At 41.8% G+C, this 242146-nt stretch overlaps 5 protein-coding genes and 2 long non-coding RNA genes across 12 annotated transcripts; 3 read left to right on the forward strand and 4 right to left on the reverse strand.

The window, feature by feature from the left end:
• The first annotated feature begins 20643 nt into the window (after window positions 1–20643).
• Window positions 20644–37349, forward strand: SERPINE3 (serpin family E member 3). The gene is given in 9 exon segments (XM_090149381.1): window positions 20644–20877; window positions 21641–21935; window positions 26503–26736; window positions 28670–28867; window positions 33155–33353; window positions 33882–33982; window positions 34903–34989; window positions 37218–37303; window positions 37305–37349. Coding segments are annotated over 9 exon segments (1371 nt in total). The 5' UTR covers window positions 20644–20751.
• A 2668-nt stretch (window positions 37350–40017) lies between these two features.
• Window positions 40018–82033, reverse strand: INTS6 (integrator complex subunit 6). Of its 4 annotated transcripts, XR_016462218.1 has the most exons (19): window positions 81504–82033; window positions 81236–81313; window positions 80479–80628; window positions 62793–62882; window positions 56336–56519; window positions 55267–55392; window positions 54575–54729; window positions 51697–51849; window positions 51424–51556; window positions 50839–50933; window positions 50324–50434; window positions 48534–48749; window positions 48299–48425; window positions 46942–47084; window positions 46312–46546; window positions 45169–45537; window positions 44646–44739; window positions 41528–41599; window positions 40503–40592 (listed from the first exon to the last, which is right to left on the reverse strand). XR_016462218.1 is itself a non-coding variant. In XM_031615910.2 (18 exons), the coding sequence occupies exons 1-18, from the start codon at window positions 81612–81614 to the stop codon at window positions 40499–40501; spliced, it is 2664 nt and encodes an 887-aa protein (XP_031471770.1). In that variant the 5' UTR covers window positions 81615–82032; the 3' UTR covers window positions 40018–40498. The 4 variants fall into 4 exon arrangements, 3 of the variants coding, with proteins under 3 accessions (XP_031471770.1, XP_031471771.1, XP_089988398.1); XM_031615910.2 differs by lacking the exon at window positions 41528–41599 and having other exon boundaries at window positions 40018–40592; window positions 81504–82032; XM_090132272.1 differs by lacking the exon at window positions 40503–40592 and having other exon boundaries at window positions 40600–41599.
• Window positions 82034–95135: 13102 nt separating this feature from the next.
• Window positions 95136–99316, reverse strand: LOC149920239 (uncharacterized). The gene is made up of 4 exons (XR_016470672.1): window positions 99244–99316; window positions 97902–98033; window positions 96318–96395; window positions 95136–95410 (listed from the first exon to the last, which is right to left on the reverse strand). It is a non-coding gene; the product is annotated as an uncharacterized LOC149920239 (long non-coding RNA).
• Window positions 99317–99430: 114 nt separating this feature from the next.
• On the forward strand, window positions 99431–165558 carry WDFY2 (WD repeat and FYVE domain containing 2). Its single transcript, XM_031615912.2, has 12 exons — window positions 99431–99685; window positions 134829–134896; window positions 139975–140048; window positions 147009–147063; window positions 152637–152787; window positions 154651–154763; window positions 155731–155857; window positions 157638–157743; window positions 161468–161569; window positions 162668–162798; window positions 163035–163143; window positions 164305–165558. Exons 1-12 carry the CDS (start codon window positions 99495–99497, stop codon window positions 164332–164334), a joined length of 1257 nt encoding a protein of 418 aa, XP_031471772.2. The 5' UTR covers window positions 99431–99494; the 3' UTR covers window positions 164335–165558.
• Window positions 165559–171988: 6430 nt separating this feature from the next.
• Window positions 171989–204300, reverse strand: DHRS12 (dehydrogenase/reductase 12). The gene is made up of 10 exons (XM_031615717.2): window positions 202645–204300; window positions 202039–202172; window positions 197489–197571; window positions 193522–193614; window positions 192434–192515; window positions 180395–180456; window positions 179545–179649; window positions 178898–178988; window positions 177456–177593; window positions 171989–174998 (listed from the first exon to the last, which is right to left on the reverse strand). The coding sequence occupies exons 1-10, from the start codon at window positions 202698–202700 to the stop codon at window positions 174859–174861; spliced, it is 984 nt and encodes a 327-aa protein (XP_031471577.2). The 5' UTR covers window positions 202701–204300; the 3' UTR covers window positions 171989–174858.
• LOC149920240 (uncharacterized) lies at window positions 202673–213910 on the forward strand. 3 transcript variants are annotated; one of them, XR_016462230.1, is made up of 3 exons: window positions 202673–202751; window positions 213654–213718; window positions 213826–213910. It is a non-coding gene; the product is annotated as an uncharacterized LOC149920240 (long non-coding RNA). The 3 variants fall into 3 exon arrangements; XR_016462231.1 differs by lacking the exon at window positions 202673–202751 and adding an exon at window positions 202837–202878; XR_016462227.1 differs by lacking the exon at window positions 202673–202751 and adding an exon at window positions 206367–206432.
• Window positions 213816–235585, reverse strand: TMEM272 (transmembrane protein 272). Its single transcript, XM_031615759.2, has 5 exons — window positions 234551–235585; window positions 231339–231418; window positions 225225–225284; window positions 219703–219785; window positions 213816–217195 (listed from the first exon to the last, which is right to left on the reverse strand). Exons 2-5 carry the CDS (start codon window positions 231394–231396, stop codon window positions 216833–216835), a joined length of 564 nt encoding a protein of 187 aa, XP_031471619.1. The 5' UTR covers window positions 231397–231418; window positions 234551–235585; the 3' UTR covers window positions 213816–216832.
• Between the last annotated feature and the right edge of the window lie 6561 nt (window positions 235586–242146).

Below are 242146 nucleotides of genomic sequence, written 5' to 3' on the forward strand. Positions count from 1 at the left end.
AAAGGCATCAGGCTTAAGTGCAAGTCTCCTCTTGATGAGATGCAGTTGTAATATGTATCAGAGGTAGGCTGGTCTTCTGTGCTAAATATGATGTATAAAGAGGAAATTCTGTTGAGGCTGTAGGAGCATAGGAGGTTATCAGCCTTCTCCTGTCCTCACAGCTGTTTAGGTTTGCTGCAATTTTTGGTAAACCATTCTCTTAAGAAATATCTGGGACCAGAAGTGGCACCAATGAAGGATTTGTTCTGATATGCATGTGTTTCCCTGCTCTACAGACAGAATATGTGTTAAACACTATGAGGTTTTCCAGTAGCTTGGAAATCACTCTGCAAGCAGCAATGCCCAGGACAGATAGGCTCCAAAGATTTGAAATTATGATTTTCTATCATATCTGTGATAGTACAAAACAAAATGATGGACTAGAGATCTGTATTTGTTGGACTGACACTTTATGAACACTAGCCACTTCCAGATACAGCATAAAATTGGTTCAAATCTGTTAAAATTTTAGTATTTCTTATTTGGAAGGGGAGGAAAAAAGATAATTTCAAAATGTTTTAGTAACACAAATACCATTTGATCTGGACATGAAATCAAAGTATTCGGAGAATTGATTTCAGCTGATGTATTTGTTAGATCCTGGAATCAGGCCAACATCTAAGCTCTTGACAAAAGCTGATTAGGTTATCTGATGAAGAGTAGGCTTTGAAATGTCTTTCAGCTCTGCAAGAAGATGTTCAGCATATCTGGGGTCATTTCCTGACGCCACAGGAAACGCTGGTACTGGAAGTCTACAAGCAAGAATAGGAGAGCTCAAGTGGCAACTGCGATGCTTATGTGTGCTCTTAACCTGGAGCTCTTCCATCATCTGACCTTCAGATTTCATCCCATTAATCTTAACAGTAAGAAAGCCAAATGAACTTCCACAGACTGAATTTATGGTGTGTCCGCTGATTCTGTCTCCAAGTATTTCTGTTCTGTTTACTGATACTTAACAAGAGATGAAAGTTTTCATTGTTTACATTCATGGTGCTTGAAATAACTGAGTGTTTTACTGCCAGGAAAAAACCAGCAAAAATAGTGTACATAAAACATTTTGTTTGTAACGGTGAAAGCAGGAAGTTGAAGAGTGTTTCACTGAAGCTAATATTCATTCTTTTTCCATTATTTAAGAAGGCGCTGATCTCATCAGAAAGCTAAATATGCACAGGTTTCATGGTATTTACCTATGTATCATTTTGTTTAAGTTAAATTATGAATAATGTCATGGAGAACTGCAGGTTTTCCCTGGACTTTCTCTCCTTCTCACCCTAAAATGTGTTGTTTCTGTTAAATAAAATACAGACAAGTAGTCATCTGTGCTTATCCTTCTGTACGCTCATTTATGAAGTATTGCAGACTCACTGACTGTATTAACTAGGCTTCAAAATGAATGCAGTGACACAGGCTCCCCAGTGCCTGTCAGTGGGATAATTGCAACAAAAGCATAGCAAAAATATTTTTATGTTAGGCTCATCTTTGCCTTTGCAGACCGGATCTTTTGTTTCTCATTTTATTATTATAAATCATTTGCTCCAGCTAAGATGAAAAATGAAATAGGAACTGTGACAAGCATTGCTATCTTGTGTGCTTAAACCCCATCTTTGTTTATTTCATCTACATTGATCTTCATAAGTGTTTCCTTTTTATTTCCATCTACGTGGTGATATCTAGTATATATTCTTTTATTCCTCTTGTGAGATTTGTCTGCATGTCAACATTACCTAGTACATGCAAAGCTATGTTGGTTTGGCTTTGTTTAGTTTTTCTGGTTTCATGGTGGTATCGGCCTAACATCTATGACAGTTAAAGAAACATCAGGAGTGGACAGGAGCCTCTGGGCCTTGTCTAGTCCAAAGCATCTGCTCAAAGCTGTCGTCATAGAGTCATAGAATATACTGATATAGAAGAAGGCTCAAATCTTTAGGTTCCAAGTCAGACCAGGTTGGTCAGGACCTCATCCAGTCATGTTTGAAAACCTCCAAAGATGGCAATTTTGCAGCATCTCTAGGCAACTGTGCCAGTGTTTAATCACACTCATTGTGAAGAATAGTTTCCTAATCTGCACTCAGAATATCCCATGTTCTTTGTGGCTGTTCTCAATCACCTTCTTGTTCATCTTGTGTCTGGAAATGGCTCTGAGGAAGATTTCATGATTATCTTCCAGGAGATTGATGTTAGATTGATCAGCCTGTAGTTCTCAAATTCTTGTTGCCCTTCTTAAAAGTTAGGACATTTCCTTTCTTCTAGCCATCTGAGACTTCACCAATCACTACAGCCTTTCAAAACTGACAAAGAGGAATGTCACAATGATCCTTCAGCACTATCAGAAGTAGCCCATCCAGCCTTAAGGGCTTGTATATGTCCAGCTCATTGAATATGTGATGCAGTCATTCCGTAGTGTGATTAGTACTTTTCTCCTTCAAACTTTGCCACTAGTCACAGATGCCTGGAAGACCTGACAGCAGATCTTGTGACTGAAGAGCTTGTGTGTGAGGACTGAGGATTATCCAGTTGACAGTTTTCATTTACAGAAAACTGTAACTGCTCTAGTCCATTCAGAACTGGTTTCCACTTGTTCAAAGGCTTTGTCAATCTTTTTTTCGTGGTTGAGTGAGTTGTAGGACATGCCCACAACAATACCTCTTTTGTTAGCTTCTCCTGACTTATGAGCTCTCAGCTGTCTCATCCTCTTTTCCCTGGAAAATATGCACACATTTGTGTTGCTCAGCTGCCTATAGCACAAACTCCACCACTATCTGGAGTCTATTTAGTCTTTCCTAAAAAATCTGTATCCAGCCAAGGCAGCTCCAGTTGTGCAACTATCCAATCACATATGTAATCATGTTTTTACTTCTGAAAATGCTGAAATTTTTTTTTTGAAGTTATTTCCAGGTTTATCAATCTGAGAATTTGATACTGGCCATCCCATTTGCCCAGCAGCATGGAGCTATCCTGGTCTTTGTCTGTATCTGCTGGTCCAATTCTGTCTCAGCAAAGAGTTTTGGAGGCTGAGAAAAATTGCGGATGTCTAAACAATGGAAAAAGAAATCAGAATACTGAAAACACCACATTGGTATCAGCAAGGAGATAAGATCTTGTGATTCTTTTCAGAAGCTTTTTAATGCCTGCAGTTTCATGCCTAGGTAATAAGTACTGCAGAGGGCAAACCTGTACACCTGAGCTACCTTCATAAGAACATACCAAAAGGCTATAGGAGTGTTTAGGGTGGTTACGTACTGGAACAGGTTGCCTGAGAAACTGTGGATATTTCATCCCTCGAGGTGTTCTAGTCCAGGTTGGATGGGGCTTTGTGCTTCTAGAGGAAGGTGTGCTTGCCCAAAGCATGGGGATTGGAACTAGATGGTCTTCAAGGTCCCTTGCACCCCAAACAGTTCTATGTTACGTGACTCTGATTCCTCTTGTCTGTCTCAGGAAACCCTGTGGTGCCATCCATGGCACTTCTGTAGATGTTTTTCCTCCTTTGCATTCAGTTGCTTTCTAATTTATTATTGGCAGCATCCTGTGAAAGGACGTTCTACTACCTAACTGCATCCTTACAGACAAGGTCATCTCCTAAGCCTGCCTGCTCTTAACACCCTTTGATAAACCCAAGATTTGCTGCAGGAGAGATACTCAATAACCTTCTCTTGTTCACCATTTCCAGAATACTCATGTTTTTATAGGTTTCTATAATACTGTCCCCCTAGGAAACCATTCCATGCCTTGTTTATCCTTCTTAGCCCTCTGTATTTTTTTCTATTCTGCTGTGTGCTTCTAGATATACTCACATAGATATGAAGATCTATCCATTCTCGATTTACAGAAGGGTTTGAAGTTGTTTTTCATTTTGTTTTCCATTACTTTCGTAGTAATTTGTAAAATGTGATTTGTTTCATTGACAGCAGCTGAGCACTGAGCTACTTTTCATAAAACTTTATATAGTCCCATGGTCCATTTCCAAGTAGTAAAAGTCAGCTCAGAGCCAGGTATCGTGTACGTAAAAAGAGTTATTTTTCAACTCAATTTACTTTAGAATTGGCTATACTTTCATTTACAATTTCATCTACCATTTTATTGCCCAGTTGCTGTGTACTGTAAGACTCCTGTGCAGCTTCCCCAGTTGTCCATCATCCTTACTATCTTGAATACTTAATATCCTCAAGACACTCCTTTTTCATGAACCACCCTTTTTCCAGCTTTAAGTCATACAGATCAGTACAAGCTCAAGTATAGATCCCTGTGTGACTCTGCTGCCCACCCCGTTCCACTATCAGAACTGTTTATTTCTGCTTTCTGTTTTCCGTTTCTAATCAGTTCTTTATTCACATAACCTTACCTCTTAAACTATTGCAGCATGCTTTCTTCAAGCGATGATGAGAAAAGGCATTGGAAAGCTGTTCTTAGCTGTACGCATCGTTGCTGATGCCTTCTGAAGTATCTAATAGATTTATGAGGTGTGATTTCCCTATATAAAACCATGTTGACTCTTCCCCAGACTGACTCAACATGGTTTCTGTTCTGATAAAGAATTATCCCAACAGTGTCTGTGTCCTTTGAGTATAGAGCATCCCTTTCCAGCTTCCAGGACTCAGCACAGTGTAAACTGGGGAATTTACACAGGTTCTATATACTTCCTGAGCCAACCCTATGTTCAGATCACTGGTAGACCAACTGCTCTACTGTGCTACCAATGGATTTATCCTCCATGAATTTGTCAAATTCCCTACTGAATCTCTTGTCATTCCTCCGATTTCCACAACACCTTATGGCAACAAAGAGCACTGAATTTTTGTACTACATGAAAAGATATTTACGCTTATTTGCAGCTTTCACTGAGGTCATTTATTGAATGCTTCCTGTGCCAGGTGAGCTCAGTGCAGTGTTGGGTAATATTATTTCAATAGCTGGGAAGGATCTTGCCGCCTTGAGCCCAGGAATGAACAGGATGAGAGATCCTAGAATCATAGAATCCTTAGAGTTGGAAGGGACCTTTAAATGTCATCTAGTCCAACTCCCCTGCAATGAATAGGGACATACACAGCTAAATCAGGTTGCTCAGATAGCTGGAAGGAGGCACTTGCACATGTACACAAGGGAGCCATCCAGGTGTGGAATGCCCTTGTCAAGGCATTGTGAAGCCAGTGGTGGGAAATGTCTGCAATGGTAAATGGAAGTGGGTCAGGATGAAAGTTCAGACACTGGATTCATGATCACTTTTTGAATTTTGGCTCTCTTTTGAGCCTCTTCAAGTAGCTCTCCCTAAGATACTACCTGATGCCTTTCATACCATGGATTGTTCCCACTAAGAGGCTACATCAAGGCTGGACACCTCTGTTTCCAGCATTGTCCCATCAGTGGGTGATAGAGTACCAGTACAGGCCACCAAAAAAAGCTGTAGGGTCTCCTTGGAGAGCTTCAAAAGCTGCTTGGACACGGTCCTGGATACCCTGCTCTGTGTGTCCCTTCTGGAGCAGGAATTTGAGCAGATGTCTCTTCCTTCTTGAGCCATTCTGCGATTCTGTGATCAGACTTTGCACCCTCCTGTCTTCCCATTTGCTCTTGGGCATCCCACAGGGCATGAAACACAGAACATCAGGATCATGCTGTAAAAACACTTCTTGCATCATCACAGACAGCAGCCTCACCTGCAAAACAGAATAATAGTGTCCTAAAGCCGTAAATATCCTGCCTAGGAGGGAACCCAGAGCAGGTGCTGACTAGTATGTCTGTGACCAGTGGGTCACAGCAGTGCTGGGCTGACCTTGGAGCTGGAGGTCAATATTCAGCCTACTAACACTTACAGATAGAATGTGTTGTTTCTGGCCACGGAAAGAGCATCTGAATGAAGTCTTAGAGAGAGATGCATAACTGAGCATATGCACTCAGCCTCTGCTTTGACTCAGCCTTTTGAATTAAACATGGCTCACTTTGGAATCACTTGTCCTTTTTAATTACTTTTCTCCTGAATATATGAGACATAAAATGCAAACAAGCTTGGTAGATGGAGGCTGCTAATTTAACTTTCCCAGCATAAGTAATAACTGCTGACCATTGATACACAGTAGAACAGTGACTGAGATGGTTTTAGCCAAAGCTGACTGGTCAGAAACCAGCTGTAAGACTGAGGAGAGGTGACTACGGATTGCCTGCACATTTTCTAAGGGGATCGCAGCAATGCAGCATGCTATTTTCTAAGCTTTTTTTTTAACTTTTTTTTTTTTTTTTTTTTTTTTTTAAGCCACCAGCCTGCAAGAGTTACTAGTGCCATCTCGTGGCTCTCCTGAACACAAGTGATGGAGCAGGGAGCCGCCATCCCCAGCAGGTGGTAACCCCAAGGCCCGCATCAGGGGACTGGGTGACCCAGCATGGTGCCCCCAGCAGAAAGAAGCAATGCCGTGTCCACTCCCACGAGATGCATTGGCTGCTTTGTACCAAAAGACCCTGAGGAGCACGTTGTGTGAGTGCTGACACTTGTTTCAGAGGGCAGTAGACCTCAAGCCTTGCTCCAGCCAACTGCTACCCAACTGTGCAGTGCATTTTGGTTTTGTGCTAGGCTCCCGCGCAATCGACTTGCTTCATTGCCCTCCCTTCACTCCCAGAACTGGCGAGCCTACTCACCAATTTGCTTGGTGACCTGAATGGCTCTGCCATGGCCTTTGGCTTTGCTGAGGTTGCAGCTGTGTTGGGGACCAAGCTGAGTATCTGTTGTGAGCCAGCCCTAGAGCACAGGGCAGTAAGCCGGCTGCCTGTCACAAATTCCTCTATTACTTGGATGGAAATTTCAACCCTCCTGGTACGGGGATAATCTGCTAAGTATGACCCAAGTCCTGCCAATACAATACTGCCTGTCAGGCCCAGCACCCAGTGGTGCCACCAGTGCCGGCCGGCTCCTCCGGGCAATGCGCTCCGTGACAGGGCCTCCAAGGAACCCGTGTGTGTTAAGAATGCAGTGCATAGCACCAGTTCCATAATTCCTCCTACTTTGGTGAATTAACAGCTGTGCTTCTGTAGCTCCTATGTGCTATTGCATAGATATTTTTTGAACAGAATTGTAATTATGATTTTTTTTATGGTTTCCCATTTTTTATGATTTTCCCATTTTTTTCCCCCTAGTCTGTTGTTATTATTTTGGCTACAAGAAAGCAAAGCTTTAATTTATTACTCTGCTTATGGATTTTGACTGGTTGCCAGTGTTGCCTCGCTGTGCCACGTAAATCCACAGCAAAGCAGCCTCTGCCCTCTGCATCTCTCCCAGGCACTGGGCTGCTTCCTTCCAGCAGCAGTTGCTCTCATCTGTTCAGACAGAACCCAGTTTCGGGCTGAACCTGTGGTGCAACACTCATGAGGAGCAAATCCCACTCCCCTGCACGTGGTTGCTTATTGCCTGATAGACATAGTGGCCATAGACACATATTTTCTGGATGCTGATATATGGTCCAAAGAAAACCTGTCTACACTCAGAAGTGGCAGCTAGCTTGCAGCCTGACATGAATGAATAGCAAGATTGAACAGATTTTTTGCCCCAGGCTTCCTCTGCTGATGTGTTAAGTTTGGCAGCATCATTTGGAGAAGTGGCAGAATCTTGTTGGAGCTGTGTACAAAAAAGACTGGGGAGAAAGAGAAAAAAAAAAAAAAGAAGAGATGTGTGAATTCATGTTGATTATTTTGAAGCCATAAACAAGTGGCATCAGAAAAGAATCTGACAACCATATGGACTTTCAAAAGTGTGAAATCTTCTGAAAATGATATGCGATGATGTAAAGACTTGAATGAATAAAAAGAAGACTTGAGACATGCATGGATGGAAAGTACAGACAGGGGACTGGAATCCACAATACAGGAGCTAAGATTCTGGGTAAGATTCTGAAAAGAATGCAATAGAAAAATCAGCATGTAAAGCAAAGTAAATTAGAATTTGTCACATAAAAGAATTCTCCAAAAGTGATAGGAATAACAGTCAGCCTTACTTCTTATTTCTGGTTTCCTGAATTCTTCAGGGAATTGCAGCCTCAGGGATTGAACACCAGCTTTTCCATGAGACAGCCATCATTTTCCTCAAAGGCTTCAGTGAAGATGCCACATGCAATGTGAATTTCATGCAGGGCAAACACACAAGTAGAAGAGAGAGACTCCCAGTTGAAGGGAGTCACACTATTTCTGCTGAGTTTAGTACCTCATGTGGCAGTGACAGGTTTGGCCCCCAGTGTTCACCAAGGGGATACTGCCTATCCCAGAGCTTGGGAGATGCTGCATTGCCCCTGAGAGGCAAGGATGACAAGAAAACTGAAGTGCACGTGTTGTGACTTTGGTATAGGGCATCTCCATACACTCAGTGTGTGTATGTAGCAGAGACATCTCCATGAGCACAGGGCCTGACTGCTGAAGGTGCATGATACAAAGTCACCTGTGTGCCAAATGATGAAATGAAATGTATGACATATGTGAAATGAATCTACTGGCATTGTTTGAATACTGAGTCTGACACATCGGCAGAACTATGGCTGTGAAGACAGCGTGGTTTGGGAAGAGAAAGATGATGCTTTTTCTCCTATCCTAGAATGCGTATGACTGCGGCTCACCAAAACGCAGTGGGCTAGGTCCAAAGAAATGCAAAGATGATCAATGCAGGAGATTCCAGAATGAATTAAAAGATCCTAGCTTCTCTCTTGAGATAGCATTTGTGGTGCCCCTTCTTGTTGGCATCCTCCTGGGAAAGGAGCACCAGGCAGAAGTAGCTGTTCCTATCTCTGTCGATAACAGACATTCCTTGAGCTGCAGAGAAAGCTAATGATCCATCTGCAACATGGTGCATAGGCAGGCACTCATGTGAGGAGTTCCCAGATCCAGCTCCCTAAGCAGCAGTTACAAATTTCTGAAGTGGTTGTTTCAGTACTACAGCCACAGCAGCCTGGAAAGAGCTTGTGCACCCAGCAGCTCCTCTCAGCTTCAGTCATTGATGGATATCCTGCTTCCCTACAGGCTTTATGGGTCTTACACAAAGTGAAAGTTTTCAGCAGGAGGACTCCCTTGAGCAGCTCAAGGGAGGACACAAGGGAGGGAAATGAGCTCCTACAGGACACATACAGCTAGATCACATTACTGAGAGGCTGGTCCCACCTTCCCTTCCACCATCCTTCCACCATCACTACACCCAGCAGCCTTTTGTTGCTTGTTGGCATCAGCACAGTCACCAGTGAACATAATCTGCCATGCTGCACCGGTCTCCTTCCATCCCTGCTGTTGAAGCTGGAATTTGAAGTTAGTCCCAGGAGGGATCAGCAAGAAACCCAGGCCATTTTCAACTCAGGTCATTCTATAATTCTATGATTCTATGAAACCGACACCAATGGGATTGTGATGGAATTCTTAGGGGGACAAAAAGCTCCTTTGCTATTTAAAAAGGAAACTCTTGAGAATAGTTTTAGATGCCATAATCTGTATTTTCAGACTGTGGAGTGACAAGCCCAAAGAAAAGCATATCAATACCTCCCTTATTCCTTTATTTAATGAGGAATGGGGTTTAGCTGAGGAATTTAAATGATTGACTGATAGGTATTTAGAATTCTTGAGGGTCATAAAGATCAAGGTAAATGGATCAATCCAAAATAATTAATTTTGACACCGTGACAACTGCTTGCTCTTTTTTTCCCCTATACTTTGATTTTCTTTTCCCCTTCTTGAAACACCAAAGTAAAGAAGAATCTTATTTTACAGGGAAGTGCAATTTTAAATGTCCCTGTATTTGACAAGTGCACTTCCAGACAGATGTAGCCATTGTATCTCTAAAAAAACACTGAAAAACAGCCATTTCTTAATTTCATGATTCATTCATCAGCTGGTCCTTTGACACTTTCTCTTAATTAATAGAGTTGTTAACAGGAAAAGCAGCAAGAGATACAAATTAAGCAAGAAGAAAAAAATCCGTTGAGAAATAAATGTTTGATATTTAATTACAACAGCCGTGCGGTGAGCATATGTGCTATGCCACATCTCAAGCAAAATCAGCACATCATCGTATCCTTGAAGAAGTGACCTTTAGAAAGAGCAATTAGCCTTCTAGCACTTTTCCTTCTCTATTACTGATGAAGTTTCTGGTGAAGCAAGATAGTTTAGTGGTTGAATGTCATCTTCTTCCAGAACAAACGTCTGGCAGGGGCTGGGAATATAACAGTGCTAAGGCTCCTATTGTGGAAGGCATCTCAGGACAAAAGCGCATAGAGAACAAAGGGATTAACCTATAACACCAGCAGACAGTCTGTAGTTAATGGCACGTACCATTTGCATGGCTTCACACAGGTCTTTCTACCCCACAGAAAAACCAGAAGCCCAGGCCAAATGTCAAGCTGCATACAACAGAGAATCCTAAACAAAACACTAGTGTCTTTGTAGGTGCAAACCCCAGCAGACTTTGATTTAAAGGAGAAGAAGACATGTATTTTTCTCTAAGAAATAGGCCTTCATTACAAACCTTGGCATCTCAGCTTGAAAACAACTCTCTACTCTGCAAGACTCCAGCTGCATCACAGTGAGCCCATGGCTGGATAAGAAGCAGGCTGCACCTCGACACAGGAGAGGGCAGCTTTCCAAAATTATTGCCAAACTTGGTATCATTTTGAGTCTCCTGCCCTCCAAGAACTGCTGTGTCTCAGGGAGGAATGCTTCAGGGTTAAAGGGAAATATCTGAAAAAGAAAGAAAAGAAGACAAGAAACTTCATGCTGGAACCTGGCACTTGTTCATATGGGTACATGCTCACCTACTTCTCCAGCTGGAGCTGGTTTTCAGATCTCCTATTTGGAGCCATCTGTACAAAGATGAACACCAGGCAATGAATCGGAGGCACTACAGTCACTACTGAAGAAAGCCCACCAAACTCTTTGGGTGAGTTTGCTTAATTGTTAGTTGCTTCAGGATCAGCAAAGTTCCTTTCAAAAACCCTTTTCTGGGAGGTTTTTCTCCCCTGACTTTTACTCTGCTGCCTCTTCCCTTTTTCCTTCTGCGGGAACATCTGCAGCAATACAGAAAACAATTCAGTTTCAAAGTCATTTCCCAGAGCCCAGAGGTGATCCTATCATCCTGCCTCTGTGTGACCCAGAAGTCCCGTCACAAATGAGGCACAATTACAGAGGCAACAGTCCAGGGGGACTGAGAGTTTGTGAATAGCCTGCAGACAAGCCGCTTTGATTCTTGCAAGCATTAACATTCATCATTAAAATCGTGCAAGGCATATCTTGGCTCTGTAACAAGCTTTTTCTGCCGCTTGTGTGCTCAGCTTTCTCTGTTGTCTCAGCAGATAGTGGGCAAACCTTGGCAGAGATTGCAGCATTGCTTTCCAACGCTGGTGGGTAGGATGATGCTGTGCAAATCATTGCTTGTTCCCATGGGACTGAGATCCATCCACGTAACATCTTCAGCCTTAACTCTGTGGTGAGAAATGTTGCTCCTATGGGTAAGATCCTGGTGCCAGAGACCAAATACTGCCCAAAGCCTCAGCTTGTGATAGGTTAGAAGGTGGAAAGGCTGGACAACCCCCAACAAAGCTGGGTCATCGCAGAAAGGCAGGGGGGGAGAAACTGATGGCCTAGGGCCAGCCTCTGGCAGCAGACTCAGGTGGATAATTTCTTTGGCTTTTTCCTGAGGACTAAAGAAATTTGCTGTGCCTACTAGTGAGAAAAACCCAGGGCTTATTCTTAACAGCTAACTCTCTCCCAAATGCGGCTGAGGGGTATGGGAGCTGCCCTTCCAACAGACAAATGGTACCTTCAGATGCTCCATTGAGAAAGAAAGGACAGAGTGGTCTCAACAGCTGTACTGACTTGTCAAGGAACTGAATGTCAGGCCCAGGTTTCTATTGGTACAAACCTGCTCAGGCCTATGGAAGATATGTGCTAGGGCAGTTTCCTTGCTGGAAAAAAAAAAATACATATATAAATGCATGCTATAAATGCATACATTCTTTGTAAAAAACTGTCAGCAAGGAAACAATGTTGTACAACCAGGAAGAATTTGCTTTTGCAGAAAGCAATGGTCCATTTCTCAGCCAAATCAGCCACACTGCATTAAACTGGACACCAAGAGGAAGAGCAACCCACCCACGTTGCTGTAAATCAACACTTCATTGCCCTTTTTTGCACTGACTTTGATTGTCTTCAGTTACCAAACAGATATTTTCATTTGAAGGAGGATGCCAATGCCATCGTGAGTGTACTTACTGATCCACTTCTGGCTCTCCTGCTTTACCCTTGTCCTTGTTCCCTAAGCTGACCTTGCTTCTTCTCCAGCACGACTGCTCATCCCTGTTCAGGGCTGTCCTTTCAGCTGTTCAGCTGTCTCAAGGACAGTCTCAGAAAGCTGAATATTGCAAGTCTATAGGGGCAGCAAGCCAAAGGCTTTGCCTGCCGTCAGCTCATAGTGCTGCAGGACACCTTGGGCTGATCGCAAGGGGAGAGCAGGATCTGGCACCAGGGAGGCTGTTACAGGCTTTCAGATTGCACAAGGACACCAGGGAAGTATCAGCCCGAGTGTTTTGCTGTGGTCCTGGTGCTTCTCAGAATGTTCTTTTGCATCTCCTCACATACCTCGAGCAGAAACTTCCTCATCCTCCTCAGGGCACTCTTGCTACACTGACTCAAGGATTTTGCGGATGCCAGTGCAAGTGTCTTCCCTTGCCCACCTTGCTCACTGTGCAGCATGCTGCTTTTGCTTTACAGCCTGCCTTAGGGCTGCCTGGGGAAGGACATCAGTTCTGTGCTGTGCTCTGCATGAGGAAAGTGACATTCAGCTGCTCACTCCAGGGATTGCAAGGAAATACTGAAGTCACGGTAGACAGCATGTAATGACAGACATCCTAGCTCCTGCCTTCCCTGGCCTCCATCAGAAATGGTGCTTGCACCTGGGAAAGAAAAAGGGAGACATCTTAAATCCATAATCACATTCCTTTACTGATGAAAAAGAAGCAGCTATTGTTCTTTTTGGATTTCTATGCTTTTTGGTTTCTGCCACGTAGCAATGCCAGAGTGACAAGGGCTAGGTATAAAATAGAAACCTAGGTAGAAAGCCATTCTGAAGAGACCTTCCAGTTCATGCTTTCCCCTCTCGCTGCCCCTCCAGCTTCATGCAGCAGCCTCCAGGCTCTGTGCTTAAAGCCGTATCTGCCTGTAACTCACTCCCAGGGCCAGTGCTAGACCTCCCTCTGAGAAGCACATGCACCAGCAGATAATCCAGATCAATTTACCTCTGTGTACCTGGCAGCACGCTACTGTGCAGCAACCAAATATCAGAAGAGTTAGTGGTTAATTAGGATCAGGTTAATCCCTGCTGACTGCCTGTCTCTGTGCAAAAAGGGCACTAGAGGTTAGAAAGAATTAAGTGCCTTAAATGTCTACTTGCATAATGTGAAAACCAAGTGAAGATCCAGGCTTTGTGCTTGGAAGTGTTGATGCAAAATTATTTACCCCAAGAAGCATTTAACACATGCATTCTATCAAAGCTAGAAAATCCAGTTTAAAATTTCTCAAAGAAAATGTAGCAGATGTTTGGTCACAGAATAATCAACCAGGAACACAAAGGAGGCATCTACAGAAAAAAAAAAAAAAAAAAAAAAAAAAGCCTTAAAGACTCTGAACATTCCTTTCATCTTCAGCTTATGAAGTATAAGTTGTGTAACTGCAATAAGACTTTTCTGGGATACAACTGTATCGTGTTTACCATTTTTATCATAAAAATACAACAGCTAAGAATTAGATAGCTTTGCATTTACACCCAGTCTATGATACTCCTATGGAGCCTGGCTTTACAGAACAGACACATTTTCTTGCTAATGTAAAATTATTTAATAGATTCCTGGCTCATCTGGTTCCTGGTTCCTGGCTGTCAGGTGAGGTCCCGGATGACTTGAGGAAGGGTCACGTCACTCCCATTTACAAGAAAGGGAGCAAGGAGGACCCTGGGAACTACAGGCCGGTGAGTCTCACCTCTGTGCCTGGGAAGATCATGGAACAGATCATCCTGGATGACATGCTTGATCACATGAGGAAAGGGCGTGTGATCCGTGACAGCCAGCACGGCTTCACCAGAGGAAGGTCATGCTTGACCAATCTGGTGGCCTTTTATGATGGAGTGACGGCATCGGTGGACAAGGGAAAGGCGACCGATGTCATTTACCTGGACTTGAGCAAGGCCTTTGACATGGTCCCCCACCACATCCTTCTCTCCAAACTGGAGGGATGTGGATTTGATGGATGGACCACTCGATGGATAAGAAACTGGTTGAAAGGCCGCAGACAGAGGGTGGTCATCAATGGCTCTATGTCCAGGTGGAGGCTGGTAACGAGCGGCGTCCCCCAGGGGTCTGTCTTGGGACCGGTGCTCTTTAACATCTTTATCAATGACATCGATGACGGAATTGAGTGCACCCTCAGCAAGTTTGCTGACGACACCAAGCTGAGTGGTGTGGTTGACACAGTTGAAGGACGGGATGCCATTCAGAGGGACCTCAAGAGGCTAGAAAGGTGGGCTCGGGTGAACCTGATGAGGTTCAACACGGCAAAGTGCAGAGTTTTGCACTTGGGCCGGAGGAATCCCAAGCATCCCTACAGACTGGAAGGAGAGGTCCTTGAGAGCAGCCCTGTGGAGAAGGACCTGGGGGTCTTGGTAGACGAAAAACTTAATATGAGCCAGCAGTGTGCCCTTGTGGCTCGGATGGCAAATGGTATCCTGGGCTCCATCAGAAGAGGGGTGGCCAGCAGGGACAGAGAGGTGATTGTTCCCCTCTACTCTGCTCTTGTGAGGCCCCATCTGGAATACTGCGTCCAGGTCTGGAGCCCCCAGTACAAGAAAGACAGGGAGCTGTTGGAGAGGGTCCAGACGAGGGCCACAAAGATGATCAGGGGACTGGAGCACCTCCCCTATGAGGACAGGCTGAGGGAGCTGGGCTTGTTCAGCCTGGAGAAAAGAAGGCTGCGGGGTGACCTCATTGCAGCCTTTCAATACCTAAAGGGAGCCTACAAAGAGGAGGGGAATCAACTCTTTGAAAGGGTGAGTGACAGCAGGACAAGGGGAAATGGTTTTAAGCTGAGGGAAGGGAGATTTAGGTTGGACGTCAGGGGGAAATTCTTTACGGAGAGAGTGGTGAGGTGCTGGAACAGGCTGCCCAGGGAGGTTGTGGATGCCCCGTCCCTGGAGGTGTTCAAAGCCAGATTGGATGGGGCCCTGGGCAGTCTGGTCTAGCATTAGGTGGAATGGTTGGTGGCCCTGCATGTGGCAGGGGTGTTGGAGATTCATGATCCTTGAGGTCCCTTCCAACCTTGGCAATTCTGTGATTCTGTGATTCTGGCAACAAAATATAGATTCCAATTTGTTTCAATGCTTAGCTATTTCTAAGCATGTAATTCTTTAATGGCATATCGAAATATGGAGATCCTTTGTGATTTTTTCTTTATTAGTGTAGCAGATACTTAACTGAGAAAGGATCTTAGAGCTGGTTAAGAGAACTGAGAAGCTACTTCAATGGAAATAGTAGTAGAATGCTTTCTAGAAATAGGACATACTAATAAAGGATCTACAGGCCTATGAGAAAATGGCAAATTTATTTCTCCATATACACTGATAGATTGTTAGCCACTTCTTCCTTTTCTTTTTTTTTCCTTGCTACTGATACATTTATGTAAGGGACATTTATGTAATAACAGGACATTAGCTCCTTTTGAGGTCATCTGTTCTTGTGACTTACTCCCCATTTACAGTCATAAACTTCTCTCTATGACATCACCTTGGCCACTGGGACAATGTCTACGATGTCATCCAAAGGGATTATGAGCTAGGTCAGGTGTAAGCTCCCAAAGAATAAAGGTTTTGTTTTGCCCTGCAAAAGGGAAGCACCCATTGCCCACCCTTCCTCCTCCACCTGTCATGGCTGAGCAGGACCATTACAGTTTTCCCAGGTTGAGCTGGCTGATATTGAAAAGGACCCTTTGCTGCTGCCACAAAAACCCAGTGAGGTTCTGCCAGTGGAGCAGAGCTGGGTTGAGCCCTTGATGTTTGGGGCATGCACCCACACTGCTGCTCTTCAGTGCTGCCGTGGCCACATCAGAACGGCAGGAATACAGATGTCTACTTAGGAAAGAGAGGGGGCCAAGAAGGTCTGGAGAAATACTGGTTGTACAAAGTCATCATCTGAGAACTGGATCAGAAGTGTGGGTGAAGAAACACTGAACACCAGGAACAGGATATGTCTGCTCTGACTGAGTTTGGCAAAGCATCATTCAGCCTGGATACACCTGGATGGTTCAGGCCACATGAGAGGCAAAACCACAGATGATGAGTTGGTTGGTGCAGAACTGCCCTGAAAATAGTATTTTTCCACTGTGAAGATTTCCATTTGATATCATCTGTCTCTTGCCCACTCAGTCAAATCCCTCTTTCAGGGCTTCTTGTGAGAAGTCAGCTCTGCAATTTGATAAACATCTTTGTGCTATCATCTTCTGTTTTGTTCCCTGTAATCCCAGCAAGATCAGTAGCAGAAATTGCACTGGCAACATGCTCACATGAAGACCACTTCCAGTGTCATTTCCTTGGCATCATTTATTTGGAATTGTAGGAGACTGTAATAGTCAGATAAGCATTTGGGGGGGAGGGGAGGTATCTGAATTCAAATCAGCTTTTACCACACTTTCTATTCCCTGTCAACAGCAAATATATTTAAGTTGCCAGCTCAGATAGCCAGCTGGGAGAAAAATGTGCCACCATGTTGCTCCCCAGCTCTGCTTATGGCTCACTGGCTTGTCTTATCTGAGTGTGAATTTCTACCAGCCCCTGGTGCTGGGACTATCTCCCTCCCTCATGCGCTCTAAGTATACAGATACCAAAAGGGCAACAGTTCAGGGCAGAGGTGACATTTCACAGACTTACAAGTAAACTCTGCACATGCTGATGCAGCACCTCTGAACTCCTGCAGACAGCAAAGGAGTTGATTTCTGACCACAACCATCACAGTCAGCTGGCCACAGAGGAAGAGTCATAAGACTCTTATATTGTCACAGCCAGAGGGTTGTCTCTATGTCCAGGTATGAGTGGTGTCCTCCAGGGGTCTATCTTGGGACTGGTTTTCTTCAGTGCCTTTATCAATGTCATAGACAGTGGGATCAAGAATACCCTCAGCAAGTTTGTGGATGACACCAAGCTGAGCGGTGCAGTTGACACAGTAGAAGGAAGGGATGCCATCCAAAGGGAACTGGACACTCTCAAAACGTGGGTGCACATTAACTTAATGAGATTCAGCAAGGCCAAGTGCCAGGTGTTGCACTCAAGTCAGGGCAATCCCAGATATGTGTATGGACTGTGAGAGGAACTCACTGAGAGTAGCCCTGCTGAGAAGCACTTGTAGGTCCTGGTGGATGAAAAGCTGGACATAAGCCAGCAGTGTGCACTTGCAGCCTGGAAGGCCAACAGCATCCTGGGCTGCATCAGAAGAGGGGTAGCAGCAGGGAGAGGGAGGGGATTGTCCCCCTCTTCTCTGCTCTCTTGAGGCCCCATCTGCAGTACTGCAACCAGTCTTGGGGCCCCAGTGCAAGAACAAGATGTTAGATCAGGTCAAGAGGAGGGCCATCAGATCAGAGGGTTGGAGCACCTCTTCTTTGGAGAAAGGCTGAGAAAGTTGGGCTTGTCAGCCTAAAGAAGTGAAAACCAGAGAGATCTCATTGTGACCTTCCAGTACTTACTAGGAGCTTATAAACAAGAGAGAAAATGTTTATTTAGATGGGTAGGTAGTGACAGGACAATGGTGAATTATTTTAGACTAAAACAGGAGAGATATAGGTTAGATGTTAAGAGGAAATTCTTTACTCAGAGGGAGGTGAGGCCCTGGCACAGCTGCCCAGGGAAGCTGAGTGCCCCATCCCTGGAGGCACTCAAGGCTGGGTTGGATGGGGCCCTGGGCAGCCTGAGCTGCTGGGTGGCACTGCCCAGGGCAGGGGGTTGGAAGTGGGTGGTCTCGAGTCTTCCAACTCAAGTTATTATTTGATTGTGTGATTCCATTGTACTGTATTTAGAGTCTACATGGAACAGGCTCTACTGCTAAGGTCTTCATATAGCACTGCAGAAAATGTATATGAAGCAGGATGCTGAACTGCTGAGATCATCTCTTTGAAGCTCATGCATTGCTTTTCCCAAACAGAGCTTCTAGCACCAGTCTTCCAATGCTAGCCCATCAGCCCTCACACCCCACAGGGCACCCATGAGCTCTTGGGCTTCTCGCAGGGAAGAAAGCTTCAAACCTCAACATTGTGCTATAAAATCACTGCTCTGCTGCTCTACTCACAGCAGTAGAGATACAGGAAAATGAAAACACACTTTGTTCTGCTGAGCTTCTCTGAAAGAGAACATCTGCAATGGTCACCCTTTGAGAAGCCAGGTTTTGTCTTCAAGCCCCAACAGGGGAGCAGTGCAGGAGGCAAAGGCAGTGGTTGTTTTTATGTGGCATGTGGATAGCAGTAAACAAATTCACCTGAACTTGCTCAGCTAGGTGTTTTGAGGCTCTGTAGCTAACCACCTCCCGACAGAATAAACTCTGTATTCTGAAAAGATGATGCAGATTATTCTTATCCTGAAATTCAGCACAACCTCCTTCCTAATTGAGCAAGTGTGTGTGTATCTTGCAGTGAGAGCTCTCTAGTGCATCAGAGATGTAAGCAGGAGGCAAGCTGGTTTGGATTCAGTTTAATTTCCCAAGGGTTATATATTTTAAAGAGTGCAAGCACAAAAAAATGGCACTGATTAAAGGCTAAATCTTATTCTCATTTACAAAGGGGGTGAAGTACAGTAATTCTGCTGATACCAGGGTTGTGCTGGAGTGAAAGGAAGATTGCTGGAGACTCCCCCGGTACAAGAAAGCAAATGAGGGGTTCTGAAGAGGAACATCTGCTTCATGCAGCCTGTCTGTGGGCTATATTCTGCCCTGAATTGCTATGTAAAGTCAGTGCAGCAGGAGCCCAAGTTGACCGGAGCCTAAAAGCAGAACTGCTGCCCCTCTCTTCTAAGTAGTCTAGCAACAGCTAGAATCAGTTTTCCTAGAGCACAAATATTACACCATAGAAAACTCCAATTTTGTAGGAGAGGCAACTGGGGAAAAAGAGTCCAAAGGGATCTCCCTCACCCACAGTATACATGTTCCAGATTGCCATCCGAGCACCACTGTGCCTTGTCTTCTCCACACAACTCCAGTCTGTGCCTTTCCTCACTGCCCTCAGAGGCAGCTTAAGTCATCTCAGTGTCAAGAAGCAACCCTCAAAAGACAGCTTTCTTTTCCTCTTTCTGTCCCTGAAGTGCGGGGACAAATCAATTACTTTCTTAAACATAAGCTGTTCCATTTTTTCAAAGACAGAATTTATCAATAGTTTCCTCAGGACCTCGTGATTCTTAGCCAGATGAAGACTCAGAGAAGGAAATGATGCCTAAGCTAGGACACAAGTAAATTCTCAGCTTAATTCCCTTTGAGTACATCTCCAGCCCAATGGCACCATTAGCAACTTCAACAGGGTGATCTTCTCTCAGCAAAACTCTTAGGTCCAAGTGCACTTTTCAGTATGAGAATACTGCCATTGATTTCGATGGCAAAACCTACAACCATGCCTGTGGTCCTAACTTGGGACTTGCCAAACTCATGCTCTCCACCTATCCTAACAGGAATGTGGTGCAAATCGCTGGATCCTGAGGCAGCTCTCTGTACCAGGACCTATTCTGTCACTTTCTAAAAGCAGCAGGAGAGGATCAACACAAGAGCAGAAAAGGAGGATCATTGTTGTTGTTCTCATTTGGGCCCTAATTCAATTGAGTCACTGCCCCTCCGCTGCTAAAGGTGGAACAGCAGGGCTTAAAAGCTATTTTTTGGTTGTAGTGACCTTTATCCTTGTGATTTCTTTCCCAGATGCAACAGAGTTGTACAGTTTAAGATAACCAGGTATCTGTATAATGTCAAACACCATGAAGTTCATCGAGCTGCAGCTTTACGAATGCTTCTAGACTGCAACCTTGTGTGGCTGTGAGGAGGCTGTGAGGCTGAACCCGTGGATGATGAGCAGGGTTTGATTCTGTCACATGAAGAAAGCCATGAACCACTGAAACTCTGTTTAAAGTGATCTTTGGAGTGGTCTCCACCATAGCTGTTCTGCTCCTGGTTCATTTCAAAGCAACCCCATCCTCATTTCCTCCCCTTTAAGGCACCACTTTGTTGTTTCTTTCCCTCCGGAAACTAAAGAGTGAATGAAAATTTTCCTCTTTGGGATGGCATTAAAAAAGAAAAAAGAAAAAAAAAAAAGGGCAAATAAAGACATTTTAATTGCATGGGATTTCTGAATAAGATTTCAAAATAGAGGGAAAAAGTAGCTACGTGCCTGGTACACAGTGAGCCCTTTCTCTTCCCCTTTGTGGCAGAGGAATCAATGGAATTCATATAAAAGCAGGAGGGGGTGGGAAGAGAGATAGGAGATGCCTTGCTCGGTACCAGCAGGTCACAAGCCTCATGAGGCTGGGGCAGTGCTTGGAAGGCAGTTGTTGGCTCTATCTCCATGTGTACCTTTTTGTTCCTTGCCTTGGATTTGCTGGTCAGTGGCATGCTGCTTTGCCTGGCTCTCTATAGAGCTTGTAGCCTACAGGAATTTGGACAGAGTGGTACAGACATCGCCGACAGAGACTCTGATCACTGACTATCCCTTTAAATGCAGTCTCATGACTTAGTCTTTACTCCACTACCTATTAAAGAAGGAGACAAGGCGTACGTAGACAGCTTCAATTCAGACACCCAGAAGGACTCAGAAAGGCAAGACAATTTAACAGAGCTAACTGTGAGTAAATGCAAAGAATTAGAGGTGATCTCTAGAGCAAAGGGCACGGAGAAAGATTTGTAGGAAATCCTCAAGTGAAAGAAGGTGCAGTGTTTCCTTAAGTGTATTTGCATACGTTGTTCAAAAGGTGAAATTCTGCAAAAAGAAAGAACCTGTTTTGTTGTTTTACCATTTTTCCTTTAAATACAAATCTAAGTGTCTCTTAATATAATGTGAACAAATTCTTGATTTCCCATAAAATTCCAAAGCAGTGATTTTGTGCTGCAGGCACTACAGCCTTTTGCAAATGCAACCATTTATTCCTTAGTATGAACTGCATAGGAGGAATATCTGGGTGGGAAATTTGAAGGCATCCTTTTGCAATCATGAATGAAACCTCCAGGCTGGAGCCTGCAGCTGAACACCTGCACCTGTTGAGGGGTGGGCTTCCTTTGGGGAGTGCTGGAAGTGACTCCTTTCTGCTGGGGATGGAAAGGAGCTGGGGGTGCTGGGCAGCATGGAAAGCACAGAGCTTTCACAGAGGGATCCCTTCAGAGTGCAGGTCACTGTTTTATTAATTGAGGAGCATTGTGTCTCCATGTGCTGCACTGACCAACCATCCTATGTGGGTACAGCATACTAGAAAAGCTTGATTCTTGTTAGCCAACAACAGTCAGTGTGTCCCTACACCTTATCTTTTAATGGCAACCGCTACTGACTAGATATGGGGAGGTGCTTTAGCAGGTATCATGAATTGTCTAAGTATCTCTATTATTAATTGCAGGTATGACTATCTGGTGGAGTGCATTCTCAGCTCACCTTCATGTTGCCCATTGTCTTCTTTGCATTCATCCTTACTTGGTGCTTAACCAAAGGGAACTGCATCTCCTATGATGAGCTAAAAGATCTGAAGATTGAATTTGCAATCAATCTCTACCGCCATGCCTCTGAAGCAGAGAACAGAACCAACTTGGTCATTTCCCCGGCAGGTGTGGCCATTTCTTTGGAGCTGCTGCAGTTTGGAGCTCAAGGGAATACCTTCATGGAGCTGCAGGATGCTCTAGGATACAACGTTCATGGTAATGTACCGCATTAAAATAATATAATTTCCCTATGTTTTGCAGGAAAGCCTTACTAAGGAGATGACAATTGTACATGTCTCATGAACTATTTTTTTCTACCTCACTGCAAAAACATAACTTGGAAGTGTTTTCTCTGGATTTGATGGGCAGGTATCTGAGGACACTCAGTAGAAGGTACACACATTATTATTCCTTCTTTTCAAGTACTGCTTACTCTTTCACTGAAGTACAACTGCTCCTAGAGAAGGTACTTCCATGAACAGCAAAACTGACCTTGGTTCCCCAGGGCTTCATGGTGCCCGTTGGGAGCTGGCCTCCACTGCGTCCTCTGCAAGGAGATGCAAGGAGACAGCAGTCATTTTATCTCCTACCCTAATCTCAAATTGAGAAACTGAATTATCTTTAGGACTTATGCCTTTATCCTTGTGTGTTATTATAACTGGCTGAAAAGATGAAAATTTTCATCTTCTAGGAAAAAAATTAGAAGAAAATTTAGCAGAAGGTGACTGGCAAGAAATGAGTTGTATGGACAGGTGGATGGCACAATTACATCTTTCCATGAAAGCAGGCTAAAATAAAAGGCTCTCTGGGAAGAGATATGGAAAAGGCAGATATCTTACAAGCCGGCATGGATCAGCTGAATTTAAGGATGTTGTTTTCATTTTAATTGTGGATTATCTTACCATCTCACATCACATGTCCAAAACTGTTTGACATTATAGGCACAGTGTTTATAAGAAGTAGATGGCTGTCTCATCTTCAAAATTTGCAGCTTATATACAAGACTTATGTAAAGAGATAACACTATTATTTCTCAGCATAAAATTTACTTTCAGCATATGAAAACTAAAGATAAAACCGACAGTAATTTCACTGTCCTGTACTGCCATTCTCCATATCATTGCTATTCAAAACCAATATAGCAGTACAAACTAATTCTGGCTGATACACTTTCTGTAAATTTGGTAGGGTGATTTTAAACAGCATTAGTTCAGACAGGGATTTTACCTCAGAAATTGCCATGCTTTTTGTTGCATCAAGATTCAATTATTAAGGAGAGAATATTAAGTTAGAGAGAATATTGCACATTGAAATTCAGGCACAAATCTCCACACAAGATAATAACTAAGAGCAGTATAGATGTTATTAATGACCTGGTGGCTCTTTTGCACTGTCCTCCTTTTCGTATGTCGCAGAATATCAACCAGACATTCTATCTCTACTTTAATTTCTCTCTAGTTTATGGCATTAGCCATGTGCATTGAGGCTTTTAGCAATATTAATGTATGAATGTGAGAAGAAATTAGAATGGGATCCATTGTTATTATTCATGATAACACGTTTATAGTGGGGGAGAAAGAAATCATGTCCTCCAATGGTTTACATCTAATAAATAAGTACTTAGCCCAGATTTCATATGAGTAAAAGCATATATATATATACATATATATATACAGAGGGTGGCGACACACTGGAACAGGTTGCCCAAGGAGGTTGTGGATGCCCCATCCCTGGAGGCATTCAAGGCCAGGCTGGATGTGGCTCTGGGCAGCCTGGTCTGCTGGTTGGTGACCCTGCACACAGCAAACTAGATTATCTTTGTGGTCCTTTACAACCCAGGCCATTGTATGATTCTATGATTCTATGATATTCTGTTTTTCCACTAGATATTTGCATTCATGTTTTAGTTGGTCCTTCTTTCGCAATAATGAAGGATGTGGTTAAAATCTTGGCAGACTAAAAACAGTGAAAGCATTGATGGTTCATTCACAGAGAATCGGCTCTTACATGCACCCGTAATCTTCTTTTAACACTTGGAAGATTGATTCACCTTTATTCTAAAACTAAGAAAAGCGGTGTTTAAAGGGATGTCTTGAAAAAAAAAAAAATATGTGAAATAATACACTTAAAAATGTTTTCTCCTTGCTGTTTTATTTGATCCATGGTAGAGTATTTAAAAGTAATTTTGAACTGCTTTCTGAGTAAGAATTCAGGACTTTGGTTAGCTAAGTGCTTTGATATGACTGAAATTCCAAGCTCAGGACACCACACCTCACATTAACATCTGCTTCCAATTTACCATCTTTGATTTCTTTCGTCCTCCAGAGAGCCTGCCAAATGCTCCCGCACTAATGCAAAACACACAAGAAAAGCACTTTACACCTCAAACTGTGTGAGTTTTCTTGACATCTGTTCAAGGAGTTCAATATTTTATCCATTCAAGAGTAATAGATCTAAGCTTTAATACCAGTCTTCATAGAGGTGATCAGTCTCCCTGTAGGTTATTAGAGGAGCACTGCTAGGTTAGAAAACCCACACACTGGATTCTTGGGTGGTAGAAATAGGAAGACATGAAGACATTAAAATTTCTCTTTAGCTCAGCAAAAATCTGTATGATGCTGTAGTAGTCTCCTGATGAGGTGAGGGACCTGGCTGGGAGCTGGAGTGTCACAGTGACCTTACCTTTGGCTTGATGCTCAGCCTGGGGCAGGTCAGTAAAAGCAGGATGGATCCAGCCCACCAAAATTCTTGCTGATTACCTGCCCCAAATCACTCATGTCCAAATCTGCCTTCCCTCAGTGCTGCCTATGGGAAACTGAGGACTTCCTTCAACAGTCTCCCTGGGGTCAAAAATATTTCTAACCAGGACCATAACAGTGAGCCACACTGTGCCCAGAGTTCCCCAGGTGTTTGGCCAAGGCAGAATAGCACCGGAGCTGATTGCAGCACTCCAAAGAAGCATGGAGTGCAGTACTTATCTCCCTGAAGATGGTGGCCAATAATTTGTACATAACAGTGAATTGCTGAGCTTTCAGACAGAGATTAAGACATGTGATGACTTTCCACCTAGGGAAATCAGAAAGACCCTGTTGAACCCACAGAGCTAAGAGGCAGTGGTGTCTTGCTGAAGGACAGCAGAGCTCTACTCCTTGAGGCAGGCTTACTTATAGGAAGAACAACCTGAAGGAAGCTTCCTACAGGGAAGTGAAAAAGTCTAAAGGCTGTTATTGGGTGGATGTAGGTAAGTCTTCTCCAAGGGCTATAGGAAAGGGGCTGATCCACACACCTGGGAAGTCTGAGGTAACATGGAAACCATCAACATTGCTCAGACTAGGTGCAAGTGCTGAGCCTCGGGCAGTCACTTTGTCTCATCACAAACTATTAGAGTAAGCAAATTAATGCCAAGAAAAACAATTGTTAAATCACTCCTTGGGGAAGCCTGTTATAAATTTTGTGATTTTAGAAACACATGATCCTCCTAAGTTTGGAAGACTTACATCTTTGCTGGGCTTACAACATAACCTTGTATCCATCACAGCAACCACTAATGCTGGCCCACCACGAGTTCCCCAGTAACTGGAGACTGGGGCACTGTTCTGCTGTTTTCATTAGTATTTTAGTCAATCCACTACATTATTGAATCTTTGAATATTCGTAGTTTCTACAAGCATTTTTGAAGGGCAGATTAAAATTTAAAAGGATCTTAGCAAATCAGAGAATTGTGTGAAATGAATAGGACATCATTCAGTAAGGATAACTCAAAATTCTGCATTTAGAAGGAGCAATCAGCTGTTCAAGTCAAGAAACTGTGAGCTAATGAGCTGTTTTTTATAAAAGGATTGGATGGCTCATAAAAATTAAAATTTAAAGAAAAATACTGAATGAAAAATATATTTGTAATTCAAAAAGAACAGAAGTTATTGTCATTTGTATAAGAAGAGTTACTTGTAACAGATATCAAGAAACACATCAACTCTGTTTAGCATTGTCAGGCCTTATATACAATACAGCATCAGTTTTGGGCAGTGTCCTTCGAAACTGAAGGGTTAAGAGTAGCAGACAGAGCTGGAGCAGACAGGGAGATACTATTCCTAGGTTGGATATTCCTGTTCCTTAGGTTGGATATTAGGAAACACTTCTTTACAGAAAGGGCTGTTAAGCACTGGAATAGGCTCCCCAGGGAGGTGATCAAGTTACCATCCCTGAATGTGTTTAAAAACCATTTGGATGTGGTGCTCGGGGACATGATTTAGTGGAGTGTTGTTAGAGTTAGGGTAGTATGGTCAGGTTGTGGTTGGACTCAATGATCTTCAAGGTCTTTTCCAACTTGAATGATTCTATGATTCTATGATTCCTGGGATGGGTGGAACCACTGATGGCATGAGAAAGAGATGTATGTCAGTACTGTACCAAAAGCAGCTCAGCCAGTCACTGCTGGAAGTGCTCAGTCTCACAAATGAGAACTCAGAGGATGCCCCAAATGAATAACATTCCTTATGAACCATAAGAGCTATATTCACATACATAAAAGTGTGATCATGAGATTGTATCAGCCACTTGACGTATCTGCATTAGAGTGACTCCTACAGCAGCACAAAGAAGACTTTTCTATGCCCATTGTGTCATTATGCTCTACAGGAATACCCCATCACGTCAAGCTACTTCAGCTGTGAAAGTGCTTTGACTTTCAAAGGACAGTGGTGCCAGCAATATTGCTCAGAGCCCCTGAGATCTGATGCTTCAACATAATAATTGCAGTTGTTCCTTCTCTCTCCCCTGGCAGATCAAAGCGTGCAGGATATGTTGCACAAGGTGTACGAAGGAGCAGCTGACTCTGGCCAGGGTGCTGTGGTGCAGCTGGCATGCTCCCTCTTCATGCACTCTGGTGTGCAGCTCTCACCCCACTTTGCTGCACGTGTCGTGCACTGGGCCAACAGCAGCCTTCAGCAAGCCAACTTCACCGACCCCAACCAAACTGCAGCCCAGATACAGGGGTGGATCACCGGTAACCTCGCAGGTAGTGTAGCAACCCATGAGAATGATTGCACATGAATAAAATGTAAAATAAGATTAATGAGAGAACATGCATTTAATCAAGAATAAAGCTTTTTGCCACACTCCACCTTGCTCAAACCAAGACTCTTAGCTTGGAGAAGAGAAGGCTCCGGGGAGACTTCATTGTGGCCTTCCAGTACTTGAAGGGAGCATATAAACAGGAGGGGGAATGGCTGTTTACAAGGGTGGATTGTGACAGGACAAGGGGGAATGGTTTGAAACTGAGACAGGGGAGATTTAGGTTAGATACTATGAGGAAGTTTTTTACACAGAGGGTGGTGACACACTGGAACAGGTTGCCCAAGGAGGTTGTGGATGCCCCATCCCTGGAGGTATTCAAGGCCAGGCTGGATGTGGCTCTGGGCAGCCTGGTCTGGTGGTTGGTGACCCTGCACATAGCAGGGTGGTTGAAACTAGATGATCATTGTGGTTCCTTTCAACCCAAACCATTCTATGATTCTATGATTCTGTGATTCTAAGATTAACAGCCAGGAAATCTCACTCTTGCGCTGTTGCTCATTTCTAATGGGAGGAAGGAGCCAGAATAAGTCTGAATCTCTGACTGTAAGTTTGCAATATCAAGCCATAAACTCCTTGGCTTTATTCCTCTAATTTTTAAAATGGGAATCCTTTTCAGTGCTCTCAATTTTAACGAGGAGCAGCCAAACTCCCCTGAGACCAAGCTTGCTGCACAGAGCGCTTTCATGCTGTGGTGGGGACCATGGAGGGCTGTAAGCCAGACTCTGAAGTTAAAAAGTCAAAATAGAAAATGAAAAGAGCTCCACATAAGTAAGAAAGGTAGTGAAATTAAATGTAAATGAAAATGAAAAAAAAATAAAAATAAAAATAAAAAAGCAAGTCCTTAGAAGCAGTAGACAAAATAAATCCCCGATCTGCCCCATCAACTTAAATTACTTGAGTGTTAATTTGGGCATTAATACATAATGTGATGTTGAACATACACATTAAAGTTGCTACTCCAAAAAAAATCTATGCTTCTTAAATGAGCTGTAATAATTGATCCAACTTCACAATAAGAAACTGTTGCTCTAGAAGGAGACACTAAAATGGGAGTCCGTGTTGTGGTATTCACATGAGCATCATAGAATTATAGAACTACTAAAGTTGGAAAAGACCACAAAAATCATCTCGTCCAACCACCATCCCTTCCTCATCACGCCTGCTAATCATGTCCCTCATTGCTATATTCACTCTTTCCTTGAACACCTCCAGAGATGGTGAGTCCACCTCCTCCCTGGGCAGCCTGTGTCACTGCCTCACCACTCTTCCTGAGAAGGAATTTTTCATAATATCTAATCTGAACCTCCCTTGGTGCAACTTAAGGCTATTCTCTCTTGCCCTATCAGTTTTACCTGGGAGAGGAGGTTGACCTCACCTCACTACAACTTCCTTCCAGAGAGTTGTATGTAATAAATTAAAAGTGAATCACACCTTCAGGACTCTGAGATGCCCAAAGCAGATCGAAGTGAACTACTAATTAAATTAGGGAGGGGAAGAATTAGGCCATGAAATACAGATGACTTAGTTACTTCATCAGGAGATCTGTAATCATGGGTTGATTACATTAGGAATTTCTGGATCTTAAGATGAAAGACAGCAAAATACATCCTGGCATGTTTATGTGAGAAAATCAGTTAGGACCAGGACATTTGTCTGCCTTCATTCAATTCACACTGTGCAGGGAGTAGCACAATTTTGGCATGGCATTGACCTTCAGCATTGATAAATTTGACCATCAGGCAATCTTGAGGAGTTCCACCTACCAAACTGTACTATGTTTCTTGCTGTCTGGGCTGGTGGGCAGGCCTGGTTTGCTTTATTTCCTGCAGGAGCAGGACAGCCCATGTCTCCCTGTCCATCTCTCTCCCTTGCAGACAGGGATGTGCATGCTGTGCCTTCTGAGGAAGCCATGTCACCGCTCAGCCGGGTCGCTGTGGTGAGCACCATGTACTTCAAGAGCACGTGGCTGAAGAAATTTTCCTTTATGGATACCCAGATCTTGCCTTTTACCACGGCAGAGAGCTCAACCCTGAAAGTGCCCACGATGCATCACACAGCTGAAGTTAACTACGGTAACTGCTCTCCTTCCAGATTCATAGAGGTAGTATTCTCCTTTCAAAGGTTTGAAGTATATGGGCTGTGACACAACAACTCATGCAGTAGGCTTAATTTTCAACCACCAGGAAATCTACAACCTGTTTTAATATAAAAAGCTTCTTTCCCTTCTGCCCTAAATTTGCAAGCTTCACTTGGATAAAATCTTTCTAATTCCAAGTCTAAATTTCTTCAAGACAAATTTATATCTTAGTACTGTGCAAGACATGTCTTTCAACTTAAATAGTTTATTTCAGCTTTGATATTTAGTCCTAAACATATTTATGAGTAAATAATGAGATTGGTTAAAATGAAGATGCCAGGCTCATCTAGTCTTTTCATTAAATAGATACTCTAGGAGTCCTGTTATGTACTTTCCCAATTCAAGTTTATTTTCCTTGAAAGTAAGGGATAAGAAATTTATATCATAATTGTAATGGGTCATATACACACTTGGTATTTTGCTCTTAGAATTTCTGTCTTTGCTAAAATGCACTGTTTAGCGCACTGAGTGGTTACTCAAGCTGTACCCTACCTGTTCTGTTCTCCCAACGTTCCATTTTTTATTTCAGCTGATGAGTCACAGGTAAATTAGGGGCAAGGAAATCTTAATAAATGCATGCCTTTTTGTGCTGGCTTCTTGGACATTATAGGATTTCCATCATCCTGGTCATCAAGGTAACCTCACTGTCTATTTTTTATGAAATTCTTCAGTATTTGCAATGCTTTGAACTCTTTTCAACACGGGAACACCACTTTCATCTTGACTCATTTTAATCTGCTCTTCAAGCAGGTGCATTCTATCTTTCATTTGTGGTTCTAGCTACCATCACTTCTAGCTGTTAATAGTGCCATAATGAATCTGTGTCTAATGTTTTATCTTAAAATCAGATGGCTGGATCTGTGCCTTTTTACCAAATCAATTATCCAACCAAAAAGATACTAGGACCTACCTGATGTTCCAGTTTATCTCACTTTCTGTGTCCTTCTTTGACTTGTCCATTTGTTTCTCCAGGGAATATTCTGAAGTTTTTCAAATGAAGACCTAAAATTTCCCGGACCACTTTATTTTTCTTTATAAATACACTTCTGCTTTCTAAACTCTCATCTAGAGATGCAGACTCTGACTCTACAGGTTTCTGGAAAATCTTTGCTAACACACTTTCAATTTTCACATTCATTCTCTTTGAAATCTAAAGTGGTAACTACTCAAGACCCAGATTTGTCTCCCTGAAGTAGGTCAAATTTCATTTGCATCTCTGGCATTGCAAGTCTTCTTGTTCTTTCCTCATTCCCATTAGGTACCTCTCTGTTATTCAGTAATTTATCATCAAGCTAATCCTTTCCCATTATTTCCAGCAAATAATTGGAGATAAATTAAAAAAAAAGAAGAAGAAGAAGAATTCAGTATTCAGCTGCACCATTCTTTCTTCCTTTTTTTCTTGTTTCCACAGCTAAAACAGTTTCCTTTTCTTGTCACATCAAGCAGGCAGTTGGCCATTCATTATTTCTACAGCTCTTTATCTCGGAACCCACCTGTCTGAGGAATCATTCTTTTCCACTTTGCAAGTTTGCCTGTATTGCTGTGGCTTTGCCTGTGGTATTTCCTCTTCAAGAAAACCCGTGGTGTGTCCAACACACTTCTTTCTCCTAAGAGGATCGCCCGTTCCTGAACACACTCACACTTCTGCTTGGAGAGCTCTCATTCCTCTGGTGCATTCAACTCTTTTAGAAGGGAATTAACTTCAATTTCGAATGCAGAATTTCCTTTTCCAAAACCAAGTGCCTCCTCATCCTCATCACTGAGCAGTGTAAACTACTACATCAGCCCTGGGTGATGCTGTATCCCCAGCTAACTGCATGGCTGCTCATGTAGTCTAAAACTACATCACTCTTTGCTCCTTTGTTAGCTATCCAGTTAGACACAATGGGTTTCTGGGGACTAACACATACCTGTCAGCTCAGGAGCAAGCTTTTTCTCTGAACTTTTAGTGGGATGAGACATAAATGAGAAGTCTAAAATGTCTGAGCCAAATTCTTTGTTATTAGAAATGCTACAGATATTTCTGACTAATTTGTTTAGAAGTCATTAATTCATAGAATCATCTCATCCAAGCACCAGCCCATCCCCACCACACCCACTAACCATGTCCATCAGTGTTATATACACTCTTTTCTTGAACACCTCCAGGGACAGTGACTCCACCACCTCCCCAAGCAGACTGTTCCAATACCTCACTACTCTTTCTGAGAATAAATTTCTCCTAATATCCAACCTAAGTTTCTCCTGGTGCCTCCACCTCACCACAACCTCCTTTCAAGCAGTTATAGTGATAGGGACTCCCCTGAGCTTCCTTTTCTCCACACTGAACCATGCCAGTTCCCTCAGCTGCTCCCCATAAGACTTATGTTCCAGACCCTTCACAGCTTTGTTGTCCTTCCCTGGTCATGCTCCAGGGCCCGGCCAGGGACTGGTCTACTACAAAAAACAGAGACCTGAGATAACTTTCCTTCATTATCAAATTATTGCAGCTGTCCACCACCAGGATCCAAAACAAAGATCAAGAAAGTTTAGCTATGGACAATACTGATCTAGCATTTACTTTTTTTATCCTTTTAATGTGGCCATGCAGAACAAATCAGCCTGGTAACTATCAATGCTGCTAAGAAAGTGTCAAGATTCCTATTTGTGCAACACCGTTAGATACTGCAGCTATATTATATGTTCTTTTTTTCCAAGCAATTTGTTAACTATATTTGAATACTAATTTAGCTGTGTACCATTCCTATGGGATGCTCAAAATCAGTCCAAGCGAGGAAGACGAAACATCCCAACTCAATCATACCAAGTCTTTAGTTTTCTTTTTAATTAACAAATAAGGTCTGTATAACCTCTGTAGACATAACAGACTTCAAAATATCATCATGTCCATGAATTAAACCACTCCCATTCTGTGCAGAACAAACACAGATCCTCTCTGCAAACCAGAAGAGAGTTTTTTTCCAGCAAAACAACTCATGTTCTGGGAGATGGTTTTACCAGTGCAGTTCCCTCTCAGGACTGCATGGTGGGAGGGCTGATCTAAGAATCTAACATTCCTAGGTTCAAGCAGAACTACCAGCATGCACTGAATGCTATCTAACCCAGATTTGCAAAACTAGCAAACATTTTACACAAAACATTTAAGACATTCTATATCTCTGTGTTTATGAGAAAATATTTAGGTATGATGAACAATAACTAAATATATTCCACTCTTTATAAACACTGACTCAAAAAGCATGAGTATCTGCCCTATAAAACACAGCTACTACAGCTGAGTGAGAAGGGAGTAGGTTATTTTGAATGGTCTGCAGCAATGGTAATAATAATTCATTTGCTTGTAACTTGTATTTAACTCTTTCTCTGACAATTAATTCTGTGTGTTCCTGAAATGCTATCCATTGGATTTACAGGTGATCTTTTCTTCTGTGTAACAGTCCATTAGAATGCTTTGATTATCTGTTAATTGAAATATGGAATTAAAGTCATTGTTACAGCACGTCTAAATAATTACAAGGTTGGAAGCCAAACAGCTTTTACCTTTGAGACTGTTTTTTAAAACCTTCATCTGATTTTGATAGGTTTTTCATTTTTCAAAATGAATACACTGGGTGCCTCAATAAGTGTATGCCCAACTATTTTAGCATTTAATGTAGCTGTTGGCCTCCTGAAATAAGATTAAAACTCATTCTTAATGGTAGTAAAGAAGGAAACACAAGGAAAAGAAGGTTTCAGTTAATCAAGTAGCATACTCATTTTTTTTTTTTAATTGTTTCTTTCAGCAATTAATTTTTAGTGAAAAATATTAGAGGGAAATCATAGGGAAAAAAAGAAAGCTTATTCAAAGAACAGGCATTGCAGGAACTGTCACCATTATGTTATTGTCATTGCATTACTAATAAACATAGGATATTCCAAAAGTAATGCCTCCTAATTATTTCCATGGAAACTACAAAGGATAAAAAATAGCACAGTAACACTATTTGATAGAGCAGATTCTCAGCTACAAAACACTATTTTTCAGCCAATCAGCTCTGCTCACATGAGCTGGTGTGGTGAGCTATAGGCAATCTGAGCTGAGCCCATGCATCACAGACAACTCCTTGCAGTCCACTGGTGTTCTGAACCACTGGCTTCCCCACATTTGTTTTTTTTGAGGTGTGACTGTTGTTTTCTTTTTTACTTTAATGATGACATAAGATCTATATTCACATAAATACAGGTCAGTTCCAGACAGCAACTCAGGATGCTTTCAGTGTTGTTGAGTTACCCTACCTAGGGGAGAAACTCAGCATGTTCATAGTGCTTCCCAGCCACAAAAGAACACCTTTGTCCCAGATTGAGTCTCATCTTTCTGCCAAAACCATAACACTCTGGTCCAGCAGCTTAAAGAGGACGAAGATGGATATTTTTCTACCTAGGTAAGCAATCCTGTTCCTCTGAGATGACTTCACTACTCCTGTTGCCAGAATTACGTGTGATAGCAATGACACACACAACCTGCAGGACGGAACCAAATTAGGTACTTTGATTCACAATACTCTCCATGTGAAAGTATCTCTCACAATACATTCTCCACGTGAAAAACAATTTGTACATTAATACTCATCTCCTCCAAGGTAATTTTCGGATACAATTCAAAGAGCCCTTTTGCTACGGCCAAATAGAATGTTAAAGAGAGCACGTTCAGGAATACGCAAAGTTCACATGTCAAGAAGATTGAGAGGCAGTATGATTGCAATAGAGAGAGGTGAGGGATTCTTGCTGTTAACATCTTCAAGTGAAGAGCAGTTGCTTCTCTGGAAAGTGTGCTTAATCAAGAAGAAAGCATTGGGCTCACGCTGAAATAGATGAAGTGCGAAGGCTTGAAATAAATTGCATATTTCACCTTTTAGCTTTATGAAACTATCAATCCTACATTTAAATTACATTTCTTATCTTAATTTCAGGTTTAGTATTCAAAGCCTTTTTGATCTAAAGACAGTTTTTTCTGCCTTGGGAATTAGAGACGCATTTGATCCCACCGCTGCTAATTTTAAAGGCATTTCAGGTAAGAGGCTTGAATGAATACAAAGTGATCATTGACCCATCACGTATTATCTCAGGTAATATTAAAGAGATTCGGTAGAGTCAGGTGTTCTGTATTGACTGTACTTCTTTCTCTGTGAACTCCAAAACAAAATTCCCATTCAATCGATCTATTGATATTGCTATTGGCGTGGATGGCCTGGGAAGAATATAGGGGCACTGTCCAGATGTGCAGGGATAGGACTAGGAAAGCTAAGGCACAGATGGTATTGAACATCTGGAGGGGCCTGAAAAAAACACAAGGGATTCTTTAGATACATTGGGTAGAAGAGGCTGAGGTACTGAATGAATTATTTGCCTCATGGCCAGTCAGGCTTCTCACACCTGAACTTCTACATGTGTGTGTGTGGAGGGGCAGGGTGGGAGGCAAAATCCCTCCCATTGTAAGAGCAGAGAGAGACTGAGTCTGCCTCATGATGCTGATTGTGTACAAGCCCATGGGGCTGGATGACATGCAACCCAGGGTCCTAAGGGAGCTGACTGACATGGTTGCCAAGATGCTCTCCACCATGTTTGAAAAGTCCTGGCTGTCAGGCAATGTCTGGAAAAAGGGAAACATCACTCCCATTTTTAAGAAAGGAAGGAACCCCACAGGCCTATTATTTCAGCTATGGACTGAGCAAAGAAGTCCTTGACACAGACCTGGCTCGGATGTTTGGGCTGTCTGTATTTATCCCTACCAGACACATGCATGAAAAATCCTCTGGCCCAGCTCACCTTCAGCACAGTTTAGGTTCAGCCTAAGAGCCCTAGATTCTGTGGAAAAAAAAAAAAATTAAAAAAGGTAAAAGCATTATAAATTAATAAAATAAAAATGGTGTTCACAACAAAATGCATGAGAGCATTACTAATATTCACCTGTTGGGTTGGTTTGTTTTGCAGAGCAAGCTGGCCTTTATATTTCAGAAGCCATTCACAATGCAAAGATTGAAGTAACAGAGGATGGCACAAAGGCTTCAGGAGCTACAGGTAAATCATACATATAAGTGTTACTTCTCACCCCTGGAGCTTGTCACTACAGCAACAACTGCTCATCACAAAAATGCTTCACAAAAGTATGTCAGCATTTAGAAGCACACCCACTCCAAATGCAAACATTCGTATTTAACATTTCTATTTCACCTTTGTAATTGCACATAGGAACTCTTCCCTTTCCACGTTTGATGTTAGACTAACATGCAAATACGCAAGTGAAATCCAACTTTACCAGCCCAGGAAAAATCCAGTTTAAAAAAATAAAGCACTTTTTCTGTTGGTTAAATAGAATCATATAAAATCCTGAGCTGTATAGGACACACAAGGTTCACTGAGTCCAACTCAGCTCCACACAGCACCACCCAAAACCAATCTCTTTGTTCGGATCTCAAAAATCAAAGCATTAAAGAGGTTATTATCTGTTCATCTATAGCTCCTAAACTGTGACAGGGTTTGTTTCTGAAGACAGTCCCATTGGTACCTTGGAAGTTCATGATGTGAAAGTTTTGTCCTCTTCAAGGTATCCTAGGCTTGTTTCTAACATCAGAACAGTGATATCTGTGCACGGACAGTTGTTTCTCAGACACTTCCCATGTGAGCAGTGAGGACCAGTTCAGCAGGGACATTCCAAGTAAAATGTCAGCTCTGGACTACAGAGTCAATAACTCACCTCTGTAAGCTGAATGACATTTTCTTAGAAATCCTCCATCACAACATAAACATACAACAGGGAAACTGAGCTGTGCAATCCCTATTTCCTTTAAAGAAAAACAACATTAAGAAGTCACACAAGCTATACTGAAGTCCCTTAAATCCCCATTTTGTAAGGGCATCAGTATTTTCAGTGTTAATATTTTCATAGAATCATAGAATGGCCTGGGTTGAAAAGAACCATAATGATCATCTCGTTTCAATCCCCCTGCTATGTGCAGGGTCACCAACCACCAGACCAGGCTGCCCAGAGCCACATCCAGCCTGGCCTTGAATGCCTCCAGGGATGGGGCATCCACAACCTCCTTGGGCAACCTGTTCCAGTGCGTCACCAGCCTCTGTGTGAAAAGCTTCCTCCTAATATCTAACCTAAACCTCCCCTGTCTCAGTTTAAAACCATTCCCCCTTGTCCTATCACAATCCGTCCTTGTAAACAGCCGTTCCCCCTCCTGTTTATACACTCCCTTCAAGTACTGGAAGGCCACAATGAGGTCTCCCTGGAGCCTTCTCTTTTCCAAACTATACAATCCCAGTTCCCTCAACCTTTCCTCATAGGAGAGGTGCTCCAGCCCTCTGATCATCTTAATGCCTCCTCTGGACCTTTTCTAAGAGCTCCATGTCCTTTTTGTACTGGGGGCCCCAGGCCTGGATGCAGTACTCCAGCTGGGGCCTCACAAGAGCCAAATACAGGGGGACAATCACCTCCCTCTCCCTGCTGGCCACCCCTTTTTTAATGCAGCCCAGAACACAGTTGGCCTTCTGGGCTGCAAGCACACACTGCTGGCTCATGTCCAGCTTCTTGTCTACCAGGACCCCCAGGTCCTTCTCTGCAGGGCTGCTCTCCAGGAGATCTTCCCCCACTCAAATTCATGGTATAGAGTCTTATTCAAATTTTCAATTGAATTCTGTTGCTTTAAATGCTCATTACAATTATCCAAGTTTTCAGTTTTGTCGATATAGTCAATACTACATAGGTGCAAGGCAGAGTTGATTTGAACAAGGCTTATAATTGCTTCTAAGCCATTATAATTTTAGAGAATATTTAACCACCCCCATGCAGCACTTTGAAGATACTCAGTCTTTGCTGTGAGCTCTGACTGATTTCAGGAAGATGTAAGTATTTATTTGCTGTTTCCCATTTAGAAGAGGGGATTACATTTGTGCCTTGCTCATCTTTTGACTGGAACAGCAGGTAGGAATTGGCTTAAGGGTAACAGCACAGCATGACTTGGGCAGAGTTAGCACTGTATCAACAGCAACAATTGTTACCTTCACAATCCAAACCAGACTGACTCACCTCAGCAATAAGCACGTGTCCCATCTGCTCACAATCACACGACACGCCTTGTTCATTCATCCTCACCAAATTCTCTACAGGACAAAATCACTGGTTTACTCTTAGAACAGCAGCTCAGGCTCTGGGGTTTGGTACCGTGAGTTTTGAGGGCACAGCACAGAAGATGGAATGAAAATTGATGCATTTTACTAATATTTTCTTAATTGCATTACAGCAATGCTACTACTGAAAAGATCTCGAACACCTATTTTTAAAGCAGACAGACCTTTCACTTTTTTCCTGAGACAAGCCAATACAGGTATGAACACACACTTTCTGATTCAGCAGCAGAATCATTCACAAGTAGCACCAAAATTGGTATGAAGCTTGTTGTGTGTCTTCAGTCCAGGACATTTCAACAGCCAGGAACAGTGGGTTTAGATTTTAAAGCATACATAAGGAATAGTTTAATTTCTTTTAAAATATATAATAATAATAAAAGAAGGATAGTCAAGTCAGGAAAGGCAAATTGACTTCTATCTCTGTAAGTGTAAGATTAGTGATAGGACAAGGGGGGATGGTTTTAAACTAAGGAAGGGAGGCTTAGAAGTCAGGAGGAAGTTCTTTACTGAGAGAGTGGTGACGTGCTGGAACAGGCTGCCCAGAGAGGCTGTGGATGCTCTGTCCCCAGAGATGTTCAATGCCAGATTGGTTGGGGCTGTGGGCAGCCTGATCTAATACTGATCTAGCAGCTGGCAATCCTGCATGTAGCAGGGGGTTGAAGCTTGATGATCCTTGGGGTCCCTTCCAACCCACGCTACTCTATGGTTCCATGATTCTATAATTTCTACTATGGTAAGCACTAGAAGTACCTACTAAAGACTTTAAATGCCCCAGCACGGGAAACAGACCTCCGCAGGGCAATCAAAATCTCAAATGGGCAGCAGATGTAGCTGAAGTTAAAATACAATTTTTTCTCTGCAAAAAGGAACTTACGCCTGCACAGGTGGTATGCAGCAAATAGACTTCTGAGCACAGGCAGCAGGACTCCAGGGCCTGAAATTCCCCATTTTAGCACTACCTCAGCAGTTTGAAGGGGCATAGCTCAGCAGTTCAGAAAACCAACAGTCTTGTACCCAGCTACAATTCTAAATAGACATAAAAGTTTCTCTCTTCTTGTATCAAATATCAACACCTTCGAGGAGACTCTTCCCTACTTCATATTCTCATGAAACATTCAGGTTCACAAAAGCCATGGACGTGCGCTGGATGTCTCTAACAGACTGAGACCATGCTCTGCAGAAAGCCTAGAACTTGTGCATTCACTTCCACAACCATCTTCAGGATTCAGTAAAACACTGTTTGGGGCCTGCCTAAAAAGACATGAGGAAGTTATTTTCCTTAATTGCTCACAGCAGATAATTATGTTCATTGCCTGTAAATACCCACATAATTAACACTCAGCTTTACAAATTCTGATGAATCAAAGCATATGTATTAAGCAAGGGCAAAAATTAGGAAAAAAGGACACTGAAAGTAAATCTGGCCCACAGCTTTAAGGACTCTTCAGGATTAAGAGCGAACAGTAATTTCAGGGAATAAATTTGCTCGCTTTATATGATAAATTGCATGAAAAGAAAATGCAATTGTACAATAGGATCCTTATGTGATTGAAGTGTATGTATTATTGTGCTGCAACTCAAAACTCAAAAGTACACTTAATTTAATATTTCCAACGAAAAAAAAAAAGAAACCCAAAAACATTGTCATTGTATTTGTGCAGAAACAGTAAATGAAGTTTTTCACTGGGGGAAATAGCACAGTTGTATTACTCTGTTCAGAAGTGATTCTTTAGGATGTGTCCTGAGCAACAACCTCGTTGGGTTACTATTTGGAAACACTTTTCTCAATACGGTAATGGTCAAATTGTTCTAAGGAAAGCATGTAATTGCAAAATCAATTTTTCCATACAATGAAGAATTTCAATTCTGCTACTTCTGTGCTGTACTACACTTTGAAAACTTGGTCCCAATTTTAACACTGTTTTCTTTCACAGGCTCAGTACTCTTCATAGGAAGAGTTACAAATCCTTCATAATAAATGCTAGTCAAATACCATCTTCTGTTCTTCCTATGGTGAACTTCCCTCGGATGAAATTAAAGGCTACATTATAAATGTATTTATTAAAACATTCTTGCTTCTTGCAAAAACATTAAGTCCTCTGCTACGTTATTACTTTATGCATACTATAGTAATCATGGAATGGCCTGGGTTGAAAAGGACCACAATGATCACCTCGTTTCAACCCCCCTGCTATGTGCAGGGTCACCAACCACCAGACCAGGCTGCCCAGAGCCACATCCAGCCTGGCCTTGAATGCATCCAGGGATGGGGCATCCACAACCTCCTTGGGCAACCTGTTCCAGTGTGTCACCAGCCTCTGTGTGAAAAACTTCCTCCTGATATCTAACCTAAACCTCCCTTTAGTTTGAAACCAATCCTCCCTTTTATCAAATCATTATCAATCCATGTAAACAGTCATTCCCTCTACTGTTTATACACTCCCTTCAACTACCTTCAACTACTGGAAGAAAACTTAGACCTGTCTGGAAAAAACTAGCACCACAACTACAGCAAAGACTAAACATACACCTTAGAGGAAAAACAACAGATTTTGCCACTGAACCATTTAAGAACCTGGGCCATAGCTTCTGTTTGACATAATCTTGTTGGCAGGTGCTGGGCTAATCAGCTGGACCCATTCAGAATGCGAATGATCTAAAAGGGAATGTTCCACAAGAAAAAAGTTAGGAGCATCTAGCAAAGATGAAAGATAGGGCCAATAAAGTGATGCTGGACTGTTCATCCTCCTATAGTCACAATTCTGCTTTCATTCAATAGCTCTTAATGAAGAACGGAATATTCAGTGACACAAACTGCTCATCATTCAGTAGAGCTAATACTGAAAAATAGAATTTCCATAAAAGCAAGGCAAAATGAACCATTCCAGTATAAACTGAACTCAATCCCACACAAACATTAAAATAGAGCTTTTATTGATGGAATAACAAAAGTGCTTTTCTTAAATATTTCTCAAAATACATTTATACAACTTACAATAATATATCCAAAATAACTGTATATACAAAACATTACCTTGTTTTATGTATGTGCTTTTTTTTCTGAAAATTACAAATCAACTTTTTGGCAAAGTTCAACCTTAAGAGGTGATAGTTTTGAAGGTTAGAATAAGAAAATAGAACCTGAGGGAAAGTGACACTTAAGTCCATGGACAGACAAGGAGTTCTCCATTTAGTTAAATAAAAATGTTTTAGTGATATTTTTCACATTACAAAATAACAGAAAGGAAGAAAAAAAGATGATGGATGCTTTTCTCATATTTTTATAGAGCAGCTTCTCATTCTTTCATATACAGAACTTGAGATAAGAGTGCATGTCAAAAATGAATGCAAGTAAGGACAGCAGTGCCCTGCTGTGGCTCTGGTGTGCAGTTCCTTAGCTGCTGTTGATATGGTTGACCTGATTGGATCTGCGATGGATTTCCTCCAGAAAACTCTCCAGCTGTTCTATCAGCATTCGTTTTTTAAACCTGTATTTAAAACAAGGCATTAATGTATGTACATAATACATCAAGTATCATTAGCAGAGCTTTTACTGAACTATCGTTTTAGGTACACTGGCATTGCACGTACTGCTGCTTACCAGAACTTCAGGAAGCTACTAACTTGCTTCTCCATTTAGTGAGAGAACACAAACCAGAGTTATTACAAATCTGTCCTATTGTGTGGTTAAACATCACTCAGCCTTCATAATGCCAGAAAATTATTGTTCTCTATTTCCAGAAGTTCTAAAGTAAAGAAAACATATGAAAGAACTACAATCCTAAAAGTAGCAGCAGCTTTTAGGGATTATTTGCATGCCTTCATGGCACAATCACAGAAGAGAATTTGGTTCTGATGGTAAAATAGCCATCACACAGCACAGAGCATGTTTCAAGATGATGAGAAAATACAAATAAAAAGTTTGAGAGAAACTGAAGGAAATATAGATGTAAACCATACTTGGAGTCTCTGTACTTTCATTCCCTACAGCCTACAGAAATTTGAGCATGAGAACATTGTCTCCTTTACTCAAACCACTGTTTTGCAGCGTGCTGTTCCTTGTTGTTTCCAGCTAACCCTGCCCCTTCGACATTTCTGCTTTCAAGAAGCAACTTCTGACCAATGCTTTGGCAGCTCAAAGCAGCAATGAAAGGATCACACACTTTCTCAACTCAGCACTGTTCTGAACTGATCTTATTAAACTCTAGCAAAAGTATGTGTTCCCAAGCAGGCCCCCCAGTCCATGCCCATTCCTCACAAATGTGCATCTGCCCTAATTCCCAAAGTGCACACTTCCCCACAATCCCACTTGGACTATGGAGAAACAGAACTCCCATTCCCAATCATCTCTCTTGACCATCCATGCCATAGGTACTTTCCCATCCTTTACATCATGGTTTACAGTAACTCGTAACAGACTCACCCTCTTAGTACTGCTTCACTTCCATTCATCATTGCTTTCCTAACTGATTCTTATTTGTTGCAAAGTATCAACCTGGGAAAAATGGGACAACTCATTTGCCCAAATAAAAGCCAAATAACTTAAGCTAATAGCAAAGTACTTTGTTATATAGCATATCCTAATAAAAATTTAACATGTTTATATTAAGTGTCAGTTACTGAGAAGTAACAATGTTCAAGTCCATTTGAAGCAGCTGTACAAGCTAACAGGAGATACTTCCTAGAAATTAAGCCTGGTGAAAGGTGGGAAATACAGATTACTAATTTACCACATCAACATGAATCCTTGTGCCAACAGAGCAGCACACTATGTCCAGCCCTACAATACATGTCCCTGGCTCCTCTTCCTAATGTTAAACACTATAGCATGCAGTTTCCTCAGGACAACAGAAACATTTCACCATGGCAACTGATACTATAATTAACATAAGTTAGTAAGAGTTGATGCTTAATTATGTCAACTTATCTGCTAAAAAATGCAGAGCTTCCTGACTTTTTTTGGGTAAAAACTTCTCAGGTGACTCCAGCTACTGAGCACTAACGTTCATTATTATTTTGAAGTTGCATTAATTCTTTCCAGCACTTATACTACAAATGGATATTGTTTAGCGTTTTCCTTAGGTAGACACATTATTTTTGGTTATGTATATTAATAGCTTAATGTTCTCTGTTTATAAAACAAAAGAATACAGAGAAGTTGTCAATTTGGAGAATTTTGATCCACATTTTGTCAGTTTTTGCTCTAGACTAACGGATAGGGTGCTAGATAATCTCATCTAGACTCCCTTTTCCCACAAAATCTGGGAACAAATTATCTTTTGAGGTCACTTCCATCTTAGGCTATTAAATGATTCCACAGTTCTATTTAGCAGAGAGCAAAGAACACTTAGTGCTGAGACCATAAATGGATTGCTATGCCAGCTCCAGGAAATATCGAAGACCTCTCACCTTCACTAATTCCTCCTATTTCTTCCCTATATCCCTTTTTCTGTGCAAGGTTGTAAAGCCATCTGTTGGGAATTTATATTCCGCGTGTTCAACAAGGAGTCCTTACAATTGCTACTCATACCCAGCCCAGGCTGAGCCTGAAGTTTACCACCAGCTATAACAGAGTCATTATCAGAATTGAAATTTGAAATTGAGATGTGGAATCTCCTCAATATTTCACAATCAACTGGGAAAAAAAAATCCACTATGTCCCTCACTTTGGTTTTGTCTTTTAAAAATGATAGCTTTATTTGTTCCTGCTTTCTGCAGCATCTTTTGCAAGATGCATCCCTGACTTCCACTAAGTAGTAAAAAAAAAAAAAACACATAGCAAACCATTCCCAAAGGAAGAAAACCCTAGATTATTTTAGACATCTCCTTTCATAACATTCTTTTCCAGAACTGAATGGGAACCGTTTTTAAACACATGCTTTCTTGGTGCACTGCTCAAGAACTTTCCTAAGTCTCTGTTAACAGAGCTTCTTGGAGCAGAGAAAGAGACTGAGCACTCCAAACTTGAACTGCATTCTGTGTCATCACAGGAATCAGCTATCAGTTAGCAAAACTTAACCATCTTAACTGCAAAGAACTTGGAGATGTTTCCTACAGGGAGCAGGGAACTTTGGTTAAGAATGATAGCTTGCCTGGATAAGGGCAGAAGCACCCAGAGACAGAACTGCACAGAGATTGTAAGTAGTGTTATCCAGGTGGATAACATGACTGCACTATAATCACCTAACCCAGGAGAAAAAAAGGAGGGAAGGATTAAGCTGCTCTTACATACAAACTAATAATATTTACAACAGTCAAAAGAAATCGAATTGCCAAGTTTTTCTACCAGTAGATAGAAAAAACTGTTGGCTATGGTGAGAGACAGGTTTTAAATCTGATGCATCTGACAGCAAGACTCAACTGCTGCCAAGTTACGTACGGAAAGAATCAATGCAAGATACTGGAATAGACAAGCTGTGCAACAAGAATTACAGTGGCTCCAAAGAGTCAAATTTCAGAGGCACAAATATTCCAACCTCACTAAGGGCTGCCAAAGACTACAGGAGAAACAGTATTGTATTGGTGCACTGAGATGGTGAGGAAGCATATATAATCTACGGGCTATGGAACAGCTTTGACAGGTGATAAAACATGAAAGAGATCAAGCAAAAGCATGATAAAGAATTACTGCTAAAGGAAAAACATTATCAAAATTGATGTGACCCACTGTGCTGGCAGTAGAAGGCTAGAGAACTCTATAAATGTCCAATATTCAGTGTACGTTGAACTCCCAAACACAGTTTTACACAAGAATCACTGATTTTTATTTAATCAAGATTTGAGCAGCAATGCCACAGAAAAAAAAAAGAATTCTATGAAAACACAGGAGGAGGAAAAACTATTCACTCAAGCAAGCCCCTAAGTTACGCAGCCTAAATAACGTTGAAATCGTTAATTTCTTTTAAATCCAACACTCTTGATTCCAATCATAATTTCATGTTTTTCCTTCCTCTGAATGGTCATATAGCAGGGTAGGCAAGTACAGTCTAAGGACACCTTAAGGACAACCGTCTATCAACATGGGTTTTAGAACTCCAAACTCTTTCCCTACTACCTGAGGTTGTAGAAATAAAACTACTCTATTTCTAAAGAAAATCTGAAGAGCAGAGACATCTTCATAGAGCACATCTGGATTTCAGAACTGGACAGGATTTTGAGTCGATGCAGAATAATGAATTTGAACTGTTTATGAAAGCTTTATTCATAGTAAAGCACAGTGCCTTTAAGTTTTCAAATCGGCAATAGACTCTCATTTGAACCCCAGAAGTTAAATGATTTTCTAATTACCTTTTCTTCCTAGACCACTGTTCATCTAATTTTGTGATGATTTAGCAGTTACAGCTACTAACATTTAGACTCAGTATGAAGCAAAAAGCATCAGGAAGTTTATGTATTTCTAGTGTTTTTTTCCTATGAAATTATTTACTCATAGTACAAAGCACTGTGTGGGAAGTTTAAGACAAAGGACTGCATGGATGTCAAACTTATGAGTAGCAGCAGATGGTGCAGTTTTATAAGATTAAGACAATTCAGAGACCTACCTTGAAGCTTCTTTAATAACATTTTGCAAAAATATCAGTCTGGTTTGTAAGCTTCCCTGTACATGCTTCAGTAAAAAGAAGATTCTTTCATATTCTTAAAGAAATAAGAGCAAAAATAGTTAAACAGATGTCTGTTATAACATTTTGCTTCATGTGAACAAAGGCAAGAGAATTAATTCAGCTTCTGTGAGATTTTAAGTTAAATCATCTAAAAACCAGGCTCGTAACAATAACATACAGTTTTATCAACATTAAAAACCATAATAAGATGGTGGTGTTTAGGATATTACTGGGATACCTATAATTCTAGTATCAATAATGAAGACCATTACTTTCATGAATATTGACAGATTCAGTGATATCTTAATCATTCATCCATTAAGTTTTTACAAGATGCTTTAAAACAAATCTACCTAGCTTTCAATTTTGTTTCACTCTCACAGTTTAGTATTTTTCTGAAAAGGCAAAATAATATTAATTCCTTGCCTAGCTCTCATTTAATGAAGAAATTTGGAATACTTACTCCTTCCTGGTTTTCGGATCTCTTTCATGATTTGTGCTCTCAGCTCCATATTAATCTCTCTGGAACTTCTGCAGGGCACTGTCTTTTTCCCTTTGCTGGTTGAAGATATTGGCAAACTATCTTCAGTATTTTGTTCTTTACTACTTGATTCATCGTGATTCTCCAAAAATCCATCAACATTCAAGTTATTCCCTAGATGCTCATGGCCTGCACCCTCTATATGAGCTGCTGATCGATCCAAGGAATTGAATGGAGAAGACATTGAAAATTCAGAATCCACAGCGTCTGGGAAATCATCTGATGAAAGCGGGTCTGTAACATGATTCTCTACCACATCATCCATTGCAATCTCATTATTAGCTTCTGATGCTAAAAACAAGTGAAAAAAATACAATAAAAACCAGATTACATTTACAAGTTCTACCTTCTTTATGATCTGATAGAAGTCACTGAAACTACAACAAACATCAATACTTCTAAAACTATGCTCCTCCTTGTCTATCTACTATACATGCCAGGCACAAGAAAACATTTGTTGGTTGTTCTTTCAGGGTTGTAATAATGAGCACATTAGTTTATTTCTTGTCAATTAATGGCTTAATAAAATCACAAATGTATTCTTCACATGAAAGGGAAAATTGATAGATGTATTATCAACAAAGCAAAGAATAAACCTGTAAAATGTACTTTTACGACATACTTCTTTTTCCTTATTAAAGTGAACTGACGAACGTATTGAACAACTGTTGCTCACTGAACAGTGAGAGCAAGACTTTTACAGAGTACCTCAGTTCAGTACTAAGAAAAATAAATTCACTGCACTACAGGGAAATTCAAAATAACCTCACGTTGTGGTAACTTCTGGAACTCGTAAATTTCCAGGAAAAAGAAGAACGCCCTTTTGTTTACACTGCCTGCTCATTTAATTCAGGAAATACATTGTTTATACAGGAAAGTTCACATGAGAGACTCCTGTCTGAAGGGCTATGTTAACTCTGTGATAAGCCCCCACTGCACACTTAAATACTTCATTTCCAAAAATTGCCCTATTTGGGAAATCAGCCAATGATATTTCTATATAAACAAGCTTCTTACATAAAATTAAATAAAAACCAAATTCTCTACATACAAAAATTCACTTACTTTTGTGAATAGGAATAGGCTTAACAAGGTCAAGCTGTGCTTGTGTGATTGGTGATGGTGGTCCTTTTCCTCCAATGTGATTATTCACAACTGGAGGAGTTTGTGGTCGACCTCTGAGCAGGGGAGACATACACCGACGCCTTTTTGGAATCCCTTGCATACTTGGTTCTCCAGGTCTTTTATGTTTATTTTGAGGTCCTGATACAAACTCATCTGCTTCATCTATCATCATTCCCTGTATTTAATAGGTAAAATGCTTAAAACTTCAATCCAGAAATACATAATATAAAATATTGTGAATACTCTGATGCGGTGATGCTTATAAGGCAATAATGTCTAATATGCTACTATTTATCAGCTTCTCAAATGGCAAAGGAAATATGATTAGGTATTATCTATACTACAGTGATGAATATTTCAGTTATAAAGCACTTTCAAGGCATAACACTGGTTTCTAATAAAGACTGCTCTTCATATGATAACACTGACGAAAAACACACGAGGAGCTTCCTTGTGCAAGATGCCTTCCCAAATACTTGGAAATACTTCTCCTATACATTACTCTTTGAATAGTCTAACCAGCAGCAGACACAACAGTAAGTTTTTAAGAAAGCTGTACAGAAAAGTCACCTTTTTGTCCAACTTGAATGGATTGCCAAAAGTATGGAGCCTTCGAGGTTGATCAGGATCAAGCTCTCGGAGTGGAGAAGGTATTTGTTTTAGATATTCCTGGTAGTTTCCCATTTGTGCTATAGGTACACTGTGAACTTGATCTGTTGTAAAAGTATGGTTTATTAATATATTATACTACTCGTGTCATGGGAATTCAAGTCTATATCCACATAACATCAAATTTTCAGTCTTTTATCAAATGCATTAACAGAGTAGATGTGCAAAACTCACCATTATTCTCACCTAATTGGTATTTACAACATCATGTTTTGAGTGCAGAAAGCTTGCTTAAATGAATCTGTCGTGTATTCCATCATGACATGGAAAAAGCAATAGCTGTCATGCATGGATTTTAGTTTTCCAGAGTGTCCCATAGCTTTTCAACAGGTAGATGGGTGGAAAAAAGAACAAGACTTGCAATAAATTTTATCTAAAACATTACTACAAACAAAACCTACAGTACTGCAAAGTAGTAATGCCATGCTGCATATAGCTTTGATAGACATCTATCCAATTTTGGGTACATCACATGTAATTGATGAGACTGGCATGTTCTTGAAGCAACAGTGATTTTTTGCCACTGGAATCAAAGTCTTGAAATTTACAGGACCTGAAAACTTACAAATTTGAAGTTTCTAAGCCTTTCATCAAGCAGAATATAAGCTACCAAAAACAGCAGAGAAAATAATTGTAAGTTTTGATGTGTTTGAACCCCTACATCAAAAGAGCAACTTCTTTGATTTCAAATGATGTTCTGTCACTATTTAAGACAGATAAACATCTGTGACCAAGTGATAATGCAACATACGCTTTCGCTTGCATTACCCATTTTCTCCACTTTTTTTTTTAATCATCTTCTATTTGTTAGATGCTCTAACATAGTGCCAGGAGACATAAATGAAAGTGAAAATGAAACAATTATACATCTACTGTTGACCTAAAGGGCGAAAGAATCACACTGACAGCACCTAGTGAGTAAGCTCATCTTTCTTCACAAAACACTTCTTACATAGAAAAAGATCTTAAATGTTCAAAAATCCACTCAAGTTTTCTTAGACACATCATGAAACTTGGTGAAAAAAATAAGTAAATAAAGAATCCATAAGTAAAAGGCCAAGTCTCCTCAGACTAAAGGACAGAGCAGTGAATCTGCATCCTCTGTCCCCAGCTGTTTTTCTTCCAATTAGCCAAGGAAAAAAGTCAAGTGTAATGGCGGATGGCTGCTAAGCTTTTATGAATAAATATTTGTTGAGTTTTCAAAACTTAATAAAAGCGATATCATGTAAAGGCAAAAAAAAAAAACCACACAACTAACCTTCATCTTGTCCTTTGAGGAACTTCCGAGTACTCTTCAATAAGTTAGATCTCATTCGTGTTAATTGATCCAAAAGATTTCTTCTAGGTATATCATAAGCATTTCTAAAAGTTTGAGGTTTCAAATCCTATGGTTTCAGCAATTAGAGTTTCAATTAACACAATGTATGGAACAATATCTAGCATTTCAATGGTAGTATATTGAAAATAACAACATTACACACAGTGGTGCTTACCTTATTCAGCAAAGCTATTTGGAACCCAGCATACTCCTTCATATTGAAGTCTAGAGGTCTATGAGGAATTTCCCCAGTAATCCCCTGTAGCAGATGTTGAAAATCGTTCCTATGTGCCATAGACAGGTTGTGTGATCTGCTTCTGACCTTAATTCCAGTCTCTTGCGCTACCTTTTTGCCTACAGAGCCAATGACTCTATCGGACTCTATTTTGGCCTTAATTTAAAATAAATAAATAAATAAAATTGACAATATGCTCTTCAAAGAATTAGTCACTTATTCATTTTAAATTCCTACCTAGAAGATTCAACAATGTGCTAATACACTATGACGACCATAACCAGGATGAGTGCTTAAGGAGTGCTTAGTACATAACCACGTAATGTTTACTACAATTTCAAATATAGTGAACAGTTTGTGCCTAGGTCTTCTGCATATTTCTCCCTCTGCTGCCCATTACTAAGCACCAATATGCATGCAATGCTTTTATTTTCATAAGTCATAATTTGGCAATTCTCTGCAAGTCTATCTGTACTCAAACTGTTTTCTGCTTAAGAGCTAAATGCTAGCTTTCAAGACTGATTCTCCCACAACTATAGTTGTGATCAGTCATACAATGGTATCAGCTTTCTAAAAGCTCAGTACAGACAGTCATAACATTAAATAAAAAATAGGAAATATGAAAATACCCAATCCTATTTGACCAGACAGACCTCACCCCCAGCATTGTTAGATTTGTACCAAAATTAAACATGTTCATAAATGCCAACTTTGGGGCAGAATACAGTTGAACAAAGAGTTAGAAGTAATTTGCCAAAACAGTTTGCCAATGTTTGTTTTGCAGCTTTATATAATTTACGGACTACTCAAAATCTGAATTTGTACTTAAGAATACTGTGCCTCTACTGGTAGAATCTTTCATAAGTGAGAAAAGCTTTATGTATAATTTGCAGTGTATGTCATCGCATCTTAGGAGTCTACAAAGGCTAGATTGAGAGATTAGTTAATTTAGTAGAACGCTGAGCAATGTGACCATGATTTGCTAGAATATGCTCTAGAATTCAAGTTTTCTCCCCTGTCACATAATAGCTTATATCCATATTTTATTTTTTTTTAATAAAAGCTGTTCTATAGAACTTGTTAGCTACGTGAGAAGTACTTGCACTACTATTAAAGTGTCAAGCCTATTGCATTCTTTCATTATCTTGAACAAGAAAGCTTAACATGCACAGCTCAACAAAAAAGCAAAGGTAGCAGGGCAGAAATGCCTTAGCTGGTGCAGGGGACTAGTCAGAGATACATGCACTATTTTGAACAGCATCAACAACTTCATAATTTTACAAAAGGTCAATTGTAACTTTTGTATATATACTTATTTGAGATTCTGAATTATGTCAGTTCAGTTTTCATTTACTGAACACTTTCCATTTCAAAAGCCACATTCTGATTCAGATGCATCTAAGTACAAATCCCTATTTTCTGAAAAAAATGGAGTAAGATAACATGTTTTCTTTTGGACAAAAATATGCTACTGACTGTACATGTAAAAATGTTCCTTAAAACAACAGACCTTAATATGTACCTCCATATCTATACAGTCCACTCTAAAGCTTATGCTTAAATGCTTTCTTTCAATTCACAGAACCAAAATACTTCTTTATTAATTGTTTATGGGAAGGCATTAACTTGATCTTCCTGCTCTTTTTCCTTGAAAACCCTTGAATTTGAGTATTTTAAGATATTATCCTGATATTACAAGTTTTTACTGCTCTCTTGTGCTTCAACATTACCTGCTGACTCAACTTTTTGAGATATGAAATGACACTGTAACTAAGTCCATATTCCACATTGTCAGCTATAAGGTTTGGTGCTCCCATCATTCTCACAGCTTTCTTCAAAGGCTGAAACATGGAATATATTGCATAGTCATGTTTAACTTTACAAGTGTTATATACATACTCTGAGTAACTGTCCCCATTTCAGATAGGACCTAAAGTCCTTAAAGATAAAAGGCAGACTTTTCAGGGCAGTTCTTTTGTTGTTTATAAGTATCACTCCATTCATACTGAATCAGTCATGAACAGAAAGCATTTATTAGTTACAGTTGTTGAATTTTGTTGTTATATTCAAATTTCAAGCCTTCTCACAGGACTACAGTGAAAAGAGTATCACTGTGCATAGAAGTTCAGTTATTCTCTTAAAAATATATATTTTACTTGAAATAGGTAAAAAAAAAAGCACCCATACTGGAAAGGTAACTATAGCTTTTTAATAAAATAGAAACTTGAAAACCAAGTCATCTTACCCCAAGATAGTAAGGAGGCATTGTCTTCAAATAGCTTTCAAATGACTGCAGCCATTTTAATGTTGGCTTTGCCTTATGTACTTTAAACAAGTCATCTGATGGTTATGAAAAACAGAGACACAATGAAAGACATGTCTATGGTTTTCTTCCCCTAATAGGAAAGATGCTAAGAAAATACTAATTCCTTAATGCCTAAATATATTATTTAAACATATATACAACTAAACTATACACAAAAGATCAGCACATAAAAGATTAAAGTTGCCAAAAGATGGAACCTGATCAATTATCAATTTAATATATGAGATGATAGATTGAGAATAATGGCTACCAAAATAAAAGAAGGGAGACTACATCATATCCAAAAGAATAATGATTACATAAGTTACTCTTGCACTTTGGGCACAAGTCAGGAACATCACACAATTGTTTACAAGTGAAATAAATACTGTCATGGATAAAATTGCTTAACATTCTAGCTTTCTGTAGGTGTGACTAATACTGTTACCAGCTGGATAAAACTCTTTAGATCAGATCAATTTTTCAATTGCTTACTACTTAAAGACTTTATGGTCTGGTACTTACCTAGCAGTGGTAGAAGAACTGGATAATTATAAGGCATCACAAATAAATTCACACAATTCAGGGCTGTACTAGCTTTCAAGTAACCAAAAGGATGACCGAGTTCACTGTATTTTGCACTATTGCTCACATACACCTGCCATAAAACACATTACAAGTTAAGCACATTTTTGTGTATTTTGTGAATTTAAAGTTTTACATCCTAATTTGATTCTAGAATAAATTACATGACAAACAGCTTTATAGAGACTTCAATTAAGTGTGTATTCTACTTGCCTGCCAGCAGGTCTGAGGAGATTTTCTTTCCAGGATAAACTGGGTCAGTGGTGAAGGCTCTAACTCATATTTGTCAAAAGGCAGTTTGTCAATGACCATCGGTTCACAGTCAGTGCAGGAGAACTTCACCACAGGATGAGAAGTGCGGGGTGGCTAAACATAAGCATTCTGCTGTTAGTGAGTCTGCATACAATGACTAAAACTTCTCTGTACTATGACAACTAACATAGATTCTTTGAAAACAAACATTTAAGGAGCCTACTGAATACAGGATTCATACTTATAAGTCCTAAGCACATCATTTGACATTGGCACTGTTGTGAAATCTGTTGGAAATTAATTTTCTAAATATTAATCATTTTACCTACTAAGTTTACAACATTAACATTTCTTACATATACACAAATACTTTACAAATGGAAGTAAATCCCTGTGTGGACTTCAATGCTACTTTGGGGCATGCCCACTTTGACCCTGCAGAACTAAGCTTTGTACTTTCATATTTGTTGATTTTCTCTATTTAACAGCACATCTCCTTCTGGGCAAATTTTATATTTAACAATTTCAAACTGAATTGCAGTCATTCATATGAGAAGAGTTTACAGCAACTCACATTTTAACTGGAATTGTGAAAACTTACAGCTCAGGCAATTTAATTGTAATCTTTTTATTAATTACAGGGAAAAAGCCTTTCAATCTCAAGTTTCAGATATAAGTTGATAACACTTGTAATTTCTTTTGCTGAACAAAGAGGCGGCAAATTTTTATGTGATGAAAATTGGAACCATGTGCCTTACTTTGAAGGACTTTCAGGAGAGGAGCTAAAGCTTTTATACTTACCCTTAACCTCCTCCAAGGCTACTAGTATCTGAGGAAGATCCCACCTGGGAAGTCTCCTTCCATTTAGTCTCTTTACAAGAAGTCAACTAATAAATACATAAGATGAGCTACGGAAATACAGAGTTTCTTGGACCTTCCTAACACCTCACCTTGAAAGTAATTTTTCCTACAAGTTTATAAACTTTAGTCTCTTCCTTTTAGGATGAGCCAGCCAAATGTTATCTGTCCACAGAGCTGGTCTTGCCTTGAGTATCTCCACTCTGAGGAAGGTGTACTGTCCAAGTGCACACAAAACAGGAGGCCCACTCAATTGAAGGAACTGCAATTCTCTTGAAAGAAGATGCCTCCAATAAATAGTTGTGGCGGAGTTTCTGACCAAGCCATGAAGCAGTTATACTAAGAATAAAAAGGCTGCAAAAGAAGTTGAATGCTAAGACTTGAGTAGTCCAATAAGTTTTGACTGGACAGCAAAACTATTTTTTACCTCAAAGCAGTGAGAGCAGCCATTTACATGTTGATGTACCAACAGAATCACTAGCAGACTTTCACATACATTTAAGAATGCTTTGATTGTACCACCTACATTATATGAAACAGTTTTGAGGTAGGCCTATTTCAGATACTCCACAGAGTATCAGGGGGCAAAAAAAATGTAACTATAAATTCTTAAGTAAACAGGATGTTAAGTTCTAGCACTATAGAGTCACAAAAGTCAGGAAATACAAGTCTTGAAACACTATAAGCAAATGTAGCTCCCTCACATTGCACAGGGAAGGTTCAGTTGGGAAATTCCAATTGATGTCTACAGGAATTTAGCTGCATGTGCAGTAATCCAATGTTCTGTGCAGTTACAAGAGAGGTATACACACTACAAGTGAGCGATATTTTTTTCACATCTTCTTGCAATTTAGCTTCAAGTTTTCAGTGATTTGGAACAACAGTTCTTCACTTGGCAAGATGTATTTTAGCAATGTCAATCAAGATCCAGAGTAGCAGACAAATCGTAAAAATTTTTCACAGTGAAAGGAAGCAGATATACTACTGATAGTGATTACAAGAAGTACACAGGGCAGCTTTCTGACAGCAGTTTTTTCAATATCCAGTGCAGTGGCTTTTTGCTTTTTAAATGACTACAAATCTATTATATTAGTTTGCTTTTTTGTTCATGGAATGGGACAGATCCCAGCAATACCACATCTACAAACTTGTCTAAAATTTCATACTTGCATCATTCTACAACAACCTGTATTTCAGAGTAAATTTTGCAAACAATGTAATTTTCATGAGAAGCTCAGTGAGCCAGTCAAACTACTTTTGGATCAAAAATCAACAAAAATCATCATGAAAGACAGGGAAGAATTATACAATTGCACACGAGTTCCACTTTAATGATTTTCAAAGATAAGTAGAACTAAATATTTTATACTAAAGATTAGTTTTCATACCATAGAAAAGGCACTAGCATGTATTATTTATGAAAACAAGAACAAGGAAAACTAATTCTGTAGATAGCACTTAAAAAAAAGCAAGTTTCTCTACTTGGGATAAGCTAAAATATAGTTACACCAAACAGTAGATGAAATTGCATTCATCAGCTACAATGCAAACAGAACTATCTCAAGGATACAAAACTGGTAAAGATGATACAATCTTCTTTCTATTAACATTATTTGTTAATAAGGTAACAAAATACCTTTAATCTCATCTGTAAATAAGGTAATAAAATTTAGTAGTCCATTATCAGACCAAGTGCCATCTTACTTCTGGCTTGGTATTTTAAGAGTTTTGACAAACACTGTGCATAGACTAGGTTGACTTATCTGCTACAGTCACTTTCTTAATGCTTCAAAGTGAATACCATGTTAGGTAACTTCCTCATGAACAAGTAACATAACAGCAATATGGATTTTCATGTGACATTCCTTAGTTCATAGAGCTTCTACAATGGCTCCAATAAAGCACATCTTTCAAGACTTAGAAATTAGACAGGAAATTCAGGAATACTCCCCCTTTTGTTTTATCTAACTTCAGTACTTACCAGCGTTGGTGAATTCTGATCTGGCCAAAAAGATTCAGGAACAGGCCAGTGACCTATTGGAACCCCAGTTTTAGGGTTTGGTCTGACATAAATGAGTTTGTGACAGCTGTGCCAAGGCTGGGGTCCAAAGGGCCTAGTTATATCCACCTGTCCATCTACAAAGGAAAAATGCTTTATAAATCAAAATAGTATTAAAACTCTAAGAGTATTTAGCAGCTTCAAGAACTACGTTCCCAGGGATGATACTCCTTCAGTTAATATTATTTTCAACAAACACTTATGCAAAAAAGTAGAAATGATGAAAAAACAAGCAAGCATTGAATATTTACAGAACCACAGTTGAGAAAATTATCTGAAGGCCTTCGTAACCATTAGATTGCCTTTCTCATCCTATTATTATTCCCAGTTAACCTTCATATCTCCATGCTTAAAGACAATATTTGATACACATAATTAAGACTATTGGGCTAATGTACTGCAGCAAAGAAGGATTAGAAAATCACACAAAAGCCTCCCAGGAACATCCCAAAATGGACCTCGGCATTTAGAATGAGAATTTAAGGACAGCAGAGTCTTATCTGCTATTCTAAATTGCAAGTTTTCCATTGGCAATTCTTATATTAACTTCACTAAACTATACTGACATCATCATTGTCATCAAAGTATATCAAAGTATAAAAGACATCAAGTACCATCAATTGGTGACGGATCTGGTCCAGCTTTTTCAAAATTTATTACCACTCCACTTTGCACTTTTTGCACCAGTGATTCAAGACACTGATTCAGCATTCTTGGAGAGCATACACAGTATGATCGACCTAGAACAGAATAGCCAGTGTTGAAGTTGCTCAGTGTTCTGCTCTTATTTTAACGTAAATTGTTCAAAGCCATTGTTTTGTTACATTCAACAAAATAGGTATAGATTACTGATTTAAAGCATATGCCAAATACTCTAAGCACCAAGGCAGCCAGGTAAAGCAGTGATAGTGTTACATGCATCTTATCTGAAATATTTGGGTTCTAGTCTCTTAATGACATTAACTCAAATTTTTGGTTGAATCCATGGAAAATGGGCTCCCCCTTGTGACAGACATCAACACAACTGTCGAAAAATTTCAGTCAAAGCACTACTTCGCACAAGCCCACATTAGCCAGGAAGTAGTTGAATCAGATTCTTTTGGAATGTTTAAAATCCTTCTGCTTGCTTTCTACCAAATCTCCTCCAATGGATCATAAGTATCATCACACTTTAGCATGCAATGTAATCAAAGCGTTTTACAAAGGAATTAAAAAGCTAATGCCCAAATTTGAATATAATTTCTAACAGGTAAGAGTTATAAAGGCAAGAAAAGCAACAATTTTGCAGAATTGCTCTACATTTTACACTGCAGAAATCCTGCACTGCATTGTGCATTCTCTTAAAAAAAATCTTAAACATTTTCCACACTTATGGCTTGCTTTGATTAAAGTATGACATAAATTTATCATAACTATACTACAGACTCAACTGCTATAATTTCTAATTATGATACTGAGAAGAATTTTTAAAAAAAGTTTTTCCAATAAACTGCTAAAGGAAGTAGATTCAAATTCTTCCAAGATAAGTTACATCTGAAGCACTAATGCAGGGTCATTAGATTTACTGTAATCAAGTTCTGAGTTTTCAGCAAGTAAGAGTTCACCCTACATACCTGATCAACAAAGTCACGTTCAGTTCATGTTCAAAGTCACTGATTTGTTAAAGGAAGCCAGTGCACCTACCTCCTGTGACCTCACACATCGGTGTGATTGCAGAGTCATCCACTGGTACCCCTGCTATCTGCTCTGATTCTGGTGATGAAACACCAGGCAAACGAAGTACTAAAGCAAACAACCTCTGATCCCATCGAAAGGGCTCCTTAGTCAACTCGCTTCCAGGCAGAGGAGAATTGAGAGGTAAGTGGAGCTGAAAAGGAATTTAAATCTGTGAGTAGCTACTTCACAAAAATAAATCATGTTACATAGTGATAGCAAATCTATAACCACTTAGAAACACACCTATAACCTTTCCACAGCTATTTATGATTCTCTTTTTCTACCGTACAAGCAAAACTTAATTTAATCAACACTTTGATGAAATTTAAGGACAAGATGAGGCTTGACAATCACAAACTGAGTGGGAACCACCATCTTCTGAATATAAACTTAAGAATCAACAGAACATCTTTAGAATTGTATCTGTGAGAACTAGTTTTCTGCAGATTAAGCCTATTGTCAGCTCAGTCTTCTGGTGGACTCTTCAAGTTAAAAGGCACAGCCAAATGAAAAGGTATTTTTAAATTAAACTTAGTAGAGAAGAAACATAACCTGGGTTATAGCTACTCAAAACAATCCAGCTACCATGACCATCTGATCCAAATAACTCAACTTCAAGCAAATCAACGTGGTGGTTATGTTATATAGCATCAGAAAAGAGGGATTTTAGCTAAGTTGTGCACATCTCTCAATCATACTCATACCTTCTCCGCGCTCTAATTAAACAACAGGTTGAAATCAATACTGAAATCTAAAGTGTTCTTACTTATACATAATCAATAACAATAGCTACAGCTATCTATACAAGGAAGAACTGTCTGTTGTGCCATTGTATTGCCTCTATGTGGGAAAAACTAAATGATTTTTAGTTTCTAATATTAAAAGATACCACCCAGAGACACTGAATAGATGGGGATATTTCATTTTGCTTTAGGTACCAGTGGAAACAGTAGCAGTTCAAAAGTTCCCAACTTCAAACACAGTGCAGTAACAATACAGCAAAATTATTAATTAACAAGCAAAGATTGTCAGAACATCTCAAATTTCTGTACATTTATAACAAGTTAACTGAAACAAAAAAACAAATTGATCCTTTAAAACACATGTAGAAGACATCTCTTTTTGCATAGTTACCTTATGCACAAATTAGTGGAGCAAAACGTTTTAAAGTTTTAAAAATAATCAACTCTAGAAAACTTATGCAGATAAACTAGGCTTATAACAAGTAATTACAGGTTTCAAAAAGTGAAACAAATCCCTGGCAGATGTTACCACCACCAGTACAAGGAAAATCTTTGTTTTATTAAAGCAATGCAGCCACTATGGTAAGAAAAAATCCCCAGAACAATGGCCAAGTAGTACTAACAGTTCTATTATCTCACCACGTGAAAGGGTTAAACCCAAAAGCAGAAACCCAAGAACAGCTGCTAGGATAAAACTCAAACGTTTTCCTTCTAACACAGCATTCAAAAAATTCCAAACCTACATCTTATCTTTATTTTAGCATCAAGTTTCAAAATTTGATGCAAGTCCATCAAAGATATATTTTAGTTCACAGTGATCGGTTATGGAGTTTGCAAAAAAGTCGTTGGAAAATGTTTTGGTTTGTTTTTTTTGTTGTTGTTGTTTTGAACAACAACCTGGAATCATAGACCTTAATTACCAAATCAGAAACAAACTATTTCTGCTTATCTATTTGCAAGCATCTCATATAAGGAAAATAGATGCCTATATCTTCAAAAAATAATTAGCTTATGCAACCTCAAAGCCAGGTAGAAATGAGACAAAGCCACTCAACATCTCAGCAGGAATCAGAATATTGCCTTCTCAGAGCACCTGATGATTCCACCTGAATCTGTTTTTGCTGTTACAAACAGACAGCATATCAGAAGAGCACTATTTTCCCCAAATGTTTTATGGGAAGTTGCTCAAGGGGTACCCAGCTGTGTATGTGGTTTATTACTGATTCATACATGCCTTCTCCCTTTTTATGCAAACAGAACCCAACACCTGCTCACGAAAGGAAAATTAAGGCTAAAAAATAGCCAAGTTCTTCATGAATAGCCTCCAATCCCAACTGTAAGAAGATTCAATTGTAAGCACCACAATGTCATCTATTGGGGCTATTATTTAGGAGTCGACAAACTTCCCAACACAGATTTCAGCCAACAGATGAGTAGGATTTAGTGGTTCTGGAAAGCACATTTCCTTGGCAAAACATACCTTCATAGCAGCACTGTATCCCCCCAGGCAGCACATATTACAAGGTTCCCATCTGACCCTGCCCCATTGCTATTCTGAGTTCAGTGCATCTCAAACTACAAGATCTCCATTCAGCTCAGCTGGTTATAAGTGAGCAAACCCAAAAAACAAAGCAGGTCTCAGCAGAAGACCACTGCAACATGCACAAATTGCTACCAGAAATGTTTTTAAAACCTAACACCACATGCAAAGCCATCAGTACTACATAATATGTCCTCACTCTCTTCTCTACAGTCTGATTTCAGTTAAATTTAACATACATGTTATTGGAGAAGCTGTAGTTTCAAACCAGGCTTCATACTTCACAAACGTTAACAACTGTCTTTTCACACTCAACACTGTTCATAGGTTTTGTTGCTGTTGTTTTGAAACAAAAAAACCCTCAAAACTAACAAGTATTTACTGTAGCACAACTGCATACCTAACAGAAAATAAGGTGGGCCCAGAAACCTGCAATTTGCATTTTCTTTCCCTGCACATTTCACATCTTGTCCTGTTTTATCTTTCATATTGGTCATTGAGAGAAAGATAGAATGAACAAGTGAAAAAAATTATTTACCAACGATGGTCTTCAACGTTGTCTATGTTGAATGACACACAAGTGCCCTCATAACCTCGTAACTTAGTACTGGGAAACAGATTTGTTTTTGTCTCAAGACTTATTTGTAAGAGCATACACAAACTCTACTTTTTTCCTGAAGGTTTTTCTCGTACCCATGTCAAGTAGATCTATAACATTCCAAGCATACTCAGTATTTCACCACTAGAAAACAGTAGGATGAACAACAAGATTCAAGCCCAGCTGATAAAAGTCCTTCAGAATCTCTACTTCAGATCCTTAGGAAATGACAGCATTGTTTTCCTATTATTTTCTGTGCAGTCATTTGCAGTTAAAACAGAAAACCACAGAACATTCTTCTATAGGAAATAAATCCAGATCACAGAGACACCATCTCAGTGACATGACTGATTTTGCCATTCTAATGCTAACTATGTTAACTACAAGCAAGTGCATGCTCAGCTAATAGTTGCACAGTATTCTCATCTCAAGTGTTTTGGGCCTTGGCACCAAATACTTAAAACCCACCCATCTGCTAAGAGAAATAACTTTGATGAGGAAGCATGGGAACATGCAGTGAAAGGGATACATCACCTACTTGTTGCTCAGTTTGATTAGAAATCCAGACTTGAGTTAGAAAAGCTACTTTTAAAAGTATTGAATATTTACAGTTCTTGATTACTGCTGAAAGTAAGAAGGATCTTGCCACTCGTCAGAGTTATTACAGCCAGGATTTGAGACAAATCCTGGAAAGACTTGATGTAGCAATGCCAATGGCTTTGGGATGAAGAGTCCAAAATTACCAATTCCTCCCATAAGAGCCTCCTATAGCAGGAAGAAATGAGAATGGCAACATACAGAGGACAAAGAACATGACTGATGCTGTCTGTTTGCATTATCATGCATCAGTATATCAATGTGTCAATAATCCAGTTTCATGCTTGCAAATGGGAGTTTAATGCTTCATACAAAAATGGAGTACATGTAGAAGGAAGACGTGGAGAGATATCCCAGAAGCTGCAAAACTTGAGAAGTATGACATCAGATTGACTAGCCATTAAATTACAGCATTTTGTAATGTAAAGGGGAATAAGAAATCCTTTCAAGCAATTGAACATTTTCTAAAGGAAATATCAGGAAAAGGCAAAGACCAAGTCTCAGGGACCATGACAGAAATGAATGTCACTTCCAAGATTTTATAGCATCAGATTTATAATTAATGATGGTATTCAAACAGTAGGAGTCCCTCAGTTCCCTAAGTTATAACTGAGTAAAAGTGAATCAAAGGAAGAATTTGCTCAACATGCCTTGCTGAACATAGAATTGATGCAGGCACTTTGCAGTACCTCAGCACTGAAGTGTTTGAAGAACTGAGATTCTTAAGTCCTTCTAATTGGTGCTGGTACTGATGAGAGTTGCATAGACTGCACCATTTGTCTCTAGTCTGAGACAAAGTGTTAAATTCCAGAGGGAAAGGACAACTGAAGAATTCAGTCAAGAATTCAGACTCTATAGAGTTTGACAGCTTATAGTAGGGCAAGTGACAACATTCCAACAGTAATAAAGCCAATTTCATTGGTACGAATGCAATTGTCTGCAAAAATCTGAAAGAAAAAGTTACCTTCATCTTTCCTACTGGCTTCACACAGGCAGCAGTAAGACATTCCCCCACACTTAGACTTCTCTTGTAAAGGCTGAACACGTGCAATTTTCAACATAGTGGGCATTTGCTTTAGAATCATAGAATCACAAGGTTGAAAAGGACTAAGGACTTACAAGATCATCTAGTCCAACCATCCTCCCATCACCATTGCTACCACAAGCACTAAACCACATCTTGCAGCTCCTCATCCAGACGCCTCTTGAACACTGCCAGGGACAGTGACTCCACCACCTCCCTGGGCAGCCATTCCAGTGCCTGACCACTCTGAGAGAAAAAGTTCTTCCTTATGTCTAATCTAAACCCCCTCTGGCACAACTTATGGCCAATTCCTCGGGTCCTGTTTGCTGCCTAGGAGAAGAGGCCAAACCTCTCCTCATTACAACCCTCCTTCAGGAAGTTGTAGAGTGCAGTGATGTCTCCCCTGAGCCTCCTCTTCTCTAAACAATCCCAGCTCCCTCAGCCACTCCTCATAAGATTTGTGCTTCAGACCCCTCATCAGTTTTGTTGCCCTTCTCTGAACACGTTCCAGGGCCTCAACGTCTTTCTTGTAGTGAGGGGGCCAAAACTGAACACAATACTCAAGGTGAGCCTCACCAGTGCTGAGTACCCACTGATCACCTTCAAGTACCCTCACTGCAGGATATCAGTACCAGATTTTCCTGCTTTGTCATTCAATGTTGAAGGAAGGATTTACATGACTATTTGACCAGTTTTATCTTTCAAAAATAAAACACAGTATTCTGTCGTTAAGAATGCTACTACATACTGTAGAAAGCTTGTCTTTTCTTTAGTTTACACTTGCTCACCAAATTACAGTTAACATGAAGTTGCTATTCTACTTTATAACTTAGAAGGTTAAAAAACACACTAAAAGTTTTATAAAGATAACCTACTTGATGTCTTGGATCCAGGCATGCCTTTTCAGTTACTGGCTATGTCTGTTTGTTAGTAGTCCATATAGAATTATCAAGTCATTTAAGTGTCTTCCTTCTACGTCAAACACATTACAAAAATGCTCAAATATCACTTTCCACACAAGCCACTTCTGTGTTATCAGAATGCAATATAGTAGAGTATTAACAGAGTAGAAGTTCAAGAAACTGATGAACAATGATGTCTGATAAATTACTCTGTACACCCAACTGTGGTGTACCATATGAAAAAGTCTGAATACTCCTCTTAAGTTTCAAGAGAGACATCTGGAAATTAGCCTTGTCCTTGAAAGGGAAATGAGTTTAGAGTTTTGTTTTTCTACTGCATGAACTAAGACAGTCACACAAAGCCATCTTTCTTGACTTTTTTTTTTTTAAACATCTTTTTAAGGAAATAATTGTGCAGTCATTAAGCTAAAATAGTCTGGTGTCTCAGCGTTAACTGATTCTGAGTTGGCTACATATCCAAACAGATAATTCAATATATTAAAGCCTTTTAGTGCTTTAAAAACTATACTACAGATTTAACTTGAAATATATTTCTTCCACTCTTATTTTTGATTATAAGGATATTACTGAAGAGGTTATAATCACTTTAAGAGCCTAGTGTGAACAATGTATTTCATATATTGCCCAGCAACAATTTTCTTTGGGAAATGACCACATTAGGTTGGATCTATAGGTACTTACATTTAGATCAGTTAAACATTTAGACGTTTCAAAGAAATCAGTTTCTTCCACTAACATATTTCAAATGAACTCACTTGAAAGAAATAGTGAACTGAGTCTACTAAACACACCAAAATTGCACTACATGCTCCTGTTACGTGATAAGAAAAAAGAGCAATTTAGATTCTGACAGTACTATTGTATAAAATTACCTCAAGATAAAGGAAAAAACGTGCAGATTTAAGCTATTAATTAATGCATCTTACAGTAGGATCATAAGTTTCTCCTCAAAGCAGTATTCAACTGTGTTTAGTACACTGCAAAGAGGTCAGATCTTACCTCTTCCTGTATTCCACTTGTTGTAGTTAATTTACTCCCATCAGTAACTGTTATAATTATTGCTGGCTCCAGAAAAAATGGGTTTCTTCCCTAAGAAAAGAAAAAAGTAGCTTCATTTAAAATGATACAACAACAAATTCGTAAGCTTTGGTTCATTAAGCAGTCATTGACAAAACAGCAAATGTTATTCTCATGTATGGTTCCATGGGTTTCTCAGACTTTTTACAGTTTGGCCATAGAAAGGTAGGCAACACATCTTTACTCAGATAATACATACAAAATATGACAAAAAATGATTAATAGAGGACTTGAAGAATAACACGCACAGCAGCATTCAGACAGCCTTGCAGCTATTTAGAGGAGCAACTTACTCTCCAAATCAGATACGCCCTGTTCTACCTGTTGCAGAGTTGATTTTATGCTTGATTTAATTACTGTGTGACCAACTAAAGCATTTTCACAGCACCTTGTGATAGTGATTCTAGTGTGGACAAGTGTTCTATATATTAAGGAAAAATTTTAAATGAACAGTACTAGCAACTGCTTTTTTTTTTTTTCACTCAAGGAGTTCAATCATACATGCAAGAAAACTTCACAAGAAAGTTATTGAAGAAAATAAACCTTCTATAATGAATTATTTAAGATCCAAATATACAATCTAAGACATTCTGTGATCCAACCAAGTCATTCAACTGATTTGTAACAAAAATAAGTCTGGTTTGCTATTGGTGCTTCCTTTTTTTCTATTGCCAGTATGCTAGGAGTCTTCAGGCCCTTCTGAATAAGAAAGAGGATCCTAAACTAATCCATAGATGTGTCAACTCCAAGAAAAGTTAGTACACTATACCCTAGCCAGGGTTAAAGACAGAATGGCCTAAGGGCCAGCACAAGCTTTTGTTTAGAGGCTTCTATTCTCTATGTCCAAGCTTGACACCTCATTTTTTCTTCAGAAAACAATAAAGATAATGCCAGGTCCAGCCTAGTATCATTTATAAACAAACTCTCTCATGAAGGATTATAATTAATTCTGAAATAGTGGACACAGAATTAACAGCTTTCAGAAAAAAGACCTTTTAAATGATCATATATATATATATAATGGTTTTAAGTACTGATTGTTTAGATCAGAAATATCACTTCACTGAATTTGAAATCCATTTGGTAAGGGGCATTCATTTTTAAGCAGCAACACCTTTACCATGGACAATTTACTTTAGGCCAACAGAAAAAATGAAAAAGCTATTTGCTCTGTTTTCTGAAGCTTAGTGAAGATTATAAGATTTTCTCTTAGAATAGCATTACATACAAAAACTAAGCAAAACCAGAAATTAAATAGTGAAGATCAATTCCTTCTATGATAGACAAGCTACTTCATAATCTAATTTAAATAGCTGTATGAACTTAAGGATTCCTAAAATACAATCAATTTTAATTGAAAGCAATTGTAGAATTTTTTAGCCTCATTTAACTACGAAGAACAGTTATGTTTCTCTGCCAACTAGAATCATGGAACGACCTGTGTTGAAAAGGACCACAATGATCATTGAGTTTCAACCCCCCTGCTATGTGCAGGGTCGCCAACCACCAGACCAGGCTGCCCAGAGCCACATCCAGCCTGGCCTTAAATGCCTCCAGGGATGGGGCATCCACAACCTCCTTGGGCAACCTGTTCCAGTGTGTCACCACCCTCTGTGTGAAAAACTTCCTCCTAGAACTTCACCACAACTACAAAATACCAGCAGGAAGCTAATGATGTTGCAACTGGAATAGTATTTGAAAAAGGGTTTCTATCTAGAGGAAAAGAATATTTCTCATGAATATGGAGTTTTTAAAAAATACTTTCATCCCAGCTCAATAACAGATTATAAAAAGTAAATAAAAACACAAGATTTTAGATTTAGAACATTATGGGTTATACTGTTCTAGGTCAATATTCTGGCACTACATGATGTTATGACGTGGAATACCAGTAACAAAAATCATAAAACCACAACAAATTCAAAATATAATTATGGAAAATTTAGTCTCTGACATCATCTATTAACTACAGTTCCTCATTATCTTAAGTGCTTTTATGTAGCCTAATTGTAATCTCCTAATCTTACCCATCCAAAATTTAAGCCTTAAATTTAGGATCTTAGAATTATGAAATCGTAAAGAAGGAACAAAAATTGCATCTCCTCCAGAAAAAGCCTGAAGATTATATGTATAATGACTTCAGCCTTAATCTCTCATAATTTCACATGATAATGACCGAGATACTGCCTAGAACACAAACATAGCAACTTATTTACAAAAGCTTTTTTTTTTTTTAAACCAGAAAAGAGCAACATACATTTATAGCCAGAGTAACAACTGATTTGAGAATTTCAAAGACTAAGTAACTCTTTTCACAGGAGGGCTAGATGTGGAAACAGTAGCAATTCACTGTTGCAGAACACTTCATATCTATATAAGCACTAAGAGCAAGTTTCCCCTTGAAATCTCTTCACATGTGAAATTACCCATATAACCTTGAGTTCATCAAAAGAGCTACGTATCCTTACAAGAAAGGATTTATGAAATCAAGCCAGACTATACAGTTCACCAGCGAATTCAAGACATGAGTTTGCCTAGCTGCACTTAAACTCACAGTCCTGTATAACTTAGAAACATGAAATGAAGATCTACATTCCATTTAGAGGAATGTAAATTTGAGTATACCAAGGGGAAAAAGAAATATATCAATAAAATGCCTACTGTTTTAGACCAAAAAAGTCTATGTCCTTAACTTTTTAAAACCCCCTGATTCCTCCAGCCATACTCCTCACTTAGCCACACGAAGGCATACAAAGCCACTACTGTCAGGCATTCTTAAGAACAGCCTCTAATAAATATGCTTTCAGAACTCAGATGTTTTAAGTTTAGCAAAATGAAATTCCTAAAGACACTTACAACCTTTTTTTTTTTTTTTTAAAGAGAACTGTAGCAGTTTGTTAATTAACATTTTAGAACTTTATTTCAAACTGATAATTTTTGATTACCTTTCCATTTGAAATATGCTATTACAACAAAACACTGAATTTCCACACCTTAGAAATAGCATGCTCTTGAAAATATCTAGCGTTCCTATAACATAAACTCAAAGACAAGAACTCAGGGTTTCCCATTTCTTAAATAATATAAAGACAACTCTGCTTCAGTATAAGCAAACTTTGAAAACAAGAGCTTTGCTCACTACTTAAGCTAGCATTATATAGGCCAATTCCAGCAAAGTAGAAGCAAAGATATTCCTATTCCTGTGCACTGCATTCGAGTAAATTATAACCACTGACAGGGTATAAACATTTTAGAGTCTATAAACTCTATAGTTACATTTATACTGTGGTAATTTGAGTCTCAAATTGCTCAGGTTACATTAAATCAGTGTTTTAAACTCTTATTTTAGTAAGATAAAAAAGTGGATTTGTTTATAGATAAGTATCTTGGAAAAACTAAGTATTTTCCTAGCTGAAAATTCAGCAGCAACTAGCTCCCATAAGGTCTCCAGCTAGTTGTATCATATTTGATACATACTAATTTGCTCATGCTGTACACCTTTTTAATTCAATTAGCTCAGTTACCCAATTCAAACTTCTCTGAACACAATCTTCCTTATGAAGGCTTCTAGCAGTGGTGGAAAAGCATACTGAAGAACCAGCACCTGAGGTTTTAGCAGCTGACCTATTTAACCACCAAGTACTGTAAAGTGTTACAAGCCCTGCATTTTCAAGAGATAGACACTGATGATTTTCAAGAGATACACTCTGATGAGACCAAAAAACACAGTTTTAGAAGAAAACTTAAGAATGAGTATAAACATTAGGGCAATTCTGGAGGTTTGCTAGGCTAAAATTGGATAAGCAAGAAATCCAAAGCCCAAAAAAACAAATTTCTCTTATGCAACATGCATACTTCTTAACAGCTGATCGCTTGAAGACTGCTTGTTCCAAACCACAAAACAACTCCAGTTACATTAGATGCTATTTCTCCAAACAAAGTACTTCTGTGCTCAAATAATGCAAAACAAAGAAAGAGCTGTGAACACCACGAAGCTTCTCACCTCTCACTTCTCATAAGTCACAGCAAGAGACATGGCTAGCTCACCCTGGCTCGTGTGTCATTTTTAAAAGGAGCCTTAGATTGAGCCAGAAATGGATGAAATTATCAAGCCCAACTTCTGGTTAAGACTGCCAGGACCAAAGATTCAATTTCATAGACAAATTTAGCAACCACTTTCAGAATGATTAATACGCAGATGGGTTTTTTTCTTCTCCAAGTTGTACACCTAAATCAATTCTAGAACAACCATGACCTGCAGTTCAGCAAATATACGGTATTTTACATTATTCTACTTGCACCAAGAGAACATTTACTTAAGACTACCATCATGCATACATTTAAATATTAATTTCAATGTCAGAAGTGTTGAAAATTGTAAGTAATAGCTGAACTGGAAACATGACAAAAAATACCAAGTCAGAGACTAAAAATGACATACCAACAAAAAATGACTACTAAAAATTCAAGATTACTGACTTAGAAAGACTCATGTAAATTCCAGAGACTAGAAGCTGAAAAAATGCAATTTTAAAAGAACATATTAGTAGAAATCAGAAAGGGAGATCTCATAGAAAATTCTTCTCATGCTAATTTTCAGATCATGATCAAGTTCCTGAAAGCAAATATGCATTCATTTCAGTAATTCATAGAGTTTAACAGGAGAATGGAGGTTCTATTGCTCTTCCATTACACATTTTTGCAGTAAACCCTTTTTATTTTCAATCATAACAGCCCTAACCATCAGTAAAGAGAACTGAGTAATCTGTTCAGGAAATACAAGTGTGCACTTTTCAGTTCAATCCTTTTTTTCTTCCCCTTCCAGATCTTAAAAGTTCAAAATGCTCATAAATGACGATGAGCATCTGTGAACAATCTTGGTGCAAAAACAATTGTTTCAAATAAGACCTAAAAAAGACAGAATTATGGTAAAATTATTAGCAGTAACACTGGAAGATCTGTACCTCCTACACCAGTAAAGGACTTAAATACCGAAATGCTGAACTTGGATTCCAGCAAAATAAATGATCCTATCTATTATGTTTTTTCCCCTCTCTTTTTTATCTTAGCAATATCAGTTATGCTTTAGCATAATTATAAAATGTTTAAAACATGAACATTGCCTTTACTGGAGACCTTTCCTTGCTCAAGGCAGAAGATTATTAGGGAAACAGACAGGTATTTAACAGCTGCTCTGCACCAATAGCTACACAAGAACAGCAGCATCTTATTCAACTTTTATCAGCATTCATTATCTTCTATTATCTCTGCAGAACTAGTTAGTATAGTCATTCAGGACCATAAATTCAATTCTATTTTATACATTACACAATTGTTTCCCAAGTCCCAAACACAGTTGAATACTCTGGCATCATACTAAAGTTTAAATGAATTCAAAATTGGCAATAGAACTGTTCACTGAAACCACTTTGCCTTTAAGATTTTTTCAAATGAATGTAGTCACACTACAACTACACACATAAACACACTACAGTGCTCAAGAATAAGCTTTCTAGTTCAGTAGACAAGTAAATTTTCCTACTATTTGATAAGAAGCAACACTGCTTTAAACTGAAGCTTTTTCTGGTATTATACACAGGATTAAGATCTCTGACAAGCCAGATTTCATGCAAAAAGAGTTGCTAAGTCATCTGTTTTGCTACCTGTAAGACACTGGTGATCACTGAGAAGACAGTGTAGCTTTGCAATAGGACCAACAACTTTGTTACTACTAGAATAAGGTATCTGTACCACACATGAATTTTAAGATCACTTTCAGAAGCCTTAGAAGTTTCATGAAAGCTAAATTAACAATTCCGAATTGTAAATAGGACATAATTGGTTGAAGACTTATGAAGTTGATATCCAATTAATGGCAAAGAGACAAACAGTAACTGAGTGGAATCTTATGAAATTAGGAAATCCAGGAATTCCACTACCACCAAAAAGAAGTGCCCAGTATTCTTCTGAAAGAGATACAAAGAAGAGGGTGAATTCTTACCTTTAACTCTCATTCTACAGTCTACATAAGCACCTGCAGTACAGACATCCATTTTCTATTAAAACATCAAAATCTTTCTCATCCCTACAGCATCCAAAATGGGAGGATTTATGTTCTACCTTCCTCTGAAGCTAGGCAGCTGGGAATACTACTTCACCCTTAATTACAGGTTTCAAGAAGAATACAGGTAAAATAATCCTTGAAGGTCATTTGAGAGACTCTTTAATACACCACCCCCCCCCCTCCTCAAAAAAGAAGAGTTCCACATCCTGAAATAAAAGTGAATCAGAAACATAATTAATAGTAGCAGACACACAGTAACTAAAAACACCAATGTGTCTGACAGAGGGATGTGGGAAAGAAAGAGGTTTGCCAAAGGAGTTTTGATTGACCCCATGACAAACACACACTAAGAAGAAAACACCAACTTCCAAAACCACTCCCGATTCCCACACATTAGGACTAGATTGGGTTTTTATTGTACTTCTACTCCCATACAGTAAAGTATCTATAAATTGATGTTTGGCCAAAATAAGTGAGATACTTAAATAGACTATGTTATGTAGTATTTTTACTCTGCAATTAGAAAGCCAGCCAGCAGAGGGAGCACAAGTTACTAAAACCTCTCCTTATAAGAGGTGATCGAGGAACAAGGAGATAAATGTTCTGTATGAATACTGTCTCAAAATACACAGCAACAAAGTAAACACTCTTTTCCTCTGTGACTGCATTTACCTAAGAAAAGGCTGAACAATTGTATAAGCAGAGACAAGAAGCAGCTGCTTACCAGATCCTAGCCTATTAATCAAACTATCTTAATCTGTTAGCTCATGGTTTCTAACACCAAAGACATACCATAAAACCAATTCTTGGTTTTTATTGCTGTCTAATGCCCTTATTCTACTGCCCATCCTTTGGAAGCCTCAGTCACAACATTCAATTACATTCAGCCCACCGACTTTTATTCTGAAGATAAGAAGAACTATTTTATCTTTTGGACAAAACCTTAAGAACAACTTTAAGAAACAGCTTTCTAGAACTTATCAAGATCTGAACTCATGCTTCCACTAACTCATCCTCTTTTCCCTCAAAGAAAAGGAAAATGATGTTCAAGCAGTCACATTTTCTCCTGCACTCATTCACACTCTGGAAGTCAGTATATTGATGTCAATGATTTTGCAGTAAGAATGGACATCACAGTAGAGCTTTCCTTCATGATGTGATTTCAAAACCTGAATTCAGCAACCTACAGCTATCCCTCTCTATAAGCTACAGAGAAGATATTACAGGCAAAATGAATTTTCATTTCTTAGAGAACTCTTCTTTAGCTAACTATGTTACAAATAGCTAAGAGTTACTCTTCCAACGTCGAAGGCATACAATAAACAGTTTCTTATCCAGAATGCTCGCAAAGGATTACAAGGTAGTTGAATAGCTTTTCCTTCATCTCTCACTACTGGCTCTAAAGATTAACAGTAAATTGGATGATCTTCACACATGCAGGTTATTGATTCTATGGTACAACTGAAGTTTTCTGTATTTCAGGTGACCGGAAAAAAAAGGAGTTGCAGGTTAAAGAAAACAATTAGCAAAGGAGAACACAAGAGTAACTTCCTCCTCAGCCAGGCAAGAAATTACACTTATTAGCACAGCAGTTGCAGAATATAGGAATGAAGGGAGCATTCTTAAACAGGTTTCGCAGTTCCACATCAGAAAAGGAGATTTAAGGTACACAGTAAAATATACATAGGATGAAAAAGTAATTTGCACCAGAGTATTCTTGAATATATCTTAAAATAATATTGAAGCTGCAAATATATTCTTATATCTTTTCTGTCCAGCTTGGAAGCCCCACAGCAAAATTCAGAGATCCAATCAGAAATTACTTAATATATTACAGGGACAAAACTACTGAATTACATGAGAAATGAGATATCAAACTCTTTGTTAAAAAAAAAAATCACAAATTTTTAATATATGATACATAAGTACAAGTTCTCTGCTTGTTTTACCTGCCCTTGCAAGTCTGAGTTCTGTAAGCAATAACTGCATTGTATACCTGTCCTGAAACGTGCAATAAAGTTATTCTGCAATTCTAGTATCATTTTTACAATGCTCGTAACTTTGCAGATTCTGGGTTCTCAAGTCTAGGACTGAATCTAGTGAAGAGTAATGCATAGAAAACTACCTAATTATGCACACACAGTCATCTTGGAATGCTTCTCAAAAAGTTGGTTCTAAGAACAAAACCAAGATTAACAGCAAGAAACACCAAAAAGGCAACTGAAAACAGCCTGAGAAGGAGATTCAATGCAAAAGATGATTATTCCAGAATATAAAGCCTCCACAGCAAGTAGTGCACATATGAAAACAGAAGGGAGATTTGCCAAGGAAGCATTTTTATAGACTTGGTACTGAATAACACAAAAATAATGAATACACAGTAGGATTTACTAGGACAGCAGACTATGAATCCCAAGATTCACAGATATTCTAAGTTCATACATCACATAATTCCAAACATTTGTAAATCAGCCTCAAAAACACCACTTCATTATAAAAGTTTGTCCTGTTTCTTTTATCTAAGAGTAAATTTAATTGAGTTCTAAATAATATATTATGTAAGTGATAACTTCTTGATTAACTTGTAAGCGCTCCAATTTAGGTTAGGTCCTTGATAAGTTTCAAAAACAATTAAGTCCTTGAATCTTTCACAATTTATGACAGGTAATTTAACATGATATTCTCAAAAAAACAAGAGCTACGTAATGTTCTTCATACACAGTCAATTCCAGCAAGTAATAATGAGGAACAGCAACAAAACTGAAAACAACAAAAAGAAAAGCTACTAATATTTTAAAAACGTTAGCGCCAAACTCAGTGATTCATGAAAATCCCCCAAATGAAAGAACTAATTCTGCATGAAATTGAAATACACAAGGAGGAAAATAACTGAGTATATCTTGCACCTTATTTTTAAGGTAATGGAAACTGTTACTTAAAGATAAAGATGCACCTTATTAGGTATAGATTTGTAAATGAATTGCTACTGGAATCACACTGAAGTTGGATAAATCAGCCTGCAAATCCCGGTGGTTTCCAAAGTTGTTTGGCTAAATACAGTAAATGCAAGCTGCTAAAGAACAGCTTATATTTGAGCTTTTATACGCTTTTTAAAAACAGCTGATATAACTGTCCATGCCAAACATGACTTGATCTTTAAAGCCAACCCCCAAAAAGCTGGGTTTGAAGATCATTTTGCTCATATTTTCTAAAAATATTTCTGAATCTTTTATTCTAAAAATAACTGACCTTGTCAGGCTTTGGATCAAGTCCCTAATTACTGCATTCTGCTTCACAGCAGTGACTTCACATAGCTAGGCCTGGCTCAGTTAGTGGAATTCACAGGGTTAGGACAGGCCTCTGTCCTCCATGTACTGGAATAGCAAATTTCACAACTACCAGCCTACTGAGCATGGAAACATCAAATAACCAAAGTGGAAAAGCCAAAGAAATGTATACAAAATTCACCCTACCTTTTTGTAAGTTATCAACTCAGGTTAAAGACAATCTGACTGAAGGTAGAGTATTGGACTCATGAATGTAAGATAAATGATTGCTGCCCCAACACTTCCCAATGATTCCCTCTTGGAGTTTATCACCACTACAGCAGGAACAACCTGGCTGTTAAAAAATTGATTCTGAACCACTTTAGTTCACAGTTCAGCTTATTAAAGTATCTGAATCAATCACTAGTTTAGTTTAATTTACTACATGAAGTCACAATCACAACGTGCTCCTAGTTTGGCATAACTACAAGAGTCCAGACGTTCAGGAGTGGAGCAGAGCAGTTAGGATGGGTGTCATTTCAGCAGTCTTACAACAACGCACAAAATGAAGTGAGTACTTTGGGATTTAAAGTCCCAGGGTGGAGCATTTGGTGAAGGAAAGATGAACACAGAATATGAGAAATGACTATCTTCAACTAAAGCAACAATGTCAGCACCTTAAATTGATTCCTGTGACAAATATTCTGGATTTGTCCAATGCAGCCTTTTGTCTCAAGGAGACATTGACAAAAATGCACAGTATATTCAGATCATTTATCGTCAAGCACTGTTACTGGATGAAATCAGGTTAACACCCTGCTCCCCACAAGCAGGCACAGTTGCATGCAGACTGAAAAAAAACATGAATTAAAAGGAATGGACACTGGACAGACACCAAATATGACTATTCAGGCAAATTTCTACTGCATGAGTCAACAACTGGACACTAAGCATGATTTTCAATATTTACGTCCTTGAATAACTGTCAGAACTGCATACTAGAGAACTACTCTGCTCCTGCTAGATCAGTTTTGTACAATATCCCCAAGCTTAAAGCCCTGGAACAACATCAGACATAACCAATACTTATCAGCTATTCTATTTATCAAGTTATCAATGCTGCCAGGCCTACATTTGAGAGTAGGATTGGCTTTTACAAAACCTCTCATCCTCTCATTCAAATAGAAGCCTTATCGATTCAGTTGCTTAGTCATACTCATTCATGTTTCCAGACTAAAGTTAAGTTGCCATCTTAAAATTAAATACTTACTATTTTTTATTTATGTGTATATATATACTATAATTTAAATATTACATATGTTAATTCAGCTGTAGGCACCAACCCAATTTCCCTAACTGGAAAAATGTAGGCTTAAATCTACAGCAGACTGCAGATTTATGGGAGCCAGGGCAAATCAATTAACTGAGGCACAGGCACTACCTCTAGAATAAAAACAACAGGTGCTTAGATAACATTCTTGAGTTCTAATTATTTTAAGATAAAAATTGCTATACATTTTTGAAAAATCTAGTCCATTAAGGGTCAGCTTTACAGTACCGGGATTACAGGCATCCCTTCTTAATTTTTAAGGCGAAGCATACAAGCAATAAGAAGCACCTGAAATCCTATTTGCTTTCAATATTTAGCATTTGACTAACATCAACACATTGATACATAGAAAATACTTCATAAATACACACAAACCATTTCCTATCTGATGTAGTAGCTTTTCTTGAAATAAGATTGGGCTATGCTTAGGACAACGAAAATTAGCACCATAATCACACAATGCAAACTGCATACTCGATGGAGTTCTGTATTAGCCAGATGCTAATGCTCACAAATTTTATGAAATTCCAATCTGTTGCACAAACAACAGCTGAAAACAACTTGATTAAAGGGCCACACAGTACGATGCTAAAAATCGCAACATGGAGTGCAAACATTAATATGTTCTCCAACTGGTAGATGCAGATATGGAAATACTCTGTGAACCAAAAGACACACTGTGCCGTTACAGGCACAAATACACTACAAAAAGCAAAAAAAAAAAAAAAAAAAAAAAAAAAAGTTAGGCACATAACAAACAAAAGCACTTCCCTTCAGACTTTGGAGGCATGGGCTGTCCAATTACTCAGTAAAAAAAAAAAAAAGTTAGAGAATACAGTGATAGACATTGGGGAAAAAATGCTTTGTCTTTTATAAAATGACCAATCTCTGTCTTCGAACGTAGGAGTATTTGCTTCCCATCCCTGGCAGTTGGCTCCAATGAAGCACAAACATAAAGAATATTTCACCTAGAGGACACATATCTTTAAGCACCTAAATAAGAAAGATAGTATATCCAGGGAGTCTATGATGAACTGTGACAGATACGAGGTTCAAGATAAAAAGGCAAGAGATACAATATTGGAACTCCAAACTGTCCTCTTCTGACTTGCCAGTGAGGCCAAGGAGCAGCCTGACACAGACACCTACTGCAGCTGCTGAAGTGCTGGCAGCCTGCCCCCACCTGATCCCTAAAAATCAAAGTCACTGCTGACACATTATGGCACTGACCCTTCCAAATCCAATTTATTGAAATATCAAGCACTTAAAGAATCAAAGCGGCCAAAGCATATTTGATATTCAGAACATGAGGAAGTATCTCAACTCTTCCTGCTAATGAAAGAGATGGATGAGATCATTTTAACCAGGAAAAGCACAGCATTTCGTGTAAGCTTGCTTTAACTTTTAATTCTTCCTTAAAAAGGTACTGGATTAGAAGTAGATGAGTGATTTTAACAACACCTAAGTCTGATATGATTATTACTCCTGAGACTTAGTGAACTTTGTTAGTCTGGGAAGGCTGAAAAGAATGCAGCCCCTCTGGCAAGCGGAAAAAGATGTCATAGTGCTCACTAGAAGATACGATAAAACAAAACTACCTACAGATTAGAATCATTTTAAGTATGGACTAGATAACAGACTTGTAAATTACAGCCTAAAAACTATAAATTAGGAAACCGTGCTTAACTTCATCACATAGGAGGTGAAAAAGACTGATTTTCATCAGCACTTCACATACGTCTTCGACATAATAGGCATTAAAATCTATGCTAAGGCTATTTCTACTTAATAGGGTAATTCAAAGTCCTCTATTTTCTTTAAGTATTTCTGCCATTATACCTAAGTTTGCTGAGTTGCTTTCTGTTGTCTGAAATTCTCCCCTTTATGTTTATTGGGAAAGGTGAAAGAGAATGGGAGATCTCCACCAGGAGTGTAAAGATCAGCCTCTACCAACATGAAAAGTAAAGCGCTGTGTAACCATGCAAGCATGACAAAGCAGGAAATGCTTATCTAAACTTTGGTTCCAAATTTGGATGCACATTAACACAAACCACTCCAGTGCAGTGTTTATGACCCCCAAACGCCAAGACAAAAGGCATGCCTGATGGATTTTGACTTTTGGAAGCAAGGAATTCCAGTAACAATCCTCAAAAAATGATCAGAAAACAAAACTATTCAACAGAACATGTCACTGCAAATGTATAACATATGTAAATACCAGGGACAAGATTTCATATGAGTGTTTCATGCTCTTTTTTTTTTTTAAGCTCAGCATATTTTAGGGCACAGATGTGCAACAAATAAGGAGATGGTCTACAGCGTGTCTTAAAAATTGAAGAGCACCTACAAATACAATTAGAATTGATCTCCTAGGCACCACTATCTACATGTACTTGGAACATAATTGTATTTAAGCTATTTTGGCCAAACGTGTCTCTAAAAACCAACTCTTAAGCTTCACTGTGTGAACACATCAGCACTAGTGCTACCCTAACTACAAATGGGCCTAACAGTATGTTCAGAGAAATGCAGAGTAGCAACTAACCTAAGCTTAGATTGTTTGATGTTCATGCATTGTATGAATAAAACCTCTGGGGAAAAAAAAATAATTAAAAAAGCCATTGAATGCAGGGCACCTTTCAACTTCCAAATCAGAAATGGCTGTTTCTAATCATTACTGTATTTCTAAAACACCCATAAACAATTCACTTCTACTTAAATTTATGTTAGTTTCAAAATGTCTTAATACACTTTTCCGGGTGAAATACAATGTAGAAAAAAAAAAACTCTCACTAAAACTGGGTACAAACTTTTTAAGACACCAAAAATGTATTTCCATTTTTTTAAATAGGGAGTGCACTTTTCTCATCAGTGGGAATGAAAAACATCTCTCAAATCCACTTGGAAGTATTATTGTTGGACTTTTTGTCTCAAAACAACTATGTTAGCATGTACTTTTGTACCACCATGTTTAACATGTGAAATTCATCTCTAAGACAGTTTGTCCATATCAATAATTATGCTGCTGAAGATACGTGCAATTTAAATTAACGAGATAAAAAGCTCATTTTCTGTTATTGAAAAGTTTTCTACTAGCAATATTGAAACGAAATTTCATCTTGAAAAAGGAAAAAGTAGAAAAATAGAAAAAAATACCAACACAATGACTTTGAAAATCCTTAAATGCATTTTATCCTCTCAAGCCTCATTTGATGTAATAATGAAAAAAATAGTAAGAGACCTTCATTAAGCAAATAATAGAGAAAGTGAAACACAGGGTTTCAGATAATCAGAGCTTTAGCGATTTCAAACATCCGTCAGATTCATTTTTAGTAGTGCTGTGTTGGTCCTTTGCATGCAAGTTTCAAAATACCAGTGATGCATTTCACCTACCTTAGCTTCATTGCTCATTCTTAGATACTTGACTAGAAACTGCAAACAACTGAAGTAAATAGCTGGTTCAATTCAGCCACTTGTTTATATTTTGCTGTGTTATATAATAGATACAGTTGTGTTTTATGTTTTCACAGAAAGAATAATTCCAGAAACACGTCGCTAGTATTTAACCCTTCCATTATCTCTAACAAGCTGCATTTGTTTGTAACACTCAAAAATGTTCAGTTAAATTGTAACTACACAGCTGAACTTGTAACTCATACCTCCGAACAAGTCATAGCAGTAAGAGTTAGAAATATATTTCAAAAGGATGGAAAATCTGCTAGAAATAGATTCAGTATTTGACTACCCAAAACAATGGGGAAATTGAACTGGGGAAAAGATGGCAAAGGGAAGTCAATTAGCTAAAACTGGGCCAACGAAGTACTACGTCCTGTGTGATATGTGAGCCTACTGAACTGTGTATGTTTAAATAGCTTTCTTCCTAAATTTATCAAAATCTTGTGAATTTTTCCTAATTTTTCTTTTCCTTTTCTATAATAATGCAGGAGGTGAAAAGGATCATTATTCTTAGCAAAAAGCTGACAGCTGATTTGAAGGTTCATTCTTTTGCTATTATAATCTGGACAAAACATAGTATGTGCAAGAAATTATTACTGGACTCAAGAAATATAAAACAGTTCATCAGTCCGCAGTGCTGTAAAAATTAAAGGAATACTCACCTGAAAATATTTACTTTCAAAATCCCTAATAAGCTGACTGTTAAGAATATAAAATTATTTTCCTTTTGTCTGTTTTACTGCCTCTTTGTGTGCATGTGTGTGTGTGCTATTGACAGAAGACTTCAAAAACTGATATTAAAAAACCCTGGGTAAGACAAAGGAATTATAAAAACATACTATAGCATTAATATCAGAAACAGCTTTTAAAGATATCTTCCAGATTCTTGATAATCTAATGATACTGACTGTGTCTCTTTAAGATCTGAACATGAGATACTATTATCAGCTAATATAGCTGTATGCTCAATCATCATGAGCAACTGAGTACTTATTTACTGAAAAAGTAATAATGGTAAATACTCATTAAACTATAAACATTAATTTTCCAAGAAAACATGAAAGAGATTTTTCTCAATTTCAGAATGACCAGTCATCACTCTTGTTCAGGAAGTCAGCTGATGGAGAACTCTGGTCTGCTTAGAAAGAAATCAAGCATAGTGAGTCACACTACCATTTAAACAAACAGTTCAAAGTTAGTAGGGAGACAAGACATCACGCTGCTGGATGACTTAAGCAAACAACCCCATTGTGTTCATAATGTGTCTTGTCATTTTTATGTATAAGTATTTGTTCTACAACTCATACACATGAAACAAATGGAAGAAGGTTGTCCATACAACCAAAAACCAAGCATGTTAGTAAAAAGATGAGATTTTTTTCCAGAGAAAAGCTCAGTTAATGTTTGGACTTATTACTTCACATAGCAACACACCTAAAATAATCTAAATGTTGTGTTTCTCTAAAATTATCTGTTCCTCCACTCTAAGATAATCACTCTCCAAACTTTTCACTATATTTAAGTAAAATATTCAAATATTCTATAATCTTAGTATTTTTAATTGACAAAGAAATAAGTGAATTTGAGTTAAAAAAAATATATTTTGAATGTCACTGAGAATTCTGGTGATTTTTATCATCCTGACTTCACAAGCCTCTCTTAGCACATACGTTTAGACACAGATTTCTCTTAAGACATTTAGGTAGTAGACTTCAACAATAAGAAGTCTAATGGATAACATGAGCAATTACTCAAAGGCCAATATGAACTCGAGGCAAGTGAACTGGCCTGCATCTCATCCTGTGAGTGCCGACAGATCAGCTAAGAGCTACAGAATTTAATTTGATTTATGAAAATCTGCTACTTTGATTAGTAGAGCCAGAATGGGAACCAGACACTTCAGCAGCAGATGATCTGGCACTTGTAATATATCCATCTATTTTTGCAGATGCTAGAAGTCGTCAAAGTTCTACTCAGTCACTTGACTGGGCATTTGGACACCTCTTCAACAGTCTGTTCCATGCATGGAACAGAGCAAATAGCATGCCTAACCACAGCAGGTTCAAGCACAGAGAAACACCTCCAACCAAAACAGACTAGACAAAGCTACTGCTTCACAGACAAAAGAGCATCAACTTGCAATAATGAGAACTACTAACTGGCCAAAATAGTCACGACCATTCAATTACCCACTTGACTAAGTTCTCAAGCCTAGCTGGTTCACTCAGTGCAAATTATATGACATGGGTTTCACATATTTTTTCACATGTAAAGAGCATGTATTTCATGTATGTGTCTACTATGGTAAATGTTCCAAAAAGCTTCATATTGCTAATGTAACTAAGAAAAATGGCAGAAAATGGGAAAGATTAGCACACAAAAGAGAACAGCAGATGGTAATAGATAAAAAAGCTATGTGTGGAACTAGCAGGTTTTTTTCCTTGAAGTTTCATCACCAAACTGGCATTTTACAAACGTTTAGACTTACTTAGTCACCTAGTGGCAAAGCCATACAGTGCAACATGAGAGAGATCTCCTTCCCAAACAAACATGGCGTGTTATCATAAACTGCACTCGGACTGGAAAAGGGAGGGAGAAAACGGGGACTTATTTTCACAGCCACATTCCCATGTTAAATACCAAGAGCAGTAACTAATCCTCAGAGAGCAGATGAAGCATTACATGAGAACAACAAACAAAAAGGGGAGATTCACTTTAGTACATCCTATGTGAAAAATACAGGATATACCTTTCCCAGTATTGGTAACATCTTTTATGCAAAACAAATCCAGGGTTTGATCTACTGCCAGAAAGAACTGGGTATGCTTCTTAAAGTGCATATTTAACCTAGAGTTACTGGCTTGTAGCAAGTCATACTACCGAGCAAGGGAACACTGGCCCTTCCCAGAAGTAGTCCTGCTTTAAAGGGACGGCTGCAATACAAGAGTTTAAAAAGCAGAGCTTTTGAAGGTTCTGATATAAACCAAAAGAAATGTGAAAATGAGGATATTCAGAGAAATGTTGAAGTAAACGTTGAAGTTATTTTCAGTGGAAAATAAAGGTTTGAAAAAGAAGTGCCCAGCTTAGTACCTCAGGTGTTTTAGTGCTGTCAGAAAAAAAGCTCCTCTCCCAGACTGTACTTAACTGATACAGCACCGTATACAAAAATCAAAGTTTTGAAAACCTCACTGGGCTCATCAGTTAAGATTCTGGAATTTGTTACAAAAAAAATTTACAATTTAACTGAGAAGGTCAACTTGTAGCTTACACTGTAGTTTTTAAAAAAGTGTAAGGAGTAAAATAGGAAATAACAGTTGGGCGCAGAACTGTAGTCAGTACCTAAACTTCTTCAGACTGTCTAAGCTCTGCTTGCTTTTGATGAAGCTCCTGTATTTAATACTTCATGAAGACACTACTTTGGGCAATGGGTTAATTGGTGCCTGTGGGAGTCTCGTGTTTTATGATTTTTCCACCTATTACCAGTCAACCTACCTGCCCATAGTTGTCTATGCCAGTTACTAATCTATTTAAGTTTAATAAATCAAAAGCTGTTCTTAGGGACTGGCCAAGAGTTGTAAGTCCTTCAGCCTGAAGGTTTTTCAGTTCATTCATGAACGTCGCATGGTTTTCCTTCCAGCCAGCCTGAAAAGAGAAACGTGAGAAGGCTTATTGGTGGGACGAGCTCGGGACAGGAGCCTCCTACGGGATCGGGCTTTTCTGTTGGCTAGAGCGTCTCCCTTAAACGCTAAGAGAACACCTCAAAAGTTACCAATATTCAGTATCACGAGGAAAAGACGGACTTTTAAGATCTTAACGCTCCGCGTTCATCGAGTATTTGTTACAAGGGTTTCTGCGAAGCCACACACACACACAGACACGAAGGTACCTCCACACAGGGCTCGCGACCCCCGCAAAGCGATGCCCAGCGGCTTCACCCCCCGCGTCCCGCAGCCCCCGCCCCCGCCGTGTTCTCCTCTCCCGCCCCTTCCCCGCCGAACTCTCCTCGGACTTGCTGTCACTTCTCCCAACTTGAGCACACCTCCCCCACAGTTCAGTGCCGCTCACACACACCACACGGGGGATATAAAAAAAAAAAAATGTCGGCCATGTTGATGTCAGCGCCGCCGCCGCCGCTGCCCGAACCCGTGCGTGCGCGGCGCCGCGCGGCCCGGCCCGACCGAGGGGGCGGCGCGGCGGGGCAGGAAAGAGGGCCGGGGGGCGGCGGGGAGGGAGGGGGGAGCGGGGTTACCTTGATGGCGTATGGAGGCTCCTCGAAAGTGACCAGCATGTACCTGTCTCCCCTGCTGGCCGGGTCCCGGGCTCGGAGCTGCGGCGCGGGGACAAAGCGGAGGGTGAGGCGAGAGGAGGCGCCGGAACCCCCCCGGCGCGACGCTGCCCACCCCCTCGCCCCCTCCCCCCGTCTCTCCCGCAGCCCCCCGCGCCCCCGGCCCGCAGCCCCCCGCCGCCCCCTCCCCTCTCGCTCGCTCTCGCCTCCTCTCGCCAGGCAGCGCCGGTACCTTCATGAAAGTCTCTACAGCGCCTTTGGCTATGTCCAGATAGGTGGTGCCCAGATGGGTGCGCTGGTTCATGGAGGCGGACGTGTCTATCAGGAAGAGTAAGATGGGCATAGTGCGGAGGGGCCGGCGGCCGGGCGGCTACATGGACAGCGGGCGGGAGGGAGAGGGGAGAGCAAGGGGAGGGGGGGGAGGAGGAGGAGGAGGAGGAGAGGCAGCCGGGGTCGGGAGAGGAGCGAGTGGCTGTGAGTGCTGTGCACGGGAAGGGCCTCCCGCTGCCCCTCTGCCGAGGCGGGGGAAGGGGGCAGCGCTGCCTGCCCTGCCCTCCTTTGTGTGAGGGGCCTGCCCAGCCCGGCACGGGCCGGGTGCTGCGGGAGCGGCGGGGAGGGCTGCGCTGCTGCTAATCTTCCCCCCCGCCACCACCGTCCTCCTCCACCGCCGCCCGCCCTCCCCTCCCCCTGTTGATGTTACTCAGAAGTTTCAGGCGGACCAGCCGCAGCCCGACCGCCCCGGCACTTTCTCTCTCTGACTGAGGCGCTTCCTCGCTCGCCGCCCGCTTTTAAGGGCGCCTGGGCAGGTCGGGGCCCGCCCCTGAAGGACACGTCCCCGCCCCACGTGACCGCCTCCCGGCCCCGCCATAGGGCTTCTGGCGGCCGCTTCATTAGCATATTCAAATCGCCGGGGGAGGGCGGGGCGGAGCGGGGGGGGGCGGCTGGAGCCGCTGTGGGAGAGGGCGGTGGGGGAGCGCGCGCCCGAGCGCCGCTGCCGTGCATGCGCAGTGGCGGTGGGGTGAAGGGGGGGGTGACAGAGGCGGCGATCGGGGGGCGCCGCTCCTCCGAAAATGGCGGGAGGGGGCGCCCCTCTGCCGGGCCCCGGGCGGACGGCGGGGTCTGCGGCCGTGGGCGGGAGCCGGGCTGGAGCCGGGGCCGGGGCGGGGGACGGTAGCCAGGGTGGCGGGGTCGGCCTGGGGGACCGCAGCCCAGCGGGGAGGGGACGGCGGCGGTTTGTCCCCGCGGGTGAATCACGGTGAGGGGGGAGAAGGGGCGGGCGTCGCCGCCGCCGCTCCCCTCGGCGCCGCGGGAAGGTCCCCGCGCGGAGCGGAGTCCCCACCTGCCCCGGGCTGGGGGCTGAGGGTCGGCGGGGTGACCCCATTCCAGCCCAGCCCCTCCAGGCCGTCGTTCGGCCGTGCTCCGTGGCGCTGCTTGCGCTCGTCGCCCTCCGAGGCGTGAAGGCCGTTTTATTTTTGAGGGGCTTGGCGGGGTCCTACACAGCGCTCAGAGCCCCGGACCGCCCCGCCGGCTGTGAGGGGACGCCGGGAGCCCGGGCTCGGACCCGCGGGGCTCAGCGCCGGGCTCGTGTGGGGTGAATTCGCAGAGCCCCGCTCTGGTCCTTCACTTGGTGTGGAAAAAGAAAAAAAAGAAAAAAGAAAAAAAAATTGGATGCCCTTAGCAGTGACCTTTTCCCTACGCGCAGGCAGAGATTAACACTGGTGTCCCTTTGATCCGTGCTCGGGCACTCCGAATTTACTTCCTATAAATCACATCGTTGTGGAGTGTTTCCAGCCAATTAATGCCTTACATCGAGCTCTCCGTCCTTTGGAGGTTTCTGTTTGTTTTTCCCCCAGTTGTGTCTGCGCTGTTCCTGCTCCCCCAGCCTTTGAGCGCTGACTCCAGAGCCATTTCTTAACATAATCTGTTCAGGAGATTGCTCTGCTTCCTTTCTGGCTGATGTTTTCCCCTGATCCGGCTGATGTGCTCCCACAGCCGTTGCTCTAGAAGGTACGAAGCCACTGTACTCCTTCTCTCAAGATAAAATTGGCAGTGTCCTGGTTTGAATCATTTCATTCTTCCAGGCAACATTTCTGTCTTGTTAGGCAAGAGCTGTTTTTGGCTTTTTTTTTTTTCTTTCTTTCTTTTTTTTTTTTTTAAGACTAATGAAAGATTAGCATTTAGTTTCTAGGAAGGCTGGAAAGACAGAGGTGGAATCACATTTCCATTACAGGTTTGTATGTGTCCTTTTGCCTGCGAATAGATATTTTGGCTTTCCTACTGGCACCTGTGACCTGTGCCATCCATCCCAAGGCACAGGGGATATTGTCTTTTATCCTGGATCGCTGCTAGGAGCCACTAAGGAATCTCCAGCCTGTGAGATCTGTGAAAGAACTCATGCTTAGAGTGGGGGGCTAATGAAGTTTGGCAACTATGTTTCTTCTATGGTAACAGCCTGTGTCATGAATATTTGTCAGCCTCTTAAGAATGGCCAAGCTTGTCTGTACTCGCTGATTCCCCAGCTACTTGTTTCTTTCCAGCCATTCATTTTAAAGCTCTAGTAGCAGTCTTGTGTCTTGTGACCAACAGCAAGGCTGTTCTGGTCTGGGTTCTACTGATAAACCCAAACCGCTGCTGTTAGGGGAAGTAAACCAGAAGATGCTGCCAAGGCACGTTGCTGGGTTGCTCTGGAATCAGTTGCATGCCAGGGCCCCATTATGCAGTTAAAACCTCTGGACTACTGGAAAGATGTTCACAATCTCTTTGTGTCCACAGCTGTATTTTGAGATGTCCTTCTTCCCTTCAGCTTTCCACAGACAGTTGTGTGCATTGCCTGGCTCTCTGTCAGGTGTGCAGCTCCTGAGGTCAGCAGGATTGCCTGCTGTGAGGCTGGTGATCGTCTCCCTGAGGTGGTGGAATTCAAGTTAAGTAAAGGCTGTAATGCTGCTTTAACAAATCATGCCTTGGGATTAGTAGCTTCACTTGGGAGTCAAGTTGAGTGAGTGTATGATGTTGGCCTCTTAATTGGCTTCCTTTTAAATCTCTTACACAGGCACGTTCTTCAGACATGCCATCTTCTCTCCTATTTGTGTATCAGCGATGTTTCATTGACTGTCCTAATAAAAGACCATCTATTTTATGTGTCAAGCATCCATTTTCTTGGAGAGCATTCTAAAAATGGAAAACTTCTGGGAGGTAGCCTTCTCCGAACTGCAAGGGGAAAAAAAAATTAAAAAAAAAAAAAAAAAAAAAAAAGGCATTTTAGAATACTTACCATACCAGGAAAACATGAAAGGCAGTCTGAGACATGGAGACTCTGTGCAAGGCCTGGAAGGTCATTTGGAATTTTTACTTTTGTTGCCAGTAAGTGAAAGAGTGTGCTTGGGGGTAGGGAGTGAAAGACATATTAACGGTTAGCAGTAGAGTCGGTCATAAAACAGCAAGAATTCTGAATTGACTTTGAAAGTGGAAGCAGTAGGTACACTGTGTTTTCCTTACCAGCGTGAGAAGAAAGTGGGACTGGAGCATCTGGGCTTACTCTACCCCAGTCTTCTCAGCCCCACTGATCATCACTGATAAAAGAATCCCACAGACAAAACTCACGCAGCTCCAATGGGATTTACACAAGCAGAAATACTTTATGAATTCTGTACATGCTTTCTTTTTGCTATTATCTTTGAAGCCATTTGGAACATTGAGTTCTTTCTGTGCATGTTATATTAGATCCATATTAGATCCCCTATAGGGCAGAATGAAGGGTAGTTTTGTGTTGTCTGTAGTAGGCATTACTTTTCTGCTGGGAGCTGGCCAATTTGATTAATATTGAGAAAGATTCTTTCAAAGATAATCAACCCAAGCCTAAGTGTGTATCAGCCTCTTGATGTGAGAGCCATAATGGCTAGTGCTGCCATCAGAGCCACATTTATAAATCTGTACAAGGGACTTGCTATGAAGGAACAAAACCTAGTGATATTAGTGCTTATGCTCATTACTGATACAGCTGATGCAGCTGAGCAGCAAGAGAGTGTGAAACTCTATCACTGAAAACAGATGCATCTTTCTTTGATTTCAGCCCTTCTACATGATGGGCAAAATCATACCCCATGTACAGGCTAAATGAGCTTGTTCTAACTTTTCTCCTAAATCTAGATGAATTAATTCAGCATGGTTCTGTCTGAAGGAATAATCTTGCTGTACTGATAATGCAAACAATTCCAGCTTTTTTCATTCGCAATTTTTGTTTATTATTTTTCATGCATCCATAGGGGATTTATGAGCATTCATCCATATCTAAGAATACTCATGTACTGATCTTCAGAGTGGGCATTGTCCATCTGAGGACAAACAAAGTGCAACTTTCACTTAAATTTGAGATGCTAACACTGTAAAGCAAAATATAAATACGAGTATGAATATATACCCGAAAATAAAATTATTTAAAAATAAAAAAGGCTTTGATATACTGTTGCTGTTTTGTTGTTTTTTGTTTTTTGTTTTTTTTTCTCTTTTCCTTGAAGATAAACAACTTCTCCCAGTGGATATTCATGGAATTTTTGTTTTATTATTAGAGTGTTAGGCTTATCTTGTCCCAAACCACAGGCTTGAAGTACAACTGGCAGTTAAACTTTAATATTTTATGTATTTATTTATTTTAAATTGCCTTTCTCCTCCTGTATACAGAGTCATTTCACAAAGATACGAAGATCTTGGTCTGCTCAGGTTTTAATGACACAGGTAGATTTTTCAGAGCTTTCATTAAAATCCCATTCTATAGCCTTGTAAATTGTCATCATCACACTTTTTTTTCACAGTTGAAAGTTTTAAATTTTCCATTGCTTAGTTTTATGCTAATGCTCATCACTAAAACATATATCCCTGTATAGCATTCTGAGTTTCAGTTTATTACTTTTCAGTGCTTGCATCATATTCCTTTTAGTCTTCCTTTAGTCAAGCTCTGTGCATTTGGTTTATTTGCTTTATTTATAAATAAAATGATGTTTTCACATGTCTTGAACTTGACTACATGCGAACTTATATTGTTAGATGTAGGGATTGTTTTTCTCTATTTTATATTCAGTTATTTTTTTTACCTTACTCTTTTTTTCCCCCTCTTCCTGAAATTGTTCCCAAAGAGAAACTGTAATTCAGGTAACTATAAAGCTCTGAGAAGGCTCAGATAAGATGTTATCCCTAACATTTTCTCAGAAAAGTGACATTAAGATAATTTGATCTCAGTTTTTTATCTATATTCTAGGACTTTGACCAAGAATGCCTATTTTTCTAAATTTTGCAGAGGCAGCTGTCTGTCTTTGAGACTGTCTAGCACCTCTTAGAAGCCTGTACTTTAGCTTTCCCAGCACAGTGAAACTACACCACTCTGCAGAATGATGACCCCTAGAAGAAGTTGCATTCTGGTTTCTCTTGGCCCATTTTCAAACACAGCTTCATTTTCAGTGCCTGTGGATTGGGAAGCCCAGAGGATAACTCTTGAAGCTTCCTAGGGATTTTTGTATTCCCCACCACTACTTCATTCATCCAAATCCCTTGCTGTTTCCTGGCTCAATAGCTGGGAGCACAGAGAACACAAGTGTGCCATCCAGGGGTAGAATAGTTAATGTGGAATTGCAAGGAAATTGAGGTTAGGATAGTTTGAAATAGTTTGTTTTCTAACTGTCCAGACTGAATGTGGGCACCAAGAAATGAAGTTCATGAATATTTGTGAAGTACTTAAGCTTTTCAAAAGTGTGTTATGATGGAATTGCATAGTAAGATTATTTTCTGAGGAAAAACTAATCTCTTTGAGGACCATCTGTGCTGTGACAGTGAAAGTCAGTCAATTAATGATGGAAAGGTTTTAAGGCACCTGAATAGAAGAAAAAGATAAAATCTAATTAGACTGTTTAGTTGATACCTGCTTTTCCCTTGGTATTACTGGCCTTAGATTGAAAGGTCTTCTGGGCTACGTGTTATCTTCATATGTTTTTAACAGTGTTTAATAGAGCAGAGCCTTTTCTATGTGGCATTTTAGGGAAATATTAAATTAAACATGGAGAAAACTGCTTAGAACAAACATTTCAAGATTACAGTTCTAATAAGGCAGTAGAATTCTAGTAGATTTACAGTCCTTACATATCCTTCCTGATGTGCTACATTGCTCCTTTCACTTCAGGTAGGATCCTGGTCAAGAACAAAAACCTGTCACAATTCCAAGCTTTTAAATTCAATCTCTTGGGTATTTCAGCTAGCAGTGTCAAGACCCAAAGAGAACAGAAAACACTCTCTGGCATGTGAAAGCTAAGGTATTTTTACCTTTTTTTTATTTCTTTTTCCCCACCCCCTTTTTCTTGAATCTATTCATCTTTGAGATGCTGGTAGCAGCAGTCCACTTGATTCCTGATGGTACCACAGTGCCTAGGGAAAAATACAGGTGCAGACTTCTCATCTTCCCTCCTCTCCCCAGGCCATGAAAAGAGGAAGAGGTTTTTGCATTCACTAAAACAACAGGTTGAGGATACTTTTGCTTATTATACCAGGGGAAAAAAAAAAATCCTGTCATCAGTAAGGCCAGAAATAATAGTTACACCTGTCAGATAGTTTGTGAGAGATTGCTTGCAGCAATCTCTGTTTTTTAGCTTTTAGTTAGAATCCTGGCTTTTAGTTTTTTCACTTTTCCAGTCCTGACTAAAAGCTCCTGTACGTATCATGATGGGTTAATCCAGCCCTTCACATAAATGCCTGTTATACACGCTGCTGCCATGTCCTCTCTCCTCAGAATGTCCAGCACAGGATTAGGATAATCTTTGCCCACAACATAATTTTTTAACAATTTTCAGATAGCAGTTTCCCTGAGAGATTGGTGCTCTGCCTATACCCATCGACCTGAGTGATCCTTGTCACCATTCCAGAGATTTCTTTTGTTAGTTGCCCTAAGCATTCTTTCTTGCCTACACTGCAAAGTTTCAGTAGCTCCAGAAATCATATCGCTTCTGAAGGGTTGCACCCTCCTGCACATTTCACAGCATAGCAACGTAACTCTATTGCCATGGATCCCAGACATGGGCGTGCAGAATTTATCCAACTAATCAAGTGGTGTAAGAACACCAATTCCAGCTACAGTCAGCTTGGAGCATGGAGTGGTTACAGCTAAAAATATTCTACAAGCGCTTTGTAGGGAGGCAAAACAATGAAGTCTACTTTATTTATTTTGAATGGCCAGTGTAATCAGCATGGTCATAGTAAACTAGAAGGCAGAATTACACATTCATCCCTAAACTGTATGCCACTGATGTGCCACATGAGCATGCAGTATTTGAGAGGCAGGAGTTCTTTCTTTACAGTATTGGCATGTGGTAAAAGTTTATTATCCAGCCTTTACTCAAAATGTGATTATTATGCATTGCCATCTTTTGCCCCAAAGCAAAATGCACTGTAAAAGAAAGGTGCACTTGGTTGCTCTCTACGAAACAGCTGGTGTGACTGGTGTCAAATGGAATAAATGCCTCTTGGCCTGCCTTTTGCCACATAGCATTTAATGAAAACTTATCAAATCTCAACAAGTAACTGGAACTCTCTACAAAGGCCATCTATAAAGCAAAGACATAGGTATTCTAGAATAAAACAAACCTGATAAAAAGTAAAGCATCTTTTCATCTGAGGAAGAAATGTGTTTGTCTGTATTCCCTGACTTAAAGCACCTTTGGCTAGATGTTTGCAACTGCATGTTAAGCATGTTATTCAAAAGATACAATTAAAATATAAGGAGATTGGGTTTGTCTCTGCTTTTAGATGCATGCTGAAGCCCTGATATAAAACTTACTTATTAAAAAGGTCCAAAATCTTGAACAGCAAAGTCAAATGGATTCCACAGCAGGCAAATCTGCTTGGCAGTAACTTGCAGAAAGTGACTTCTTGCAAAAATCCCAAATGGGAAGGAAAGACACTTAAAACATTGCTTTGAAAAGTATAAAAGGATAATTCTCACCAAGATGAAATCACAAAAAGCATTTCTCACAAGGAAAATTTTAGAAGAGAGTCGAGACCAGCTTGTAATGAACCTTGAATTGTAAGTGTGACTCTTCTTCATAATAACAGTCTTCATCCAACAGTGCTGCTTGGTCAGTAATGGGTTCTTTTGTTGTTGCAGATGGCTTTGAATTTCACGATGTCGCAATCAGAAAGCCTTGAGCGCTTCAGGATCAGTTCTAATATTTTCCTGTTGGTAAGCCATTTTTAAGTCAATATACAGTTTATGGCCATTTTCCAAACACTGATCCAAAATGAAAAGTCCAAGAAATCCCTTCCCATAATTCATGCTGATGCTAAGCATACACTTCTCCAGTTTTGGCAAAGTAGATTGTGTACGCTGGTTGTGTCGAGTGTAATGCTTTCCCTGAGATCCTCCTGCTCCTTCCGTCTCCTGAGGTATTTCTATTTGCTGTTATTTCTGTTTTGTGAGAGCCTTGACACTGTTGTACGTGTTCATGTTTGACTGGTTTACGTGAGCTGTGAACACTCAGCTACCACTGATCTACATAACTGTGGTCTTGAAGGAAGACGGAGGTTAATAATTCAAAGGAGACAAATCTAGGCTTTTAAGTGTGACATACATTGCATCCCTTTTCACAGTATCGTGGCTTTTTTTCCCAATTTATTTTATTTTCCTTGAACAATTCTTCATTCACCTCTTCTATTTCAGGTCCTCTCTATCTCATCTTTTAGTTACTCTATCTCTATCTCTCTATCTCATCAGTTACAATATCTTTTTCCTGATGTTTTATCTTAGACACTCAGTGTGGCTCTCCACAGCTGGCTGAAAGAAAAAAGCCCAAACTGCTCATTTGCCCTGACAAGTCTTCACTCCCTGTGTTTTTGATGATTGGCTGTGCTCTGTGCTTGACTTCAGCAGCAGCTAATAAGTAACTCCTGATCCAGTAAAACTTCCAAAGGTTGACAGATATCACTTGAGCTCCCATTTCAGAGGTAAGTGACAGCCCTTTAACCTGATTACAGTAAAGGGCAGCAGTACTGGGCTCGCTTGTGGTCCTCTACTGAACAGTTAAGTTACGGGGAAAGGGACAATATTCTTTTTTCAAGAGGAGCTAAGATCTGTTGTGCTTTAATTATGTATTATTTGGAATGCTCCAGCCTATTTCCATCATAGTGCTTTTTTTTTTTCTTTTTTTTTTTTCCCCATTGCTACATCTGCTCATCATTTCCTAAGTCCCCTTTTTTAAATATTGGAATCTATTACCCATGTAGCAATGTATTTTACAGTAGTTTTCACTAAGACATTTGCAGGCTTTACTTCTGTCCAGTTAGCTTTTTTAACAGCATTCCTCTAATTGCTATGGCCCAATCTGCCATAATGTCAGTTACTTTGTGGAGTATGTAACTGTAATTGTGACCACTGTGTAAAGCTGTTCCTTATCACACAGAGTGATCCAGCAGACCACTGTCACTAGCACTGAACTTTCCTGTAATTCTGATGTTATTGCAAATTCCTCCCCAGCTGGCAGTAAGATGTTTTGTATGGCTATTTCTATGCTTGAATTCTCTGCTTTCTGGATTGTGAAATAATCCTCTGCATAATTCAAGAACCATATCATGATCAGTGTTTATCATAATCTGTTACCCAACAGTCTGGACAATTAACGGCCTCTGTAAATACAACTCTGATTTCTTGCTGCTGGTGGTCCAAGAACTTTTAGTTCTTCTGCTACAAGTCAGCACTAGGGCAGCATGTTACCGCTTCCTAAAAAACAAAGCATAAAAAGTGTATAAATCTCCCCTTGAGAATTGTCTTGGCTAGAAGAAATGGCATTTCTCCCTCATTCTCTTTTGAATCTTTACGTATATGTATGTTTTCATACATAAATGTCCATACTTGCATTTTTTCTGGTTAAAAAAAAAAAGACACAAGTGAAATACAATGAAATGAATCAAAATATAATTTCAAAGAAAAAACACTGCTACAAAAACAAGCTAGTGGAGAGAATCTGGACTGTTTGTACAGGTTTTTACAAACCTTTAAGCTTTTAGTGCAAAATCACATTGATTTCCCTGGGGAAGGATCTGGATTTTGGCCTCTCACTGGGGACTGTATTCACTGTATTGCTGGTAGCTGCATACCACCAGACACTGATACATTTCTCTCTTTTCTATCTGTTAGTAGATGAAGTATTGATGATAAAATTTGGAGACTTTGGCATCATGAGAACGACACTCAGACTCCTGAGCAGCTGCCTGGGACTCCCTCCACACATGCAGAAAAGCTTAGTAGATGTCTTGCTGACACCTGCTCTTAATGGCGTAAGGGTCATTGTAGCCAAACTGTTGTTAGGTACCAAAACTCCAGAAAAAAATTCACCAGCTACATTTACAGTGATGCAGCAGAATTGTCAGGTCACAGCCTTAACCAATGATTGAGAACCAGGTGAGAAGGTGTGGCTAACCCAGGGAGCTCAGCTGCAAGCAATGCACCTGAGTGACAGAAAAGGGTGACTCTGAGTCTGCCTCTCCTCTCCCTCATTTAAGGGTTAGCAGCCAAAGGAATAGCATATCTCCAGTTAGAGATTGTGCTCTTCCTGAGCTATCACTAGTTGCTGGAGGGGTGAGCCAACTTTCTTTGTTACCTGCTACTACCTCCGTAGTGCTTGTATCCCATTAGAAGGCACTGCCATTGCCTTCTTTTGCTGTACAACATGTAAACTGAAAAGCCAATGCTCTGGCACTGCTGTGCAGAGCTCTAACAACTGAATTGTGAGCATGTTGCCTGGCAGTTTTGGCACTATGACTTTTAGGACTCTCTTAAAAGCTATCTGGATACGGCTTGGAGGAAAACATGGAATATGACTGTTCCCCATAGACAGTTTAGTACGATCAGGTTTTATTGGAGAAAAAAGAAAATCTAGTTCTGTGATGTTAGTGTGCTATGCTGTTTGGCCTCGAAACTGAAATGGCAAGGTCTGAAAAATAGAGAGGATCCATGCTGTCCACCTCTATTGGTTCACCTATCCTGGAGCAAAACTTGTTGCTGCATATATGGCCTCAGGCACTCTGGCTTTGAGGAAAGCTTTTTTTTTTAAATTTATGTTTTCAACATGTTTAAGGATATACATAAATATATGCATAGCCCTGTGGCTTTTCAAATTGGGAAACACCTTTCCAATGCTCACTCATTCCAGCTGAGGGTATTTACATGCTCGTGATTACTGTCTGCCCTTTATCCAAGGTCTTTTCATTCAAGCACTTCGTGAGCACTTACATGGCCATTTCTTACGGTGTTTCTTGCTACGGTTCAGTAAAAAATAGCTATCACCTTGTTCCCTCCTATTACTGGGAACTTATCTAACACAGCAGATGAGTTCTTTTGACCTCAGAGCATCACTTAGCCTCATATGGATCTTTTTGAGCACCTTTCTCATTGACGCTGATACCTGATTTAGAGCCTGTGTGTGAAAATTCCCTTGTGCTGATATTAAGCATACAATTCAGAGGCTATTCTGGTGCCATTTAGCCTGAATATCAGGCTTCTAATCTAAACTTGTGAGAATGCAAAACATTTTTTTCAGTCAGTCCCAGGACTTTTTTTCCCCATTTGGACTTTCCTCATTTGCTTTCAGAGGTACAAAATAGGCATTTGCCAGTTCTTCAGTCTTTACAGAGGTAATTGTCAGATGGTATTTTTACACAAGCAGGTCATCAAGTTACAGATGAGAACATAACTGAATAATTGGTTTTCCCTTTCAAACATGTGTGGCCTCTTGTCTCTAGGGCATTTGCTGTTTTAAAAACAAGAAGTATTTTTCCTCTTTTCATAGATTTTTCTTGTCTGTGTACTCACGCTTCTTCCAAATCATATCCTCAAAGCAGCTAAACCTGAGCTTGGTATGGATATAAGATCAAAATGAAAGTGTACTCTGTAGATTCTGACTATAGACTTATGAACTTACTCCAAGATATTCAAGGCAATCAGATATTTGGACTGAAATCTATCTAGAATAAAAATCACGCTGATCAGGAAGGGTCATGAGGCAATCAAGGAACTAAATGCTTCACAACAATGTCTACAATAGTGCCCATCTACATCTAGCATCACTGGAATGTATGTATATGCTTACAGACTGAAAAACTCCTTGCTTCAGTGAGGGCCAGAAATGCTGACTTACTTGCTAAAGTGAAGGTGACTCATAACATTTACACAGAATAAGACCTGAAAGAGTTCAATTGAACAATCTGGGATTCTTTTTTAACTCCTCAGACAACCCTATGGTACTGAGTCACAAGCTCCTGCAAACACTTCAACTTCCATGATTTTTCGGAATCCTTCTCTACTGAAAGGGAAAGTTCACCTACCCTGGTTCAGAAACCACAAGCTTTTAAATTAACTTTTTGTTACAGGTTTGAGTTGAAAAAAATTAATGGCTTCAGTGAGGGTCTACCTATTTTTTTTTTTCTAAAGACTCTCATGCTGGTTTTGTACACTTTGAAGGTTTCCGTGTACTTGCAGTAAGGAGTAATCTTCAAAAGGGTTCAACTTCAAGAAAACTGCACACCTTCATAAACTTCCCCTCATGACCAAGGTAGTACTCTTTTGATCTTTTTGACTTCTATATGCTCAGTTGGTCGAAAGCATTTTGCTGTCCTAGGAAAATCCAGGGCTACATGATTGGTAGTAAAGAAAAATAAGTAAAATAATTAAAAGACACAAGTTGTTGTAAAAAAATGTTCTTTGATATTCCGTAGAAATGTTCTTAACTTATATTTTAGAAAAAAAAGAAAAAGGAAATGCTTCAAAGTTTTTGTATTGTTTGTGCCTTACGTAAGAGAAATTTATTTACCTTTCAACCAAGTTACATAGGTGACTTTAATCCATTTTCCAAATAGAATATGAATTTATTGATGCTATTTCTTGATTCTTCAATATCACAGAGGAGGAAGATTTAGAAGAACAAATTCTAAAGTCCTGAGGCCTAGAAAAATATAATAATAATGAGCTTACAAGAATTAGTGATCAGAGAGTTCCACCAAAAAGACAGTGATTTAAATTACAGAGATTTTTGACACCAAGCTGGAAGCCCAAAATCTGAGTGATACTATAGCTGGATCAGTGAGGACAAAGGAAACAGCAATAAGACTGCATACAATGCCAGAACTGCTTATGGGGCAAAATGCATGAGCCAGGAGTTCTCATTTGCAGCCCACACACTGACACAGCATCACTTTTTTGTTCTCACACGTTCACAGTCAGTTACAAAGCTAACAGCAATTACATGGCAGCTAAAAATTAGTGTACTTCTTCTCAGCAAGGTGCTATGCACAGTGCCTCGCGTATATTTTAAAGCTAATATTTCTTTTTTTCAGAACTTCTGCATACAGCAGAATTGATTTCTGATAGGTCCCCATTCTCTGAATGCCCACATAAAACTAATAACTGTCATAATAAACAAGTAGGATTTGTTATCAGAAATGTGATAGGCAGTATTGTTCACCGAATGAATGATAAATACCTGGAACAAAATAAGAGTGTAGTTTTACAACAGTTTGTATTTTTGAGGAAGATGGACAAATGTATTTCCCACTGAATCCTTTGGTGCCTTGTGAAGTTTGCCTTTCTACATGAAGAATGGATCTGTATCTATTTCCCACATGCTTCTAAGAATGATGTAACATCTGAAATCAATTTTTTAGTAACTATCTCATGAAGGCTATCACTGCTGACAAAACAAGGCAACTGCAAAGGAAGAATTTTAAGGACAAATTTTTTGCAGTTGCATAGAGCTACAGGCTTTGAAGAAACAGTAAAATCCCATGTAGTATAAAGTAATAAAACATTTAGCTTACCAACAGAGTAGAAAATCATGGGTAAGAGTAAGCCACTGCTGCATTCGATGGCTATTGAGAGGTGCCTCTACTTGTTGCCAAGTGTTTTTACCTTTTGTGTGTACAAGCCCTTTGGTTCTGCATGGCTGATCGAGGAAGAGGCTTCAGAAGCTGAAATCTGGCTCACTGTCAATGGAGCACTTTTGAATCTAAGCACTGAATCAGGAAGAGTGCAGCTTCTCTCCCACATTAGTCCCTCTTGCAGAGTGAGAGCAACCGCAATCAGTTTACTTCATGGCTCAAAGGGGCATGTGTTCTGGCCTAAAATTTAATCAACATAAAATCATTTTTTTTCTTTATGAAAAGCTTGTTCCAGGTATTATAAATATTACTCATGTATAATGGCTCGGCACTCTAGTAAAGAACTGGTTTTGTTAGTATCCACAAAATTCAAGCTGCTTATTAAAGTCATCCCACTCCTACTTGGCAGCCCCAAGGCTTTCCAGTTCTAGCTGAAAGATTTGCAAGGTGTCACTGTGTTGTCAGATCATGTCACGATCACCATTTTGCAAAGCAGTTACCATTACGCCAAAAGGGTAGACACTGCTTTTGGAGCTGTGCTCTTTCTTCTGGTTTGAGCAGAAGTAACAATCTTGAAGAAACAAGTATCTAAAACCAGGGCTAATGGTAGAGCTGGGAAAGGGCCAGGTCCCCATGGGTCACCCGCTCACGATGGTCACAACTGTCACACAAGAAGCAATTACCTACTTTTTAAAACAAGTACAGTTTGTAAAACTCAGAAAAATCTCACCCTGCTATACCAAAACTAAAAAAGAAAAACAAAACTCAGCAAACGAAACAGAAGATGGAGCCAGAGAGCAACTTTTAAAGCAGAGTGCCAGAGAAGCTCTGGAATTGGTTTCAGCTCACCAGCTTCAAACCAGACTGCAGAGGAGAAACTGCAGAAAATAGCCAAGGCTCTGGTGTGACATGAGAGCATGGAAGGCAGCTCCATGGTATGTGAGCACACCATTTCAAAACAGTACAGTGCCCTTTCCCAGAGCTCCTCTGTCCTCTTCCAGCACAGGAATATGGAGGCCAGTCTTGCAAGCAGGCAGGTAGGCTGCAAAAGGTAGCAAAAGAGCGAAAGTCAACCTGCACCACCACCACCAACAAAAAAATCACAAAGATGCAGTATTAACTTGATAGCAATTAAGTGTTTTTTCACCTTGTTTTTCAGCCTATGTTACTGGCAGATAGATTCTTACAGGAAAGTCCAAATACTCCAAGCATACCGTGGCAGTACCTGCAAAAAATTACATACCTGACAAGCATCATTTTCAATTCTGTGCTTTTCAAGAATGTTGAAAAAGAAGTATATAAGCTTGCTTTTCATGGTTTCTTATTTAGTTGCAAGATATAATCTTAGAAATACTTTTAATCCATGCATTTTAGCTACAAAGCTATGATAGAAAATGGAAGGAAAAAAAAAACCTGCTAAGAAGTATTTGTGAGATTTCTTTTCTTGAGTATAGCTATTCTAACTTGAAGTCTTTTTGTTCCTTAGTTTGTGTAGCAGTAAGAAGACTGTTTCTAAAATGCAAATCATTTTTGGATGGATTATGTGTGACAACTGTAGATCTGGAAAAACACTCAGATCTTGGTGATTTCATCAATATATTTTCCATCATTATGACCATAGCCTATCAGGTGCAACACAGGAGTATGCTACAGGCTCCTGGCTTACTCTGAGATCTTCTTATTTTTTCACTGCTTTCCTTCCTTCCCTCCACAGCTTTCAAGCATCACTTTTTGTTCTCTGAGCCATTCAAACTTTGCATGGAAGAATATCTCAAGCATATTTCCCTACCTGATCAAGGAGATTAGAGCACTGACCTCAGATTTGGACACCACATAAAGTGATATACTAGACCTCAGGACACCATTAATTTTCTGTTATTCAAGTGCCTTCCTAGTCTTGCTGAGGAAGTCACCATTAAAGCTAATCCTTAAAATAAGTCCTGAAAATTTTTATCTTGACTGTCTGTAAGCCCACCGGAGCATCTCTTGCATTGTGGATTTGGCTTCTTTTTTGTTGTTTTTTCAATGGGTCAATTATTGCCAAAAAACAAATTTTTATATAAAGCATAGATTTTGTTTGTAATAATATGATGAAAGCCAAGTGCATTTGGCTTTCATCATATTACTGGCTTTCATCCAAATGCATGTACTTAGTAGCTGCCCCTGAAACCGGCATTCAGCAGGTGCACCCCAACAACTGTGTCACAGCCACACCTTTTTGGGAAAAGGAGATTCAAACAAAATGTGCATCTCTGCTTTCAGTGTTTTCCTCCAGAAAAATATCTTAAATCTTGAAGGAGAAGTGTTGTCTGAAAATGTTTAAAGATACAGGAGAGGCAAGGTAAATAGGACAATGTAACACCTTAATAGGCAAATGACTAAAAAAAAAAAAAATCAACAGCTAATTTGAAAGATGCATAGGAGTTACTTTTGGTCCTGTGAACCATGTCTCTGCTTATTATGACAGTCCTTTCCCCTTTACTCACTTCCTTAGGAGTCTGTTGGACAAAAAGGATTGTATGACTCCCTGCAGCCTTCAGTATGCTGCCTTCCGCATACAGTCAGCCCCTGTTTATCTGTTAACAGTGCATACTGCCAAGTCTTGAATACAAACAAACTGCAAAGGGAGCAGCCCTTGCCAGATTTCTTCAGACTTCAATTTTAAAAGACATTTTTAAGATATATATCTATTCTGAAAATTGTCCATTTTATCAACATCTTCAAAAAATACCTCTCACATCTCATCAAGTAGCAAGGCAAACATTTCTGGCTGTAGGTCCAGCCTAGAACTTGAGGTCATCCATAGTAGTAGGAGGGCTGGTCTGCATCTCTGCTTCTCTGGTAGTAGTTCCCCTCCTATGAACTGTGAGAAAGGGATGTTATCTGATGTGATCATACATCCTCTGGGAAATAGCTTGAGAGTGCAGATTCATTTCCTGCAAGCCATTATCTGTTGCCTACCAGACCTTTCCCCCCACAGTACACTTGTGAACTCCACGTAGTGTAGTCAAGCAGAGCTTCAGTGCCTCTCCTCCTGCAGGTACTGCTTCCTTGTTTAGCATAACACATTCAGTTTACTAAACATTAACTGGAGCCTAGTTTTCAGTTCTATAAATCTTGACACAACAAATACATCCCTATCCACTGAATTCATAAGCCTCCTCAGTTTTTCTACTGAGAATCAGGAGCACTGTTTTGTTGGCTTGGATTATTATGATTTTTTTTTCATTAGAGAACTGCCACTATTCACCTTACTGTGGGTAAATTGAATATTATACTTGAAATCATAGAGTGGCTCAAGCTGGAAGGGACCTAAAGATCATCCAGTTCCAGCCTCCTGCCATGGGCAGTGCCAGCCAGCAGCTCAGGCTGCCCAGGGCCCCATCCAACATGGCCTTGAGTGATGGGGTACCCATGACTTCTCTGGGCAGCCAGGGCCTCTTTTAGTTTAAAGCCCTTCCTTATTCTTCTATCATTATCATAGCGTGTAAAAATTTGCTCCCCCTCCTCACGTGCTCACTGGATTGCTGGAAGGAAATAATGCTTTCCAGCCTGTAGATCGCTTCTGATGCAAGACTACAGCTCAGACACCTCACACTGTCTTCCAGAGTCCTCCAGATTGATCACAGAATCACAGAATTGCCAGGGTTGGAAGGGACCTCAAGGATCATGAATCTCCAACCCCCCTGCCACACACAGGGCCACCAACCATTCCACCTAATGCTAGACCAGGCTGCCCAGGGCCCCATCCAACCTGGCCTTGAACACCTCCAGGGACGGGGCATCCACAACCTCCCTGGGCAGCCTGTTCCAGTACCTCACCACTCTCTCCGTAAAGAATTTCCCCCTGACGTCCATTGATGACCAAAGTTTCCCCGTGGTATACACCCTAAGTGCTTTTTTAAGCACAGAGCTTTGGATCCTCTTGGACCTCATCAAATCCAACGGGAAACACGAGTGAGCAGCAGCTTGCTGAAATCAGCTGCTGTAGTCCTGTCGCGTTTCCCTTAGGGACGAACTCTGAAGGTGAATTTCTGCTTCCATCATACAAGAAGCCCCGCTTTACTGCAGACCTCATCACTGCGAATTCTCTCGTGCAGCCGAGCCTTGTACCCACGGCCACCTCTGTCTGCATTTCGGCGCGCCCGTCTCCCACCCCGCGCAGGCGGACCCGCCCCCTGGGGGCGCTGCGAGATGGCGACGCCTCCGGCCGCCATCGCCCCCCGCCCCGCCTCCCGCTGCCGGCCCGGCACGCCCCTCGGGGGCCCGGCTCGGGGGCGGTGCCGCCGCCGCGTTGGTTCCTGCTTCCCGGGCAGCCCGGGGGATGCGCGGTGCTGCCGGGCACCCGCACGTCTGTCCTCCCGCAGCGGCGGTGCCCATGGCGGCGGAGCCGCAGCCCAAAGCTCTGACCCGCAAGCCCCTCCTGCTCAATAAAGTCGAGGGCTCGCAGGAGGTGGTGAACATGGCAGCGATCGTGCCCAAGGAGGACGGGGTCATCAGCGTCTCCGAGGACAGGTAGCGGGCGGGCGGGCTGCGGCGGGGGCTCCTGGCCGCAGCGAGGCGGCTGCGGGCACGGCGCGGGGATCGCTGCTTGACCTTGCTTGGGACTGGGCTGAAACAGCGCTTCCAGTTCCCCTTTCCCTGCTCCGTGTTTCTCGGTAGTTGCTTAAAATACCGCATCTCGTTGATAAGATCTTGAGTTCAGTTCCAAGGAGCGCTGCTCGGGGCCCCCGAGCCGTGCGCTGCGGGGTGAGCGTGTCCCAGGCTGCTCGGCAGCGCTTCGTCCTCTCCTGAGCCGGGGCTGAATTCAGCCCTCAGCGGTGTCAGCGCTGAACTCACGAGGTGCCGGCCTTCAAAGCACGAGCTCATTTTTTCTTACAGAGCCCACGAATAAGTATTTTAACCGGAGTTTCTTTACAGCTCGGGTACTCGTAACTCTGTCCCCAGCTGTCTGCTTGAAAGGCCGATGCTGGCCGATGTGTTGTGATTCCCAAGGGTCAGCTTGGACTGTTTGTCTCTGCCTGTTGTCCTGCAGAGTGACTGCTGTTATTTCTCTTCTAGCTTTCCCAAAATCTGTCACTATCTCTTATCTTGTCACTGTCCTCTCTGTGCATTGATTTCCAGCCAGTTGTCAGATACGTGAACCATGCCAATGTGAGATGGCTTAAGTTCATCCAAGCTGTGGTTTCCAAGTGAGCTGCCATGCCTCATAGCAAGGGGAGAAGAGCTGCTTCAAACAAGTGCTCTGCAAAGGGGACTCGATGCAGAGTTTTATAGCGCTACATGGCCGCAATTCTGTTTTCTTTATATGTTTTACCTACTTGTTGTGAAGCTGAACGGTGCTTACTCAGCCAAATCGTTTTATTTGTAAGAAAGCGTTCCTAAAATGAATTTACTCTTGTTTGGGACTCTCACTCAATCTTTCCCCCTGTCTTAGTATCTAGTTTCTGTTATTTTAGCAGCTATGGTTTGTGGAAAACAGCTTGGTGTTCCAAGTCTGTGTTTCTTTGCACAGGAAGGGTTTAGTGAGAGGTCTGTACTTCATGAATACCAAAGATACCAGGTTCAAGAAAGCAGCGGTGAAGCAGAACCTGGGGCTTTCTCTCTCCAAACTGGCTGGTTCAGTGGGAGAACCCCCCTCTCCCTCCCACCTCCAACCCCTAACAAAGGCCAGCTGAAACCTGCAAAGAACTCTGCTGCTGAATGTGCTGCCAGATGCTTGGCTGAAGCTTTGCTGATCCAGGGTAACTCCATCAAAGCAAGAGGTACCGTGTTGACTCTGGAGGCTCACAGGGTGTTTAGTTTAAAGGCTCTACCAAGGTAAAGTGCTTGCTTGTGGGCCTGGGTTGTGGTATCTTTGAGGTGCTACAAGCTGTGATCATACCTTTTCTTTCTTTAGGCATGCAGATGTTCATTGATGGCTCTTTCTTTCATTTCCCATTTATGTTAGCATTTTTATTGTAATTAGAAGATTCAGAGATTAAACCTTGGAAGGAAGAGCAGTTTGGGAATCCAACCTGGAGGCTTCAGGGTACCTAGGGCTGGAGCACAGTTTACCAGGCTCTTAACATCAGTGCTTTTGCAGATCCTTCCTGTTTGGACCTGTCTGCTGGTGTTAATGTTAAGGCTGTTGTTTCATGGCCTTGGAATGTGGAGGGCTTTGAGAGATTCCTGGAAACTGCAAGGGCCGGTTGTGGAGATGTTATCTATCTCTGAGGGAAATAAGTGAGTTTTGGCTGAGCTCACCAGCTTGTGATATGCATTGGTTGTATGAGGGGGATGCTCTGAAACTTTTGCCGAGGACTAGCTGGAGGGATGGACTGTTACTGGTGCTGGTTTGGGCTGGGCAGCACAGTGGAGACACTTCTCCTCTGTTTAGTAGCTAGCAGCTGGACACATCGATGCTGAAGTTAGGCTTCAACATACACAACAGCTAGACACTGCTTTAAGGAGTTCCTTAGTGTATCGTACAGTTCTATAACTGTAAACCCTTCAAAGCAGGAACTTGGTCTCCAGTTTGTATTTTGTGTGGTATCAGTGGTTTTATCTGTTTTTTAAAGACTGTGGAAGTGGTTTCAGCTATAGCTTGCAGACATAGCTGTTCATGATATAGCCCTGAATTGCTTGTGTCTGTAGCACGTTTTCAGGAATAAAATGAAAACTAAGTAATAATGCAGAGTATGGGGGTTCTTCAAAAAGAAAGGCATGGATGGGAAAACAGGTAATCTCAAGGGGGGTTGATTAAGACTATCTGAACTTGACATAATCTGCGAAGTTAATTTCTTTTCAGTGTGCATCATCTGTGTATGTATTTTTTCTTCTGACTCCTAGTTGGAGTCACATGAGTTACACAGCGTGCAATGTCTTCTGATCTTAATTGCTACTGCTCATTCCTTACTAGGGCAAAGTAGGTTGGGCCTGTATCTCTTTGCTAGACAATTACATTGGAATAATACGCAATTTTATTTTGCAAGAGAATGCACCTGTCTAGGAAGGTGAAAGTTAAATGAGCAGCAGCATTCATTGTCCAAGAATATATATATCTGATGCAGGTGAGCTATAAGGAGGAGATGAGCTTTCATCTGTGCTCTTTTCCTTGTCAGCAAATGGGTGGAATTAACAGACACATATATCCAAACAGACACATACATCTTGAGGGATCGGTAGTACTGAGTGCCCTCAGTTCTCCACGTGGAGCTAAATGGGATTCTCCTAATGTGCACAGCTGGCCCGAGGCTGTCACCAGCTTCCTCAGTTAAAAGCATGCACTGCCATTTCAAAACTGGTGTGAGTCCTTGTCTTTTGTTGACTTCATAGGGAGCTGTGGGTGTTGGGCACTTCTGCAAAGTAGGTCACTGGCATGTCAAGCTGGGACACATCTCCTTCGTGCTCTGGAGATTTAGTATCACTAATCTCACCTGAGCATGGGGATGGGGCGGGAGGAGCATCCCGACTCACCCAGTTCTCACTGCCAACAAGGGCTTGGCACTGCCGTGCTTCTGTGACTCCTTGAGCCTGTCAGGGATGTGACTGTTAATTCAGCTGGGTGTTGGTGTGCTGATGCCGTGGCAGGAGGGGCTGGAGGCCACCAGCTTTCTTTTTGTAGTACTACCAGCTATACTGTAGGGGAGAAAAGCTTAGAAGTGTGCTGAAGCCGACAGCTTTCCTGATAAATATGAACTCTGGTCTGTGCCCTCTTAGGTGTGCCAACTTCCATGCTACAGACCTTGAACACATCAGTGTTGCAGGCAAGAGTTGTTTTCCTTAAAGTATTCATGGGAAGTAAAAGTTTCCATAGTTCACAATAGAAAATTGTTGAAACCCCTTCTAGTTTATTCTCAAAAACAAGCGCTCTAGTCTTCTAGAAGGAGACAAAATCCAAGAGTAAACTGCATGCCTTAGGAAATAGTTCTGTATTTTTTAAAAAAGGGAACAGAAACTTCTGCCTTTTCCACTCTCTTCTGTCATCTGAAGTCCTTTTGTTCTGAGATGTCTCGGCTTTGTGTGGTTCAATGTTTGGACATAAGTGGCAGTGAGCCCCAGCTGTTGTTCATGTACATTCATATTCATGTCTTTGTCTCACATGGAGAAAACTGTACAGAATTCTATTCCTTGGTTTGTTTTGCAGGTTGGGGTTTTTAAATGCAGACTTTGTTTTTTGGGGTTTGTCTTCTGGGCATGTTAATCGACAGGGTTTTTAAGGGGTACAAAAGTGAGTGAGTCTCCTGTAGCTGAAGTCTGGGACTTTGATAAACTAATAGTGCGCTGGGGATGGGAATGTGCATACATGACAGAAATCATGGAAGTTGGCTTTTGCATCTGCTGACAGTCATTCTAACAGGGTGAAGTGTGCTCTTTCCACTCTGAAATACCTCAAAAGCAGTCTTTTGTTCCTTGTGATTCTTTTCTTGTCCAGATCCAGGATAAGCATTGTAGTTCATTCCCAAGTGAGATGGGATCATCACTCTGCAGCAAGGCAAGATGTGACGAACCGCATGCTCCCCAAAACTTTCTGGATTTCTCTTCCGTGCTGGAGTGATGCAGAGCAATTTCTTCATAGAGCAGTGATTGCGACATGAATTTGTAATTCTCATCTAAACACAGAGTTATTCCACAAAAAGCCATTCTGCTTTGTGGCTGTTGGCTTGCAGCAGAAGTGCAGGTGGTATGAGAACAGATTTCGGTGGTGGCTGTTTGTGCATTGATCAGTACAAGCCTGTAATTTCACACCCAGGCTATTGCAGTATGAGTAGCAGTACAGAAGTTGTGGATGCTCTTTAGAAGTGTAAGAAGACTCGTCTGTGCTGGAGGTTCTTTAAATTTTGATTAAGAACATCAGTTGCTGATGGAATTACTGAGAGGAAATGGAGGAACCCTTCATAAACAACATAAGGGTATGAGGCCTGTTGTTGCAGATGCAACTTGTTTGCTCAGGGTTTATGTTTCTCTTTTTCAACTATTTGGATGTGTTGCAAGTGGATGACTGTGTTTGGAACCAAGCTGGGGGTGGAGGATAGTGCTGGCTGCTCAAGTGAAAGAAGTGGATTGTTGGCAAGAGGCTTGAGAGAAGGCCCAAAAGCCTCACGGAATCAGAACTTGTTCCAGATGTTGAAAAGCGACTGTTCCTGATTTCACTAACATGTATCCTGTTGAGATGCCAAAATGCTGGGGCTGGTACATAAATGTTTCGCTGGGTACTTGCTGGAATGATATACCTTCCTCAGCAGTTTGTGGGGTACTGAGTGATTTTGCTTTCTGCCATCAAGAGATGATTTACTGAAGGCTGACAAAGCCTGTGTTTACCTTGCCTTCTGGTACTCTCCACTGAGCACTTAGTGTCACTTAAAGATTTAAAGCACAAGGACTCAGCCTTGTCTCTCTGATTTTTCACTCTCTTGCTACTGCTGGCTCATGTAGGTCAGTGCACAAATGGATGCAGCTCCTGCAGCTGTATTAAGTTCATGTCTTAACTGCAAGGTGGCAGCTGCAAAAATATGATATGACAGCATGGCTTGGACCATGGCTTGTAAAAACCCAGCTTCAGTGCTGTGGTTAGGTGTCAAAGTACAGCGGGAGATAAGGCGCTTGAGCCTTTAGTCTGAGATGCAGTGGTTTTTAATCCCCTCTCTGATTTAGAGGTTATCCATTATACAAAAGGTGTAGATGCATGTATCATATCTCACAGCCTCTGTATGAAACAAGGAGAGCTGCCAAATGCAGCTTGCATTTGCCTTGCAGCAGCCTCATTTTCTACCTGCAGCTGCACAATGCTCTCGAGTTGCTGCAAGTTTTGGGACTGCACATCCACTTCCTGTCTTATGGATCTTATCTTTCTCCTTGTCTTCTCTAACCTCAATTTCACCGGTGTCTGTTGACACCCCTCTCTCATCAGCACATCGTATATCTGTCCTGGTGACCGTTCTCTGCAATTATTCCAGCTCTGCATCTGAACAATGCTCCTTGCGGAGAGGGGACCACACAATGCCACCTCTTTGTGCCCCTGGCAGGACAACAAACAGGGGTTATGGGCTGGCTGTGCAGTGCAGAGCTGGCATACAACTCAAAATGGACTATTGCACAAAACCTGTTGGTCTTTCTCCTAAAACTAATTATGTCTAGAGGAGGTAGTGATGCTTTAGTTTTAAATAGCTGCCATACCCTAAAATAAGTGAATTGCAACGTTTGTAAAGCTGATAGCTCAGTAAGGCTGGCCTCTCACTGAAGATCAGTTGGCAGACTGAAGCTCTCAAATAGCGTATGAAGTTGTGGCACCTTGAAAATATGTCAGTAGCTTGCCTGACCTGCCCTGAAGGATTGGGCTATTGAGGCAAACTCCTATTTATTTTTTTTTTCTTCTCTCCAGCTGCACAGGATTTTGCATGCTACCACGCACATAGTAATGTGTGCAGGAAAACCACTCAGATGTGATGCCGGAGTTCTTCCAAAAACCTGCTGCTCCTTGTTTTGCAAAATGCATCTTGTAACAGTCTCGTCAGAATATGCTTGGCATCTCTGAGAACAAGCGAGGAGGAGAATATGAGAGGGCATAATGCTCTGCTCTTGTGCTAGGGAGCTTTGAAAGCTTCATACACAGTGGGCAGTGCCCTGAGGAAAGAAGCTGGCTTTTTCACAAATAGCTGCTGCACATCTCTGCATTCTGAGCCTCTCAATTTGAAAGGATGTGCACAAAACTCTCCAGAGGCTGTATTTAATTGCCTTGCTTCCATCACACGCCTGTCAGATACAGGTGCCTTCCTATAAAACTCTGTAGCTACTTGATGAAAATTGCGGTAGTCACTACTGTAAGCTTTTGCAAAATAGGAGTGCAAAAAGCCCTGTCTGTTTCCTGTCTGTATGTGGTTTGGGGAAATGATGGATGCTGGGATGACAGTGGGTGCAGCTGTGTATGGGGGCAGGCAGCTTGCGTAGCTGAGCCAGTCCCCATTGGTCATTCCAGGAAAGAGAAAACACAATAGCTTTCTTTGTACTTTCATGGGATGAAGTATAAAATGCAGTAAATGCTGTCAAGGGTTGGGTGAATGTCTGGAGCAAGCCTAGAGAATGGGAAGAACAATTATGCAAAAGGAGAAGCAGGAGGGGGAGTGTGCCAGGCTGCCCCTCAGGGAGGGAGCTTTGCATAATCACAAAACCATATGCATCTCCTAGGATTCTGTATTTGTCAGTCTCCGTGTGCCTGCTGGCTTGAAATTGCAGCTAAATAATGGTCAACAGGAATTTTTGGATATCAGAGAGTTGATAAACTTTGAGAATGAGACTGTGCTAAAATTGTGGGTGGTCAAAATACAGCCTCCATCCTCATTAAAGGAAGAACATTTGTGGAGACTGGGTTAAAAAAAAAAAAAAGGTGTTTTAATTTTTCTCTTAGTCAGGCTGCAGGAAATAGTGTTGTGTAACTAACCTTGGCCAGGCTTTGAACATATGGGCTTTGCTTGTCATACCATGTGGATTCTCCATTTAAATGAAGTTTTTTCAGGGAACTTGTGAGGATTTGAGCTCTGAATGTAAGGCAATGCCAAAGCACAGCCCTGGGTAGAAGAGCATGACAGTTCTACTGCCAGGCTTACTGACAAGTGTGGTCTGAAGTTGTCTTTTATTCTTCAAATTGTGCATCATTCCTCCTTACTGTGAGAGGAAAGATCAGTGCTCCTAGCAGGTTTTTGAAGTAACAGTGGTGGTCGATCCTATCCCACAAGGCAATGCTTTTGACCTTTACCAGTATGTAATAGCAGTTTCCTGTAGAGAGACATCTGAGAAAGGGCTGTCCTAATGTGAATTGGCCTATTTTGCCACCAGGCTGCATTCTCTGGATGCAGATGATAGAGCAAATGCATTGCACCCCCTTCAAGAGGCACCAAAGAAAGAGCCATCACTGTGTTTAGAATGTGATAGATAATGTGATTTTTTCAGCTCCAGCAGTGAGCACAAATTTGATGAATTTATCCTCAGCTTCAAATTCATTTATAATAGCAAATAAGGATTTAATTGTATTTTTAAACGGGCAGTGCATCTGCTCTGTGAAATACATAAGTAAACAGCTTGCGTTTTTAAGAAGGGTCTCATTTTGAGTTGATGCTGAAGCTTTTTCTTTTTTTTTTTAGCTTTAAAGCTAATAAGATTTATCAAAAACATAATTGCATTTGTGCAAACTAACGTATACTGAATGGTGGGGGATAAGAGGCAAGAAATTGATTCAGAATTCCAACCATTGGTACATATCCTCTGCATGCAGTGCTTTCATGATTTAGATGTACCAACAGTCTCCTACTTCCACATTATTTAGCTTATCCGTGGTTTGAAATTATATATATAAGTGATTAAGGGAGGAAAATCAGTATGTTTATTGATAAGATGAAGCAGGAGAGTGCTGAAAATTAGTCTGCTGTCATGCATTCATTCTGGTTGCTGCTGAGCCTTTGTGAAGCAGTGCAGCAAAGTTTATCTTGCGTATGTGTCCTCTGATTTGAATGCTTATCTGAGAACGCATACATTGAGGTTTCTTTCTTTACAGATTCTGGCTGAAGATACTGTCAGACTCAATATTCTGCCAGGTATTTTCCTGTATGTGTTGTTTCTAGGCCCATTTATTACTCAGGGATCTAAAAGAGATTGCCTGGCTATATCACCCAGTTGCCTCTTATCTCCAAAAGCCACATAAAGTAATGAAAAGTAATCTCTTTTAATAGAGGGGGTCTTTATTAGGTACTTGTTGCCCTTTATGTGAGTTGGAAACTTTAGGAATTTTAGTACCTTGGAATTGGAAATAATGGCTTATGTTTTGTTTAATCTGCATCCATTTTTGTTATGTTTTGAATTATCTTTAAATGCTTCTTTGTGGGGTTTTATGTTACTAAGCTGTGTCTTCTCATTTCTGCATTCCCTGCTTTTATTTTTGACACAGGGACAACTGTGTCTCCCCTCCCACCATGCTGCTGGAGCAAATGTAGGCTACAGAGGCATCCAAAACGTGGTTTGAGCTGATGTTGCAAAAGCCTTGTGTTTTATAGCACGCAGATATCTTTGCATGCAGAATACAATAAAAATGACCTGCAGGAAAGATCCTCCACGTGGTGCCTTGTTGGGCTCATGAACTGAGGTTTTTATTTCAGCAGCTCCAGCACCAGTAAGCTCCTGTGAGAAGCTGATTGCACTTTTGTTGGAAGACCAGAAGGAGCCTCTGTGCTCGTCCCATCAGTGTGCCATACAGCCCTTGGTGCCACTCTTGTCCCACAGGTCTCATCACTTCAGACTCCAGCAGCCTCTGTGTGCTTGGCTTTCTGCAGGCCAGTATCCAAAGGGGAGGTGGAAGGGCCTTTGAAAAGCCCTGCATTTGGCTTCCGAGGGCTGAAGGATTGATTTCAATCCACCACTACAACAGGGTTTCTATCAGTTCTTGCTTCTGTTTGTGCTAAAAACATGCAGAGGAAAAGAATAAACTGATTCTGTATTAATGGTGCTAAAGGAGAGGGATGAGAAGATAATGTATCTGTGAAGTCAGAATGGACACCTTTGGCTTGTTGTACCCTAAGCTTGGACCAAGACTTTTTAAGTAAAGTTGATATTTTATATTTCTATATTTACATAAAAGGTTGATATTTTCTGCATCAGGAAAATGATGCATTTTATTTGGTTCTACAGGACCCTATTTCATGTCCTATTCATTCAGGGAGTCTACAGTTAAGCTCCAGAACCTGAGCCTTGCCCCATCTGTACTTAGCAGTTAAGGCTTTTAGCAGTTTCTGAAGAGTGGAAGTATAGTAGCACCTCATTTTTCTAGGTTGCGTTGTGTCCAAAGTCAGGAGTAAAAGGAGTTTTTAAATTGTTTCAGTTGCAATTATTCAGCTGGGAATAGATGTATGCTGGATTTCTCCAAGCAGGAGACAGCAGTTAGCTTCAGCATGTCAGCTCTGGTGTGTGGTAGACCACTGTCATCAGCACTGTATGTAATATATAAGGGGCTGATTACACAACATATAGACACTCTTCCATTTCCCTAGAAGAGTGCAGTCTCTTCCCCTCAGGAAATGAATCAGACTTCATAAACAAATCTCTTCTCACTGACTTCTGCAACTGCCAGTAAACGAATGGGAATAGATGAATCTGTGATAATGCTTCCAGAATACCAGCTAGTAAATGTATCTGCTAGACTAGAGCGGATCATAAGCTCAGTCCCATATAAACACTTACTGAACTAACTCCTTTGGGTTACATTCATGTTGATGTTAGATTTATCTGTAGCCAAAAAAAGCAAAAGCACCGAGGAATATGGAGAATTTGACTTGCTGCAGTGCTTGGAGTCTTGCAGCGGATGAAGGTTTAAAGCATGGACAAAGAACTACTTTGGAGGAATCATGCTTGCCCATTGTGCTCAGACTAAACGTCTGGGAACATTGCTCTGGGGGACATCGGTAGGGCTGTGATGCTGTTGTTTGGCACCTTATCTTCCCTTCTCTGTGCTCTTTCCTTACTATAGTTGCTTGTATGGTAGGGGAGCATAAGGCCAGCAGGAATGTATGAAATCCCACAGTAGCTTGGATCACTACTTATTTAAAATCGTGGATTTGGAGTAGTTTGAAAGCAGTGGTGGGGTTTTCGGTTTAACCAGCAATTCTATGAATACTGGTTGATGTGATCCTTAGGTTTCCAGTCTTTTTTTTTTCTTTTTTTTCCTCATACTGTGGCTAGCCCATGTTAGATACCAGGGAAGGGGTTATGAATGTACTTATTGTTTAAAAACAAATTGCATGCTGTAATCCCTGGAAATGTATCAAGTTTAACTGAATTCTGAAAGCTTTTCTGTGATTTAGGATGCTTGGACTCTTCCTTTCCCTTCTCCCCAGTGGGTTCTTTGGTAGATAAGAGGAGAGCTTGGTGAAGATTTCCCCAATAAGTTTTTATTAACAGGAAACCAAGCCAAGAAGTCTTCATCCACGACTAGTTTCATCCACTGCATCACTTTTGGTCGCTGCTTATATTTGTCCTTCTAAAGCTCTGATGACTTAAAACCCATTTCTGAGGAAGCAGGAATGAACATATCCATCTGCTTTTTACGGGATGTGAACATGTCTGAAGGAATGGCTCAAGGTCTGCAAACTTTGAGATGAGAAGCAGGAAGTTTGGATAAGCCTAACAAAGAGCTTAGTGTACCTCAATTACTGTCTGCCGTGGTCTCTCCTTTGACTTGCTCTAAAATTGAGCTTTTGTTCACATGCACTTTTGGACACAAACAGACATTTTTACATGGTTTAAAGAGCCCTATTTTTTTTTAGAAATAAACAGAATTGTTATTTATCTCTGAATTACAAGAATGTACGTATTAACTATGTATCCAAAGTGTTTTTCTGTACTGGGTGTTGTGGGAGAAGTAAACAAATGACCATAAATAAATCTGGATGTGGAAAAACATGGCATGGGTAGTTTGTGTTCAGGTGTTTTGCATACAAGATAAAAAGTGCAAAGGATGGTTTCAAAGAGTGGTGTGTGTGCATGTACTGATGCCTCAGATAAATGCTATTCTTCTGGAGATATATTGTGTCTGCTAGCAGGCTCCTGGTTTGCATACCAGCTGTTGTGATGCTCTGGAGCATTATCCTCCATTGGCATTGGTCTACATTTCTTGTGGGTTGGGTTTTTTTTTTTTCTGCTTGGTTTTTCTATTTATGGCTGCAAGTCATGACTGTATTTAAGCCAGAAACTGTTTGTTCAGTTGCTGGCTTATTGGCTTACACGTTTACAGTGTCTTCAGGCTAATAAAAATGAAGGAGGAAAAAGAGGAAAATATGGACTACCTTGGCATATTGTTGTGGTACAAAGTAGCTAGGAGGTAGGGCTGTCTTGAGTAGAGTCAGCAAAAACCATGTTGTTCCAACTTTCTATTTCTTCTAGATCAGCACCAAATTGCACATGACTGTAGATGTAGGGCGGACTTCAACAACATCAATATTGTTCCCTCTTTTCAATAATGGCATGAGCCAGCTAGTAGAAACAGCTGAACCTAGGGGCCAGTTGCTGTAATGACTAACTCTCTAATAAGTTTAACAGTGCCAGGGTATGTTTTGAGGCAGGGGAATCTGTCTGTCTGCACTGCATGACCGTTGGTACCAGGCACTGTTTGTGCTGTGAGCGAGTTTGCTTGGTGTCAAACCCAAAGCTTGCCTGAGGACAGAATCAGCTTGGATCAGGGACCGGTCCCAGTACACAGCCTGGATGCAGTCACTATTTTCAGTGCCAGGTGGCCTCTCTGCCAGAATCTTCTCCCAGGCCTGTATCATTAATTCATCGGGATGCATTTCACAAGTGAAGTCACCCAGATCATGTGGCTGGCCCTGTTCTTGAGGTGTCACATTGCTTATGAGAAATTGGTTCTGTGATTTAAAATAAAAATAAAATTGCTGGTTTAAGTAAGATAGAGGCCTTTAAGCAGGTCAATCTGCAGGCATTTCTGCTAACTTGAGGTCTGTAAAAGTAAGTTTGAAAAGCTGGAATTTGAGATCCAAAATAATTTGACATTCTGAAGATGAACCAAACGTCTGGAGGAGGGCAGATCTTTGAGGCCTCAGTGCCAAGTAGAAGAGCAGCCCCAGCAGCAGTCCTGTGTGGGACACCAGCCAGTGACCTGAAGAGCTGAGCCCCAGCTGGAATAAAGGGATGGCACCCACAGCCTCTGCAGTCCAGTTCTTTGCTCAGATCTCAGTGGCTGCTGCTGCCCCTGCAGTTGTTGGACCTGCTTACGTCTGCTCCTGGTGCTCATCAATGGAGTCTACCACCAGTCAGGAAAACCTCTCTTTGCTTCTGATTCCCAGAGAAATACTCTTGGCTGGTTTGAGTAGAGTATTGTTTTGTCATGTACTATAGGTTTGGGAGTTGGGGCATGAGTTTACAAGCCAGCTTGTGCCCTTCTGTCATCCTGGGGTGATACCTTCATGTCTACAGCAGTGGGGCTGCTTAGCAGCCTGCCAGAAGAGCCTAAGCCTAGCTCATAGTTAGGGTAACACACCTCCGGTGTTTCATAGCAGGTGGAAGGTTTCATTCTGTGTTCCAGATGGTAGTAAAGACAAATTTTGAAAAGCCATCCACTCCTTTGAAACAAGCATACAGTTAGGGGTTATGTGCTGAAGAAAGAATTCATCATGAAGGTGATGTAGGTAGGGAACAAAGCTTAGAGATTGAGGAAGTCAGTAGATCCTACAAAGGAAGGCTTTACCTCTTGGAAAAAAAAATCTGGTCATAAAAGTGATACTTTTGCTCCTGTCAGTTCCTAAAATTCTTGAAATAAGATCATGGAGTAGCCACGGACCTTACTCCAAGCATTGTTTTCACCTCATATGCCTTTTCCTATAACTCAGGGCTTCAGTAAGATCTTTGGTTTTGCTGATAAATGACTACGGAGAACTTTCACAATATAGAGGATGAACTAAGATGTTCAGGTGGATAGATGATAATAAACTTTCATTTCCTATTAAAAAATGGTAATACCACACAGAACCATGAAAAGGAAGTGTGCTACTTCAGTGGCTTGTGCATTTCTCTACCTGAGAAGAGCACAGGAAATTTCAAGTACAAAAATGAAATGAAATATTTGGAATGTGTTTGCAATAGAAGACATTGTACAGATGGAGATTCTTGTTCTGTAACCATTCTGTAGGTCTTGACTGGTTTACTTGCCACTGTTCACATTCAAGTGATAAATTATCTTTTCTGGAGTCTTCCATAGCTTATTTTTGTACAAATTGTTTACATTTGGGTACCTGGTTGAGGATTCACTTTGTATTTAGTTCAGTCTTTTCCCACCTCCAACCCACTCTGTTTTGCTTACTTCAGTTTTGTAATTTTAGGAAAGACTCTGGTGGTGAGGGAATGTACTATCCTGAATTGAAGTGTGCTTTTTCCACCTCCCATCCAAATAACACTGATATATGTCCTGTTAGGAAAAATTTCTAATTTGCTTTACTTCAGTATAAAAACAGTAAAATCATCACTATTGTTTTTAAACCACTTGAATGTTCTGCTGCTGATCCCATGAGTAGGATCAAGTAAGTGCTTCTGATATTGATGTTAATAGAGTAGTGTCTATACAGGTGCTATATGAGGCAGAATGGTGGTAGTGATGCCTTACCCTTCACTTCCACAGCAGTGGAAGCAAAAGTAGGAAATACTTACAGGTATTTCCTTACTACCAAATGACCAAGACCAGAGGATAATTTCACGTTAAATCATCCTGTTTTTAATATCATTTCAGTTGTTCTCAGGATGATTTAACGTGAAATTATCCTCTGGTCTTGGTCATTTGGTAGTAAGGAAATTGTATTGGATTATTCTGCTTAGCCCTAAGTTGTCACAATACAACTTTGGGGATCTTACCAGTGCTTATACATATCTAAAGGGTGGGAGTCAAGTGGATAGGGCCAGGTTCTTTTCAGTGGTGCCCAGCAACAGAACAAGAAGCAATGGGCACAAACTGGGACATAAGAAGTTCCATACAAACATGGGGAAAATTTTCTTTACTGTGAAGGTGATGGAGCACTGGAACAGGCTGCTCAGAGTCTGTGGAGTGTCCTTCTTTGGAGGTATTCAGGACTTGCCTGGACACCTACCTGTGAGACCAACTGTAGGGAACTTGCTTTAGCAGGGGTTTGGTTGGACTGGGTGATCTTCAGAACCCTTCCAACCTTTTTGATTCTGTGATTATTTGTAGGCTGACTTGCCTTTTTAAGATCCAAGATCGGAGAATTAAAAAAGCAAAAAGATTTCCTTATTATCATGTGTACTCTGAATACCTTGGAAACAGTGGTTTTACTGTGGCTTTCATAACATTTTTCTACAAAAGTTCCTTCTTTTGTTGTACCACAAAATTGCACTTTCTCATTCCAGATACAGACATAAGTTCTGCTCAGCTTCCATTGCATCAAATCTTATGGAAACAATTTTAGCCAGAAAGGGTGAAGGAGGAGTGGATTTGCAGTCAAATATACTGAAGATATGAGTAGCTATCAGTTATGCATAAGTAACATGAAAATAAACAGAACAAGATGTCTGACTTGGCTCCCTTTCATCCTGTGTAGCTAAACTGATAAGATTCCAGAAATCACAGATCAGAGCAACATGGTGTTGCCACTTGGCCAGGTTATCTATTACCTGAAAAAAGTAAGCAGGTGGGGGCAATTGATTGCTGAAGCTGAAAATAGAAATGAAAATTTTCTTTGTGGATGGAGGAAACATTTGAAAATGTGTGATTGATTAACTCTCCTGCCCAGCAGATAAATGTAATTTTTGTTTAATAGGAGCATATCCGGTTTTGATGTTATGCTTTTAACTGCTGTTGATGGTAACTGCTGCATCCTTGATGCATTTTTTATAGTAGTTAATTACTGTCATAAGATCTTAGCAGGCACAGGTGTTTCATGGAATGGAGCACCTCTCCTATGAGGACAGGCTGAGAGAGCTGGGACTGTTCAGCCTGAAGAAGAGAAGGCTGTGAGGTAATCTGAGAGCAGCTATTCAGTATCTAAAGAGGGAAGAAGGGTACAGATTCTATAGCAGAGGCTGTGGTGATAGAACAAGAGGAAATGGCTTCAAGCTCAGGGAGGGTAATTTTAGGTTAGATATAAGGAAAAAAGTCTTTTACAGTGAGGATGGTGAGGCACTGGAACAGGTTACCTAGTGATGTGGTTGATGCCCCGTCCCTGGAGACTTTCAAGGCCAGGCTGGGTCAGGCCCTGGGCAACCTGGTATAGCTGTGGTGTCCCTGTTCATTGCAGGGGAGTTGGACTAGGTGACCCTCAGGGGTCCCTTCCAACTCTTAGGATTCTATGATTCTGTTCTATGATAGGTAGCTTCTGGATCTCTTGGGAAGAGGATGGCTGGACTAATGGCCTCCCACCATGTAATCTAGCATCAACTATTAATTTAATGTTTTTTTTCCTCCCTCAGATTTGTTTGAGACTTGATTCTAGGGAGTGTAATGCCAATGCCTGCATGCTCACAAGATCTCATAGCCTGCCTTGTCTGCCTAGTTGAGCGTTCTTACAACTGAACTATTGTGGAGTAAAAAATGAGTATCATGAGGAGAGAGTTTGGAATCCATGTAGTCATGCAGTCCAAGTTAAGATGGGAGGTACAGCAGGGTCTGGGGAGATTGCAGGATTTCACACAGCCTTTTGGCATTCTGCATTGGTTGGCTTGAGCTGCCTTGTTTATTGAGCCTCATTTATGAGTATTTACCTCCTTTATAGGACAGTGTTACCAGACCTGTGTACTTACGTTAGACCTCCACGTGTCTGGTGTCACTGTGCTTAAATTCTCTTACGAAGCTGGATCCTGGTGTTTCTTTTTCTACCTGTCCAGGATTAATTTAGAAGCATATCAAATGTCTGCACTTTCTTGAAAACAGGCAAGCAACAAATGTGAGTATTTTGTAAATGCTTACTAAACAGGACCAAGTTTCATTCCATGTTACGTATTTACTTATTGTTAACTAAGCATTTTTGAATTGAAAATGATAAATGTTTTATACTTGAGTCTCAGTAGCAACTTGACTCAGTCTGGAGAGACAACAAGAGGAAGAACTTGCTAACAGCCAGTGCTGAAACATGAAACTTTCCATGAGCCCTGCAGAAGAAGTCATCTGAACTGATGCTTTTTCTCTCTCTGAAAATGTTTTCTTTCAAGTACAAATTTTCAACTGAAAAACAAACAAATAAACAACCTTGAATGTGAATTCAGATAAATAGCCTTAGTTAACCTCCATTTTCAAAATGTTACTTAATTTGCTATATGCTTATTTCACAATGTTTCACTTTCTGTGCCTTAGATCCCTTTAAAGCCTGATGTATTTAGTGTCCCAAGTAGCAGTGCAAGAACCTCGCATTTGTCAAGTGCAAGTGCACTATATAGAGAAGCCTTAATGTAAGAAATACTTTCCATGTTACATATTTAGAGGTTACACGTAGGGAAGTACTCGGTTGTCGAGTGCAGCTGGAAGGGTTTTTGTTACCATGTCTGTCACCACTAGACTGCTTCATAAATTCAAAGTGTGGAGCTGGAGTTCTCCCTTCCTTCTGGTGTTGGGTTGACCTCGTGCAAAAAGCCTTCTTGATGCTCCAGAAATCCCAGTAATCGGGGTGTGGGGGAAGCCTTGGGGTTTGAAGAGTCTGTCTTCAGCCTGCTCTTTGGTTTGAATAAATCTGTTATTTCAGAATGCTGTGCTGTTTTGGTTTTCTTGCCTTGAGGTTACCGAAACAGATGCTCGCTGCCATCCTTACTGCAGGCTTTGTGTCATTTGTACTTTATAACCTGTTTATAACATACTGCTTATTCTTCCCACTCATGTTACATCTGTAATGCAGCTCCTCTCACCTCTCTCTCTCCTGTTCCTCGCCTTCCTGTTTATTCATTCTTTTGGTGGCTCTGTCTTATCAATTTGAAATTCAAAAAAGGCAGGCTGTCTCCTTCCTGCATGAAGTCTTGGAGCAGTCAGTCGCACATCCTTGGTATTTAACAGCATTAGCAATAGCAATATTCAGCAGTCATCTGTTATGAAAGTGAAATGGGACAGCTTGGACTGGAAAAACACTGGCACCTGATATCTGATTTAAAAACAACCAACAACAGCAAAAAAAAGGGGGCAAAAGAAAAAAAGTACCCCGTGAATTGGTGTTGAGAGAGTATTTGATGTGTTCAGTGTTTCTATCAGCCAGATCTAGACTTCTGAAGACTTGAAGTATCCCCTGTATCTCCTGAAGTGTCCAGTATCTTCTTTCCTGCCAGCAATCTACAGTAATTGACAAGTTAGTAATGGATTTTATTAAACTTATTTGTTGTTGAAATACATTCAACTGCTTTGAATAACTGAGAGACGCTAAATATGTGATGCCTCTCAGGCAACAGGGAGTGGGCTGGGATGCTACATGCAGTAGAAAACGAGTTTAAATGTAGAGAGGTGGAGTGAATGGTAATATCTGCCTTTGCCTCATTGTTTCAAAGCCATATTTGACTTGAAGAGGACAACAGCTGCTGGAGTGGGTATGTGAGCTACCACTGCAATTGTGTGTGGGTGCATGCACACTGAAAGCTTCTATTGCCAGGGAGAGGGGTGATCTTGGTAGTCTGGTTGCTTCTGGTTAAATTGCATTTCAGGGAACAGGAGGGCAGGAATGCAGAGGGAGTATCTGCACTTTTCCTACATACACACTTCTGAAGCCTATATTCTTGGCAACAGCATGAGTGTTGTTAAAAGACCAAGCCTAGCAGGACTCATGAATCACCATCAGCCCTTGTCTAACCAGAGCGCTGCAGCAAAGTTCTTGGGGAGAGAAACAGTGTGGCTGAAATGTACGTGAAATTGAAGGGTGCCAGACGAGCAGATGACTAGGAGAACTGATGGAAGTAAAGAAAAATGTCTCTAAGATTTTCAGTGATTGATGTAGGAAGGAAGAGAATAATGGACTGTCTTTTGTGCCCATGTGTCTTAAATATAAGTTACTAGTCAGCACTGGGAAAGCTGGGGTGTAGATACTTAGTGCTCAATGACTTCTAATTAGCACGTAGCTGCTATACAGCGAGCTTTTGTTTCCTTCTGCAGAAATATTTTCCATTAAACACTTAGAATCGTAGAATCATAGAACTGCTTAGATTAGAGAGACCTTGAAGATCATCGAGTCCAACCACAACCTGACCATACTACCCAAACTCTAACAACCCACCACTAAATCATGTCCCTGAGCACCACATCCAAATGGTTTTTAAACACATCCAGGGATGGTGACTCAACCACCTCCCTGGGGAGCCTATTCCAGTGCTTAACAGCCCTTTCTGTAAAGAAGTGTTTCCTGATATCCAACCTAAACTTACCCTGCTGCAACTTGAGGCCATTTCCCCTCATCCTGTCACCAGTGAGAAGAGACCAGCCCCGCTCTCGCTGTAAGCACCTTCCAGATACTGGAAGAGAGCAATAAGGTCTCCCCTCAGCCTCCTCTTTCCCAGACTAAACAGCCCCAGTTCCTTCAGTCTCTCCTCATAGGGCATATTCTCCAAGTCCTTCACAAGTGTTGCTGCCCTTCTGTGGACCTGCTCCAGCACCTCAATGTCCTTTCTGTATTGAGGTGCCCAAAACTGAACACGTAATTACTTGAACGAAATTACTACATTCTCCAGAAAATAAATAAATAAATGGGAAAAGCAGAGACAAACCTTGATCGTTTATGTGAGAAAAGTATTTTAGAGATTGCAGTGCTAGAGAGGAAAAGATGCATTTTTGAAACAATCTGGCTGTTGTACTTCTAAGAGCCTTTGTTAGCTCGCATTTATGTATTTATACTGTGCAGTGCAGATGATGAAAGTGCGTGAACAATCCATTTGTTCACATCAGTGTTCGAGGTCACAATTGTTTTGGGTCTTCCTTCTAAACTTACAGTTGCTGTTTATTGGTATTGTTTAGAGTAAGCTGTCCAGCTGTTCTGTTTTAGGGGCCAGATCCTACACAAAGGATAGCCCTTTCTAACATCTGAATGATATTCTCCTTCTGACCCCTCAACTGTAATAAAAAATGGTTACAAAAATGTTTAGCTTCCACTGGCTTCTGAGTAAATTAATAAAATACTTCTCCCAAGCTCTCTTGGATTCCTTCCCTCCAGATGCTCAGTAGCTGGGACATCCCCGAATTAAGTAAACTGTTTAATCTGCTGAAGACTGTTAATGATTTACATTTCTTGATAACTACTCATGGATTGTGTATGTTCCCTTTAAAGCTCTTTGTGTATACTTGATAAATAGAAGAACTCATGTTATGAAATGTGGCAGAGACTGCCTGGACTGTCAGGTTGTTCCACCTGGGTGTCTTCATCATGTCTCAAATGCCAGAAGAAAAGAGTGGGAGCAGAAATTGCTTGACACAGCAGAACATGCATAGATTCTGAAACCAAAAGAGTATTTTAGCTTGTGTGGAGCATTTCTCATGGCTTGAGATAACTGGGCATATCCTATCAATCTTTTTGCATGGTACTTAGCTGTCTGCAGGGGAAGCTGTTCCTCTCCCCCATGACCTCCCTTAAGAAGCAATCCTGTCTGACCTGTGAATAGCTGAGCTAGAATTGCAAATCTGATCTAATTTTTCAGGCAGTGCTGAGCCTGCAAGGCAGCAGAATCATGAAAGACTTTTCCCTTATTTACTGCTGTTACCTCTCTCTCAGCTCATTTTTCTCCCAGCAAATGCTTTGAGCTGATTTTATGCTTTAGGATTTACTTGCCCAATGGGTGGTCTCTAGCTGTTTCTACTTTGTATTACCATTTAAAATCTGATGTCCTCCATCAAGGTCAGTGATGGTTCACATCTGCCTCAGTGTGCTGCCATCCTCTGGTTTTGATGGCCCTCAAATAGCCCAAAGTCATTACTTTGCACACCTTCCTTTTCACAGGCCGTGCTTGTGCTAACTCGTTGTCTCCTACTGGAAGGCAATATCTCTGAATAAAACATTTTGGAAAGAGCTGTGTTCATTTGCATGTAAACCCTCTACATGTAACTTCAGCCACTGTGAAAATATTTCTTGACCCAAAGATTTTTGTTGTGTATTTGTCCTGTTTTACACCGTTACCTTTCCTAAAAAGAAGTCACACAAGTCATCCTCTTGTTGCTAGAAGAATAGCTTAGTGTCTCCAGTCTCTACTGTTCTTTATAGTGGATTGTCCAGTTTGTTAATAGTAGTAACATATAATCATATAGTCATTAATGTTGGAAAAGATCTCTAAGGTCATCTAGTCCAACCACATATCCACTAACCATGTCCCTCATTGCCATATCTACATGTTTCCTGAACACCTCCAGGGACAGTGACTCCATCACCTCCCTGGGCAGCCTTTTCCAATGCCCAGCCACTCTTTCTGAGAAGAAATTTTTCCTAATGTCCAACATGAACCCCCACTAGTACAACTTAAGGCTTTTATCTCTTGTCCATGGCATTTCACTGACCGTGATATGGATGAGGTGTGCTGCCTGTAATGGTGCTACACAGTTAACGATGCACTGTGTTACTGTAGGCCAGCTTTGTGGTACGTGTTATGAAGTAGTCTGGATTTGTTATAATCTATATATGTCAGCTCTCAGTGTTTTTATGTGGGTTGAAGAATACATATCTGTCTGATTTTTGACATGTTGGAAAGATAGCTTACTGAAAGTAAAGGAAAATAAAGGAAACCTGCCTTTTTTCGGGCTGGGAAAAAGTGCATCAGCTATCCCATGAAAACATACAGTTGCTTAGGAGTTAAATCAGCAATGAAGATAAAAGTCCTTGCTTTGAAGTGCTCTGCCTCGAATCCCTGATTCTGGCGAGTACATAAATATTAATACTTCTATTGTTATCACCATGGCTAGTAGCATGACTTTGTAAGAAAATATTGCTTTTGAACTTCAAGATATTGCCTTTTATATCAGCTTGAAATAAGATTTAAATGTGGGGGGGCTGCAAAACAAAGAAGCTGATCCTCAGAGCTGATTTTGTCTTGAGACCTCAAATCTGCTTCTCCTGAGATAAGGCCACTACTTCTCCAATGAATGGCAGCAACAAATGTCGAGAATGCAAGCAGAGACAGCATCTGGACCTGAACTGCAGAGGATTCCTCTTGCAACCCTCCATTAAAAAAAAGTCAGGAAGGTAAAATAGCAACAAAGTGCAGAATACAAGGTGCAGTAAGTAGTAAAGTAGTAACAAGATGCAGAGAGGCTTTAATATTTCGTGGTACTGCAACAAACAGGATACTGTCCCTCACTGCAAAACATTAGTTATTTATAAGGTAGTGATCAGATAACTGAACTGGAGCTTCTGTAGGCTTTATGGATTTGGTGGATGGGTGACAGTCACCTAAGCAGTGGCCTCTTGTCAGTACACCATTCTTCCACATGTCTTTGCAAAGGTGCACTATGCTGCACCATTTCACAGGTTTAAATGATATTATTTTCCACACCCAAGGATGACGTTGGTCTTGTGTCCTTCCCATGCTTATGTCACAGACTTGCCTTTCTGGTCTCACCTTTACAAAGGAGAAAGTGTGACGTGTACCATCAACCTTTTCCCTGCCGTATGATTGCCTCTGCCTGTTGCTCTCCTTTTTTATTTTCTTCCCACCCTTCTTGCGAGGAACATGTGACTCTAGGATTGCCCCTTGGAGTTGTAGCTGGTGAATCCTCTGCTTCCTGCCAGCCTAATGCAGCCTGGGCCAGTCCACTGCCCAAAATTAACAGATGAATTAACTGGGCCTGGGGAGATGGGAAGAACTGCAGGAAAATGTAGTAGGTGGATTGCAGTGTATTGTAGAGAAAATGTGATGTTGATAAATATGCATTATGCTTTCATCCATGTTTTGTAAATTTTTAAATAGAGCCAGTTTGAATTTAAAAAAAGAAAAACAAAAAAACATGCACATCTGCTGTCAAGTATGCAAACACTGCTAGGGTATTTAAGAGGGGAAGATGGATAAAGAAAAGAATGATAATGCTCTTACAATTCATCAGGTTTGTCTGAGTCTGGATTGCTGTATTTGATGAAGAAGATGCCGGTTCAGACGGGATATTGCCTCATTAGAGGGATTGGAAGACAAGTAGGGAAAACACAAGAGCAGCTTTCCCAAGAGACTGAAAAGATTGATTACATTACAAAGGAAGCATGTAAGAAATTACAGAACTATACACAACAACTAACCTATGTAGAAAGTAGAGAAACTTCCAATCTTGTAACACAAGAGCTGGAGTATGTGCCATGAAATCAGCAGTTAACTAGCCTTAAATGTGACAAAATTTGCACACAAGGATATTGAATGCTGAAGGGTGGGGAAGTTGTAATGTGGTTGTATGGAAGAAGTGGCTGGGCATTGCAAGTTTGAAGTAGATTTTTTTTTTTTAATAGGAAAATCTCAAGTTCGGAGTGTGATGTTCAGTCTTGCATTACACATTCAAAAAGAGTTTCAATTCACTTGTGTTGATTTCCATCCCTGTGCACGACCCCCACGGGAATGCCAAGGTGACAAACTGTGACTGTCTGCTAAAGCCTTGAAATGTCAGATCTCCTCTAAGTTACACATACAGAGTTTTTGACATTCTTCACACTTCACAAGGCACTCTTCAGTCTGCATGCAAAGAAAAAATCTGAGAACACCTTGCATGGCACTTTAGGGCTGCAGTCCCTGTGCAGCTGAAAAACAAATGCTTAAGGACTAGACTAGATTGGATTTTTGGATATTGCTTTGCCTAGCTCTCAGTCACTTGTCGGTGGCACTAAAGCTGCTGGGCTTGCTTCTCAAATGAGTACTCAGCACCCCAGCCAAAGCTGTTCTGCTATTCAGACCAACAGGTCCTGCTGTCCTCATGATCAGAGCTTCCAGTCTCCGAAGCAAGTAGGAGCTGGTTTTGTGTGAGGACATCTGTGAGTCAGGCTGCCCTCAGAATGAAGCAGTAATGAGCAGAAAAGCTGAGGGAACACTATCACCCATGAATCAGGGTTCAGATTCAGTGGGAAACTGGATGAACAAGAAATGGGACTCTGCAGAACTTCCTTGATATCCCAAGGACAGCATTTCCAGAAGCATCTTGGTGTGGCACAGAGCAGCCAAACACATTCCAAGTAGATGTTTTGCTTTGTTTGGAAAAACAGTGACATGATTGTTCATTGCTATTTGAAAAACAAAGCCCAGCTGTTTTTACATAGGCTGTTTCAGTAAGTCTTCAGCATCTACAGCCTTGTGTGACCTGCTGATTGTCTTGCTTGTTGGCTAAGGAACTTACCTGCACAGTACAGATGAGAGGCTTTTCTTTTTTGCACAGAAAACAAAACCAAAAGAATAGTTCATAGGAAGGGGGTCTTTTGGGTCAGGATACAATCAATACTTCACACAAAATTAAGATAAAAACCTCATAGGAGCGGATTTTTCCCTACAATTTTATGTTGCATTAACTATACTTCAGATACTTATCTTACTGAATTTAAGAAGTATATCGTCAGTGCTTTTGCATGTTCTGTGCTCTTTGTCTTTTAGTGACCAGAACCTTATTTCTGGCACACATATACTAGGATTCTCAAATATCTGCAATAGATGGTTATGCTCTGTTTAATACATAAAATATCCTTCAAGAAAAGGTCAAGCAGTTCAGGATTTCATTTACTCTCACACATGACTTATGCCCAGAAATTATAATGCTGAGAGAGGGCATGATCCTATGAAAGTGGAAATGTGGGATCCTTCCCTGCACTGAGTACATTATTTACAATATGCTGCACTGTATAGTTAACCAAGGGAAATATTTATCTGAAAAATAAATTGCAACCAAAGGCTATGACTGTGAGCCAGGATCTCTTGACTTCTTCCATATCCCTTTATTACTTGCAAGCTTTGTTCTTCCATGCTCCCCTCTCTTCTCAGGTCCTGTGCCATTTTCATGGATGCCATGATATATTTCTGAGTAGAAGGTGAACAAAGAATAAAACTGAGGGAATGCTTTCTGCCCCATCACATTGTCATTCACTTTTGTTGTAAGTTCCAGCTAGAGACTTCATTTATTTCTTGGGATCAATTATCAGTCTTCTTCTGAAAACCATATATGGATATGATTTTGTAGTAATGTAATGCTGGTGGTGTGTATATTGAAATGGGTGTATCTAACTTTCACTATAGAGACTTAAAAGCATCTTACTTTGTGTATTACTGTTCTGTAATAATTTTTTTAGTGTAGAGTGAACTATGCATAAATGACAAAATTGATCATTAACTTAGTTGACAGCCTATACCAGCCCAGGAAAAAAAGAAAGTGTTCCCTTCCTTGAGCAGATTTCCTACAGGGCAGCATGGAAGCAGGCTGATGACCTGCAGGTTGATGGAGTCTTGTTCTTTTGCTTCGCTGGAAATGCAGAGGGGACTTGGTGGGTTGCTTTCTCACAACACTAGGTGTTTTTAGCATGGTTCCACTGGGTCATGCATTGCATAGCAGGCCTCTGTTCCAATCTAATGAGGATCTTTCTAATAACTTCCATTACTTAGAAGTTTGAATGTGGGAAAGAGGTGAAAGTAATTGGATTGAAATAATTAAATTATGCAGTGCGACTACCTTCAAAAGGTTGTGTGTTATGCTTCTTGAACACAAACTACAATTGATCAGTGCAAGAAGCACTGACACTTCATCTGTTCTGGAAGGAAATTCAGTGTGGTGAGTGAGTGGGAAATCCAGGGGTGAATGGGAATGATGGAAATCATTTTGATTTCACCCAAAGGCCTGGAAAGGGAGACTGAGGCGCAGATCTTCATGAAGGAATTAATTTTGAAACTTTGCTGGGAAAGGGTTTGAGCGTGATATTTAATAGCTCCCAAAGCTGTATGTTGATGCTCACAGACAACTTCAACCCTGCATTTACCTGAATTTGTGGGTAAAATATGCTTCCATACAGCATTCATGCAGGAGTGTGGTGTAATCACTGCACTGCTTCGCATGATATCTGATTTACAGTGCTTCTGTGGGGCTGCTGAAGGCCTGAGGCAGCTCAGCACCTTGACCCTTGTGCCGGTAATCTCCAGATAACACGGTGTTTTTCTGTAGTTGTGACTTTTGGTCCATTTTTGATCACTCTTTACTCACCCACAGTCTCTGCAGTGGAACTGGTCCAAATCTGATTTTGGTCCAGCAGAGTGTAGACTGCTTCCAGGCTGTGTGCTTGGGTAACTGGAAAAGTCACAGAACTGCGCTGCTCATTGACCAGAAAACTGAAGAAAAAACGGTGGAAACTGTTTCACAACTGAATAGAAGAACTGAGTAGAAGAGAGAGTTGCTATCAATTTTTCTGAGTAATAAAAATCCTCTTTTCTTAAGGTAGTCTCCTGTGAAACAGTGTTTTCTAGTCACTTCTCAGATATTAAAAAAGCCCTCTTTGTAGCCAAGCTGTGTTAAATAAAGAGGTATCTCTTCCTCTTAAGACCAAGTACCACTGATGGTCATAACAGGTTTTTTTTTTTTTCTGACTTGTAGTTGCAGAGTTGCATACAACCTACCAAAACTTCAAAATTTTCCCTATTATGCAATATGCATTTGCATTTAGTTTATGGCAGCATAAATTAAATAGGGAAATAGCAAAGCAAGCTTTAAGTTAGAATATTGTGCAAGCAGGGTGTGATGTTGCAGTTGTTCTTAAAAGTGGTTTGAATCTCTTCAAACAAAGAAAAATCTGAAAACCCACCTTTTGAGGCATCTGTCTGCTCTCTTGGCATGCTTGTTTGTGCAGTCTTTTTTCTTTTTTCTTTCTTTAGATTGCTGGTAGATATGCAGCACTTTGTTTGCTATTTTTTTTTTTCCTAGTGCACCTCAGCTCTGAGCTTCATTCCCAGACTCTTCCACTGTGCCTTTCCTAAGGAGAGAGGAACTAGCAAAGTGCTTTGTAAGATCATTAACTCTTGAACTTAATTTACACAACTCTTGTGCAGTTCATTCCCTGTCTCCTCAGAATAGCCTCAAAATGAGACTATTTATAATCAAAAATTTTATCGAGCATATGTACTTCAATTCTTATAGGATCCAGGGTCTTGCTGTGATGCATGGCAACAAACTATATGAGTGACTCTGAGAATGGATGAGGCAAGAGGAAGATTACGATGGAAAGTAAAGACTTATTATGACTATTTAGATTTAGTAAGGAGAAAAATCAATGGTAGCAAAAGTCATATCCGTTGCTGATGATCAAAAAAGTCCATGGCTAACCCCCCATGGGTGTTTCTCCCCTGCCCTACTCTTTGCACCAGGATGAAGAGCTGCTTCTGACGTCCTAGGTGCCTGAATTGTAAGTACTGCCTCTGGCATCATTTTTATATGGCAAGAGGAGAAATGAGAAGTCTGGACTTTTATTGACCTCTATATGACAAATGCTGCGTAGGTCACCACCACAGAGATTGCTGTAGTGATGAACATCACCTAAAATATTCTGTGTTAGCCTGAACATTGTACACTTTTAGCAGTGGAGTTTTATATCACTGGGTCTTTTCAATCAGTGCTTGAAGGCTGGAGGCATCAGCCTCCTTCCCCTGGCAGAGTTTGGTGCCTGTGCTACTTCCATGGGATGCAGCTGCCTCCCTGTGCCATTCACATTCAGGGCTGCTTGCAGCAGTAGTTTGGTTCAGCTTCCTGGCTGTGATTGAGTTTGTCTGGCACTTCTGAGCTTTGTGCACAAGGATTGCTAAGCTGGTGGCAAAAGGTTGTGGGATTTCAGATACAACAAGAGGATACTCAACTTCTTGGGAGCTGTCCCAGCTTCCTCTCAAAGGAGTCTTACCACTCCTACAGCTTTGCTGTGGGGCACGATGCATACAGAGCAATGAGAGCAATGTTTACTTAAAAGGTGTTTGTCCTATGAGAAGCCTGATGTCAGAGTTATTAAATTTACAACAAAGGCACTTGAAATTCGGGAAATGCACTTATGTAATCACTTGTGAGATAACCTCTCACTAAAACACACCTGAAACAAAACCAGTTTTTTGAAATTCGGACTATTCCCCACTCATTGCCCTGTTTTCCTGAACCAGAAGTTCTTGCATTACATATTGGAAACCCAACCTGCTCTTTTATTATGAGAGGACCCAGAGGACAGTGAAGAATGATTTTACACCATATCATACTCTTAGTGAGTATACAGTTAGTAAACTCATGATGATTTCAGCTTAAATCTTATGTTTGTTCAACAAAACCACTGAAAGTGAGGTAGAACCTGAAACATGCCCTGGTACTGTATGGCTTCTGCAGATCAGGGTTGTATGATGGCCTTCATGGGGACCACAGTGGTTGAGCCTGAGAAGAATAACTTCCCTGGGATGGTGATAGAAGTGTTTTGGGTTTTGGCTGCTTGGCTTGGTTTTTCTTGATTGTTTGGTTTGTTTTGCAGAAGGACGTAGGATGACGGTCTATAATATAAACTTCTTCTGGTGCTTGAGATTTTGGCTCTCAACCATTAAAATTATTTTGTTTTCCCTGAAACAGAGACTGGTTTGGAAATCAGTTCCAGTTTTAGCTTTTATTTTTGTACACTTGCTTGCAAAATTTATCAGAAATGAAACTGCCTGTTACTGATCTCAGCACACTGGTTCATGAACTGCCCCTAAAATGAAAGGTCTTTTATTCTTTCAGAAAATCCCAGGAATGTCTTGTATCATAACAGACAGGAGCCAGCATCTCTTCATGTCCCTTGCCCATTAAAGTGCCTGGAGAACTTCTGGGTGATGGGCTGTAATGATGTAGTATCTTTAATGTGGCTGTTAAATATCTTTCTTTATCCTACTTCTCATGATAGTGTCTCTCTGTTAGAGGCAGTAAAACTGTCAGTGCTGTGCTTGGATTTTAAATACTACTATTGTCATGTTTATTTAATGACAGTGGATAAAGAGTTTGCTGTTTCCAGTCCAGTTATTTACTTTCCAGAGAGGCATGGCTTTTCAATAATTCTGAACTATCCATTATTTTATACTGAGGAACAGGTGGCATTTTTAATTTTTTTTGTTTCACGATAAAATTTAAAATATTGATGGTTGGAAAATGTGCATGCAGAAAACTTCACAAAAAGCAGTAACCATGGATAAAACTAAACTTTTTTCTCATTGTCTGACAATTAAATAGCTGGCTTTGAGTTTTAAAGAGTTTTCCAGAATAGTTCCTTTTCCTGTTTGCAAACTGCTCTGTAACTGTAATAAATCAGCTCTGCGGTTAGGACTGCTGACAGAAGGGGGTGCTTTCATTTTTAACCATGTCATGTTGTTAGCACTGGTAACCTCCACCCCTTTCCAAAGAGCAGGAACTGTAATGGGGCAGGCTTTGGTCTTTGGATAAACCCAGTGCTTTAGAGCGGAATGGAATAGAATAGAATAAAATAGCATAGCATAGCATAGCTTTTGAGTTGGAAGGGACCCATAAAGGTCATATTGTCCAACTCCCCTGCAGTGAAAGGGACACCTACAGCTCCATCAGGTGCACAGAGCCCCGTCCAGCCTGACCTTGAGTGTCTCCAAGGATGGAGCATCCACCACCTCTCTGGGCAACCCGTGCCACTGCCTCATCACCCTTATTGTAAAAAACCTCTTCCTTGTGACAAATCTGTATCACCCTTCTTTTTGTTTGAAACCATTTCCCCTTGTCACATCACAGCAGACCCTGCTAAAAAGAGTCTCTTCCCTTCCTTCTTACAGCCCGCCTTTAGATACTGAAAGGTAGCTCTCAAGTCAGCTGGGAGTCTTGTGTCTTCTCCAGGCTGAACAGCCCCAGCTCTCTCAGCCTGTCCTTGTAGGAATCACAGAATCACAGAATCACTAAGGTTGGAAAAGACCTATAGGATCATCCAGTCCAACCATCCACCTGTCACCAATGGTTCTCATTAAACCATATCCCTCAACACAACATCCAAACGTTCTTTGAACACCTCCAGGGTCGGTGACTCCACCACCTCCCTGGGCAGCCCATTCCAGTGCCTGACCACCCTTTCAGAGAAGTAGTATTTCCTAATATCCAGCCTGAATCTTCCCTGGCGAAGCTTGAAACCATTCCCTCTAGTCCTATCACCAGTTACACGAGAGAAGAGGCCGACCCCCAGCTCGCTACAACCTCCCTTCAGGTAGTTATAGAGAGCAATAAGGTCTCCCCTGAGCCTCCTCTTCTCCAGACTGAACAATCCCAGCTCCCTCAGCCGCTCCTCATAAGGCCCGTGCTCCAGACCCCTCACCAGCTTTGTTGCCCTTCTTTGAACACGCTCCAGGGCCTCAATGTCTTTCTTGCAGTGAGGGGCCCAGAACTGGACACAATACTCAAGGTGCGGCCTCACCAGAGCTGAGTACAGGGGAACAATTACTTCCCTACTCCTGCTGGTCACACTGCTTCTGATACAAGCCAGAATGCCATTGGCCTTCTTGGCCACCCGGGCACACTGCTGGCTCATGTTTAGCCGAGCGTCAACCAACACCCCCAGGTCCATTTCCTCTACACAGTCTTCAAGCCATTCCACCCCAAGCCTGTAGCGTTGCTTGGGGTTGCTGTGGCCAAAGTGTAGGACCCGGCATTTGGTCTTATTAAACCTCATCCCATTGGCTTCAGCCCAGCTCTCCAGCCTGTCCAGATCTCTCTGTAGGGCCTCGCTACCCCCAGGCAGATCGACACTTCCAGCCAACTTGGTGTCATCTGCAAACTTACTGAGGGTGCACTCAATGCCCTCATCCAGGTCATCAATAAAAATATTGAAAAGGACAGGCCCCAGCACCGACCCCTGGGGAACACCACTCGTGACCGGTCGCCAGCTGGATTTAGCTCCATTGACCACCACTCTCTGGGCTCGACCCTCCAGCCAGTTCCTTACCCAGCCAAGAGTGTACCTGTCCAAGCCACGGGCTGCCAGCTTCTGCAGGAGAATACTGTGGGAGACAGTGTCAAAGGCCTTGCTGAAGTCTAGGTAGACTACATCAACAGCCTTTCCCTCATCCACCAGGCGGGTCACTAGATCATAGAAGGAGATCAGGTTGGTCAAGCAGGACCTACCCTTCGTGAACCCATGCTGGCTAGACCTGATGCTCCAGTTGTCCCGCACTTGCCGCGTGATCTCCCTCAAGACAATCTGCTCCATAACCTTCCCTGGCACCGAGGTCAGGCTAACAGGCCTGTAGTTCCCCGGGTCCTCCTTACAGCCCTTCTTGTAGATGGGAGTCACATTGGCAAGCCTCCAGTCTTCTGGTACCTCACCAGTCAACAAGGAGCGCTGATAGATGATGGAAAGCGGCTCGGCTATCACCTCCGCCAGTTCCCTCAGCACTCTCGGGTGAATCTCATCCGGCCCCATGGACTTGTGACAGTCCAGTTGGAGTAGAAGGTCTCTGACCGTTTCCTTCTGAATCATGGGTGGTTTAGTCTGGTCTCCAGCCGAGACCACCTGGTTGAAAAGTGGAATATCCTGAGGATAACTGGTCTGACCTTTAAAGACAGACGTAAAGAAGGCATTCAGGACCTCTGCCTTTTCTTTATCCTCAGTAGTCACATTCCCGGCTTCATCCAGTAAAGAATGGAGATTCTCCTTAGTCCTCCTCTTACTGTTGATATATTTGTAAAAGGATTTCTTGTTTCTTTTTATTCCAGTGGCCAGGTCGAGCTCGAGCTGGGCTTTCGCCTTTCTGATTTTCTCCCTGCATATCTTAACAGCTTCTCTGTATTCTTTCTGAGTTGCCCGTCCCTTCTTCCACAGGAGGTAGATTCTCTTTTTCTCCCGGAGCTTCAAGAATAGTTGCTTATTCATCCACGCCGGTCTCCTTCCCCGCCGGCTCATTTTGCAGCTCAGGGGGACAGCCCGCTCTTGCGCCTGTAAGACTACCTTCTTGAAGAGCAACCAGTTGTCTTGGACCCCTTTACCCTCTAAGACTGAATCCCAGGGGACTCCCCCTACTAGTCTTCTAAACAGTTCAAAGTCCGCCCTCCGGAAGTCCAGGAGAGGTGTTCCATCCCTTGGATCATTTTTGTGACCCTCCTTTGGACGCACTCTAACAGGTCCATGTCTCTCCTGCACTGAAGACCCCACATCTGGATGCAGTGCTCCAGGTGAGGCCTCAAAGAAGGCAGGATCACCTCCTTCACCCTGCTGGCCACACTGCTTTGGATGCAGCCCAACATATGGTTTGTTTTCTAGGCTGCCAGGGCCCATTGCTGGCTCATGTTCAGCTTCCCATCCACAGGGTCCTTTTTGGCAGGGTTGTATTATATCCTTACCTCCCCAGTTTGTTTTGTGCATGGTAGTATTATAGTTGTGTAGCTTGTCTTATTTAAAAATAAATAATCTCTGTTTTGAAAGCACTAGAAGAGTATTTATTGTTTTGATAGGTTCTAAAAATCTTTCCAAGCCAATTCACTGGCCACAGAATGAAGGGGCAGTTCATTTCCATGGCAATGCCAACTGAATCGCTCCAGAGCAGCTGAAGAATGGATCCTTACCTGGGTGGGTGTTGGTTGCCATCCAGTTACCGTGCAGCCAACAAGAGCTCTTTGTGCTACATAACTATAAAACTAGAAGTTTTCATTCACACTTGTTTTTTTCTCTGCATTCTTTAGAAGCTTCAGAAGTTCAGGGTTTCACATCTGGTGGATAATACTGTTTCAAGTACACAAAGATGTGCGGAACTGCAGCTGAAAAAAGATGCTCTCTTCTGAGGGCTTCTCTCATGCTCAGCTGTTGGTTCTTCAGCCTGAGCCCACTTGGAGAAAAATGCTGATTACCCAGAAGTTAATGAACTACATCTGCTTTTTTTCTTTCAGCAGTCCAGTGATCTAAGAGAAGAAAGTTAGAAGCCATAAGGATTTTTGTACTTTTGTGTCTGCTTATACATAGATTTTGGAAGTCTTTTAAAGCTTAACATAGCTTTTAGATGGTTGTTTTAAAGATATGGATAATAATCATCCTTAATGTAAAAATAAATAGTTAACAAGACTTTTTTTTTTCCTTTATTTAAAATGAATTACTGGGGAGAGTAAAATGAATTTCTGTAATGAGTTACATGAATGGACTTGCTGATTATGTTCACTTTCAGATGCTTCAGATAACATCTTTTCATACTGTTTGTTCTTATGACATTTTTTTCTCATTTTGTATGAGCAGTAATGGAATAGAAGTATATTTGACTATGTAATGAAATGAACTTACTATGTACCTCCAGAAGAAACATGCACTGGTAGAAGTAGTTCCACTCTTTGCAAGGAAACTCCGCCAGTTATTTCACTTTTATTTTTTTTAAAGTAAGCATAAAACAGCTTTTTTTTTTTTTTTTCCAGCAGAACTTGGTGAGCAGTCTTAGCTGAGACAGTTGTCAAATTAAGTAGGAGGTCTGCAGTGAGTAGTTTCAAAACAAACAACAAAAACACAAACAAAGCATCCAAAGTATTGTCATTTTTGCAAACAACATTTATTTTTGCTTCTCCTAGCTTTTAGAAAATCTTTTCTTACACATAGTCTTTGATGTTGTTTGGTTTTGTTTTGTTTTAACAAGTTGAATAATCTGTAACACATGGCACCTCTCTAGAATTAGAATCATAGAGTGGTTTGATTATTTTAAAGGAAGGGACCTTTAAGATCATCTAGTTCCACCCCCCTGCTATAGGCAGGGACACCTCCTCTAGACCAGGTTGCTCACAGCCCCATCCAGCCTGGCCTTGAGTGCTTCCAGGGAGGGGGCATCCACAGCCTCTCTGAGCAACCTCTTCCAGTGTCTCATCACCCTCACAGTAAAGAACTTCTTCCTAATACCTAGCCTAAATTTACCCTCTTCCAGTTTAAAGTCATTTCTCCTCATTTTCTCACTACATGTCCTTAAAAAGGGTCCTTCCCCAGCTTTCCTGCAGGCCTCCTTCGGGTACAGGAAGGCCGCTATGAGTTTCCCCTGTAACCTTCTCTTCTCCAGGCTGAATTTATTATTTGCCAGAACCTTGAAGTGGGAAGGAGAAGCAACCTTATCTCAGCTCAGGAGTTTGGAAACTAGTAGCAAAGAATATATGGTTTAAAATGGCCAAAAAAGACAGATCTCTCACTGAGGCATCCTCAAGGCAGTTTCAAACTGTTTAATTTCAATTCCCTATGATGCATCCCAGTATTTTCTTGTTCATGCAGTGTTCACTCCTCCTTCAGTTGCTGAAAACACATTGACATGAGCTCATCTGATCAGGAAACAGTGCTTGATCCACTTCCAGGATTGCAGTGACCTTCTTACCACCTCTTTGATATTGGGACTAGATAGTCTTTAAGGTCATTTCCACTTCAAGCCATTCTTTGATTTTCTGATGAGCAGGCAGTGCTGGATGTGTCCCAAACTCAGGGCACAGCCACGGAAGGATGGGGAGTTCCCAGCACTTTGTGCTGGGGTCAGGATGCAGAGTCTGCTCTGACAACAGCCACAGCCTTCTAAAGCAAGAAGGGACAGAAGGTTTGGCCCTCTTACTGCACAGGTATTGGTGCTTTTACTTCACGTCTGCTGAAGAGCTGCTGGTGTGTTCATTTCAAAAAAGCCACTACAGTTAGGAAGCAATTATACTGAATTTTTAAGTGATTTGTGAGAGATTTATGACAATGGGAATTGGAGATCCAGTGAGATACTGGGGTTTTTTTTTGAGCTGTATACAATGTTGAAGTGTAAATGTGAGAAATGTGTAACATGATGCAGCTTGTGCAGTGGCCATATATTCAGGCCTCTGAAATATGTGCTGAAAAATCAGTTTGGATTCAGAGCAGGATGAGCAGAAAACTGATTTGGAGTATCTGTAATCCAGGAACATAGAATAGTGCAGCTCTTAATCTGAAGTTTGCACACTAATTTATTGACAGGGCAAATAAGTAGTTTGAGCTGCTTTATTAGATCATGTGACATCTTTGTTCTTATGTTTTGCATGTGTAGTGTTTTAGATCAACTTGTATTAAATTGTATTAAAGTATTGCTGTAAACTTTTACTGACTAAAAAGGACTGAAATCTACTTGCTCTGTGGTAAAGATGTAACATGAATTATTACCATGTACTCCTCTCCTTAAGCCTCATTTCCGTGTTTCATTAATTGGACAGAGCTGTTGTGGTTCATTTGGCGTGCATTTTCTCAATGCTATCACATGCAAATTTTAGGTTTGCTGCTAGAGAATATTCAACAATGTTTTTTTTTAGATCTCTCTTGTATCTACTGCCACGTGCTATCTTTGGTGGAGAAAAATAGACATGTTGGCATGGATGAAAATGTACTGTGCTGCATTAACAAGATGCTGTCCTGGATAACTAAGTATTTTGGATAAGGTTAATACATTTAGTGTAAATCAGTAAAGGATGGAATACAGAATTATATGGAAATTTCACTAATTAAAACTGAAGATAAGGACTCAAAGAACAGTGAGGCAGGTAAGAGTTGGCTGAAATTTGGATGACAGTGAGATGTGCAGGAACAATCAGGAGCTGACTGCTGAGATTAACAGAGGACTGGCTGCCAGCTGCTTTAGCTAGTGGCAGTATTACTATGCATTTTTTGATGCAATTAGCTGATGAATCAAAGTCCCCTTGGAAAGAGTCCCAGTAAGGAGTTTTAGAGATTGGACCAGAAGAAGAAAATGATATCAAAAGCTGAAATAATAAATATTTAATAATCCAGATTCTACATTAGTTTCACATCATTTGCTCAGGAAACAGGTGAAAAACATCTCGTGTGCGATGGGCATGGATGAGCTGCATGCTAATTGAGTGACAGGGGCTGCAAATATGATACCAATATGAGCAAGCAAAAGACTAGGAAGGTTTTCCAGCAGAGGGAAACCACTGATGTGTTTGTGGAAGTGCTGGAGCACTGCAAAAGGTCTAGTTGCTTCTGTTTGAAGACAGCAGCTCTGAACTGTCAGAGCAGAGGAAGACTGCCAGCCTGCCTTGTATGATGTGTTCAGCTTGGTACTGTGTGGTACCAAGGAATGAGTTACCCTCATCATCATCATCTGTGCTTGATGTGTAGGCCTGCTGTAGGAGTTTGTGTGTTTACTTCTCTGTGAAATAACTTCATTTTGAACATAGTCTTGTGCATTCAGCATCGCTGGTTTGTTTTCATTTATAGCTCCTTTTTCATCCTTCCTCATACGTGGTTTGGTTTTTCTTTTATAGAACAGTTCGTGTCTGGCTGAAGAGAGACAGTGGACAGTACTGGCCCAGCATATACCATGCAATGCCATGTAAGTATAAGGAAATGTTCATTATCTACTGTGTATTTGCACAATGTCTTTTTTTATTTGATGAAACAATGTTTATGACCATTTGTGGGCTTACCACTCCGTATTAAATTCAGTGCTTGAGTAGTTCTCATGGTTTCAAGCTTTACCAAGTTGCATGCTAATGTTCCCTAGAGGCATCAGGGATTACAGCAGCAAAAGCATACAAGCATGCTAGGAAGGGACGAGCATTTATGTGAATATGGATCAACAAATGTGGAAGCTTGAAATGTAGTCCTGTGTTCCGCCACTAATGGAGTCCATAAAGCTTTGTAAGTCTCCAGGATAAATCAGTCTGCCCTTCCTACTGCATGTGCTTAGTCCATTAGAGTACAATGGTAAATGGTTTTATTTGATAATAACTTAATATCCTACAGTAGCTAATACAATAGAGGGCATACTAAACAGAGAGGGCTGGTTTTCCAGTGGAGGAGCAGAATCATATTACCCCACAATTAGATGCAGAAAACCAAGCCTTCATCATGAATTTCTCCAGTATGATCTACTGTAGGTCTTCTATCCCAAGGAAAGTGTTCATGCTTTAAAAGAAACTGCAGATTAATGTCCAGGTGGTTGAAGAGGCCCTGTGTTGAGTGCAGGAGAAAACTTTACAGGCAATCAGCAGCAGAAATATACTGATGCTCCTCAGTTAACTCATATGTGCTGGGCTAGCCTGTCTCTGGAAAGCAGATCAGGGAGCATTTATCAAGTCCCATTGAGGCATTCTTACTGTCTGGAGAAAGAAGTATTTTAAGCTAACATCGTTAGATTTGCAAGAGGATTTCTATCTCCATGATGCATAAAATGTTTAGTAGGTATAAATGTTAAACAGTTCTAGTGCCATGACCTCATCAGTTTGGGGGCATAGTGTGGCCTCAATGTTTGCTTGCCTGCTCCAGGAAAGCATTCATTTGCTAAATAGAGAGGAAGATTTTTTTTTTTCATTTGCTGATGGATGGACTCATAAGAATATGTCAAGCGTCAAAGGTATTTTCTGTTCAAAATTTTGCTCAAAAAGGTATTGGAAAGCAGCTAATGATGTGGCAGTCTGTGAACCTTTGTAACAATAAGCAGCCGTGGCTTTGTGGCTTTGGTTCCCCTGACCTGTCCAAAGAGGTTTGCTTCCCTTAGACAAACTGTTATGAAGTGGCACTTCTCACTTTAAAATCATCTTAGGTCGTAGAAAGGCTGCATTATTGCCAGTAATAATAGCTACACTAGAAAAGACTGAGTAGATCCAGACCCACTCAGAGGGGGCTATTTTAAAGTTCCTTCATGAATCTGAGCACCTGATGCTGTTCCTTCACTTAAGGCTGGCAAATTTTTGAGTCATGAGACATTTACGTTGTACTGAGTTATTCACCAGTTTCAAGAGTGATCAAGTATAATTAAACACTGGAGCAGTGCCAATTAAATTATCAGCCATGGCTTTAAGCTTTAAAATCATAGGGAGAACTCTGAATCAGCCTCTGCACAGGCATGCATTTGTGTTTTGTCTGTTTCTGCATGGATCACCTTTTTTCATTGTCCTCTGCTTTAGGTTCACATTGTTTTTTGTTGTCTAGAGAACAACAGAGGTTCTTTGCAGAAGAAAAGTAGTAGGCATGATGATGCTTTTGTGCTGTTTAGCAAGCTGTGAGAATGGCAGTCCCACCTACAGATAACCCATTAGCATGACTCATGGCTGGTTACAGTGCTGCGTGACCCACACCCTTTCATAACTTGTTGTCAGGTAGCCTTAATAACTGAGATTGCAGCCTGGGCACTCTGGGAGGTAAGGAGGATGAGGCATTGAGGCTGAGCCAGCCATGTGCTTTGGTCAGGCTCTGCCAACCAATGGAGCCATCAGTGTTCTGAATGTGAAGGCCATTAAATAGCTGCTCAGGATTGTAGATTCTTCAGACTAGGGACATTTTTGCTGTTTAGGAGTGGGCTTTCCTCAGTTACAGAGTTTTCTGCCCAACCCGTGGATGTTTCAGAAATAGTGGACAGCACAGTGGCCCCATTTTTGAGAAAGAGTGAGCTGTGAGTATTCAAACCAGGTCGCTGCACAGCCAAGCCTTTGCAAAGAGAAGGGTAATGGAAACACCGTGTGGCAGATGTCATTTCTGTGGTCTTTTGCTGGCTTTCTCAGCCAGTGTCACAGCAGCATTAAGCACCAAAAGGCCTTTGAGAAACATTTGACAGAGCATGGTCATGGATGCTGGTGGCTGGGGTGGGTTGTGTTCAACCACTGGTAGAACTCAGTCTGCTTTCAAGAACCACCACAGACAGAGCCAATATCAAAAACACACACTGCTATGTTGTCAGTAAGGCAAACTAGGTAAGCTGAATATCTGACTACTTCATGTCAGAGTTGTCTGAACAACCTGTGTTAACAAGGGACCTCTGAGCAGGTTAATCCTCATGGTTAGGTGTGTGATCTTTAAAATTTTTTGTTAGTATCTGCACAGGAGGAAAAAAACCCACCTTTTTACAAAATTATGAGAAGGTATCGTAGTCAATACAAGAAAGCTTTGCATTCAAATGAAAGACCACAGTAGATCCAAACCCAACCAGAAAAAACCTCTCTCAGATGGAGAAAAGTTTTATTGTAGTGGAATACCCGGGGTTTGAGGCAGATAGTACATGGCCTTATGATGGTTTTTTTTTTAGCTTACACTTTGCATTGAAGCAGATGGTCAAGACTGTGCAAAGCAAAACACAACCCTTAGGTCTTCCACTGTGCCACTTCTGGCCCTCTGAAAATGCAGATATAAAGTTTGTATTTCTCTTCTGTCAGCTCCTAATTGAGGAGACTCATTGTTGAGAGCATGAAGTAATTCAGGATTTCTGTTTTCAAAGGCAAAAAATCATCGCATCAGTGTGTATTTGCCCTATATTGAAGAATACAGCCAGACTTACATGTCAGGAATATCCAGCCCATCAGATCAGATCAAACCTCTTGTAGTGTGAAATCCAAATCATAGCTAGATGTTAAAGTAGAGAGGCTTCACAGTGCCGTTATTTTTCCTCAGTATTATTTTAAAAGGCTCTTTATCATCTCAGAAAATTAGGCCTTTTTTTTTTCTTCTTTTTTTCTTTTTTGTTCCCCTCCTTATAATGAGCCCAAGTGCTTAAGTATCTGAATGTCACTGTCTAACTTTCGTGTAAAGTATAAGCTGCTGCTGTCTGGTTGAAACTGGTACCATTTCAATTACATTAGTGTAGCTAGGGCTGACGTTCATTTTTCCAAGAGTACATGTTATTTAAGAATTCCTTTAGGAAAATGATTATAGCAAAGTATCTTTACACCGCTGTGATAAAGTACATGTGGGTTTGGAACTCAAATGTGACCTTTATTTAGCAGCGTGTCTCATATTTGCTTGTACCTTTTGTATCTGAAGTGCTTTGAGCTTTCTGGAAGAAACCAGATAAACAGCTAATTTAACTGAGTTTTTCTCTGTAAACTGTTTGTCATCTTCAGAGTTACTGATAGTTTTTTCAATGTATGCACACCGTCTGACATTTTAAAGCTGGAATGTTGAAATGCCTGGTGTGGTGTTAAGTGCCTTTTAAAAAGGTATGTTTAGATGTTTAGAGTTGCTTTGTCTCTGCCAGCTTTTCCTACAGCATCCTAATTCCACTATGACCTGGAAGTCTCAATATCATACAGTGTCCCACCATATGAAGGGAAGCTTTGAGTTTGCCTTTCCTGAAGAAGAGGTACAGAAAGGAATGATTTTGTTACTGATAGTAGCCATAATGCAGCATTTCTATTCTGGCAGTTCCCTTGAACTGAAGCCTTTTCTTTGATTTAATTCTTGGATGTGAATGTGATTGGCTTCCTGCTTGCAATTAGTTGTCCCTTAGGAAATGTACTGGGGGTGTGCAGTACTAAAGGTAGAATAGTTTTGTTAAACAGGCTGTGATATAGCTCAGCTGCTAACTAACAAAGATCTGCTGAGCTATGAACTGTACGACTGTAGGTAAGACATTGTTCAAATGGGAAATATAGCAAGTACATGGCACTGTAAAAGAAAGAACTCTGAGTCTGTTACTAACAAAACCACTCCATGTAATCGCAGTGCAGAGAAGAAACTAAGAAGGAGGAGAAAAGAATTAAAAGCATGTCTGACTGCGCTCAACATCTATTACGCAAATATGGTTTAATCAATGCTCTTACCACTACAGAAAGGGGATGGATGCCTGTCTCTAGTCACAGTGCTGAGAAGTGATCACGGAAGGGTTCTGTGGGGACAGCATGCTGCTGTGCTGGGTGATAAAAGCAATCCTTGCCTTCTGAATGCAGCCTCACGGTATCTTGATGAAACCAAGCATACCACTTGAGTTATTACAAGAAAAGTCTGATTTTACCCTGTATGTGGACCTCTCCATATCCTAGAGGGACTGATTTATGAGCAATTTAAGAGTATATCCTGATATTTATTAGTGTTGATGTAAGAATCGATGGCTAGTTTTCCATAGAGTCTTGTATTTTGGCCATAGTATGTGATACTGTAATAATGTTGTCTGGGGAAATGACCATAGAGCAGTTGGACTGACTGCTCTTCATACTGGCTGATAGGTCAGCTCCTGTTAACAATGATTCAAGTTCACTTTCGTACTGCAGGTGTAGGATGTGAGTCTTTGACAGCATTTTCTTTTATTGCTGATAAAGGGCAGGCAAATGGCTTTGTTTTGTTTTGTTTTTTAAAAACTGCCCAAATTATTCAGCTAAATAAATATAAAATGTGTACTGCTCATATGGATACACCAGCACGGTTCTTGTATAACATGCCTCATACCCACTTTCAGAAGGCATTAGTAAGGAAAAATGAAGAAACTGAAGCAATAAATAACTGTTAATCCATGTCCTAATAGGATAGGATAGAATGAATTGCACAAGCACTGTTGTTTTGGTTTTTTTTTTTAAATGTTTGTCTATTGGAAGGGGGCAAAATGATGAAGCACCGTGAAGCATACTAGCCAGTTTTAGGCTTTCCAGAACTTCAAGAAAATATCAGTTTTGTTAACTTCATCATCATGTTCATTTTTTTCAGCTCCATGTTCATGCATGTCTTTTAACCCGGAAACCAGAAGGCTGTCCATAGGTCTAGACAATGGTACAATCTCAGTAAGTACATACAAAGATTTCTAGTTGAAACGCTTCCCTTTTGAGAAGTATATGTGTGATGGGGTGAGGATATTTTTGTTAGTGTTTGGGAGAGAGAATTTTTACTGCAGTGGATCTAAAGCTGTAGTGTGGAAAGTGGTCGATTACTCCAAATTTTTCTCCAGCCTGTGGAGTTTGCAATATTTATTAGGCAACTAAACAAACAGTCCTAATTTGCATCTATCTTTAAAAAATAGTAAAAAGAAATAAAGAAAGAACAGCTGAACAGCTGTGGTTTTATTAAATGAGTGTCTTGTTAATCATGCCATACCAAAGTTTTCTGAAAGCAGCAGTTGAGAGGGAAAAAATAATGTTTGAGAGGCAGAAAATGAATTTATGTTCTATATTTAGCTGCTTTTCCAAGTTTCAGAGTTCAGATTTTGTTTTCATCTCAGTTCCTCCATAGGAGTTGCTTATACAGGCAATGCTCTTGCTGAAAGATTTGGTTTATTAACATCTCAGAGATCTCCGTGTATGTGGAAAGGAAGCAGGATATTAAAACAAGAGCCTGTCTTTTAAATTTGAAATAGAGAGTAGCAATTGACTCTCTAAAAGTTGGATTTTTCTTGTGGGATAGTTGATGAAATGCTCTGTTGCCATACAGAAAGGGTCAGGGAGGGACTTCTCACCTATGCCCCATCAGTAGACTTCTACAGCTTAATATCATTTTTATCATCATTTCCAATTTTACTGCTGTTGTCTCTGCTTTATGGACTTTATAACTGAATGTATGTCTATAGGTTGACAGAAAGGCAGCTGTCTGCACTAAACCAAGATGGTATTTGGGATGGGACGTGTAACCCTTTTAGCTATTGCCCATGAGCTGTTTCAAAGATGTGAAGGTTCTGACCCATAAAGCTATTAATGGCTCAGCACCAGATTTTCAGTGCTCGTAGGAGATTTCTCCTTTTGTATCTAGGAGAAGGGACAGCTGCCAGAGAATTCCCTGCACCTCTGAAATTCCCTCCTTCCCACTCTCCAAAATAGCTTTAATTTTCCAATCCTACTGAACGCATTTGTTTTCAACAGGCCTTTGAGGAATGTGAAGGCATCTGTAAATAAGGCATTCAAGTATTCTAGCTTGATGAAAGAGATGTCCTTTATCTTCGTGGCATTTTGCCTTGAAGAGTCAGAGAGTCTGAGCAGGGTCAAATATTTTCCATTCTAGAACTAAGGAAGGTTAATGAGGTATGCAGGTGGTAAACCAACATGTTACTTTGGGTACTTCTTAGTATGCATTGCCACCTCTAAGGCAGATTGTATTTGTTGCCACACTTTGCTTTCCTTTTCCCTTCTTTTGAATGCAAGTAAATAGGAGAGGCAAGGGCTAGTCTGCATTGCTTCATTTTATCCCTACTAGCTTTAAGCAACTGTGTAGTAGAGGATTTTGCAGAAAATATGCTCCACAAACTTTCATAAGTGATGGAAAGTTTCCCTCTGCAGCAAACGCAGGGCTTGCAAGAAAAGCCACAATTTATGTTGCAAGATGTGTTGAAGGTGGAGATGGAGGAAGAGGAAGGGTAGCCCCACATTCAAGTCCTTGCTATACATGTAGGTGTTAGGGAAAATCTAACACCAGGTACTCAAGGGCTGGTTACAAGCACCTTTTGGAGGGACATTCTAAGCACACATACAGGAGTATACACACAGAATTAGTCTAGCACAAAAGTGTACAAGGAGGGCATGCTGTCCACAGAGTAAGAGACCTTCCTGCAACAAGGTGGTCTTAGTGCACTTTTACTGTGTAACCCTCAGAAGAAATGTACAGACAATTCACTTCAATAGCTTGAAATACTTGCAATTGGTCAGCTGTTCCAGCACCTTGTGTGCAGGACAGAAAAGGTCTGAAAGGCTTTGTGCATCTCCACTTTGTATGGAAGGGAAGAACTCATGGCAAGGGCTGCGTAAGCTAATATAGCTCCCATGATGTCAAAGTAATCTTTTTGTGCTACTGCTTTTACTTTCACACATAAATATAAATAAGAAAGTGAAACTGCCTTTTACATGAAACTTTGGAAAGTTATGTGGCTTTTGGTTAAGTCTGACATCCCAGAAATGCCTCTGGTGCCTTTTGAGAAGGATGGGCAGCAATGCTATTGTTAGATAAAGATGTTCCACCAAAGCCACAGTGAAGTGACGTTTTAGGCCCCGTTTCTCCTTAGGAAACAGAGTGACAGTTTTTACTTCTACAAAGATGAAGAGATTGTTTTCAACCTTTTGTAACTTCTCAGCATGGAGGACTGCATCAATGTTTGTGCAGCACAATACACTTTTCTCTTGAGAGAAAGTTCGTCAAGCATCTTGCTTGCAAAGCAAGAGTACCTGAAGCACAAAAAAAAGTTTCTTATGATCATTTTTATGCCTTGCAATCCCTTTTTCAGGATAAATGGCACTTGTATTTCTTTTTGTCTTAGGGGCTGCTTCAGGTTGGTTTTGGAAGCCAGAAGACACTATTGCAGTCATAAATTCCTTCCTCTGAAGTGAAGGAAATATTGTTTTAATGGGTGCAAGTTTCTTGATACCACTATAGCAAGCAACAGAGCAAAGGTCTATCACTTGAAATAAATAGGAGAGTTGACTGGCAGGATGCAACTCCCCACTTAATTTCATCTAAAAGTTAGCTTCCTAGACAAAGTTAATCATGAAGCTCTGCTGCCAGTAGAGAAGTGAATTGCCATTGGGAATACCCATGTTGCTTACGCTATTTCTGAAGATATTACTGAAGCATTTAGTTTTTAGGTAGCTGAAACTGAATGAAATTGAACTTTTTATCTGACCTTGCTTGTGTTCAGATGAAGTTGTTACATACTTGGAGGAGGTCCGCAAGGAAAACAAGTCACAGGAACAGCCCTCTCTGAATTCTTTCTTGGGGATGGCACTTAATATAGATTCATCATCCACATCATCTGATCTTGCAGATGCCCACAAGCTTGGCTGTAAACAGTACTTGGAACACCTAGGCTCTACCTGCTGGTGTACAGCTCTGCCACAGTGGGAAGTTTAATGTTTTTTTTCTCCAAGAACTAGTGTAATAGTTTCTATCCTATTCTGATTTTTGCACTTACTGAAGTGAGAATGCTGTAATCATTTTAAAGACCTTTCTTTGCAGCAGATGTAGACATAGTCACTGACATTAGATTTAAGAGTATTCATTCCTCTCAATTTCTGAAGCTAGTTTGCTGTTCTCTGGAAGATACAGTGAGAGCACTGTCAGTAACTTGTATTAATAGAATCAAGTCAAGCCTTTAAGATCCACACTGTGCTGTCAAAATGGCATAATCTAATGGAGTATTGACTGTAAATTCCTTGGGGTGGGAGATAGGCTGTCAATGGGTAACAAATAAAGAATATTAACTCTGAGATGGGATTCAGTTGCCTGTGTATAGGTCTCTAGTTCTGTTTTGTCATCCATCACTTGATGTCCACCTGCAGCTCTGGAAGGGTATGGCTCTTCTTTAGACTCTGTGTCATATCAGCCAGCATGCACGGCCAAGGATTCTGAAATAACCTGCTCTAGGGTATGGGTTTTGTTTACCTTAACACAAATAATTAGAAACAGAACACCACTGACATTTGCAGTCTTATTGAAAACTTATAGAAGTCTTAAAATCAAGAGGGGAATTCTGTGGTGTGTATATGTTACAATGTGAGGGATGTGCTCTACGAAGGTGCAACTGAGAGCCTTTGTACAGCAGTGTCATGGGCATTAGGTTTGCCTTTTCAAATGTTCAGGACTTCACCTTGAAGGCTTTCATAGCACTGATTACTCCACTGATATAATAGTAATAAGCTTTCCTTAAACAGGCAAGATTGATCAGTAACGTTTCAGTGTGGCAGAAAACATATAAAGAAACTCAAAGGAGAAAAACGAAAATTAAAAAAAAAACACGAAACCCACACACAAGAAAACCCTCTGAAGAGCAAAGGATGATCTTGCCAAAAAAATGTTTAATCCCTATGAGGAAGATTTTTGTTTTTTCCATTCCAAGTGCTGTGATGTGTCACAGGCCCTCCTGTGCAAAAGCACTGTCACAAGACTCAAATCTTTCCATGTTCTCTTAACAAGCTGTGTGTGAGCTGTGTGGCTGACCTCAGCCTTTCTAGCTCATTAAGAATTGCCCAAAAACTGCCTAATGAGAACTGAAGCATCAGCAGCTCTGAGAAGAGTGAAACGTTGATATACGGAAGGATAAGAACCAGTTTCTGTTGGTACAATGTTTAAAAAGATGTAATCAATGTTTTTGTAGGGCAGCAGCCACAGTGTATGTGCAGTAGGGCATGAATTCATGGAGCAGGGTGCCCTGTGTTAAATTACCTGTCTATTGATGTAATTAAAACATTTGGCCTTGAGAGGGATAGGGGAATGTGGGCAGTGGAAAAACATGTGACTGTGTACAGGGGAGCAAGAAATAAAATAACTTAAAAATTAGGAAATGTGAAGAGGAAATGACTGATGACTCTCAAAGTAACAAATGCTTTCAGGGGAGAAAATAAGATGCAAGAAGTCGTAGGGGGGGTGCAGAGAAGAGCATGTAATATCATGACATCCAATATTCAGGTTAATGGAACTGTGTTCATATTGTACTGTGTGTTCATCTCTTTAGATAGAGTGCTCTATCGATAACATGTAGCCGTGGCTTGTATTAAAGCACACCTAATCAATACTTGGCTTAACCTTACTAATTGCCGTTGTGTTTTGATTCACTGCATTGTAATGGGGAGATTCAGGAGACTTTTTCAGTCTTCCATTAAGTTGTACACAGATAACTGAGCAGAACGGCCATGTCAAGTTTGTCAAAGGCAAAAAGCCAAAGCGGAATTTGAATGCACATCATTCCTCATCTCTGCACTTCTGATCACCCGCATCTGCGCGTCACCCCGGTGCAATCTGGGTTCAGCACCAGGATGGGAAAGACAAACATATTCTCCCACCACGTGTTCCAGCAATTAAAGCTGTTTCTTTTCAGGCAACATCAGCAGACAGTTAATGTTCGTAGAAAAGGGTCTTTAATTCAAATGGGCTTTGCAGAGAAGCATTCTGTGTGGTGGTTCAGGCCATGGTTAATTAAAACCACTTCCCCTGTAAGTAGGTAGGGAGGTATAGCAGATTTTTAATGCTCTGTGGTTTGTAGAGTTAAGGTGACCCCGGTGTAGAAATCCAGCTGACTTAATTGATTTGTCACCGCTGTTTAAATAACACCCCTCATTGTAATCCTCAGCTGCCAGAGGAAAGCTATGAGGAGGTGGATAAGAATAAAGGAGTGGAAAGTGAAGTAGTACAATTCAAGAGAACATATTTATTACTGATTTACAAGCAGAAAACTAGAAATGGCACAATACACAGCTGCCACAACCCACTCACTGTTGTTTCCTGGAAGCTGGGACATGTAGGTTTCCAACAGATGTGTGTGGCAGCCTCTCCACCTTGGTGCCAAGCAGGAATTATGGTGTATTAGGGACAATCCAGGTGCTGGAGAGCCATGCTGATTACCTGGAGACCCCACAGGATATGCAGAATGATTCTCTTTGTTCCAGCTCAGAAAAGTTGGGTAAATATCAGTGTTTCAGTGGTTAGAATATTTCCTTATACTGTTCAGCACTAAACATTTGATTTGCCTTAAAAATAGTCCATGGGCTCATGAAGCCCAGTCCTTTCTGTCACTGCTTTTGGCAGTGCTTATGCATGAATATTGCACAACTTTAAAACGTAGCTCATCTTGTGTTTTACAGTGTTCCTTTTATTTTCACACTATTTCCAGATTAAATAAATTAGGTTTTACTGCTGGCCCCAAGCTAGATTAGCTCAGGGAGCTTCTGTATAGTTTGTTTTAAATAATTTAATACGATGTGTTTTCGAGCTCCTTGTTCTTTCTCACATTTCTCTCAGTAGGACGTGTGCACACAATGACCTGAGGGCAATTTGAAAGCCAGTTCATGTAGTGGTGCTGCAGGGCCCACCCTTTGCCAGGTGTTTCCTCCCAAGTGAAGCTGCAGGAGCTGTGTTGTGACCACTGTTTCCCCTGCTCTGAGCAGCTCTCCCCTTCAAAATAAGCAGCAGGAACACCCAGGTGCTCATTCTGTTTAACCACATGGGACTGTTCCGGGAGCTGAGACCTCCACGCAGAGACTTTATTGCTGATTTTCATCATTCACATCTTCTAAAAGCCAATTTAAAGATGGTTAAACAGCAGCACCAGGGTAGCAGGACTGCAGAACATCTTCCCATAGGGGTGTTCTTCCCTGGCTACAGAGAGAGCCAAGCTGGATCACTCCCTGTGCCTGTCCCTGGACAGGCACCCTCTGTGCTCATGCACAACTGCTTGGTAGCCACAGCAGAGCAGCAGCAAAGCAAGAAAGTCTGCTTCTAAGATACCAGAATAAATAATAATTAATAGTGAGATAAAATCAAGGCGGGGGGGAACGTCTGTGTTTGTTTGCCTGAAGTATTGAGAGACTTCTGAACAGAAATCTGAGCTTTTCCCCATTGTGGATTATTAGTACATAGTTTGGAGAGAGCATCTCCAGGGGGCTCTCACAAATGTAATTGGAGCTTCCTGAGGTTCAGGTTGGGGTGTGCATGCAGATGTGCACACAGCTGGGTGCATGCACAGATATCTGCCCCTGCAATCCTGAGCTGTGTGCTGGCACTCAGGTCTCCTGCTTTGTGGTACACCGGCTCATTTGTAGCCAGCCATCCTGCCAGTTTCTTAAGCTCTTTTTAATGGTTCCTCTTTTATCTCCACTTTTCTGCTCAGAAGCACTCATGAGGCTTTGTTAGGCCTTTTTAAAAAATGAAATAATTTGTGGGCTTCTAGAAAGAGGTACTCAAAATTAGCAAAAACATAGATTCAAATGACAGTAGTCTTGGACACTTCTCTAAACCCTGTTTCTGTGTTGCTCTTCTTCTTTCCCTTCCCCCAGGAATTCATTTTGTCAGAAGATTATAACAAGATGACACTAGTGAAGAGTTACCAGGGTAAGAACCATGATCTGTGCTAATTGGTCTGTACTGTCATTAATTTTTATTTATGTGCTCTTAAGGAGCGTGAATCGAAATATTCTTCTTTACTGTAATTTTTTAAGCTAATATAAATGCTGCTTTTATCGATAGATCAATACTGTGCTTTGAGATTGCAAGGTTGTTACTGAGCTATTTCATGCTCTATTTTTCATTTGAAGTGTACCTTAGGAATGTCATTGTAGACAGCAAGCCATCAAAAATCCAAATGTGTGGAGGGAGGAGGAACATCAATTTTTAATATTTAATAGTGTCATGCATTTAATGAATCTAAAGCTGACTGTTTTATAGGGTTGTAGCTTTTGGGATGAGTACAGTTGTATTTCAGTAAATGTTTTAGTAATCTCAATATTATCAGTGGATACCTGCCATACTAAAAGGTCCATATCTTTTCTAATTCCACTTGGCCATTTCTTAATGGGATGTTGTAAGAAACATAGCTATTTATCCTTACTAAACTTCTAGAGGATACCACACTTAGGTCAGGTATCCCTATAAAAGTAACATAATAGCTACAACTTATTTCTACACCTCTTCTGCTGTTTGACTGAGAGGTGATGTATTATATGCTAAGAATTGTTTCTGTAGAAAAGTCTCTGACCCGTTGGCTTAAGATCTCTCTCATACCTTTCTCGTATATATTTACTCATGTATTTGAGTTTCTGTATCTTGAAAAGTGGAGATAGTCATTTAAATTTCTAAACGGAGGCTTTGGGGATCACTTTGTAACCTTTAGATTTAAAGGTATGAAGAGAATCACAGAATCATAGCATGGCTTGGGTTAGAAGGGACCACAAGGATCATCGAGCTCCAATCCCCTGTCACACGCAGGGCTACCAGCCACTAGATAAGAACTAGATCAGATTGCCCAAGGCCCCATCCAGCCTGGCCTTAGACACCTCCAGGGACGGGGCATGTACAGATGGGCATTCTCCTGGTGAGACCGACCTGGAGGCAGGGGTTGCCACTGTGGAAGACTGTCGTGCCAGGTGCAGAACTCTCAGACAGTGTGTTAGAAGATTTTATTTGAAAGCTATGTACTTATTTTAGGGCAAGATAAGTGACACCTGTGCCCAGAATAGGTATCATTTCAGGTCTAGGGCAAACCATAACCTGCAGAAGCCATTTTTCTTATGGCTTCTGGCTTCTGGCTGTGGTCAGAGGCCACAGACAGTGCCTGCTTTCTTCATAGGAGAGATGCTCCAGCCCTCTGATTATCTTAGTGACCCTCCTCTGGACCTGATCCACATCCTTCTTGTGCTTCTTTTTGGGTGGGGAGGACAGAGTGTGGTGAGCCAGGCTACTGGCATCTCCTAAATTTGTATGTGGGAGGGGTATCTGGATAGTAATCCCTGCTATACAGGGGTTAAAGAAGCAGTAGGTCTAATGTTCTGTGTTCTGCGCATTGCCAACCCTGTCAGCAAATGGTTGTTTTGGAAAAAAGTGCCCCCAGGTACTGTTGGAGATGCATTTTTCTTCTCTCCTATCCCCACTTAAGAAAGGCAGGCTGTTGCAAGCACTGCAGATGGGAATGGTGGCCAGAAAGGGGGAAGGCAGATCTTAGTTCTTTGCTACAGGAAAGGTGTTTGGGATAAAAATAAGACTCAGTGAAGGGCTGCTCACAGCCTGCTACAGTTTTATCATACATGCACCAGGAGACACTTTGATAGGCACAGCTGCCTCCATCCTGACACAGCATCTTTGCTTATGGGGGATATCACTGGGGATGGAGTGCAGCAGTGCTGCTGAGACACTGCTGCAAAGAGAGGGTGCCTACTTGCACCGTACTGTCTGGGAGAGTGTTCAGGGAAGTATGTAGTCTTTCTGGTAGGCATGCCATGATCCAGCAGAGATGAGCTTTCCTCACCTGTCTGTGGTGACTCCCCTCCACAAACCTCTCCATGAAGTACACCTTCCTAATATGGCCATGTAAAAGTACAGGGGATGGGAATGGGTAGGAAACAATGAGGCATTGTTCTAAGTAGCTGAAGCTGCTCTAGTGGCTAAAGCACTAATTGTGTCTTAAAAAGCCAGTTGTATGTCTGCCAAATAGTCTGTTGGTGCATGTGCATAGGCTGTCCTTTACTCTTGGCAGGAGTCTGTGGCCAGACCTGGTGTCATGCAGCCAGGACGTGGCTGGCATGGCGCCTTGAAAGTTTTGTTGCAAGGCTGTGCCTGGAGTTGTGAAACCTCTTTCTTGAAAGGTATTGATACGAAGAGGTTAAGTTTGTGGCGCTGTAATTCAGTACTCCATGGCAAGTTATGGAACTTTGGCCTCTCACAGGAAATAACTTCTTTCTTTGCATGAAAAAAAAAAAAGAGCTCCTGGTTTACCTCCTACTCATTTTTGTTTATTATTTGCAAGATTACTCCACTCAGTAGGATTTCTGGACTTATTTCTGCCTCTTGCCATTTTCAACCTTCCCATTTCAGGAATGTCCCCTATCTCCTTTCAGGCATGGCCCCTCCATCTGTCCAGTCTGCTCTTTGCCCAATGCTTGCTGCTGCCTTCTCTTAGGAATGTAGTTGTCCTGTTTGCTCCGACCTTCCCTCTGCAAATGGACCTGCATCTTCCTCCTCTCTGCTGCTTCTCTGTGTTCCCTATCCCATAATCTTCCCCCACACGTGGGTTCCATTCTCCTGCTGGCCTGCTGCTTGCTGTGACTTTTCCCGTACCATGGCAACAGCTGCCCTCCATTCCACTTCTCCCTTGTGCTGTTGCTGCACTGAGCAGTGCTGGAAGTGTTTTCTCCACCTTTGTCTGCATTGTCTGCACACAGTGGTCAAGCCTTCTGTGAATAAAGGACTACCATATTTTTACTACTTCATGTCTCTGAGCCTGTACTAATCCTGGGGCCAAGAATTCTGCCTTGCCCTACTGTCAACTTCTGGAATTTTTCTTTACACCTCACATGGATCACATTCTCTCTAAATGCCAAATGACTTCCTACCTGCATTTGTTCTCTCTTTCTTCCCCAGCTTAGGTGACCTCTGCCAGGCTTTCACTTGGTTCAGATATTTCTGACACAGTGTGTGTGGTGGCACCAGCTAATCTGTGGGCAGCAGTGCTGCATTTGGGAGTTCTTTTGGGGGAAGGCGGATAAGCAAAGTTATCTCATGTTCTACTTCCACCACAAGATGTGTGCATTTCTTTAACATCTTCTACAAAAGCAGAGTAAGAATTGCCTCACCATCCACGGGCTGTACTTCTAGCAAAAGGTGCTGCTTTGCAGAAGAAGCATTAGCAGCAGATATCTGAACATGAGTTCAGTTGCAAGCCAGCCTAGCTAAACATTTACCAACATCAGTGCTGAGTCAGTAATGATCATAACAGACACTAGATATTTGTAAAGTATCTAGTGTGGTGGGTCCCACAACTTTCTTGAACACCTTGTTAAACTTCATGACGTTTCTGTGTCTAGTTTTGGGCTCTTGGGATGAGGAAGTCCCAGAGCAGGGCCAGTGGGGAACTGCCAGGTTGACAAGGGAGGTGGGACACGTGGTGTGTGAGGAGAGACCAAAAGGGTTGGTTTTGCTTGGTGTTAAGAGAAGGCTGAGATGGGTCTGACAGTGGTCTACAGCCACACAATGGGAGGGTGGTAAAGCAGTGCCACATTGCTCTTGGAGGTGTACGGTGAAAGGACAAGAGGCAGCAGGCAATGATTGCAACACGGGAAAAAAAAAAAAGTTTTGATTAGATAGCAGGGATTTTTGTTTTTCAAAATGAGGGAGGTGAAACGCTGGAGCAGGTTGTCCAGAGAGCCTGACACATCTCCATCATCGATAAAGAAAACATCCCTTGAACAGCCTGATCACAGCAAGCTTTGCAGTCCTGTGGCAGTGCCTCGGCCTGTCTGCAGCACTGTTGGGGCACACAAGCCCACAAGACATGTCTGTGATCCTATCAGGTCCTTGCATCAACATGGATACTGGCATGGCCCCTTCTGCAGTGCCCCACTGCACTGACTGGCTCGTGCAGGTGCTTGTACGAAGACCAACGGATACATGAAGCCCTGCATTAGTGCAGTGGGGATCATTGAGTTTCTTACCCAGAGAAGAAATCTGAAGGTAGAGAGATCTGTTTGCAAGCCTTGTATTTTTTTTAACATAACTTGTTCCGCATTGTAGAGTTTGATCACGACTCTCATCTGTGCTTTATATTTGTGCAGGGTAGACAGCGATCTTTCCATATTGTTCTTATTGAACTTCCCTGCATTTCAAACAGAGGGTTTGGAGTGGTTGTTATGCTTCCAGAGACGTTTAATGTTTCCAGTGTGTCAGCTTCTACACTAAGAAACGCAGGCAGCCCTCTTTGTGCGACACGTGTTGCCGAGTCTCAAAACAGCAATAAAGCAGCAGGCCTGTGGATTGAGGAGCACGGCAGGCGCTGTTCACTTACAGCTGGGGATAATTCTGTGTGTCTTTCAAGCCACTTGTTTTAATAAACAGTCATCTCAGTCAGCACTTCACAACCAAACCCAGTGGTCATTCATACTGAAATCTCTCTATGCAAGCCTGGGTTCCATTGGTTTAATGAAAAGCTTTTGATGACTTTGTTTAGGTGGCAGCAGAAATTTATTCGTTCATCTGTTTTATTCATTTTGCCCAGCTGTGATCTTTTCAGTTTTTTGATTATTGTTTTCCGTATTCTTTTTTAGCTGGTTCCCATGCAGATCTAAAGCTTCCTTTTGGTGTAGGGTTGTGCCTGTGCATTACTCCTCCTTCCACTGAGGTACCATGATCCATGGCCAGATCCACTGGAGCTGGCAGTGTGCTGCTTCATGAGAATCTGCTCTGCCATCTAAAAACCAGCTCAGAGCAGATTTAAATACAGCCTGGAGTGTTTTCCACAATGGCAGCTTTGTGGATGATGGTACAGTGATGGAAAGAAGACTTGTGCTACCTCAGAAGATGGATGGCTCCTGTAGGCATGCAAGGAATTACGAGGGCTACTCCAAAAAGTAATGCCTCCTGCCCACAGTGTCAAAGGTGGATGTTGGTTGGATGGAAGTATAGGTTCAACCTTCCACCAATATTCCATTCCGTGTTGTTGCGGTGTAACAGATGGCAGCTGAGGGACAGTCTGACAAAATGACGTATCAAAAGTGTGTATGTAGCAAAGGTGTGTCACTGAATTCTTCCATGCAGAAAAAATGGCACCCACTGACACTCATTGGTGCTTCCTGAAAGTTTATGGATACCAAACAGAGGGTGTGAGCACAGTGAGGTGGTGCAGTGAAGGCAGCAATGCAAAAGACCAGCAGTATTCTGGACAGGCATGCATAGTTGTCATACTGCATAATGAAGGGGGTCTCAATCAGTTCATCCGCACAAATCAGCAAACAGTGGTGACTGTGTTGAAAAATAATGTTTTGTAGCTGAGAATTTGGTCTACAAAATAGTGTTATTGTGCAGATGACTATGAAATGGCAGGGCTGGGTGCAAGAGGACGGCATTGCCAATGGTCTGCTGCCCGTGTGTTCTTTGCCACGTGACTACTTGTCCTACTTGTCTGTCTGCTTAATTTTCAGCTCATCAAAGCAGGGTCATCATGATTCTGTTTGTCCTGGAGATGGAGTGGGTGCTGAGCACCGGCCAAGACAAGCACTTCACCTGGCACTGTTCAGAGAGCGGCCAGCGGCTGGGAGGCTACCGCACCAGCGCGGGGGCCTGCGGCCTACAGTATCCTTTGCTGAACCCTCTGTGTTGGCGCTGCCCTTTGGCCCTTAAGCAACTTTTTTGTTTGCTTTTGGTTTGTTTGGTTTTGTTTCTAACTGTCCTCCAACATTTGTGCCTTGTGTAGGTTCAGTGTTTTGTGAGAAACTGTTCTCTAAAGCCAATGCAAAAAAAAACCAAAACCACACACACAAAACGACTGTCTGCTCTCCTTGCTTCGTCTCTTTAATGCGGAGTGGCATATTTAGGTCTAAACGAAACAATGGGCAATCTGCAACCTGTTGTGGTCTGCCATTGTAATAAATAAGGACAGGGCCTTCGTTTTAAACATGCAGCACATTCTTTTTTTTTTCTGAGAAATGATGGTAACAAAGTAGGTCAGTGATCAGGTCAGTGTGCATTTGTGCATGATGGTAAGAATTAAATGGCTTTAATATCAAATAATCAGCACTCGTCCTTCACTCTGGAACAGCCCACTGTGCTCTGGGAATTTGAGCTAACTAAAGAATAAATGGCTCCAGAAATGGCACTCAAGTGCCTTATTCACCTAGAGCTGCCCCAGCTGCCTAGCAATAAAAGAAATATTAATTCAGCTTTATTGCAAATGAAAAGGGATGTGGAAAAGTATGAGCTCTTAGGCTGGAAACAGGGGTTATAGTAAATAGACTTTTTAGTGGCCTGTAGCATATGTAGTGTAGATGATATGTTTTGTGCTACTTCGCAGGAAATGAGACTGGCTCAGAATTAAATAAGTGAAGTATATGGGCTTGCATTGTAACCTCAGGCTGAATGAAGGGCAAACTGATCTAAATGGCCTAGAGGGTGAACTCCATTTTTAGTTAATTTTCTGAAGAGCTTAGAAAGTGCAATGCAGGAGTTTGTTCTGCCTTTCCTAAAGCTCCCTAGAGAGGCAGGACTGCTGCAAGAGGTTCCAAATTATGGAGGACTTTTTAATTTAGGTCATCAGATCCTGCTGGTGGAGGGCAGGGGAAAGGACAACCTTTGACAAATACTGCAGAAAAACTTAGCAGAACCTGGGATGTGTTTTTTTTTCCAACAGTGTCATATGTGCACTTGATCAGTTGAAGCAACTTTTCCTTAAATAAGCAATAAGAAATCTAAATGTGCAATTAAATCAAATGAGGTCAGAATCTGTTGAGATAGATGGTTCCTGTAGGTGGATGTTACTCCATTTAGAATATGGTGTGTGGTACATCCGATGTAGCCAACACTTGCCAAATATGACATGAAAAGGAGATTAGTTCTTTCATCATGACCATGTTGCCACCAAATTGGTATTAAAAACATTTAAGGAGATATTCACAGAATCATAGAATGGCCTGGGTTGAAAAGGGCTGTAATGATCATCTAGCTTCAATTCCTCTGCTGTGTGCAGGCTTGCCAACCACTAGACCAGACATATTCTTCTGGAGGACTTCTGTGACATTGGGTAGTGTTCTGAGAAAAGATAGGAGTTGTATTCGTATACTTAAATATAAAGAAGAAGTTGAAAACAGTTGTTTTCCCCATATTGGAAATACGGGAAAAGAGGGAGATTGAACACCATCCAACTTAAGCTGGAGATACTGGGAAGATGAGACTTCTCATTGATGGCAAAAGGCTTATTGCAAGGTTTTGTAACTTTGTTTTTATATTTTTTCTTTGCCGTTTGGTTTAACTCGGGGAGACTGCATTATTGACATGAACAACTATGAGTTTAATGCCTAAAAATACGCTCTGTTTACCTCCTTGGGACTAGAGTGCTATTCACAAGGTTGTAGAACGCTCATGTTAAAAGAATTAACAGGCCATTAAAAGCAATGCATAGCTTGTGTAAACAACGTATGTTCCTCAGCATTTATACATCAGATTTGATGTGGAAACCCGGCACGTGTTTGTTGGTGATCATTCTGGGCAAGTAACCATACTCAAATTAGAGCAAGAGTCCTGCAGCCTGGTGACAACATTTAAGGGGCACACAGGTAAGGCTTGAGGAGGAGACCCTACTTGGTTCTTCACCTGTGCTCAGCATCAAGGTGCTGTAACTATCCTGTGAAACAGAAGCGTGAAAGGGAGATAAACTGTCACTACCACTCAGGAAAGCTTGTTCTTTATTGGGGAAAACAAGAGAGGGATCACTTCTGAAAAGTGTAGTAAATGCCATGATCAGTAGCTCATTAATGCAGAGTGAGGATAAAAGTTGCAGTAACTCTGGGGGAAAGATGCTTCCTGGGGAAAGACCCATATGGGTGGATACTATTGCCCAGGTGGATAAGGTGTATCTTGAATGTGCTTACTGGGGATGTTGGCTGATAGCTTTACTACTTGGACTTGTGCTCCATCACACTTCAAAAACAGCAGCCCTGGGATATGAGCTTGCCATGTAATGGAAGAAATGGTGGGCATTGCTCAGCATCCTCTCTTCATATCCCTTCTCTTTGATTGCGTATTTGTAGCTCAATCACAAGGTAGTTCAATCCATGTGCTAAGGCACTATGAAGATGCCCATAATCATAAAATCATAGAATGATTTGGGTTGGAAGGGACCTTTAAGATCATTTGGTTTCAACTCCCCTGCTATAGGCAGGGACACCTCCCTCTAGATAAGGTTGCTGATAATATTCCTCACTTGCTTCTCTTCTATAATAAAATCTCTCTCCTGGGAATGACGGAGATGAAAAGCTGTGCAATCACACTCTGACCATCATGTGGTGGCTTTCTGCTGCCCACTCTGCCCACATGAGGCTACAGAAGGGCAGGGCAGGACTTCAGTAGGATTTCTAGCCTGCTGCTTACCAAATGGCCAGTACGGTGGCTGCATGGCCCTTGCTAGAGAGACCCACATTTTTCATCACTCTTTTTTTTTTTTTTAATAATGTTTAAATATGTATCTATATGTTAAGCTACATTCTGTAATTAATTGACTGTTCTATGAATCTCCTATTTCAGGCGGTGTCACTGCTCTCTGTTGGGACCCAATACAGCGAGTTTTGTTCTCAGGCAGTTCTGACCATTCCATTATAATGTGGGATATTGGAGGAAGAAAAGGAACAGCCATCGAGCTGCAAGGACATAAGTACGTTCAACGCCCTTCCTCCTGCCCCATGTGGAAGCAAAACCAGCCCAGAGGTTACAATCTTCACATGGCTTTAGCTTGCATGTGTGACTCCCCTTGGTCCTTATACAAAGAGAATAAATGGCTTATAGTAAGTTTTTCAGCATCCAGATCACGGGCTGATGTGAAAGTCTGCAAAAGGTAGTGAAAAAAAGCAGTTACCTACAGTCCAGAGTGTGTAATATGGGAGTCTGCACCTCAGTTGGAAAGGGGGCGTCCACAAATGAGAACAGCTGGAGGGAAAATCCCTTCTTTTTTAGGCGTCAGGTTATTTCTTTCCTTCCTTCCCCTAGAGGGAGCATCAGGCTTGGACAATTAGTCCCATTTTGCTGCATGTTAACCATGTGTTTTCCATCTCACTTTACCTGCAGCCTGAAATGTAAGTAATGTTCTTTATCCATATGTGCCTGCAGCATCTCCTTAATGCAGAGAGCACATACAGACCTCACATTTGCATAGTACAATAGATGTATTTGAAGAAGAGTAATCTTTTTCTGGACACTGAGTAAGTTAGAATGTCACTAGCTGTGATGACTTCCAAGCCTTTTAAATACTTACAGCAGGTTTTTGGTGCATTGACAGAGCATATATGTGGGAATAGCTTGCCAGGCTCAGATTCGAAGAGGCAAAATCCCATGGCCGTTTTGGTCTGACAGTATTTACAGCTTCTTATGTATTCATACATTTCTCTTGAGTGATGCTGCACTCTGCTGGACATTTTTGTTGGGCCACTGGGATTTCAGAGCGCTGCAGAGCTTTTGTGAAATCCCCAGATCATCCTCATACCCTAACACTGATGCTTGCTAATGCACCCCTGCTACATTTATTAATATAGAAATTAGATGTTTTAGTATGAAGTTAGCATCTGGACCTTAATCCATAGCATGGCTGTTGGCTGGCTCTGTATAGTATAGAGACCTGATGGCAGTGGGGACCAAGAAATGTTCCAATTAATGGTGACAATAGAATCAGCAGGTTGGGTTTAAGCTGTATTGTTTTTTACATGCAACTTTTTATTTAAAGGAAGGAAAATAAACTAAATCATCTACCTTATCTTGGGAAGGCTTAGAAACAATTTAACAATTCCTGTATTATTTTTATAATGCTAATTAGTGCTAAAAGAAAAGATTCAGTAGTTCTTTAGCGCTTCATCTCTAGATGTTGCAGAGGTTTACCAAAATCAAGTGTTATTGACCTACTGAAGAGAATGGAACTCCCTAAGGCTACATTTATGCACTCAGATGGCTTTGGGAAAGCCCCTGAAGCTACAGCTCTGTTTTGACTTCCCAGCTCAACTCTCAATTTCAGGAGCAGTGCAACCAGTTGTCAGAACAGGTCCTTGATTTTGTGGATGTTGCCTAAGTGAGCAGCACTCTGGTTTTGGTTCCAACTGGACAGCAAAGGCTTCAGTTTGCTTCCGATGAATACCGGAACTGCATTGAAAATGGGGGGGAAAAAAAAAAAAACATGCAGGCAAATGAATGATTTACATTGCCCAGAGAAGCTGTGGGTGCCCCATCCCTGGAGGCACTCAAAGTCAGGTTGGATGGGGCCCTGGGCAGCCTGAGCTGCTGGTTGGCACTGCCCTTGGCAGGGGGTTGGGACTGGATGGGTTTTAAGGTCCCTTCCAACCCAAGCCGTTCTATGATTCCATGGTTCCTGATTCTTTATTGTATGTTTTGTCCTTACTTTTGTGCTAGCTTTAAATGGTTGATTTGTAACTGCATTGTTTCTTTTCCAGCGATAAAGTTCAGTCTCTCTCCTACGCTCACCACACTCGGCAGCTCATCTCTTGTGGTGCCGACGGGGGAATAGTTGTCTGGAACATGGATGTTGAGAGACAGGAGGTAGGGGCATGATTCTTGCTGATTCTGTCTGAAGCAGTCTTGGGAAGAAAGTGGCCTTTTTAACGTGTGCAGCTTTCAATTAGAATAAGAACTTTTCAGACATTAAAAATGTTGTTGGATATGCTCCAGTTCTTATACAGCAATTATGCCATGCCTTTGATAATATGGTACAGGGGAAATTATCTGGCAGAAAATGTGTATTAAGTAAGCTGCTAAATGGTTTCTGTCCTTTATGTTACTGCTCTGAAGGTGTCCTCTTTATTTTTAAGGACATCATGAGAAATGCTGTCATTTCAGAGGTAAATGGACAGATTGATAATTATTGGGATTTTTGTTAAGAAAACAGAACTAGAAAGTTCTTCGTTATCTCTGGAAATGTGCAACCCAGTGTTGGTTTCCCCTCTATTCTTGCTGAAAAGACGTTTATTTATGGCTTCACTCTCACCTGCTACTACTGGGCCTTGCTACCCTTTGGTATAGCCATATGGAAGTGGGTAGATGACAGCATTGCTGATACAGACAGTAAGATTTCACTTACACGTTCCCAACCACCTTGGTGCTGTGCAGCCAACGGATGCAAACAAGTGCAAAATGTACCCCAGGTCTTTGTGCTGCAGGAACAGTCTCTGCTCAGCAGTTTTGAAGACCTGACTCAGCAGGACGAGCGAGAGAGTCAGGCTCCAGCCCTAGCCCTGAATATGGCAAATCCTGGTAAAATGAGTCACAGCGAATCTCTGCATGGGGGCAACAGCTATTCCTAATGCTCTGCCCTATTTCTCTGGGTGGACACTGAGACCCTGAATACCCCTGGTGGGTCAGTTGAGTCAGTTGGGGTGAGGTTTTATTCCCAGCCAGTGTGGGGCTGTGGCTGGGAAAGATGCATCTGGAAATACACATCTGAGTACATCCCTTTACCTGTTCCTTCTAGTGCCTGGTGGGGAAGACCACTGTAATTAAGATTAGAGAAAAGCAAGGAAGGATAAGGGCAGCAAGTTTTTCCCAGCTGCTTTTGGCAGCACAATCTGTAATCAGCTTTGCTGCTTCTCCACCAAGGTTTTGGTCTCCCTGGGTTGTGCATGTCTCCCTTGAGCAAGGAAAAAAGATAAGTGGAAAATTGGATTTAAAAACCTACTCAAACAGACCTAAGCAGGAACTGAGCTACTCTTGCTCCCTTTTTTTTTCTGTGAATTAGCATTCCAGTTGGCTCTCTTTAATTGCTAATCTAATGGCCAATTATATCATCAGCTCCAAAAGTGAAACAAAAGCAGAGTGGGTTTTTCCCTCCCAACAGATGTTTCCTTTTTGCTGCAGCCTGAACATCCAGAAATGGAAAACTTACTTATTGGCAGCCTGCAGTAAGGGTTAAGACTGGTTGGTTGCAAAACAGACAACAGTAATGTGAGAAGACTGGTTAAAAAGTGGAGGGGAAGTATAATGAGCTACAGGAGGGCTTAGCAGCAGGTGCTGATGTGTGTGGTGCTCTCTGACTATGGCAACATGGGCTTGTTCGTGTTATCCATAGCGTAGCAGGGCAACCATTGTGTTAAACCACCCCCAAAACATGAACCCTTGAGATGTGATTATCAAATACTTGGATGTTGGCTTTGCTATTTTCCCCTTTAAATAAGTTTTTTTTCCTTTTTTTTTCCACTGGATGTGTGCTGTTTTCAGTTTGATATAAGATTTTCCCACGTCTCTGTGATTGCACTGGAGTGAATTATGCCATTTTGTTGCTTGATTCCTTATTTTTATCTATTTTTAAAAAGCTGTGAGAAGAAAACATCTGAAAAACGCTGGAAGCTGTGTTTCTATTTGACTACAAAGCAGTTCCTTGTCACAAGCAAAACATCTTCATGTGTAGTGTTCAGATGCAGATCTGTAGGCATTAGTCTAAAAGACTGTTGTGGATAGAAAAGAGAGAGATTTGCCCCTACAGAATGAACAGCATTCAAAGTAACTGACAGAACAAGCTGAAGCTCAGAGTTGCCTGAGTTTATTGCTGGGGGTCAAAACTGCCATGGGATCTGAGGGTCTCCATCCGCCTTCCCTTATCTTTGTCTGGCCTTCATAGTGTTTTTAATTCTCAATCTCAGCTGCATTTCTTGCCTTTTTAAATTCCAATATGGAAGAAGCCAAGTGGAGTTTATTTGGAGGGGCAGCCTCACTTTGAACTTTACTTGGTATTTTGTTCAATCTTGCCCAGTTGGGGCTGGGTAGGAGCATGCTGAGGCAGTGTTGGGAGGGTTGTCCCTCTCTGGGGATGGGACAAACCTGCTCACCAACACCACTTTGGGCTGAACCCTTGTCCTTGGGATCTAGTCCTGCTGGTGAGGTGAGAAGAGCAGAAGTCATCCCCTGTTCAAGAACTCCTGCTAAGCCCAAATAGGACAGATGGATGGACAGACAGATGGAGAAGGGTCAAATCATAGAATCATAGAATTTTTGAGTTGGAATGGACCCTTAAAGGCCATCTAGTCCAACTCCCCACTGCACTGAACAGGGACACCTACAGCTCCATCAGGTGCTCAGAGCCTCTCCAGCCTGACCTTGGGTGTCTCCAGGGATGGGGCATCCACCATCTCTCTGGGCAACCCATGCCACTGCCTCACCACCATTATTGTAAAAAACAACTTTCTTATATCCAGTCTGAATTTCCCAATTTTCCCTTGTTGTATCACAAAAGACCCTACTAAAGAGTCTGTCCCCTTCCTTCTTACTGTTCCCCTTTAACTCTGAAAGGCTGCTCTCAGCTCTCCCTGGAGCCTTCTCTTCTCCAGGCTGAACAGCCCCAGCTCTCTCATCCTCTCCTTGTAGGGGAGGTGTTCCATCCCTTGGATCATTTTGGTGGCCCTCTGCAAATGCAGAAACCACGACTCTTTTGGAGTCTCGTGTCCAAAGCTGTGTTTCCTGAAGTCTGTGGGGAGAAGCACTGAACGTCCACCAGCAAGGCACGTGTCAGGGGACCCAAGAGTAGGGGAGGAGGTCATTCGCTTCCTCCACAAGCCCTCCTGCCATTTCAGGCATTTCCTGAGCTCCTTCAGTGTCTGGTGAGAGTGCTTCCCTGCGGGGAATCCATCCTTGCTACTCTTTACAGCAAAACCTGGCTGCAGGAGGGAGAAAGGCCTTTAATATTTTCTTTATATTCTTTAAATCTTTTTACCCACTTCACCCACAGCATGAGTGCAAATCTACACATGGAATTAGGAAACAGAAAGCTTTCCTTTCATCATCTGTATGTGAAAGCAGAGAAAAGAGGTGTTTTGGGTTTCGGGCTTCTTCAGAATCCCATCTTGCCTGCCTTGTCAGATTCGCAGCACAGGTATCTCTAACAGCAGGAATGAATGCCTCTTGGAGTAGCTTGGATACTGGAAATATAATTACCTCCAGTGCAGATGGTTAATGCTGTCCAGACAAGACATTAATTTTTAGATACTTAATTCCAAACTTGAAGAGGCTGGGGAGGCTTATTTGTTCCTGGGTTATTTTTATGGACTTATAATCAGACTCTGCTTCATGTGGTGAATGAGAACTGTTCCTCGTGCATACTTCAAGGCTCAGAGCTGAGCCAAAAAAAAAAACCCCTTCATCAGGTAGAATGATCACTGGGGAGTTTTAATCAAGTTCAGCTGACCACATCATTGCACTCCATCACATCTTCCTTATCCTCGGATTGTGGTGGAAGTTGGTTTCTCATGTCCTCCACCTGTGTATGTGTGTGTTACAGACCCCTGAGTGGCTGGACAGCGACTCCTGTCAAAAATGTGACCAGCCTTTCTTCTGGAACTTCAAGCAAATGTGGGACAGTAAGAAAATAGGCCTCAGGCAGGTTTGTATGGGTCCTTTGCTGTGTTAATATGATGCAATTAGGCTCCTTCTCTCTCATAGTATGTTATGGTAGTCTTTTTTTCCTATAAAGGCTTGAGAACTTTCTCTTTGTTCTTCTAGCAATAGTGAGCTCCCCTCAATGATTCATACTCATGAGAAGCAGAAGGTTTTTCTCTTTTTTTTTTTCTTTTTAATTTTGGCAGCCTGTCCCAATAGCAAATGTGTATGATTGAGTCTGAGCTGAGTAAATTGTTTTGGGGCTGTCTGTAGCTTTAGCCATGTGGGATTTTGCTTATTGTCATCTGAATCTGTTGTAGAAAAAAATTTGCAGCTAATTCTTGGAGATCGTGCTGGAACTAAAGCTGTTTTTAATGGGCTTGGGTAAACATCTGTAACTGTTTAAGCTGTGTTGGAAGAGACTTACTGGTCTGCTTGGAATACTGCTGCACATCCCTGCCCAACAGGAGAAGGCTGTGGATTGTGGTCTTCTGGGAGAGGGGCATGAAAAGGCAGGAAAGGGTGACCTCTTGGGCCTTGAAACAGGTGTCTGGGCCACAGCTAAGCTGCCCTTTCCTCTTTATTTAACGCTTGTCACTACAGGGCCTAGCTCTCCTGTGACAGGCACAGCAGCCCTTGGTCCTATGCAGTCAGTGTGTGAGAAAACAGAATACAGGTAGTATCAAAATGCAGAAACTGTGGTACTGAACAGTGGCTGAAAATGGCCAGCAGAGTTGACTGAGATGATCAGGCGATGTGCATTTGTACTTAGACAGATAGGCTGAGTCTCTGGAGTTATACTGTACCAGTGTACCCTGTGCTACTTTGAGCTGGACATATTTTAATACGGTACCTATTGCTCACTGAGGGTGTAGACCCCTACTCCCCCAAAGAGAGACTCAGAAGATGGACATGGCTAGGAGAAGGTGGGTGTATATGAAGATGACCATTTTCCTTCACCTCCCATTGGAAGAATAGCTTTCCTTTTTGCTGCAACCTCAGCTGAGCCCTGTGAAAGTGAGATGGGAGAGCTGGGAGCAGAACAGCAACCCATCCCCAGGCTCATGACTGAAGATGTCCTTTCCCGTGTTGTCTCCCACAGCATCACTGCCGCAAATGCGGGAAAGCCGTCTGCGGCAAGTGCAGCTCCAAGCGCTCCTCCATCCCGCTGATGGGGTTCGAGTTTGAAGTGAGGGTCTGCGATAGCTGCCACGAGTCCATAACGGATGAGGAGTAAGTGTGGGTGCCGAGCAGCCTAGAGCTGGAGTGGGACAAAATGCCTGTAACTGGGAGGGTATGGGTGGCCCAAGTGGCTGCAGGGCTGGGGAGGGAGCAGCCAGTGGGGTGGTCCTGGGTCCCATTAGCAGAAGTCCAATCAGTGCATAACAGATCAGTGCTTGCTTCAAATGCTTGTTTCCTTGATACCTGGCAGCTGTGTTTTTTGCTGATTTGGGATCTCTTTCTTCAAGGCGGGCGCCCACAGCTACTTTCCACGACAGTAAGCACAACATAGTTCATGTACACTTTGATGCCACTAGAGGATGGCTGCTGACCTCGGGGACAGACAAGGTTATTAAGGTAGGAGGGAGGAGATTACTCTAGCTTCTGTACTTCATTTCTTCTTCTTCTCCCATGGGAATCCATGTATGTCCTAGCTACCATCTTCCACACTGATCTCTCTCACACCAACTGACACGCTTCTGCCCAAAAAAGACCACAGGGAACCTAAAGGGATGGGGACAAGACTAGTCACGGCCAAGTCAGTGCTAACAGTGCGCTTTCCAGTAAAGAGGACAAAACAGCTTTTTGAAGTGGCTGATGTAATTTGTGAGGCCATGTTAACAAAGGGCCCACAGATGTCAAACTCCATGCAGAGAAGTAGCTAAAATAATGAATAAGTGTATAACAAGACTTTAGGAATTAAAAACAACAACAGTAGAATCATAGAATCATAGAATCATAGAATGGCCTGGGTTGAAATGATCATCTGGTTTCAACCCCCCTACTATGTGCAGGGTCGCCAACCACCAGACCAGGCTGCCCAGAGCCACATCCAGCCTGGCCTTGAATGCCTCCAGGGATGGGGCATCCACAACCTCCTTGGGCAACCTGTTCCAGTGTGTCGCCACCCTCTGAGTCAAAAGCTTCCTTCTAATATCTAACCTAAGCCTCCCCTGTCTCAGTTTAAGACCATTCCCCCTTATCCTATCACTATCCACCCTCTCAAACAGTCATACCCCCTCCTGTTTATACACTCCCATCAAATATGGGAAGGCACCAATGAGGTCTCCCCAGAGCCTTCTCTTCTCCAAGCTAAACAATCACAGTTCCCTCAACCTTTCCTCATAGGAGAGGTGCTCCAGCCCTCTGATCATCTTAGTGGCCCTCCTCTGGACTCCCTCCAAGAGTTCCACGTCTTTCTTGTGCTGGGGGCCCCAGGCTTAGATGCAAGAAAAGATCTATCTTGTAATTGTGTTACAACTACTAATCACACAAGTTAGCAATGTGGTATGGGTTTTTATAGCTTAAAACCAGATATTAACCTGGCTTATAAAGGGCAAATGTCAAGTGATTGATATGAGTGTTGGAAAATGAAATTAAACTTTGGACCTGGTGCATCCCCCTCTGGGCACGTAGCCTCCCTTAAACAGAAATTAAAAAGTGCAAATTAGTTTTATATACTATGTTGTTATATTTCACCACTACTCACCGTGTTATGATATGTTGTTGTATTAACAGCTGTGGGATATGACGCCGGTAGTGTCTTGATACGTCAGTGGAACTTGAAGGGTGACATTTGCAGAAGAAGCAGATTTCCTAACCCTAATCATTCTGCAGAAGATAGGTAATGCTGGGTGCTTATGGCGGATGAGAAAGGAACTCATGTGTTTACAACGATTTATGTCCTCTGCTTGATCAAGGTTGAACATTTGCACGAAGACTCTTTCCATTTATTCTCAAAATACACAAGAAGGTATTTTTTTAACTAACGGTTTGTACGATCTGACTTCGGTTGTCTTGAGTTTGTTTGGAGAATCCGTGTGTGGTGCAATTTTTAGTTTTTATACATCATGATGTCAGGATACTTGCTGCTTTGTACCGAGGGTTCTTGGTTTGTGTCTTACCGTGTCAGTTTCCAGTGTAAGGCAATCAGCTCTCCCCACCTGTGTGTTTGGGATGTTCCTGCTGACAGTGCTCACTTCAGCAGAAGAGCTCCAGGCACGGCACTGCTCCTTCTGTGGTCGCATCACCAAGCATCTGGTGGACTTGCAATTCCTACCAAGGGCTCTACCATCCTCTTGTCCTAGAGACATCATCTGGAGAGCGTTTTGTTGTTTTGTTGTAGCTAAAGCACGGCTTCCTGCCACTTTCCTTGCTGCACCAGTTGCAAAACCCGGGGGCCAGGTTGCTTAGCAACTTATTTCTACAAAAGCTGAAATAGTTTTCCAGCTCGGAGCATTAGAAAGAGCACACGGACCTGCTTGGAGTCTGATGAGGCTGAGGAGGATTCAAATGAAATTATTGACAACAACTTTCAGGAGTGTGTGCAGGGGAATGGGGGAGCAGATCTAAAACAGGTCTGGGGTTGAGAAGTCTGTTTTACCTCTACCTCTACCTTGTGCAGCAGCATTTCAGCATTTGTACCTGTCTGTGTTGTTGAACATGAATTTGATTTTCTGTTTTCCATACGTTTAGTCATATTTATTTTTTAAAATGCCGATGATGTTTTTATTAATTTCCTCTCTAGATCAGAAACTGATACTGCTGAACAACACTTATTGTCCTGTTATCATATTTGGCAGTTTCTTTTAAGAATAAAGAAGTATTTAAAAAACCTGGATTGACCAAACTTACCCTTTTAAAAGGAAAGTGTCAAGATGGATAAACAAAAGCAAAACTTTTTTTTTCTAGATCTGTCTTAAATGAAGAGTCATCTCTGGGTTCCTCTAAATCCATTTTGCTTTTTAACACACTACTGGCAATGCTCTTGATCTGCAGGCTGTGTTCCTGTATCTCCTATTGATGCAGGGCTCTGTTGGTCTTTGTGATGAAATACAGCGGTCAGCAGCAGTCAGCCTTGCCCCCATTTTGTACTTTGCTTCTCCCCTCTCGGTGGGAGATTGTGGTGTTTCTCTCTATAAAGCACACCGCTACACAGAGAAGAGCTGTACACCTTCACTTGAGAGAGAATGCAAAAAAAAAAGAAAACAGAACAAAAAAGGTAAGCACCATTCATAATATTAATCTGAATCTGAGGAGCTGCCTCCATGAAGGTAAATTCTTCAGGGAAAATTATTTTTTTTTTTATACATCCTATAAATGGTGTTCAAGCATTCTGCAGCTGTGTTGTCTGAAATGATGCCACCCCAGCTTTCCTGGCTGCTCAGCCTGTTGTTGGTTCCCCTCTATGCAGCAAATTTTTTAAAGCACATTTTCAAACATATGTCACATCTCACTAAAAAGACTCACTTTCCTGCTTCAACTTTACTAATCTTTAAGCCCTCCTACTTTCTTTCCTGGAAGTTAGATGCTCGTTTCCTCTTGAAAGGCATGCAAGATGAGTGAGTCTACTGCCAGATTTCGTTCCAGCTGGAGAAGATGTGTGAAACTTTGCTGGCCTGTGCTGTTCCACATTACCCTGGGCTCTAGGCTTTTTGGCCAGAACTTGCTCTGATGCCACAGAGAGTAATTCACATGGTGGCAGAAACTTGGGAGCACTCAGGTAATTTAACTCTCTTCCTGATGAGCCATAATGGCTGCAACAGGCTGGGGCCCACAGCATGAATTGTGCTTAACATCAGTGGAGCTCACAAGTCTGCAAGCTGAGGATCTGCTCGGTGAATGCCCAGCTCTTCGGGGCACATCTTATTCAAACAAAAGTGAGGAACTGACTCCAAAGATGACCAAATTTTGGAGCAAGGTATGTTTTGAACTCTTACAGTAAACTCTTGTCCCCATCTTCTCTTCCCGAGGAGCTGTGGTTTCAGTGTTGCTGATGGGTAGATATTGGGTATATGAACCCATTTTGCAAACTTTCCCTTGCTGTTTTTTCTAAATAAACTACCTGGAGGGTTATTTGGGTTTAACTTGATGCCCTGTTACCTTGCAGCCCCAGGTCAGACTGGTTGTGACTTAGAAAATGATACAAGCTGAAAGGGAAGCTGGGGAAGAAAGAGAAGCATCTCTCTTTGCTTTTACCTTTAGAACTGTAATGCAGTGATGTGAAGGGAAAATGGGTGTGTTAACTCCAACAATGATTCTTTTACCTACCTGTCAACAGTTTACGGGCTGGTTCAGCCCGGTTCCATGAAACAAGCAGCATTTTGTACTGTCTACCTATGCTTACCTTCCTGTCTTGCATGGCTAGTGTAACCATATCTATTTATTTTGTCTTCTAGATCAGCAAAAAAAAAGGATCCCTATTGCCTGGTCCTTTTCTTTCAATTATAACTGTCAAATAACAAACATGAGCTGTTTTTATTTATTGTTACTGGGGGAGGGCAGTGCTGTGTCTTTTGGTACAGATGTAAGCCACACACTTCACCCACACGGACTCAAACAAAAAGCCTCTCTTCCCCAGGGCTGCTGAACTTCAGCAGCAAGCTTTTAGCGCTGCATCCTGCTGTGCCAAAGGGTATACAGACAGTGCTGGCCTTCCCCTGCTCTTGATTTTAGAAAACTTGGTTTTCATTTCTCTCTTAGCTGGTGTTTCTGCAGGGGAAAAAGCCGTGCCCTTCAGAGAACCCACCCACCTGGTTTTAAATGGAGTGGAATCTGTAGTGTTCATGCAGGTGGTGAGGAAGGCGTAGGTCGCACAAACAGCCATGCAGGCTTCAGGTGGCTGAAGGAAGGTAAACATGAACATTTACCCTTATCTGGTGGGTGGCAGCAGGGTTGGTACTGGATGATCTCTGAAAGTCCCAAACCAAACCATTCTGTGGTTCTATGATTCTATGAAAAGAACGTGGGCAGGATGGTACTGATGGTCCTTCTGGAGCGGGAGGCTTAACACCAGGATTAGAGATTTTGAAACAGGAGAAGGCATAATAGGAGTAAAAGTCTGTCAGTCAGAATTGCCCCAGATGGTGGCATTGGTGTCCTCATCTGCTCTCTTTCCTGTCGCTACTACAATGAAGCCCATTTGACCTTCTGCCTTGTGGATGTCAGCACGTTGACTCCTGGCACATTGAAAGTGATAACAGCTCTTCACCTGAGAGTGTGGCATGAATACATCCTGTACTGTGGGAAAGAGAGGTGCATTCCCTCTGCATGGCTTGGCTGCTGATAAGAAGATGGATGGCCAGACACACAAAAACGATTGTACATGTTCCAAAAAAAATGCTATAGGAATAAGAAAAGTTAACTTTATGTGTGCTGAGGGTGTCACAGTTGGAGAGGAATAACCAACCTCTCCCCCAGCTGTGTCTAGAGCTCGGCCAGTACAAGAGAGACATGGATATACTGGAGAGAGTTCAACAAAGGGCCATAAGGATCATGAAGGGCCTGAAGCACCTCTCCTGTGAGGAAAGGCTGAGAGAGCTGGGGCTGCTCAGCTGGAGAAGAGGAGGAGACTCAGGGGGATCTCATCAATGTTCATAAATCTCTGAAGGGTGGATGCCAGAGCCAGGCTCTGTCAGTGGTGTCCAGCGTGAGGACCAGAGGCCATGGGCACAAACTGGAGCACAGGAGGCTCCCTCTGAACGCCAGGAGCCCTTCTGTGCTGTGCAGTGACAGAGCACTGGCACAGGCTGCACAGAGGCTGTGGGGTCTCCTCCTTGGGGATCTCAGAACTGCCTGGATGTGGCCCTGGCACCCTGCTCTGGGTGTCCCTGCTGGGGCAGGGAATGGAGCAGAGGCACCCAGATGGCCCTGCCAGCCTCAGCTGTGCTATGCTTCTGTAATTAAAAGTCCACTTAACATCTTCACTTACTACATGGTTTAGAAAAATACTGGGGCTACTAAGAAGTTAAAAAATGTAGTATGTGTCTGGTTTTGCTATTGACAAAAGAATTTGTGTCAAAACAACCAAAATTCTGTTGTGTAGTCCGTAGGAGGTAGTTCTGCAGTGAGTGGCTTTGCAGGTGCCTCTCCTTTCCAGGGGGCCCCACTGAGCAAATACGATGTTTTCAATCAGTGTCTAAAATTGTTTCCATATGTGATGATGGTACAGAGCAGTAAGAACAGACGTGAACTTCCTTCAAGATGCATTAACATGCTGAGTCCCTTTAGCATCGATCCTTTGTGAGGAAGAACAGGAACTCCTCTTCAAAATCTCACATGAAATTTGGCAGGAAATCTTTGCCCCTGAACATAAACAAACAAAAACAGACTGAGATTTCAGTTTCAGCAATTAACTCTGTGTGGTTACATGTAGGCCCAGTCTGTCACCAAAATGTTTGCAAATATATATATATAATTAAATGGAAACATCAGAACTGTGCAAAGCTGAACCACCCTCTGTCCTAGCACTACCAGTTTACCACAGCTCACATCAGGATCCAGAAGCCACAAGTTGTGCCATTGATGAGGTGTGAGATTGAGCCTATGAAGATCTCCCTTTCTTGTCCTTTGTTTTAGTGTTCATCTAGCCTCAACTTTCTGGAGCTTTGCACAATTTTTCCATCCCTGCTTACTCAGTGAGGCATTGTTGCAGATGCCAACCAAGTACAAACGGGTTATAACTGGGCAGAGCTTCCCTGGGATGTGAAGGACCCATTAGCACCTCTAATTTGTCCTGTCACAAGCAGTGTGGCTGCCCAACCAACCAATCATTGAAGTTTCGGCAACAATGAGTACATGAACTTGATTTAACTTTAGTAATTACAACCACTTTCAAAATAGTTTCTTGAAGCTTTCACCACTGTTTTTGATGTTGAGTAAAAGCTATTTTCCCCTTCGCCCACCCTGCCTGGAGCTTGTACCGCAGATGTGGCACTGGAGGACATGGTTAGCAGGCATGCTGGGATGGGATGATGGTTGGACTCAGTGATCTTAGAGGTCTTTTCCAGCTTTAACAATTCCGTGATCAGATCAGAACCGTGTGAAGTTCACTGTCTTTCAGAATCTGAGGACTTTGCAGGGAAAATCTTGCTGACTTTTGCTGGGGTCAGTGTTTCCAGGAGCATTGCTCAACAACATGACCATCTTTTCCTGCTAATTGTCTTGTAACAATTCCCACTTCTGTTCCTTTACATATCTAACCATCTTCAGTGTAACTGAATAAATAGTGCCAGTTCACTGGGGTATTTCCATCAGTTCCTGGCTGTTTTCCTTCTCAATGCCTGTGTTGATTTGTAACAAGAAATTCAGGTTGCTGAGTTTCACCAGTCTCATTCATCTGCCTGGTGAGGTGGTTGGCACAGAACTGACAACTGTCTCATGAGCAAACAGTGTCACTTCTCCTCAGTATACCAACCCAGCAGTGTGTCAGCAGGCTGGCTGGGTAGTGAGCTAACTGTCCAATCTTCTGCCTCATCTCATAGCTTCCTTTTTGCCTTTCCAGTTCTATGGGTTTCTGAACTGTGGATTCTCAACTCCTGCAGTATCTAAAAGCAATGGAAAATGACCAAGAAGATTTTTGCGAGGAAAACCTCACCTCTTGGCAACTTGCTGCAGTCTCTACTGGCTCTCATTTTACCTCTCCCACTCCTCCAGCACTTTATCTGTGGGTACGGCTGCCATTGCTGGCACAACAAGCACTCAGGCTGAAAACCCTTTGACCAGGCTGTGCCTCTTGGTAGGCTGCACATTAGATTCTGCCTTGACAGAGAACAAGAGCCATTGGGTGGACATTGATCAGCCCTGATTTAGTATAAGTAGTATGTGGTGTCATCAGAAGGCATTCCTTTTGTAGGGAGTGTGACAGAGCAGCACACACAGTGAATGGAAGAACATGGGTAGAAGGGAAGTGTGGATTAAACTATTTCATAGCTGTCCTCCTCCACTGAAGTCAATGGCCATCAGGTTGTCATCTGAAAGTGACCTATTTGGCAATAGCACTGTGCACTCACTAGTTGATCATTAGTGAAAAACAGGACTGCTCCTAATATTAGGCCTTCAAAAAATGCTCTAGCATTCCAAAGATATAGTAGTTGACTGAATTGAAAATAGAAATGTCTGGCCCAGGACTGTGTTCCACCAAATAAGTTCTTTACATAGTTTTTTTTAAGAGTTTACACTAAACTCTATAGGAAAACTCTTGCCTTTGAGCCCAAGCGTGGCATATTCAACATCACACCCAAATCCTATAGAGCGGGTGTGCATCACAGTCCTTACCATGCACTGCTTAGCAGGAATTTGGACAGCCTTCTATTTCTGATAGTCTGTCACTGGATGCCATTTTTCTCTTGCCCCTAAGATTTGTATAGGTGATACTAGATGTATTTGCTTAGATGCAGGTAGAATTTATGCTGATTGCATTAACACAAAGCATCTTGCTGGCTTTACAGCTTTGTACCTCATTTGCTCTTGTGGTAAAGAGTGAAATAAAGCTTAAGTGGGGACATATCAGCAGTACTGTGGGAGGTTCCAGATTTGGTTTCTAATTGCTGACCTGTATTTAATGTTATTTAAAATTGTAAGGTCTCTTAAACCACAGTATCTGTCTCTTTTTTCACATTACAACCAAACTTTGATTAAAGTAGTTTTATGGCTTTATTTCCACTGTAAGCAGTGACTATAACAAAAAATACAGGATATATTAATAAACTAGTAAAGAATGTGCATTTAATACATGTTAAAGAGCACTTTGGGTTATTTTATGAACTATTTAAGTATCATTAAGTCATTAAACTTTTCTTCTGCACAGCTCTGAAGCAACTGGACTTAAACGCTCAAGTATATATTGTTTTTATTAGCTTTGCAGCTACCAGACTGAGAAATGCAGTTACTACTCAAGCCTTTCAGTCAGGCTTTTGTTTTCAATAGCTGTAGTTCATAGAATCACAGAATGGCTTGGGTTGGAAGGGACCTTAAATCCCATCCAGTCCCATCCCCCTGCTGTGGGCAGAGCTGCAGCCAGCAGCTCAGGCTGCCCAGGGCCCCCATCCAACCTGGCCTGCTCAGAGAAGCTGTGGATGCCTCATCTCTAGAGGCTCTCAAGGCCAGGTTGGATGGAGCCATGGGCAGCCTGAGCTGCTGGCTGGCACTGCCCTTGGCAGGGGGTTGGGACCAGATGGGCTTTAAGTCCCTTCCAACCCAAGCCATTCTGTGATTCTATGATTATGTCTTCAAAAAAATGCTGTCATTCCAAAGATACAGTAATTGACTGAATTGAAAATGGAAATGTCTGATCCAGGACTGTGTTCCACCACATCTTTTGGGAAACACAATTATGTGAAGTGAACATAATGTGTTCCTTGCCCATCAGCATGGTCTTTAGCTACAGACATCGTAGAGAGCTCCAAAGAATACCTGTGATACCCTAGTTCTTTTGATGTATCACACTGATGCACAGTGATGTGTAGAAACAGTAGTATAGTTTTTTGAGGTTTTGGATGCAGTTTGCCAGCAAGCACAGTTGGCTCATGTCACTGCGATTGCTGATAACAATCTTGGCTTTGCAGTACATTTGTAGTATAAAAGATAAAGATAATCCCACTAGAATGTCTTTTTTATGAACTGGTTGTCTTCACAGTCATTAGAAAGATGCAGAAATGTAAGGGTTTCTTAAACTAGATCCATTAAATCACTGTGAAGGAGCCTGTTTTCTCTCTACTGATTTAGAGTGAGTAATTCTGCAGATCAGGTAAGACAAATTCTACCCTTTGTGTCTGCAAATAAAACAGTTCCAGGCAAAATTCTCTTATCAGGAGATGGAGTTCTCCTCTAAAACCTGTGCCTCCCCATTTTCCCTTTCCCTTCGTATTCCATTTGTAATGATAAAGCAATTCCCCAATCTTTCACAGAAATGGCAAGCATGTACAGCTTAGTATGCTATTTATTTTCCTGCCTAGAGTCACAGAGTCATTTCTCTGCTTCCTGAAGGGGAGAGATCCAACTATGTCTGGGTGTGGAATGTGTTAAAGCCTCCTACTTCATAGTGTCTTGACATAAACAGGATAATATTCAGTCCTGGCTCCATAAAGTAATGTGGAAAGTATTTGGCAGCGTTCCTAAATTCTTGCTGTTTAAACATGAAGAAGCAGATCATTTCTGCATACCAAAACTGATTTATAGAAACTGAAGGCTGTGAAGAATCCTTCCATTTAAACTAAGCAAGCAATGCAAGAGTTTCTGCATTCCCAGAAACACATTTGAGCCTAGTCATCTTCATATGCTGAAGGAAGCAACCACCCTGTCAAATACAGTGTTTAAATATCATTTGAAACTTTAACCATTTATTTCCTGAGGACTTCTGAAGGTACACTCCTCTGCATTTCTCTGTGTGCTACGTCCTCCAGAAGATTTTGGTTAACTTCACAAACCTCAGAGCTATCACTTGGGTTTTATTTTAATGCCTCCCAAATTTTCTGTCCAATTCAAAGACTACATCCTTACTGTGTCTTGAGACAGTACATGCATACTCACAGTGGGTGAAAGTCTCAGGAACAGAACAAATTTGCAGGGACCACCATTCCCCACAATGAGCACATCTGAATACAATTTATTTTTAACAGGCCTATGGTATCCTCCCTCTCCTCCACTGAAGGTACACTACAGCACTGTTAGTGTGTAATTAAAAGCTTTGTGGTTATGCTGCATCAGCAGTGATGCTAAAATCATAGAATCACAGGATTTTTTGAGTTGGAAGGGACCCCTAAAGGCCATCTGGTCCAACTCCCCTGCAACAAACAGGGACACCTACAGCTCCATCAGGTGCTCAGAGCCCCGTCCAGCCTGACCTTGGGTGCCTCCAGGGATGGGGCATCCACCACCTCTCTGGACATCCCATTCCAGTGCCTCACCACTGTAAAAAGGTTGTAAAAAAACTCTTCCTTGTGTCTCCTCTCTTTTAGTTTGAAACCATTTTCCCTTGTCCTGTCATAGCAGACCCTGCTAAAGAGTCTGTTCCCTTCCTTCTTACAGCCCCCCTTTAGGTACTGAAAGGCTGCTTTCAGGTCTCCCTGGCGCCTTCTCTTCTCCAGGCTGAACAGCCCCAGCTCTCTCAACCTGTTCTCACAGGAGAGGTGATCATTTTTGCTGCCCTCTTCTGGGTGCACTCCAGCAGGTCTGTGTCTCTCCTGTGCTCAGAACTCCACATCTGGACGCAGTACTCCAGGTGAGGCCTCACAGTGCAGAGCAGAGAGGTAGGATCATCTCCCTCGCCCTGCCAGCCACACTACTTTGGAAGGATATGGTTGATTTTCTGGGCTGCGAGGGTCCATTGCTGGTTCATGTCCAGCTTCCCATCCATCAGTTCCCTCAGGTCCCTTGCGGTGGTGCTCCATCCTTACATCCCCCACTTTGCACTGATAGCAGAGGTTACCACAACCCAGGTGCAAGACCTTGCATATGGATTTATTGAACCTCAGGAGGTTCTCCTGGGCCCACTGCTCAAGACAGTCTAGGTCTCTCTCAATGGCATCCTGTTCCCCACGTGTATCAACTGCACCAAATAGCTTGGCATCATCTGCAAACTTGCTGAGGGTGCACTTGATCCCACTGTTGATTAATTAAGATGTTAAAGAGTACCAGTCCCAGTACTGACCTCTGAGGAACACCACTTGTCACTGATCTCTATCTGCCCATCAGCACATAGATCACCACTCTCTAGGTATGATCCCAGTTCCCTGTTCACTGAACTGTCCACCCATCAAATCCATACCTTTCCACTTTGAATTATTATAGAATTATAGAATGGCCTGGGTTGAAAAGGACCACAATGATCATCTAGTTTCAACCTCCCTACTATGTGCGGGTCACCAACCAGCAGGCTTCCCTGAGCCACATCCAGCCTGGCCTTGAATGCCTCCAGGGATGGGACATCCACAGTTTGCAGTATTAGAGATGAAAGGAGGCATTCAGTTTGAGTAAAAGTGATACTGGCCTTCAGTCATGCAAGCAAACACTCAAAGACAAATTATGTACTTTGGAGAGAAGAATGTTATAGAGGACTCTGTCTCTTTCCAATCTGGAGATAAAGCTGTTATGGGGGAGTGTGGCCTTACTGAAGTCCACACGGATGACATCAGTAGGTCTTTCCTTGTCTACTGACACAGTTAACGCCATCATAAAAAGCAACGAAGTTGGTCAGGCAGGACGTGCCCTTGGTGAAGCCATGCTGGTTATCCCATATCACCTCCTCTTCCATGTGCCTTAGCATATTTTCCAGGAAGATCTGCTCTATGATCTTCAGTGGCACTGAGGGGATCCTGGAGAAGTGGATTTAAACTTCTGGGAGAATTCTTCCAGCACCTCCATTAGCTTCTCCTCATCCCCTGGTGGGCTGTGGGTTCTTGCTAAGGGTAGGTGTGTAGGGACTGGTTGCCTGTCTGGAAGAAAGAAAGAAAAAATCTTAATAGGTATATTTATCTACCTCTTTAAGCACAAAAGAGATTTTTCAGCTCTATGTTAGTTATGTACATCTTCCAAACCAGAAATTAATTTCATTTGTTTCCTGGAACCAGAATAATTGCCCTTTCACACAATATGACTCAGAGTGGTGAGTGAGATCTCATTTGCAGATGGATAAAGGAAGCCTTACTGTGGGGTTTATGCCTGCTCTCAGTCACTATTTTAACTCCTGTTAGACCAGGAGCTTGTGACTATTCTTAAAGGTAGAAGTTGCATTTTCTGCATCAGAAAGGGTTTTTCATTGTCTCCTGGATAATGCTTCTAGTCCTACACAAATTTCTCATTTGGAACTTTGTAGTTTGGATTACTTTCTACCTTTAAAAGCTTACTTTCATCCTTAAAAATAAATGGATAAATTCTACATGCTAAAGAACTTCTGCTAATTACTCAACTGCCACAAGTAATGTACCCACAATAAAGATGTCTGACCAAACTTGTTCAGTGTGATACTTTGTCTGGCTTTCCATGTCTTGTTCTCTTCACTCACTCTGTAAATGCAGCTGTATCACTGTGAATTTGAAGGGATTTTTTTTCTCTCAAAAAGCATGATATTTGGAGCTGAAGAACCTTATGGAAGTGCTCATAGATGTCTATGAAACAACTGTGAGAGCACTAGTGCAGCACCATTACTTGTGAAGTCCAAGTTCTGCATTAACCAGCTGAGACTAATCTGTTCCAACAGTGGGTAGCAGATTTCTCTGAAAGCCTATCAGGATTCTCAGGGCAGCAGAGCAGGGGTTTGATCTCCTTAGAGCAAATGTTGTAACTGGCTGCACACACCACATAACCTCTGCTCAGGGAAACACAAGGAGAGAGAAACAGGCAGAGGAACATTCCTTTCTCTGTCACTGAACATGGACTGCTTCCTAAGTGATGGGGGTGCTTGAAGTAGTTTGTGCTAAAGTTTGGGAACTATGTGTGAAAGCTGAGCTCAGTATCGCAGAAAGGATGCTTCCAGACTTCGAAAGCAGGACCCTGTCAGACATTTTTTATTTATTTTGGCAGATGCAGAGAATTCCGGTTGTAGGAGTCATGTTCTTACCTTTTTTTTTTTTTTTCCTCGGGAAAAAGAAATGCTGGCTCTAGTTTGCACTCAAAGGGAACAGAATAAAAGGGAACAGAGGAAATGGGGGGAAGGTGTTACTGACTCAGGAAATGGCTGTCTAGGACCAGAAGAGAAGGGTCTGTACTGACTCCAGCACATTAAATCCTTTACTGAAGGATCCAAAGACCTTACACTTTAACCTGTGGCTCCCATAGGGCATTGGAGGAGAGAAAAAATTGTCTGACTTCATCTCTATGCAGTAAGCACGCAAAGCAAAAATTCCCTTGCAATCTTAAAAGCAGTCATGCCAAAGTTCTCAGAAGTCACTACCTACAGCTGAAGAGCCAAGGCATGTTTCCTGTTTACTAAGGCCAGAGTTAGACCAAGGCCAAAAGCAAGAGACTGTTGGAATTAAGATCCAGAGCAAAAAGAGCAGAAGTCAGGACCAGCAGGAGGTGACAGGAGTACAGAAAAAGGCAACTCTGGTGCTATAGAGAGAAATGACATGCTGGGAGGTGTCGTTTCTGCATGCACCACATGAAGACATGGAAAAGGTCAGGTAAAGTTTACCAACCCAGTGCGATGCCTGGGAGGGAACAGAAAGGATGAAGTGAACCCAGCTCAAAAAGTCCAAACTTTCTGCATGCTGCAACTAGAAGCTCCAGTGAACTGGAATTAGACATCCAGCATGCAATGTGGGGTGCCTGTAAGCAATTATCCCAAGCTTTGCCTTCCTCCCAGTGGACTGACCTGCATCACCTGCCACCTGTCTGAGAGAAGAGGCTCTGGCCTATTTCTTCCATTTAAATTCACTATGCTAGTAATGCCAAAAAAGCCACTGTGTTCCATCTCTGCCTGGCTTCAGAGAAAGGGGGAGTTGGCAGTTTCACATGAGCATGGAGAGGTAGGAAGGAAGAGCCTGTCAAAGCACAGCCAACCCTCAGCGCTCTGTGAGAGGGCTGCTACTTTCCCAGCATCGTAAAAGATGCAGTTTTGGCTGCTGTGATTTACCTTCCCTTGGCACAGTTCTGCAAACAGCCATCTTCACTTAAAACCAAGAAAACTTCCCTAAGAAAATGCTCTGAAGTTTCTGAGCTGATTTAGAGGACAAAAGCAGGAACACAGCAGCTTAACAGTCTTTCACAGGACATTCTCTTTACTTTCTTAAGAGCTCACTTAAACTTTTAGTCTTGGAATAACTTTGAGAAACACTCTACCCGTTGAAAATCAGCTGCCTGGTCCAGTCTCCATCCCCTTCCAGGCCAGATTAGGATCCTACAATTGCAGGCAGTTTAGCAGTCTCCATTGATGCGCAATGACAGACTCTTACCTTGGAAGAAGAGGCCGCTGGGTAACTTTGCTGCCTCAGATGATACTGCCAACCACACCACAGTATCAGCTCCCTGTGCCTCTGTGCGCAGGCTGTTCTTCATCTTCTGATAGAAGTCTGGCATAGATGACCTCACAGCTAGAGAGAACAATGGGATGGTGAGCTATCATGCAAGGCTTTTATGATTAAAAAAAATTATGCTTAAAATTGCCACTGTGAGTGTACAGTGAAGGGAAGGCTTCTCAAAAATAATGAAAGGAAAGTATTTCTCCATAGCCAGGCACACGGTGACCACGGTGGAATAGCATCAAGCTGCCAGATGATCAAGCAGTTGCTTGTTTGGGTCAAATTGCACTAAGAAAATTAACAGGAGGTGAGAACAGGATTAGTGAGAGGTTTCTGATCCAATTCCAAAGAAGTTAAACATGGGGGAAATAGAAATACCAAATAAACAGTTATTCTGATAGATTTTAATTCTTATTTTCACATCTGTTTTAGGAAATCAATTGCAGCACAGTATTTCAAAATTTTATGGTGAAACTAACTACATATTCAGTGTTTAAACACTGGATTATTTATATTTTATATAACAGATGATGACTGAAGGCCTGTCCCTTGCAGCTGTTTATTTTTAGGGGATCGGATGGCCCTTGAACTTTGTGGTGGCACAACGTTAAGGATCATTAGGTTTGGGAATGCATCAACAATGTGCAAAATAAATATATTTTAAGAAAAAGTAACACTAAGATTTGGACAGATTAATTTTCAAGTAAAAAGTAGATGGGTTTAAATGTTTCTATTGTAAGAAACAAATTTGGAAAACTGTGCCCCCAGGAAAAATAAAAAATAAAAAATCAGATATTGGATTGCTAGTCTGCAGCCCAAGCTGGGGTGTGAGGGGCTGGGAACATATTGCAGAACACAACCCTCCTGCTGGCCCTCCTGCTGAGCCCGGCAGTAACAAACAGCTGCAGCTCAGACAGAGCTGTCTAGCCAAGCACACTGCTTCTCCATGACTATAAATGTTTAGGGGAAGAGCAGAGGAACAAGGCGTGCACATGATGCATGCTCGTTTTTCCTGTACATCCTTGAAGGGTTACAACATCTGCACATTGGTGCTCGCAGAGGCAGAAGCTGTCTCTATGTGTTTAATAGTCCTGTTACAAATGTAATTTAGAGGTTAGCTTCAAGCACTGGAGCTTTTCTGTGCATTTGCATGGGGCTGGAATCATTTGCAGCCCCTTATTATTCTCCAGCTCCATGCAGATAGCAGACATTGTGCAGGATAGGTCTACCAAGGGAGTACAAAACTACTCTAAGCACCAGTTCAGAGACAAGAAATGACTGCAACTGCTAGAGCAATTTAGCAGAAAGTCTCTCTTCTGTTTGCTTTTAGACTAGTCTAGAAAAAAAGGAGAGTTTGAGTGTCAAGCAGATGATACCTGGAGTGTCTGCCCAGCCTGGGTGCATAACAGAGAAATGGATGCTTCTGTGAGTTTTTGCCCATTGTTCTGTCAAGACAACTTGCTGTCTCTGGAACAGAGCAAGAACAGCCAGATTAGCATCAAGTATCCTGTCCACAGTGTTTGTTCCCAGGGAAATAAACTATACCAAATGTGCTATATCAGGGCATTTATGTATAGCAGAAATATATCCTTGCTCACCAAGACTGGGCTTAGTGGGTAATTTTGGAAGAGACCATCATGATCACCATTGTGATCACCATACCCACAAGCTTATTTTTAAAGGGGTTACACTGCTTTTACTCACAATTTCTACTTGCTGCAGACTGCAAGGAAGAACCAAGCAAACAGAAAGGGATTGTCAGCTAAAGACAGTGCTTCCCACTGAGACTTAAATCGAACCAAAATCAAAGTCACGCTCCCCCTGCCAAGGTGACATGCACCAAAAGTGCATGACATCAACAGAAGATTATTGCCTGTGTATCTCTGAGAAGGTTGAATGCAATGGGAAAGCCACAGCGAACACTGTGTGTGTGTGTGTGTGTGTGTGAAGGCTTTGTGCAAAGCAGATGGAATGTCACCATGCAAACAGGCGGTAGGCTATGTTTTCAAAACTAGGGTTGTACCTTGTTTTGAGCATACACCATAGTTCCATCAAACGTCCCACTTCCTGACTGCAAGTCAGATATGTCTAGTTTTTGAACTAGCATGCCCCCAGAAGAGACGGTTACCTGCAAGCAAATGAATGAAAAACAAGTGGAAAAGCAAACAACTCCCCAGTGTCATTACTCATGCACGCAATGTGGTCCTCAGGCCACATTTTGAAGTCCCTGGGAGCAGAACTCCCCTGTCCATTCCCCACTGTGCTTGTGCTCATGCTAGTACATGGAGCTTATCTGGAGATACAGTGGAAGAATTAATTTTAAAAAGAAATGAGCAATTGATTTTCATTCAAAATGGTGTCGACTCCATCAGGGACCTCTTTGTCTTTTTTTCCATTCAAAGTGAAACTGGGAGAAAGAAAACAGCAAAACAGCACTATTTTTAGTTTATACCTTTAGCATTTATATAAGCTAATTAGAAACAAGAGATACTATATAAAACTCAGGAAATTTCATGTTAAAAATGTACTTTCTGTCCTATTCTAAATACCAAATACCAAAACCAATAAAGGCTTTTAAGCCTATACTCCTGTTATTAGTATTTTGCACTACGCTGCAGGAGATAACTAGCCCCAGGGAAACAAAAAAGGAAAGTTTCTAAAGGAAATATTTTACTCTGCTTTCCAATGAAGGGTTCAGAGCAGCAGGCAAGAACTGGAGAAGGAGCTCGTTGCTGGCAAAATCCAAGAGGATACTAGAGTTGCTCATGGAATTATAAGTAATCCTGCATTGCTAACATAAGCAATGAGATGCTGTCACAAATCACAAGAAAAGAATAGTAAAACACCACTTTCCAACAGCATCCCAAACTTACCACTCTGGCATCAGCTTCTTTTTCTAAGAGGGGCAGCAGGGCAGTTGTCAGAACGTACGTACCTACAAGGCAGACAGACACCAACATTAACTACTCTTTTCAAAAGCTTTTTTTTCTCCCTGCCCCCTATAACCAAATTCCCTTTATTTCTGAAACTTCATCAGAGTTTAATGATTCTGGTGCTGCGTTACTTACCCTCTTCATCTTGTCTCAAAGGGCACATCAGTTAAAAAGTTTCCCTACATTCCAGCCATGCCTCTGAAGGTTGCATGGCTCAGGTATGGATTTTTCTGGGGAGTGAGGTAACACCAGCAAAGAAACAGGGAAGGTATTTCCTCTCTGTGTGCACCACATGTACACATAGCTTTGCTGGGCCATGAAGAAGAGAAACAAACCATGCTTCACATGTGCACATGGTTTCACGGTGAGAAGAAAATATGACTGAGTACTCCAACAGTGTAGATTTCTGCTGCATAAAGAATCATAGAATCATAGAATCCTTAGACTTGGAAGAGATCTCTGAGGGCCATCTAGTCCAACTCCCCTGCACTGAACAGGAACACAACAGCTCTATCAGGTTGCCCAGGGTCTTATCCAGCCTCGCCTTGAAAGTCTCCAGTGACAGGGCATCAACCACATCTCTGGGCAACCTGTTCCACTGCCTCCCCACCCTCACTGTAAAAGACTTCTTCCTTATATCCAACCTAAATCTACCCTCTTTGAGGTTGAAATCATTTCCCCTTGTTCTATCACCACAGACCCTGCTGAAGAGTCTTTTCCCTTCTTTCCTGTAGTTCCTTTTTAAATACTGAAAGGCCGCTCTCAGGTCACCTCACAGCCTTCTCTTCTCCAGGCTGAACAGCCCCAGCTCTCTCAACCTGTCCTCATAGGAAAGGTGTTCCATCAGAACTCCCTTGTAAATCGTCATCACTGCAGAATTGAGAAAATAAGGAACCCTTGTGGGAGAAAATACTCATATTGTGTGTCCAAGGCTGAGCTAGGTTTACTTGGAGAAACTCAACTGTGTATTACCACACTTTGATCGTGTTCATTTAGCATAATTTGTACAAACAGCACAAATATGTTCCATTACAGCTGTTACTATAACCAGCAAAGTTTGTTATTCACAGCAGTGCTCATCTGCTGGCATGTTTGGTTCAGACACACCTAGTGCTGCTTCACCCGTTCCAATGCAATGGAGGGATTTTTGTTTGTTTCTGTCTCTTACAAGAGATTTTTCTTACATTTTTTCCCCACTGAAAACTGTGTTTTAGAAGTTCCACTGAGCACAAGATAAGCCCAACCCCACTCAGTCTAGCATTTCTGCATCAAGCACAACACTTCTCTTGTCTCTCCAGAAATGGCTTCAGTTCAACAGCTCCATCTCAGTGATAAACGTGTTTTTTTCCATGAGCCACCAAGGCCATGTTTTTCCCTACACATGAAGACTCCAGCATGTGTCTTTATAACCCCTCTTCCACAGAGGCGATGAGATCACCCAGCTAAAATACAGCATTTATAAATATGCTAGCACAGCTAAATGCGTTACATGCCTGGTGAACAAACTGTTCGGCTCTCCCGTCAGTCACAACAGCCATCCTTTTCTCTGTAGCATCACTGGGACATCCATATGCACATGATATATTTAAAACCCAAGCAGATTAAAATGAAGGCACAGCAGAAGAGTAAGTGCAGCCTGCCTGGAGCAGGAAATGCAAGCAAAGGAGCTGCCAGCGAGCATTGAGAGCCCATGTGTCCCCTGGGGACCACAGCCGGTGACATCATGAGGACAAGGGCTATGGCAATAGCATCAGGGACTGCTGCAATTCAGTACAATCTGAAGGTCTGGATTAAATTCTGATTTGCAATGGATTCTTCAAATGCAAAGTAACAGCACGTCTTGGTTAAAGGCACTGTGTTTCCTGGAGGCTGAGCTGCAAAGCACCAGCGATGGCAGTGCTCGGTTTTACTGTCCTGCAGATCAACACTTTCAAGAGGCTTCAGTTTTATTTGTTAGTTCGAAGGGGATGCAAAGATAAATGTAATAGGATTGCCTCATTAACGCCAGGTTTTGTTTTGCTTTCCAGCTGGATGAGAGAAAAGTTCAATGCCAGAAATCCTGCTTATAGCAACTATGGCTTGTCAGAAGTTTGTGTGTTTATTTAAAACCACAAAGTAACTGCAGAGCCACTGTCTCCTCTGTTCCATGAGTTTATTAAGAATTCACTAAAGCCCACACAGCCAGAGCACCAGACGTTTTGCCCACTGAACCATTTGCTCATGTACTTTGAGGCAGTGTGAAAAGACTTGTTTCAATCCTGGTCTCCTCCAGTAGCATCTCCTTTAAGGCCAGGTTGGATGGGGCCCTGGGCAGCCTGATCTAGTATTAAATGTGGAGATTGGAGGCCCTGCCTGTGGCAGGCGGAGTTGGAGATTCATCATCCTTAAGGTCCCTTTCAACTCAAGCCTTTCTATGATTCTGTGATTCTCCAACACACACAGATGTGTCAGGCATTAAGAGCAAAGCATTCCATCCCTTCTGCTTAGAAATACTTCACCAACTGCTGACCCAGTCTTAAGTGTCCAGACACAAATTCCTTTGTATTTAAAAAAAAAAAAAACACTTAAATATTATACATTCATGTTTGCATGAGCTGATCTGTCAGGCTAAACAGCCTGGACAAGAAACTCAGTAGAAAAAGATTAATGAGGCGTATTGTTGGTTGGAATGCATCACTATCAATTGAAACCTCTGCATTTTTCCCCATGCAGAGCTGGCACATAGGTGGGGAGTCGTGTTCAAACTGACAGCAGTGGTGCTAAAGGCAGGCAGTGCAGGCTGTCACAGCCACGCACCGCGTGGCACAGACTGTGCCAAGCACGGCTGTACTGCAGCATGCCGTAATGCGGAAACAGATTTCTAAGGAAAAGGGTAAGCTGCAAATGAATGCTTTGCCTGCCACAGCCTTTACAAAAACATGAACTGCATGGGCAGTATAAAAATAAAAAAAGAGAAAATTTATTATTTTTAGTACCTTTTTTCTTTTTCTGAGGAAAACCAAGATTCTAATTTGGTAGAAGAGACTACAATTCCCCTCCTCGCTTAAGGAGATCAAAGCAAGATTCAAATTATTTTTTTGCTAATAATTGATTATTCACATCAACAAACTGGACATCTGCCTTTCCAAAAGGAATACTGCAACACCATTCCTTCCAGTATTTGAAGGGAGCTTATAAGCAGGAAAGGGACAGACATTTACATAGTCTAACAGTGATAGGATAAGGGGGAATGACTTTAAATTAAAAGAGGGGAAAATTAGTTAGATATTAGGAAGAATCTCATTACTGAATGGGCACAGCTGCCCAGAGAAGTCATGGGTACCCCATCCTTGGAGGCACTCAAGGCCAGGTTGGATGGGGTGCTGGGCAGCCTGAGCTGCTGGCTGGCACTGCCAATGGCAGGGGGTTGGAATTGGATAGGCTTCATGGTCCCTTCCAACTCAAGCCATTCTATGATTCTATGAACATTCTAGCAATGCCCTTGACACAAAAAATATTTTTGTCTGTTAAAAGAGAAAGCTCTTCCCCCACAGTTTTGCTAAAATAAGCATTCCAAATGTGATTAATGCTTGACTAGCACTGTATTCAGTCTCTAGATTATCTGAAGTCTTTTTCTTTGCTGTTTAAAAAGACCAAAAGGAACTCAAAGTGGCATGGAGGAAAAGATGATGACCAACAGCGATGTTCCTTGTACTGGAACAGCAATAAGCACTGAGTATCTTGGCGACCCTGATCTTCCACTTTGGGATTCTGCCAGAAACCAAATAAAACTTTTTCAGGAAGGTGAGGAAATGCCAATACTGCTGAGGGTATTCTGCAGAAAGCATGCCCTTGTCTCTCAATGAGATACTATGCAAATGGAGCAGCTCAGCCTTGATTCTGCCATACAGACCTCGGTCCCCAGTGCCTGCCGCTCTGACAGAGGAGGTGCAAAGAGCCCACTGGGCCATAAGGCAACTGGAAGCAGGATGGCTGTGCCTGAGCAACTCACCTGGACCAAGGCCCATTTCCTGCACAGGTCTATAGGTGTGCTCGTGAAGAATTGCAGCTGCTTGGAATTACTCAGGCAGCATCCCCTTGTTTTTGCAGTGAAATGGTACACACCACTTCCCTTTGAAAAGGAGTATTTGCTGAGCTGCAGAGGAGCCCAGCAAGATGAAACATGAGCTTGCTCAGAAGCAGCAAGAATGCAGAAGTAGGTAACTAAGCATCCAGTCTGTCACCCACGTGTCCAGGATTTCACATTGCCCTGACTGAACTCTGATGAGGTGAAGAGTCAGCTAGAAAAGCCTATTGTACAAGCTGCAGCCCTGTTCCATGTATTGCGGTCTGACACAGAACTTGCTGGCCACATTTTCTCGAGTAAAAGAGGCTCCTGGGATTGTTGCATAATCCCTTTTAAAGATAAACATCCTCTCTCCACATTTGGTTTTCTTTGTAAAAATTCCTCTAAGTTTTATGTCTTAAAGCTGAGCTCACGTAATAGGAAATCATGTATAATACCCTGTAATTCAAATCTTTCCTATAAGGATACAGCTATTCCACCACTACAAACCATTCAAACAGCTCTGCCATGTGGTATGTAGTTTGCTCTGAAAGTAATGCTTCCTGTTTACTTCCATGGAAACCACAACAGATAAAAAAGAGCACAATAACACTATTTGATAGAGTAAATTCTCAGCTACAAAACACTATTTTTCAACAGTCACCATCATTAGCTGTGCATTTTCTCCAGCAAGATCCTGCATGCCATTCTTGTAAAATCTGCACCAACAGAAGTGACGCACTGTTTCACAGCTGCTAGGACAGCATTGTTACTTTGCTCCTGAAGTCCATCTTTCACTGGCCCAGACAAACAGAAGTCACAGGGAGCCAAATCTGAACTATCAGAAGGTGTGGTACATCAGTCAAGCCAAGACTGGCAATATGTGGATCTTAAAGTCGGTACAGGGCCTGGCATTATTGTGTTACAAAAGAAAGGTTTTCTTCTTCTCTGGTCTGACTATGCAAGTTTGAGCCTTCAGCTTAGTCAGTGTCATGAAACTGACTGAACAGAGTTGATGGTTTGTCCGGGTTCTAGGAAATCCAGAGGGATCACCTCTTTCCTATCCCAAAAGACAGTGCACATCACTTTATCTGCTGAGGACTGCTTCTTGAACTTTTTCTTCAATGGAGAATTCACATCACTACTCTATGGACTGCTGTTTTGACACCACGTCTTGTCACTGGTAATGATGTGATCCAGGAAACTCACTTTCAGTCTCATATTGGTTCAATAGGTCCCAACAAACTTGCATATGCTGTTTTATCTGTTCCCATGTGAGCATCTGTGGGACCCATCTGGTGCTAACTTTACAATATTCCAATGTTGCCACCATCATTTCCAACATACTGAAGCTGATATTCAGCTCTGTACACAGTTCACTGGTCATAATCCATTGATTCATGCAGATGAGCTGATACAGGTGCTCTTCATTGTGTGGTGTGACAGCAGTGCAAGGCTGTCCAGAATGTGGCTTGCCTTTCACATCACTGTTGCCACTGCTGAAATGCACCACCCATCGTCTCACTGTGTTCACATCCCCTCTTTGGTCTCCACAAACACTCAGCAAGTGTCAATGAACGTCAGTGGGTGCCATTTCTTTCACAATGGCACATACAAACTCCCATATCAGACACCTTTTCATCAGACTTCCCCTCTGCTGCCACCTGCTGCACAGCAACAAAATGTAATGGAATACGGGGAGCTTCAACATCTACTGCCATACCACCAACATCCAACTCTGATATTGTGGGCCAACATAATGACATAGTAGGCATTACTTTTGGAGCAGCCTTCATAGATAGTGTGGTTTCTCAGTCTGTGCATTACAGGTGGTAATTCCACTAAAGCAATGAGTATGGCACTTAAGTAGAACACACTTTGTTCAGGCACACTCCTTCCCAAGTGCTGATCAAATGAATGTTTCTTGTTCACTTGTACAAAAAAAAAATAATAATAAAAAAAATCAAATTGAATCACCATGTGTTGTGCAGTGCAATTTCTCCACTTGCTCTGAGATCTTCTCAACTGAGTTGAGTAATTTGATATTGTGCTCTAATTAATAACACCCATTTATAACTCCATACAGTGAATTCCTCTGTCAATCTGTATGAGGAGTAATGCAGCATTTCACAATCACACAGAGAAACCTCACTGATGGAAGCATAGGAAATGAGGAGCTATTAGGGAAGTAAACATACAAATCAGCTGGGCTGCTTCACAAATATCAAAAGAAACTCAGGCCATGTTTCACATGAGCTGAAGTAGAAGCTGAGGGAACTGTGGAAAACTCTTGCTAGGTCTTGCTGAAAGGTAGCTCTGCACCTTCTTCTAATAGTTAATTCACCTCACTATCTCTACAACAGCATCACCAAAAAGAAAGCTTTCCCCTGCAATGGGCTGAAGTCTACAGTGAATCAGGTCTTTCCACACAAGGTTACAAATCCTTCTGTAACAGAACATGAAGTTTAAGCAAAACACGGAACAGCCCTAACAGAAAATAAAACTTACACTGTGAAGGCAGATTGCCAAAATGCTGGTGTTGGAACTTACATTTAGCCTGCTAAAATAAGGAAGAATCCTCAAGATTCATACAGTAACAATTTGGAAATCAGCAAGATGCCACATATAGTAACAGTACAAGAATACATATCTATATCTGCTTTACAGATTTCAATTGACCCCCAAACTTATACTTTACATTGACTTATAAAGAAAATTATTGTTTCAGCAGAAGTAATACTGTAAAGCCACTACCTGTTTGTAACATCAAATTAATTCATGATGCGATTAACTGTAGGCCCAAGTGTGTTGGTGGATTCTACAATAGTTTTTGCTTGATGTTCTATCTGGCAATTAGTGGTAAATTGTTGGTGAGTTTTCTAATCTGCTAACATCCAGATAAGGGCAGGCAGCCAGCACTACACTCAATGGAGTTTTCCATCTTCCTGAGCTCTGCAGTATTATTAGGAACAGTGCTATTTCAACTGTGAAAAAAAATGGGAACAAAGTTTTATAATGCAGATTTCAATGGCTCGCTCATCTGGTAAAAATGAGTTAAATAAATTGGCTTGCTTTTCCTATGTTCGAAGCTTAAAAGAAAGGAGAAAAAAAAGCACAAGCTGACATTATTTCTTGACCTGGTTATCTTTTCAAGTCTTCAATTTATACAATTTCAAGTGAGAAACATCCCTGAGCCTGTTTCCTGAGTATCAGATCAGGAATGAGGATTTTAGTGTGCTGTCTCTGAGGGGCAATTTCACCACACTAGGCAATAACTGAGAGTGCATGGGAAGAGCTAATGAACATGAAAGACAAAACAAAGGTCCACATTTCCCTTGAATTACAAAGCTCAGCTCAATAAGGGTTCCTCTGTGACCTGGGAACCTAGAATTCAGTACAGCTAGTAGATTTACAACTACATCTAACTTTACCTTTTTTTTATAGCACCTCTCATCTCTTTGTCTCAAAACTCAGTAAAAGTAAATTGGTATCACAGGCTCCTTCACATAAGTAAGGCTGTCTGCAAAGATCAAGACTGACCTCATGGCAGAGCAGCAGCTGCCATCCAAGCTGTCTGACCTCCAAGTAGTTCAGACACAGTCTGACAGGCAATGCTGGCTCATATGAGACCCAGTTAGGTATGGTTTATGTGGAGGGAAGAGACTGAAAAATATTCAGTCAGGTTAGGCAGCTTGTCATAGATGCACATCTTATTTCTTATGGCCCTAACATCTTATTTCCCCTGGCTCTATCCCTTCTTGCACACAGAGTAACTGTATACAGCTTTATTATTGCAACGAGAGAGCACAGGAGGTTTCATTAGACTGAGAAAGTCACACTCAGTGGGAGCACCACTTATTTACCTCTGAGTGTGTTTTAGCATCCCCTTGGCTGTTAAGTAGCAATAAAATGTAATGTATATGCTACTTCTCCACGTCAAGCAAGAAGATGTGTTGAGTAAAAGTAAAGTGAGGAGGACAATGAAACAGAGAAAACAGGGACAGTTTCAGCTGAATTTCTAGTGCTTCAACAGACACAGATTTCTGTTGCTTCCACTTGCCTACCAGCACTGATAGTTGTTGGGGAAATTTGATGGCAAAGTAAAACTCATTTTGAATTCTGGCCACAAGAAACAGAAGAATGTTACTACAAGATTGAAGAAACAGAAACTGTGCCTTTATATTTGAATTTTTAATTGCCACTTTAATGCAGCTAAGCACAAGATATTTCTACCCCAAAATGACTGAATACTGTTGGTTTGAAAGGTCTTTGTTTGGGATGGGAGAACTTACAAGCTGGAACACTCAACCCGCAGTGGGCATTTTCATACACTTCTTCCACCTGTCTAATTGTAGAATCACAGAATCATAGAATGGTTTATGTTGGAAGGGACCTTAAAGCCCATCATTTCCAACCCAACACGGGCAGTGCCACGCAGCAGCTCAGGCTGCGCACGGCCCCATCTAACCTGGTACAGTTGGCCTCCGAGGCTCTAAGTGCACACTGATTGCCTCCAGAGATGGGGCACCCACAGCTTCTCTGGGCAGCTGTGCCAGGGCCTCACCACCCTCATAGTGAAGAAAATCTCCCCTCTTTTAATTTAAAGCCATTGCCCTTTGTCCTATAACTATCAGACCATGTAAAAAGTCATTCCCTCTCCTGCTTGGAAGCTCCCTTTAAGTACTGGAAGGCCACAATGTGGTTTCCCCACAGCCTTCTCTTCTCCAGGCTGAACAAGCCCAACTCCCTCAACCTTTCTTCATAGAAGAGGTGCTCCAGCCCTCTGATCATCTTCATGGCCCTCCCATTGACCCGCTCCAACAGCTTCACATCCCTTCTGTGTTGGAGGCCTGAAAGCATTACTGCAGATGGGGCCTCATGAGGTCAGAGCAGAGGACAAATCCCTCCCTCACCCTGCTGCCACCCCTCTGTTGATGCAGCCGAGGACACAGTTGGCCTTCTGGGCTCTAAGTGTACTGGCTCCTGTCTTGCTTTTGGTCCTTCAGGACCCCCAAGTCCTTTTCCACAGGGCTGAAACACCAGAGAGGTCTTTGTACCTCCTAATGCAGTGAACTGTCCTCAATTAGCCAGTCAGTGGTGTTTTGTGTTAAGGGAGGTTTATTCTTTAGTACTATTATTATTTTTTTTTTTTTACAGATTCACCTTAGCTATCAGAGGGCTTATGCATTCATTTTTGCCCACTCTCTCCAAGAAAGGATGATCAATTAGAACTGAACTCTAACACCCATTATGCGAAATATCAGAAAACACACTAACAAGTCAGTCAAGAGGAAAATACCCACAGCCTGGATTTAAAAGCTTCACAGCATTTTAGACACCAAAATGAGCAATCCTAGAGCTTATGTAAACGTTAATCAGATATCAGATAAAGAACTAACAGACTGTGCTCTGTATTTAAAGCATTTTATAGCTAATTCTTGCATTCTTAGGTAGCTGCAACCTACACATTCCTTTATTAGACCCGAGCTAAGATCCAGGGTAGAAACAAATAGTCAAAGAAAAATGAAAGGAACATTCTGCATGTGAAGTTCTGGGGGAAAAAAAAAAAAAAAAAAAAAAAAAAAAAGTTCTTATTCTACAGAAATCAGGCAATCACAAATTATTGCTTCTATGCTGCTAACAAGAGAGGGACAACTGCAGATGTTCAAAACAGGCCAGGCTTCAGTTTTTCTGAGGATAAAAGCAGGGAGGGGAATTCAGTTTGTCCTCTCTGATTACATCCTGGTTTATGGCCAACCTATATACCTGCCAAGTCTAACGTAGCCAAGGTTTTCTCTGGGAACCTGTAACAGACAGTTACTGAGAAGTTACTGAGAAGTAACTTGGGGCATGCTTTTAGTTACTGAGAAATAACTTCTCCAAAGTAAAGCGTACCCAAAGGTACACAGTACTCAGGGAAATGGCTTAACATAGCATCTGCTCTGACATGCATTTTTCCATGCTACTTTCTTCTACTCTGACAGGAATGATTTATTATCTCATCTCTGACTTTGAAGCAAAACACCTGCACTGTTGATAGCATTGGTCCCCCATGCATGCCTGATGTGCAAGCACAGAAGTGTTCCCTTACACAAACAGCTCCTTCTACATCAGCCAAATCCCACTCTATTCTAAAGCTTCAAAAGACAATCTTTACTGTTGCGAAGAGAACCAGCCTAGGCAGACAACCCACTCCTTCTCTGACCTCTGCAGAAATTGGACAGCAGAAGATGACTTACCTGCCTTACCTCATCTGCTCAAATGTGCAACCACCTTCCTGACCTTCTTACACACTCAAGCAGCAAGTGACACATAAATGACTAAAGAAGATCTATACATAACATTGACAGAAGATAATACAGGCACTTTCTTAGTTCAGCACAATCATAATTCAGCTTCCTCTACCATATTCGTGCAGCTTTATCCTGCTGTAGATTTCTAGTGAGGCTGATTTACAGCTGGGAAGGCAGAACTTGCTGCTTCTACTTGTGTGATAAAATCTGATTCAAGTGATGTACTCACACAGCTCCCCAGCAATTCATTTCCCCGGTGCTTAAAACTACACAAATACATGCTTTCATGTTCAAACTGTTGTATTTGCTTCACCCTGCTTCTCTCCAGATGAACTGCATCTTTGCACATTGCTGAATTTTTGTCTGAAAGACAAGTGGGATACATTTCTCATGTCAAAGTTCTACTTCTACAGCCAGGGGAAATTTGATGGCAAAGTAAAACTCATTTTGAATTCTGGCCACAAGAAACAGAAGAATGCTACTAAAAGATTGAAGAAACAGAAACTGTGCTTTTATACTTGAATTTTTAATTGTCACTTTAATGCAGTCAGACTTGCAGAAAAACAATGTGTGTGTGCAATATCAGCTAAGCACAAGACACTTCTACACCAAAATGTTAATTTTCAGAAGTAAATAGGAGTTAAGGAACCTATGCAAAAAAAAAAAAGCTAAGAATAAAACCAAACAAGGGTTCCCAGGCTCTGAATGCTTAGTTCTGTAGATGCCCCATCTTTACAGCCTAAGGTTCCCCTCCTCCTCATCCCAAATATTGATAAGCAGGAGGAAAACAGAGAAACAAAGCACCACAGCTCCTTTTTAATGTGCCACTTTTGAGTGTGTTAAAAACTGTCCCTTTGTATAGCCACGTACTTGTGTGAAGGGAAAAGAGAGCAACAAGAGAGCAGCATGCAACACACCTCTCCTTGCAAGAGGTGTAGCTTTCAACCCTTCTACATCAGTGGCAGCACACAGCTCTTCTCACTGCTGGCTTCCTGTGTGTTCACATCTTTTCCATGACTCTTATGGGGGAACCTTTCACTTTGCTTACCATCTTCTCTGCTTGTCCTCACCTCTTTCTTCCTTGTTTCCCTTAATTTAACCCTCTTGTACCCCCACCATTCATCAGATATGCACCTTATATCTGGGGTGTGAAGACTACCCACAACTGCTCAATCACTTGAATAGGAGTTGTTTATGTTTGAGAATATCCAGGGCACTATAGAAGATACAGCCTTCCTATATAATGTGCCTCCACCATGTGCAGTAGGACTGCTCAGGCCTAATGAAACATACGAATGTGCTCAGAGCTCTAAACAAGCCACAGGAGCACACTGATTACACAGACTATCATGAGCAGCACTGCTTGGAACAGTTTCCTATTTCAGAAGCAATTTAATTAAATCCTATCTGCATTTGTTCACTGCTGCTACAATAAATAAAGGTACTGATATGACAAAAGCTGAAAAATTGAGAAATTCAAATAGGACATTCCACACAAGCTGCAATATTTCTTCTTTTACTTTCATACTTCTTCCCTGACATAGCAATAATACGATCTCTCTTTGAGCAGAAAGAGCCCAGCTGTAAATACACACTTCAAGCATAAGTATCATTGTTCAGAATTAGGCCCCCAGTACTCACCCAATGTGTTTGTTGCAAAGTTTTTTTCAAGTCCATTTTCAGTTAACTCTCTGTTGTTTACCATACACCCTGCATTGTTAATCTGTAAAACAAAAACAATCTAGACAAATGTCTACAAACAAGACCAAACATATAGGCAAATCATGATAGTTTGATTTTTTTGGGCACAACAGCACAATGCTAAAAACTGTTTCTATAAATCACACTATTGCAAGTCAATTTACTGTTACATTTTTCACAGAAGAAAGGATCTTCAGAGAAATGGATTGGTACTAAAAGCCAACCATCTTAGTGCCTTACTCCATGTTTTAAAATCTCTTCTCACAGAAGTAATATGCCAGTTGCAGAGCACAGATATTAGGACAAATAAGCAGTGTCGTATGTTAATCTCATCTGAGAGATTCCATAGGTGCTACGTGGTGATGTACTCCCCATCAGACATTTCTCTACTAGGGAAAATTCATTTTATGTAACACCTCTCCTGTGGAGCCAGGCTGAGAGATTTGGGGCTTTTCAGCCTCGAGACGAGAAGGCTTCAAGGAGTATAAGAAATAATGGCTTTAAACTAAAAGAGGGGAAATTTAGGTTAGCTATTAGGAAGAAAGTCTTCACTGTGAGGGTGGTAAGGAACTGAAACAGGCGGCCCAAAGAAGCTGTGGATGCCCCTTCCATGGAGGTAGGCCAGGCTGGATGGAGCCCTGGGCAGCCTCATCTCGTGGAAGGAAGGTGTCCTGCCAACGGCAGGGTGTGTTGGACTACATGGGGGAAACATCACTTTCTGCCATATTTTTGTTTAGAGAAATATGCATAGCCTGAATATGCAACCTGGCCACAAAGTTATCAGTAATAAAAGTCAGATAGAAAATCTGCAGTGAGAACTTCAAAAGATGCAACTAAAAAATTACTGCACTTCTTGATTTTTTTTATCATATCTGTGTATGTGAACTGAGAATGGACAAAAGCAAATGGACTATAGCAGTACTTAGAGAACATTAAGCAGAGAACTGCAAAATCTGGACTGTCTGTTGGCTAAGTTCAGAGGACGGGCACTCCAAAGATAGACACATGATTTAAGTATGCAAACTTACCAACACATTCAATTTATGTTCAGTTTTGAACTTTTCAGCAAACTTCCAGATTTCTTTGGGGTTAGAAATATCCACAATATGCAAGAAGATATTCTAAAAGAAGAAAAGTTACAATCAACATGTATAGTGAATAGGTCCTGCTCACTGTTAAGGCCTGTTTTGTTGAAAAGCTATTCTAGTTGTATGAAAAAATATTATCTCCAGAATATATCTGAAACACTTGTGGCTAAGAAGCAAAATTGGGAAATCAAAATATTTTCCTAGAAACATCTCTTGTCATTTGATTCACCTGCTCCTGAGCCATGACCTTCTAATGCTTAATGCATGGTTGAAGGGACCCCAGCTTTCATCTCTGGCAGGCAGTCTGGCACAGAAAGTCTATCTGTTTTATGTACTGCTTCAGAAAGTCTATCTGTTTCATGCACTGCAAAGTAAAACCCCATCAACAGTCAGGTTTGCAAGCTGTGTGCCACAGTAATAAGGCTGTAGACCTCAGCCTTCTCTTCTTAACACTGAGTGAAACCAACCCTTTCAACCTCTTCCCCACACACATCTTAGTTCCTTTGTAACTTTGACAGTCTGGCCTTGCTCTAGGACATCAAAGACTTCCTTGTTCCAGGAGGCCCAAACTGGACATGAGTGTCCTGCTGTGGTCTCACAAGGGCTCAGCACTTCTCTCAATCTTCTGGCTATACTTGGTCATTCAGCCCAGGGTGCGTTTGGCCTTCCTTGCCTCAGGGCACACTGCTTGCTCAGGGTCATGGCATCAACCCCAAGCCCTCTTCTGCACAGCTGTTTTCAATCAGTCCCAGGCCATACTACCCCGTGGGATTACTGCACTCCAGGGCAGGACTGCTCTTGGTGAACTTGACTGTCTATTTTCCCACCTGTTAAGCTTCTTGAATAGCACCTTTACTCTCCAGTAATTGAGGCTATCTGCAATCTGACAGAGATTATACTTGATCTATTTGTCCAGACTGTCAATAGAGACATTAAACTCTTGCCCCAGTATTGACCTATGAGGGATGCCACTAATAACTGCTCATTAGATCAGCTCTGTATTGTTGACTGCTACTTTCTGAGCCCAATGGCCCAAGCAGTCTTCTACCTGTCTTACTGTTCACTGGATCAAACCACATTAGCAAGTGACAAATCTCTCAAGACATCAAGTACAGACAGCAAGCAGATGCCTCCATCCCTGACAGAGGGAGCCTCCAGCCATTTTCACCCACTCTTCCTCCTGGTGCCAACAACAGTTCAGGCTCAGCTGGCTTCAAATCCTCCCCTGACAGAGTTTGTTCTTCCCCATCTGTTACCATGGCACTGTACCTATCCTGTAAATGAACATCTGCAGGCTGAGAACAATCCTGCCTTCTACTGCTAGCGTTCACAAATGCCCAGTCTTCCCCATCTTAGGAGTCTCCATCCATTTACTTGAGGATAGACCCTAGCTTTCCATCCTCCCAGATAAGTGGAGTTTGCACTCTTCTGCTCTTTGCAAAGACCATGTCCACCTCCGGTTTCCTCCCCCTAAGGCTATGCAGCTTGCTCCATGTCCAGCAGATGCTTCATCTGGCGGCCCAGCACCTTGGCCACAGCAGAGCCCAACTGATGAGGACCCCATTGTGCTCTGCCCCAGGCTCAGGGAGAAGTGCCAGTCACTCCCTGCAGCACAGCACCCACATACCATTCCTCTGGAGCAGGGCAGAAGAGCACACCTTCAGGTACATTGCCGTTTCCACGCCACTATTTTTAAGCAGAGTGTTGAGTGCTTTCTGCAACCCCTTTCCACACTAAGTGCTGCATGAATTGCCATGTCCCTTTCAGTCGACCCTTGTTTTGAAATGCTATGGGCATGGATGTGAATGCAGTAAAATAAAAGAGGAAAAGCTTGACATGAAAGCAAAGTTATAATCTTCCAACCCACTAAATCTAAAATATTTCCTCTCTCCAAAACATCTAAAACCTTTTAGTCCTTGTTAAAGGCAATTCTCTGCTTTTGTAAATGTCTGCTCTACCCACTATAAGCAGAGCAGCATTTATCAGCATACAGAAGGCACTGCAAATCCTATTCTTCTCGTGCACAGTGCTTAGTCTTGAAGACATATTACAGACAGTCCTATGACACACACCAGGAAAGGTACTTCTAAGATAATTATGCAGAGGATGTGTTCCCATGCAAAGAAACAAATAATCATTAAAAGACCTCCTCTTTTTTCAAATGTTCCTTTAAATACTCACTACACAAGCAAAAGAGATAAGCGAAGAAGCTGGGAAAATTATAAGGCATCATTCCCAATCTATAATTCTGCTTCCTTGAAGATAAAAACACTTGTCTTCTCTTTAGCCATTGGATTTCAGCTCCTCATTTGAAATAGCTCAGAATTTTCTCATCATAATGCTCATTTCTAAACAAAAAACTTGACACTTCTGTAGGTTCTAACCAGATACCTCTCTAAGAGCCTTTTACTTTTAGAGCTACTGCAACTAACTACTGCAACAGAAGAGTAGATTTGGGGGCAGATGTTCAGTATTACAAGTGATTTTAGAGACTGAAAAAGACCTGAATCAACACTTATCTGTTGAAGACTGTCACATGGCTCAGAAAAGGAACTCAAAGATCTGTTCCCTATAAAAGTCCTTCATGGTAGCAAAGTCATTCTCAAGGTGAGATCTAATCACCATGAGTAGATCTATTTAGAAAATCAGGAGACCTTCCTACTTCCCAGGTTAAGGTGCAAGTGCCTGCCAAATAATAACTCATCTCAGCATTGAACCCCAGCATGTTTTGCTGTGGAAACTGGAAACAAATCTCTGGCACATACTACAACAGGATCTCTGTCCAGATAACCAGGAAGAGCAAGTTAGGTCTGCTTGTAACTTGTCAAGTTGCAGATAAAGTATTTTATTATCTCTCTGGATTGCTTCTGGATGGCTACTTAGAAAGAAGGATGTTCTTGTGGAATCCTTATAAAAATGACTCTTTCCAGTGCAGGGCCACTTGTAGAGCTCATCTGACACTTTAACAAATGCTCCTTTCCATACAAGTGCCCAGGACCCCTGGTCACACACAAGTTCTAATGTGCGCTCATGTTCTTTTATGACTAGGGAAACTACAGGTTTGTAGACTACCAAAACTCAGTATGCAGTAGATGTGCTGCATTTAGTGAAAGAATACTATTTGCCTTGAGTTCTGTTTCAACAAATGATAGAACACAGAACATGAAGGAACCCTCAGAGGTCATGAAACTCACCCCTCTGCCCAGGCTGTCTGACTGCAGCTAGAAAAGAAAGTAACACTTATAGTCACCAGTCCTTTCATAACTTTATCTTACTATAGTCAGGGGATCATGCTTTTCTAGACAGCTGGAGAGTACTTCTACACAAGGACTGATCTAATTCACCTCCATTAAAGAGCTTCAATGTCAGACTTGGGAGCTGAAACTAAAGAGCACAAATTATTCAGTAAGGTATCTCTAACCATAAGAAGTCTTCACAATGTTTGACACCCCTTAAACTCTACTACTGGAATCAAAATACTGTGTTTAAGAGCCAAGGCCCCGCTTAAAATGAAGACAGATCTTCATCCAATGTACAAAGACACTGGCTCCACTTCTCCACAAGCACACCCTCTAGAATAATCACCAAAGCAACACTGACAGCTACGGAGGTGTACTGTAGATTGATATATGCAGCAGCAAAAAGAATCTTTAACAGAAAGCAGGAGATAAGGAAAAGATGCTGTAAGAAAAAGAGATAGAAAAGTCTATAAGCATAAAATTAGGACCACATACGTGAAGCAGGAAAGGCATCCTTAGCAAATCAAGAGCATGTTATTCAGATTCAGAAAACCTCCAACTCCATAAATGTTGTCGCAAGAGCGTTGCAATGAATTAACTTTTAAAATCCTCAGCAACGTAGTAAGGAAAAGTAGGTAGGACATCACAAAACATAACAACAAACTTACCTGATTGCCAGTTTCTGTCACTATTTCTCCTTTGGCATCCTCAGCTCGTTCCTTATTGCGGCAAACCAGGTGAACCGTGCCACCTCGTGGATTTTAACAAGAAACACATTTGACAATTAATTACTAAATATGTCAGGGGGGCATCAGCAAAGAGAAGGTGCCAGAAGGTAGCTTTCAATTTGCAGTTCTTCTTTGGGGTTAGTTTTTGATACAAATCAGAAGGAATGAGAAACCTTCTGTGACTGCTTCCCACCTGTAGAAATCTGTAGCCTGCCAGTGGCCACCCTGGAACACTGCGGGGATTTCCCAGCAGTCAGAGTCCCATTGCTCTGCTCTCAAGACCTGAGCAGTGGCTTTTCATCAGCACTGCCATAGCTGTGGTCTGTGGAGGACCCAAGGCTCCCACAACACTTGATGAAGTGCTTGGGAAAAGGGTGCAAGTCAAAGCTACAGCACTTCACAGTCTCACATTCACCAGCTTTAGTCCACTCCTAGGGACCAATGCTCCCAGAAGACCCAAACTCAGCAGTGTTACCTAGTAAACCAGACCTAAGAATTCAGGCATGGTCTATGAAAGGACAACAGTCTACTAAAAATTTTTCAACAGAAAGCTCAGGACACAATAAGCAGATGTACAGCAAAACATACTAAGGTTCCCAGGCAAGGCTGTGTGAATGGAGGAGGCCTCTGCAGTTCAAGCACTCAACTATTTTCTCAACTATTAACTCATTATTTTCTATCAAGTTTACAAGGCATGCTTAGTGTAAATAAGACACCAGGGCTGTGCTAGAAAATAAAGCTAAGACATCAATCTCATGAATGTTTGTTTTGGCACGTCTTAGAAAGAAACAACACAAGTGACTTGAATTGTTCTGTGAAAACAGAATAAAAGATGATAGGTATCAGAATATTTCTCAGCAGAGGCAGATTATGTGACAAGGACCACGGGCACAAACTGCAGCCCGGAAGGATCAGGACAGACATTAAGAAAAACGTTTTCATAAGGAGATAGATCAGGCTGCCCCGAGAGGTGGTAGAATTTCAATAGAATGGAAATTAGGGGCTTTCAAGATCAAGCTAGGGAAAGCAGTGGCCAAATTGATCTAGTGATGGCAGAAGTCTTGCTTCAAATGGGATGCTGGACAAAATGATCTTTAGGTACTTTCCAACCACTTTTTCTACAGAACAAATACTCAGGACAAGGGTCTTCTCCAAGGACTGGATATGTATCATGCCCTAATAGCATAGCGACATTAAAGAGAACCTTCAAAAACAGCACTGAAATATAAGCAGACATCACTCTTATTCTTATGGTTTACATTCCTTAATCATTACAAGAAATTTGTTAATCTCAGTTACAAGAACATATGTACTCCTTAGTTCAGTTTACTGTTAAACATGTTTTAGGAGTTCCTAGCAGTCCAACGTTAGAAGGCTTAAGAAATGTAATCCCAAAGGAGTTCTGATGAAAGCAATTAGAACCCAAATGCAAGACATCAGAACTATTGCAGGGATGGAATAGTCACATACCCATGTGCTGCACAGCCTACTTTGGGCTCTGAATGTGCAATTGTCTCTGAGAGTTTTTCCACTGACTACAATTAGAGCAAGCATACTGGGCATGCAGCTGAAGCAGGCAATGAGCCTTGAGGTTGTTTGTGCTACACATGCACTGTGCATGGGAGGGACCCTGCATAATCAGGCACTAAGCATATACAGATCAGAATGAAAGACAATTTTTGCCTCAGTGAGACTAGATTTCATGAGTGAGAGAACAGACAAGCATCAGAACAGGCAGTTTCCAATGCTCATCTGTCAAGCCATTCTCTCAGTGACTGTAGGCTTCGCTGCACAAAGAAGGGCTTTAATGAGAGATCTTAAGGCAGATGAGGATGTGCAGATGTTTAAAGAGCACAAGGGACTGCACAAGCACTGTACTTGTATGAATAAAATACAGAGGAGGTAGCTGGCCTTTCAGCTGATTGGGATCATGGTATGGTCCCAAGGTGAGTTTGAAGGGCTCTGAATATGAATGTTTTCTTGCTGTCAAGAAGAGAGAGATGTTTTAGTGCAAACCATGGGTTAGGAAAAGCATTTAAATATGTTTTTCATGGTAAAGACCTAGAATTATCTGAATTTAAACAACACAAGGGACTGGGAAAAACCTGCATCAAACCTGAACTGCAGTTCACAAGATACATAGGAAAGCCCACATCTGCAGTATGCATAGTACTGGGTGTGGCTGGGATGCTATTAATTTTTTTCATAGTGGCTCATATGATGCCGTGCTTTAGATTTGTGAGTGAAACAATGCTAGTAACACACTATTTTTTATCCTTTGCTGATCAGCACTTGCACAGTGCCAAGGCCTTGTCTCTCACTTTGGCCTTTCAGTGAATAGATCAGAGGGTGCGCGAGAGGTTGGGTGGGGACACAGCTGGGACAGCTGATCTTAGCTCAACAAAGAGATATTCCATGCCACATATCATCATGCTCAGTAATAAAGAGGAAGAGAGAGGGTTTTAGGAGTTAGCCATCTCTTGCTCATGATCTGGCTGGGCATCAGTCTGCTCATGGGAGTTGGTGAGTGACTGCTTTTGCATCACTTGTTTCATTTTCTTTGTCTCTTATTTAACTTCTCCATCATGCACTAAACTTTTTTTTATTGTATCTGGACTTTTATTCTTCTTTTCCCCTTCCCTCACCTTACTGCTGGTGGAACAGGGAAGTGTGCAAACAACTGTGTGGCACTTCGCTGCTTGCCAAGGTTAGCCCACTACACCAACATGACACTGATTCAGAAAAGAGCTGAACTTAGGCTACAGAAGATGTAATCAAGACTGCCGTAACTTACAAGAATATGATGTGCATGCAGATGAAGCCAATGTAGGCTGGTTATTTGTTTGCTGAGTGTTAATTCCTTGCTTTCTTGTTGTAATGCACTTCAAGAGGTTCAACCAGAAGCGAGTCCCAGTAGCTGACATGGAGTTTCAGAGCAACACATGCAAGAATGGGATCAGGAATTTCTTCCTGACTTAAATGATTAAGTCATTTTAACTTTATATGCACAACCATGCCCTAGTAAAGTATCAGGCAAGAAGTCTGAGTCCAAGGTTATTCTTTGGCCACAAATTTAGATGTAATGACCAAATCCTGTGTACTAGTTCAGTCTGACACGCAGGACTGGAAAGGTAATTGTCCCTCTGTACTCTGCACTGGTGAGGCCATGCTTCAAGTACTGTGTTCAGTTTGTGGCCCCTCATTACAAGAAAGACAGTGAGGCTCTGCAGTGTGTCCCAAAGAAGGGTAACAAAGCTGAGAAGGGTCTGGAGCACAAATCTTATGGAGAATGGCTGAGGGAACTGGGATTGCTTAGATTGGACAAGAGGTGGTTCGGGGGAGACCTTATCACTCTCTACAACTACCTGAAGGGAGGTGGTACCAAAGCAGGGGTCAGCCTCTTCTCCCAGGTAACTAGTGACAAGACTGGACTTAATAGCTTTAAGTTGCATTAGGAGGGATTCCAGTTGGATATTAGGAAAAAAAGAGTAATCATGTACTGGAACAAGCTGCCCATACCTGGAGTCGTTTGAGAAAAGTGTAGATGAAGCACTGAGGGACATGGTTTAGTGGGTACGATGGTGATGGGTCGACAGGTGGACTTGATCATTTTAGTCATCTTTTTCAACCTGAATGACTATGCAACATCTGGTGGGCAGCTTCATTTGCAAGCAGAACAGTCACCAGGCAAAGCAATAAAGTTATTATGCATAATGACTGTGGAGGGAACCTGAGATCAATCATACACTGGTATTGAGGGGGATCTTTAAGTCAAAGGCTCTTCGATGCTAATAATTTTGAATTAGTTTAATTTAACCAAATCTCCACTCTCCTTCATAAGATAGTTGCTAGAGCCTAAGCAGGCAAAGAGAACCACAAACTCTTCTTTTTTATTCTACATGCCAAAGTGCCTGGAAGTCTTGCACAAGGGGAGTTATTTTATCAGCCCTAAACAGGATTAGTTTTATCCTTAAAGAGTAGCTACTCCAGTTCATCTCCTTGCTTACCCAGAGTGATGTAAAAAAAAAAAAAAAAAAAAAAAAAAGTTGGCTAAAGGGTGCCAATTCTAGGCTTATTGTCATGATCAAGTACAACACTTTGGCTCTTTTGTACTCTCCCATCTCTAGCTTTGCAAAGCCATCTGTTTTCTTCCATCACATGGTAAATGTTTAAGTCCCTCACCCTGTTCACATTCCACCAATCTGATACTTGTACTGAACCAGCCTTATGTAGACCTTACTCCATCAGTAACATCTTTAAATGGTGGATAATACTGGTAAACATACACGTGAGAAACATCGGACGTTTTCTCTATTTACATTTTTGTTTCACTATTTCAGTTTTCACACTGCTGACCACGTTTAATCCTTTAACCCAAACTAAGAGCTCTGTCCCCTCACTCCGGAGAGCTGCATGCTCCTTATTCGTGCTGGAAGCCAAATTTGCCTCCACTCGTCTCTCCTGCAGGCTGGGGCGGTGCCCCGGCTCACCTCTCCGTGCTATCTCCTTGGCTGCAGCCTTGCCAATGCCGCTGTTGGACCCAGTGATCAGAAAGGATCTACCAGCCACATCCACCTCCAGATCTGCCGGATCGAAGTGCTTGGAGGCAGACTCGTAACCACTCCTAGATAAATCAGAGACACCTGTGAGGAAGCCAGAAGACAGCAATTCCAAAACAAAAACAAAAAACAGAGGGAGGGTTGAAAAGGGTTTTCCCTCTACAGCTCACTGTGCATTTTTCTGGCACACGCTCAACGCTCCTCTCTCACAGAGCTGTCTGGACACAGTGCCAGTGTGGAGCAAGTTCTGCAGCAATAACTCAAAACATTCTGTGAGGGAGCTAAGGGGCTCCGACTGCTCAGCTCGGGCTCAGCTGTGATCTTCCTGCACTGAGCTCAGGGCAAGGGTGGCTGTCAAAAGATATGTAAGGGGCTGAAATTCGCCCACTTTGGAGGGCAGACTTCAATTAACAGCGAAAATAAAGGCGGAAAGCCTTTAGTGTACACCCACAAACATACACCCCCCCCCCAAGCACCGCCGCAGCGCCGCGCCCGCCCCGCGGCGCAGCCCGCTCTCGGGGGCGGCAGCCCCGGTACCTCGTGTACTCCCGCAGCCCCTTCACGAACCACACGACGTTGCGGTACCAGGACATGGTGTTACCGCCACCACCACGGCCTTGGTCCCGCCTCTGCCTTACGTAAAGGTGCCCGGTCCAGCCCTGCCCGCCGTTATGTGAGAGCCCGGGGCAGCCCCGCCCGGTCCGGCGCCATTACGGCTCGGGCAGAGGCGTGCGAGTGAGGCTGTTGTCTGTGGTGGTGTTCACTTCAACGGTCTGATGCTCTTTTTTTTTTTTTCTTCTCAACCTTTCTTCGTAGGAGAGGTGCTCCAGCCCTCTGATCAAGGCTCTCCTCTGGACCCACTCCAAAAGCTCCACATTTTTCCTTATGAGCCCCAGATCTGGACGCAGTACTCCAGATGGGGCCTCACAAGAGCAGAGTAGAGGGGGGAAAATCACCTCCCTGTCCCTGCTGGCCACCCCTCTTCTAATGGAACCCAGGACACCATTGGCCTTCCAGGCTGCAAGTGCACTGCTGGCTCATGTTAAGTTTTTCATCAACCAAAACCCCTAAGACCTTCTCAGCAGGGCTACTTTCAAGTTCTTCTCCCAGTCTGTATATGTATTTGGGATTTCCCTGACCCAAGTGCAGCACCTTGCTTTCTTGAATCTCATCAGTCTCACACAGACCCACTTTTAAGCCTGTCTAGGTCCCTCTGGATGGCACCTCTTCCTTCTGTCATTATCAGCTGCACCACTCAGCTTGGTATCATCAGTATTGATGCACTCAATCCCATCATTTATATCACTGATAAAGATATCAAAGAGTACCAGTCCCAAGATTGACCCCTGGGGCGCAGTTCCAGCCTCCTCCTGGACACTGAGCTATTGAAACAATCCCTGGCTGCGATCTTCCAAACAATTCCTTATCCACTGAAGTGTCCACCCTTCAAACCCATCTCTCTTCAATTTAGAGGAACATAAATAACCTTATTGCACCACACCAAATAGTATTTCAGGTGGCAAATGAACCTGTGAAATTCTTTGCTCCTACTAATGGGGTAATACATACCAGTAAGAAAGGGTATGCAAGCAGCAATTACAGCAGGAGAAGTGAAGTTTAAAATGTGTTTTCAGTTCCTCTGGTATGTGTGTTAAAGCTGTTAAGCCCCAGAGAATCATCTGGAGTTGCACATTTGGACAATCTATGCTAGCTGTAAGGAAATTGTCATTGTAGGCATAATTATGTTCTTAAGCATGTTAAAGGACTAGGCACTTAAAAGCATCAGTGTGCAAGTTAGATTAATTCATGCTTTTTATGTGTCTTTCAGGGCCACAGGCACACAACCTGCTTTGGGAGTCCAATCTGTTTTCAGCAGCTTCAGTTAGCTGGTTTCAACAGCAGAGACAGAAGAGATTGAAATATTTTGTCTCTTCTAACCCCATTTTGTAGCCTGGTACTTCCTTTTCTAAATCTCTTCATATTGGTGAAGGGTTCGTACTCAAGTCCTCAGCTCTCAACTCAGGTTTCTCAGCTCTCACACAAAAGGTACTTCCCACCATGAAGTTAAAACTTCAGAACTCAGCACTGTGCTTATGCTAAGTATTGTATGTGAAATAAGATTTTTCAGAGGGCAAAAAGACACATTTTCAGGAGGATATCTTCTTCCCTACAGAGACCATCTAGATAAATATCATACCTTTGCACCAAATCTGAAAATGCTTGTTCTTATTAAAACAGATGGAAGAATTTATTTAAAACCAGTCAGTTTAAACCGATTTTGTTCTTGGAAATGACTAGGATATTTTGACTGAAGTCTTCCTAAGCAATTCACCCTGATTCTGGTGCTCAAAATGGATTCTTTTGACCCAGAAAGTAACAGCTGTAACAGCTTAGCAGTGGTGTAATTGGCAACATTATTTCTATAATGGAAAGTGAATGGCAGCCTGAACTACAGATATGTATAGAGGTCACTCTGAAGGTAATACCTCCTGTTTATTTCCATGGAAACTGCAAAAGATGCAAAGAGCACAACAACACTGTTTGATAGAGCAAATTCTCAGCTACAAAGCACTATTTTTCAACATGGTCACCACCAATTAGCTGTGCATTTTTGCTAGTGATGAACAAGAGACTGCATGCCACCCTTATAAAAATCTGTACCAGCAGAGGTGACCCACTGTTTCACAGCTGCTGTGATGGCATCATTGCTAGGAAAATGGTGCCCGAGCAGTCCATCTTTCATCAGACTGAACAAAGAAAGTTAGAAGGTGCTAAATCTGGACTATACAGTGGGTATGGTAGGACAGTCTAACCTAGACTGGCAACATGTGGCCTTCAGACTGATATAGGGCATGGCATTATTGTGTTACAAGAGAAAGGTTTTCTTCTTCTCTGGCCTGATTCTGGAAGTTCAAGCCGTCAGCTCAGTCAGCTTTGTGATGTAATGGTCAGAGCTGATGGTTTGTCTGGGTTCTGGGAAATCCAGCAGGATCACTCCTTTCCTATCCCAAAAGACACTTTATCTGCTGAGGACTGCTTCTCAAACTTTTTCTTCAATGTGGAATTCACATGTCACCAGTCCATGGGCTGCTGTGGTTACTCTGGCTCATAGTGGTGACATCACATCTCATCATCAGTAATGATGTAGTCCAGAAAACTGTCCCCTTCAGTCTTGTATTGGCTCAGTAGGTCCTGAAAACTTGCATATGGTGTTCTTTCTGTTCCTGTATAAGCATTTGTGGAACATACTTGATGTAAACTTTGTGGTATTCCAACATTGCCTCCATCATTTCATTGAAGCTGATTCATAATTTTGGCCCCACTGCCATTTGTCACACAGCAACAAAATGTAATGGGATACTGGCAGGAAGTTTCAACCTCTACTGCCATACCAACAACACTGGCCTTTGATGTCATGGACCAACATAATCAATAGGAGGCATTACTTTTGGAGCAGTTTTCATCCTATGTAAATGTAAATATATAATTCTGAGCTATATGGAAACAGTTCTGTGATCATCACCTACAACCTGCAGTTAGCAACCAGAACTGCACAGGAGCTGCTAAAATGATGTTAGATAATCATATCACTGTGATCCGAGCAGATGTTAGGTTTGTGCAAATCCTGCATGCTGTCTGACATAACATTCCTTCTTCTTCATTTGAATCCTTTGCCCTGATAGCCCCCCAGCTTCTGCTTTTTCCTCACAGACTGTCCAAATCTGCCTGGTTTCTTTCCATGAACGCTGGTTCTGGGAAAACACACGGCAGAGCAAAACCAGAGTTATGTGAGCACGTCTGCTGTTACAAACATCCGGTGTTGCCCCAGATTTTTATGCTAGTTAGAGAGAATGTCTCACCTTGGGCTTTGTAACCCTCAGTGCCTCTCAGTATGCTGTTCTAGGATAGTAATGTTCCACAGTTGCTTACCTTGCAGAATTAGCTGCATTCTTTACAGGAAACATGATTTCAGTTTGAAAAAAATTAGCAAATCCCAAACAAACCAAAATCCCTGTGGAAGTTCCTGTGAGCACACTAATCCAGGTTGTGCTTTATTCCCTTGTCATTCCTCTTTTTACCCTGCATATTTATTAAGTACATACAGCTTAACATAAAGCAAAAATGGATGATGGTTCTGATATGTTTTATTCGTAGTTTCAGTCCACATTCTCAAAGATAAGGGGAACATGTCTGCAATCTGCAGGCTTCTCTAAAAGTAAGTGGAAGACTGCAGATTGACAAGATTGTGCCTCCCTTCCAGGCTAAACCATTTGAACTGGAAACAGCTGGGCGCTGGGTGATGCAACATGGAGGGACTAACCAGTGTGAGTACGCATGGCAGAAGCTTCCCACTAGTCAAACACAAAATATAGTAACATAGGCAGACAATGGGAGAGCTTACAGCATTTTAAGGGTCAGGCAGAAATGGGAAATGACAGCATATTACTTCTGTTTTTAAACATTAGGGCCTCAGAGAAGGTATGTTTGTTAGGAAGGAGTTTGAATGTAGAGCTGGGAACTTATATCACATTTGTACACCCTCAATTTTTTCTAAAGATATTCCAGAAATACAATAGCACCAGTACTGTGATCATAGAATCATAGAGCTATAGAATTATAAAATGGCTTGGGTTGAGGGACCTCAAGGATCATCAATTTCCAATCCCTCTGCCAGAGGCAGGGTTGCCAACTTCTAAACCAGGCACTAGATCACATTGCCCACGGCCCCATCCAACTTGGACTTGAACACCTCCAGGGACAGGGCATCCACAGCTTCTCCTTCTAACATTTACCAGGTCCTCACTGCCCTCCCTCTGAAAAACTTCCCCTTGACATCTAATCTAAATCCAGTCCTTTGGATTGTCAAAGGGTTCTCCAGACCTTTGACCATCTTCGTGGCCTTCCTCTGGACTTTCTCAAAAGCAGCTCCACATCTTTTCTGTGTTGGGGGCCCCAGATTTGGAAGCAGTACTTCAGATAGGGCCTCATGAGGGCAGAGTAGAGGGGGACAATCACTTCCCTCTCCCTGCTGGCCACCCTTCTTCTGATGGAACCCAGGACACCATTGGTCTTTCAGGCTGCAAGCGCACACTGCTGGATCATGTTAAATTTTTCATCAACCAAGACCCCTAAGACCTTCTCAGCAGGGCTACTCTCAAGGAGTTCTTTCCCAGTTCGTATACATTACATCAGTCCAAGTGCAAAACCTTTCACTTGGCTTTGCTGAACATCATTAGTTTAGCCGTACCCTTCTATCAAATACAATTTTCAGGAGATTGTCTAAGTGTTGCTGTTATTTCATTTCTTCTCTTGTGATGTTTTGCCTTTGTATTGTTCCAGAGGTAGGAGAGATGGAATGAGTTCTGCTTACTAACTCAGCCATCTCAGTGATGAGGCAATAGAGATTGTGTGCAGGAGAATGATAAGACTGTATATTGCCAGGAGCTGGCTGATGCTACCGAAATACTGAAGTACTGGCAGTACTCTAACAGGCAAAAAATCCTCCTATGTCAAGGGTTTTTTTTTGGCTGCTTGTTCCCTTTTGTACTGAATTCTAGGTTGATGCTCTTTGTTAGCAGATTTAGAATCCATTCTGGCATTTGGAAAATTTGGGAAGCTACAGCTTTTGGTTTCTTTCTTGCAGCTAGTTTAGCAAGCATTAGACCAAAGCAGGAGACTATTCTGAATAAGAGGGATGTTTTGAACCAGGAATTCTTCTCATGGATTGTCAGTGAACATCTGGGGTAGTTGTAGCCAGGAGCTGTTATTTGGGTCAGCCACACTGGAAGGGGCAGGATCAAGGGAGACACAAGGCTGTTGAGCTCCTGACATTCCCCTCATTCAACTTCTGAACGAGATGACTTCACCCTGCTTATTCCTTATATAACATGCTCAAATTTACTGTTTCACTTGAGGACAGCAGCACTTCAGGTATATCTACGCTGTCAAATAACTCATAGCTTATTCTCAGGGCTAGATCCTATTATTGCCCATACTACACAGATATTTGATCGTGCACAAGCTTTCTTTAGATATTAAACAACTATGTCTGTCCAAAACAAGCTCAAGTATGGTCTGGGGGATACTTTCCTTGAAGAATAATTCATTCCCAAGTACTAAGAGTGAGACTGCACCCGGGCTGACTGGACAGCATGGCCTGGCACTGGTAATCCTATATTCAGGTGCCTGCGTCTCACAGCGTAGAAGTAGCCTCTGAGTTTGTTATGCAGAAAATTCTCAAAGCAAGTAAAATATCTGGATTGTTGTGATTATGATCTCCTCAGTCTTAGGATTTCTTGAACAGTACTGAATAAATAACTCAGTGTTTTCATAAAATGCAAGGGCTGGTGAAAATGCAGCTCTGGCCGCACAGCTGGACTGACATGAAAAGAATCCTTGGATTTGATCCATCCTTGTATCTGTGAAAGAGCAAGGGGTTTTAAACAAGATTTTAATTACCTCACAACACAAAAGAAAAGTTGAGGGTACTGATTGCTCTGCAGGGCTCTGCAATTCAGCATGTTTCATGTTTTCTTCCCAAGGGACTCAAGGTAGAGTACTCAAGAGCTGAAAAGCAATTATGTTATACAAGATGTTGAAGAGCAGCTTCAAGGCCATCTTGCCAGTCTCTTCTATTATCTCTGTCTTAAGCACAACTAGCTCCTTTCCTTGCTTCCTACAGAAGATCCAGAAGGCTTTTGTGCATTCTTTCATCACAGTTGTCAAATTTCTAATTAAGTTGTTGTGCCTGCCCCCATTAAATCAATCAGAACATGGCCACTGATTGCAGTGGGAACAGGAGCAGGTTTTAAGGGCCAAAGTTTCAGAAGAGCTCAACATCTGTAGTTGGAGACAGGTTTTCAAAGGAAGTGGCAACCGTGTGCAAGTCACCATCTCTGCAGGAAACACACGTTTGTCACAAGCATTTGTCACGATATCCTCATGGACACTCAAGAGCACTGAGAAGTTAACAGCGCCCTCTAAGTGTAACAGCAATTAAGAGCTGTCAGCAGCTCTCGGAGGGAGGCAGTTAGTGCACTTCTTTCTGCCTGGCTGGAGTAGAGGGCCTGTGAGTGGTTGAAGAGGAGCATCCAGGCCTGGAGACCCCAGCGTCATATCTCATATCTTATGTGTAGGTGTGATTAGCAGAGTGGGAGTAGAAAAGCTACTCATCCTGAGTGCAGCAGGGGTCAAAGTTCTGACTGTTTTGGGGAGCAGCAGGGTATTCTCTTTTTTGTATGCTTTTGTACCCAAGTCATTAATAAGTTTGCAAGCTCCTGTCTTCAGCAGGGTTGTTTCCAATGAAATCAGGCTTTCTCTAGGCCAAGTAGCTTGTTGTGCTCAAGAAGCAGCTGTGCCAGTGTGTCATAATTTCTCCACTGTTTGCACCCTGCATACTCTGCTCAGTACTGAAAAGTAACTTTTTCCTCCAAAGGACTGAGAATCAAATCTACAAGATATGCAGGTACCTAACTGATGTGGAAATCTGGAGGATCTCCTTATAAAAAAACCTTTTGCATACATTGTCCCTCAGGCCCATAATTTGCATCTCAGGACACCTCTCACATTTGAACTGTTAGATTGTAGCATGGGGAAAAATATCATAGATTTCCGCTTTGCTTTAGCATTAATGGTCATACAGAAGAGTCAGTATGGCTTAGACTCAAATCTGTGGGTGAAATCAGCCTCTGAAATAACAATTCATCTCAGTGAAATTGCAGTAGAGTTGATTATAACTAGCACGTCTAGTAAAGTACTTTTAGTTTTTAACCTTAAATCATGTATGCTTGTGCACTCATGTTGGTCAATGTCTTCCTTGTTGTATTTCATTCAAATTAGACATTTCATAGAAATTCAGTGTTAAAAACATTTCTTAGAACTTCATACAGTTTTCTCAAAAATCTATTCTTGCAACATAATACTGTTCTTTTCAGCAGTTTTCTTGTACTTTATTTCCCTGTACTATGCAATGTACAATTATATTTGTCAGCCTTTTTCATTTTCCCCCTATCTATGCTTTCTAAAAATATTTTGGCTCTCTCCTTATGGCTAACATCCATGGGACTTTCATATTACTCCTGTAGTGAACAGGAACCCTAAGAAACCTTGTTGCAAGAAGCAACAATCTCAGATGACATTCCTGATGTAACAGTCCTGTCTGTATTATCTGCAGAACATGCATGGTCTTTGTTGTGCCCCTATCAGCTAGAACTTGGGGAAGATTAATAATCAGAATCAGTTACAAGATTCAAGGTATCTTACAGATACAGATATCTACAGATCTGTTAAAATGTGATAGAATGTATAGAAATTGTCACGGATTTAAGATTCGTAGCCCTTTGCCTGTAAAGTCAGAGCATTTAGATTCATTTGCACTCGCCATTCACCTTTTTATAGAATTACAGAATCATGGAACGGCCTGGGTTGAAAAGGACCACAATGATCATCTAGTTTCAACCCCCCTGCTATGTGCAGGGTCACCAACCACCAGACCAGGCTGCCCAGAGCCACATCCAGCCTGGCCTTGAATGCCTCCAGGGATGGGGCATCCACAACCTCCTTGGGCAACCTGTTCCAGTGTGTCGCCACCCTCTGAGTGAAAAACTTCCTCCTAATATTTAATGTAAATCTCCCCTGTCTCAGTTTGAAACCATTCCCCCTTGTCCTATCACTATCAATCCATGTAAACAGTTGTTCCCCTTCCTGTTTATATGCTCCCTTCAAGTACTGGAAGGTCACAATGAGGTCTCCCCAGAGCCCTCTCTTCTCAAGCCCAGTTCCCTCAACCTTTCTTCATAGGAGAGGTGCTCCAGCCCTCAGATCATCTTAGTAGCCCTCCTCTGGACCCATTCCAGACTCTATGTCCAGGTGGAGGCCAGTAACAAGTGGCGTCCCCCAGGGGTCTGTCTTGGGACCGGTGCTCTTTAACATCTTTATCAATGACATCGATGCCGAAATCGAGTGCACCCTCAGCAAGTTTGCTGACGACACCAAGCTGAGTGGTGCAGTCGACACGGTTGAAGGACGGGATGCCATTCAGAGGGACATCGAGAGGCTAGAAAGGTGGGCTCGGGTGAACCTGATGAGGTTCAACACAGCAAAGTGCAGAGTTTTGCACTTGGGCCGGAGGAATCCCAGGCATCCATACAGAGTGGAAGGAGCGGTCCTTGAGAGCAGCCCTGTGAAGAAGGACCTGGGGATCTTAATAGATGAAAAACTTAATATGAGCCAGCAGTGTGCCCTTGTGGTTCGGATGGCAAATGGTATCCTGGGCTGCATCAAAAGAGGGGTGGCCAGCAGGGACAGGAAGGTGATTGTTCCCCTCTACTCTGCTCTTGTGAGGCCCCATCTGGAGTACTGCGTCCAAGTGTGGAGTCCCCGGTACAAAAAAGACAGGGAGCTGCTGGAGAGGGTCCAGAAGAGGGCCACAAAGATGATCAGGGGACTGGAGCACCTCCTTATGAGGACAGGCTGAGGGAGCTGGGCTGTGGGGAAAAGAAGGCTGTGGGGTGACCTCATTGCAGCCTTTCAATACCTAAAGGGAGCCTACAGAGGGGAGGGGAATCAACTCTTTGAAAGGGTAGATAACTGCAGGACAAGCAGGAATGGTTTTAAATTGAGGGAGGGGAGATTTAGGTTGGATGTCAGGGGGAAGTTCTTTACAGAGAGAGTGGTGAGGTGCTGGAACAGGCTGCCCAGAGAGGTTGTGGATGCCCCGTCCCTGGAGGTGTTCAAGGCCAGGTTGGATGGGGCCCTGGGCAGCCTGGTCTAGCAGTAAATGAGGAGGTTGGTGGCCCTGCCTGTGGCAGGGGGGTTGGAGATTCATGATCCTTGAGGTCCCTTCCAGCCCTGGCCATTCTGTGATTCTGTGATCACCTCTTCATCTCATATGTGCCTTAATGTGGTAACCAGGAGGTTCTGCTCCATGATCTTCCCAGGCACAGAGGTGAGGCTCACTGGCCTGTAGTTCCCTGGGTCTTCCTTTCTCCCTTTCTTAAAAATGGGAGTAACTTTTCCATTTTCCAGTCACCAGGGATTTTACCTGACAGCCATGATTTTTCAAATATGATGGAGAGCAGCTCAGCAACCACATCAGCCATCTCTCTCAGAACCCTGGGATGCATGTCATCCAGTCCCATGGATTTATATGTGGAGGTCTCAGATTTGTTCCACTGTTATATTGGGGTGGAATCCACTCCTCTCACCCACGCCTAGAGATTCAGGGTCCTGGCAGACACAGGAAGCCTGGCCACCTGTGAAGACTGAGGCAAAGCAACTCACTGAGTACCTCAGCTTTTTCCTATGTCTGAGGAAGCCAGTTCTCCATCCTCATTTATCAGAGAGGGAACGTTCTTCTTGGCCTGTCTCTTCCTGCCTATGTACCTGTAGAACCCCTTCTTGTTATTTTTCACATCCCTCACCAAGTTCAGCTCTGTCTGTGCCTTGGCTTTCCTAATCATATTTCTACATGCAGACAATGTCCCTATATTCTTCCCAGGCACCCTGCTTCCACTTCCTGTACATTTCTTTCTTTTCCCTCAGTTTAAGCTCCAGGTTCTTGCTCAGCCAGACCTGAAACATGTAAAACAGCTTTTGAACTAACCAAGAATAACTTCTGCTACTTTTTTTATTATTTTCTGCACAGTCACCTTGTACTTTTGTACAAGTCTGATGTCTTGGGGCCTCATAAAATCTGAACCAATTGCCTTGTGAGTGCAATCTCCTATTTTTATTCCTGAACAGAATGAGTTCTTGTTTCTACTCCAGCGATGAGGTCTGTGACATGTCTGATGTCCTTCTTCCCTACTTCTGTGGGTCAGCAGGTAGCACTCCAGAGCTATGTGTGTTCAAGTTTGAAATGAAGGAATAAGATATTTACTTATCTGTCTGCAGCTTTTAAAACAGCTTTGGGAAGCTGTTCCTCAGAGCTTTGGAATATGATACCTATTGCCAAAGAAGGTGGAGTGGAGGGAGGAGAAATATACTGTGGGCAATAAAATGTAATAAATGTAATGTATTGCATGTCTGCTGCCATTGCACTTATGGTATGTATATGTCTGTAGTCTTCTTTGTGCAAGCAGAAATATCTTTGTGTCTTCATATTGTTGGATTTCCATAGTACCCACAACTAGCAGAGCACAGGCAATCTAATCCATTGAAACCGTGGCTATTTCTTCTGTTGAAAGCTAGAAAGACAGCTTTGTTTCTCAAAAAGGAGAGATGATTTAACTAGAATGGTTACAGGCAATTTCCACCATTGTAGTCATTACATTTCTGAGTTCATCATAATTGGCTTAAGGGTGTATTTTGTTCAATTTTCCCAAAGCCATTTATTTCACTGTAGGAAAAAAAAAAAAAAAAGAAAGAAAAAAAGAAAAGAAAAAGAAAAAAAATGGCATTTTTCAATTTGTAATTTTAGTCTAGTGGGAAAATGTTAAACATTTTCATACCAAGGCGTAGACTGTATTTTCAGCCTTTCAGCTTTAGGGTTGTAATGATTTAGTTCCTCACAGCAGTCTGCTGAGGGAATGTATTTGTTCCTCCAGGGACTGAGCTCATCCATGCCTGGGACACCATCACTCTGTGAATTTAAGAAGTTACTGTTTACAAGGTAAGGTGCTGAAGACCACGTTCCTAGCTTACTCCAAAGGGAGATAAAATGCTTTCAGTTAAACTACCTTCATGTGAATTTAAACTGAGTGCTTTATCGAATGTTAGGAGCAATCCAAGGACTTATGCTGCTGAAGGTGACGGACCAGGAGAATGATGATAACTTAATAAGCCACCATAACACAGTGGTATGCATCATATGCTCCAAACTGACTGTCCTTGCTCCACACCTGCGTGATTCTATCCTGCTGAAGGAGGCAGTGGCAGTGTAACAGATTATTCACGTACGTAAGTAAAGTTAAATACCAACAATTCCGAATTTTCCTCCCTCAATCTTAACAAAGTTTTCTGTTTACCGTATAGATATTTAAAGTATTCTACAACTGCCCTTAGCTTCCTTAATACCTCCTCTATTACTTTCAGCTTGAGTCAACCAACTACTGAACACTGGCATTGTGATTTATCAGCTGTTTCCCACAAAGTCAGTGAATGTTCTGGGTTCTCATACCTAAAGAATTAAGTCTCCACAGCTGACTGCAGAGATTCATTCAGCCTGAATGAGACACAGGCCTCAGGCTCACTGTTGTGTCACTGGTGTGTTTCATGAATTACTGCTCATCTGCTGCTGCAGCTGCCCTCATACAGGCACACAGAAAACACAAGGCAATGAGACTCAGCTTAAATCTCTTCTTTTGTGGGACAAACTAAAATCAAATCATATTTGGTTGGGTAGGAGCACACACACTGTCATTTGCTGCAAGGTTGCTGGGTGTGTAGTGGCACAGCAGTCAGTTCTGGCATACACAGGAGTAATTTTCTGTAATCAAAAATGACCCTAGTAGCATTTTACAAGAAACAGGGACATTTTTATTGGAGTCCAATGATTGGAATGGATGTCTGTAGCTACTTTAGTGTTAAATTTCCTTTGCATTATAAACTGAGTATAATCTTTTTAATGCTTTTTGGTAAGGTTCCTGTGCAATGTTAAACAGCTGCTTTGTTACATTCAAGTGCTGGATGGATGTCAAGATGCTGAAATGCAATTTCTTAAACACTGTGACATCTTAATGAATGAAATATGCTCTCCACTGAAGGTAGAATCATGTAGAGTTGTTCAGAACTGAGCACTGAATATCTGCCTGTGCTAAAGTCCACTAGTCCAAATGCTGAGCCATGAGATACTTGGGGTAGGAAGGAGGAATTCTAGCATTCCACTATTGGCAACAGTTATGTTTCAGAAATGCGTAGTACCTTCAGAGAGGCAGTAGTGAGCATGGGGTGAAGCAGCTCATGGGAAAACACAGCCTAGATCTTCAGTCCATGTATAAAGGGAAGGGCTGCCATTGCTCATATTTCCCTGCACACAGGCATGCATCAAGTGGCAGTGTTAGCAACTTCCATTTGATGAATTTCTGAACGGGGACAGCATATCTCTGACTCCTGATAACTGCTGTGGAGCTAGGAAGTGCTACACTGATTTTTCCTCTTCTACCCATTATCCCACCGGCTTGCTAAGATTAGGTTTCTGGAAGTAAATAATTCTTAAAGCTGGGGCCTGAATTAAAATCTATCTGGACCAAATGCACTCTTAGTCTATGCAATGGCTCTGAGATAAATGTTCACAGGTGATTCCCACAGATATTCTATTGTTCAGCCTCAGACCCAGGATGAATGGTTGAACAAAGCTGTGGTTATTGTTGTTGAACAGATCTTGCCCTCCCACAGGTGCCTTACAGCTCTGTTAGTTTTCTCTAAAACACACGCTTTTAAAAACACTGTTTTTTAACAGAAAAGATACCCCAAGCCCGCATCTGCTTCCTGTGCCTGGGGCCATCCTCATGCTTGTGTAGAGGAGAGCCCTTCCACTGTGACCGTATTAACAGATCTGCATAAAAGAAAAAGCAGAAAGAGCACTTTTATACTGCATTCATCAGCACATAAAAAACAATCTCCCAGGACCAGGTACGGGCTCGTTCCATTACATGTCACAAAACAATTGTCTCTGAGCATGCTGGTGCTTTTAAAGCTGACACTGCTGTTGGCTTAAAAGCTGTATTAGTTACATCTATCCATTAAGTATAGATTTCCATAAGTACAGCACTGCGGTGAACAATTCAGGTGTGCACTCACACCACAACCAGAGAACTGCTGTAGTAAGCACATCCACCTAAAATTCTCACATTCCTGCTCATGTCTTATTACCATGTTCTATATTTAAGATACTAACATAGCCTCATCAATTTTGATGTGAACTTAATCACCGTGGTTTGACAAGCATCTTGGTGTGGTAGCGACAAATTAATGTTATACAAAAAGTGGAGAAATGAGTCTCTCCTGGCTGGAAACTGCTGAGTCCTGGTTAAAGCACCTAATCTGTTGCTCAGTAGCTCATCTCCTGGTGGCCTTGGCTCAGTTTGGATGCACTGGATATACATGGATATATGGAGGCTGTTTTAGCACCAAAGATAGATACAGATGCTTTCTAGTCCAAGTTCAGGAGAGATCTTGGGGCCATATTCAAGCTGCCTTTTATACATGCTCATACTGCTATCCCAGATACTTAACTGGCTGGTCTAACAGTGGCCTGGCTGGCTTCCTGATGAGCATCTAAGTCACTGTCAAAGTCCAAATTCAAAGTGGTCTGAATGCAGCCCTATATCTTTTGTTGCCTCAGCATCTTTAATGCAGGGACACTAACATACCTCGGCAAGGCTACAGTGGTGTTCAGGTCCCAGTAAAGGGGATAAAGTGGCTACTTTTACAGGCAAATATGTACTATGCTGTAAAACCAGGAGTCTGGTTTTAGAGGAGTTTGTCATATCCAAGAGCTTACTAAAGAATGTGACACTCCAAATAGAAAATCCAAGAGTTACAAAAGGGTTATAGAAGTCAGCAAGACTGCACCCTGGCATCTGTAGCAGCAATTTCACATTGAGTAAGCTGTATTCTAGTTTAGCTATTTCCAAATGGCACTGGGATGTGATTTACAATTTCCTCTTGCAGTTGACTGCTAACATACATATATATAGTACAACAAAGATACACATAAGGGTGAGTTATTGCCTTTTCATTGCACACCCTTTCCTAAACATCTGGAGCTTTATTTACGTGGCACTTAGTCTTCCTCTGAAGAGTATCTTTGCCTGGAAAAAAAATATATGCAACAGCTACAAAAGATGAGGAGGAAGAGAACAGTATGGCTAATAATGAGAACACCAACAGCAAAAATGTACAAGGTTTTGTCACAGTAATCCTGAGGCTGGTGGAAAGGTGGGATAAAATTTGGCAGGTACACTGAAAACACCCAGTAGTTCCCAAGAATGAACCAGAGGAAGAGAAAGAGGCTGAGGGTTAGATGGATGTAGTACTTGTGAGCGTTCTGCCTCCAGGGGTATTCATCGTCATCATCATCATCAATCACAACAGACTTGGAAAGCAGTTGCCTCATCCTGGTTGAGTCGTACAGCAGCAGAGTCACCTGGAACCATTGGGGAGAAAAGAGCATAGTAAATTGGTTGTGGAAAGTCTGAACATCTCCTGACCACTGCCAGCCTTTGAACCAAATTAAAATTGAGTGTGGGAAAATGAGATAAGAGAAATCTGAGGAGCCAAAAATGAGACAGATCCATGGTGAGATTTTTAGGCCAGACATTGGAAAAATAACTTGCCAATGGGACAATAGAAAAGCATGGAAACAGATTTTGTGGGGAAATGGCAGCAGTTTTCACACTAGAGATTTTAAAGAACAAAGTGAAGTTCCTGCCTAGTAGTGGGTGGATTTGTCTTCCCTCGTTGCTTTCCATTACCATGTAGGTGAATCAGCTGAGAACAGGATTCTCTTGCTCTACCTTGTAGAACTATTCAATTGTGTATTGACTAAATATTTGCTGGAAAAGCCCAGTTTTCCTAGCCCAGTTGTTGGCAAAGGTTAAGAGAAACAGGGATTAAGGTCCAGCACAAACACAGGCCAAAAAATGCTGTTTCCACTAAATGTCATGCATCACAGCTGAGAACTTGGAATTGGTTGTTCAAACCAGTAAGGCATGTTCTTCTCATGTGAGCATTTATTTTAGGCAGGCTCATGACATCTGGGAGAGGAAAAACTACCTGCCCAGTGGGTCTTAGTTTTCCATATGGGGAGCCTGTTTGTTGACTTTAAGCACCATGATGCTCGTTAGCTTTGAGATGATCTCAGCACATAGCAGATGCCTGTGCTGAAGCCTCATCATGCTCAGTGATGGGAATGGGGTTAGTTGATAGATGAGTGTTGGTTCAGAGGAAGAAAAAAACCCTTGGATTTATAGATCTCATCTATTCCATCTAACCACTCCATAGAAAGTGTATCCTTCTGTACACTGCTTTGTACACGCTGTAGTTGAAGAAAATTCTGGCTGTCCCTCACACTGATAATAATGCAGAATATATGCTTATGGAGCAGAAAGGCATGAATTCAGCAAGACTCTCCAGATACTGTAAAGTGGCTGCATTGTGTTGATGAACAACTACAGGTTATCAAAGCTTTTGAAAGACTGGAGGCGCTGAAAAAACCAAATAGATCAGCTCCATGTAGCCAGTATGACTAGTCATTAAATTACATCTATCACAGGACAGTGTTCTTCCAAGACCTCATCCTGTACTCATCCTATACCCATTCTCAGAATGTCTATAAATCTCTCTCAGATTTCAAGCTAGCTAAGTGTACTGCTCAGGCACAACTCCCATAAGCCAGTAGCAGTCAGTGCAGTCCCATGAGTGCAACTGGGTAGAACTAAGGCGGTGGAATTTAGCTAGAGATTAAGCACTATGAGATGACAAAAGTTAGCCAAATCAAATTCTGACCAGATATATTGCCAGCCTGAAAAAAACACTGTCCTGTGTCAGCTGAAACCAAATTCAATCCATTATTTGATGTCGGTAGAAATATTAACCGACTCACTTACTCTGGGTAATAAAAAGTGATTTCAGATCAGCAACAGCTAAGAAATAGCATTTTTGATGAATGCTTCCATTCATTAGCCTGAGAAGATTCCTTTCAAATCTGATCTTTTATAAAGCATTGTGAAATTGCCTTTGAATATACAGATAAGTCCAAAGGTGTGATCAAATGTCTAAACGTTTACCAGGAGAACTCATAGCATTCACATAGCAAGATTAAGTACTTTCTTGCTTCTCCATTTACTTATTTGCTGCCTGAAGATCCTCAGAGGGATGATTGGTTTCCCAGTGCTGTACTGCAGTTTGGTTATAACTGCGAAGGAGCTCAGGGGATGTAGAGGTCCCGATCTTTCAGTCCTGGCAAAGAAAAGGACCTGGATGCATTAGCTAAGGGGCCTGTAAGAGTGGGGCCGTCCTTTGCCCTGAAGTCATCGCAGAGCTACAGCTTTATAGTGCCCAGGGTGTGAAATGAGTATGGTGTGTCTTGCCAAGTAGCCAAGCAGCCATCCTCTGCTGGCTCAGCAAAGATAAATGAGCATGGTCCACTAGAAGAGAGGTGGCTATGGTTAGAAAATGTTGTGCCTAGACTAATAGGCCCAGCTGCAATGCAAGGGTACATTTACTTAGGGTTGAAAGCTATGCTACTGTGTGGGCATTGCTTCTAATCACGTTGAAGTGTGATAAATTGAACCTGTGCAGCACTATGAGCAAACATCTGTGAAAATGAAAGAGGCTTGGAAGACTGTTTGAGGAAATAGGACTTCATTTCCCATAGCCAGCCATGTTATGCAGTCTTTTCTATCAGTGGGTTTGATAGCACATATACTGTAAGAGAAAGTCATACCACAGTGTATGGGACAATGCTGAAGGAAACTCATTAGCATTTCACTTGGCTGATGGGTGCCTTAAGTGTTGGAAAAGTGCAGCTCAATCCAGATATCTGTCTTCTATATTGCATGCACGAAGCTGTCTGGTGCCATCATTTTGTCTTAACTAGCAAGTCAAAGTCTAGTCACACAAAATATTTTTCACACATAGAATGCACATTACCTTTAAGCTGCCAATCACGCCACCCACCAACAGATATAATGGAATTAGTGGCTGAACTGGGCAATCTTCCAAAAACTTCATTCCTGAACAGCAAAAATTAATAACGTTTGTTATCTTGAGTGATCAAACGGTGCAACAAGCTGTACAGTGGAAACTAAAATTCTACACTGAAGTACAGTTCTGAAACCCAAGATATGTACCCAGTGTCTGTTGAAGTGGGAGGTGAATTAAGTGGGGTTTGCATCTCCCACTGCAGGAGTGAGGGTTGTGAGCAAGCAAAGGGCAGGAGGTGAGCAAATTTAACTACTCTGGCTTCCATTTTAACATCTGATAAATGAACAATTGACTGAGCTGGTCTGGAAGTTTTCATCAGAAGTAGAAAAAATCATTGAAAATTAGTACCATTTATATATATATATATATTTTAATAACCTACTCCCAGGCCTCTTCTATTAGCACCATGTTTGTAGCATGTTCCTGAGTCAGACACTTTGAAGCTTGGGTGCCAGCACTTGTGGGAGCTCCTGGAACCATTTCAGTTTCCCAGGCAGCTAATAGGGAATGAGGGATGCTCAAATTTCTAGGTTGTTTGGTTGCTGGAGGATAAAAAGCACTGGTTGTTATGGAGCTGGGGATCCTGGCAACCCTCAAATCTACTGCTAGAATGAGAAAGCTAAGTAAGTTTTAGGGAAGGAAATGTATGGTGGTACAAGGCTGATGCTGGCATTAGACACTGAAGCTTACGATACAGGTCTGTGGCAGTGAGACTCATCTGTCCAAATTTAGATGTCTGCAATGCAGGCATCTATATCTGAACTAGTTTCCTAGACTCTCCTTATAGTCAATAGGGAGAAATAGACCCTTCTAAAATTCAATTCATCTCGTCCTAAGATAGGCATTTAAAATAGGTCAGATGAAGTGTGCCCTGAAAGTGCTTCTTTCTTTCTATAACTATACAAGGAATCTAGACAGCCAGCTGTAAGTACCTAAAGTTAGCTGAGCTGAATCATTTGCCCAAGTCTCCTACTCACTGGTATCTTTAAATAATTCTAAATTCTTCATTACCCTATAATTTTATTGTCATTGATCCCATATTTCGAGACTTCTACTGTTCAGTTGCAGAAGACAGAAAGGATGTTCTGTTTTCCACTTGCTGTAAAATTCATTTTCTAGGAATTTTTTCTTTACTTTTCTCTTAACAATTGGTTGTCATCTTGGTGCAGGACACTTAAAGCAATGTGCTGGCCTTAGTGCTAAACATCTCTCTGGTGGAACGTCTTGTTTTCATGTTCAAAACTACATCAAAAAGGCAGTTTGGTGTCAGGAAAGAGATGTCAGTGGGGAGTGGGTTTGGATTTTTTGTTGTTGTTTGGGTTGGTTTTTTTTGCCTTCTTCTGTAGCTGTGGTCCTCTTCAGTGGATTTGGTGGATTTCCCCACCAAATCCACTGCTATGTGTACTTCAGAACATTGCTGGTGTGCTAAACATTGCTGGTGTGCTAAACCTCTCCTGTACTTCTTGCATAGCATAATATGCATATCCTGGATTATGGTTGCTTTGCTATGGATCTTACATTAGTCATAATATGCAGTAACTTGCTATGGAGTGGCATATGGATTATTCTAGACTAAATATTTACTACTAAGCCTCTTGTAATTGAAAAGGGCTGGACTTGGATGGACTTGGACTCCCTTTCTGTCTGCTGTTTCTATGGCTGCAATTTTTTGTCCATTTTGCCACATTTTAACACTGAAACCTATTCGGACTCCCAATTTTAAAAAGGTGGGAAACAGGGAAATCATTGAAAATTCTATCATTTTCAGAAAGCAGCTGCCAGTGTTTCCAGAGTCCTTGGCCATATAATAGCCTGCTTCAGAAGCAGCTGGCCAGGGATCTTAGGGAATATGTATAAGTGTAGGAACCCAGACAATTGCTGTTTCCAATGCACTACTGAGATTTTGAGTTCAGAGAAAAAAAATAGTGAAGAAAACATGCCAATTTTTTTTCATGGAGCTAAGATTCTGTTTCCCAGACCAATCTGTTATGGAATCCTTTCATATATGTAACATGACAGCAGTCAGACTTGGGAACAAGTTGAATGACAGGCAGTGTTACTCTGTAGTTTTGAGGAGAATGTTTCAGGCAGATATGACAGCAAAAGAGAAGATGAAAGGAATTAGTACAGTTATAACTTTAAAAATACAGTACTGTGGGTGAATAGGAAATATGGACCTACTGCTGGCAGATAAGCACTGACATTTGCTACAATGAAATTGAGGCATATGTGTAATGCAGAGATCAATTCACACATAGCGTGTGGTTTATTTGGGAACACCAAGACCAGCAGGAGAGCATCAGTGCTTCCTTTCCATGAGCACCAGCTTTGCTCCTCTTTGGCTCTTGGTGATGGGGTAGATGGACCATGAGAAATCCAAGCTCTGCTGTGAATCCAGTGCTCCCAGTAACCTGCCCTGGCACACAGCATTGGCCTTGTTGTAGCTACTCTGCTCTTCTCAGGCAGCTGAAAATGGCTGAAATGCACCTTATAACAAAGGACTTTTTAAAAAAATCTATACTATGATTTACAGTACTACCAAGATTTTAAAATGTACACTGTTAGTGTGTAATTGTTATCAGGGCTACCAGTAATTCACCACTGTGTTTTAACTTATAATGTTGTAATTTTCTTGTTAACATCTGAAAATATCTCAGTTTCCCTCTGCAGAAAGCATGAGCCAAAATGACTGGAGGTGCATCAGCATGATCTCTGCAATCGAAAACAGATTGTTATCAAAAAATCAGAGGCTTCTGCTTGGATAATAAAAACCTGCATTTTCCTTGACATATAATTTTTCTAAAAATACCTTTGTAGGTACACAGCTGCAGAATATAGTCTGACAATACAATATCACAGTGACATTATCTCTTAATTTTGGTGAGTTGTGGAAAAATAAGGGCTCTGTCTTTGGTGGGGGGGATGACCACAACTCCAAGCTAATATCTTACCCTGCACTTTCCGTTTCTCACTGATCTTCAAGGTATTATAAAATATCCCTAAGAAACATTATTTAAAAGCAGTCAGATTCTAGTGTGGATCCATTTCCAGAAGGCTTGCTGTCAACATGCACACAAACTGTACCACACTTGAAATCATACCTTCTCACCCCTGCTCCACAGCTCAGGCATATTCAGCTTGGGGAAAAGCTAAAGCCAAAATCCTCTTATGGGATGAATAGCAATTTTAAGTCATGGATAAGCATAGGAGACTAAGTGTTGAGATGGAACAGTTGAGGCCATCTCTCAGGTTCCTAATTGCTCTTTAATCCCTAATTAGAACTCCCTAATTCCTAATTAGGACTCCGTAATCAGAGCCCTATCACAGTCACTTCTGGTACTGGGAAGACCCCAGATAAAGGAAGCAGGGTTGGCATTCAGCTGAACCCATTTTTTCACATTTCTGGCCAAAAATAGATGCCTACAGTTGGGCTCGTTGTCCAGAGTCCCTCAAAAGTAATCTCATCTTATTGCAGACATCCGTAGGAGGCTGTGGGAATTTCACTGTCAGAAATGCCCATTTCCCTTAATTGACAAAGGACAAAACAGAATACTGAGCTTGGTTACAGCCACGTACAGTCCAGATCGAGTTGTGATTTATCCCACTCACAATGCCTGTATATAGAGCTCATTTGCACCATCACTCTTTAATTATAAGGCAGACAGTGAACAGCTTCTCAAGGACACCAAAACAGAATGATTTTTAGGGCTTCTGAGGACAAGACTTAAAATTTAGTATCCGGATACTCTGGAAAAAGACTTTCAAAATCTAAGAAATGACATCTGATAAAGTTGAGAACTGCATCTAGAAGAGAAAACCTAAATGTAAATAAAAAACAAGAAATCTCTGATAGGGAAAAGCTCTGCCAGAAACCATCTGGTCTTGTAATGCACCACAAGCTAAACGAGAGCTGATGAGTTGGTACAGAGAGCATCTTTCCTTCTGAGGTGCATTTACAGGAATCCTGCATGTTAAACAGAGGAGCTAATTATTCTGTGCTGCTCATTCCTCAGGTCTCAGCTGAGTCTTGTGTTCTGTCATATTTTTTGAAGGGGAAAAATCAGCTATGCATACCAGAGGCCAAAAGAGGAAGGCAAACGTATAAGAAACCTACAGAAAAAGTGACCTGTGAGGTCAGGTTGGAAGAATTGGAGTTGGAAAAAGGATGGAGGGGAGTTATAATAGGAACCTTCAAATATTTCAAAGCTTCTTTTGGGTAGGACAGTCACCAATGTATCTTTGTGTGTAGGACAGGCTACAGTCTATTTCATTTGCCATAGGGGAGACTTAGGTTGGATGTGTGGAAAATTATTTTGTCTGAGAGAGCAATAAGATGCTGAAAATAGGCTCTGTGGGAAGCTGTGGAATTTTCTTGAGTCAGGGGAAGCCCCAGGTCTGCTAGAGGGGTCCTGAGCACATGAGCTGGTCTGAAAGGGGAGGCAGGATGGTACCTCTGCCTGTGTGCCTCAAGTCAGGGTCACAGCCCCTGTGGAGGGTGTGGAGGGCACAAAGGAAGCAATAAGGTATTGGAAAATGTGCTAGAAAATGTGCCTTAAAAAACCCTCTATTAAGGATAAGAGAAAACTGATCCTTAGGAAAGAAAAGAGCTTTATACAGTTTGAAAATGTTTAACATTCTGCAGCTCAAAATATTTTCCTTTCCTTTCTTAAACATTTGATCCTTAATTCTACTTGCAAAGCCAGCCTTCGGGTGGTTATAAAAAGACAGATGAGCCAAAAAACAGGTCGCACTTTCAAAAAGGTGGAGAAATAGCAGACTAAACAATCTTGTCTTCCCTTCCAGCCCTATGCTTCTAGGGTTTTTGCAGTGCAGTTAATACAGAGGAAGCCTGATTAATGAAATCTTCTCATATGTCGGATGCTGAGCTTCCACCCACAGGCAGAGCTGAAACACCCACAGACCTCTGCCAGTTGCTGGTAGCCTAAGCAGCAATTGAGCTGAAGCAAACACGCCAATAAAAAAGTGAATTAAAATAGATCTGAGACACAGAACATATCAGCAACTTCATGATGAAAAGAAGTCACAGAGTGGTTTAGGTTGGAAGGGACCTCTAGAGGTTATCTGGACCAGCCCAACAATGGAAAATGTTCAGATACCCTCCAAATAAGCAATGCACTGCCAGAAAATTCAGAGTTATGGTTAGATATAAAGAAACCCAGACCCTGATAGATTACAAAGATGTATCAGTAAGGTGTCCAAATGTTCTGACTTCTGTCCCATGCTAAAGTACCCACACTGGAGGTGTATTTAAGACAAGTAGTTTCTGAATTCAAGAACTGCTTGCTCCCCTCCATACGGTGCGGGCTGTCTGAAGCTTAATTACCAATGCACAAGTTTAATGATTGGAAACTTCAAGGTTTCCAACTCCTTTCTCCCACAAGATGCATTAACCTGCCAGGCAGTGTCAGGAAATTCAAATTACAAAAGTGCTTCAGTAGTCAGCTTACCTGTAAAAGTCATGGACAATGGTAAGGCAAGGAAAGCAAGGAGCCCAAATATAAAGCATGCTGTGAATAGCAAAAAAAAAAAAAAAAAAAAAGAGAGAGAGAGAAAATAAAGACAGTGTTATTGGAGTTTAGAAGTTCCATCCAGTGTTTTGCAGTGTACATGATGCAGGGGGAATATCACATTTATTGTGCAGCATCTGAGGTGACAAGACCAGGAAATGGCCTGTTGCTCTTCCAGAGCTCAAGCCTCCATTTTTTTAATTAATACATTTTAGTTCTTACATTAGTAATAAAACAATGAGAGACACAAAGACTTTTGCTGCTACTACTTTTAAATATCTGTTTGCAAAGGCTTTGTTAGCCTGCTCCAGCTTCAGACACTGCCAGGTTACTGTGTGATAACAAGCAGCTCGCATGAGCTAATCCATGGCAACTGATGAGCCGTGTCTGTTTGCAAAGCAAATAGCAGCTGTAATGCCATTACACTCGGTTTTCCCTGATAGCTAAATAAGTGATCTCTATTGCACAAGTGAAGAGTTCGGGGCTAGTCTGGCTCCCTGACCTAGCTCAGCACATGGACACAAAGACAGGGAACAGCTTATCACTGGAAGGGATCAGCTCTGGCTCCATGGAGGGATGCTCTAGGGGTGTGCATCAACTCTTCCCTTGTATGAGAGGGTCTGAGGTGCTTAGCTACTCCTCAGAGAGCTGCTGCTGTTTCTGAATCCCGATACTTTCCCAGCACAGTCTGATGCTACTGAGGATGAGTGCTTACCTTTGCAGAAAACCAGAAATGATAGTGTCAATAACAATGTGAGCAGCCTATCTTCTGCAAAGGCTGCCACCTCTGTGCCTCATCATGGGCACTCTGCAATATTAAAGTGAGATGCTGCTCCAGAAAATGAGGGGGAAGCATAATGAGGAAATTCTGCAGTGAGCATCCCTGCAGAGCACTTCTTGATCTGTAAGTAGGTGCCTAAGGAAGCAAATGTGCGGTAGGCATAGACTGTGGAAGTAGGCATAAGTTGCAGAAGGGTTAAGAAAAGCACTGCAGCCTCTGCCAAACAATTTGCTCCCTTTGTGCAATGTAGGACTGAACCCACTGTCTGTGTCATGATGCTGTGCAGTGCAGCACAGGATGGCTGTGCAGTGCTGTCAAAGCATCACCATCAGGGTGCTTGTAGGAATAGGGAAACAGCACTGCCTCCATTTGCCAGAAGGAGAAACTGAGTCAGAGCACATCGTGGCACCATCATAGTCTGGATTTTCTGCCTTGCAGTCACTTTTCACAGGAACCCACCCCCAAGCCCCCCCCGCCCCCCCAACCACACAGTGCTCGTGTTTCCTTAACAGGGAGCATAGAGCTCATACTTCTGTGCCTGAGAGATGACTCTCTTTCTCAGAAGCAGCATGTTTTTTATCTCTATGAATTGGTGGAGACTGAAGATATTTTGAGTTGAAGAAAGCACTTCTGTTCCTCTGTGCCACTCCTCCTCCTCTCTCTGCCGGCTGGCCTCTCTCACACACATTCCTGCTCTGGCTCTCCCATGTCTTGAATTCGGCACAGACCAGAAACTCCTCCTCTGCCTGAGTGATATCCTACCCTTGACTAAGCTCTTTCAAACACTGACACCCCAGACCCTTCCTTTTCACCAAGTGTCCCATTTCATGCCAGACACTCTTGCTGTTATGTTATCTAGACTATGATTTTCATCGGCTACAGCAGTGTTTGAAGTTCAGTTGGACTTCAAACACACCCATACACATCACCAGCAAGCAGTGCCCATCTCAACAAACGTACCTAGCGTCCAAATGAACGCAGCTGAAGTGGGCAGGAGCTGCATCGATTCCCCAGTGTTGCCCTAGGTCCTGTCATCACAGTGCTATCAGCAGCTCTGAGTGGAGTCACCAATCTAGTGGAGGTATCACCTCCTCCTGTTCCTGCAGGAACAAGTTGGAGGTGGCACCATGCCATTCCTTCACCAGGCAGTGCATGGATCCGTGGGGAGGGATGCTGTGATGAGCCCTTAGAGGCTCAGCAAGGCCCACATTTATGTGGGGCTACACATCTGGTACACAGGTGGCTCGCATATGTCTAGCATCTCTACCCAGAAGCTTGATTTTGGAGGAGAGAAATGGGAGGTAGGGACAACTTGTGGCTCAAGAGAAAAAGATAATGGTTCATTAATTCTCCTCCCACAGCAGTCGCTGGGAATGTATTTACTCATTATCTTCCCATTCAGCCTTAGCCTCTTAGGTCTGGAATTGGAGGGGCAGATGCATCGTCTGGGAAGGCTTCCAGCGCTGTGTTCAACAAAGTGAGACTCTCAACAATTGACTACACAACTGGCAGAGCTAAAGACCGTTTTCCCCAATTCGTTGAGGGGGGGGAGGGGGTTCAGAGCAATGCTTCTCAAATAGGACACACACACTCAGCCTGCATTTGCCTGGACTGTGCTGCCCCAGTCTGGTCTGAAGACAAATTGCTCAATAAAGTGCAATTTGCCGCAAGGTAGCAAGGCAGTTCTGCAGAGGGAGCTGCTGTCCATGCAGTTTCACACATGTTGCTGGCAATAGCTTTAAGTCAGCAGTATCACCACACCAGCCAGTCAGAAGAGCCCTGGGACCCAATCCTAGAAAAAGAGGCAAGAAAAGACTGGCAGTCTCTAAAACCACAGTTGAGTGAGGTAAATGAGCCCAGGCGTGGTTCAGAGAAACATCAGAAGAGCACCTGCTCTAGGAGCTGCTGTCAGGGCATCAGGCAGCAGAGCCACTGCTGGGGCAGCCATTTTGTGTTTGACATGAGCAAGGCCCTGCTTTGGGAAGCAACACTGAGCAACCCTAATGTGCAGTCACAGCAGAGAAAGAGGAGAGGGAGCAGCTTTCCATTTTGCACATTCCTTGAAATCTGTGGGCAGGAAAATCAGCAGGGTGGTGCAGAACACCTCCTGCCCAGCAGGACTTCTCAATGCCGTAAACCCAGTTTAGCTGAGCTTTCAGTCTCCTGCCAGAGCTCCCCACACTTTTCCACTGCACGGAAGTAAATGAGCATGAAGTCACCACCAACACCATGGCTATGTGGCATGGTCTCTCTTCTGATCTGAAGTGATTTATGACAATAGATATTAATCTACTCACTTTGTGAATGGTATGCTAGTATGGCAGTAGTGCAACCTGCTCAGGAGACCGTATGACAAGCTCTCTGACAATATACATAACAATAAATAAGGTGTTGGGTACTTTAGTCACACTGTTCTATGACCTACCAACTTTTTGATAAAAAGGGAGAATATCTTTTCCAAATTTTGCATTTACTCCTGGGCTTATCTTCATGGGCAAGTTGAGGAACAAAGGTCTGGGTGTAAATTCACAGCAGTCCTTTCTCACCCGCACAGGACTCTGCTTTGAAAGGGGCTGACTTGCAGCAGTGTGGATGTCAGTAAATTTGGTTTACAGTCTGATATCTCAGATGCGGATGCACATGGCAGCCTCTGAGATGACTGTGCAGCCTCATCTAGAGCACTGTGTGCAGCTTTGGGCACCAGAATATAAGAAGAATGTAGTGTCCAAGGAAGGGCTATGAAGATGGTGAAGTGTTAGGAGGGGAAGATGTATGAGGAGCAACTGAGGTCTCTCGGTGTGCTCAGCCCAGAGCAGAGGAGCTGAGGGGAGGCCCGATGGCGGCTGCGGCTCCTCACAGGGAGCGGAGGGCAGCGCTGAGCTCTGCGCTGTGTGACAGCGACAGGGCCTGAGGGAACGGCATGGAGCTGCGTCAGGGGAGGGCAGCTGGGGGTGAGGGAAGGGGTCTGCACCAGAGGGTGGTGGGCATGGGCCCAAGCTGCTGGAATTCAAGGAGCATCTGGACAAGGCCCTCAGACATAGGGTTGAATTATGGGTGGTCCTGTGTGGAGCTGAGAGTTGGACTCGATATTCTTTTTTGGTCCCTTCCAACTTCTGATATTCGATGATTCTATGATCCTATGACTTGAAATCGGCATTAAAGAGGAGCTGAAATAGGAATGAAGAAGCTAGAATCCATCATTAACCTCAATTAACCCAGACATCATGTTGAGGGTTCTTCTGGGAAGTGGGCCACTCATTTTGGGAGTGCATTAAGGCAGTTTTGGAGGATGCTGCAAGGATGCATGTGGAAAGCACTTAGGAAGCAGTGTCACAGTGTGCTATAGGGCAGTGTGGAAAGTAGCAGTGTAACAGAGTCACAGGTATCTTCATCCACCTTTTACTCCTTTATGGTATTTGCAGGAAACCTCTACAAGATTGAGAGGGCCTTGGAGAAGTCTCCAGTTCCAGTGCAAAGTCACCACTGGAGGCGAAGAGAGTGCAATAAAGTTGAGCTGCAGACCAAATCCGACCTCAGTCTCCAGCTGTTTGCTATATGCCATTCATCACTGTCTGCTTAGAAAAGCTTGTATTACTGTGAAACAGGTAACCAGTAGCTGTGTACCCAAGTAAGCTGTGCCAGCGTCACAACACCTACAATTTCAGTTTCTGGTTGCAGCACTGAAACCAGCAGTGCTGTTCTCCTCAGCAACAATTTGGAAGGAGGTGCCAGTAACCTGGGAACATTCAACTGAATGGTGAGGGTTTATACATAAAGATTATAGGCTCTTTGGGGGTTAGGCAATATTGCAGAACAGCTTGTCTGAATTTTATACCATGTCTCTAGCTACTAAATTACAGCTATGTCATGACTTCAGTGCTGAATTTGGCCCCTTGTGCTTAATTTCCAGATGCACTTTTTAAATACAGTGTAGGCATTGCATAAAGAGCCACTGATTTGCTTTGCAAGAGACTCAGCATAGTGAATTAGCCTTTTATTTTGTGGTCAGTTATTTAATATTGCCCTAATGTTCTGAACTTGCTGTATAAAGAATGAAAATAATGTAAATGATGCTGCACAAGTTCAGTGACTCTTCAGAACCATTTAAATATCAGGAAACAATAGGTACAACGTGGGCTGTGCTGAAATGCAATTTGAAAAATGTACACAGGGTGATGAGAAAATATGAAATGAAGCACCGGTGGCTTCAGGAGAGTTTACATTTTAAGAAACAGAAAATCAGTTTGGGATGCACTGGCTGATCCATAGCTAAAGCCAAGTTGATTTTGAACTTAAATCTTAAATGTAAAGAGGAACTAAAGATGATGGGTTTCTTGGGGTGGTATTTATGAGTTGCTTTACACATGGGTGACTTTGTGGGTATCCAGGAAGGTGCTCCTGAGGTAAGAGAGCAGGCATGAGATCAGAACTAATCCCATTCTTTCAAAAAACGTTCAGAAAGATCTTTTGTTTTCTCAGCCATCATTAAAGCTCTGGTACCAGCAGGAAGCAGTGACGTTTTTCTCCTAACTACAAAAATCAGAGGACAATGCATTTGCATTTTTGTTCCATGCACCTCTGGTCAATTCCCCGCTGCTCTTCCAGCACCAGCCCCAAGAGCAGTCCCAGCTGCTTGACTGAATTTTGCTCTTCTAGAACCGTTCCTGCTAAAAAGCACTTGGGACTCATCAGTGCTGCTGTTTGATCTGAAGGACTGCAAGGCAGCAAGGAACAATGTGACTTAATCACAAGTTAAAGTTTGTTCTGAACTTTGAGAGCTGTTCAAGTGAAGACAAAGAAATTCATATAAAAAACCCTGAGGTGATCTCCATGGGCTGATGACTGCAATCGGTTGTATGGGTGAAGTATCAATTAGGCTGAGTGGTCAAGTGGATGAAGGAGTTTTCTTCTCTGTACATCTGAGTGGAATTAGAAACTGCTGTTGATTAAAAGTGAAAGCAAAAATTGCGTGCAACTCAGAGTGAAAAGGAGATACAGTCAGTGGGAGTTTTAAAAATATTGGCTTTTAACCCTCTGTGCTCAACCTGCTCTAATTCACATAACACAGTAGAGGTAGATACTTTAGAGATGCAACTGCTGCTGGATGCTCTATCAGCAAAATTATTAAAATCACTTAGGAAAGGAAAAAAAAAGCAGGGAAGTAAAGGAAAATTCAGGTGGGACTTGATGTCACCTTAACTTCATTCTAGACCTATCTCTATTAGCTGTGGGGCTGTTTAAATACAGAGAGGTTACTTCCAGAGCTGCCTTACCATTGCTGGCAATTTTGGATATGCAGCGGTGACAAGCTTTCTCCAGGCCGGCTGGCATTTTGAAGCACCTTTTGGGCTGTCTGTGGGGATACAGAAGTGAATACAGTTATGAAAATCATAAGCAGTGTCTTCAACTAACTAAATGTCTTGGCTCATCTTCAACTAACTAAATATCTTGGCTCAGAGTGATTCACACACTTTCACTACCCCAAAGACCCCCCCAGGTCAGCCCCAAATGCAGGCAGTAGCTGTCAAAGCATGATGCACTCAGAGTCAAACACCCTGGGAGATGCTTTCCTTCTCTGGCCTTCACAGCCTCTCAAGTCTGGTTTTCAGTGACATAAAATCTGCTTTTCCATTGCTCCTTGCCTTGCCCATTGCTGTTTGCCACCCTACTCACGCACAGTTTGTACAGTGCTGGATCTGGGTCATTGTGAAGAATTGGACAATATCCATGGAAAATGTACACATCTGCCAAAGATTCTGGTAAGTAGGGGGCTGGGGGTAACCAGAGCCCTCGCTTTTGGTTGGAACTGGAGAAGCACAAAGTGCATCTGACCTTGTGAGAAAGCTCAGTGATGGAGGTACAATTTGCTACACAATGCAGATCTCTGCAAATATTATTTAGTGAGCAAAAGTGAAGTAAAGAAAAGGGGAAAAGAGGGGAAGAAGATACTTTTGAGATCGGGGAGTATTCTGAAGAGGAACGTAGAATGGAAACTACAAACCTCAGCGAGCTCAGAACAAAATGCCTTTCATTAGAAAGTAGCTGGATTAGAAAGTAGGTCTTTGTAATGAAGAACTTTTATGATGTGGGGTGAGGGATGAGCAGCCAGTGAGTCATCCAGGCTGGGCATAAAACAGCACCGGACGGTTAAATAGTCCAATCCAGTGCTGATGGGAGTGTTCATGGGAGTTTGGAAAGCTCTCATACACATGTGTACATCCTCCAAGCCTCCAGGACAGCATAGGTTCACCATTGGCATCAACTGGGTGAATAGGTGGAGAAAAATGAGACTGAGGTTGTTCTGAGGTGCAGAAGAAATACTGATCAGAAAGGGACATATGGGTGATGGCTAAAGTACTGGAAGAAAGAGATCCCAAATCACACCTCCTCTCCCTTTGGTCTCAGGACATGGAGCCCACTAGGATGAAGATGAACAAGACCAAGCATAGCCCACTACTAGTTATGTTGCTGCAGGTCATTTCTGCTCAGCTGCTTGTTATCTGTGATAATCGTGATACTTGTTGTGCAAAACCATTTTTCACTTCTTATGTATGTACCTATCGTAAGAGCTCTGCTGGGTTCCCAGCAAAGGACTCTGTATTTCTGACTTGCCAAAGCAGCAATGGGGACAGGAGTGCATGTGGAGGAGGCAGGAATGGAGGAAGATGCCCCAAATCAGCTTCTTTTAAATTCTCTAAAAACCAGTATTTTAAGTGTGCCACATTTTGTTCCAGGCCGACATGAAACCCATTCCAGCAGTTTCTCATTGTGCATGCAGAACCCAAGCTGGCCCAAACCCTACAAGGATTGCAAGGCCCTAGAGAGGAGGTGAAGACAAACTCGCACCAGCCCGGCAACGCATGGCCATATACCCCACACCATCACATGTCCAATCCCTACCATATATGGCTGAGATGTGCAAGCAAAGAGACCACAAAGATGATAAAGAGCCTGGAATAGAGATTGTCTATGTCCTCAAGGAAGGCATACTCCTCCTTCAGACACCACGACCTTCCTCCGAAGAGCAAAATCTGGGCTTTGGATTGCAACTACTGACAAATATTTGAAGAAAGGAAATGAGCAGTGTTGCATGCTCAGGGAAAACAGGAAGAAGAAAGGGAAACTGGTAGTTTTCAAAAACAATTGATACCCTAATTTTAAACTTTAAAAGATTTGGTAAATGTTTGCTCTTAGAATGTGCATAAATAGACATTAATTTTGAGTATGCCACTGGCTACTGACAATTATATTCCCAGTTATGTAAAGAGATCAATAATACAGCCTTCAGATAGCTTCATCTCTAGAATTACTTTTGTGGCTTCTTACAGAAGCCTTGCTAACAAAATTAATGCTGTACTAAAAATTGATTGGGCACGAAACTGTCCTGAGCAGGACTGTGCGTGGATGGGAATGCTGTATTTCTGTAAGCAGTGGGTAAAATGTATTCCATCTAAATTCACTCTTACTTTACGCTAAAGTAAAAAAAGTGAAGACAAACCGAGGGAGGACTCGGTGTACGTGAGCATGTCCCCATCTAGCGATGGAGTCCAGAAATGACCGAAAGAGAGTTCTGGGCTTGCAGTTTAACACGTAAGATAAAGCAAATCGTGATGGCTACGAACAGAACGTTCACACAAGGGCATAATGCACATAATTGCTAGGAGAGGGCATCAACCTATCCCTCAGACCTCAGATTTGACTGCTGCAGGACTGACAAATCCCTACAAAATTCCCCTAGATAAACGCATGCTGCCCCATTGCCCAGACTTTCAGCTTATCTGCAGAAGCTGCTGAGTGTTGCAGATAAATATTTTCCTGCATGCCAGTGCATGAGGGTGCTGAAGTGCCATTCAACAGGCAGGCAGGTAGGCGATGGCTTTGCTGATGTTGGGAACTGGCACTGACTGAGTTTATGTTGGCTGAAACTTGCAGGAAACTGTGGTGCAGCATGCAGACCCATGGCATGCAAAGGCAGCTCAGGTTGCCCCCCACACGGTGCCTGCTCCCAGTTTGCTGGAGAGTTGGGAAAGTCACATGCAAAGGGGAAAACAGTCAAAGCCAGAAAAAAAAAAATGTGAAAGACAAGAGCAGGCTTTTGGCTCACCTCTCAGGAGCTGTTCCCAGCTAGCAGTGGAGCTCAGTCCCTGCATCATGGACCCTACAGTCTGGTCCTCTCTTTATTTTGAGCAGCTTTAGCTTAAACTGTTGTGCTGGTCATTATTTTCACCCTAAATGTTTCAGTTATGTGGGTCAAAAGAAGAAGAGTACTGTGACCCACAGCATGAGCCCAAATGAGGACCATTTTTTTCCACACTTATCCTTCAGTATTCAGTCTGCTCCAACTTAGCTGTGCCCACTCCCCACTTCAGATGCCCCATACAGGAGCGAGGAACACAGCAGGCAGCTTTTCCCATGCTTCCTAAAGCCTCAGCTCCCACCCGATGTGCCAAAGGGTGCAGGGTCCCACTGAGAGCTGGTCCCTTACCTGAGAGCGCTGCAGGATCTGAAGCACTTCACCAGCACACGTGGGAGATGGGGCTGTGAGACCACGAAATCCAGCCTTCAGCAGGAGCCCAAAGGGAGAGCCCACTTTGGGATGATGCCTTTATTCCTCCCAGTCTCTCATTTGCACATCTCTTGCCAGTCTGAGGAATGTGGGATGCAGTGATGCAGGGTGAGGGATGTGGGATGCAGAAGCACAGCCGTCAGAGCTGAACCCCCCTCGTTTCCCACTCCCACAACTGCAGCCACAGCCCACTCGGGCAGCTCCACCACGCAGCAGGGGGAAACAAAGGGCCCAGCTCAGCTGTGCCTCTGCCGGAGGGAAAACAGTGATCCCTCCACTAAAGCTCTTATTAAAAATATATATATGTATATCCTAAGATCCGTAGCAAATATGAAGCGTTTAGTCCATTCTTCGTGCAGTTTCCCCCCTTCCTATCAGTGCAATTGATGGAGCTCTTTAGCACATCTGAAGTGCTGGCTCGCTGCAATTTCTCTTGTGGTGGAGGTCTATTTGTAAGGTGAGTTCTTGCCTTCTGTTTGCTGCTTCTGGGCTTACAGTGTGAGTGGCCTTGCTTTATGGAAAGCACTTGTTCTGTGCAAGAGGAAAGTGGATTTCATGCACAAAACTTCTCCAGGATAAGTGACAGCACAGCTCACTGCAAATATAACTCCCAGGTTAGAGCATTGCTAAAGGTTCTGCACTGAGAAAAGGGCTTCAACACTGGGGTCAGGCAAGGAAAGGAAAATGAGGGTGTTTGACAGTGGCAACTTCACATGCCTTTGGGTCAGCAAATGTGTGGAGGACATAAACACAAACACTGAAAGTGAAGAAGAGGTGTGACTTTCAGCACCAGTAACATGGCACTTCCAGGAGCAGTAAGTGTCATATCAAGAGGCAGCAGCAAGTCCTAGGGAAGGAACCAGGAATGTGAGAACACAGCAAACATAGGGTAAAATCCCGCTTTGAGCTGATTCTGCAGATATAAAGCAAAACAATTTCAGAAAGAAAAATAATTTTGCTCCTTTGACTTTAGATCCAAGATTGGAATCTTGGAGAATTTTGGTTAAGGGACTTTGGCAGCTAAGCAAAGAGGAAGAATAAGGTTTTTCTTCATTGCCCTTTAGCAGGGGTTGCTTTAGCACTTAAGCAGGGAACCCAATCTTTCTGTAGGGTCAATGAAGAAAGAAGGAACACGCTCCTGGAAGCCTCCTGATGTTCTCCATTGGTGTTGTAAGAGGTACAACATGAGGACACAGACGTTTGTCACAGATTGATTGTATGCAACCTGAGTTTTAACAGCAATTTACAGGTTATTAATAGTTTTGCAGTAAACTGCAAGGTTAGTAGCAGTTAATCAGCACTAAATCATTAGCCAATTTATCACAGTGATTCAATAGAATTTACTACAGTCAAATACAGTGACTTACTTAAAGGCTGAGTGGCTGAAATAGAGAACATGATGTTGTGTGGTCCTAATTCTTCTTTGCCATAGTGTGATAAGCACCATGCTGTGAGTTCCCAGGTCTCTTAATGGTTAGTATATGGAGAAATAGAGCCCTGTTGAAATGCAGTCTTTCATCTGCAGCTTGTGTTCATTATCAGTTTGCTTTCCTTCCATTTAATACTTTTACCATAGGGCTTTCTCCTAACTCTATGACTCAGAAGTCAAAATCAATACAAAAAACAGTCCCCCATCTCCTATTCCTGTTGTTATTTTCAAATTGGAAGAATCTGATTTTGTTTTCTTAAGTGATGCATGGGATCAGAGATGTCACATTTTCTTGTAAAAAATATCCTCATACATTGAAAAATAAACAGTCAATGGGAAAGAAATCCAGTTTACATTTCATTTTTTTCCACTGTTCAAGGCAAAAATTGTATTTATCTGCTGATAAATGCTCTGCTTGCTCAGGGGAAACCAATCACCAGGACTGACACTTTGCAACACTTCTGTGACCGACTGTAGGGATGTCAGAAACTGTAACGTTCAGTCATCACAGATGATCTTGGCAAAAAATTATGGGGATCAGGAGTCCCCATGGGAAATGCCACTAGTGTTGGTTGTAACTGATCAGTGGTGATGCTTTGGGTGCCATTAAACTGCTTGATTCCAGTGATTTTAAAGGAGAGTTTCATGCAGCCTTGGGAAGATAGTGAGTGTGACTGAATCGTTGTTGATGTGGAGAATCCCAATGCTTTGTCCAAAGGCCACCAGGAGGTCAGTGTCCCCATGTTCCTGGATGGTCTGGAAGCTGCAGAGCTCAATGTGAGAGGACTTTGTGAAACACTTTTTTGCATTGATTCATGCAAAATCATACTGTCTCTTCTCACTCACATCACTAAGGAGCTTTCTTTTGTGTGGCTGTCACAATAAATTACAGAGCCGTGTGAAGCTGCTGCTGTGGATATTTCAGTTCCTCAGCTTCTGCCTTAAAGACTGTCTTGGGGAAGTCAGCTTTATTTGTCAGTCTCCATGGCAGCTTATTGGGCCAGTGCCCAAGAGACAAAGCAGAAAATGAGACAATATCAGACTGCCTGCTTCACACTTCTCCTTTCTCAGGACAATTTACTCTGTTTTAATCTAGGCCTAAGAAACAGAAAATGAGAAAAGGACCAAATGTTCTGGATAACCTATGGAGAAAGCAACTTTAATAAACGTCCAAATGGGATAAGTGCTGGTGTGGCAGCTCTCCCTCATCAGGTTACTTAGGGGATCTCTGTTACCTACTTCAAATCTGCAGCACAGAAGCAGGGTGGGATTGCGTTTGCTGAAGAAAGTGAATTACGGGACACAGAGCTGTGGCTGAGGATATCTGTGAGCCTCCAGCCCTGCATGCTGAGAGAATATCCTGTGAAAGCAACAGGAGATGCTTCTGGGCCCACAGCCACTGACCGGGGCAAGGTGTCCAGACACCACTTTCTTATTTCTTTGAGTCTTCAGTGTCTATCAAATGTGCCTGAGCTTGGCAAATGGATTCAAAAGCTTTTGGAGGGAACGGCCAAATTGGCAAGGCCCAGGGCTACAAAAACACATGGAGCGTTTCCATAGGAAGCCAGGATTAAACAAAACACTTGTGTATGAAAAGTGACTAACAAAATAACTTCTTAGGAATGTGTGCTGTTCTCCTGTGATGAAAAAAAGAGCTTTCTTTCCCTTGTGTTGAATTGGATTCATCAGGGAACGTCTCCCACTGGTAACGCAGGACGTGAATTAAGGCCTACATGAGGCCCATAAATTCTCTCTTTGTGCCACCACAGAGCATGCTGGGCACATGTGTAGAGTTTGTAAATCCTTGGGGAAGCCCTTGGAAAAATGAAGTGGGGAAAAAGGATAAGCTCCTCACACAAGGGTGCCACAAAACCGTGAAACATTTCTGGCTTAACTGTGCTTCATGCCAGAGCATAAGGGGATGTTATCACAGCTGAATAAAATGCTGAACTCTCTTAGCAGCAAAATGCCTCATTTGGTATGGTAACAGGAATAAACCTCTCCATTCCAACATACGTATGATTAAAAAAAAGCTAACAACTCATAAAGGTTTTACAAACAATGAAAAGAGTCGAAGCCTTTAAAATTACTCTGCGTAAAATACAGTAATTGAAATCAGCTGTTTAATTTGCAGTTCTGCAGATCAGAGCTAATATTCCCACCGTATGCAGCCATAAATAAAACACACTGTTCCACTGATGACAGAAGAAAACGTTGCGCATTTTCATTTGCTTTATTTGATTTTTTTTCACTTATACAATATGCTTTTTGCCACCTGTCTATCCATTTATCTTAAAGGATAACAAAACAACCTGACACTGTATCTGTTCAGCAGAACTGTAAATACTACCCTCCAAAGGCAAATCCCTCTCTGCAGCCTTAATGTATGGGAAACAACCACACATTTACTGCAGAGTGAGTACAGTGTGCAATAACAATGAAAGTTGTGGAAAGATTTCAAAGCAGGAATACCGCAGAGTGATTAGGTGACTCCAAACAAGTGGAGGGTGGAGTACACTGCAGTTTTCAGATTCACGGAGCTTGGAATTTCTGGTTCAAGTCTTCCATTAGGATGTGGGAAGAGCAATGGCTTCACTTAGTTCCCTAGGTGCCAGCATCCAGTCCCAGCTGAGATGCTCTGTTTATTTTGCCTGGCCTGAAGTCACTAGAAGCATTTTCTGTGAGCGTGGTCTCATACCTGCCAGCCCTGCTCAGCCTGCTTAACTGAGGATATCTCAAACAACCCTTATACTTAGCTTATACTTAGCTGAGCAGCTCTTGCATTAGTTATATGTGCAGTGTGATGAGAAGTGAGCACGTATATAGCCTGTAAAGGCCCATATTGCTGACACCCTCATTTAGGTATCTGCAGTCCATATGCCAGCACCACTCTTGCACAGGCAGGAAATGCAGGACATGGGTTAACTTTGTGTTTCCTTCTTCTGTGTGGTTGTGTTGGGGGTGCTGGAGCCCCATATACAAGGGAGAAATACCTGCAGAAATAACCCTCCCTTTTATGCATGTGTGTCTGCCAGGGTTCAAAGGGAGAGACCCAGCTCACTGGATGCTTGTCAGAAAGGTGCTTTGGCAACAGCCACGTGTTTCCATGTGCAGAACAGCATTGTTTCATGGCTGGAGAAGACATCTAAGGTAGGACAGGGGCGTGTTCACCTGCTCAGGTCACTAGGGGAGGAAAACATTGTCCATGGAGGAGGACAGAATATGGAGCCAGGGAGGAGTGTGAGAGTTAAGCTGGTGGTGGAGACAACAAAGGGTCAGTGAAGACCTTCAGAAAGAAAGTGCCTTCTTCAGGAAATTTCCTTCCAGGCCGGTTTCTATTTGATTAAGAGCCTAAAGTCCTTGGGGACCTCAAGATCTTCCTCTGCCAAGAGGAGGTGGTCACAGCTCTCTGGGCAGCTGGAGCATTACTGGCATGGCACAACAGACCCTGTATTTTGGGCTCCTTTTCAGTATGTTGAAGAGCTACATGTATAACTGAGCTACAGATGCCAAAAGGTACAATTTTAGGTCTAGTTGCAGTTGTATGAATGCCAAGTCAGGAGCCAACTCAGCCTAGACTTAATCAGGCCTCTGGCTGATACCCGAGAACACGGACTCAAATGGTCCTCTTCTGGTGAAGAGCAGGTCTATTCGTTGCTGCTCCTACTGAAAATCTGTTTCAGAAGAGTGCTGTTATTTGAGGCCTGGTTATAAATTACAAAATCCTAAGGGTTTTCTTATTCCTTTGTGGATAAGATGTGACAGTCTGTGTTTGGGCTGCACAAGTACCTCAGTCCTCAGCAGATGGCACTGTGCTCAAAGGTTGACTCTGGACAACACAAAGGAGGACAAGCTGTCCAATCAGGTGTAGAGGTGTTTCTATGGATTTGGGGCACATAAGGAAGTTCCCACTACCTGGCTGGCAAGATGCTGCCCAAAATGAGTCAAGAGCAGGGAAAATAGTTGAAGTCAAGTTACATTTCCGTGGAGATAATGTGTGGGATCTCAGTGCCTGCAGCACAACCCTTGGGGGAAGAACCATGGTGCCCACGATGGGTACATAAGAATGGAAACCCCATCCACGTGGACAGAGGTGTGAATATGAGATATGGATGTCTTGTATTTTCACTCATTTTTATCAGGTGCAGAACTTCAGCTTCCTGGGTCCCCAGCTCTTGGCACAGTTCCCTCTGCAGTAACAGAAAGAGAAATAGAGTGGGAAAAAGGAGAGACAGAAGAAGCAGAAGGAATGGAGACACAAAGCAGAAGTGTTACAGTTAGCACTGTGCTGTTCTGCTCTCTATCTTCTTTTAGTTTGCTTTTTGTGTTGGTTAAGAGTAAGCAGAAGACTGACATAACCAAGGTGCTTGTGTGTCTTGATCTTTTCTATTCACAGGTGGAAAAGAGAAGAGCAGCAAAGAAGACACTTGATATGTTCTGATGACAGAAATAGCATGGTCAAATCTCATTTCAAATCACACCAAATTCAATATAGGCCCTGAGTAGTGTCCTCAGCAGAAACCCAGCACAGAAGGATGATGTCAGTGTTCTTTATTCCGAGGCAGAATAGAACAAGGTTAGTCAGCATTTTCCACTAGTCTTCAAAAATAGTGTGCATAGGAGGCCTTAAGTGTTGATTTGTTCTAAATTGAATGCTTCATGTCTTTTCTTTGAAGTACAGTTGCATTAATGGGATCCTCAGATCTGTAAATCCAGAGTAGGAAACAATAAAAATTAGCTAAGAATAACATAGGATTAGAGTCTACCTCAGCTTCAGCCAAATTAGCTAAGAAAGCATGTCACGATGTCTATTTAACATCTCCAAGGGTTTTGAAAGGTGCACTGAAAGCAGAGTGTAACACTTTCATTGGCCATATTTGCTCTGTACGTGAGGGAGATCTGTGCAGTATTTGAAAGAAAAGGTCTTTGTCCCTTCTGGAATCTGCTCAGCTCAAATCCTGCCTCCGTGTAACAGATATCTGTTGGACCCTGACCTAAGACATAGAAAAACAACTGTGGTTTATTTGTTTGTTTATTTTTAATATTCCCATTCTGTGCGTTTCCCTTTGTGTTTGTGTTTGAGGTGCTACACTGGAGAAGCCTCTTTGGGAGATGTTCATAGGGACTGTTTCTCTTGTTCAGAGCCTGAGGTCATTTTTGTGCTCTCTTTCCCCAGAACACTGATTGCCTCAGGTTACTTACAGCCTGGCAATTGACATTTTATTTGCAGGAAAGTTCATCCATGCTTTACCTGAGATTTTGGCCATTTGCTTCTTCCCCAGGAGATACTGACTGCTGATGCTATCCTTCCACGTGTTCCCAGTTCACTCAGCTATTCAGGGTGCCACTTACAGAGTGCTGATGAGAGAGCACTGAATAGGACAAGACAATTCCCTCCACTTAACATCTCTTCTTCTACACATTTAAAGCTTGCCAGTGGAAGAGAGCATGATGAAAGAACAAGATTGAAAGAACTCATCATTTTTCCAGACTATTTGGAACAAATCATGGGCTTTATGCTGATGGGGATGGATGCTAAGAGACGTTAACTTTTGCTTCACTGGGCAGCTAATTGGGCTCCATGTATCCCCACAGTCAATGTAAATCGTAGAATCATAGAATCTCAGAATACCTTGGGTTGGAAAGAAATGTAAAGATTATTGAGCTCCAACCCCCTGCCATGGGCAGGCTTGCCACTCAGCAGCTCAGGCTGCCCAGGGCCCCATTCAACTTGGCCTTGAGCATTTACAGTGATGGGGCACCCACTGCTTCTATAATGCAAGAACATAAGATCTGCATGAAGTGTAATACATACTGAGCTTATCCTTAATGCACATAAACCTTTGGTGGTCAATCTTGCTAAAGAACGCAGTGGTCTCTTAGCAGCTGTGAAGACACTTCTTGTGTGATCTCTGCTTCTGAGCTATGAAGAAGAGGTGATTGTGAACCTTTTTCCCTTTGCTGAATGTTCAGTTTAATCTGTTCAGTTTCAATCTCCAGGCCAGACACTGTCCTATTCCATAAAATGCAATATGCAGGCTAAGTGGGAGCCCTGTGGGGTACAGTGATGAATAAACACCCGGTGA

This window comes from Phasianus colchicus, chromosome 1, assembly GCF_987193195.1.
Source record: "Phasianus colchicus chromosome 1, bPhaCol1.hap1.1, whole genome shotgun sequence".
NCBI lineage: Eukaryota > Metazoa > Chordata > Aves > Galliformes > Phasianidae > Phasianus > Phasianus colchicus.

Coding starts and splice junctions, on each gene's coding strand:
- TMEM272 (XM_031615759.2), bottom strand. CDS start 231,396: ATGCCAGCCGGCCTGGAGAAAGCTTGTCACCGCTGCATATCCAAAATT. Junction 219,786..225,224: donor ATTGTCCATGACTTTTACAG/GTAAGCTGACTA, acceptor TTTGCTGTTCAG/GAATGAAGTTTTTGGAAGAT. Junction 217,196..219,702: donor GCGTGATTGGCAGCTTAAAG/GTAATGTGCATT, acceptor CAATGGTTCCAG/GTGACTCTGCTGCTGTACGA.
- DHRS12 (XM_031615717.2), bottom strand. CDS start 202,700: ATGTCCTGGTACCGCAACGTCGTGTGGTTCGTGAAGGGGCTGCGGGAG. Junction 192,516..193,521: donor AACATAAATTGAATGTGTTG/GTAAGTTTGCAT, acceptor TTTGTTTTACAG/ATTAACAATGCAGGGTGTAT. Junction 178,989..179,544: donor TGGTGTATGCTCAAAACAAG/GTACAACCCTAG, acceptor GCTCTGTTCCAG/AGACAGCAAGTTGTCTTGAC.
- WDFY2 (XM_031615912.2), top strand. CDS start 99,495: ATGCGCGGTGCTGCCGGGCACCCGCACGTCTGTCCTCCCGCAGCGGCG. Junction 140,049..147,008: donor TAGACAATGGTACAATCTCA/GTAAGTACATAC, acceptor CCCTTCCCCCAG/GAATTCATTTTGTCAGAAGA. Junction 161,570..162,667: donor AGAAAATAGGCCTCAGGCAG/GTTTGTATGGGT, acceptor TGTCTCCCACAG/CATCACTGCCGCAAATGCGG.
- INTS6 (XM_031615910.2), bottom strand. CDS start 81,614: ATGCCCATCTTACTCTTCCTGATAGACACGTCCGCCTCCATGAACCAG. Junction 56,520..62,792: donor CAAGTGGAATACAGGAAGAG/GTAAGATCTGAC, acceptor ATTCCTTTTCAG/CTCCACTTACCTCTCAATTC. Junction 51,557..51,696: donor CTCCTCAGACCTGCTGGCAG/GCAAGTAGAATA, acceptor GTTTTATGGCAG/GTGTATGTGAGCAATAGTGC.